Source organism: Crocodylus siamensis, chromosome 2 (assembly GCF_052110815.1).
Source record: "Crocodylus siamensis isolate JL-2025a chromosome 2, ASM5211081v1, whole genome shotgun sequence".
In the NCBI taxonomy this organism is placed as follows: Eukaryota; Metazoa; Chordata; order Crocodylia; family Crocodylidae; genus Crocodylus; species Crocodylus siamensis.
Window position 1 is genome coordinate 230876801 of NC_143396.1, and position 257121 is coordinate 231133921.

Here is a 257121-nt window from a genome sequence, read left to right on the forward strand (position 1 = left end):
CTGTATTATTGGTTCTTTAGAGTATTATTAATAAATTGAAAAGAAAAAAACTGGGGAAGGAGCATAAATTCACCAACATTTCAGTGTCCTTCAAGCAGTACAATGGAAGAAAACTGATCATACAGGTTACACACAATTTTAACTGATCCCTGTTCAGTGCTTCAGAGGAAGGCAATTTCTCATCCCCGTGAATTTCAGGATAGTTTTGGAGGGACAAAATCTTCCTGATGCCAAATTTGCCAACCAGTTCAGGTCTTTAAGCCTGAGCAGTACATGCCTTTTACTACCTTTACTATGGAATAACATGGGTATCAAAATAATGGTAATATTGAGCATTTTTTCTCTTGAATCCCAGCAGAATGTATTTTTTAGCAATACCTTCTGGGGCAAAGCAATCCGAAGAACCCCCTTAAATGAAGGAGGGAGATTTTTTTAAAATATATTTTTGTCTTTATTACTGCTAGTATGTAACCTGATGGCTGAAGACAGACTATTAAAAATAAATAAATAAAATAACAAACCCCTCACCAGGTAGAAACAAAAATTTTAATGTACCCTTTTACGTGATTCTAAGTTTTATATAGTGACATCTTGTGTGTGTGTTCAATAAAGCCACAAAAGAGATTGTTACATGTGTGATAGTTCTAAGTATTTCATTATGCACTTTAAAAAAAATTGATTTGGGAAACTTTCATCTAATTCAAAGACCTGATCTAATTTGTTCATCAGATGTTTTTTAGTAACCAGCTGTTCAGCACAGCATCTTCATCGGTGTAATGAAGTGAGAGAGGGCTCTCTCACAATTTCTTTCAGAGCATGTTGTTGACTGTTTTAAAGTAAATTCATTATCTCTTTTTGAATGAAATATGTCAAATCTTAAAGCACATCTGTAAAATTGCATAGCTGCAGTATAGGGTCCCAAGATATTCTATAACAGAAATATGCCTGAACGAAACTTCTTAAACATTTTCACACACTTTTTCATTAGCTTGTATTCATAATTTATAATTTTACCGTGTGATTATAGCTAAGAATATTTATTTCAGCATCATCAATCTAACAATACTCAAATTATTTTTTTGTTGATTCTGCAGATTTGTTGTTTTATGAGAATGGACACAAAGGCACTTCTACTTCAGTTAGGCCCTAAGCTGCCTTTCAACTAGAGGCTAACTGGTATATCTTTTCTTTGGGTATAAGAAAGCTCATTATTCCTGAGGAAATTTCTTAATTACAGGGGAGGAGGGGGAATGGGTTCATTGTCTAGCCAGAAGCAAGAGTTTGTATACCTTTTATGAATGTTTTGACTTGGGTTTTCCCCTGCTGCTTGTATGTGTGTTAAAGCAGCTTCTTTTAATTCCTTTGTGCCACTGTTTAGATCAGGGTTGGGCAATTATTTTGGGTGGAGGGTCGCTTACTGAGTGTTGGCAAGCCATCAAGGGCCACATGACAGGCAGCCCAGGGCAGATAAATACTAATTTTATAAATTTTCTAGAGGCCCCGCGAGCCGGATAGAATGGCCTGGCGGGCTGCATCTGGCCCCCGGGACGCGTTTCCACCCCCCAAACCCCCCAGTTTAGATGGTCCTCTGCTTTGGGGGTCTTCTTCCAACCCTGTGTTGGAAGAAGTCCACTTGTTTAGCAATGTTTCTTTACTTTTTTGAGGGAAAGAGTCCATTTTTCTCTAGTCTTTTCTTTTGTACTTCCTCTTGGATCTGGTTTTACTAGATGCTTTGACCAACTCACTGCTTCCTACCCCCATTTTGCTCAGCTGTAAAAGAACAGTGTGTTCTGTTTTCTCCAATCTGTGAGGACAGCAAGTGGGGAAAATACGCTTTTTTTTTTTTCTCCAACTGGAGAGGAAATTCACTTCTTCCCCTTTTCCTGACTCAGTTCTTTGTGTGGTGGGGGGTTGGATGGACAACCACTGCTAACCTCATATAGATAGGTAGTTAACCATATTAGTCTGAAGGTGTCTTTGTCTCTAACAAGTTATTCTCTAACAGGTCTGTCCAATTTCTGTGCAGCCTGATTGTATGCCACACAGGCTGCACCAGTACAAGCCACAGCCCCTCTCCTCCCCCTCTTCCCAGACTGCACACTGCATGCATGTCCCCTTGCTGCACTTCACCATGTTGTGTGGGTACCTCAGGCTAGGGGCTATGCCATGCCCCACCCCCTGGGGCAGGAAGCAGAAGCCAGAGGAGGGAGGGGGAGTCCTGAGCCCCCAGCTGCTGTTGCAGCTGGATGGACAGAGGGAGCAGAGGCTGGGTTGGAGTCCAGGAAGGCTGCACACTAACCCTCATTGGATGCATAAGGTCTGTGCACTGCCAGTTACAGCCCTAGCTTGTCAGGGGCTGCCCTGCTATGCCTTCTGCTAACATCATGTTATGTTGCATGTTATGTCCTACATGAAGTCTAGTGCATTGACAATGCGTAGGGGGTGCATGCAGGTGCAACGCCCTGAGTGTGGTGGTGCATCCCCTGTGGGCAGTCGCCTCTCACCACTGGCACTGCCGGCAGCGTCTGCAAGCAGTCCGCGATTGCGAATGCTGCTGGTGGCATCTGTGGGTGGTTGTCAACTGCCGGTCAGCGCTCACCACTTCCCACCCCTTCCCTCCCCCCACCGCCAACAGTGCCATGGCTGCCTGCGGGAGCTCCCCCCTTGCTGCTGACAGCACCACCGCCACCTGCGGGAGCTCACCCAGCCCCCTCTGCCTCCAGGGGCACATGGCGTTCATGGTTTAGTGGAAGTCTTGCTTGGGTACAGACTAGGATTTTGTCCTTAAGAATAGCTCTGAGCAAGCATATAGATACAGATACGCATTTTAAGGCAGAAGGTATATCCAAGAATAAGGAAAACTAATACAAACTGGATTGTGTTGACTGCTATTCCAGAAGGAATCTGTTACAAGTTACATTAATAGCTTCCCCTCTTTCCCCCCAAATGTAAAGTTATGGTTTGGGAAAGAACTTACAGAACCTTACCAGGATTTTGTTGTGGTAAAAGCAATACAAGCTGATTACATAGTGGCTGAAGGGTGAATTTTCCTTCTCAAAACTGTACGTCTGCTTGGAAATAAGGGACACTCTGCTTTTCTTAATCCCTCCTGAAGTTCACTATGTTTCTTTATTCTGTCCTTATGCTTAGTTTATCTCCCTCAATATACTTATTTTATTCCTGTAAAATATAGATCAAGGGCCAAACTCCATTTCTGTGCAAGTCCAGTAGCTTCAGTGGACTTAAGCTTACACGCATTAGGGTTGAATTTGGCCTCGGTCTGTACATGACTGTCATGAACAGTGAAATTGATCTTCTGTAATTTATTAAACAGTTTATAAAATCAGTATATTTTTATGATAAGATATTTTAAATAGAAATATAGGCTTTAGAACCAGTTGACCTACTATTAATGTGTTAATGTATATGGAATCTGCAATCCATGTCAAATGCGCACACTGGTGTCCTACCTGAAAATCTTGCCTAAGGAGAACTGTTGGAGGAAGAGGGAAGGATTTTTTATTTCTTTTTTACTCCAGCACAATGTAGCACAGGATGGGAAATGGAGCTTCTTGATAGCAGCTCTGATTCTCAAATCTTGCATCTCCCTTCTTGACCCTTCTGCACACAAATGCACAGAAATCCGTGGTGGGCCTGGTCTTCTAAATCACCACCATGTGAGCTTCCAGATCCTGACTATCTGGCATACTGGAATCATAGTGGGTTCCACCTTCCCTTCCCACCAAAAAATGGTGCAGGATTTTCCCCTCAGTGACCTGCTGTCTGTTACTTAATTTGTCTCTCCATTTCTGTTGATAATGAAAAGGTGATGACACCAACCTTCTTTCCACTCCTTACTATGTACTAACACTCGCTTCATGGCATCTTCAATCCCCTTTAGTTCAACTTGTAATGAAATTTTTTCCAGGCAAACCTGGAAATTAGGTTCAATGGGAACATGTTGACTTGGCTGAAATTTTGTTTTGAGGAGGGGGATTGCTGTTTCAGTAAGGTTGAAATGGTTTGTTATGACTCTTTATGGAAGCCTGTTCCAAAAGAGGGATGCCAAAGTTGTATATGGGGAAGGGGAAGCTGGTTCACTGATGCTTCTTTTCTTAGAGTAATATAAATGCTTTGTAGCTGAACTGTGAAGTGTAAGTGGTGCAGTACATTGATATTGCAACAGAATCCACATTTGCTTAGTTGATGGCATCCTTGTAAATTGTGATACCTTTCCTAAAAAATTCTCAGGAGCAACACATACCACAATTGCCATCACTCAGTCTGATAGTGTTGTTATCCTCTGCTCAGGAAAGACCTAAGTCTGGGATACCGGTATTTGTAGGCCTACATTCATTAGGACTACAAGAGTGTTTAGAAATATTATCAGACATTACTTTTATGAGAACAGGAACTGCTGTTACTAGTTTTTTTTCTTAAACACAGATATAGGCTACCCCCTCTACCCATGTTCAGCTATTCTGTAGCACAGTTAATTCATATCAGTCTGTGATTCTGTTCCTATGAAAGTCTGGGATTTTTGCTTTCATCTTGAACAGAAAGAGAAAGGCCTTCTTTTTGTCATTGTTTTAGCCATGTTGGAAGTAGAAACAAACCTTATAAAGCTGTGCCTGTGTTTGGGTTTGCAGTGATTTCTTACCTGTTCTAACATCCAGGTCAAAAATAACATATACCTCATTGGGGATAGGCATGAATACACTTACAGAACCTGTTTTTAACACACCTGTCTCAAGCAAATAATATTATTTTTCACTTTCAACAGTAAAATTCACCTGTAACGCAATTTTTTTTCATGTCCTGTTTTAATTGTCTGGTAGCTTTTTTTTATTGTTATAATTCAGTCAGTTTAGGTCTTAGATTTATTTGGGGTAACAACGTGCCACTTTGCTTTTTCTCTTCTTTTATTTCCTATCACACTGGCTAGTCATCATATGACTTTTAATTATTTTAAGGTCACTCCAAAGGCATTTGTCTTTTCATATTTAAGAAAATTTTTATAACCATTTCTTATTGTAGTAATTACCATTTCTTACCATTTCAGTTTGTCTGAATGAGCAAACAAGGACATAAGGCTATTAGAATTGCACTTTGATCATATGTACAATACATTCCATACTGTAACATTTTTAACATGCTTTGTAATCGTATTCAGGTAATTGTGATAAAATTTGCTGATTAATAAACTAATGGTAAACTACCTGTTCCTTTTTTTCTGTTTGTTTGTTTTTTTTCTTTTCTGGTAAACTTGTTAGGGATGCATGTATTCATTGTCAGTTTAAAACAAAACCAGGAAAATCCCCACCAGTAGTAACAAAAAAAGAATGCCTTACTGATTTGTATTATTCATTTAACTGAAAAGAGTTCTGGTTTGGTTTTTCTGTTTGTTTGCTTTGGTTTATATGAAGCTACTCCAGAAATTTCAGTCTGTAACATCAGTGTTATCTTTAGAATTTACGTACATAATCTGCAAAATCACTGCTCTTTTCTGGTGTAATTTTATCCCTAAATCTTTCAGAGTTAATTCTACAATGGATTAAGTGGAGTTGCTCTAGTACAGGGTTTTATTTTATCTGGCCACTCCTTATTTACACCATTGCAAAGGTCAATTACAGATGTATAGTTGGCATGCCCAAACCCTTAGGCTTTTTTGGCTCCAGGCCTAGAAGAGACTCATCTTCTCAATAAAACAATTCATCTTTATATAAACAAGTAAAGTAAAAGATGGTCCATTAGGAAGGGGGGGCACTTTATTAGTTGTATTGGTCACCTGAGATACAGAACCAGAAGGATGTTAATTTTTTATCAACTGGGTATGGAAAGTATGAGGTGTAATGTTGGGGGTGGGGGGTTGTTGCTGTTTTTTTCTAAAATATTTACAACCCAGAGGCTGTAATTACTAAGACTGAACATGTAGATGATACTTGTTAATATAATTTTAGATCATCCTAAAGATGACTTAACTACAAGGACTGTTTTGAAAGGTGTTTAACAATGCATGCTGCCTTGAGTTGAGTGAAAGCAGAAAACTTATCCAATTACCTGGATAAATTTGGCCTGATTCTGATGTTGCCTCCAATGGGTTGTAGCACTGCAACTTCCTGCTTTTTTATTAACTTGCCTGTTTTGTAAAGCTTTCGCATAGAGGTGCTTTAATAATTCTATCTCCGTTTCCAAAAAATTCCAGCACCTGGTTCGTCACCTATCTCCCTCATCCCCCATGAAATGAAAGACTCCTCCAAATGAAAGGCTGTTACCATAGCTGCTTCTGGTCTCCGTGCTGCTTTTCTCGGTCACCTGGAAGAGTCATAAAACAAACATCCTTTAATGATTCCATGTCCCCTTCTTTTGAAAATGCCACTGAGTTAGTCCTATGGGAAATTAGCAAAATTTGTCTTAATTACTGGTTTCACCCTGCCCTCCATAATATATGTTGCTTTTTCTCAGATTATATTTTATGAGAATTCCAGGATGAAAACTTTCTTTGGATTGCTGTCATAAGTAAAAATGCTTACTGGTGCTCTGTTTGATTCGTATGTTATCAAGCCCTGTCAGAAAAGGCAGAAATCAAAAATGAAAAAATACTGCATGAAGAAGCTTTGAGCAGTAGTTATACATCATTGCCTAGTTTTACCTTCAGGAAAAGGTAAAAAGAGAAGAAGATCAGCTTAATGTGGAATGACTGACTTGATATAGAATTTAGCCTTCATCTTTCAGTGCTTGCAGCCTAAGTGAGAAGGAAGAATTTGGCAGCATAGCTGGGGGAGGCGAGACTCATCTTTTTCTTAATGTCTTCACATGCTGCTAAAGACTCCTGTAACTGGGATGTTAAGCAACCAGCTCATGAGCCAAATCTGGCCCATGGAGCTGCTTTATTGGTGGGCTTGGGGGTGCAGGGAAGGGGAGGGAGAAGCCTGCCCTGCTGCCCTTGGTGGCAGGAGAGTAAGAAAGGGCTGATTCAGCAAGCATTTGGCCACCACACACCTGCCCTATCTCCTCTGCCACTGCTTCTGTGACCTGCCCCATACCAGAACAAAAGTCACTGGAGCTGGAGCTCCTGTATGTGTCCTGGGCCAGAGCTGGAGTTGTCACCGCATGCCCCATGCCACAACTGCCATGTACCTCAGACCAGAGCCACCTTTTGCCCCAGGCTAGATCTGGTCCACAAGGTGCCCCAACATCTGAATCCAGCCACTCCTAGGAATGGGAATAGTGAGGGGGGTTTTCCACTCAGCTTTAGCAAACATATTGAGGAAGGAGAAATATTTTTTTCCTTTAATCTCTTTCAGTTCCAAGTAATCACAAGTGAGGTTTGCCTCACTTTTATCTATCAATAGGTAGAGTTTTCACATGCATAAAACAATGGTACCTCTGGATAGCTGATCAGAAGAGGCTGCTGTAGTTGCATCTCATTAATCATGAAGGCCCAGGTATACTGTGCAGTAGATCAGCTAACCAAGCCAGCAAGGACTCCTACCCACTATAGGAGAAAAAAGGAGGCCCTGCCTTTGCTGGAGCTACTTCAGATTCCCAGTAGAGTGAGAGCAAAATATGCCAAGAAGATCTGATTCCACTGCAAGGTTAAAGGCAAGACTCCATTTCTTTTCAACAGAACAAGGAAAGGATGGATCCCACCATTAGAAATTATATTTTTAAAAGTCACCTGTGTATGAGTGAACAGACTCATTAATCTTAATAGTAAATGCATTTTTGACATTGATGGTAAGACTCACTTCATTAATTCAAATACACTTCTGTGAATCACAGTGAGCTGCCCTTTTTCCAGATATTATTCTAAAATTTGATTTGCTTATGTATTTTTACTCTTCTTACAATGTTGAAGTATAAATCAATGATTATATGGCTTTATGGCTCTTGAATATTTTTATAAGACTTGTTCGTCATATCTCAGGTATGTAGAGAGTAGGAAGTGAGACTTTAGAATCTACAGAGATTATGCAACAAGGTCATCTTCTGCCCATAGTGTTACCGTAAAAGCAGAAGTTTCATTTCACATATTAGCTAATGATTAACCCCTAGGACATATGGACTTAAAAGGTCATATGTATGTGTCCTATATTGCATGTTTCCTGAACTTGTGTGGCAGAGGAGGGACTAGCCATTAAAAGGAAATGACATTCAATTCTAAATCAAGCACCTAGAGAAAAAAATACCAGCATAAAAGTGTAATGATAAAATGTCTGTTTTCTGCTTGATATTAGAAATAAAAGGTCCAGCAATCCACAGTCAGCTAGCTGTCAAGTCCCAGCCTGCAAGTAGTGACTGCCAATGTCTACTAATTTTCCAACTGTGTAAATCCATCTCCAACCCTGTTCACATCTATGCCAGTCACCTATCAGCTTTCTGACAACGTAGTTCTGGCCAGGTCACCATTTCTGCAAGCTTTAATATTAGTTCCTTTATTCCTGTTAACTGAAGTTGAATAATGTGAGCTTCTTCCAAAAAACACCTCGCCAATACCACCTTCCTCACTACAGTGAACTTCTTCACAATAGTGCCTTGCTAATTTCAGTATGTATGACCATGTCTTCACATTTGATTCACCCTATTTAAATTACTTGTGGATAACTTCAACCTTTGCATACTCTGCACTATCAGTTTCAAACTTCATTTTCCAGCTGTGATTTCACAGAAAACTGAATATCCTATTCTCAATCAGTGCCAGCAATGTGATTATGGAGGGCTGTGATTTTTCTAGCAGAACATCTGTGTTGTCTCCACTGTTATCTGAGGAAAACTCTCTTTATGTTATAGCAGCTATGGACTTGATCTTTATATATCTGTTATAAGCATAACAGTTGGGTCAACATGATTTGCAGTAAACTTTGCCTCTTGACTTCTAGCAGGTTATTTCCTCCACAATCAGGTGAAAGGTTTATATGTAGATTATAAATACCTTGCCTCTATTACTGCATTCAAAGGTCATGTTGAGTGCAGAGGAGGAACTGAATGTGAGAACAGGAGCAAACTTGGAGTTGTAGGTTATTTTCTGGAACGACTGACTTTGGGATTTCAAATGGAAATTTCTACCAAACTGGGTAAGTATCAGTATCTAGTATTTCCTTCTCTTACTGGAGTAAATGAAATGCATCGCTGCAGTCAAATTCTGTGTTAGCAACATCCTTCCGCTGTGCAAATGTAAATGAATGGCCTATTATCTGTCCTGATGTGAAACATTGCTGTAATGTAGGAAAAAGTGTTTGCCACAAAGCTTCAGTTGGATGTAATCAGCTTTAGAAGACAACAGATTCCTTCTACTGTTCTAATTTTATAATGTGTGAACAATTGTTTGAGACTGGCCAGAGAGTGAGAAAGTAACTATTTAGGAAAACAGCTTCATTTGCATCTACCAGAAATCTTTTTAAGTTACTAGATGATCAGAATTTGACGCTTAAAACAAAACAGATTTCAGAGGTGCCATCAGAAAAAAATTGAAATTATGAAAGGGAATACTTAACTAATGTATTAACTGAATAAAAAATATAAAAGAAGATAAAGGTTGAAGTATTTCATGCCAAAGTGGGTAATTCTATAGAGTACATTACTAGGGAAGGTAAGGAATAAAGATTTGCAAAGGTAATATCTAACATTATACAAGGATGAAGCCTTGCAGAAGTTAGTTCCCATTAATTTCTGGGTCTGGTAGCTGGGCAAGTGTTATCTGTAGCTGGGCAAATGTTATCTTACAAATGCCTGCATACCCAGGTCTCTCTGTCCTCCCAGACAAAATTAGTATGATCTTAACATTTGTAATGGTCATCAGCTCTCAGGAAAACAAACTGACCAGGGGAAGGAAACAAGAATCAAAGGAATGAGAGAAAAGCCAGTCTCTCTGAGAACATTCGGTTAACGAAAGACATTTCTTTGGTTATTTGTCAAGTAAACAAGGGGTTCAGTTGCTAAATTGATCAATAAAACCTTTCCCCCCACCTTTTTTTTTTGGTAAATTGGCAAAACTTACAAAATTCCAACTAGCATCAAACAGCTTTGGGGAAAATTTCAGCTAGATGCCCCCACCCCATACTTTTATTTTTAATTTTGAAAATCCAGCATTTTATAGAAACAAGACAGTGTTAGAGCATATGAAAGAAAGATGATCTAAAATAACAGAGGCAAGGGTTTCTTAGAGTAGTATCTGTGCTGGCTTTTACAATGAGGTGCTAGCTTTCACTCTTCAGACCTGATGATGAATGTCTTGCGTTCAAAAGCTTGTCTAACCTTTCCCAACTATGCAGTTGATTCAATAAAAGATACCACCCTAAGAAATATTCACCTCTCATAATTCCTGGACCATCACAGCTACAGCATCACTCTAACACCACAGAAATAACAGGGCTCTGTAATGTTGTGTGGTTTTTTGGTATTTATTTATTTATTAGATTTAGTAGCATATAAACCACTTTCCATTCTGTACTGCTACTTTCATCCTATACCATGTGAGCTGCAATTTTCCATTTGCCAGATGGTTTGGGGGGTTTATAACTCTACGGACTATTTCCTTTGTAGCCTGTACAGCAGGAAACAAATCTAAGGAAAAAACTTTAGTCTACTTCCCCTGTAGTTTTTGCAGTCTGATATTTTCCCATCCCTTCTTTCTTTGCAGTTGGCTAAAGGCAGCTGCCTGCCTCTACCTTCCTCACCTGTTGGTACAACACCAAGATTTTCTATTCTTCCAGGTAATTAATCCTAATTTATTTCTGTACAAATTCCAAAGAAAAAAAAGAAAGACACCTAAAGAAACAGAATTTCTGGTCCCTAAACGCTTCCAACCTTACAGAATTTTTTTTTCTAAAACTCATCTCCTTTCTGTGTGAGTGGCACATTGTTGTTATAAAATAATGCTTAGGTTTGATGGTTCCATAGAAACTGTTGGTTCATCCAAAATCCAGTTTAATGGCACCATAAATTCTGAAACTGGAGATTTTTTTCTTCATAATTTTTTCTAGATATCTGAGGTCTAATTTTATGCCACGGACCCTTGTGTGAATTAAAAGTCTGAATTGTAATGGGATGGACACTTGCAAACCAGTGCCCTGTCCTGCCTTTCTTGCTACAAGATATGTCAATGGTGGAAGGAGAGAGCTGCGTATCTTTTATTCCTTCCATAGACAGCCATTCTATTCTGTCAGATCTGTCAGGGTCTGAAAGCAGAAACACCTTAGATCATCCTGAGAACAAGTAAATGAAGTGAACCAGAATACTGTCATTGGTTTTAAGCAATGCATCAGGGCCTGGGTCTGAAGATCCCATAGCCTGGAGAAACTGAAGCTGAGATCCAGTTCTCAGTCATCTGTTTTCAGGATTTTCTGTAGTGTTACTTCTGGCTTTTGGACCCTGGTGTATCTGAAAGTCAGAGGACTGTCTAGAAAGAGAGTAGAAGTAAGGAATAGTGGTCTGTCAGGTCTAAGATTACTCAGTGAGTAATCAGGCAGATTGGTGTAAATTCTGAGTTTTGTATGTGTCCGTGTAATTTTCACACTGAAAGAAAAGCTGCATTCAATAAAGAAGAGATCGAAGTTAAAACATGAAAGCAAGAGGAAGAGCGACTGAATGAAAGTTTTGAGATCTGTTCCTAATGGCTGAACTTCCCCGGCTTAGGGTATAAACAGTGAAAACAAGTCTGATTCGAGAAGCGGGGGGGAGTTGGGTTCTGTTTTTCAAATTAATGTACAATACTGCCTATTTACTCTTTTCTGGAATAAGTAGAAGGTAAACCACAATAGTTAACCATTTGTTTCACTCAGGGGCAAGTCATTATAGTTTAACTTCACTTACTGAGGTATAGATGCAGATAGACCAAATAATCTGAATGAATCAACAGACATACATTCATGAGTGGTAAACCCCACAATGTACAGACTTTAAAGAGATTTATTTGTTCATCCGTTCAAGCAGTCAAATCAAATTATTGCTGCTTCTATATGTAGCCTCTTACATCTAGATACAAAATAAAGCAGATCTCTAGCAAGTACCATCTGTACACATGAACAACAATTGGGTTTCCTTTTGTCTCAGATCACCATGGATGCAGAAGACCACATCAAGGAGCTGCAAGAGCAGCGTATGTCCATGCAGAAGAAAACCTTCACCAAGTGGATGAACACTGTCTACTACAATGGCAAAGTAAGTAGCTTCTCCTCCTTTGAAATTCTCCGTTTCTCCTTCTCCATTTCATCTACTTCATCTTCTGTTTAACCATTTTATATTTACTGACATTAATTGTATAATATAAGCAACAGATACTTACTGTTGCCAAAGACAGAGCTACAGCCAACCATTTCTGACTACACTGATTTTCTTCAAGTTATGAATCCCTGATTCTGCCCCAAATCAAGATTAATCCTCAGTCTTTATGTTTTATTCTCTCTAATTTGATTACCTTCTCAGAGGGACAGCCTATCCAGTTACTACTGAGTTGAGGTGCTCCAGTGAAGAATCACATTCCCCATGACAATCTATTCTCATTAATGGTGGTTTACAATGGCTTGCACAGCAGTCTGTGCAAGGACATTCAAGAAAGCTCATAACTGTGTTCACATCTTGAGGTAAATTAAGTCAAATTAAGGCTAATTTAATTCTAGCTTTGAGCAGGGAGCTGGAATAGAAGACCTTGTAAGGTCCCTTGCAGCTCTTTTTCTCATGTCCTTGTCATAAACTAGATGTTTTTTCCAGAATGGTGCACAAGCAATGGCTCATTCTGTTGCTGCAGTGAGGTCCCCATTCATACAGGTCTCATCTAGGAGTTGGCAAACAAACAGGTGCTCCATAGTCTGCACTTCATCACACTCACATATACTCATTAGAGTAGCCCCATTTCCATGTTGGCCAGTCTAGATCAGCCCCTCTGGGAAAGTTCTCCTGGGGCTTCAGGTACATTTCAGAGAATCTGATTGCATGTAATCTTTTCTTTCATAACCTCAGTTGTGCCCTGTCAGCCATCATGTCTAACAGTGCAACACTGGTCACAAACTCTTTTGCACTTCAAGCTATTTAGTTACCTCTATCCAACCACAGAGTGGATGCCTGGGGTCTTTCATCTGCCTTGATCTTTCTTTTTGGCTTGCTACCTTTCTTCTGATATTGGATGATGCAATGGCAGCCAGTAAGTACAGGCTATCCTTTAGTGCTAGCTTTAGGGCATGTCTACACATTGTTGTATGGTGACGTTGCTATGGTGCCATGCTTTAGTGCTTCCTTTGGAAGCACTAAAGCACAGCACAGGATGGGTGGATACTGCACCATGCGCATGGTGCATAGGTAAATTTCACTGCTATGTCACCATAACAGTGTGCTATACCTGGGGAGTGTGCCGCTACAACAACGCACATAGACACATGTGACTGCTACATCACCATAGCACGCCATATAGCGACATGTAGATGCATCCTTAGACATCCTGTTATTTCATGACAGCTGTCATTTAGAACTGGGTCTAGTTTTTTGGCATAAACTGATCATTCCATACTGGACATGCATACTCTGCAGTGGAGTAACAGAAGACAATAACAGTGGTTCGCTCCCCACTTTGAGGTGACCAATTTTCAAAGTATGTTGTTGTGGGTGCTTGGGGTGGGCAGTGGTGGTGCTGGGAGGGGAGGCTATGGGGTAGGCTGCAGCCATGCCAAAATTCGCCATAGCCCCCCCTTGGTCTCTCTCTAAGCACTGTCAGCCCCCAGCCCAAGTGCAACCCCAGCACAGCCCCCCGCCAAAAAGAGGCTGGCGCGCCCCTGGCCCCAAGCCCACAGTGAGCAGCGTCCCCACACCCCACACACAAGTCTGGGAAGCGCATGTCCCCCATACCTCCCCTGGGAAGCAACAGGGAACTTCCCCACTCCCCATACCCCTCGGACAAGCCTCCCACAGCTGCTTTCTGCACCCCACCCTGCTCAGGCTGGACATTACTTGCCCCTGCCCTAGTCCTAGTCCTTCCCTCACTGTGAGGGCCTCAATCTTCCACCCTATGTTCCTTCCCCCCCATGCTTCTCCCCCATTCCCCACAGACTTACTGGCCAGAAGCTGCTCTTCAAGCTGCCAGGCTGTATTCCTGGCCATGTGCTTGCTGCGGCTGTGCTCATGCACATGGCATGTATCAGTCACATTATCAGCCACATTGGCCAAAACAAGCTGATTGCCAATAATGTCAATTTTCCTTTTATCAATCCTGATATAATATGGACCAATATATTGGTGCACCTCTAGCTCTATCAGTTTGTGATAAGTCCATCAGGAACAGCCAACATGGATTTGTCAAGGACAAGTCATTGCCGACTAATCTGACTTCCTTTTATAACAAGGTGACAAGCTTTGTGGATGGGAGATCAGCAGATATGCTATATCTTGACTTTAACAAGACTTTTGGCACTGTTTCCATGACAGTCTCCTTAGTGGGCTGAGTAAATACAATCTTGATGAAAGTATTGTAAAATGGACACCTAACTGCTTGGATAATTTTGCTTAAAGAGTGATGATCCTCAATGGCTTAATTTTTACTGGAAGGAGGGATAAAGTACTAGGGCTGTGCAAAGCTTTGGGTGTTGATTCAATTCGGAAGAGATTCAGCCCGATTTGGTAGCCAAATCTCTGAATCTAAATCAAATCACCAATAAAAGGGTCTGAAAAGATTTGAAGCTCTCCAAATCAATTCGGAAAAGATTCAGAGAGCTTCAGAAGTTTGGGCAGTCCCCACTTACCGCCGCAGGGAGCTGGACCCAGACTCCATGCTGGTAAGTAGAGGGAGGGAGGGGGCCTGGCAGGGGTCCCCCCATGGTCCCCTCCACCTCCTCCCCCCCTACTTACCAGTACAGAGTCCATTAATATAACCGCTAATATACCCCAGTATGCTTTTGTCTTTTTCCCCCACAACAACTGCATGCTATTGACTTATATGTAACTTGTGGTTCACTAGAAGCTCCAGGTCTTTATCTTGTGTATCAAAGTGTCCATAATTCAACTTAGCCTCAGGTCATCTGAAAATTTTCTAAGTGTGTACTGAATCCCATCCTTATGAATATATTATAGACTACCAGGGCTTGGACAGACCATTAGGAAACCATACTTGATAGGCCTGTGCAAAGCAGTTAGTATTCACTTCAGATTCGGCTGATTTGGGGGGCAGTGATTCAATTCAGTGAATCACTGTCACAAATCAATTTGACCAAATCTGATTTGGAGATTCGGCCACCACCAAATTGGCTGAATCTCCAAATCAAACGGGCCCCATCCCCCACCTGCTCTCCCATCTCCAGCCTCCTGGCTCTTTAAACAAAAATAACCTGGCATTCACCGGCTGCTGCCAGGCCAGGGGCGGGGGGGGGGGGTGATCCCCACTGCATAGGGGCCTCTGTCACAAGCCTCCAGCCCCAGCTTCCCAGCTCTTTAAAAAAAAAAAAAAGCCCCCACTGCTGCGAGGCTGGGGGGCAATCCCCACTGCCCTGTGCTGTGTGGGGGCTCTGCCATGAGCCTTCAGAAGCCCTGATGGCCACTGCAGCAGCTGGTGAGCATGGGGCTTTTATTTACTTTTTTTTTTTTTAAAAGAACTGGGAGCTGGGGCTGGACAGAGCAGCCATGGGAGGGGGGGAGCAGTGGGAGGGGGAGCAGAAGGAAGGGGAGGGGACCATGGCAGGACCCCTGCCAGGCCCCATCCCCTGCCTGCTCCCCCAGCCCCCCTGAGTGCCCCCAGACCCCGCCTACTCTCCCAGTCCCCTGCATGGCTGCCTTGCCTGGCCCAGCTCCCAGCCCTTTCAAAAAAAAAACCAACCCCCCCCCCGACTCATTGGCTGCTGCAGCAGCCTTGGAGCTTCTGGGGACTCATGGCAGAGCCCCCCGACACAGTGCGGGCAATGGGTGTCAACAGGGATCACCCCCTGCACCTGGCAGGAGCTGGTGAGATGGGACTTTTTTTTTTTAAAGGGCCGAGAGCTGAGGCGGGTGGGGTAGCCATGGGGGAGCTTGGAGAGCAGGCGGGGGTTGCGGGGCTTGTAGCAGAGCCCTCCATGCAGTGTGGGGCAGCGGGGATTGCCCCCCCCCCGGCAGCAGCTCGTGAATGGGGACTTTTTTTTTTCAAAGAGTCAGGACCTGGGAGAGCGGGTGGGGCAGCGATTGAGAGCGGGTGGGGGATAGGGCCGATTCAGCCCATTCGGCCAAAGCTGAAACAGATTCAGCCAAATTGATCTGGTACTGTGATTCCAATTACTGAATCAAATCACTGTCCCCCGAATCGGCCAAATCTGAAGCAAATACTAACCACTTCTCACAGGCCTATTTGGCACCTGAGGTACTGTTGTTTGGTTTTTCTTCCCCAAGGTATTCTGCATTCTCAAAATGTGAAGCAGAACATTGCTTTTTTTCTGCTTAATAGATTGGTTGTAACTTAGTGATTCATACTTCAAAAACTTTAGATAAAGTAAGTGTTTGATTAATTATTTCTTAGTGCATGAGAAAAACGTAAATACAACCTGGCTTTGCCATCTGAACAAGCATGAGTCAACCCTCTCACTGTCCAGAAGATAATTTCAGTAATGTTAGACACCGCAGAGTCCAAAGATTAACACTTCAGTTATAAAGACCCCAACAATTTCTTTTTGGCATCATGAAAGTATATAGAGATTTTCAAGCTATGTAAGGTAAAAAACAGTTCATGGAACTCAGAGCCTATCAGTTGTTTCTCAGGACTGTACTTTCAGTTTTCAGTTCCACTAACTGAAGAAATTCTGCCTAGTTAGGATGCTGCATGCCTAAGTACATTACTAACACCCTGAATGGACAGGAGTGGGAGAAGTAGGACAAAAACAGGATTCTGCAAAATGACCCAGCTTCTGCTTCTTGAACTATGATGGAGTCAGCTTAACTAACAACCCATGCTTGGTAGCTTTATTCGAGTCTGTATGAAATGATGGAAAAAAAAATATATTTAATGTGTTTATTACAACGTGATGGTACAAGCCACAGGCTCATTAGAAAATATTGGAAAAAATAATTTTGTCTTCCTGATTAAAACTGGCACAAAGCACAAGAGGTTTTTACCTTTTGTCAACAGTCAGATGCAATAGCTAGTATTTTAGATGTATTTAAGATGACACAATAGTTAAACAGCTAAAGAAAAACTTGAGAGAGAAAATATGGAAAACTAAATTTAAAAAATTTTTTTGAATGCTTGGAGGTGAAAAAAAGCTTTCAGCCACCTGACCCTCACAACATGCACACTTAAATTGTCCTAAGCTGCTCCTAGAATTTTAGTTCTTGTTTTGCTGCAAGAAGGTCTGCTTAATTTACAGATCACAGGGCAGGAATTGATCTTTAAATCTGTATGCTATTTGGTCCTACTTTTGTCATGTATAACTTTACTACTCCTAACTCAGAAAAGCTATTTCTTCATCCTAAAAATACATTCGTAAGAAATAAGTATTTCAGAATTACATCACATTCCTCTTGCAGGCATGGTATTGCCTATGAATGGCACACCTGAATGGTTAAAGGCATGAGGCCAAAAGAAACTCCTAAAGCAAGCCGGCATTAGATCACACTACCTGCCATGTCATGCTATACTGCTTAAGTGTTAGAATAACTCACTGCTTTTATCCGGGTGTCAAAGATACAGCCTTTGAGTCTCATCTGGTCCATGGAGCCTTATCAACTGGACCACAGTGCTGCCTGTCAATCTTGGAGTGGGTCCACATGCCACATGGTGTGCTCTGAATTGGCCACGTGTGCTGTACACAATGCATGGGGCTGGGGAGGCCATGCATTGCACATGGCACATGGAGCCCCTCCAGGATATGCTCTGCACATGGCACCCATGCAGGGCTGGTCTGTGATGCACCCTGCACATGGCCCCTGCTCTGGCAGCCCAGGACACACTGCATATGGTGCCCACATGGGGTTAGTCCAGGACCTGTGCTACATATGTCCATGCCAGGGTGGCCCCACGCACTGGATCTGGAAAGCAAAGCCAGTCTGCAGGCCCAATTTGGCCCGTGGACCTGCCCCATGCCATTCATCTGGCCCATGGACTGGCCCTGCAATGAGGGCTGGATGAGTTTGACACCCTCAGCACCTGATGGTGAAACCCGAGGTGGATTTTAATGTTGGTACATGATAGTGATAAGCAAGTTATAATGTGCAACTCTGGCTGTGGCTGTGTATTAAGGTTGGAACCAGTATTTCTTTGTACCCCTAAATTAGATCTCAGCCAGAATATATGATGTAAAAGGTTGCTATATCTTTCAATATCCTGTTTACAGATTTTTTATGTTTTCCAGTGTTTCTTTTAGTGCTGTCCCTCCCCTTTTAATGAAGATTTTTCCTTCACAACCTGGCCCTTCCTTGATTCAACAGTGGCAATAATCCTATGTTTACAATATTAACCTGTTGTCATAAAAATGCTTGTTACCCTTTCAAAATTATGCAGGGTTAGATAGGAATAGAAGTTAACTTTGCAGAAACAAGCCATTAAATACAGATAGATTTGATTATCAAATACAGTCATAACAATTCTTATAATCTTATGAGTTCATATGTCTGGTCTGCATCTAGCAATGTCTTCCTCCTCTCAGGATGTACCCTAATCACCAGGCTATAGGTGTTCAGAAATAGGTGTCTCTCAATGATTCCTGTCAGAGCTGTCTCCTACTTGCATAGACATTGAGACAGAGAGAAAGAAAGGACTCTTTAGCCAGATAGTTGGAATACCATTCTGGGAGGATACCTGGGTTCCTGTCCCTATTCCACTGAATGTTTAAGCATCTATATAAAGTGAAAAGGGCACAACAGGCCAGCATCCACTCCTTACCAAAGAGGGTACTACAGCTTGATGATAAAAGGCACTCAACTAGGAGCTGTAGGTTCAAGTCACCTCAGGCAAGAAGAAAGGAGCTAAAACTGGGCTTCCTGCATCCTGGGTGACAGCCCTAACCACAGGAGTTGGGTAAAAGGGATCAACAGTTACAGTGGTTGTGTAAACTAAACCTTGATTTCCTTTGCCTGTCTTGTATCAGCAAGAAAGCCGTCTTCTGTGTTAACCTTAAGGAGTATCATTCATACTTGGGATGGAGCTGTGTAAATAACTATATTTTTGTACGTTTGTCTTTTTGGTTTTTTGAGTTGCACAGAAAAATTGGAAAATAAGTGGTTTGGATCAAACTGAAATTCAAAATGGAAAACTGAAATATTCATTTTGGTTGATACAAAATATTCCATTTGAAAGGAAATGGAATGTGGTTTTTTGGGTTTTGAGGTATTTCAAACTTCATTTTTTTATGTGAATTCATTATTCATCAAAAAATGTCACCAAGTTTTAATCCACATGTACCCCAGAAATGTTTGATTCCACAGTGCATCAAGGTATTCTTTGTTCAGTGTTAAAAATCAAAAGCAACAGTACTGGGCAAGTGAAATAGCCATAATAACCAGTGTCGGTATTTGGGGGTCTGTCTTTGCAGGTGGCTATTGAAATAAAAGACATCTATATAGAGTTGAAAGATGGCATTTACCTCCTGAAACTCTTGGAGCTACTTTCTAGAGAATCATTGCCCAGACCTACCCAGGGAAGGATGAGGGTACATTTTCTGGAGAACAATAGCAAAGCTATTACATACCTCAGATCTAAGGTGAGTTGATATAGATATAGCAGGTAGTATCTGAATAGATTACAGGCTAACTACAAAACCAGATTCATGACGTTCTCCCTCCTATAACATGAGTTGTTCTTTAAACGTGGGAGTTTTTTTGTACTTGTGTCACCTGAAAAATGGAATGAGGTTGATTACTCATGATGGTTGCTTTGTCATTTTGGATTAAGTTTCTTTAACAGCTTATGTTTAAGTTTCTTTTACTTTTATAATCTAAGAGTTCAATAATAGTAAAGCTTGGATAAAATGTTTTTTTTCCCTTTTTCAAGCACTTTAAAACCTTTCCCCCTTTTTTGTGGCAGAATGAAAGGGAAAGAGGAAAAGAAGCACATAGGTGGCAAGGGGAAACCTGATAGTCCACAAATCAGAAACAGAAACTAACTTTTGGTCTCAATGAATCCAAACAATATTTTAAGTCAAAACTTAATGGAAAGGATTCATAGTACCATAGAATCATAGAAAATTAGGGTTGGAAGGGACCTCAAGAGGTCACTTAGTCAAATCCCCTACTCAAAGCAGGACCATCTCGAACTATAACATCCCAGCCAGGGCTTTGTATAGCCAGATCTTAAAAACTTCCAAGGATGGAGATTCTATCATCTCTCTGGGTGGCCTGTTGCAACGCTTCACTGCCTTCGTAGTGTGAGAGTTTTTCCTAACATCTAACCTAAACTTCTCTTGCTGCAACGTGAGACCGTTGCTTCTTGTTCTATCATCTGCCACCACTGAGAACAGTCTAGCTCCATCCTCTTTGCAACCACCCTTCAGTTAGTTGAATGCTGAAGTTAAATCCCTCCACAACCTTCTCTTCCCCAGACTAAATAAGCCAGTTCCCTCAGGCTCCCCTCAAGTCATGTACCCCAGCCCCCTGGCCACTTTTGCTGTCCTCTGCTGAACTCACTCCAATTTGTTGATACCCTTTCTGTAGTGGAGAGCCCAAAACTGGACACAATACTCCAGATGCAGACTCAGCAGTGCTGAATAGAGGGTAATAACCACTTCCCTCAATCAACTGGCAATGCTCCTACTAATGCATCCTAGTATGATGTTAGCCTTCTTGGCAACAAGGGCACACTGTTGCCTCATATTCAGCTTCTTGTCCACTATGACCTCCAGGTCCTTTTCTGCAGAGCCGCTCTTTAGCCATTTGGTCCTCAGTCTGTATTGATGCCAATGTTCCCTCTAAGGTGTAGCGATCTGTGAACATGCTGCTTCAGTCCATGAGCGTGCCACTTTGGTCCATGAGTGCGCCGCTTTGGTGCCACCTCCCCCTTTCACTAAGCCTGGATCTGGATTATGCTAAGCCTAATAGACCAGAATCCTCATGTAATGGATCCTATAGGGGCAGAGGCATAGACAGTGTGGCTCTCATGGGGGCACAGGGGCCCCTTATAAGGGAGCATGGATACCCTCTAGGCAGTGAGAGCCCCTGCAGGGGAAGCTGGGGCACCCAAGAGGCAGCAGGGTGTCTATAGGGGGCAGGGGCACCTTATAGACAGCAGGGCACCCTGTGGGCCCTGAGCCCCTATGGGAAGCAGGGTCCCTCCAGGCAGCACACCCCACTTACCCAGCTCAAAGTGACTCCCGTAGTGCCAAAGAAGGCACAGAAGTACATGGCTGCTCCCAGCTGTCCAGCCCGGCCCCTCCTCCAGCTCTGCCCATGCCGGTCCCCGTGGCTGCCAGGGGGCGCTGCTGGACAAGGCGTGCAGGGCAGGTGCAACTTTTGATTACAAATATTATTGCCTCAGCCAGCTCCTCTGTAGCATGTGGGTTCAAAATTAAGCTTTCAGAGAGCTGAAATATTTATTTGAAATCAACACTTTCCCTGCAGAGAATTTCAGTATCCACAAAGTCACATTTTCTGATGGAAATGTTTTGGTTTTTTTTAAACTGTGACTAGTTGTGCTCAAGCCCCAATCTGTGGACCAGATCTGGCCACCCACACTTTGTCCTGTGGTCCATGGGGCTCTGCATGAGTTCATAAGGTGCCTCACAGGTTATGCCCCCATGTACTAAATAAGTTTGCGGGGCAGTAGGGGGTTCTATCCATGTGGGAAACCCAGAAGCCCCCTGCATGTTGGGCCAGGCAGAGGCAGCACAGGATCCTGGAGCCCCAATTCCTGGTGCACAGGGCTGGCCAGAGACAACGCGGGGTCCTGGAGCCCCAATCCCAGCACATGAAGCTGGGCATAGGTGACACATGGTTCCAGGGCCCTGATCCTGGTACATTGGGCTAAGTGAGGCAGCACAGTCTGGATACAGGCACAATTTTAGGACACAGGATCATGCAACCCACAGACTGGCCCAAGCCCACTCATTTGCCCTGCTGGGCCAACAAGATGAGTACTGTTGAATTATAATATTAGTTGAGTGGTGGAGCAAGACAAGGAAAAGGAAAAGGGACATGAGAAGTAACAAGAAAGTTTGATGTGGAAGAGAGAAAGAAATAAGGGTATAAAGGGTTGAAAAGAAAGAGGGAAAGAGTTGAGGAAAGGAGTCAGAAAGATATTGGAAGACTAGGGAGAAGGGTGCTTTATTCTTTACACTTCTATTTTATTTTTATTCATATAACCAGCAAATTGCGAATCAAGAATGATGGGGAAAGGGAAGCCTGTGGGGATGGAGTCCCGCCTCTGACCCCACGCCCTCCCTCCCCCTAGCTTTGGGTCCAAAACCTCTCCCCACCCCCTTTGTGTCTGACTCCATTTCCTCCTTTCCCTCCAGTTTAGGTCCAACCATGCTCCACACTCTGGCTGGTCTGATGGGGCTCCACGTGCTGTGGAGGGGCTGACTGGGGCACAGGGTTCTTCAGCACGGGGGCTGCCTGCCAGCTAGCCCCGCACTGAAGCACTCTCACGCCTCCGCCAGCCCCTGTGCAACATGTGGAGCCCAGTCAGAACATGGGCTGGTAGGCTGACCACCTGGGTCCCTTGCAAGCCCAGACTGCTCCAGCCGGACTCCATGTGCTGTGCATGAGTAAACTCTAGAGCAATATGCTCTGGAGTTTTTTCTCCCAGGCATACATTCAAATAATGCACCAGGAGCAAAAAAACTCTGGAGCAATAAGCCCCGGAATTTATTTGTTCATGTGTAGACACGCCCACTGAAGCAATAACAATGTGACTTCCTTTTTCCTTGAACTCACCAGCATTAACTATTACCTTTAAAAAGGGTATTTTGCCTTTGGAAAAATGAAATCATTTTATACTTGATCTAAAAGTTTTGGGCAACAATTCAAACTATTCACGCTCCCTCCCTGCAGATATACCCATGTCCTTGATTGTATTTTATGGGTGGAGGTATTTTTCAGTCTTTTTACTCCCTACCAGTCCATTATGATTTTTTCATCAACTTCATCTCGTTTTCACTTCCATGACTTGCAGTCTTTATTTGGTTTCCTATTAACTGTTTCACATTGAATGTCCACTCCTCAAAGGGCAGAAGAATAGTTCTGTGACAGTTACTGTACTTTCACCAGTTTAGTTCTTCATTTATCTAGCTGCTAGAAACACTCTATCCTGGCACTTTCTCATACAAATATTCTGCCCTGTTCTCAGTTAAAGGAGCACCACGCAAATTGTTTTTGTTGTGTATTTTGTTCTTTACAAACTAAATGTAAAGTAGCAAGGGATACAACAGAATCCTAGTAATCAGTAATCCCAGGCCCCATGTAGATATGTGCCTAGATGCTCTGACAATGTAGTTCTGATTTCTGATGCATAGAAGACAGTGAAAGCTAGAAGAGGACTCACACTTGTTAGAGGGATAGAATTTATATGCTACAATTCTTAATATTTGAATAACAGTCAAGGAAAAAAGTCTCTCCACATATTTTGTTTTAGAAGAGTCTCTCTCAGGGAGCTGCAAAGAAATGGTTTCAGGCTGATGGGAGTTTCTTGTCTCTTGTCTATTAGCAGGTGCAAGTAAAATTTATTGGGCCTGAAAATATTGTAGATGGGGACCGAATCCTAATCCTGGGACTAATATGGATCATTATCCTCCGGTTTCAAATCGCTTCCATCAAACTCGATGAGGTAAAATAACATCTCTGTTCTTTTCTCTGCCCATACACATTTAATAAATTTCATAGAGTTTAAGGCCAAAGGGGACTTTAAAGATCATTTAGATCCCCCAAGCCATAAAACCTCACCTAGTGGTACTGCATGTAGTCTAATAATTTATAGCTGAATTAGAGCATTTCTTTAAAAAAAAACTCATTGGGATTTAAAGACTGAAGATGATGGAGATTTTACCACAGCCTTCCTTTACCAGTTCTAATGGTTAGCTAGTCACAGTTAAGCACCTGTATTTTATTTCCAGTTCCTTTATTTCTTTTTAAATGTGCAAAATTGTTGAATGTATCCAAGACCACTGACATATAAATACTATCAACAGCCAACTGTGAAGCCATGTGATGATGGATCACTGTTCATTACCTCTAAAAATTCAGGAGTTGGCTCTATCAGATGCAGGAGCAATGATATTGTCTCAGGCAATACAAGCAGAATATTTCACGAGGACTAGCAATTCAACTAATACATGCATTTACCACTGACCTCTACTGACAGAAGATAGTTTCACTAATGACATTATTGACTGCATGCTGATAGACAAAATAGTCACTGTCAGTCATGTGCTAGGCTGGATACTTTTAACTCTAAAAACACAGGCTCCATGTACTTGAGCTTAACAAGAATTTGCCTCCTATAGATTTTTGGTTCAGAGCAAATAGGATCACAACAAAATATTTCTGTTTTAGTTTTTTGTTTCTTTTTCCCCTTTTCCTTTCCTTTTTCTCCTTCACCCTTTTCCTCCTTGAAAACCAAAAGAAAATTCAGTATTGAAAACATTTTCCTATGCTTAAAGTCTTTTAATAGACTGTGATGATTTTTTTATTTTTGAAAATAATACCCAACTTACCATCTAAGGTTTCCAGCATTTTAATTTTCTTGTAAGTATATAAAGGAGGTCCATTACAGGCAACTGGAAGACAAAACTCAAGTAGATAATAGAAAGTCACTTGCAACCTTAACTGTGGAGAGACTGCTGGGAGAAATTCGTAGCCCATCCTGAATTTTCCTTCCTTGCTGACTTCACAGGACGAGTTTGGAGAAAAGGCTGATAAACTGTCTGCCAATGAAGCCTTGCTGATTTGGTGTCAACGTAAGACTGCCAGTTACTCCAATGTGAATGTGCAGGACTTCTCCAAGAGTTGGAGAGATGGCCTGGCTTTCAATGCCCTCATTCATGTTCACAGGTAAGCAGATGATGAAAGGAGGCTTCCAGAGTAGCTGCTGTTTTCTTACTCTGGCAGGTTTTCTTACTCCAGTGCACCTCTGTTCTTTGTGATAGCTAAGAAAATGACTTGTGTCTTATCCTGGGAAGCTACCCACTCAAAACTCCCATTTGTTAAATAGGAATACAGAACGAAGAAAGTTTTTTGATGTTTGAGTGTTCCTTTCATAGTTTCTAGGGTTGGAAGGGACCTGAGCAGATCACTGAGTTCGACCCCCTGCCATGGCAGAAAAGAGTACTGGGGGCAAACGAATCCAGCAAGGTGTACATCTAAAAGCAAAAATGAATTTCGGATGGGGAAGCCTTCATTTAAACTTGTTCCTTTTTAAAAATCTTGCAAACAATGAAATCTTTTGGAATGCAATAAATCTGTCACTATCAAACAATGATCTAATAGGTCTGTTGACAAATGAATTTTGTTCCATTGTAGTGCATGTCTGATCATTACTCAGATGTAGGAACACATTATTATCACAGCTATTTTGTGTCCACAGCAGGAACAAAGCTTCCTCTGAGAGTTTTCAAATGTTGGGTTTTTGCTGGAGAGCTGTCTCTGGTTATGGTTCTGGCTGATTATTGCTAGGGAAAAATAATTCTCTCTTATAATTTTGTTTCTTCCATTCAAAACTTTTGCTTGAAGAAAAATACTTGAGTAATATAGATTTAATTTGCTTTCTTTTTTATCTTAACTTTCTTGTCTTCAGCTGCATTTTCTAAAATGTTGTTGAAAATAGATTTTGATATGATCATGTCTAAAATTTAAACCTTGCACTTAAGTGGGACATACTTGGAGCTGAAAGCAATAGGCTTTCACTTTTCCCCTCTCTGACCTGTGGGAGAGGAGGAGGAACCAATATTTGAGATAATGCTTCTCCTATCAGAAGCCAATACTAGCAAGAAGGCTTGGAAGCCCATAAATTTCTCAAGGTTTCCATTTCAGAATTTCCTGCATTGGTTCACCAACCAATGAGGAAATGAGGAGCAGGGGTGCTTATTTTAAGGTTCTTAGTGCAGAGAGACACAATAGCATAAACGGTTGCATTCTTCTTTAGTCTGATAAAGCTCCTTCTTCAGGGTCAGAAATCTGCTCAGTTGCAACCTGTATAACAATTCCATGGCTACTACAGTCTAATCTGATCTTCACAAGTAACAGTTTAGCAGTTTTCAAATTTCACATTACATGCTGCAGTGTATGTATTATGATTGGCCTGAGGACATCCATGCAAACAGATCTAATGACAGCTATTAAAAAATAGCTGAATTGTCCTGCCTCACTCTGATACAAAAAAAGGAGAAAGAAGTAATCTAAAATATCCAGCACTCGCATCTTTTACACCATCTCTCAGGGAAAACCTGAAGTAGATGAGATTAGCTGAAATTTGGATCTTCACTGGTCAGCAAGTAAAACAGTCCCAGAGAGATTCTTGGCCTTGCACCATGCAAGGAAGTGTCATTTATATTATGTTGATAATTTTCAGTAATGGGAACAATTCCTTTCCCTTAGCTGGATTTTTCCTCCTGCATTCTCCTCAGATCTCTACTTTTATAGACTGTATGTTGTCTTTTGATCTAAGATATATACATAGGCATGCTTATGCTCAGCCTCCTTCAGTACAGATACTTAGGTCTGCTGGTTCACTGCTTGCCCTATAGTAAACTAGAACTCTTATGAACAAGCTACACTATGTAGGACTTTACAGTAGTCACTATAATATACACCAGGGCCAATTGGAATTTAATGGAGAAAGCAGGCATGGGACATGGATTCTTCTGCACCAGCTGCACAACACACTACCTCTAGAGCACCCCAAAAATCTCTGTTAACTTTTGCTACTGTACAGCCTGTAGCAGAAGAGGATAATGGTACATACAGCTGTACTAGTCAGTGGGCATATCTACAAGTGCAATTAATGTGAAGCAACAAACTCCAGAGCTTATTGCTCCATAGTGTATTGCTCCTGTGCCATTTGAACGTGTACCTAGAACTGCAGCACTCTGAGCTGGGTCAGACCAGCCCCACCTGGCAAGGGGTACTGTGGGTCAGCCTTCCAGCCAAGGGCTGCTCCCCTCCCTGTTCCTCCCCCACCCTCCTGGTTCAACATGCTCTGTAGAAGCTGGCTGAGGCACGAGGGTGCTCCAGTGTGGGGCTAACAAACAGGCAGCTCCCACACTGAAACACCTTTGTGCCCCAGCCAGTCATGTCAGCATGTACACATGCACTACTGCAGAGTAAAAAAAGGCCACAGCAGGGTAGTACTTGTATTTACAAGTACTACCCTGCTGTGAAGGTAATTAGTTTACTCCAGCCTAATTGCCCTGCACGTATAGATGCTAAGACGTTTACCACGGAGCTAATTAGACAACTGCAGTAAATGTCTCATGTAGATGTGCCCAGTATGTTGCATAATACCAGCTTACATACAGCATGTACATATGGCAGTGTAAGGTGTCTTCTTGACATTATTTGTCATTTCTAAATCTAACAGTTCTCACTTATTTCTTTCCTTTGATTCTCTCCTTATCCAGGCCTGATCTCATCTACTACAGCTCACTGAGGCGTGATCAGCCCATCAAGAATCTGAATAATGCCTTCTATGTGGCACAAAAAGAACTGGGAATCACTAAACTTCTGGATGCTGAGGATGTGGTAGTGCCCAATCCAGATGAGAAATCCATCATGACTTACGTGTCACTCTACTACCACTACTTTTCCAAGAAGAAACAGGACCAGACTGCCCAAAAGAGGCTCACTAAAGTCAGTGCTTTGCCATCTTTAGAGTTGCCACTTATCTCTATCTCTACTGAGCTCTTTCCTCATATGCACAAATTTAACAGAACTGAAAAAACATCTTTAATGCATGCTAAACCACACAACAATTTTAACTCAATATACTTGAGTGTGCAGATCAGAGGCCTGATCCTTCAGGGCCTTTCACAGGTACTTACATCTGTCTCTAGCCATCATTTTTGTCCACGATGGTACCTGGCCTTTTCTAAAAGGATTCTATCTGTCTATATGGAAGTTAGTTCCTTTAGTTATTTACAATTTGTATTTTAAGTGAGGTGTCTTGTGAGCACCAAACCATGTGAAGAGCTCACTTAATTTCTGCAGTAATTCAATGGTACAAAAAAGAGCTGGTCAAGCATTTCTTCTTTAAAACATTTTATGGGAAATTCCCTTGTTTCCTAAACAAAATATTTCCATAATGTTTACTCTGAGTTTTAATTTTTAATAAATGTTCATTTTGACAGTAAATAACCAAAATAAAAGTTCCTATTTTCAGTTTAGTTTTTTGAGTGGTTTCCTTCTCCTGCACTCTTCCCCCTTTGTCCCATGGTAAAATGAAAACAAGAAAAAGGGGGAGAAAAGTGAAAGAGATCTGGGGAAAAACCCAGAAACCCCACATGAAATCCAAATACAGTTTTGAAATAATTTTTAAAGAAATTCCATTCCTCATTAAAATACAATATAAAAATATGTAAAATTCCTTATGTAAAACCATTATATATATATATATATATATATAAAAATATATAAATAAAAATTCTTTTTTTATTCATTTATTTTTACCAACTAACCATAATGTTGTGGTGGCTTTTCTTTGGGATAATGTATTTTGCATAGGAACAAAATCATTCTTTTTAAAAATATAAGGTAAACAAAAATATTTACCATTTGTGCATGTGAATTTAGGAAAATCTGATTTTTAAAAGATGACTGTGTTGTGGTACCAATGTTTCTGCCTCATGGAAAGCACAAACATTTAAATCAGGGTTTCACTTGTTGTGACAAGGTAGAAAGCTTCTGAAGATGAGGGATTGCATGGTTAAGTAATCTGGGATAAGCAAAAGGAGATCCTGAGCTGGATATCAATACCAGCACTGCACTCTGAAAAGGTATGAGAGGAGGACTTGGAGATTGATTAATCAATAACTGGGCCTAAATGAAGAGACTGGGTAAAAGGTGTAGGGTGGACCCATCAAAGGCTCTGAGGTTCAGCTTGAAGGTATATTTCTGGTTGTCATAAAACGTGGTTATTTCTTCTCTATGAGCCTTGAATTATGCACTCCTCAAGTTAAAAGCTGCAGAGAACACAGTTACAGGGCGTCTTCTTGTTCCTTATTTTTAAAATGGAGTATCATTTGGAAATGGGACTCTGTTATAGAACAGCAGATTGCATTCAGGCCTAGCAGATTTAAGCTAGGCACTTCTAAAGCGCTGTGTATACTGTATAGGAACTCTTAGCTTAAGACAAGACACATTTTCACATTAATGAAAAAAGCTTAAGGGGTGAATATTTCTCTACCTTCTGTTCCACTTAACTTCTTTTTCTTTTTCTCTGGGTTTTTCTCTTTTCATTTTCTGAACTTACTGGAGGGTTTTTTGCAATTTTTTTTCCTCCTTGCAGTTGTATGTTACTTTCCACCCAATTTTCTTTCTCTGCTGCTGCTTTTGTTACCTGCTCCTCTTTCCATTTTCCCCTATATAGGCCTTCCTGTCTTTTCCTTCCTCCCTATTACAGAAAGCAATAAAATGAGAGATCTGATAATCTCTTTGTGCCCTTAGTCCCCTCAAATAGGCAGCTCTGAATTCACTAATAGGATTAAGGAGGGAAGTCTCAATGTGTCAAGGCAGTCTGAGAGCAGAGGCTAATTGGGTGACCAGACTGAAGAGAAAACCAATCCAGGGAGGTAAATCTCCCTACCCCCACCCATTTCAGTAGCCATGCACTTATTAGGATCCTTCAGCAAGAACTGGGTGCGATGGCAGAATATACAGAAGGGATCCCTGATGCCACAGGCTGCTTTTCGTGCACTAAAGGTTGGTGCTATTTTACTCCTTTTCCAGCAATGGGACTTTTGGTCTTTTCCAAGTACCCATTCTGATAGAAGGTCAATCATCAGTCATATCATGTGGTTCTTAGAGGCCTTTACTTAGTTTCCACATCCCTTACTGACTGAAGTGTCTGCAACTGATGGTCTCTGTGTTACCATAAAGAGCAGCAGAGATACAGGGTGGTGTTCTTTGTTATCTGAAATTCCAAGCAGCAGAACCTTAGTCATGGGGTTTTGGGGGTATTTCAGGAGTAGAGGTCTCACAGAGCTGTAGGATTATGATAAGGAAGATAAAATGGAAAGGAACAACAACAGCATAATTAAAAATGGAAGAAAATGTTTTGTAACCCTTATTCTAGGTTTCGCTAGGTTTACTGTCACCTTTGGCTTCAGACAGTCAGGGTCCAAGTCCAGGTCAGATCACAAGTGGAATGAGTGAGTGAAGTTAGTATTAGTTCAAAATTATCAGCTTCACTGTTTCATAGGTGTTGGTTGTAGCTGCTTCGGTCTAAGGATATAGGCAGACAAGGTCCTTTGGGTAAATGTGGTATCTTTTATTAGGCCAACTAAATAGTTGGAAAAATTGTTCTTTGCAAACTTCCCATTTGTGCCCAAAAGCCTGCTAAGAACAATTTTTGGGGTGTGGTCATTCTAGGATTTGAAAGGATACTCCCAACCTTAAATATGATAACTGTCTCCATGCTGATATAACAATGTGAAGGTCACAGCAACCTGCTATGTTTAAATTGCACTTTCTCTGTGCTTATGGCAGCTCATTTGCATCTTGATTAAACTTAGTTTACACGTATGCCACACAGTTTTTCACTCTGATTCATCCTTCTTATTATTATATAACTGGACTTTTTATATTTCTGTTGCAGATTCTGTTCTTTCTAAAGGAAATAGATGGTTTGAAGTTTCAGTATGAGCAGATGACCTCTGAGCTCTTGAAATGGATTAGACAGAAGGTGATAGAGCTGGATAACCGACACTTCCCTAACTCTGTGCCAGAAATGCAGCTCCTCATGGCCAGGTTCAAGACCTTCCGCACAGTGGAGAAGCCCCCCAAATACCAAGAGAAGGGCATGATTGAAGCCCTCTTCTTCAACATCAGAACCAAACAGAGAGCCAACAATCAACAGTTATATATTCCCCCTGAAGGCAAGATGCTGCAAGATGTGGAAAAAGAGTGGAATATCCTGGAGAAGGCAGAGAACTGTCGGGGGAAAGCATTGCAACAGGAGATGCTGAGGCTCCAGAAAGTGGAACAACTGGCCCAGATGTTCAGGAAGAAGGCTGCCCTGCGTGAGTCCTATTTGAAAGAAATGAGGATGGTGATTGGGAAGCAGGACTTCTGGCCAGAGAGTGTGGACAAAATGGAGGCTGCTACAAAGAAACTGGAAGCCATTGTCACAGATGTGCAGCCTAGGAAGCAACGCTTCATAGCTTTGGCTACAATGGCAGCTGTCATCAAGCAGGAGAATTACCATGACAAGAACCAAATCATGAGGAAGTGAGTCATGCTGGTGGAACTGAGTAAAAACTAAGCTTCTCTAAAACCACAAACTCTATGCCTCAACAAAGTTTTTCCTAGGTTGTCTAAAATATCTGATCTTTGTGATGAATTGATCCTTTTTTTTCTTGTCTTTATAGGCAAGCCGACATTTCACAACAATGGCAGGATCTTCTGGAGCAACTGCAGAGGAAAAGAGATGCTCTGGGAGCAATGCAAGAAACTCTAGGACTTCTGAGGGAAGCAGATACACTTACAGAGGAACTTAAAGCACTGCAGGTATCGCCCTCCCTCCTTCAGCATGTGTGCTGGTCATAAAATTTGGACCACTACCAGTATAAGTAACTGCAAGAGATGAGAATATTCCAGTGACAACTATGGTTTGAAATGTTTATATGCGGTGTTTATGGGAGATGCAGGTGTTTAGCATTTTACAAAAAACACATGCCCCTTTTATTTAGACACCTAAATGTGGGTATCGGATCAAAATATTACATGCCTACTTTTGGGATGTGTACTTTTGACCATAGGCAACACGCAGGAGGGAATAGGGGGGAACGTGCCCTCCCAAGATAAGCCACCAGTGACAATTATTGGTCGCCACCTGCCCCCTACCTCGCTGCCGATGTGGATGCTGGCGTCTGTGGGTGGTCTCCGCTTGCTGCTTGCTCCCTGCCCGCCACTGACACCGCCACCAGCATCTGTGGGTAGTCCCTGTTTGCTGACTGCTGCTCACTATAAAATCTGAATCTCATTGAATTCCAGCATTTTTTTCAGCTAAGAAAACAGAGAAATAGCATAGAATCATTGACCCATAATGTATCTCAGAAAGACAGATGTAATATTTTTTTCTAATCAAAAATTGAATTAAGCACAGTACAATTAGCATATAGGACAATTCTGCTCAGTGTACATGACAAATGGTGTTAATATGGACAACGAGTGACTGAGGCAACAAGAACTGTTTGTTTGAAAAATAGTATTATTTCCATTGCAACACATAAAAACAACTGATGATGGGCAATATCTTGAATTTGGAGATCGTTCGTAAGTCAACCAGTTAGTATTTCTGCATAATTCAAATCATGCACCAACTTTTTTCTCCCTGACATTGAATACTCCAGTCAGAGTTAATGGGAATCCTTCCATTGATTTTTGCAATCTTTAGATTAGTTCTTCAGATCTTTCACTGGTATTGCCCATAGAAAAAAATGGGTTGAAAATTAATCCTGGTAACTCTTGCTTTTTTTGCAGGCACTTGTGAGTTCCCAAGATTGTGGGAAGCAGCTACTGGAGGTAGTAGATTTGCTCCAGAGGCACAGCTTGATTGACTCTCAGATCTCTTCCTATGGTGACAGAGTGAAATTCATCACAGAAAGTACAGCAGTGGTCACTAAAGCCAAAGCAAATGCAGTCAAGTCAAATGTGCTTCATGCCAAAGTTATGATGCTCGGTCAGCAGTATCAAGCCCTTGTGGCTCTCAGCAAATCTCGGTACATCAATCCTTATGGCTCCAGTCTTTCTGTTTAGGATTGTGGGCACCCTTTTATAACTGAGGGAACAAGAGCACCAGAATTTATTTGTCCACTTATAAAAGGACAGCAGAACCAACCCAAGTATTTCAGCAATGTTTGGTGCTGACTCTAAGACAGTGTTTCTCAAAGTAGTGGTCCATGGACCGGTGCCAATCCGCGAGCCACCAGTTGCCAGGAAAGAAAGAAATATATTCGCTGGTCCACAGGGAGTTGCCAGGAAAGAAAGAAATATATTTTCAGAAGCATAACATTGATATGTCATAGCACCACAGTTTGTACGTTCCAACACTCTAGGTGATGTCATGTTGTACAAGGTGAGGAAAGAGAAAGAAACAACCAGTCGCACATTTGTGTAGCGCTGTTACATGCAGTTGCTGCCACCGGCTGAACTGGGTACCAGTCTCTGGCTCCCTGGAAAAAAAATTGCCAGTCCACCACATCAGATAGTTTGAGAAGCACTGTTCTAAGAGACTGCCTTTTTTGTAGTCTAGGAAAGGACTTCAGTCTCAACATACATTCCAAACTGCAGGTTGCCTCAACCTGTCCTTTCTGCTAGATGTGCTCAGAGGCATTGGGTGTTGGCTATAGCTAAGCCTGGGAACTTTGACTGGGGTGTGCTGGGCTCCTGCTGAGACCAAAGTCTTCTGGAGGTTGCTGGCTAGATGGTCTTACCCCTCCACTCAAGGTCAGAATGGTTCCCATATTTCGGGTCAGGAAGGAATTTTACCTCATGGTCAGATTGGTACAGATTGTAGAGGTTTTTGCCTTCCCCTTTAGTGGGGGGAGTGGCTTTCTATCCAAGATCTCTTGAGCATATATTAACAATATTTTATAGAAGCAAGACATAGAAGCAGGCTGCTGTGGTTCCTCTGCTTCACTTGTGGCAGGTTAGGCTGTTAGGTCTGTGTTGCATCAGGGTTGCTGTTAGTCTTAAGTAGAGGTTAGATTCTGGTTTTCATAGGATGGTTTGGATAGGGATGATCCTCCCTCAGGCAAGGGGTTGGACTAGATGACCTCTAAAGGTCCCTTTCAGTCCTACTTCTCTATGATATGTGACTTGGGCTTGATATAGAAAAATTCATTAAGGAGTCTATGTGCAACTGACTTGCAGAAGGTAGGATTCTGAATGATAGCCAGCATGGATTTGTTGTGGGCACGGCTTGTTTTACCAACCTCATCTCCTTTTACAATCAAGTAACTTGCCACCTGGATAAGAAAAAGGAGGTTGCTATTGTATACCTTGACTGCCAAAAAGCCTTTGATCTGGTATCCCACAATATTCTCGTGAGAAAATTGGAGGATTGTGAGTAGAAAGCTGGCTGCGGGGTAGGACTCAGAGAGTTCTAATGAACAGATCTGTGTCGTCCCGGTGAGAAGTGGCCAGTGGTGTCTCTCAGCAGTTGGTGCTTGGTCCAGTGCTTTTCTACATCTTTATCAATGATTTTACGTGGGGGTGAAGAGCTCACTGGCCAAGTTCACAGACAACACCAAGTTATGGAAAAGCATGGTCATGCTTGAAGGAAGGCTACAGATACAGGTGGACTTAGACAGGTTTGCAAGTTGGGCGGATCGAAACCAGATGAAGTTCAACATCAAGAAATGTGAAGTGCTCCACCTGGGGATGAACAATCCCCTACACACCTACAGGCTTGGTGGCGCCAAACTGACCAGCAACATGAATGAAAGGGACCTCAGGTTAATAATTGACCAGAGTATGAAAATGAGCTGGCAGTGTGACACTGTTGCCATCAGGTCAAATAATATTCTGGCATGCATCAATTCCTAGCAAAACCAAGGAAGTGATTCTTCTGCTCTACTCAGAATTGGTAAGACCACAGCTGGAGTACTGCATCCAGTTCTGGGTACCACACTTTAACAAAGACATGGTAAAGCTTGAGAGAGTCCAGAGAAGGACCACCAGTGTGATCAGAGACTTGCACAGCAAGCCATACAAGGATAGGCTGAGGGACCTGGGACTCTTCAGCCTGAAAAAAGAGAAAGCTGAGAGGGGACCTGGTGTAGCATTACATCAGAGGAGAACATCAAGGGCTCAGTGAACAACTGTTTATCAGGGAACCCTTGGGGAAAACCAGGAGTACTTGCCACAAACTTCTGGAAGACTGTTTCAGGCTCAACATTAGGAAAAACTTCTTCACAGTCAGGATGTCCAGACTGTGGAATAAACTCCCTCCAGACATAGTGTAATCACCTACTTTTGAAATCTTCAAGAGGAGACTGGATGGTCACCTTGCTGGGGTCACCTCACCCCAGTTGCCTTTTCTGCCTGGTGCCGTGGGCTAGACCTGATGATCTTCCAAGGTCCCTTCTAGCCTTACAATCAATCAAACTATGGCTGATTCCTTAGGCTAAAGAGGAATTGAGTTTTGGCTGTCTCATGTCGCTCCACTAATAGACTAAACTAGGTCCCAGAGTTTGAATCAAAGCTCCATACCAAACCTAAGTGGCTCATCAGGTACCATAGTTAAGGTATTCTAGTGGCTAGCATCACAGCCTGGCACCTCTGTGTCTTTGATAACTAGGCACCTACTCACAACTGAGTTACCAAAGGCAGTTTTCAGTCTATATTCAATTCAAGGCTTGAACAAACCCCTCTCAAACCATAGTAAAATGCCTTAGCCACTTTGTCATTGTACCACAGTCATTAGGAGGGCCACAGAAACTCTGTGTTAAAGGATTTGATTATCCCATTCTCCATTTCCAGATGCTACCTAGTATTCTAGTATTGACTGCTTGTTTTCTGTATTAGACAATCTCTGCTGGAGGAGGCTTTGAAGCTTTTTGAATTTTTTCATGACTGCAAAGAGGAAGAGTTGTGGATCTCTGAGAAATGCCAGCTAGTGAGGACAGCTGCATTAGGACGAGATCTGAGTCAGATCACAGCCTCCATTCAAAAGCACAAGGTATCTTCTTTGTTATTGGTGTCTGTTGTAGATATTAAATCTAGTTTTTCTCATAATATGTCTTGTTCTTTTCCTTTAATGTTGTAGTAAATGCGTTCATTAAAGAATTAAGCAACATTTCTCTTCTTTCAAGGGCTCAGGCCAGCTTCTGGAAGCAGATAAAACCTGCAGCAAAGGGATCCTTTCCTGTTTGTGGGGCAGCCCAGGATTTAAATTGGGATTGTGGATTTGTGAATTAGCACAGTGAAGAACCATTAGCCCACTTGGATGGATGGGAGGAAGAGGTGCTTCTTATCCATTCATCCTCCCCCAAATCGAGTAGATGGATAAATTGATAAATTGATCAGGATGGGGCAGTTTTTTTGCCACACGGGCTTGGCAGCTTGTCGGTGGGCACTAAGCCATAGCACAGACGTATAGGAGTAAATATGGGGCTTTTGGCCTGCCCACAAATTGTGTCCCCCCAGACTCAAGACACACCAGTCATCCCTGGGATAAAAGGTAGTGAAGAGAAAGAAGATAAGAATGATACAGTAAAATAGAATGGGAGTATCTAACATATCATGTAGAATCTGTTATCAAGTCTGTTGTGGTGCTGGACTTGGTTGGGGACAAAAGTTTACTCTTGGAACATCCATCTGGTTGCTAAATAGGAAGCACTGTGACAAACATATCAGAAGACATAAGAAGACAGTGAGATATTTTAAATAGGAATTTCTTGCATGAGTGCTGATTTTTAAACTAGATTATCAAGAGTAACAGCATGATAGCACAGCCACAAACACAAAATCTCCAGAGAGAGTTGTGTATCTCCAGGGGTGAGGGAGAGATGTCTGAGGGAGAGAGAAAGTGAGTACTAAAAGATGTAAAATGTCCGAGACAGTTGATGATAAACCTCACCCCCAGAGGATATCAGGTCAACTGTGCTCCTGCTGGAACAGAAATGGTTGCGACTTCCTGGCTATCAATAGAATAATGCTGAAAGACTGAAAGGAATTGGGGTGGGGAAGTAAGAGCTCACAGGAAGTTTCTGATTGGGAATGAAGGAGCATTGTGAAAACAAAATTCTTACAAATGTTACTTCAATAATAGTTGACCAGAGATGCTGTCAGTTGGACCAAGTCAAAACTCTCAGCTGAGACAAGTCCCTTGTGTTTGAATGTCAGCACCATTCTTTATGCTATCACTCCATTCAACAGGCTCTAGAAACTGAATGCAACTCCCACAAAGTGATTTGTTCTAATGTAATGAGAAAAGGCTGGGAGCTAAGTCAAAGGAACCCTTTACGACGGGCAGCTATTCAGAAGCAGACAGACAGCCTCCAAAACCTGTGGCAACAGCTCCAGGATGAGGTGGTAAACCGCAAAATCCGTTTGCAAGCAGCTGCTCTCATCAAACAGGTAAAAAATTCTACAGTTCTTGCATTTGATTAGAGGGAGAAGATAGATTTGTTCCATTTCTGCTTATGCTGCTACCCAGGAGATTTTGTAAGATGTACAGCAAGGGACTGGAAACAGTGATTTTTGCTCAAGTGAAGAAGGTGACTATCAGATCACAAGACCTTTGACCAGCTATGTATCAAAACTGCTGATTTCTGTTTGTCTGTAACTGCTGTAAAATGTTCCCTAAGTCCTAAAATCCATGCTTTGCCTTCATTAGCTCTTTTCATAATTATCTGATATAGACTTCGTGGTTGGCAGCTGTTTTGCAGTAGTCAGCCTAGAAACTTTGAAAACCCAGGCCCCTTGTATTTGAGATCAGACTCATCTCTTTTGAGAGCCAGTCCATAGAAAGCAGTGCTGTACATATGCTAACCATTTTCTCAGAAATGCTAAATGAAAATAACTGAATAATTGCTGATATCTCATCACCATCTCTGTGAATGAGGCCAGAGTGACTGTCTGACAGTCATCTGTAGAAAAACAGGAGGATCAATCCCAAACCAAAACCTATGATCTTGCACACTTCACATACAAAATAGTTAACCTGGTATTCATACCATTGGGCCATGAAAGATGCTGATAATGGTTAATTAGGAATATCTTTTCTCTTAAGTGAATCTCGGGGAGTTGTTTGCTTTCTGATTGGCAAGTAATCTGTTCCCATCTAGTGATTTATACTGATGAAACAAGAATGTTTCTGTTTTACAGATGGGATTAAATCTCCAAAAGAGTTAATGGTACTTTAGGGTTTTGCCTGCTGTGTTTATATATCCGAGTCAGCACTGGAGAACCTACTTTGCCTGGCATTGTTCTATTGGGGTTGGTCACATTGTTAGCTTCCCTGAAGGGCTGCATCTTCAGAGTGAGTCTATAAGTCAGGTAGCACACTAGATAGACAACACAAGAAATAAAAGGCCTAAGCTGAGCCACATGTGAGGAGATTTTCAAAGACAGAGGTAGTAGCTAGGTACTAAGCACGAGTAGATGTCTATCTAATATTTCTCTCTAGAAAACTCCAACAGAAGTAACAAATAGTCTCAGGCCACAAAGCTGAGATCCTGAGCAGAAGTTTCCTAGAGTATGAAAAGTTTGTGAAGCTGGGATTTTGATCTCTCTCTCTCTCTCTCTCAATTAAAGATGTGAATACACTCAAATGCATGCATAGAGCAATTATAAAATCAGCATTTACCAATGGCACCATGCTGTTTCGACTACTGTCATTTTAAGTGTACTTTTCCTGCGTTTTCCATTTTTTGTCACATTTGAGCATAAATTTCTTTCCTAAACACTTTTTTTTGTTTTGTTTGACAAACACTGAATTATTCCCTGGTTCTAACACGTTTCATCCTATTTTGATTTTTATCACCCACTTACAAACCGCTTACCTCCCTTTTTGGTTAAAATAAATTTGTTCTATAACATAATTTCTTTTACAAATATAAACAGACTGCAACCTATGGGAGAAACTGGGTACAATCTATGAAGGTTGCTCTTCTTAGATGCAACTTTACTCTGTAACCTCAAAGGGGAGTAATTTTTAACCTTTGTGGGAAAATATCCTTGTTGTTGAAACTGTAAAATATTTCCAGAGTAATTTGGACCCACTCCCAATCAGTCTCCCATGCTAGGTACAAAGGAGAATTGTATTGGTTACAAGCAGTAGTTTTGGAATAGGGTACAGGGTAGAGCAATATCAGAGAAATCCCACAGAGCAAACCAGGTGGCTGGGGTAGCCTTTGATTATGCATCTGAGTTACTGAAAGCTATATATCTAGTTAGAGCTCAGGTAGCTTACTCACGAGCATCATCCAGAGGCAGGTGGAGATTCCCTCTGGAGCCAAGCAGTTCATTGATCATGAATTTCAAAACAGAGAGCAAATTTCAGATGGCCCAGCTTCTCTCTCTCTGAGTTTTCATCATGGCTACTGCACCTCCTCCTGGGCAGTGCATTATAATTAACATTATGTTTATGTAGTTGATATAGTTTCTGCCCACTGATCCTTTGCCAAACGAGAGGGATTTGGGGCTCTGAATCTCTTGTGGTAACGAAATTAAATATTCCCCATACCTGTGTCCCATTCAGTATTTTGCTGATATTGATGAAGCAGAGTCATGGCTACGGGAACGACAGCCACTCCTGGACAGCAAGGATTATGGGAAGGATGAGTTCAGTGCAGAAGCTCTGCTGTACCGCCATATGCGGCTGGAGAAAGAGATCACAGCCTATGGCTTAGAGATGAGGCGTCTGAAAGAGCAGGCCAATGCTGTAGCAAAGGAAGCTCCATCTGCGGTATGTCAATATGTCACACTTATCATTTTGCCTTTTAATTATATGTCTAACTGGGACTCATCCAGTAGAAAGTTGTGGGGGAAGAAGGGGGGTTTCCCATAGGTTTTCATGAAATTCCTCTGATTCCGTGTTTTTTTTATCCCCAGGAAAATGTTACACAAAAAGCTTCACCTTCTTCTAGTTAGGGGTGTATTTGCAAATTACTGTGCAGAGCATTTGAATGTAATGTTACAAATCTAATTATGTTGAATTTTGCTTTAACAGGTGGCAAAAATTCAGGTCCCAAGTACCCAAAATGAGAGGATCACTAAGATACCATCTGGCCACTTGGGTATCCCTAAAACTCCATTGTCTAGTGCACCTGACCCAGATCCTCACTTCGTTGCAGATAATATTTGGAGGACCCAAAACAGAATTGACTGGCTTTATGAAAACCTTCAGATGATGGCTGAGGTATAATATAGCTCTCAGTACTTTGTGCTTGTGTAGTCTTTCTTAAAGATTAATAGTTGAGTTCAGCAAAGTGTGGGTAGGTGTTAGATCTCTTCCCTTACTTAGCTTGGTCAATGTACTGCAATGCTGAACTGTACAACCACTGAAAAGATTATTGATTGTGCGAAATCATGCAATGCTTTTCCAATATTGGCAGGTTAAAAAGAGGAGTGTGGCTAATTATGGGGGAGTCTCAGAAGGGTTAGGCATTTTGTTTAAACTTTGAATGAAGCCACACTTTGTTTCATATATTGGTTCTTTTTAGTCCAGCGGGTTCCTCCTTCATTAAATGAGACCCACACAGTTATTTCAGTTATCTTCCTATCTCCTTCCTAGTTCTTATACATTTTAGAAAGAAGGCTCTTTTGCATTTATTTAATTTTACTGGAGTTTTCCTGCTATAGGCTTGACAATATGCAAAATGAACACAGAATCTTTGGATTGTAATGATGGAAACCGGAAACATTAATCAATAAGCTTACTGTTTTTCCTTTTACTCTCCCACTTTCTCAGTCTTCCTGGGGTCCTGCTTAAGTGCCTGCTGTACAAGCCTTCTACCAGATAGAGCTTTAGAGTCTGGTCTTGCCTGAAACCAGGCTTTGAATACATGCTTGAGAGTAAAGATGTAATGTTTCATTTGTAACACTAGCTCTGATCTTCAGTTCGTCCAACACATACCACCATTATCTTTCTATTCACCAAATGGTGTGCATATCAAGTCTCTAACCACAAATTCCCTAGAAAGTAGTCCAGATTTTAGGTTCAAAATTGTATTCTGTGGCTGCGTCTACACAAGACACTGACTGCTCAGTAGCTCGTTACTACTGTGCGGTAGCATTGCTTGGCATGAAGTGTGATATAAAGCTACTGTGCATTAATAATGAGCTACTGTACGGTCAGCATCACCAGAAAAGCTATTTGGGGATGCTATTGTGCAGTAACACTGGTTATTATTGCGCAGTCATTTAGTACTTGTGCATGCAAGTACTAAAGGACTACGCAGTAACAACTGCACAATCATAGCCTTGTATAGATTTGGCCCATATATGTTACCCACAAGCACCTCCACTAAGTTGCTGTGTTAGTCTGTATGCATTAGTCTTTTTAGAAGTTGGAATCTTCTTTTCTACAAAAGGTCCTGGTGGTCATTCCAACAATATTCAAATCCCCAAATTCTTTACAGAGCAGAAAGAAAGCTCTGGAAGAGATGCTCCGATTATACTGCTTCTACAGCTCCTGTAAAGAGTTTCAGTCATGGATGGAAGATAAAGAGAATGTTTTCCGGACCCTTCAGCCTGAAGCAGACAATGTGGAGGTCATGCAGCAGAAGTATCAGGTATACTTCCCCCTGTTCACCATGAGTACGTTGTAAAACACTGAGTACTAGAGAAAAAATATAGGTGAGGAAAGATCTCAAAAGGAGTTTATTTTACTCGTTTTCTTATTATAGTCTAAGTTCCCTATAGTGGCTTGTTGCCAGCCAGAAAATTTCCCAGCATGCACTGTGGTCAGCTAATTAGACAAGCCCTGGGGCTGACTACTTTTTCTGTGTAATGGCCTCCTGCTGCAACTGTTACATAGACACAGCTGCACAGTACAGACATGAGAGCAGACAGCTTGATTGACTGCATTTGCCAGCTCTCCTAATGAGATGCAAACAGCTAGGCATATGCTGAGCACACCTCATTAAGTAACAAGCAATTTCACTGCAAACTAGCCAGCAGACTTTAAATGATTTAATCATTGTTTATAATAATGAAATCAATAGGATTTGCAGAATTTTAATGGATTTCCCTGTTAAGTGCAAGTGTCCAAAATGGCTTACACTGCAATTGAATTTTGATCTTTAGGCCTTGTCTACACTGGAAACTTCTTCAGTGTAAACTAATGTGTAAGTTGAAGTTGATATATTTAAACCAGTATAAATCCCCAATTGTAAACACTCTTATCCTACTCTATGTTTATTTTTAAGTTTATATCCCACCGGTAGGGTTAAGTTAGACCGAAATATCTAGCCTCATAGCAGAATAAGTGTGTCCGCCTGAGGATGGGGTGAGTTGTGTGCATCCTACTGGGCATAAATATATCACATATGCAAGAGTAGGACATATGGTCTAAGGGGAAAGATGAATAAATGAATAGAAGGGCATTAAATGTCTTTTAAAAATGTATTTGACACAAAAATAGAAGATGAGTGGATAAGACAGGTCATTATATGCACAGTGATAGTGAGTTTCAAGTTTAATCCCCCAATATCTGTTTTGTTTTAGAGCTTTTTAATGGAACTGGCCGCTGGGAAAAGCCAACTGGAAAAGATCAAACTCCAAGCAGATAAGCTTGCAAAGAGCAGTCCCATCAAAAAAAATGACATCCATGTTCAGCTGATAGAGATCAATAGGAGGTAAAGGCACTACTGGCAAAAGGGGAATCAGCTTTTAATGAAATGTTATGCCCTGTCTAAGCTTCACCTGAAAAAGTACTAGACTGCTGGGCTTTGGCACACAAAATTAATCTGAAACCTGAAAAGGATTTGTTTTTGTTTTTTTTAAGGAACAATTGCTTGTGGCATTGTGGTTTGTGTTATTCCACTAGATCAGCCTTTACCAGTAAGAGAGATTCTAAATAGAGCCCTTCATAAAAAATGACAGAATCAAAGCCCCTGGAGCTCTCTGCATCATAGCTACTGGAGGTATTCTAGCAAGATTAGAATAATAGGGAAACGATCAATAAGCAAGGCCCCCAGCTGGGACCTGCAGCATTAAGGTCATTTTAAGATAATTTTAATTAAAAGTCTTTCCTCTGTCTTCAACTACTAGTTAAATACTAGAACACCTAGTTTCCATAGGTATGAAGGAATGCCCTTTTCATGTGACTACCTGTAGTAGGGAACTGGAATCTTGCACATTGGCGTTTCAAATCAGACATTGCGCAGCCACACACATGCACTTTTTGCTCCCTTAGATGCCAGTTTCAGGGCTTAAGTAGGGCTTAAGTTCTGATTGGAAACTGAGCCTTATAGTCCCAACAGCTATTGGCTGGGGTATGGGGAAAATACACAAATTACAAAACCCTAGTATTAGCTCATAGTTTCCCTTTTGTCAGGGGTAGAGATGCTCCTTGAATTTGAAGGGGGAGTGTTGTTTATGATCCAGTGGAAAAGTTTCCTTATGGGCCCTTATAGGATAAGACAGGATTTAAGATGCCATATCTTCTAGAACTTCAGGAAGCAAATGAATGAGTGGAGTGGGGTGGGGGTGCAGGCTGCATCAGGGCAGCATAGGGGATGTGATGCCTAAGTGCCTGGCCCTTACATTGGAAACAAAAAAGGAGGCTCCTTTCACCATCCTCATCCCTTTGGACCTTGGCCTGAATAAATGGAAAACAGTGAGTAAACTCTGCTTCAGAATTTGAGATATGCTCAGGTTTTGATATATAAACATATTCACTCACACTGTGACTCCACTTTACAAAGGCAAGCACTCTATGGAAATACCCAAATGCCACAATGGGCAGTTCAAATTGCCATTGGCTTTGTCTGTGTTGCACAGCTATGCACTGACTTGAACATCCAGCTTCAGAACTTAGCGAGTTCTCTAAAAACATCCATATTTGAACAGAATAGGTGTTTTAAAAAACTTTCAATTTTGTAAAAGATGTTCAGTGTCAGTTTTTAACTGGTCTTTTGGCACCATACAGCTTCTCAAGGACAAATGTTTCAAGGCAGCATTTGGCTCTTGTACCAATATTTGTTATTTCGTTTGTTTTCATAGTGTCAGCCTAAAGACACTAGCCAGTGGAATGGGGTGTGCCTTGTAAGAAGTGAAATTAGCTTTTGTGCACAGGGTAAGGTCTAGTCATGTACAACCTTTAGATCACAATTAATCCCTATTTAGAAGATATTAGCATAAGAGAGTAGACAGTGGTAGAGCATATGTGCTACCCTAGAACTCCACTCAGGAATTAATTTTGCCATAAGTAATTTTGAAAGTCAGTGAACTACGAGTTATAGTGTAAAACAGTAGAAAACTAATCATTTTCTGATAGGTGGAAGCCAGTCATTTCAATGTTTAGATCAGTGTTTCTCAGGTGGGGTGACATGGCACCCCATACCTTAAGGGTACCACACTCCCTGGCTCCTATGTGAGCACGTAAATGCTCTCCTTCTTCCCCTGTCTGGCACATGGTGTTTGCCCCAGTTATCTCAACAATGGCTCCAGCTGCTTCTATGAGGACAGCTGCCACTGCAGCCTCTGTGGCAGCTACCCCCATGCTCCAGCAGCAGGCTCTGCTGCAGGCAGACAGATGGGCAAATGTGGGGCCAGAGCCACATACTGCAGCCCAGCTCATCCCTTCTGCTCCTCTCGCACTCCCAGGCCCATCAGGAGGCTCATGGGGCAGTCATTAAAGTGTGAGGTTTCACATAAGCAGCCTCAGCGGAAGGGGAGACTGGGGGTAGATAAGACAATGGAAAAAGCAGGGTCTGACAGGATGAGGTCTTTTCCCAGTCACCCTTAAGTAACACCAGCTAAATTGGTGATTCTCAACCTTTTCTTAGCCTCAAGGATCCCCTTCATATGTTTTTTTCTGAATTTAGATTCTAGCTCAGTGATTCTCAACTGAGGGCTGTGAAATTCAGAAACGTTAAGGAGGGGTGCCTTGAAGCTAGAAAGTTTAAGAACTTCTGGTGTAGATACAGGTGAAGCAGCTATTGTCATTTTTAGGTGGGAGCTCCTGGAAGCACTCAAGGAGGAAAAGGGTTCAGAGCTGATTGAAGTGGCTGATGTGAGGACATTCCTCCAAGACTGCCAGAGCACCAAAGCACTGCTGCAAGACAAGCTTGGCTACCTCAAGAACTTGGACCCAGGAAACACACCTGCTCCAGCAGAGGCAGATAGGCGCAAGCTGTCTTCACTGAAAATGGAAATTCTAGTGCTGGAAAGGAAAATCGAATACTTGAAGAATGTGGCTAGAAAGTAAGGAATCCACTATTTGTTTCCATATTCTTTCCTAGTCATCTAATCAGATTCTTGAGGGCAGGGTGGTTGGGTTTTTTAAAGCAGGATATAGACTTGCCACAGATCAGCTTTCACTGCTAACTTGTTCTCCCTATCTGACTGCAGTCACTGTTTCTTTTTCTCTTTCAATAAGATCTTCTATCCTGGGAAGGACTAGAGGAATTTCTAGGGAGGTGGGCTTTACATTTGCTTCCAGTGGAGGAAATCATATATCAGAATAGAATAGGAAAAATCTTCAAGGTTAGGGTGAATCAACGTGTACACCTACACCTTGAATCCTCAGTATCTATAGAGGAAACTGGTAAATAATGAATGATCCACAGACACCACACCTGTACCGTATTTGTTTTCTGCAATGAGAATTATTGAAATCTAGGGCCCTTTATTTTCTGGTCAGTTCAAACTACAGGACCATGAACCAGAACTAATGCATCCTATTTTGAGTTACCTGTATTCTGAACCAGGTACCATGCAGTCCCCAAAATGGAACATCCTTGAGAGGCACAGGGTGGAGGGAAAGAGGAGGACAGAGAATTAGACTATTCAGCATTGTGTATGTTTAAATTCTGGTTTAAAACTTTTTATTAAAAAAAGTTCTGTATTTTCACAATTCAGTCCTCCATAAAATCCAAACTGTCCCATTCTGTGAGGCCCTTCCTGCTTCTATCCAGAAGGTCAAAGTAGGCCATTGAAATGAGCAATTTGGTAGCAAATCTACCCTATATTGATTATGATATTTGAAATGAAGCATGGGTTGCAAAGTCTACCACCACCACCACCACCGCTGCTGCTTCAAAGCAGGAAATAGACCTATTTATATGTTCTGGCAGAAAGAGCATCTTGGTTCTAAACTAATCATAGGTCATTTGAAGCAACCATGAAGTCAGAAGAGGCTGAGAGAGGGCATCAAAGCCAAACTGGGCTATGCAGATTATTGCCACTGCATAATTATATCTTTGCAGCAAAGTAACCAATTTCTTCACATGATCTGTTAAAATTTCATTTTCTAGACCCTAAAAAGGGGGACAGAATTGAAAAAGTGATTTAGCTCCTCAGGAATGACAGGAACAAGCAACGCCTGTAAAGTCTCTTAACCAGACACATGTTTTTTTATGTTTCTCTCTATGGTCATATCCCTGTGGCTTGCTCTGCTTATTGCTTGTGAGGAAAACTAGGTGCTCTATCTGACCTTTTCTTTTGGGAAAATCAGTAACAACCCAATCCCATTGATTTCAGTGAAAGTTGGATCAAGCTCCAAGCGTCTAAGGATATCTGTGAAGCTAAGTCAAGAATGTATGTTTGGTTTCTTTGCATAGGATTAAGGATACCAACCCGACAGAGAGCAGGGCTATCACAGATCAAGTGGAGGCCATGGAGAGACTACTGGCAAGCCTCAAGTTACAGAATAAGGAGAAGGAGACCACCCTGGAGCTAACACAAAAACAACATGCCTTCCTGCAGGACAGCCGCAGACTCCTCCTTTGGGCAGATGGTGTCAGGGAGAAGTTGAGCAATGAGGAGATGGGTGTGGATGTGACCTCTGCAGAACAGTTGCTGAGGGAGCATCAGGACCTACTGAAGGAAATTCACACTCAGAAGGAGAGGTAGGAAGTTTGCACTAGAAGTGAAGAAAATATGTGCGGTACTTCAACTGGAAAATTATGGAACCATAAAGTATCATTGAAAACAGCTCTTGGGAAGCCTGGTATTCAGACAGGGCTTAGTGCTTCTTGACATGAATATAAAATCAAATGAACTTTAGATATACAGAAAACTGACTGTGCACTCAGTACAAGTAAATGCCCCATAGAAAATGAAACTATCTGTGGTAGCCCGTTGTTTTATTAGGGATGGGGATGTCTGACTAAAATAGTCATCTCCTACCTGCACCCTTAACACTTGACAAAGAAAGTTGTGTGCGTTTCCAGGGCTGTGCGAAGCTTCGGTAGTTGTTTCGATTCGGAGGAGATTCGACCTGATTTGGTGGCCAAATCTCCAGATCTGAATCAAATCAGGAGACCCATTAAAAGGTCCAAATCAAATCAGAAGCCTCTGAATCGATTCAGAGAGATTCAAAAGGCTTGTAGCAAACAAACTGAGAAGAGGGAGGGGGATGGGGTGATCTTATACATGGAAAAGGCTGAGAGGGGGAAAGACTGCTGTAATGTAGCTGGCCAGTGACCATCCCTGCTGCATTGATCCCACTCTGCCTTAACTCACACAAGTGATACGAGTTTTACTTTCAACAATTTGAGGTGCACTTTCACAGAAACCCCTGTACTTATCTCCTTGTAACTTGGCAGACTTCATGCCCTCAGAAGGGGCTATCATCCCTGCTGGTTTCATCCAAATCTTCAACAACAACAACAACAACAACAACAAAAGGAAAATGTTATAGGTATTTTAGTGATTCCCCATTCTAGTCTATGGCCAAATCTCCGAATCGGTGCCAAATCACCAAATCCAAATCGGCTGAATCAAATCGGGACAGTGATTTGAATCACCAAATCAAATCACTGTCCATCCAAATTGGCCATATCTGAATCTGAAGCAAATACTTGCTGCTTCACACAGACCTAGTGTTTTCTCCTCAAGTTCCCTGACTCCTCTTCCTGCCAAAGCAATCCAGTCCCTAACCCCCAGTGCTCCTCTCTCCTTCATTTTTATGAGAAAGATGTCATATTCTTAGCTAATAGTTCTGGGTCTCATTTTGTAAATCCATAAGTGCACAGATGGCCTTGCTATCCTATTTTACTGTCTACCAGCCTCCTCATTAAGGCTCTCACACCAAATAGATACATCTCATACCCACCTCAAATGTATACCCCTGATCAGCAATCCCCTGACTGGAAAATTAAAAGGGACTTTATAAGGGGAAGCTATGGCTAACAGAAGCAAAGGGAGATGAGGAAGCATAGGAAGAGGAAAGTCACCTTAATGCAATGAGCTGATCTTTTTGGTTTGCTAGAAGAAAAAAAAACTGTAACAAAATCCTTCTCATACAGTAACATGTTCACTTTTTCATGATTCTGGATAGGTTTGTGCAGCTACAAGGCCTAGGGAAAGATTTAATGAATGCTCAGCCCAGCAGCAGAGCCCAGGAGTTGGGCCTGTCCACAGACAGGCTTGCAAAAGAAACCAGCGAGTTGCAGAAGTTGTGGGAGCAGCGGCGGCAGAAGCTGGAAGAAGGCTTGGAACTGCAGAAGTTTAACAGGGAAGTAGATCGTCTCAGAGCAGCCCTCTCCAGTCATGAGGCTTTTCTCCGAGTTGATGAACTTGGGGTATGTATCAGACCTGAACTGGCCCTATCTATCTCCTGTTCTCCATCCCTATCCAGAAAGACAACAATGATTCTCCCAGAACCTCAATAAAGCACCATCTCTGCCCTCTGGCTCACAATGTAGTATTTCTAACTGAGTTCAGACTGATTTCAGCATCTTTGTAACAATCATATACTAATATTCAGAAGCTGGGCACATAAATATAGATCCAACTTCATCTTTTGGGAAAGTGAAGAGGAGGAGAAGGATTCTCCTACTTTTTAGCCCCACAGCTTAGTAATTAGGGCAGTTTTCCAGGGAGTGAGAAATGCAGACTTTAGGGTCCCCCTGGGTAGTGGAGATTTGAACCCACATATCCTACTGCAGAACAGAGTGCCCTAACCAATATCTGGGGTAGATCTTATCCTGAACCCTTCCTATAAGCCCTTCCTATTGAAACTGGACCACTGAAAACCAAGTGGGAAAAATATGTGGCACTAGAAAGACAATAACCCTGGTTCTGTCCTTTAGTGATATGGAGACTACTCCGGAAAGAAGTGTGCCCTCTGTTCTCACCTTTGCTCCCTGCTCTCACTGCTATCTATCCATCTTATCTAATGACTATTTAATGCAAAATGTGGAAACAGCAGTGGCACCCTAACCATAAGATATTGGGCTAAAAGGTGAAAAAGCCCTGCTCCTCCACCTCCAGTTTCAAATGGTCATTAGTTTGGGGTATTTTTAAGCTAGTTCAGGGATTTGCATATTTCTTGTCCCCTAAGGCAGAGCACAAACATCGGCGAGGGGCAAAATATACATTGTATTTTCTGCATGAGGGAGAAAGTAAAGAATAAGGATGTGGACAGAAAAAAAAAATGATGCCAACTCTTCCACTGCTATAAAGATAATATGTACCAGTAATATAAAAATGAAACTCAATTTAGTTTTATTTCCTCAATCTAGGACCATATAGATGCTGTTCGCAGCCTGCTAAAACAGCACGAGAATTTTGAACAGCTCCTGATAGCACTGAAACGACGGGGAGAAGCAATGAATGATCATGGGAAAAAGCTAGTGGAGCGCAGACACTTTGCTTCTTCCATGTGAGTCAGAGCCCTTCCAGCTTGAAGTTTAAAGAGGAAGTAGGGAAGACAGTGACTCCAGAGAAGTCATTTTACAAACTTATACAAACTGTAATGTGATTTTAGGGTGAAACTGAAAATCATTTTTGAGCCAGAATTCACACCAAATATAATCACCCCCCAAGCTGTAATGTTCTGGGTGGGCTGGAAGAATGGAAATTCTCTCATTTCCCTCCATATTGCATCTTACCATGGAGAACAAGCGCCTGGTATTTCAGAGATGCATATTTCATGCATCATTCTGCTGACTGCCTTCCTGTGATCATTTAGGACACCAAATCTTTCTTCTTCCCAACTGTTTTCAGCTGATGAGCTCCTAACTTACAGAAGAAATTCTTGTTGTTAGATTCCCTAAATGTGTGACTTTGCATTTAGTACAGTGACATACCGTGACCCAGATTGATTAAGATGTGCCTTTTAGACACATTCCTAGGGTGTGCTCACACCTTCAACCTCAAACCACTCTCTGATGTCTGCTGCTTGGCCACTGAGAACAGTCTGAGCCTGCTTCACTTTGCCTCAGCTTTATCCATGTTACCTAGATCTTTCCAGCTCTTTGCAGATGGGATTTTGCCAGATTGAAGGATCATACCCTTGTCTAATCATGTGCTCTGAAATTAGAGATCCCAACTTCTGTAGAAGAGGCCTGCCTGTATAGTCAAATGCTCTGAAATGACTCTTATCAATGACAATAAGTTATACAAAATAACCAAAAGATGCATTGCACAAACAAGAGTAATCCTAAAAAATCAGTAGCCATATGTTGAGATACAGACAGATATATTAGAATAGACCAACAAAAGAAAATACGGAACAATGATTTTACTTTATCCTTGCACCTTCATCCTAAGCACTAGAAAACAGCTTCTACTTCTCAGCTCAACAGGTTTGATAACAGCTGCTGACTCTGACCTTCCTGTGCCTCAGACCACTTCCACAAGGGTCAGTTGGACTGCACATTAAACATATCCTTGTCAGATACTAATTCTCAGTGATTGCTTCTCTAAAGCATGAATAGAGGTGGAACATTTAAGTTAATCATTACCCTGCTACACAGCCCTGGCCAAAATATAAAAAAATAAAAATCACATTAATATCAAATTCCATAATTTGTATTGGCATAATCATGATAAGGCTAAGCACAGCTTAATGCTACCTATTCATAGAGATAACACAAGTCATAACAGTAAAATCACTTCAATAAAACATATGTGATGTTCCACAAGTGCCTCACAATACTGTGGGTTTGCAACAGGTATTACTAAATTTGCCCCATATTTATTACTCCAGTCCTCAAGTCTTCTAATTTTTCCTCCATAATATTATAATCCTCCATTATGTTGGTAATACATAATAGTTTTGTGTTGACATCAAATTTAAACACTCCTCCTTTTTGTGCCAAGGTTGCTATGAATATTAAATAAGATCCTTTATGAATTCTGTTCCTTTGAATAGAATCCACTCGCATCTTCCTTTAACCATTACATATCCAACCTCTAATTAATTAATAATTTACCAAGCGAACCATATCATAATCTTTATGGAAACCTGGAGAGATCTACCACATTTCATTTATTTAGAAAATAATTTTATCTTGTCAAAGAGATATCAGCGGTGTTTGGCATTAGTTACCTACAGTAATCTCCCGGCATTTTTTCCATTTATGTCTTTATTTATTCTTTGTCTTATTTATTCCTTCTGTCAAAATGTGTTTTAAAGTTTTGCATCTGTGTATTGAGGTCAGACTAAAGGGCCCAGAGTTGCCTTGATCACCTTTCTTCTCTTTTTAAAATATGGGTACTACTTTGCCTATTCCTCCCCAGGTGTGACAGTTACAATAAGTTTTTACTATTAGTCTTTCAATTACATGTTCTGTTTTCTTCAGGATCCTGGGATGGGGCTTATATGGCCCCCCTGACTTGAGCACATTATGCTACAGGAGTTTTGGTCCCACTTTGAATGTGGTAATTCGATTTGCATATGCTCCATTGCATTAGAGAGAATTTTTATTTAGACAGCATGAGTGCCTGATGGTGTAATACTCCTGGGGTAAACTGAGAAGCTACAGTTATCCTTGTAGCTGTTTGTCTTGCTTGCCCCTTATTCCGGCACTTTCACTGAACTCAGCTTGCATGTGCATATGTGTCTGACATACATTGCAAAGGTTCAGTTATACATATGAAAAATAAGTATGAGGAGCATTTGGTAATGTCCCAAAATGAATTGACATATCAGATAGCCAAATGATGCACAGGATCATAAATCTAGTTTTCAGTGGTGAAGGAGGTGTTTGTCACCATGCTTGTATTAGCTTATGCTTACATGATATTGGACAGTATCCTACTTTAGGAAAAAGTGGGAGACAAGTGCAGGGCCAGAGCTGAGAGAATTAAAATCAAATATAGAGTAAAGAAAGAAACAAAGTTTTAAAGACTGAATACAGAGAAACCCTAGGGAGAAAAGGATGAAGAGTGAAAGGGAAATTCTAATTAAAAAAGAGGTAGTGCTTATACCGGTTTACATAGTGGAGTACATGCTTGCGCCAGCTGAGCATATGCTGATGTTCTTGTATTATTAATTCATAACATAACCTGTCATTTAGATGGACTCCCCTCCCCCTCCACTCCCAGCACCATATTTGTTTGCCCATAAATCGGTTCACTTTTAGGGAAAACAACCAGAGGCATAATTAGCAAGGGTTGTACCCTTGGCAGAGATGCCAGACAGATGACAGGGAGAGAGGAGGTGCCTTGCCTACCCTGGAGACTTAAAGAACGTGACTTGTGCCATTACTGCAGGGTATCCCCACCACCAGCAACTGCTGTCATAGTGCAATGTCCCCACATCCTGGTGGCTGCTTGTGTGGTATGAAGCTGGTACTGAGGTAGCACTGGCTACTTGTGGCTGCCTTTCTGGTGCCCGTTCTAAGTCAGCGTGCAGGGATGGTGCCACACTTGGCCACCCCTAGTTATGCTACTACAAACAACTCTGAGTTAGATCTCCAGATGGTGTAAATCAATGTCATAGTTTCCCTTGACTTCAATAAAACTGTCAGTTTCCACCATGGAAGATCACTCCAAAGGCTTAAACTAAAGGAAAATGGTTTCTAAGCTCAAGTTACTGGTATGAACCCTACAAAAACTATTGCTTATAAGTTTCACAAACCTTGAACCCATCTCTTGTTATGTTGTTTCAAATAAGGTATTTCCAAGGATACAAGTGAGCTAAAGAGGAACTTTTCAAGGCAGGGAATGTATTATCATGCATGTCTGCACAGGACCTAGCACTTGGTAGTGGTATTCTAATACAAATTTAGCCCAAAGTTATCATGACTAGCAATGAAGACTGACCCCATGGTTATCAGTTCTATTGCCCTGTTATCATTCAAGTTAGAGGATTCAAAATTATTTAAGGTTATGCTTTTCTTTGCAGGATCCAAGAGAAAATAACCACTTTCCAGGAAAAATGGAAGTGGCTGAAACAAAGCAGTGACCAGAGGAAACAAAAGCTACTGGCTTCTCTTCAGCTGCAGGTAAAATGTCTGGCGTTCCAAGACCAACCAGAAAATCCCATGAATTTTTAATAATTTTACCGTCTCTGTGATCTGAGCAATGCTAAACAGCCCACTTTACCTTTGGGCAGAAAATAGAAAGTCTTGACCTTATCTGTAGGATGATTAAGTATTGGCAATGAATGGTAAATATGTAAGAACTCATTATAGAATAAGTGGATCAAGTTACAAAACAGTAACTAGTAGATCACAGTGAAATACAAATGAGGCAAATCAGTGGAAAAATGGACATATTTAATGAAAATTAACTTGGACATTTTGACCAAAAGGTAGTAACCTTGTTAATGGTACCTTGGTCCTTAGCCCATGTGTTGCACAGACTAGGTTAGGGTCCTTGTAGAGAACAAGTGAAGATGCTGTTCCTTCAGAACTGATGAGAGGAAGGCTCTGCTTTCAGATTCCTGATGGGGGGATGAAAGTGGCCCACATTCAGGCCCTAAAACATTGGGCCTGAATTTACTGTCATTCTAGTGTTAATTATGAGTGCTCCATTGAAGTAAATAGCTTCACATTGTACTAAAATTGGTGCCATTTCTGTGAGCAAAGAATGGGCCCATTTTCTATTATTTCCACAATGTCATTAAATTATTATTTTACTATACATGCAAAGATAAAGTTTGCTTAATAGGATTTGATTCTACACAAGAGTATTAATCTAGTTGTCTTTTTGTGTATGCACAATTTTGCATTTCCTCTCCAGACATGAAATAATTTTCACATGGAATGGTCCTAGAGAATTGATGAAACCCTACAGAGGTTTCTTTTCATTGTCTATAAGGTTCCTCAAGTGAAAATTGCTTCAAGACATATGTTACTTATAATTAAGAAGCATCATATTATATTGCAACTAACTATTTTGTCTATGTGCAACAAGATATTCAGAGTATAATTAAGGCTTTCACCATTCACGTACATAGATATAACAGTAGTCAGCTCCTTGTAATTTATCTTTTTTTTTACTTTTGTTGACTCCTGAGGGCAGTGGAGTAGAAAATTCTCCTTTTACAATATAACAAAGATATTATTCTGAAGCTGTGAAAACTTGTCAGAAATTCAAGATATTAATCCCTCAATTCAAGGTCTTTAATGGTAAAATATACCAGACTTTCCAATTCTCAAACGAAGTAAGAACCCAATACTTTATGGGAGATTCCTGGAACCCCCAGAGCAAACTGGTATCCTGGAGTCTGCATGCAGTCAGGAGTCAAATAAGTTTATCCCATTTTCTCCTGGAAGGAGTTCAACCATGATGTTGCTGAGCTCTTAATATGGATGGAAGAGAAATACAAGACTGCATCAGATGAGTCGTATCGTGACCCAACAAATATTCTGCGTAAACTGAAGTGGCATGAGGCAGCAGAGAAAGAAATGATGGCCCACAAAGAACACTTTGCAGAGCTTCTGAAGGTGAGGGTTGTTTAACTATTATGTACAGTCACCTTCCTGGCTCATGCTTGAGAGCCTCTGTGGTATCTGAAAGCCCCTGATTCAGTCAAGAGTATGTATAGGGTGCCACTGGATAAATAAAGGTTGGGAACTCTATTTAATTGCAAATTGATTGATACATTTTAGGCTAGCAGATAATGGTGTGATGGGGACATGTGTGGATTTTGGTTATTTTCTGGAATAGCTGTCATTCCTGATCAAGTTCAGCAACATGAATCATTCCACCATCATTGTTCTGTAGCATGATGAATCTGAAGCAGGAGAAATCTTGATGATGTTTGGCATTCCTTGGAAACAAACATCCATAAATACCAGAACCAAAATTAGTACCTGAATTAGCATTGTTTTTGAGACATTTTGCATTGTTTGCTTTGTCTCCGCAGACTGGAAATCAACTTATTAGAGATGGACATTATGCTGCAGATTCCATCCAGGCCAACATATCCGAACTGAAGAAGAAGTGGGAGAAATTGTACAACAGGATGACAGAACGAGGAGACAAGCTAAGGCAAGCTGGACAGCAAGAACAGCTCATGGAACTGCTCAAGGTCAGTAGGTTATACGTTTCAGTGGAGAGGGACTGGTACAGTTCTAGGATCTCCAGATTATCAAGTTGTCATAAAAAGCTTATCACAAAAATCAGAAAATATAGTACCCCAGGTTTGCCATCCTGAGGAAGACTTCTTTAGATTTTTCTGAGGTAAAGAATCAGTGCCTCAGAAGATTTTTTTATAAGACCTCAGTCTACCAAGGACTCTGGGCATGTAGTCCAGTTTTACAAGAGAAGCATTGTTCTGTGAAGTTGTGCACTATTGCTGTCATTACAAAGGATTGCTGTTTTGGGGTCGCTAAAGTTGTGACTCAGTGCGTGTGTCTACATGTACATTAATGCCCTTTTTCTAATGCACATTAAATTAGTACCTCTAATGTGAGATACTCAATGTGCATTAGGCAATAGTGCATTTGCACACTTTTTCAGTATTGTTTAATGCACAGTAGACTATTCTACTGTTCATTAACATAATGTCACAGCTTTTTACATGGTGTTTTAATGCTCAGTGAAATAGTCTACTGCACATTAAAGCACATGTGTAGACACACCTACTGAGTTTTAAGATATTAAATATAATGGAATGTAAAATATATCTAAAAGCCTGTTTTTAGAAAGTCTGTTGACTGGCTGGGAAAAAAATTGTTATGACAAATAGTATAAATCAAAACATCCCAGAAAGATGTCTTTGGGTTAGCCACCTACCTTTGATCTACTACAAAAAGATCTGCAAAGCACAGAGAACATTCTTGTGGGGAGAAAGTATATGGAGGTGAAGAAAAAAGGTCCCAGATTCAATGTATGAACTAGCATGAAGTGGACCCTTTTCTTGTAGGACTCCAAAGAGAAGATAGAAAAGATTGAAAAGGTTCTTCAAGATGCAGAGACAGGCCATGATTTGCGCTCCAGCCGTAATCTCCTCAAGCAGCACACTCAGCTGGAAAATGAAACAAATGAGCTGGCTGAGAAAATGAACTCTATTGTGTCCCATGCAAAGAAAATGGCAACTAATCACTTTGACTCCCAGAGGATTCTAGATGAGACACAGAAATATCTGCAAAGGTAAAGAAGGCATTCTCTATTCTCTCCTCACCTCCCATTCCTCCAAAAATGCATTAGTAAGTTAGTGGCAGAGTTAGAAACAAACCTTTAGGTTTTTGATTGTCCACTCTCTATCATAAACAATAGAAAAAAACATCTCTCCATTAACTAGACTTAGCAGACAGGCTCTGCTTCTCTCACCAGCTTTTTCCATAGTTGTGCTAATCCATCTGGCCTAAACAGCTGCCTGCTACCTTTCTTCAAACTCTGCTAGTGAACCACCAATTCTGGGTGGTAACTCTACTGCTGTTATACTCTCTGGTTCCCTGCAGATTCCGCCAAACCTCTTGCTAAACTGTGTGGTGATTCAGCATTTAGTAGGTACTAGCTTTAGATCATTAACAGTCTCTTGGCTTATGAACAAAGACTGACTTGAATCTACCAGTCATGAAAAGTAAAAGTCATATTTTTCCCAATAAATCAACTGAACACAACTAGAGTTTCAAAATGCAGATCCTCATTTACTCTCTTTGCAGGCTTAGATAGCCAGGTAGTGAGTACATGGAAAGAGTGATACTTATACTCCCAATTCCTACGCCTACTTCCTTGTTTGTTATAGTGATAGTATCATACTGACTTCACCCTGCTGTGCCTTAACACACACACAGCATCACCTATGTCATGAGTTTTGCTTGTCAGCAGTTTGAAGTGCAGTTTCCCAGAAACCCCTGCACCTATCTCCTTGAAACGTGACAGGCTTTGTGGTCTCAGCAAGAGCTACCACCCCGGCAGTTTTCACCTCACTGTGGCTTAACACACAAATGACATGAGTTTTGCTTGTCAGCAGCTTGAGGTGCAGTTTCCCAGACACCCATCTATCACCTTGAAACATGGCACACTTCATGCCCCCACCAGAGGCTACCACTCCTGTACGTTTCATCTAAATAGGCCCAAAAACAACAAAGTTATAGATATTTCATTGATTCCCCATATACCCTATGGCCAGATCCCCAAATCTCTCCAAATGGGCTCTAAATCTTTTCTGAATCAAATTGGCCAAATCCAAATTGAATAGTTGCCTATTTCCACAGGCCTAATTTGCATTCTCTGGTTGTCCTGAGGATTAACATGCTTCAGCAGGCAAGTCGTGTATATTCGGGTTATTTGGGTCAAGGCGTCCCGTGAAAATGTTCCCATTCTCATAGCACCTTTTTGTACTGACTGTGACTCAGACAGTGGCACTGATCTATACCAAGTCACATTGGATTTGCCTTCAGCTTTCATAGATTTCATAGACATTAGAGCTGGAAGGGACCTCGGGAGATCATCGAGTCCAGCCCCCTGCCCATAGGGCAGGAAGTCAGCTGGGGTCATTGGATCCCAGCAAGATAAGCATCCAATTCACTCTTGAAGGTGTTCAATGTAGGTGCTTGAACCACCTCCGCTGGCAGACTGTTCCAGACCTTGGGGGCTCAGACAGTAAAGAAATTCTTCCTTATGTTCAGCCTGAAACAGTCTTGCAGGAGTTTGTGACCGTTCGACCTCGTCATCCCTTGGGGCGCTCTGGTGAACAGACATTCTCCCAGATCCTGGTGGTCACCCCTGATAAACTTATAGGTGGCCATCAGATCACCCCTGAGCCTGCGCTTTTCCAGGCTAAAGAGTCCCATGGCTCTCAGCCTGTCATCGTAAGATCTGTTTTCCTGACCTCTGATCATGCGCGTGGCTCTCCTCTGGACTCTCTCAAGCTTCTCCACATCCTTTTTGAATTGTGGAGCCCAAAACTGGATGCAGTACTCCAGCTGCAGCCTCACCAAGGCTGAGTACAAGGGGAGAATGACGTCCCGGGATTTACTCGAGAAGCATCTATGGATGCACGCCAGCATTTTGGTCGCTTTAGTAGCCGCAGCATCGCATTGGAGGCTCATGTTCATCTTGTGGTCAATGATGACCCCCAAGTCTTTTTCTTCTGTAGTGCTAACCAACGTAGCACTGCCGAGCCTATAAGGGTGCTGCAGGTTTTTCCTCCCAAGGTGGAGAACCTTGCATTTTTCGGTGTTAAACACCATCAGGTTCTCGTCTGCCCATTTCCTGAGCTTGTCCAGGTCAGCCTGGATCACCCGCCAATCTTCTGGCGTGGATGCTTTGCCCCAAAGTTTGGTGTCATCGGTGAACTTGGCCAGTCCACTCCTGACTCCAATGTCCACATCGTTAATGAAGATGTTGAACAGTATGGGTCCCAGGACAGAGCCTTGAGGGACCCCACTGGTCACAGAGCACCATGATGAGTGACTGCCATCAATCACAACCCTCTGGGTCCGACCACGAAGCCAATTTCCCAGCCAGCGGATCGTGGTGGAGCCAAGGCCACAACTGGGCAGTATGGCCAAGAGGTGATCATGGGATACCAGATCAAAAGCTTTTTTGAAGTCAAGATATATGACATCAATCTCTTCTCCCTTGTCCAGGTGATAGGTCACCTGGTCATAGAAGGAAATGAGATTGGTCAAACAAGACCTACCCACAACAAACCCGTGCTGGCTATCCCTTAGAATGTTAGCCTGGGCCAGTCCATCAAGGGTGGCCTCCTTAATAAACTTTTCTAAGATCTTCCCCAGGATAGAAGTCAGGCTAATGGGCCTGTAGTTAGCCGGATCCACTCTCCTCCCTTTCTTGAAGATCGGCACCACATTGGCCTTCTTCCAGTCTTCGGGCACTACACCAGAGCGCCAGGAGTTTTCAAAGATCTGTGCCAGGGGCTGGGCTATGACGCTCGCCAGCTCCTTGAGTATCCTGGGGTGCAGGTTGTCAGGGCCAGCTGACTTGAAGGTATCCAGCTTCTCAAGGTGTTCCTTCACGAGGTCAGCATTGATGGAGGGTAGGGGATTCCCCTCACCCAGATTTCCCTGTCCCATAGCAGGCATGGGCATCCCGTGTGACTGATGAAAGACTGACGCAAAGTACCTATTTAATAGGTTGGCTTTTTCCTGGGCGTCAGTTGTCAGTTGCCCCATCTGGTTTAGCAGGGGTCCAACATTGCCCTTGCTTTTCCTCCGGCTCCCCACATATCTGAAAAAGGACTTTTTGTTGTCCTTGATGCCTGAAGCTAGTTGGAGTTCAGTTGCAGCCTTGGCTTTCCTGGCTTGGTCCCTGCAGGACCGGACCAGTGCAGAGTAATCCTCCTTGGAGGTGAATCCCGTCCTCCATCCTTTGTAGGCTTTCCTTTTTAGCCACAGTAGGTCCGCTAGGTCTCTGGAGAGCCAGGGGGGCTGCTGTGCCTTCTTGTTGCCTTTCCTCCGTGTTGGAATAGATTTAGCTTGTACACTGAGGATCGCTTCCTTGAGAAGCAACCACTCTTCTTGAACTCCCATCTCCCTGGGGTCATGGTCCCTGAGGGCCTGATCGACTAGCCTCTTGAGCTTGTCAAAGTCGGCTTTTCTAAAGTCAAGGACTTCTGTGTTGCTGACTGACTTGCCAGCTTTACGGCGGATGGTGAAGGTGATCAGCTCGTGGTCGCTGTCACCCAACTTCCCATCAGTCACTAGGTCGCCGATTAGGTCGTCCCCCATAGCCAGTACCAGGTCAAGCAGCACTTTGCCTCTCGTTGGCCCATAGACTTCTTGAGTCAGGTAGAGGTCATCCATGCACGAGAGAAAGCTTTGCACCCGCTCAGATTTAGCTGAGTGATCTTCCCACGAGATGTCCGGGTAATTGAAGTCACCTATGACAACCAAGGTCCTGGAGCAAGCGGCCTCAGTCAGTTCCTGGGCGAACTCCTGGTCAAGCTCGGGACTTTGAGTGGGAGGTCTGTAGTAAACTCCCACCGTTGTGTCCCCTGTGCCGAATTCCCCACGAATTTTTACCCAGAGGGTCTCTAGCTGTCCATGCCGGTCGCCAACATCAGCTTGCAGGGACATGTAGCTTTCCTTCACGTAGAGAGCTACACCCCCGCCCCTTTTGTCAACACGATCCCTCCTGTATAGGGTATAGCCCTCTATCCCCGTGGTCCAGTCATGGCTGGAGCTATTGCCTCCCTCCCTAGACCTCCATGCAGGAAGCAATATTTTTTTTTGAAGTTATTTAGAATCTTGCTGTACAAACTGGCATGCATCCCGGATGTGTGCTAGAGACAAGGATTCCCAGGTCCTGCAGGGTGGGTGCCCTTTGAGAGCAGCACCATGTTGTGTGCTCCAGTAAGCAACTACATTGAGGAACTTGCCTCACATTATGTTCCTCCTTAAGGAACAGACTCTAGTCCTAAAACCCAAGAGCCAAGCAAGATTCATATTTTGTCATCCAGCAATTCTGAGACTCTAGAAAAATCTGGGCCCAGACAGTAGTAGGCAGCTTAGTTGCATGAATTCCAAATCCCTTGGGCCTGTACCGTGGAGCAGCTCTCTTCACAGTGTTCTACTAGATCTGGCTTCTGGAGCCCAGATATCTTTTACTTCAGTGTGAAGGAGTCCATACTACTCAGCCAGTATCTGGATGATCTGTTTGGTTAATTCTGGGAGAAATAACAATGAGTAACAATGAGGTAGGCATAATAATCATGGGCGACTGGTGCCACCTTAAGGGTAACCAGCAACCACTCAGCGATATTTCATTGATTCCCCATTATACCCTATGGCCGAATCACCGAATCTCCTCTGAATCTTTTCCAAATCAATTTGGCCAAATCGAATCAGAAAAGCAATATGGATCTCCAAATCAAATCAGACGAATCTGAATCGGCCGACTCCGAATTGAATAGTTGCCTATTCGCACAGGCCTATAGTTTCATAGTTTCATAGTAGCTAGAGTCGGAAGGGACCTAGGTAGATCATCTAGTCCGACCCCCTGCCTTAGCAGGAAAGAGCACCGGGGTCAGATGACCCCGGCAAGGTGCTCATCTAACTTCCTTTTAAAAATCCCCAGGCTAGGAGCCTGCACCACTTCCCCTGGAAGCTGGTTCCAGGCCCTAGCCGCCCTGACTGTGAAGTAGCGCCTCCTAATATCTAATCTAAACTTACCCTCCGCCAGTTTGTGACCGTTATTCCTGGTCACTCCTGGCAGCGCACGGGGGAACAGGGACTCCCCCAATACCTGCTGATCCCCCCTGACCAGTTTGTAGCAGGCCACAAGGTCCCCCCTTAACCTTCTCTTGTGGAGGCTAAACAGGTTCAGGTCCCGTAGCCTATCCTCATAAGGCCTGCCCTGCTGACCCCTGATCATACGAGTGGCCCTCCTCTGGACTCTTTCCATATTGTCCACGTCCCTCTTGAAGTGTGGCGCCCAGAACTGGACGCAGTACTCCAGCTGCGGCCTGACCAGTGCCGCATAGAGGGGGAGGATCACCTCCCTGGACCTGCTCGAGATGCATCTGTGGATGCATGACAGGGTACGATTGGCCTTCTTGACTGCCTCCCCACACTGCCGGCCCATGTTCATCGTGGAGTCAATGACGACTCCAAGATCCTTTTCCGTCTCCGTGCTGGCAAGAGGGGAGTTCCCCAACCTGTAAGTGTGGTGCCGGTTCTTCCTCCCCATGTGCAACACCTTGCACTTATCAGTGTTAAACCCCATCCTATTCTCATCCGCCCACCGTTGCAACCTGTCAAGGTCAGTTTGTAGCCTATTGCACCCTTCTAGTGCACCCACATCCCCCCACATCTTAGTGTCATCAGCAAACTTGAACAGGGTGCTTTCTACCTCCTCATCCAAGTCACTGATGAAGATGTTGAACAGTGCAGGCCCGAGAACCGAGCCCTGCGGAACCCCACTGCCCACATCCTTCCAGGTCGAGAAGAACCCATCCACTACCACCCTCTGGGTGCGGCCCTCCAACCAGTTGGCGACCCATTTAACCATGTGGGCATCGACACCACAGTCTCCCAGCTTTTTGATGAGGACAGGGTGAGAGACAGTGTCGAAAGCCTTCCGGAAGTCCAAAAAGACTACATCCACAGCAACCCCTGCGTCTAATGATTTGGTGACCTGATCGTAAAAGGCCACCAGGTTGGTCTGACAAGACCTGCCACTGATGAACCCATGTTGGTTGCCCCTGAGCATGCATTCCCCCGCAAGGCCCTCCTGGATGTGTGCCAGGAGAATTTTTTCAAAGAGCTTACCCGGGATTGAGGTCAGACTAACTGGCCTGTAATTTCCCGGGTCCTCTTTTTTTCCCTTTTTGAAGATAGGGACCACATTGGCCCTCTTCCAGTCCTCCGGCACCTCGCCAGAGCACCACGAGTGCTCATAGAGCCGTGCCAGGGGTCCCGCAATGACCTCAGCCAGTTCCTGTAGAACCCTAGGGTGAAGATCGTCCGGACCAGCGGACTTGAACACGTCCAGCCTCTCCAGAAGTACCCTAACTAACTCCTCGCTAACCCTTGGCCCAGGCGTGTCTCTCTCGGGGCCCGAGGGGGGCCCAGCAGGGAGGTGGCTGAACTGGTCCCTACTTAGGAAGACAGAGGCAAAGAAATCGTTAAATATGTTAGCTTTGTCATCTGGCGTGATGACTAAGTTGCCCATCGTGTCCTGCAGGGGCCCCACATTACCCGGGACCCTCTTTTTACCCCCTATGTATTTGAAGAAGGACTTCTTATTGTCCTTAATCCGGGAAGCTAGTCCTATCTCCATCTCTGCCTTGGCCCTCCTGACTGCCCCCCTACATCCTCGGGCGACTATAACATAGTCCTTCTTGGCGATGACCCCATCTCTCCATTGGGTATATGCCTCCCTTTTAGCAAGGAGACATTCCCGGATGCTCTTAGTGAGCCATGGGGGTTTATGTGCCCTCCTGCTCCCTTTGACCTTTGTTGGGATTACCTCCCTTTGGGCATGGAGGATCGTCTCCTTAAGGAGCAACCACTCACCTTCGACATCTGATTCCCTTCCCCTCTGGGTCCTCAGCGCTTCCCCAACGATCCTCCTTAGCTTGTTGAAGTCAGCCCTCCTAAAGTCTAGGGCTGTTGCCTTGCTGCAGCCCTTTGCCACCTTACGCTGGATGGTGAATTCCAGCAAGCGATGATCATGTCTCCCAGGTGGCCCATCACCCGCAGCCCCCTCACCAGGTCATCACCCGTGGCCAGCACCAGGTCCAACAAGGCATCTCCCCTGGTGGGACTGTGCACCTCCTGGGTTAGATGGAGGTCCTGCACTCTGGCTAAGAACCGATGTGAGCGATCAGACTTGGCTGACTGCTCCTCCCAGCAGATGTCTGGGAAGTTCAGGTCCCCCATGATGACCACATCCTTAGCCCTCACTGCCTCTGTAAGCTGACCTAAGAATTCCTGGTCGAGCTCTTCTCCCTGGTTGGGAGGTCTATAGTAGACTCCCACCGTTAAGTCTCTCTCCCCTGGACTGCCTTTTACTCTAACCCAGAGCACCTCAGAGTGCCCCCCCTCTACCCCCTTGCTAATTAACGAGGAAGTATATTCCTCCTTGATGTAGAGTGCTACTCCTCCACCTTTCCTTCCTATCCTGTCCTTCCTATATAGCCTATAGCCCTTGACACTCACCGCCCAGTCATGCGATGAGTCCCACCACGTTTCTGTGATCCCTACTATGTCAGGGCTGGTGACAGCTAGGAGGAGGGCGAGTTCCTCCTGCTTCTTCCCCATACTTCGAGCATTCGTGTAGAGGCATTTGAGGCCTTCAACGGTTGTGCCCACTGACCCCCTAGTCTCAGCAATGCCCCGTCCCCCATCGCTTACCTGTTTCTCCCTTTTGACCATTGGTCTGGGCTCGCTGGCTGTTGCTGGGCCTGGTAGTTCATCGTCTCCTCCGCCCTCATCTTCCCCCTCCCCCGACGAGCCTAGTTTAAAGCCCGCCGAAGGAGGTTCACCAACCTGGAAGAGAACACACGCTTACCTTTAGGGGAAAGGTGGAGCCCATCCCATCCCAGCATGTCTCTCATCACGATGTGCCGGTCATGGCTGAGGAAGCCAAAGCCCGCCTCGAAGCACCATTCCTGTAGCCTCCAGTTGGTCACTGCAATGCACATCTCGTGACGTCTGCCGCGTCCGCTCACTGGCAGGATGGAAGAGAAGACCGCCTGTGCGCCCATCTCCCTCAGCACGCCTCCCAGAGCATGGTAGTCCTCCATCAGGCGATCAGGGGCTCTCCTGGCTGCATCGTTAGTACCCACATGGACAAGGACCATGGGGTAATAATCGGTGGGCTGGATGATGGACTGGAGCATCCCCTTCACATCCTGAATCTTCGCTCCGGGCAGGCAGTAGACCTCACGTGCTGAGGGATCCTGGCGACAGATGGGGCCCTCCGTACCTCTCAGGATGGAGTCACCAATCACGATGACGCGACGCTTCCTCCTCTTAGGCCTCTTGACTCCCGCCGCCCGCACAGGACATTGTGTGCACAAAGTCTCCTCCCTGGAATCTTCCACTGCTCCCTCCTCCTCCAGGGCTGCCAGGACCTCATATCTGTTCTCCAGATGGACAGGAGGAACTGGTGCCGCAACTGGTAGAACTGGTAGCCTACTCGCTACATACTTGCCAAGAGCTGCCCTACAGAGAAGGGTTACTGTTTGTGCAGATAGAGATAGTATCAACCTTGGGAATTTAGTCTCCCAAAGACTGTCCAGCCTTTCACAATCTGCACTGTAAGATCATAGCTGTTTCCTTTAGTTGGTTGTGGATAACAATTCATTTTAACATCTCATCCTCAGATTCGAGTCCTTGCAGGTGCCTCTTAATGAGAGGCATCAGCTGCTGCAGGCAACAGTGGATCTGTACCAGTTCTACCATTACCATGACATGGAGATGAACTGGATCAAAGAACGACTGGCCATTGCCAAATCCACTAAATGTGGCAAATCCTTGGATGCGAGTCAAAGCCTATTGCAAAAACATAAGGTACTTCTTTTATGTTACTCTGGGTATGATGAGAACAAAGTATACATCAGAGAATCTACTTGCCTAACACCTAAAACCCTACAGTTATATATTTCCCATTGCCTCCCAGGATTGAGTTGGAGAAAAGCCTTACAAACTGAAGGAGAAAAATGTCTATAAAGCCAAATTCTCACTGCAGTGTGATCCCAACATTAGCCATTTGGTACTGTCTGAGTTTATTCCAGTAGCTTCATATGTGCTTAGAATCCAGATGTAGTTATTTATTTATGTATTTATTTTATTTATTTATATGATTTATACACCACCCTTCCCAACAAAGGTTCAGGGCAGTTTCCAATAAAAGGACAGAATAACTTATATAAAACAGGAGAGTAACAAGACAACAAAACAACTTTAAAGGGAGGCAGAATATCAACATAAGAGAAGTCCCGTAAACAATATTTCAACCCAGCTTTGTTTGCTAATCACCTGCCCAAGTAAGAAGGTTTTGCAGCACTTCTGAAAGATGTCCAAGCTCAGGCTTTGCAGGCCTCAAGACGGAGGGAGTTCCAGACATGAAGAGCGACTGCTGAAAAAGATTTTCTGCATGTTTTTGCCAAGCAAACTTGGCATACTGGTGGTACTTGCAGGAGGTTGCTTTCAGCTGATCTTGGGGATTGTCATGGGGCATAAAAGAGAAGGCAGTCCCTTAGGTACTTAGGGCCCTGAATATTTAGGACCTTATAGGTCCAAACCAGCAGCTTAAATTACACTCAGAAAGCTGTTGGAGCCCGTGCAGACTGGAGCTGTGTGCTTTTGGCAGCCCGCTCCCATCAGGAAGTTCTGCACCGGCTGTAGTTCCCAGATGGTTTTCAGGGGCATTCCAGATAGATAGATGACCTTCAAGGGAATATGATATTTCTGTTGAAACTATAGGAAGCATCTGTTCTTCCAGAAATAATGTTATCATTGTGCTTTGAGGAAATCAATTATTTTAATTTAAAATGCTTACATTGGTGCATGTTGCTATCACTGATACAAAATTCTTTGGACAAATCAATCTAACTGGATTGCACAATACAGATTTCTGTGGAATCTGCTTCTTTTTAGCTGTTTTGTTTTTCCACAGGTATCTTTTAGCCCTCATTCTTCCTACCTGGGATTTGGCAGACAGCATCAGGTCAATGAGCTAGACTAATGTACTGGCTCTTTTTCCATTGGCAGCAGAATGTGTCATTTGAGCAGGTTATAACAGAAGCAACTCATTTTGTGGAGATCTAAACAGTGGACCCATATATCTAATCTCCCTAATCTCTCATTTCTCGCATCCTTCCTTTGCATAATTGTATGCCACCCTGGCCATGCTTTTTTTTTTATCTCCCACTCTTCCACTCCCCAGGAATTGCAGGCAGAAGTGAATGCTCACAAGCAGCACGTTCATAGAGTCCTTCACAAAGGAAAAACTATGGCTGAATGCAAGCACCCTTCATCTCAGATAATACTAGAGAAATGCCAGGAGCTTGTCACCAGCTGGATGGAGCTGGAGAAGTCATGTGAGGAGAGGATGAAGCAGCTACAGCACACTGTTGGCTTCCAGCAGGTATGAATTACAGTAAAGTGATTCCAATTAGTCTGTTTCAGGCCAAACGCTGACTGGATAAGCTTTAAGTAAAAAGTGAACCTGTTTAAGATCCCAAACCATTTGGGTTGATAGTTGCATCATTGCATGAACCTGAAGTAATGCATGGACGGCTGGGGTAGAGAGCTAAATCACAATCCCCTATCTGCAGCTGCTGGGCAGCGGCTATAGGCCTTCTAAACCAACTGCTGGATAAGAAAGGGGAACAGAATCTTGATCCTAGGCTAATGAAGTCAATGAAGAGCTTTAATTTAAAATCATTTGGGTGAGGATCCGGCTTTTACTCATGTGGTGCACATGAGATACATATGTTCCCCATACTCATTGCTTCACTGGAAATGACTTCACGCAGCACCAAACTGGGGCTGAAGTGGTTCAGAGGGACTTGGATTGGACATCCCAGGCCAAGCTAAAGTGGGGCCATGTTTTGAAGGCAAATGTTTAAAATATGAACATCGGAAACCTTTCACTAGAATCTGTGAAAACTTTGCAGGTCATCTGGTGCTGGATTTCTTTGGGACTTATGCTTTAATATGTCTCCACCCACTGATATTGTAGTGCAATCTGTGGTCAGATTTTGTCAAATTGAAGGAGTGACAGTAACCATATCACACGAGTAAAATTAATTCCTCTTCCTTTTGTTAGTTTTTAATGCATACTTCAGACTTGGAAACTTGGGTAGCAGAGAAGCTTCCATTTGTAACCAGTGGGGACTATGGTAAAGATGAAGCTGCAACACTGAAACTTCTCAAGAAACACAAGGTAACTCAGTGTCATCACCCACATTAAAATTCTTCAGAAATGTAGTCCTAATCCACAGTGGTCCCTCCTAGTTAGTTGCCATAATTTGAAACTGGTGTATCTTCATCTAGGATGGATTTGTTAGAATGGAAATAACGGGTGATTATAGACATGCTCTGGGAGTGCGGGGGCGAAAGGGTGGCATGCTTTAATCAGAGCAGCTCTGACAGCCACTCTAATTAAAGCACCTGGAGTATCACGTGTATCAGTGCGCCCATGCTGAAAAATAGTGATGGGGGCACTTTAACTAAAGTTTATAAAACAAGCTGTAGTTAAAGTGTCCCTGCCACCATTTTTCAGTGTGGGGACACTGATACACATGATGGTGGAGTCTGCTGGAGCATGGTAATTAGAGCACATCGGAGCAGCCTCTCTGCATGTGTAAAGGTTCCCAAAGAAGGCTTAACTGGGGGGTGGATCATGGAGGAATAAAGTATCTTATTTCTCTGAGCTCAGAATCAGTTCTACTCTGTCATATTTATTATAGCCCCAGTGTTAAAAATATGTCTAAATCATTGTTCTGGGAATACTTTTCCTTTCCAGCAATGTAACAGATCTCTCTAGTGCCTTTGTTTGTCTACATCAGAGGTTCCCAACCCCTGGGATGCGGCCTGGTACCAAGCCACTAATGGTTGCCTGTCTGCAGGAGGGTTGGGTGCCAGACCAGAAGTCCAGAAGTGACCGACATACCGCAGACCAGCAGCCAAACCTTTTTTATGCTCAGTATAAACAGAACAGTATCTGTTTTTTATACTCAGTATAAAAAGGGGTTGGCTGCCAGTCCACAGTATGCTGGTCACTTCTGGTCTGCAGTATGCTGGTCGAGTTTGCCAGTCCGCAGTCTAAAAAGGTTGGGAACCACTGGTCTACATTGTTTGAATAAAGGTAAAAGTTATGAAAAACATTAATTCAGAACATTTGTGTCAGGAGAGGCAGTGTGGTCTTTAAGAAAGGTTGAGCCTTCTCTTTCAGTGCCTTTCTGATTATCACTCAGACTGCTGCCAACATCGACTGCCTGTGGATTTCATATAACTCACTTCCCTCTTGGTACTCAGGTAATTTTCTTCTTGCCCTCAGGCACTGGAACACGAGATCAGAGTTTACCAGAATATGAGGAATGAGCTGGTTGAAACAGCCGAAGCACATCTTCTCCCAGGCTTCATCCAGTTTGATGAGGTTGATGCTCCACAAGAGCAGGTTCTCTCAAAGTTCCAGGACCTGCAGGAGAAGGCTACAGCAAGGTATGGGCTAGAGCAGTGGTTCCCAACCTTTTTTTGCCATGATCTGCTGCTGGGAGCAGAGTGCAACAACGGTGGCAGAGGTGGTCCGGAGCCAGGGGAGCTCCTGGCATACGGCATGCTGCGTCTTTTATGTGCAGCAGCACTGCCATTGCCCCCACGACGTCATTTAGGTTGTGACCCAAGGTTGGGAACCGCTGGACTAGAGAAATAATGGTTTTGACTAAATACCCAATCTGGGTCCCCCAGTGAATCTCGGGTCTGATCCAAAGCCTATTGAAGTCGCTAGGAAATCTTTCCGTTGGCATCACTGGGCTTTGGATCACATTCTAATTACCTCTGTATATACTGCAGTGTCAGTTTCCAAAAAAATGGATTCTTTCCAGATTTGTATCCTGCAGAGTGCTGATCCTTGTGAAAAGTGATCTGGATATGTATCTTCCACTTTCTTCCTCCCCCTCCCTCTAAACAGAAGGAAGAAGCTGAATGAGACTCTTGTCCTGCATGAGTTCCTGAGGGAGCATGAGGACCTACAGGACTGGATCAGTCAGCAGAAGCAAGTGGCTAGCTCTGATGACTATGGCAGTGACTATGAACATGTCCTGGTGAGTTTCAGTAGGAAGCCTTGAAAGTTTACTTATTTTAGTACAGCAAACATACACGACATGGAGTCTGACTATATGAAAACTATGACATTGATGATTAGGACTCTGAAGACAGTATAAGAAATAGATATGAATGCTTGGGAGATGGGAATAAAAAGGATGGTGAAGGATTAAGGTGTTTAAGTATGGAATAAATACTGAACAAGAAACATGTAAATGAGCAACTGAAGGAAAAATGTAAGATAATTTAGAAAGTGAAATAGAATTATTGGGTGGAAAAGGTTGGCAGTGTTGTTTAACACACCCAGCTACTATAGCAGAGCAGGGATAGTACAAAATGGCTGGCTGCTATGGATGATCCCCTGTTAGAAAGAAGGGGCAGTAGGTTTCAGGGAAGAAGGGAGCAAAAGGAAATTTTTGATCATTTAGAAGAGAGTTGAAGCAAACTGGTGGGAGGGCTTTGAGAGGGCAAGACTTTGGTTTCCAAAACACTAGCATGCTGGGTGGATGATTCAGCAAGGTCCTAGAGGGCTGACAAGCTTGTCTGGAGTGGGCTGCTTAAAGCAGCCTCAGTTCATTTTCTTCTGACTTTGACTGGTGAAATATTGTGTCCACAAAAATGGAAGTGGGACTGATTGAAACTGTACTCCCAAATGAACTTTTACATTTGCCCTGCAGGTGTATACTATTTAAGAATTTAAGCTTAAACTTGTTCAGTTTCATACAGCATTTGGAATATGTTTAATCGGATGTCCATTTATTTTCTATTTCGGATTGCCCTTATCATATGGATTATGCTCTCACCCTCTGTAAGCATCACAGAGCCAGCACATTATTTTTTTTATAGATAAACTGTGGACCCTATAGAATAAAATGTAGACTTACTTTCTCTATGGTTTCTGCCACTCTGTCACTAGCCTATTGCCTTCTTTTAGAATGTGATCAAGAGATGGCTGAGCAGGTATTGATAAGCACTAGTAGCAACCCAAAGAGAGTTTGATATTTCTTTTTCATTCCTCCTTGGCAAGGATCTTTGTGCCAAATTTGATACTTTTCGGCACCAGCTGGCAACAGCTGCCAACAGAGTTGCAGCTTGCCAGCAGTTAGCAGAGAACTGCTTGTTGGAGCATGGGTACTCTGAATCCAGAGAGATCCGGCAGAAACAGAAAGAACTACGGTAAGAGACTAGCCCTGCTTATATCCTTTAATTGTCTGTCTGTCCTGCCCTAGGGGGAGGAAAGAGGGAGAAGTTTAAGATACAGGCACCAAATTCATTGATTTATAAATGTTCAGCAGTAAGGACCAGAAAAGGAAAGGTGTCTTGTTCTGAAATGGTGTCAATGGCAACTTTGTCAGTGGCATGGGACACAGAACGTATTTTTTTAAAATGAATAATTCAAATTATATCAACTTGCTGATCAGGCAGCTCATGCAGTAGGCCATGAACTTGTATGTAGCAGAGTAGGTAAGTTTCCTATGCCATTTTCCATACTTTCAGTTAATTGTACTGCTGGGAGGTTAATTACGTCATCAACATTTGTACTCCATGAATTTGAAATCTGTCGGGTTTGTGGGGAGAGTCACTGAGGGGTAGAATAGGATGGACTGTGTTGGGTAACCTGTGGTTGGATTCAGTTGAAGCAGGCTGGCATGCCAAAATGGCATTACCTTTTTCCAAAATTTTAGCTGTCATTAAAAATAAAAGGCACTAAATTCTAAGTTACACCCAAAGCCCCTTTATGACACCAATATGGTAGAAAAGGGCTTCAGCCCAGCTACAGTTCAGACGTAGGTTGTTGCTGTTAGAAAGAAAACCTGGAAAACATTAGCAGATATAATGAAGTTTTCCTGAATCTGGCAGCTAAGTTTAATATACCTGAAATCTCTGAGCTGTCCTCTTTTAGTTCAGTGAACAGTTAATGGTGATTATTTAAATGTAACCATTGCTAATTATTTCACTGCTGATTATTGGAAACTCCATCGTCGTGACTGTAGTTTAAGCAGTTACACTACTTCTTAGTGGCCCAAAGACTTTTTTTTAGCATCCTAAATTATAAGTCCTTCTTTCCTGGGCTAGGGACAGACATTCAAAAAGCCTGAGTCTGAATTGACTTAATCTTTGCAGGTTAGTCTAACCTGGCTAGGCTAAATCACTTTGTAACTGCCCAGACATGCAGGCATATGCAGTGGCTCAGGCTAGAAACTGGTGGAGGGGCACGCCCTTACACTGTGCTGAGCTGAGGGAGGGCATAGCCAGGCTATGGCAGGATGCTTTGATTGGGGAGGGGTTCCCACACTTCTGACCAGCCCAACAGGGAATTGATAACAGTGTTTATCAGGCCTAACGCAGTGTTTACCAGCCCATTAAGAAAATAACATAGGGACATTACCAGCTACATGTTGATTCTCTTTGTCCCGTCTTCCACTGCACAGACCATAGCCAGCATGTGGTCCGCTAGGTAATGCTGAGAGGTGTCTGTAAGGCAGAGAGGACAAGGACAGGAGGAGGAGGAGGAATAGGGATGGCTTCAGTCAGGGAGCAGAGGGGAGGGGCCAGAAAGCCCTACCCAGGTCACTTAAATCTGATACTACATTCAAGCAAGTTTATCTCCAACCAGTCTCAGCCATTTTCAAACTGGTTTATGTGCACTGAACATCTGTTCCGTCACAGGTTTAAACTAGTTTCTGATCACCAGGGATCCAGGTTTTCTGTTTCCCAGGGAAGAATGGAGAAAACCACAGATTCCCTGTTTTTATCAGTGAAAATGCAGATTTCTCTTTTTAGCAGAGAAATCCACAGATTCTCCACTTTTGCACAGAGCTCTTGCAGGCTGACAATTGCTGGCGGAGGGGAGAGAGGGGCGAGGGTGGGGCCTGAGCCTCTGAGGTAGCCAAGGCCAGGCTCAGGCTCACACTAGCCCTTTGCTTGTGTGGCATGGAGGTAAGTGGGAGCCAGGGCCAGTGATGGGGCAGAGGTGTCCGCCTGTGGGTGAGCTTTGCTGGCAAGTGATACGGGACACAGTATGGTGGTGCCTGTCATGTGCAGGCCGCATATATGCCACCCAGCTGGCTGCCTGAGGGAGGGGGCTGGCATGAGGTCAGAGCACAGCTCCGTGGCTGACTGTGCAGCTGTGGTGAGGGATGGGGGTGCAGGGGCTTGGGTTTGCACGCAGAGGCCACTGCCACTTACCTGGAGGCCCATGATGGTGGTGACGGCCACTGCCTCCAAAACCTCCCGCTGCCACTACCGAGTCATGCCTGGAGCTGAGCAGCTGGCTGCCAGGCAGCATCAGCAGTGTGGTGGTGGCCGGGTGGTATGCAGCCACCCCCACCACCCCACGCCAGGCACAGCTCTGCAGCAGCAGCAGGAGGTTTTGGAGGCAGCGGCCGTCACCACCATCACGGGCCTCCAGGTATGTGGCAGCAGCCGCCATGTGCAAGCCCAAGCTCCTGTCCCACCCCCGCACCCCCATCCCTCACCATGGCTGAAGAGCCGGCCATGGAGCTGTGCTCCGGCTGCATGACAGCCTCCCTCTCCCCCTCCCTCAGGCAGCTGGCTGGGCAGCATGTGTGCAGCCTGCACATGGCAGGCACCACCACACTGCACCTTGTATCAAAGCAAAGCCCCCCCACAGAGGGGCACCTCTGCCCCCCCCCCGTCCCCTCTGGCCTTCTCCCAGCTGCAGTGTGCTGCCTGGGGCTGGCAGCACCCCCTGCTCCCTCAGCCCCCAACCATTTTCCCCAGCCCTGCCCCACAGACCCCAAGTCCCACTTACCTCTAGGATCCAGGGGTAAAGGGCATGGCTCTGTGGTAGCAGTGCTCACCCACAAAGCCCCCCCATCCTGCATGCAGCCGCCACCACCCCCACACCACTGCTGAACTGTGCAGCTGGTTGCTGGGCATGCCGCTGCATGCAAGCCCCCTGTTTCCCACCCCCCAGCTGGGAAACACATATGTGGCCCATACACTGTAGTTACCATCATATTGCTGCTGCCCTGCCCTGCGCCACTTGCCCACAAAGCCATTCAGGTGGCCATGGGATGGTAGCACAGGGTGCAGTGGTAGAGTTGCAATGGCGGCCTCCGTGTGTGAACTGCCTGTCAGGCCGGCCAGCATGTGTGTGGCACACAGAGTGCCAGCATGTGTGTGGCACCCCTGGCTCTGCTCCTGGGAGTGGGCACAGTGGCACACTACCCCCTCCCTTGATCTAGCCCCCCAGCACCTTCCCTTCCCCCGCCCTGGTCTGCCCCTTCCCCACACACACACACTTACCTGCTGGGGTGGGTGTCAGTATGTGTGTCTGCATGTCTGGGGGGCTGTTGTGAGGGGCATCAGGAGGACTGTTGAGACTGGGGGGGAGTGTGGGGCACCAGCAGCACTGGGAGGGGCTGTGACGGGCCTTTCATTTTTATTACGGAATCTGGGTTTTTAATCAGAGATTTTGCAATTTTTAATCAGAGAAAACCAGGATCCCTGCTGATCACTTAAATCGGTTTATGTGTAATGTCTTGTCCCTAGCCCTGGAGTACCTTCATTCGTCCATGTATGCTTGCTAGCTCTTCCTTTTAATTCATATGACTCTCTCTCTTATATTTCTAAGTTTAGCTTTTATGCTCTTCTTCTCCTGCTCAAATTTGTATTTTCACTCTCCTTTGGTTTACTATGGCCCACATGAGATGGGGCAGAGCACCAGAATCCAAGTACATCTCATTCACGTCTCCCACACCCAAGCTAAAATACAGTGCAGAAAATGGAAATCTGATACTCTGAGTGGTGAAATGGATCCTAAACACTTCCATTTCAATCATCCTACCACACATCATGAATAATTGCTCACAGAAATATAATGCATCCAAGGTGGTAAACAAGGTCTTTCTTTTCTATTCACTGCCTTTCTGCTGCTACCAGTGTACTTATCCCACTTCTTCATGCACTGAATAGAATCCATTGGACTGTATCAATAGTTGTATTAGGATTGACTCCGTAAGAGCAAACCCTTATTGCCTGTAAGGAAACTGCCTCCAGAAAGAATGGTGGTGTAGCCTGGGTGTACACAGGTTTGCACTTGCCTCTCCAATTGAGGGAATTATTGGCAGGGCAGTGTGCTGTAGAGGGACACAACAGCCCAGCCACCGCCTCTGTCCCCTATGAAGTCGGGTCCAGTCAATCAGTTACTTAACTATATACAGATTTTTTATTACAACAAAACCATTAAAGGATACCGATTGGGCATCCGTATAACTCTATTCACATATAAACTATTACTTCAAATTATTCACATAAACTGTAAGGCACAGTTCACAAATATAATCAGCAGTCCTTAGACTACCTGACTAGCCTCCAGGGCAGGGGCCCCACTCCCAAGGTACCACTACGGGAAAGGAGATAGGTTGGGAGAAAAAGGAGAGGAAGACCCCAAAAAGTCCTAAGCTCCCCCGCTATCACCCAGGAGTGGCTCACGTGGTGCCCCTTCACAACCCTTGGGGGGTCCCTCCCCTGTGGGGACCCTCTCTCCAGGGTAACTTACTACTCCACAGTCCGGAAGGGTTGTCTCTTGTTCTCCAGCTCTGTTCCCCACTGGGTTTTTCTGCCACCGTCCTGGCATGCACCGCCGTGTGTGGTGGGCACTTGGCCTTGTGCTAGGGGTTGGAGGCCTGGACAGCCTTATGCAGCACCGGGGCTCAGTCTGCTCCCAGACCCTCTGGGCAGCAGCATCTGCACTTAGCTGCTGCCCTGTATCAGCAGCTGTAGACCTGAGCCACCTCAAGCAGCTCCCAGGGTCTCTCACCCTCCACGCAGCACCTCCTGCACTGAGCTCCCAGCCTCGTTCTGGGGGTTGTAGACCCGAGCTGCCCCAGGGGCTCCAAAGATCCTGCTCCATGCACCAGCCTGTGCACTGTGTCTCTGGCCACACGCCAAAGGTTGCAGACCCGAGCCACCTCATGCAGCTCACAGGGTCTGAACACCATGCGCTGTACTGTGCACTGAGAGCCTAGCTGCTGGAGCCGTGCCACACTCCCCACTGACAGAAGTCTTCAGGGGCCCTTCTTGGGCTACTGCTTCACCCTGCTCAGCAGCTCTCCTCAGCTCTTCTAAGCCCGGCTCTTCTCTCTTCGCTGCATCTGCCCCCCGTGCTGGGCACGCAGCTCCAGGGCTCCGCCCCTGCAGTCCTCCAGACCTGACAGTTTACAGTCTTCAATCAGGTCCCAGAGACCTCTTCTCCCCCTCCCCTCAGGAAAGGGGCATGACTATATTTCTCCTGCTGCCTCCTGATTGGTGGATGGGCTCCACCAATCAAAACAGCAGGATCTCAAGCCTGGCGTTCAACCCAAGCTCTGAAAGGTGAGCCTGCTACAATGGCAAGGGCAAAAGTTTAAATAGAGAGGTCTTTTTTATTTTTCCTCTATTTGTTCCTATATTTTCATGCTTCCTCTCTCCATCCCCCGCTGTAGGAATTCCTGGGAAGAGCTACTGGAAATGACCAGAGTACGGGTCAAACAACTTCAGGAGGCTGAAAAGATTCACAAGTGTTACCAAGACCTGACAGATGCCCTCACCCATATTGAGGTAAAAACTGGGGGGAAAGAGCTGTGAAGTAGGTTTCCCATTTTTTGCCTTACCCTGGCAGGTCTCTAGCAGACTCACCCTTCAGATTTCTGACATTTAAAGACTGTATTTCCACTAGAAGTGCTAAAAATTCTCTTCCTCCTTCAAAGCCTGAACATAATAATGTTGTCGCACATAACATGACATTAACATAACCTCTAGGCCTTCAAACCAAACCAGAACAATCATGTTGTTAACTGCTTCAGTTTTACAACTTCATCTTTAGTGTTAGCTTTTAATGCGTTGGAGAGAGCACTTTCCATCAAAAAGGCATCTCCTTAGATGTGAATTAGAGATAATCCCACATAGTTTCCTGCATGTGCAAGGCAATGGGACTTTAATGGTTTATGGGCTGATCTATTCTCCATTCAGTTACTTAAGTGAAATTCCATTAACTTCAATGAAATTACACCTTATATGCACTGGTATGAGTAAAGAATCAATCCCCTGTATTTCATAATATATTACCCACTATTTTGCCTATAGCAAAAGAAAGTCAGGTGCCATACTGAGTGAGAAGCTGGCAGAAATGAATCCCTGGGGTTTTGCCTTGAAGCATAAATTAACAAAAGGGTCATTAACTCCTTCCTTGCTAGGAGAAGACCAAGAGCATCCCAGATGACATTGCAAAAGACCTGAGTGGCGTGCTATCCCAGCTACGCAAGCATGAAGCCCTTGAGCATGAAATCTCTGGAAATGAGCAGCAGGTGAGAAGTCACTTGTAATTTTTAATATGCAGTAAACAGCTGGGATTCTAAGACCATTCCAGCAATAAGTACCCATTTTAAGTTTGTCAGGGCTACAAAAAGTCCAAGGATCTCCCTTAAAGCCTGCTATTTCTCTTAATGTGTTTAAGGTGATAGTTATGCAGTGAGTCATTTAAGGCCTTAAAATCAAGGAAAGCTTTATGAGTGTTGACTCCAAAATTAGTTTACAAGCTTGGTTCTGATAACCATTTGAAGTGATACTTATGTTAGGCTTATCTTAACCTTACAGTGCATTTTTCCTTCTGTTCAAAACATCTCTCAGTTCATTGCATAAACATTTTCTGGATACTGCATGATATGAGGAGAGACTGAATATTTTCTGGATACTGAAATGGGTTTGTCAACTTGTTAGAGTATGTCATGGAAGATGAAGAGGAGGTGAAAACTCACTGAGAGGTCTCCTGGGAGCAGGGCTACTTGTGAAGTTAAGATTGGGGAGTACACTTAGGCTTGTTAAAAGGCTCTTCTGAAAAGGTTTAGGTCATGAAAATAACTATTTTTCAGAATGATTCGTATTTTATCCACAGAGATTTGATTTAATAGATTTCATGGATTTCATAGATATTAGGGCTGGAACTACCTCTGGTGGCAGTCTGTTCCAGGCCTTGGGGACTCAGACTATAAAGAAGATCTTCCTTATGTCCAGCCTGAAACAGTTTTGGAGAAGTTTGTGACCATTTGACCTTGTCATCCCATGGGGCGCTCTGGTGAACAGACGTTCCCCCAGATCCTGATGTACACCCCTTATATACTTATAGGCAGCCACCAGGTCCCCCCTGAGCCTGCACTTTTCCAGGCTGAAGAGTTCCATGGCTCTCAGCATTTCATCATAAAGCCTGTTTTCCTGACCTCTGATCATGCGCATGGCTCTTCTCTGGATTCTCTCAAGCTTCTCCACATCCTTTTTAAACTGTGGAGCCCAGAATTGGATGCAGTACTCCAGCTGCGGCCCCACCAATGCCGAATGCAGCAGGAGGATGACATCCTGGGATTTTCTAGAGAAACATCTATAGATGCAAGCCAGAGTTTTGCTTGCTTTGTCGGCTGCAACATCACCTTGGTGGCTCATATTCATCTTGTGGTCAATCATGACCCCCAAGTCCCTTTCAGCCATGGTGCTAGCAAGCGTAGCACTGCCAAGCCTATAAGCAGGCTGAGGGTTTTTCTTCCCAAGGTAGAGTACCTTGCATTTTTCAGTGTTGAAGGCCATCAGGTTTTCATCCACCCATTTCCCAAGCCTATTAAGGTTGGCCTGGATCACCATCCTGTCCTCGGGTGTGGATGCTTTACCCCAAAGTTTGGTGTCATCAGCGAACTTGACCAGTCCGCTTCTGACCCAATATCCACATCATTAATGAAGATGTTGAAAAGAATAGGCCCAAGGACAGAGCCTTGGGGAACCCCACTGGTCATGGCACACCACAATGATTGACTTCTGTCAGCTACTAATCTCTGGGTCCGACCTCAAAGCCAATTCCCCAGCCAGCAAACTGTGATGTACCCAAGGCCGCATTTGGCCAGTTTTTCTATAAGTATGGGATACCAGATCAAAAGCTTTTTTTAAAGTCAAGCTATATGACATCAGTCTCTTCTCCCTTTTCCAGGTGATATGTCACCTGGTCATAGAAGGAGATGAGATTGGTGAAGATCCGTGCCAGTGGCAGAGCTATGATGCTTGTCAGCTCCTTAAGTACCCTGGGGTGTAAGCTGTTGGGCCAGTTGACTTGAAGGTGTCCAGCTTCTCAAGGTGTTCCTTCACATGAACAGTTCTCCCTCACCCTAGCCATCCCATACCGTATTAAGCAGGGCCCTTCCTTGGGGCTGGTGAAAAACTGATGCAAAATACCCATTAAGTGGGTTGGCTTTCTCCTGGGCGTCAGTTGACCCATATGGTTTAGCAGGGGTTCAAAATGACTCTTGCTTTTCCTCTGGCTCCTTACATACCTAAAAAAGGATTTGATACGTGTAGCCAGTTGGAGTTCAGTCACAGCCTTGGCTTTCCTGGTTCGCTCTGTACAGGTCCGGATCGATGCATAGTACTCCCCCTTTGGGGTGGATCCAGCCTTCCATCCTTTATAGGTCTTTCTTTTTAGATGCAGGAGGTCCACTAGTTCCCAGAAGAGCCAAGTGGGCTGCTGTTCTCTTTTGCTGCCTTTCCTCTTAGACGGGATAGATATTGCTTGAGCTTTCAGGATTTCTCCCTTAAGGAGCAACCACTCTTCTTGAACTCCCCTCCCCTTTGGGTTGTGGTTCCTTAGGGCCTCACTAACAAGCCTCCTGAGCTTGTCAAAGTCAGCTTTCCTGAAGTCGAGGACTTCTGTTTTGCTGACTGATTTGCCTGCTTTACAGCAGATGGTGAAGGTGATCAGCTCATGGTCACTGTCTCCCAGCTTCCCTTCAATCATCAGGTTGCTGATTTAAGTCATCCCCAGTTGCTAGTACCAGGTTGAGCAGCACTTTGCCTCTTGTCTATCCATAGACTTCTTGAGTCAGAGCTCATCCAAGCACATGAGGAAGCTTTGCGACCATTTGGATGTGGCAGAGTGCTCTTCCCACAAGATGTCAGGGTAGTTGAAATCTCCCATGACAACCAGGGACTGGGAGTGTGGAGCATCAGCTAGTTCCCTGGCAAATTCCTGGTCAAGCTCTTGATCCTGGCTAGAAGGTCTGTAGTAGACTCCCACCATTGTGTCCCCTGTGCCTTGTTCACCAGAGAGTCTCCAGTCATCCCCCCTGGGTGCCAATGTCAGCTTCCAGGGATGCGTAGCTTTCCTTGACATAGAAAGCTACCCCCCCTCCCCGCCCCTTGTATCCACGCAATCTCTCCTATATCCCTAACCAGGTCTCCATTATCCCTATGAGATTGTAATGCTTTTGCTTTAGCAGGAGGACCAGTTCCTTCTGTTTGTTCCCCAAGCTCCTGGCGTTGGTGTACAGGCACATAAGTGTCTCATTGGGGGCCCTTGCCTTGCCTACAGATTGATTGGGGGCTGGGGTAGGGATGGATTCCCTTGAGAGCCTTAGCCTGCTGGGTTTACAAAGCTGTCCAGTGGGCTTGCAGTAGCAATACTCCCCCCATCCCCCAGCAGGCTTTGTTTAAAGCCTGGTCGAGCAGATCAGCAAGTCTGGCTGAGAAAAGCCTCCTCCCCAGCAGAGTGAGGTGGAGGCCATCTCTTCCCAGCAGCTCACTGCCTTCCTTACCAAAGACTGGCTGTGATCGTGGAAGCTGAAGCCTTCATGATGACACCAGCGCTGCAATCTTTGGTTGACTACCTTAACCTGTCTCTCCCTCCTCAACTCATGACCCACAACTGGGAGGAGTGAGGAAAAGACCACTTGTGCCCCTAAGCCCTGCTCCCAGAGCCCTGTAGTCTCTCGTGACCCAGCTGGGATGGCTCTGAGCCAAGTCATTCATGCCCACATGGATAAGGAGCATAGGATAGTGGTTGGAGTGCCGAATAAACTTTGGGATCCTCTCAGCTATGTCCTGGATGTGGGCCCCCCCAGGAAGTAGCAGACCCGGACTAGGGGGTCAGGGCAGCAAATTTCCCCTTCAGTCTCCCGGAATCTTTCATGACAACCACTCTGCGTTTGCTTTGTCCTGGCTGTGAAAAATCCATGAAGCTTTTCCTTGGATCTCTCAACTGCATTTTTTAACAACCTTGCCACAGCAAGACACTGCCCACCATTGTCCCCCTGATTTACCTGAAGCAGGGTTGGGTGCTTTTGGTGTCTTTAGGCAGTATGTCTTGTAGCTGTATGACTGGGTTGATGATGTAATTTTAGTAATAGCTTAGACAAGGGCCTCCATGAGATGGTTTGGATGATTCTGCCTCAAGCAGGGGGTTGAACTAGATCCATGCCAACCCTATTTTTTCTATGATTCTAAATACTACATGAGACCTCTCACAGCATAGTTGCATAGTTTCTAGGGTCGGAAGGGACCTGAGAAGATCATCAAGTCTGACCCCCTGCATGGCAAGAAAGAGTACTGGGTCAAACGACCCCAGCAAGGTATACATCTAGCCTCCTCTTAAAGACTCCCAGGGTAGGAGCCAGCACCACTTCTCTTTGAAGTTGGTTCCAGATCCTAGCCACCCTGACCATGAAGTAGCTCCTCCTGATATCTAGCCTAAATCTACCCTCTGCCAGCTTGTGACCGTTATTCCTGGTTACTCCTGGCAGTGCTTGGAGGAACAGAGACTCCCCCAGTGCCTGCTGGTCCCCTCTGACTAGTTTGTAACAGGCCACTAGATCCCCCCTCAGCCTTCTCTTGTGGAGGTTGAACAGGTTCAGGTCCCATCGCCTCTCCTCGTAGCGCCTGCCCTGCTGCCCCCTGGTCATGTGAGTGGCCCTCCTCTGGCCCCTCTCCATGTTGTCCACATCCCTCTTGAAGTGCAGTGCTCAGAACTGGATGCAGTATTCCAGCTGTGGCCTGACCAGTGCTGCATAGAGGGGGAGAATCACATCCTTGGACCTGCTTGAGATGCATCTGTGGATGCATGACAAGGTGCGGTTGGCCTTCCTGACTGCATCCCCACACTGCCGGCTCAAGTTCATCTTGGCATCAGTGATGACTCCAAGATCCTTTCCTGCCTCTGCACTGACGAGAAGGGAGTTCCCCAGCCTGTAGGTATGGTGCTGGTTCTTCCTCCTCAGGTGCAGCACCTTGCACTTGTCAGTGTTGAAACCCATCCTGTTCTCATCTGCCCACCCCTGTAACCTGTCTAGGTCTGATTCTTTCCTTCTAGCATGCCCACATCCCCCACATCTTAGTGTCATCAGCAATTTGAACAGGGTGAAATTATGCCTTACGCTGGAAAAGGTTGGGAGACACTGCACTATGACACGAGTTACTGTGGCAAAGTACCTTCAAAAAGCAAATGGCCTGACGTCTATACCTCAGAATATTCATAAGGAATGCCACACTGGCATTAACCAAACCAGCTGGACAATACTTTTAAAAGAATATGGGGCACAAGTTTATAGAGACAAAGAACATATTTAGGATTCATCTAACTGATCATTACAGAAAATGAGGTTCAGGATATGTTTTCTGTAATATCCAATAACTGATATACCCCTGAGAGGATCATATCTTAAAAAATCAGATGAAAGAAATGTGAATGGTAACCTAAAACTTGTAATGAGAAATGCAGTGCTGTGACAGACTTCACCAAACACTGGATGTCACTGTAACTCCACATGACTGAAATTGGAAATGCAGATAAGTAGAATACTGCAGCGCTGAAGAGTGTTGCTTGAAATCTGCTGTGTTATGACTCTGAAGTCTTGTACAATTGATAAAAGGTCTTGTTATCATTTCTGTGTGGCTAACTGGCCTTCCATGGCCTTCCTTCTCTTAACCTGTTGGGTGATTCCCCTCTTACTTTGCAGCTGCAAGAGCTGATTGAAGCTGCAGATGATGTGCTGGCCCACTACTCTGAAAGCCAGGTGGCAAACCTGAGAGCAAAACAGCAGGCCATGGTGAACAACTGGGAGTCCCTGAAGTCTAAAATGAAACTGCGCAAGGAACATTTGGAACAGACATCTAAGCTTTACCAGTTTCAGGCCAATGTGAGCTTTTCTGATTTCTGTATTCTGTCTATTGAAACCCAGTAAGCTGACTTCATGTGACATGATCACAGACACATATACCAGCTGTTCATGTGTCTGTGTCATGGAGAATGGAGTACATGTCAGTGTACTGGCATGCCCTTGTCCAAGTAGGCAGCATCTCACTGAGCAGCATGTGCTAGCTGATGTGGAAGTCTCTATAAAGTTGTGAATGTACAGAGTGCCCCTGTGCAAATGGAGGTGAGGGTGCATTTAGTCTGAGAACTAACTGGCAGAAGTTGACATTCCTGTACAGTTTTAGTATGGAATGGTCCTAACTTTCTTGGATGCTGAGTATCTGCAACTCGTACTGAAGATGATGGCTGCTGGCAATGCCTAACACCACTCCCCCTCCATGAGGGTAAGGAACAGCGGCGGAAACTTCTCTGCTCTCTGCCACCAGGATTTTGACTCTCCATCCCGAGTCCCCTCCTACCTCTCCTTTCTCCCTCTCCTGGAGCAGAGAGGTAGAGGGGACTGGGGCTAAAGAGCTGAGCATGGAACAGCAGATCCCTGGCCCTGGCATCTCCAATCCTAATTCTCTCTACTTCTCTGCTTCCCCTCTCATTGGTTAGGGAAAAGTAAAAGGGACCAAGAGTAAAGAGCCCAGCCATAACAGTGGTGGCTGGCAGGTCCCCATACACTGAAGCAGCTGGAACCAGAGAATAAAAATTATATCCTACACAGTCTGCAGCTTATCACCCAGCATTCAGACTATGCCCCTTGCTCCTCCATGGAGGCAGGTGGAGAGTGGAGCCCTGTGGGATTCTGGAGGACCTATGGATTTCCCTGTCTCCATACACACAAAATGAGAACTTCAAAACAGTGCGTCATTTAAGAGGTGTTTTTGCGTGCTTTAGCTGCTTTTGGAACATTGCATACATTTGTGCAGCTCCCACTTTGAAATGCTTTAAAGGCATTTGAAATGTTTCAATAATTACATTTGTCCACATCCTAATATGTGTAAGCACTGACAGGAAGCTTTTTTTTAACCTTTTTCAGCTGTGCTGAGTGCCCAGTAATACTAAGAGCTGTCAGAGTAAATACAGGTGCTCTTTTTACTTTGTTGGAATATAGACAATGATGCATTTGTTCAATTGTACTGGCCCATGTTGGATCAATGACAGTATTTGCACAGTTTTTCTTTTGTGACAGTATATGAGGACTTTTCACAAAAAGGTTGGGTTTTTTTTTATAAAAGAGACTTCCAGGTCATCTAGTGCATCCCCCTATATTACTTGTTTTTACTGTGACTAATCAGCAGAGCTAAGTGTAGCTACCTCCAGGCTTGTGATAGCAAAGGGATGTACACTTTTGGAAGAAAAGTTTAGAGTGGGTTAGGTACATTTAGTGAAAGGTATGAGAGCTCCTGTACTGAAGTTTATACTTAACTCAGGCTCCCTTCTCAGGAGTCCCCCATAAATGAGTGTCTGGTTTATCCTGGAATATTTCAAGCAAGAGCAGCGGCTCAAGAAACCCTTTTGGGTAGCTACCTCATTTCATTGAATTATTTGTTCCTAAATTTATGGAATTTTTCCCTCCACTTTACTTAAATTTTGGTGCACATTAGGTATTTGCACTCTGCCAAGTAGAATGTCAGTGGCTTGCGTGATATCCAGGTCTCATTCTGAATTATGGCCACACAAACTGAAATAAAGCCAGTACATGTGTATTGGATTGGTGACCTCAGTGTCCAAAATCACTGGTGGTAGTCACATAATGATCTTGGTCACTTGTCCTAAAAAGGAAAAATCCCTTGGAGTTCTAAGAGTTTGGACATTAAAAACCCAAAACAATCAGAAATGGCAACTTGCCTTAAATGTTTTTCAGGGCCAAAACTAACAGTCAACTTCCAGCCCAGACCAAATCTAACTGGCTGAGTAATCTTTTCAGTTTGATTTTTCCAGAACAGTGATATAACCAACCATTCCTCATCATGAGAGGAATGGCATCAACTTATAGTTGACCACATTGTCAAAATGATGCACCTTAGCTACAATCCAAAATGTGTCATGTAGTTCATGGACTCCATTATTATGGCATTTTTTTAGGTTCTGTAATAAAAGAGTATACATCCAAGTTTCTGGGTGCCTCTGACAGTCTTTTAGGAATAAACAGAAGAAATCATCCATGACCTCAAGATCAAATCAAATAGCCCAGGGACACTTAAAAGTAACAAAATTAATTAACCACCCCACCCAATCCATATGAAAGTCCCATGGAACCCTATTTTTAACAGATGACACATAAAAGTACAATGCCAGTTGTAAAATCCTGAAAGTCGATGCTCCTAATTCTGCAATACTCCCCTGAAGAGACACATGATAGGATTTTAAAACCTGCTGGAATGTTTTCCTTGCTTCATATGAGCACAATATCTGTCATTAGAGATCGACAATATTGTAGTGATTTTACAGTCCTACCATTTAAACCTGAACCTTTACTTTTTCTTGGGTTTAAGGCATGGGACTATTTCTCCTGGACAGCAGAGATAATAAGGGAAATGAAGGCTGAAGAGACTATCCGGGACATATCCACCAGCCGCCTGAGGTTTAACCAGCATCAACAGCTATTGGCAGAAATTGAGGCACGAGAGGAGATGTATAATCGGGTGGTACAGCTGGGACAATCACTGCTGCAAGAAGAGAAAATACAATCAAAAGAGGTAAACAGAAAGCAATATCATACCTGAATTTCTACTTACACGCACAACTTATCAGCACTATTGCAAACACTGTTTTGAGTACTACCTGGACCAAAGATGTGACCCCCCACCCATCTCAAAGTCATACCTATCTTAGACTTGTTTCTGTGTCTTTTCCACACCACTTCATACCATGGGTAGACCGATGTTGCAATCTGCAGGCTGCCTGCCAGAACAGAGCTTGGGTTAATTAAGATGCTTTGCAAGATTTGCAGAAAGCGACATCACACAATCCCTACTTCCTGATCTGGATTTTTATTAATAATTCCTCTCAAATTATGGCATCACCTCCATACCAAATGAGACTGGCCAAATGTAAGATCATAAGAATTACCATTTACTGGGTTAGACCATAGGTCCATCTCGCTCAGTGTCCTGAGTTGTACAATGGCAAAGTGCAGATGCTGAAAGGGAGAATGAACTGGGTATGACCAGTTTTTTCTACTGTTCCTCTCTCCTTGCAGTCTCCAGCATTCAAGGTCTAGGAAGTTCTGATTCAGAGACTATATCCCTAACTTCCATGCTCAATAGCTGCCAATCCCCCTTTCCTCCAAGAACTTGTCCAACCCCTTTTTGAATCTGGCTAAACTGCCAGCTTCCACGTCTTACGATGAGTTCCACACTTTAATTACATGCTGTGTGAAAAAGGGCTTCCTTGTGTTAGTTTTAAACTTACTACCTGCTAGTTTCATTTTGTGACCCTTAGCTCTTATACAGCAACTAATATACTAAAATGCTCAAGCATGAAGACAGAGCTTAAGGAATACATTATACATTTTACAGAGCCCTGAATTTTACTGAAATAAATAAATCTCAATATGTGAAAGTAAGATGAGAAACTAAACTCCACGGTCCCAGGACAAATAGCCTCTAACATTTCCACAAAACCACCTCTTTTTCACTGCATCTCACACTCCTACAAACCAATAATTGCCAACAAAAGAGCAGCCAAAATCTGCTGTAGAATGTGCGTGGACAGGCTAGTCACACGCACACACACACACACACACGTACGTGTGTGTGCACGCATGCGTGCGTCTACCCTCCTTTTTATTATTTATATGTGAGATCTTATTGATAAACTTTGATATTCTCTTCAGTGAGCTAGGCCATTTTGTAATAAAGTAACACTTACCTAAAATATTGACTACAGCTGCAAAACCTGCATCACCAAACTATGGCTCACAAACTAAATCTCTATACTGGATACATGGGTAAACAACAATGCAAGAAATTAGTGGGATAGAACAAATAACAATTCTAGTATAGCTGTCCTTAGACCTGCTTGAAAGTCAGTGGATTCTAACCAAATCTCTGTTTATTTAAAGAAATCAGAGCAAATCATAATAGTTCAATTAATACAGTGTTGTCCTATACCCCGTCAGGACACCAACTTGTTATTCAGCTCCTTGTGAACTATTTCATTTACTGTGATTCAACCAAAATTATTTCCACATAGACCTTTCTGTGGAGCCAGTGTCCAGGTCAAGATAGTCTTGTGCGCACTCATGCACATATGTGCAGACACACACACACACACACACACACACACACACTTTTTTGTTCCCTATGCTTTTTCCAAAAGCCTAAGAAGAGTTCTTGCACTTTAAAAAAAGTGCTGTGCTTTCTTGTTTGAGCAAACTATTTCCCAGGTGCTTATTAAATATTACAACATACATCTTCTGTGACTAAGAAATTTCCCAGTTCGAGTAAAAGCTGTATTAACCAGCATTTTACTAACCAAAATACTCTATTATCTGGCATGTTCATGAAGTATTTTTTGAGCAGGGCTGGGAGGGAGGATGTAGGTGGAGGGAGTGAGGGCAGCAGGTCCCCCCTGCAGTCTGCACAGACACCGCCTAGCCAGCTGACCATGGGATGGGGGAGAGTTTGCATGCAGTGGTAGCGGGTGCTGCTGTCACCATCCACCACTCTCTGCTGCCGCCACATTAATTCCGATAACCAGAATTTTTAGATACCCGGCACCCTCCTTACCCCACTCATGCTGGATAGCAAAACTTTTACTGTACTTGCCTGTAAGAACTTTATATATAAAAGTTGCTTAAAAAGATTAAAAAGTCACTTCTGGTAGAAGCTCTGTGGACTTTGTATTTGAGATCCAAAATGAACTGAGATACAACATTGCTGCATACGTACTAATACTGATTTAAAGCACTCCCCAGTGCTGATGATTAATTTGAGTCCATTTTATTAAACTGATTTTGTCTACCATTTTGATCACCGGTAATGAGGAATCAGGGTTCACTTTTGAAGAAGGAGCCTGAGAAATAGCTACCTTTGTTTATGCTTGGCTTGAACTCCTATGTACGTTCACTAACACATGTCATCACAAGCACTTGTGAAATTGCTCTGCTTATCTTTCTGCCTGTGTAAAAGTTCTAGAATTTATTTCTGTTCTCCTTTGCTTGATGATTTTGACCATCATGCCAGCTAAGAAATGTACTTACTTGTCCCTTTCTACTGCCTACTTGCCCCGATCTTATAAAACTTAAGAGCATTTTCCTTTGCCTGTCCTTTTAAGATCCAGCAAAAGTTGCAGGCATTGATGAAAGAAAAGGAAAATGTGTACCACCAGTGGCAGCAGAAGAAGGCGTGGCTGGAGAAGATACACCTAGAACAGATGTTCTATAAGGATTATAATCATCTGGAGAAGATTCTGAACTCACAAGAGGTGAGTGAATTATACATCTGGTGCAAGTCTTCCTGCCTAAAACTAACATATCCTAAAAAATGTAACTGGAATTATGTAAAGGTCAGATGCACATGGGAACATTGATTATTGTCATTTGTTGTTTTATTACAATAGCAACTAGGACCCCTGGTCGTGTAGTAGAACTCCTATGTGATAGCCATTGTACAAACACAGAACTTACTTTCTAAATGTAAAGCAAGAGACTGGATGAATACAAACAGATTGGGAAGCACAAGGAAACTGTGAGACAGTATTAGTCAACTTAATTAATAGTTGTCTCAGCACACCGGCAGCCTGATCTTTATCAAATTTTTTGTAGGCATCTTGGGGAAGGGGAGACAGTTTCAAGGTGGGACAGGCCCATGTTCTGCCACCTGTGGTGAGCCGCACCTGATTCTATTTGCCCACCACAACTTGTTGTTCCCAGTACCTCTGGAACTGGTGCTCCGTGGTTCCTTTATGGGCTTAGGAATACCTTCCTTTGTGCATCTTCTGTGGGGCTTCTCCTTCTCTACACCCCACCCCTTTCTGCTCAGGTGTTATGGTGGATCCAGGCAGTGTCTTGATGTAGTTGCAGGTTTCATTCTTCACATGGCAGCTTGACAAAGAAAAGGCATCACAGGGGTCTCACCACAGTCCTGTTGCTCTCCAAAAATTGTAACACAAGAAAAACTTAAAGGAGCTCAGTCTGAGCAGTGGGCAGGGCACTCTTGCCTCTGTGCTGAGCTGCTCCATCCTGAGAGAAAGGTGTTGAGGGCCCCCACTCCTGTACCCTCCATCTCCTTTCAGGCCACTTGTCATCTTGCCACAGGTCCTTCCCATTCAGCCAGTAGGTCAGGTGTACCAAGGCCCCAGGGCATCCCATACCGGGTCTGTTCATGGTCTAGTGTCACAACTGTCCCCCATTGGCACACTCTGGGAGCACAGCTGCACTGCTGAGGTATACGGGGTTCATGGACCATTCCTCCTGGGCTCACCCTTATCTAGTGCCTGCAGGGCCCACAGGGCTGCATTTTTCCATCCCCACCTGACCTGTAATTTCCCAGGCAGTCCTTCTGCCACAGTGGTGGATGAGCTTGCTGACATGTTAAGCCATCCGTGAGTAGGGTCAAGAGGCTCAGCATTGCACCTAGGCTTCAATCCTCCATGGGCTGATGGGACCCTCTGACTCCATCTGAGTTGTCTGGTTTTAGAGTGTGTGGCCAGCTCCCAGCCAGCTGTGGAACTTGTGCCCAGGTTTTCCCAGGTTGCCTGAGGCATGTGTGCTCTGCTTCCCAGGGCCTGCCAGCTGTCAGGGGAAGCATTGGACTACTTCTAGGGGTGGGAAGTGCATCTGGCTCCATCTCTGGTGTCCGGACACATCTTAGCTTTTCCTCAGCCTCCATGCCTGTTTTAAAAACATGGTCTCCAGGCCCATGTCAATGGGGAGTCAGCCCTCTGGTCACATGGTGTCAGCTGCTTTGCTCACAGCCAAGCCACCTGAGCTGCAGCACTCAGGTATGCCAGGCAGGGGCCTGTCACACAAAAGATTTGAAGACAAATAAGGAGAGAGACCCTCTGTAAATGTCCACAAAGCTTTCAAGAGAGAAGGAAAGAAAGTATTAGGGAAATCAGAGATGCTTGTTGAAAAATTAAACAAGTGGGTGATAAAAGCTGATGCTGTAGGCTGATCTGAGGTGAGAATCAACCTCTGAACATTTGAGTATGACTCGATAGGTAGTGTAGACAAGTAGCTCAAGGTGTCCAAATGGCAGCCTGAGAGACATAAGAGGCCAGTGAGCGGTTAGTCTGAAGCTCCCAGGCTCCCACCTGGCTGCTGCTCCCCCTATCACTCCAGATGCAGGAGCAACCAGGGTCTCTGGGCTTTCCCTCCAACTTTTGCTTCTTGCTCCTGCCTCAAGCAGTGGCATGGCATAGCACAGCCCATGCTAGTGGGGGAGCATATGGTACAGTGCAAGCTGGTAAGCTTGGGTGCAACAGGGAAGGGTAGCACCTGTGGCTCACAATATTGTAGCCTGCTCAGCCTGTGGCTCTTGTTGGTGTGGCCCATGCAGGGTGCAGCCCACAGCCACGTAGAAGTTGGACAGCCCTGAATTACTTTATGCTTGATGCAATAAAGAAGGGAAACCGGTGAGGTGATGTACAGCAAAGGATGGCAGGGTCAAAGCAACAGGCTAGGAAAAAGATCCTTAGTAACATCAGAATTTTGAATGCATATGAATGGACACTGAGGCAGGATATAAGCACCTAAAATGTGTTTCTTCACCAGCATCAAAAAATTAATGATTTTTCTCCCTCCAACCCTTTCTTGTACGGATAAGAACTATTTAAAATATGCTCCTTACTCACAGCGGCCATTGCTTTGGGCCTAATGGTCCCTACCACAAAACCTGTGGATGCCATTGCAACTGCTGTTGTATATGGTTACACAGACCAGCAGCTTTGTAGACTGTGCAGGTATGCTGAGGGTTACCATACTGCTGAGGGACTGGCCTGCCAGACAGCTTAATGGGTGAAATCCAGCTGAAGCAGGTAATATCTCAGGCTGGCTTCTCATTTGGAAAAATAGTCATTTTAGGAGATGCTTCTTGCTAAATAAATTTGTGAGGCTGGTGGCAGCAGTACAGAAGGGTTCCAGGCTTACATCAGTCTTCAGTTGCAGCTGTGCAAACGCTTCATACAGAGGTGCCAATGGAACTTTCCCAGAGGCAGCCAGCTTCCCTGCAACACATCTGTTTCCTGCTGTGCCACATGCATGGAGCTCCACTAGCAAAGTAACCCTGAACTATTAAGCCTGGCTTAAGCCATGTAATAATGCTTAACCCTTTGGAGTCCATGGGTTTAGAGCCACTGCTTCTCAGCACTTGCAGAAAATGTATCAGCATTGGGAATTCCCAACGCTTGGTCCTTTTTGGCAAAGTCTGCCTAAGTACTAAATTTGTATTGAAATCTGAAACCACGAGAGTTTCACCTGGTCTCACGTTTCTTAAGTAAAGTGTCTCACAGTTCTACACTATACGTTTTCATTTTTTGTTTAACTAATGACAGATTTTAAAATGCCTACTTCCATTGTGTGACAATGGATTGATATGCCATTACAGCCTCATTATGAATGACATAAGAATCTTCAAACATTGGAAAAAGTTTTTTTATTTGATATCAATTTTTTGTCTACTGTATCTTTTATTGAGTGAAATGATTTTTCATTCCCAATGTATTTACCCAGTTTGTTGTTGTTTACTGTTTTGTAGGGGTGTGCAAAGTGGGCCCTATTTGATTCGGATTCAGCCTGAATCAGGGAAGCAATTAGATTTGGTGATGCAGATCACTGTCCCCAGTTTGATTCAGCTGAATCAGAATCTGAAGATTTGATGCTGATTCAGAGAATTAGCAATTTGGACATAGACACAGCTTTAAAAGTTTTTTCTACATATCTTGAGGTAGCAGGCGTGACTCGTGATCTCTGCAATGCTGGGTTACATGGAGCATCCCACAGGAGTGCAGGGAGCCCTCCATATGCTCAGCGGCAAAGTACTTCTGTTAGAAGTACTTCTGCTCCACTTCCAGATCTGCCAGGCAGTGCACTGGGCCCCGCACCCCCCTGGCTTGGCAATCAGCCACAGGGGAACCCCGGGTGCCCCCCCCCAACCCAGGAGACACCAGTTGCTGAGCCGGGGGGAGGCCCCCTGCGTGCTCCCCAGCAGACCCAGAAGTGGACCAGAAGTGCTTCTGCTCCACTTCCAGGTCTGCTGCTGAGTGTGCTGGGAAGCCCCCAGTGCTTTTGTGGGACACTCCATGCATTCCAGCATCACAGCAGTCATGAGCCCCTGCTACCTGGAGATATGTAGGAAAAACACTTAAAGCTATGTCTAAAGTCTCTGAATCTCTCCGAATCGATTTGGAGGGTTCCTATTTCATTCGGAAGAATTAAAGGGTCCTCTGATTTGATTCAGATTCAGAGATTCAGCCACTGAATCAGGCCGAATCTCCACTAAATCAAATCAGGGACTGAAGCTTCTCACAGCCCTACTGTTTTGTTGCTGAGAACTCAGTTTGCACAGACTTGCAGGGGATCTGTTCACTTAATTATTTTCATAAAATAGAAAAATCAGTTCACTCCCAGCCAGAGCAAGTGGGGGTTTTTTGAGAGGTCTCCTCCTATTGAAATCAAAGGCAGAACATCTGCATAAGATTAGTCAGAGAGATTATGAAATACCACGGATGTGTATGTCATGTATATGTGGATCACCACCAAAAATATGTCTCCTTCACTGATGCAGCTTCTGCCATCATTGGGATATTACAATTTGTGGGAAAAAAATAGTAGATGGAGGAAGACTCAAATTTAACCCAGGAAACACATAAGAGGTGTCAGGTTGAACTTGCTATAATAGGCTATGTTACATGAAGACAGATCTTTGAGGTGATATGAGGCCTCAGGGGAAGTTCAGATTGAGAAATACATTTCTTCTGCCTTTGAAAGACCCGGGAATTACTCACTTGCCTTTAAAGTGAGAACTTTGTTGCCATGATTTGTGACTTTGCCACCTCATAGTTAATCCACAACAACTCTCTCCACCTGGTATTGAACAAACATATCACAAAGATGATGAAATTGGTCCAAATGACCTCAGTGTGGCTCACAAATCAAAGCTTCAGATTGTTAACATATCTCATTTATACTTTACAAATTCCACTTTAAATTGGAGCTTCAAGTCCTGTTCTTAATTTATTAAAACAGGTTTGGGAATTTGTTGCTTGTTCTTGCTCCAAGTGGGGTTTCTGCCTATTGTATTCAATAGTCACTGTATAAAATGAATAGACAGCAGTGGGGTACCTTGTGTCCCATTGAGACAAGCCCCTGGTGAAGAATTAGGGTCTGCTTCATTTCAAGAGTAGTGCCCATCTTACTGAGCCACATTTCCTCTAATTTGCTCTTCTGTTTTGCATCTCTCTCTCTCTCTCTGGGTCTTCTCTAACAGGAGAGAGAGAGAGGGTGCTCTTATCCCAGCACCTGGTGGTTAGGGCATTTTTCTGGTTAAGTGGAAACTGTAGGTTCAAACTACTGCTGAGTGAGAAGGGGCCTAGAATCTGAGGGTGCCTGTGCACAAGCACGGAGCCCTGCTATGATGAGCTGTACAGTAATTACTTGACTAATTGAGTCTGGGGGAGCATGGTAATTACTGCACTCTAGCATCCTCCAGCATCCCATGTATCAATATCCCTACACTTCAAAATGGCAGCAGGGGAACTTAGAGCTCATCAAACGAGCTTTAGGTCAAGCACCTCTGCCGCCACTTTGAAGTGCAGGGATGCTGGTACACAAGACACTGCAGTGCTTTAATTAGAGGAACTCTTGGAACCGCTCTAATTAAAGCACGGCACCCCCACCACCATCACCACCACCCCTGGAGCACGTGGAAAAGTGCCCTTAGTCTCCTTGGGCAAGTGTCCTAACCACTAGGTCATTGGGCCTCCTACCACTATTTTTCTTCAGCTTACAGTTGCATCTTCCAGTTTTAGCCATGCAAATGCTATATGCCCATTTAAGTGTGGAGTTGTATTTGCACAAGATTGGGTTCTAAATGATAGCACTGAAGCTACGATGCCCTTGTATGCAGAGTTCTTGTCTGGCAAATCTCCATGTCACTTCTGTTCTCTTATCTCTCTCTGTGGGAATTCCTCACCAAATCTTGCCACATATTCTGCTTCTGGACATCCATTTAAACAAAGAAAAAATATAGAGGGGTGTGCTGATGTCCTCTGCATCTGGTGCCCTCTATCTACTGACAGCATGGCTGCAATTTGATTCATGAAGGGCATGGACAGCAGATCAGAATGAATTTTTTTAGCATTATAAGAAAAATAGAGAAAGAATTTGCTCCATTCAAACAGAGCCCTTCAGCGCTAAAGTGGGACTGTCTAGTGAGATGCATCCCCCTCGGCAAGTCAGGAAGGAATAAAAGAAAGTACTGGTTTAAACTGGTATTTCTGAGCAAGATTTTAACCAGAATAGTGTTGCCAAGGCTACAGTTGTGGACACCCAAATCACTTTCACAAGGGGGAACATTGTCATTTGCTGGTCTTGGAATAGACAGAAGCGAACATGTGTTTTAGAAGAATTCCCATCAGTCAGACAGATTTCAGCCCTTTCCCCACTTTTTATGACCAGGTTTGTCTGGGCCATTACTTAGCAGCATCTGTTTTGCAGCAACACGTGTCTGCAGAATGGTCATGTGTCTCTGTATCATAGTAGTTTCATTCAGACCCTTGTTGTTGACAGTTTGCTTACACAGAACATGCTGTGTACATGTTCCACAAAGTTTCTCCCAGCTGCAAGGAGTAGGGGAAGGAAGAAAGTAACCGGCACTGAGTTTTAAACAAGAATTGCACTCTCATTCGTCCTCCATGCCAGTGTGACAGGTTTGACTTCATGCCAGCATCTTATGTTACATCCAAGTTACTTAAATGTTCACAGGATTTCAGCAGAGTATAGTCTAGGATTGTTCTATGCTAAAGAAAATAGAGCACATGTGGAGGAAATTAGACAAACCTCTCTCTTTTATTACTGAATTCTGTTGTGCCATTGCTGGGAATCATTGTAGGAAATTCTCTTAAGACTTGTGAACAGAGGTCTTGCAACTTTGAGTGCAGACCGGCAGCAACTGAAGAAGAAAAGAAAGGAAAACTTGCTCTGTTTTTCAACAGAAGAGGAGCTCTGTATGCTCTGCTTTCTTCTAAGCTCCTGAAGACAACAGATGCTTTGCTCAGGTTAACTGCTTCGGGCTTTTTCACAAGCAAAGTAACAGCAAGTTCACGGTCTGTCTCTGGCTAGCACTCTTGGCTCCCTCCTCCTCCGTCTGCAGTCTTACTATCAGAACACTCAGAGAGCAGAGACTCACAGTCAGTAATTTATCTTTCAGCCCATCACACTCTCATATCACTTTGCAGACGGGAAAGGTGCTGATGGTACTGGAGGTGTTGAAGAAATAGCGCTCTTTATTTTGAATGTGGATTTTTTTAGTTTATCATTTTTTTTCAGAAGAATGCTTATTAACCTCTTGCTCCTTCACATCAGAGGAAGAATGGAAATTTCCAGTGCCAAAGGAAAAAGGATTAGGACTTTGTTTTAAAAAGAAGGGGAAAGGCAAGTTTCTGCGGCTTTAGTTTTACACAGGGTAAGACTAGGCTGCAGAATGTCATGCAGGGACCATTACTGCAAACATTCATCTGCACCAATCTATGTTTCCACTGTGGAGGTGATGCTGTCTTCCAGTAGAGTGACCCCACCACCAACTTTCGAATCAGCTATACGGGACAAGCCTTTCCAAAAATGGCCATCGTCAGCATGGTATCTTCCAGGTAGTCAATCAGCAGCAGAAAATGTGCCAAGAAATGCCACCTCATCACCAAGCAGCATATCTTCTGGGGCTTACTGTTCAAGGTTAGACATCATCCTGGCTCATACAAATAGGAAGAGAGGTTTCAGGAAAGATCCCCAGTATGTTAATCCATCTGACATGACATCTAAGAGTTCCACGCTTCACAAAGATCCTCAGGGCAATGGACATAGGAGTTTTGGCCTTTGGTCTACACCTGCATCTTGTAAGCAATATTCAGGAAGAGATCAAAGTACCTGTCAATCTTCTACTGATAAAATTGGTCCCATGCAGCTTGCAATTTCTTTGCCTTCTGACGTCTCTTCCTTAAAAACTCCACTAAGCTGGACATCGCGTCTGGATGTAGCTCTTTCTGCCATTCCAGCTAGTTCACCACTCCACAGCAAAGGTCTGCCGGCAACTCTGACACCTGGTCACTCAGTCTCACCCCAACATGGCTATAGTCAGTGCAGCGTTCGAATCCCAGACCTCCATGCTTCAATGAATCTGTACATTTCAACTTGCAGCTTGACAATAAAGCCTTTTAGGGCTGATACCCCAGTAAGCAGTCATGCTTATTCTAGCATTCTGATGCCACAGCTGGAGAAGGTATCTGCTAAATCAGCTGGTCTCCCAACAGGATCCCAGGTACCTAAACAAGGCTTTCCTTCAGCTGAGCCTCCAGCTCTTCAAATTACAAGATTTCATGTGACTTCCTCTGCTAAGTGCTCTGGTGTTCCTCAGCAAACAGCCTCCAGAGAGATATGGTTGTCACCAGCTGTGCTGACTGAAGGAAAAGGTTCTCCTGCTAGAAGTGAAGTCACTCAGACTGATTTTGATCCAGATTTGGTCATCTTCCAGAACCATCCAGCATCTGGAACAAAGTTTGGGGAGGCTCCCTGTGATAGGCTAACACCGGCTCACCATAAGGTTTCCAAAATAACCCTGATACTTGCCACCCCTTGGACTACTGTACCTATCCAGGTGGTAAGAGAATTCAGAAAGAGTCAAACATCCACTGTATTTATCAGGACACATGATCCAGATGCAGCTGGCCCATCCCTTCACACTGTGGGGCCAGGGGATGGCTTCTCTCTATCTGTGAATCCAGTTTGCTGTCCAAAATTGCTCTGTACTCAGAAACATTGGGCAACATGTGGCTTGAGGCCTTCCCCAGATGCTTGCATTGTAGGAGGCGTAGATCCTGACACTCTCTTAACAAACACACCAGCTTGCACTGCAAACGCATCACACAGAGCTGGGGAAAGTGCGTGGTGTCCATCTATTGCTGTCAACATTGCCTCCTTTGGAGCTGGGAGGAGAGTGGTGAAGATTTCCATTCCATTCTAGGAACATTTGTAAACAGAACTTTGGGGCAGAAATAACTAAGCCATGTGGATTCATCCTCGTTTTCTTCTTCTGGGTATGCTCCTATTCCCTACAGATGACTTAACTGGTGGGGTGGACTTGTATATGTTATTTCTGTTTTGTTGTTACTATGGCTGCAGTTAAGGAGAGATCCTACAAGGTGCTAAGCACTCTGATCTAATCCAACATAGCACATAAGCACATGCTTAACTTTAAGCATTTCTGTAGCCCCAGTAATAGCTCATGCTTAAAGTTAAACATGAAATTAAGTGCCTTGGAAAATCCCAGCCATAGTGCTCAGAGTCTTGCAGAACCAAGCCTGTAGAGCCAAGAATCATTTCTTCTTCTAGTTAGTCACTACAGCAATCTGTAAATAGCCTCAGGTTTTTTTCTTACTAATTTGTCGACATTTCCTGTGTTTCTAAATGGTTAATTTCTTTAGTTTTTTAATTGTTAATCCTTGTTTTCTAAAATTAATACATTCAAGTACTCATAAATTCCTTCCTTACCCTGTACCCTGAAAATGAGAGAGAGCTAGAGACTACTCTTTTGTGTGGGATACAAGGAATTCAGTCTCTGTATCCAGTGAAATTTGGAAATCCTGTCAATGTCTTATTAATGAAACCTGGAAGAGCTGTAGGGGATTTAGTCTAAGTCTTCGTGTAAAATATTTCATAAGTGAATATTTTATTAATGATTATATTGTAAAAAGTATTAGGATTCTGTTTTTTAACCTATAACTTCTGGGCTGGGTTCTTCTGATATATACCAGAGCTAAAAATCAAATATTGACAGAGCTCCATAAATTTCCTATGTGTATGTCAGTCGAGCTCCATGTCTTATAGTTATATTCTTATATGTAAAAAATAAAATAAAATAAAAAGCATACAGTTGGAGGGTGGAAGGCTCATCTTTAAATATATCCAAAGCACCTTGTGAGGCTTTAAAATATGTATATAGTTTTATGAGCAACCTAGTGTGTCTTCTGCTTAAAATAAGGCATAGTGATGTAATTGTACCTTTTAACTGAATGTCATGCATAGTAAAAATAACTGAACAATAAACTGTGACTGTATTACATGCATTTATTTACTTCTGCTAAAACAGATTAAGTGTTGTTGTTCTCTTTTAAAATATGCATTTTTAATGTACTTTTTTAATGACAAGTTAATATCTGCATTTGCTTCCACCTGCATTCATAGAGAATTTGGTCTTTGCTATGATGTTGCAGGGGTTTAAATGTGGTAGCAGTTAGCCTCTTCTTGCTGTTAACTTGCGCTTAGAATACTCACAGACTTCACTTGGTGTCTTGTGCAGAACAGGTGCAGCATTGGCCAAGTGTGGTAAGTAGAATACTTTAGAGCTGGTCACAGATTGAAGAGATGAAGCTGAGATAGGGAGTGCTTCAAGAGTTTAATCAAGTGATGAATTACAATAGCTCCTGTTCCAAGGGGGAAAAATTATTAATTTGGCAAACTTCTCTTTAAGCTGAATCAATTTCTAGTAAGTGTGCATGAACCCAAGGTTGTAGTGTCCTGAGAACATCCTTATCCTAATCATTAAAATGTTTCCTCCAGGTTTTCTCAAAAACACTCTTATCTTTTTTGGCATGTGTTGTGCTGTCATAATCTGAACAGTTATTTTTATTGATGGACCTAAATAGCTTCATATTTAGTATTGTTCTGCTCGGTGTTATTGGATGCCTTTTAGAATGACAGTATTGTTGAATTCATTTTCAGTGAACTGAGCAGCAGTAAAACTGCATTTGCAGTGGACTTGAAAGCCTCAGTGTTTTTCAGTGCTGTGCCTTCTTAATGAAAAGAAACACTTAGAGAACCAAGATATATCCTGAAAAGGGCCAAGTCCACTGTGTGCCTTTAAAGTCTTTGCAAATTTTCATTTTAAAATGAGGTTGTTTTATAGGAAATGTTCCAGTCTGCAGTACTTTTTGTAGCTGAGAATTAAATTCCTGGTGGAGGTGATTCAGCACAGAAGAGAAACAAACCTGAAAGTCTATACCCATTGTATGCAATGTGGGGCCCTGGGTAACCCTGTAGGTTACCTGGTCAGAACTATGCAGTGCAATGCATTTGAAATTAATATTTCTCATTAAAGGGAGGGGGGGAGGAGGAGGGCAGGTCGGGGACCTCTCACAGGCAGCCTTCTATTGCCAAAGGAAATGATGTAATTGGCAAAGGGCCAATGGCAGTCTAAGAGCCAGTTTCCATTCTGCTTTCAGATTGGTGTAACAAATGCCTAATGGTAAAATGCTTCAATTCTCCTGATTTTTTTTTTTTAATCTTTATATTAAGATTGCAATTTAAATTCATAAGGGAAAGTTTTTTACCACACACAAACTCCTCAAGCTTGGACATGCTTTCTTTCAACCGTACTTGCACTGTTGGTACCACCCCTATAATACCAGAAGCTTGTAAGTCAATTCTCTTTTACTCTGCACTAAAAGTTAGCTGCACTACTTTGAGAACCTGATCCAAGTCTTGTTGAAATCACTAAGACTGGAGCTGGGATCAGGTGTTTATCATTATATCTACATGGTACAATGCAGTTCTGTGCAAAGGTACCTTGTTCAGAGGTACTTCAGCTATTAGGAGGTATATAGCCACAATAACACAGCACTCTGCCTAACCTAATTAGCTCTGCTGCTATACTTCTTCCAGCTACGCTGCTTCTGGTTCCAGAACTTGCTTTTTTAAAGCTAGCTTAAGTACCTCTGCTTGGCACTGCCTTGTCCCACGTAATTCCTATCTCTAGTGTTAAAAATGACATGTCACTTCGTTCCGGAGACAGATCAGTAGCATGTGTGTGCTCCAAAAAGCCCAATCAAAAAAGATTATTAAAAGACAAACAGAATTTTTTTCTCTGAATATATGCCTAAAATGTGAGATAGAAGGAGACAGAACAACATGGAATTCAAAACTGGGCTTTGGTTTAACATGAAATAGTCCTTAATGATAAGGCAGCACCTTGTTTGTCCCAATGCTATCTATGGTGAACCCATTAAGAGCCTAGGCATACTATCAGGAGGCCCTTGCAGCTAAAGTTGAGTGGGGGATGGGAATTAACCTTTCATACTTATGAATGGATTAGTATGGACCGCTGATATATCTGGATTGGATTCAATACTGCTCTGGACAGCGTACTGTGTGCGCAAAATATTCATCTCAAATTATCTTCCAAAAATGAATTGGAACACAAGTCCAGGAATGGATCTCTCTGTCCAAAGATTTCATCATCAACAAAAGGTCTGGATTATACCATGTACATAAAATATTCCAGGTAAACCTCTCCTCTGGGAGTTGCAGTGAAGGATGAGAAGTTTGTTGGATGATTCTTGCCAAGTAGATAGTTTTATAATTACTTTTCCAGTGTAACTCAGGAAGAATGTCCTTGCCCTGAGATATATAATGCTGTGACTTCGATCATAATTAGAATATTTTGCAAATTGTGTGAACTGTTTGTGGACAACGTTGTTTTTCCTATGCACATAGATGCTGTGGAAAACCAATTTGCCTGTGTTCCAGATCAGACTTCTTCCACGAGTGTTGACCTTCCTGTTGCTTCTGTAATTCCATTCTGTTTCTCCCCAACTCTAAATTCCTTTAATTTATACCCAGGGTCTCAAATTTTTCTTCCATCATACTTTATCCAGATAGAGTTACTATGTAGAATTTCTCTTCCTCAGCCAAACACTTATGTTTCCATTACATTATGTGATGAATTATGCAGTGCTGTATAAAATCTTTTAAGTTAAACCCCTTGTTGCAGCATTAGCTCCAGAAGTCTGCCCAGCCATGTTGTGCTTACCCCACTGTAAACCAGGCCAGCCACTAATGCTCTGTCATGCCTTGTCATAGCAGTCTCATCCATTGTGGGGGTTGTGCTGCTCTTCTCGGTCTCACTGAAAAGGAGAATGAACTAAATGACAACTCATACTAAAGAAATGCAACACATTACAAGAAGCTTCCTTCATCAGTTTACTTTTGGTTGGTGGTAAGGCAGTAAAGGTGTTTATTATGTAATTGGAAAATTTGCACAGTTTCAGTGTATTTGGAGATATCTACCCGGGCAGTTGATTCCCCTAAATACCTCCATAACTTGTTGGACATACATGCGGTGCCAAAGACCTGCAGATGAGGTACTTGGCAAGCAAAAGCATCAGAAGTGAATTAAGCAGAGACCAATTGCCTAAAAGCTGCTCCCCTATTCCAGACTAAAGTGTGTCTGAATCAGAGATTGATAGCACTAGCAAACAACTTCAACACTTGCATTTCCACACTCTTCACTTAGCTCTAAGAATGCATTATCATCATGCTTAACTCTTCCAGTACTCTACTGAACAGCAGTTAATAGGCCAAGCAGGGCAGGTAATAGGCAAGCTACCTCACACCTTTCTGTCAATGCCCAGATGCAGGCAATGCTACCATATCATCCTGGTAAGTTTTCTCTTGTATTGCTTAACATTCCCCAATTCATTGTTTTGGGCCTGGTCCTTGCTGGTGCAAATTCTCAGGCGTCCTATTAGTGTCTCACTTGAAAAAGCACTAAAATGCAATTTGGATTAATTCAATACTCACATCTAACAACGCTGTTCAGACTACTATTCAACTTTTGATTGTAGATTTATTTGAAAACCAGTGACCTGGAAGACTCGGTAGATGAGGTGGAGCAACTGATCAGGAAACATGAGGCTTTTGAGAAGCTCCTGGCCTCACAGGATGAGAAGGTAAAAAACAAAGAGTACTTTGTCAAGTACAAGGGAGGAGGTATTTTTTGCAAATGAAGCACAGAACTGTTGATTTAGGCTGGTATGCTTGAGCCAAACAAGCAGCACTAGGGAGCCTTAATGGAAGTCTAGTGAAATAGGAAGTCTATAACTCAGAGAAGCTTCAAACAGTGCCCTGGCTGTGCTGACTGGTAATATGTAGGAAAATTACACTATGCTGGGACTTACCAGATAAAATCTTAGAAAGAAGCTATATTATTGTTTGCTGAAAATAACTGAAATTCTTATTTTTCCTGCAAAAATACAATGGACATGTACACCAAGTAAATAAAGTAGTTAACATAAAAGAGCAGAGGGAACAGGTTATTTAAATATATACACTGTGTTTACGTGTGAAATCAGTAATGAAGTGGCTGGTGTATTTGCATTCCCCTGCTCTCTGTACAATAGAAGCAGAGCTGCTCAGCTGTGGGTAAGAGGCTGTATACTGCAAACAGCTAACTGAGTGTCTACTTTAACTCATAGTTACTAGGTAGCTCTTAAATAGGCATGATGTGCAGCACAGTGCCCAGAAATGTATTGTAGTACACCTTATTAAATTGTATTAGCTTGTTCCCATCTTTCACACAGACTAATGGCTCTAAGTTGCAGCAAAGTAGGATTAGATTGGATATCAGAAAAAACTTAATCACTGTTAAAACAGTGAGGTAATGGAATAGACTGTTAGGGACGTTTTGGACTCTCCATCGTCAATAGAAGTTGAGGTTAGATACTAGGAAAAAACTCTTTCACTAGGAGAGTAGCAAAGCAGTGGAACAGGCTGCCCAGAGAGGTTGTGGAATCTCCATCCTTGAAGGTTTTCAAGATTCAGGTAGACAAAGCCATAGTTGGGAATGGTCCTGCTTTGAGCAGGGGCTTAAACTAGATGAGCTCCTGGGGTCCCTTACAACCCTAATTTTCTCTGTTTCTCTGAGATTGGACAGGCATTGGCCAGGGGTGATCTAGGAGTAGATATGCCTATGTTATACTATGGGTATTTCCCATGATTTTGGACTTTGCTGATTACCACACAGGGCCAGAAGTGTTTTTCGCCACTCCTGCTGCTACATGTCAAGATGTTTTCTTTTTTTTTCAACTTTCCTCAGCAGCATTTGGGGTTAGCTGCAGCCAAGGCTGGGGATTTTGACCAGTATGTGCCAGTGATTCTTCTGGGACTTAAACTCTGATGTTCCTGGCTAGAGGATCTTGCCCCCCCCCACCTCTGCCCCCCAGCTTAGGGTCAGATCAATTGCCATATTTGGCGTCAGGAAGGAATTTTACCCCATGATCAGATTGGTGCAGACTGTGAGGGTTCTTCCTTCCTCTGTAGTGTGGGACATGGCCCTCTGCATATTTTAACAACCTTTGCAATGGCAGAACATTTACTGCAATGGTCCCCCTGGTTTACCAGTGGTTGTGTCAAGGTTGACTGTATGGTTTTGCTAATAAATTAGACATTGGATTTGTATAGGGTGGTTTAGATAAGGATAAACATGCCTCAAGCAGGAGGTTGGACTTAGTGACCTCTTGAGGTTCCTTCCAGCCCTACTTCTTTATGATCCTCAGTTTCTCCTTGCTTTCCTGCCTCTCCAAAGATTCAAGGAGATTCTTTTCAGGTAGAAGAAAGAAAGAAGCCTTTCTTATTGTTTCCTTTCATAATGGCCAGACTGTGATTTCCAATTTGTTTTCCTTTTAGGTGACTTCTCTTCAGGACCAGGCCAGCAGACTCCTGAAGAAAGGTGGATTAGGAGGGATACAGATTCAGCACAAATTGAGCTCCATACTAGACAGAAGGCATCGGATCAAAGAGCTGTCCCAGAGCAGGCAGGAAAAACTGCAGACTTCACTTCTTCTTGTGGTCTTCTATCAGAATCTGGCAGAGGTAAGAGAGCTTCTGTCAGAATCTGGCAGAGATTTGTGACCAGATTAGGGACTCTCCTCACTCTGAAAGATCTCAGTGTGTATGCCTGCTCCTAAGACTAATCAAATAAGTATTTAATTATTTCACCAAATTCCTATTTCTTGGCAGTGGTTCTTTCTGTTGGAACCACAGCTCATGCTCTTTTTACAAAATGTGTGATAGCAAGTGCTTATTTCTGTAAGCAAATGCTGTCCTTGAATTTGCCAGTCAAGTGTTTGGGTCAAATCCTGACACGGCCCTGGCAACTGCAATGCGGAGTTGTCCTCTGCTCCACAATTCCTCTCATTGGTGCAGGATTCAGTGAAGCAGGCTGAGGAAGCAAATAGTTGTGTAGTGCTGTTACTTTAAATGGAGCAATGCATCTCTGACTAATGGCTCAAACCACCACAGACGTGCTTTTTGGTTAAGGGATTGACAGTGTCCAGTTGATCTATAGTCAGTACCGTAACTAAAGATGAGTAAGCTGGGCACCAGCCCCTGGTGCTGATTTAGAGGGAACACCAAAATGGCAGCCCCCATGGAGCCCCAACTACAGCAGCAGTGGGGCTGGAGCTCGCATGGAGGTGGCATCATGGGCACTGAGGAAAGACTCCCTAGTGGCATCCTCATCCCTTGCTCTCTGGTACTCAGCATCTCCTCTCTCCCACCCAGGATGCCAAAATTCCTAGTTATGCCTCTGGATACAGTCCATCCAATAATGTACATCCCACCCCACAGCTCCCTTTTGAGCATTATGTTGCCAACTTTCTTGGCATATGTGCTGGGAAAGGGGCTCCCACTCCCTGCTGTCCTAACCCATAGCACAGCACAGGACTGGGCCCTATGTCACAAGAAAACTTGGGTTTTCTAATCAGTTTCCTCCTGCCACCTGTTTCATTCAGGGAGTTGCAACAAGGAGGTTTTATGCCAGAGTTGCTCTTTACCTACCCGTCTAATCAGGGTTTTATATTGCTGCCTACCACTGTAGAACTTGAGTACCACCAAGTAATCAGTAAAAATACCCTCTCACAATAGTCTTTATCTCCTTTCCCAGGGAGCAATGAGGTTTTGGGAGCATTTGTACATGGGGAAAGTTGACTTGAAGAAGTTTGTGGCACTTTTGCTTTGAGTGCAGTGAGACCCACTGTCACTTGTATTACTTGTGAGGGAGTGAGCTCCCTACCCTTAAGTCCAGCTCCTGTAGAAGTCCTGTCCCTTGCAGTCACAAACCATCCTTGCTGGTGCGCAGAATTCTTGTTCAGTGGAACACAGCGGGCCATGGTCTTGGGGGAGAGGCAACTTTTTGAATAATTAAAGCTTACTGACTGCATTCTGAATTTATATGGGGGACAGCACAGAGAGCAGAGCATCAGAAGGATTTGGTCTTTTTAAAAGACAGGCTGATGCATTTTCAAAGCATGCAGTTTCATTTTCAGAAGGAAAATTGCAGTAGGGAATTTTGGAGATCACAGCTGTGTGGATTACAGGACAGAGACACATTCTTCTAGGGCAGATGATACTTACCTGGCAGGGGGGATGCAATCACAAAAGTGGGTTTCAGGGGTGAGGCTCATCTACTGCACTCTGAGGATGCTGACCCCTTCATTTTCACCAAATGGAAGTGGGCATCTGTTTGCTGCCATAGCTATTTGAGTATCCGGTAGTAGTGAGGAGTTGATAATCTTCCATGATGACTTGTAATATCTCAAAGTCTGCATACCATCCTTAAAGACTCAGGAAAAAGAGGATTAGGAATGCAATTATTTTTATTTGGAGGAATGAGCACAAAGGTCAAAGTCAGGAGCCTGCAGTTTGATACTGGCTCTGCCACTAACTCACCATGTGCAAGTCCCTTCTTCATTCTTCCTGATTCCCCATATATGCAGGAGATTAATAATATTGCCTGTTTATCTCATAGAGGCATGGTGACAAATAGAGAGTAGCGATACTGTGCCTGGAACTTGTTAAGTTCCATTATAAATAATGTGTTTAATTTACCAAAAGTTTGCTCACCCTGGGCTCTGAGTACATATGTATTTACATATGCATGCTTTTAAACAAATTCTGTCTATATTTGTTTTAAAAAATCTCACCGGAAATTAGGCTGTTTCCATCTACATGTAGTGGGTAAAATCTTAGCCCCTTTTAAATCAATTGGAGCTTTTCTGTCAACTTCAATGGAACTAGAATTCCACCCCATCCCAAGTCAACCCATTGGATACAGGGGGCCTGGGAAAATGGATCAGCTTTGTTGTGCATCCCCAAGGACAGCTGAGTCAGAATCTTAGGGAGCAAGAGAGGGGGAAGATCTCTCACTGTCTAGATCCTTTCTACTGAAACCTGAGAGCAGTTAAAATCACTGAGAATGGTAGGTAAAGGCACACAGAAGTGGCTGTTAAATTAAGGGGTTACCTTTTGCACCAGAAGATCCTATCGGTGGTCCTGTTAAAGTCTGTCATTACATCACACGCTTAATATTAGAAAGGGGGAGAGAACCCCTAGTGAGTTACCATAACTGATCCACTGGCAACCTGGTTTGCCTGCTCAGACAAGACTCTCCTACTGAAATGAAGAGACGCCTAAGTGTCCTTTGAGTGTTAATGTGTAGCTGTGTAATAAGAGAAGTCCCTAACTTGTGAGGAAGGAGAGACAGCAAGTGCATTGGTAATGAAAGCAACAGATGACAGCTTGCCCTCCTGGGCAACCTTGACACAAGTTTCTTCTTGGAATCCCTGAATGTGCTCCTGGGGGTGGGGAGCTATTTTCTGGAAGGGGTAGGTAAACAGGCACTGTCATTCCTGTGTACAGATTTCAGTAGCTGGAAAAAAGCTTCAGATAGGTCATTAACAAAGAAGAATCACCCAGTGACTGAGTCCAGTGTAAATCAGTGCAGTTCTTCAAAGGCAAATGATCCTGTGCTTAGGGGCAGAAATTGACCTCAGTGTGCTGTCCTCACACAATCCAAACTGAAGCGTACTCAGTGCTTTGAGGTCTACAGAATCAGTAAAAATGTGTGCTATGTTTTCAGTTCTCAGTGCTCTGACAGAAAGATGATATTTGCTTCACAACCAAAAGCTAAAATAAGCATTTTTGTTTTTCCCTTGAGACAAACTGAAGTTTATCCCTTTGCCTGTTTTATTCTGCTTGGCTTCTGTCTAACCCCCCCACCCACAAGAAAGGCAAGAGAATTTGAGAGACATAACTATAATAAGCTCCACCTGAAAACTCGTTCTCATTTTTTGCTTGCTTACCTTACATCATTTGCAAGTGTAATAAGCACTTCACAGAAAACATCTAGAAGACAGGAGGGGATTCCCCTCACAATCTTAATGGCAATGACCTACAACTGCAAATGTGACATATGCAAGGAGGAACAGTAGACTAGAATGACACAGGTTACAGACATAAACAAGTGTAGTTACTCTCTTTTTGAACACATGCATCCTACTGTAGAATAAAATGATGACAGCATAGTTGCAAGCAAAACATACCCCAATGAAAAAAGGTCCTAACACTTGTATGTGAGAATGGGGCTCAAAAACTAATCAACAGGGTACCAAAGGGGGTTGCTTATTGGAGATCTTACAGTACTTTTCACACTTACCTGGTTGAACTGAAAAAAAAAATGAGTATTTAAAAAGTACTGCAGTAAATTACCTAGAGTACCTTAGGAGCTAGTAGGAAAAGTGTCATTAATACTTTCCACTTCTATAAGGCTTTACATTTGAAAATCTCTAATGTGGACATCTCTAATTGCTTAATATTAATCCTCTCAGCCTTGCAAGACCTGTTTAGAACAAATATTTTATAGAGGAGGAGACAAAGGCACAAAGTTTTAAGTGATTTAAAGACCACAAAATAGGTCAATAATTGAGACCAGAAAAAGAGCCCAAGAGCTTCCAGCCTAACAAACAGAACAGCTCGCCATCACTAATGCAGTGCAAGCTAGTGGACTCCCTTCTAGTGCCAGTGAACCCTCTGCAGCTACTCTTTGCAGTCGAGGTGTTGGCAATTGAGACAGGCTTGTGGCCACAGAGCAACCATGACATCCCCTGGTGGCCTTGTGGCTCCTGCCTAGCTCAGACTCTGATCCCTGAGTGTGCCATTGTGAAAGATTGCTAGGCTGCTTGCCCACCATGCCTTGTTCTTCTTCTTAAAGGTTGGTTAAAGAAGGCTTCCCTTAGGCCTTTGAGTGAGCCTTAATCCTAACAATTCCCCACCGGATCTCTCTTTCAGCCTGACTATGCCTCTGGGAAAATTGCATGGCTCTGTTCCTCCCCTGCACCATGCCCCAAGCCTCGCAGGTGTTTTCACTATGATGTTCAGTTCACACATTTGACCCCTTTTGGTTCCCAGGGCCCCCAGTCCCACTTCCAGCCCCTCTCAGACTCATGGGCCCCTCTCCAGGCTTTACCTTAGGCTCGGGCCAGGTGGGGCAGCACTCAGAGGGGCCTGGGGGAGTTGGCGGGGGATGGGGCCAGGCAGGATCCCCCCATGGTCTCCTCCTCACTCCTCCAGCCCCACCTACTTACCAGCATGTAGCCCAGGCCCAGCTCCCTGCTATGGAGAGTGGGAACTGCCTGAATCTCTGAATCGATTCGGAGGCTTCCAATTCTATTCGGACCTTTTAATGGGTCTCCAGATTTGATTCAGATTCAGAGATTTGGCCCCTAACTCAGGCCGAATCTCCTCCAAATCAGATTGGCTACTGAATTTTCATTGGCTACTCTCTAGGCCTTTGCACCACCAGCTGGGCCGCACTCTAAGCCCCTGCTGAGCTGCTGGCCTTTTAAGTAAACCTTGCCTGCCCTTGTAGGCTACCAGGCTAAACTGCTAGTACAACTTAATGATGAACATCTGGTCTCTGGCAGGCTCTCAAGCCTTCTATAGGCTAAACATAAAACAGAGCCCCTCAGGCTGCTTGCTCCCTTAGGCTAGGGACAAATGTACAGAAAGCCTGATCCTGAATTGATTTAATGTTCGCATGTTAGTCTAACTTAGCTAGGCTGAACCAGTTTGTAATTGGACAGACATTCTCTCTGGACTGAGGAAATTCAGGCATATGCCTGCAGTGACTCAGGCTAGAAGTTAGGGGACGCTAGAGCAGCCCTCCCTTCCCTTGTACAATGCTGAGCTGAGGGGGGCATGGCCATGCCCCAGCTAGGATGCTTTGATTAAGGAGGTCTGCCTGCACCATTCCAGGCTTTTCCCCACTGGCTGCTCAAGGGTCCGGAGTGTTGCCAGCCCCCAGCCCCCTGCTAGATCTCTGAGGTGGGGGGTGCAGTGCATTCATCTGCTGATGATACAGAGCTTTTTCAATCTACCTCCCTGCTTCTTTATTTTGTCTGCAGCAAACTAGCAGGCAAGCAAGCCGGCAGGGGAATGATAACAGTGTTTATCACCTCATCAGCAAAACAATAGCCTCTCTCCATTAGTTCAAACTCTTCTTAAACAGTTTACAGGCTGACCTGTTGATTAGCTCCAAAAAGCCCTAAGTGGTCACTGTTCTGTCTGCCTGTCCCAGTGAAATTGGAGAGATACATAGACATAGACACCTCTTGGCATTAGCTAGCATACCACATGCCTAGAGTCCATGGGGCTGGGGTCTGTGCTGTGGGAGATGGGAGGGAGGAAGAGGTAGGGTATTCCTGCTTGAGCAGTGAGGGAAGCCAGGCAGATCCTGCTGTTTCTGCAGCCTCTGTCAGAGGTCCAGCCAGGGAGCAGAGGGGAGGGGCCAGCTCTGTTGTGGAGCAGAGCCCCACTCAGCCCAGAAAGCACGCTGAGATACTGGGGGAGTCTGGTTTATTTTAAACCAGCTAGGGGTCTGGAACAGACATTACATAAACTGGTTTGACCCAAATCAGTTAAGTCTGATACTACATTTTAGCGGGTTTATTTCAAACCAGTTTCAGCCATTTTCAAACTGGTTTATGTGCAGTGAACATCTGTTCTGTTACAGGTTTCAACCAGTTTCTGATCACTTAAACCAATTTATGTATAAGGTCTGTCTCCAGCTTCAAAGGAGCAGGCACATCCCAGTGCCTGGCTATAACAATAAATAATTCTATGCAAGACAGCCTCAAGAGAGGGCTTATGAGGTCCCAGGCTGGCTTTTTCCTAGGCTGAGATGTTTCTGGTTGTACTTCCTTGAGGAATTTAATGTTGTTGAAAGATTCTTGCCTCATGACAGAAAAAGATCCTTTATCAGTAATCTGGGGTAGATCTCTTTCTGATGCACGATTGCATCTAATTCCATTTATAACATTAGATAGAAGAAAAATTGTATCCAAGCAAGTGTTCATATCTTGCCTAAAATCATTTCAGAGACTTGTCATTCTGCTTCACTTTTGCTAATAACTCCCCTTGACACTGCCTTCCCTAGGCAAAGGCAGTTTCACAGGACAGTGTTTTAGGTCCTTGGAGGGGGCTCTGAGATCAGGAGAGGAAAAATAATAGCTTTTGGGTTTCATGTTAATTCTGCTGCTCCCCTCTGCTGCAGGCAGAGTTCTGGATTGGAGAGCGCATGAAGAAACTGCAGGACCCTGCCATCCAAGATCCCAGCAGCCTGCAAGACAAAATGAAGCTGCTGCAGAAACATCAGGTGTTTGAGGCAGAGATTTTAGCTAATGAGGAGATCATCACAGCCGTGAACAAGGTAATGCCAAACTCTGGAGCCATTATACAGATTATTTAAGGTTCTGTCTGCAGGAGGACAGGTGGAAAGAGTTCAAATCATTGTTAATCATTCCCTTGGTTTGTGCTGAAGTTCCATCCCCCTCCAGAGACTGGGTGACAAGGACACAAGTAATATTCCACAGGGGTGACTAAAATGGTGTTAATTCACAAAGGACTTCCCTGTTTCCTTAAGTCAGAAATAAGCCTTGCCAAATGAAGTGGATCCACTGTGCTGTGATGTGTTGCAACACAGCTAATCTGCTCCATTGGGTCAAACACATGTCACCCCTTGTCCCACCTGTTGATGCTGCAGGAAAAGGGGTGATGTGTTCTCCAAGGGCTTCAGGGGCCTGATCCTCTGCATCCTAGGAATTTCTAGGCAGAATAAGATACCCTAAACCCTGTGATCACCTGTCTGTCTTTCCCCACTTACCCAAACACATCACCAAAATCTCTGGGGGCCCATTTGGGTAGGTGGGGAAAGTCTGGGCTTCCCTGTGGTGTGTTCATCCCTGTGGTGTGTCTCACTAAACAGGCAAAATTGGGGTTTCCCTGCTTACCCAAACCTGTCTCCAGGATCATCATGGACCTGCCTAAGTAAGCAGGGAAAGTTGGGGTTTCTCTGATTACCTAGACCTGCCCCTAGGATCTCCTTCCTTAGGCAGCTGGAGAGCGTGGGCAGCTCAGACTGCCCACACTCTCCTACCACAGAGCTAACAGATGCCCACTGCAATAAGCCAGCATAATTTATTACCACGTTTTGCCGCATCACTGATTTGCCTCTGATGTGGCATGACAGAAGGGAGGGACACCTATTTTTATTACAGCACAGATGTAATGCTGGGTCACGTCCGTTTCTACCCTTACTTCTATGTGGAGAAGAACCACTTGTTTCCCTTACTAGGCTGAGTCCTCCTAATCTAGGAAGGGAGACGTGAGTGTGAGTCATTCAGATGGAGGCTGTGATTGTCTGAAATATTTTCCCTTGTGCTCCCATCCTCTAAATTTCATCTTGCAGCTGGAAAACTCAAACCTGGATTTCTTCATTGTGTCAGAATAGTGCAGATTTTTCTTCCAGTAGAAAGAAAAAAATAGGATGAGCAATAATAATTTAGGGAGGGAGACTGAAGTAAGATTTAGAGTTTGGGGAAAGGGTGTCTCTTATAAAGATCATGCAACTCTTACATCAGTTGTAAAATTTCTTTCTAATTCCCTCATTCTGACATAAAGAAAGGTGAAGCCCTTATTTCACAAGGGCATCCCAAATCAGGGGAGATTCGTCGTCAGAAACGCATGCTTCAGGAACACTGGGAGAAGCTGAAGTGGGCTCTTGCTGCTCGTGGTAAGATGCTGGAGGACAGTCGGGACTTCCTGGAGTTTCTGCAGAAGGTAGACCAGGTGGAGGCCTGGATCAGGGACAAAGTAAGTTGACTCTGTTCTTTAACTGGGGAAAGCAGATTAAAGATGCTCTGTAAAGAACTGCCCTTTAGCAATGCACATTTGATGATGATATCATTTTTCAGTGCATTTTCAATCCTGGAAAATCTTAGTGCTGTAGGGAAACATTAAGCAACTACAGAGACATTTCAATGTGTTTTAATGCCAAAATTGGAATTTGGCTAGGTCAGGGGCCACCAACCTTAATTAAGCTGCAGACCTAACAACACAGTTCCAAACCTGGGGTGGTGGGGGAGGAGGGAATTTTCCCTGTGCCCTTGTCAGCGCCATGCAGCTGGGAATAGCACCCACACCACTGCCACTTCTCCCAGCCTCCTGCTCCCTGGCTGCTGTGCAGGCAAGAATCCAGCCTTTAGGGAGCTGCACTAGGGCTGGGCATCTGCAAACTTCATCCATGCTGCTGCATGTACTCCCTGCATCCTTCCACCCCTGGCTGCATTATGGGCACAACTGGAAGCTTCCTGGCCCTAGTGCAGCTCCCCATCTGCTGGAGGCTGCAGCAGTACTGCATCTGGGGTGAGGGGGAAGCTGTGAGGAGACACAGCAGCAGCAAAGATGTAGTCTGAAGAAATTGGGGGTGTGCATCTATGAAACCATAGTCCAGTAGGCTATACACTGAAACCAGTGAGACTACTCTCCATAAGCAGAGAAAACCAGGCAGCTGCACCCAGGGTTCAAGGGGCACAGTCTTGCTAAGAAATTCCAGGGTTGTACAGGATTGGGCCTCTCAAGCCCCCAGAGCACCTGTTCAGGGTGTCTGGAGAGTGCAGGCAGATTCAAGCTGCCTGCACTCTTCTGCCAGAAGACACATAGAATTATGCTCTTAAATAGCAGCACAAATTGAAACCACATTCACTGCATGCTTTTGGCACTTGTGGTGATGGACATCAGTTGGCTTAGCCTTTGCCACTATAAGCATTTGTATGGCAGCCCATAGGTGGCAAAAGGTGTTTTCACCCATAGGTGTTTCCACCTTTAGATTAATCTGTTTTGTCATCATGATACCCAAGTTCCATTCCAAGCACTGTTTTCCCATCATAGAAGTATGACTTGACTTCTGTGGTCCAAATGTATAATTTTACACTTGGTTATACTGAAGTGCACAAGTGTTACTGTAGATTAGTATACAAATATTTTATACATGAAAGCAAGTTAATTGGTTGAACTTGCTATATTCTCTAAACATCTGGCTATAGCTACTCACAGTTTCCATCACTGACAATCTCTGCTTAGTGGAATCCCAACATATGAGAGCTATTCTGACTACGGAATAAGATGCACTGTTAAAGCTGGAGCTTAGGAGTACACAAAGATTCTAGGCATGCTGCAGGTCATGATTTAAGATGTCTTTGTAGAGTATTATCAGAGAAACTTGCAAATTGGCCCCCACTGTAACCACAACCAACATTAACCAAATACAGAAATGCCTCACTATGTCCCTGAAATCCAGCCCAGTTTTTATGAGAAGAAAAGCAAATAGAGAAATGTATATGGGTTTCAAAGTAAAGGTCTGCTATTTTATGTCATTAATTAAGTATAGTCTTTAGATGGCGGGAACGTCACTTTATACCCCTATGTGCAAGAAACAGTACATTGTACACTGTACCAAGGCATTCAAGAATTCAGATGTGTTGGCAAGCAGAAAAGAGTTTGATAGGCTATTCAGGAGACAGAGAAAATATACTTACAGTGATGTTGAGTACCAGTTATACAGAAACTCCATCTTAATGGATATTGCATGCCTGGCATGTGACTTCAGAATGAATTAAATAAATTTTCCTTTCCTAACAAAAAGGTGAGCAATGAAAAAGGCTATTTACTTGTATTCTGAAGCTAAACAAAGACCATTTGTTAGCTGAATATCCACTTGACTACTTTTTCCTTTCTCCAGGAAGTGATGATTAATATTGGTGATGTTGGAAATGACTACGAGCACTGTGTGCAGCTCATGAAAAAGCTCAGTGAATTCCGAGGCGCAGCATCGGGGGTAAGAAATGTTTTCCCTGGCTATTTCCACATACTTGGAATGCACAAAGCCGAAGTCTAGCTTTTCAGCACAAAAAGGCAGCATAGTGGCTGGAGCAGTTTTATTATCTTTTGGGCAGGGAGAGCAGATGGTAGAACAGTGAGTTTTATGAGTTTAAAGACCAGTAGAATAGATATTATCTTGCTTTACATCTCTCTCTGTCTAATGTTTTGTGGCGTCTGAATGAAGCAGTCAAATTATTCCTAATGAAACCCGAAACTTCAGGTCCAGTAGCAATGAAGGAATTTCAGGTTTGAGTGCTAGCTTTTGAGTGAGTCTTAAATGATTTGCAATTTTAGATAGAAATTATGCAAACTGCAGTTGCTTTTACCCAAAATCAAGCAAAATTAGGTGGTTTCCAAGGTGTATCTACTTGGACTTGTTTGAACCTTTAACCCTATTCAGAATATCATGAACTGAGCCTCTGAAAGGAACTTACATGACCTATCCCCTATTTCCCTCCTTATTTGAAACTGCCAATTTTCTTGCATCTCTTAATTTAAACAGAGTATATTTGTATACCTTTTGTTTTATACTACACACATGGTTTATCACTAATTATAAGAACATCATAAGCATTTGGGAATACAGAGCAACACTTTACATATTGGATAACAGCAACGTGACAGGACAGCTGCCGGGTTCATCTTTCCATGCTGAGGTCTCTAGATCCTCCTTTGTGATGATGAGTCACTACAGCTGCCTTTCTCACACCCCAGGGGGACTCTCTAACTTGGGCACAGAACTATTTGGAGTATTCATGAGCAGGCTCTGATTTGACACAGTGGCACACTGGCTGCCTGCTTCAGCTTTATTTGCTAAGAGCTCTGAGATCACCCTCTAGGCTGGGAAACTGTAACAGGGGCTCCTGGTATGACAATTTGAGGGAGTTTTCCTTTAACATTCTCCATCACCTTCACCATGTCTTCCACCTTGTTGCCAAGTTATTTCAGAACATCTCACATTTTCTCTTCTTGTTCCTTCATCACAGAAGGAAAAACTCATATTGGACATTAAATGGCTTTCCTGAGATGTCTGACATCTGTAGAGAGATCCTGGGCTTTCCTTCCTAGTGCTTTCCAACCCTATGAAAATGTCTTACTATTGGATTTGGGTTGAGAGCCAAAAGTCTCACTTCAGCTGTAGGAAAGCAGTGAAGTGAGACCAAAGAAGTCCAAAAGCAACCTCCACTAGCCCTTCAGTAGCTCATGGGCAAAACAAGATGTCTGATATAGATAGTGCCAGGCAAACAGAAGGACAGGGACATCAGGGGAGGAAAGAATGATATAGTATTGAAGTCACTATAAGGTGACATTCAGTGTCATTTTCTGCATTAGATAGCAGCAAATACAATGTTCTTACACCATAAAATGCATGTGCCCCCTGGAGAGTGGTTGGGACTGTGGAAACTGTGATGATCACCATTATAGCCGTTAGGGCTGTGCAAAGGTTTGCTGACTTGATTTGGTCTGATTCAGTGGCTGAATCTCCAAATCCAAATCAAAACAGAGGACCTTTTAATCCCTCTGATTTGAATTGGACCCCTCTGAATCGATTCAGAGAGATTCAGAAAGTTTTGGCGATTTGGACATAGACACAGCTTTAAATGTTTTTTCTATATACCTCTAGGTATCAGGTGGCTCAAGAATGCTGCAATGCTGGGATGCATGGAGTGTCCTACAGAAGCATGGGGGGCTCCCCAGCACGCTTGGCAGCAGACCCAGAATTGGACCTAAAGCACTTCCAATCCACTTCTGGGTCTGCTCGGGAGCACACGAGGGGGGCCCGCCCCACCCCCTCCCCCTCCCATCTTCCCTCCAGCTCGGCAACTGGTGCCTCCTGGGTCTCCCCATGGCTGATTGCTGAGCTGGGGGGACACAGGGGGGGCCCCCAGCATGCTCCCCAGTGGACCCACAAGTTGACTGGACATATTTCCGGTCCACTTCTGGGTTCACCACTAAGCATGTGGAGGGTCCCCCCACACTCCTGTGAGACACTCCATATGCCCCAGCATCACAGCATTCACCAGCCATGCTGATACATTGAGGTACGTAGAAAAAACATTTAAAGCTGTGTCCGTGTCCGAATTGCTGATTCTCCGAATTAGCATTGAATCTTCAGATTCAGATTCAGCTTAATGGAATTGGGGACAGTGATCCGAATCAACAAATAGAATCACTGTCCCTGATTCAGGCTGAACCCAAATCCAAATTGAATATGGCCGCTTTTCATACACCCCTAATAATTAGGTGCATTCTTCCAGTCAGTGATTTTACCTTAGAGTGGTGTCACACATTCACTTGCAACAATTGCAAATCATTGGACTGTAGTGACCTACTAAAATGAATAGGTGTTAGGAGATAACCCTTGCCTGAAAGAGAACAATATTGCAACACTGTGAGAGCATTTAACAGATGCTATACTGCTTGAGCACCCCCCTGGGCATTTTTAACTGCACTTACTGTCAAATTCAACATGTGACACCACCCTTGTATCATGGAGTTAACAGCCAGATAAATCCCAGATGAAAGTGGTATGTAACCATGCTAGGAATAATGGTCACTTTAGTGCTCAGACCCCTCTCCCCCTTCTGCTCCAATGCTGCTAGCTTCCATCCTTCAGGGCAGGAGACAGTAGGGTTCTTATACCTTGGAATAATTTTTTAGTATAATATGTTTCCAGTCTGTTGGCTTTCCTGCTGTGTATCATAGCAAAGCACATACAGAAATATGCACATTGGTATGTACATAGAGCATATAAAATGCAAATGGAATCAATGCTTCTATTAATGTAGTGCTGGCATCCTGCAGCTGTGCCTCTGTGCAGCCAGTGATTAATATCTCCCTGCTGAGTATGTGATTTATTGATCTTCTTGCAAATTAAAATGATTAGAGTGTTGGACCACTGCTGGTCTGTATTCAATGCTGTCTGGTGGCCATGCTCCAGAATATTTGTTCCAGTATAGCCCACTTGAGTTATGTGCAGATATTACCCTTTCCACAGTATGTGAAAAACAAGTGATGTCAAAGACTTATCATGCTTCCTACGGCTGCATATGCATGGCACAGTACAGTGCAGAGATACTGGCATTCACTTTATACAAGCTAGCACAGATCCCTGAAGCAGTTTAGCAACAGTAACCCAGAGCTCAGTGAGGGCTAATTTACCCTGTACCTCAATGGAGGCATTTCCTAAAATAGAACGAGGTTGTTTTAAAAGAGAATGTGGTGATAAGTCTGCTAGACATCTGCACTCTGTTCCCTAAGGTCCTTGCATAGGACTTTGACCTTTCTTTGTTTCCCTCCTCAACTCTACACTCTCAGCCTCTGAGAGAGATACGTGAGTATGATCAGGGCAGTGCATATGTGTCTAAATCAGGGGTGGGCAATTATTTCGGGTGGAGGGCCACTTACCGAGTTTTGGAAAGCTGTAGAGGACCACATGGGTAGCCCCATCCCTTGACAGGTGGTCTAAATTCTTCTGTATTGACAGCCTCAATTGGCTTTTTCATACCCTGATAGAATGCAATAACTGGGGTACAGTGGCCATCTTGAACCCCCATACATTTTTCTTTGTTCTGGTCTTGTAGGAGGTGACAGTGGATGATGCTCACATCAGAGCCATCAATGCCCTGGCCATGAAACTAGAGAAACAAAACAAGGAGGAGACTAAGACAATATACTGGCGCCGAAAACAGCTCAATGACAAGTGAGTATACTTTCAAGGTTCTAAACGAAGGAAAGTTTAATCAAAGCTGTTCTAATAATTTCATGATAGAAGGGGAAAGACAGGTCTCTTCACGGCAGGGCTGGATAAAGGCTGAAGATTCCTACATAGACTTTTTTAAGCATTCTCCTCGACAAATACAACATTCAATATCATGCCACCAACTACTGGCCAGTGAAACTCCTCTTGGAGGCTGCCAAAGCAGCACTGCAGTTGACCAGAATGGTTTTCAGTTCAACAAAGTGAAACTCATCTTTCCTAACCTTGGAGCTGAATATGTTCCAAGGTTTTCAGTCCAAAAACTGTGGAAAGTGGGGCTTCAGAGTAAGGGAGCAAAAAAATACAGCCTTTTGGCCCCCAGCTGAATGCAGTTCACTTGCAGTTATGGAAGTTCTAATAATCATCCTCTCCTCTAAAACTGTCTTTTCCATGAAGATGGAATAGTTTCCATGGAAACCTGAATGCATACAAGAGGAAGCTGGAGGGAGCCCTGGAAATCCATGCTTTAATCAGAGAAATTGATGACATCACAGAGAGGATTAGTGAGAAGGTGGGTTGCTCATCATTTTATTAATAAACCTCAAAGAAAATCTGCTATCCCTTTGGATCAATAGTCACCCTGTAAAAAATTATAAACATTCATTAGTCCTGTAGCTAAAAAATCTTTTCAAGGATGATGCTTAATAGTTTTCAATGAGCAAACAAGGAATCATAAAACTTCTATAACCAATATGCAGACTAAGAAAACATAATAATGAGGATTGGACTCAATCTCACAAGATCCCTTCCAGCCTTTAATGTCTATGAATCTATGAATAATATGCTGCTGTGTTGACCAATGAAACAAACTCAGTAGAAAGACTGATGTTTAGTCAAAACATAACAAAGATTTCCAGATTTAAGACAGACATTCTCAAAAATTCCAGATTATGGTTAGAAATAAATGGTCATTTTAACCTTGAGATTGTCTGTCTTGGGGGGCCTATACACGTGTGAAACCAATGCTCTGATATGCTGTAATTATAGTGTATCAGATAAGACTCAGTTTTCATAGTTTCAAAGTTAGTAGGGTCAAAAGGGACCTGAGCAGATCATCAAGTCTGACCCCCTGTCATGGGAGGAAAGAGTACTGGGGTCAAACGACCCCAGCAAAGTGATTGTCTAGCCTTGTCTTAAAGACCCCCAGGGTAGGAGCCAGCACCACTTCTGTTGGAAGTTGGTTCCAGATCCTAGCCGCCCTGACAGTGAAGTAGCGCCTCCTGATATCTAGCCTGAATCTACCCTCTGCCAGCTTGTGACCGTTATTTCTAGTCACTCCTGGCGGTGCTCGGGGCAACAGGGACTTCCCCAGTGTCTGCTGGTTCCCTATGACTACTTTGTAGCAGGCCACCAGATCCCGCCTCAGCCTTCTCTTGTGGAAACTGAGCAGGTTCAGGTCTCGTTGCCTCTCCTCATAGCGCCTGCCCTGCTGTCCCCTGATCATGCGAGTGGCCTTCCTCTGGACCCTCTCCATGTTGTCCACATCCCTCCTGAAGTGCGGCGCCCAGAACTGGACACAGCACTCCAGCTGCGGCCTGATCAATGCCTCATAGAGAGGGAGGACCACCTCCTTGGACCTGCTTGAGATGCATCTGTGGATGCATGACAAGGTGTGGTTGGCCTTCCTGACCGCATCCCCACACTGTGGGCCCATGTTCATCTTGGCATCAATGATGACTCCAAGATCCTTTTCTGCCTCTGCACTGACAAGAAGGGAGTTCCCCAACCTGTAGGTATGGTGCTGGTTCTTCCTCCCCAGGTGCAGTATCTTGCACTTGTCAGTGTTGAATCCCATCCTGTTCTCATCCGCCCACCCCTGTAACCTGTCTAGGTCTGATTGTAACCTATTCTTTCCTTCTAGCGTGCCCACATCCCTCACATCTTAGTGTCATCAGCAAATTTGAACAGGGTGCTTTTTACTCCCTCGTCCAAGTCACTGATGAAGATGTTGAACAGTGTGGGCCCGAGCCCTGCAGAACCCCACTGCCCACATCCCTCCAGGTCGAAAATGACCCATCCACCACCACTCTCTGGGTGCAGCCCTTCAGCCGGTTGGCAACCCATTTGATTGTGTAGGTGTCGACACCACAGTCCCCCAGTTTTTTAATGAGAATGGGGTAAGAGACAGTGTCAAAGGCCTTCTGACAGTCCAGAAAAACTTATGTCCACTGTACCCCTGCATCTAAGGATTTGGTGACGGTCATAGAAGGCTACCAGGTTGGTCTGACAGGACCTGCCACTAATGAACCCGTGTTGGTTGCCCCCAAGCATAATCTCCCCTGCTGGCCCTTGTGGACATGTGCCAGAATAATTCTCTCAGAAACCTTATCCAGAATCGAGGAAAGACTAACTGGCCTATAGTTTTCCAGGTCCTCCCTCCTCCCTTTTTTAAAGATGGGAAGCACATTGGCCCTCTTCCAGTCCTCTGGCACCACACCAGAGCACTAAGAGCGCTCATAAAGCCATGCCAGGGGTCCCACAATGACCGCAGCTAATTCCCTCAGCACTCTGGGGTGGAGATTGTCCGGACCAGCTGATTTAAATACATCCAGTCCCTCCAGAAGTTCCCTAACTAGATCCTCACTGACCCTTGGCCTGGGTGCGCCTTCCCTGGGGCCTGAGGGGGGCCCAGTGAGGGGGCTGATCCGGTCCCTGCTCAGGAAAATGGAGGCAAAGAAGTTGTTAAATAGGTTAGCTTTGTTATCTGATGTGACGACCAAATTTCCTAGCGTGACTTGCAGGGGCCCCACATTACCCAGTACCTTCTTTTTGCCCCCTCTGTATTTAAAAAAGGACTTCTTGTTAATCAAATCCGTTGCAGTGTGGTAATTAGTATGCTTCAGCAGCCTCTACACCTCGTCTATTCTGTGTCCCGACAATTCAAAATGGCAGCAAGGGTACTTTAACTAAAGCTCATTGAACAAGCTTTAGTTAAAGTTCCCATGCTGCCATTTTGTGGGGCACTGAATACATGAGACACGTGTTCACTTTAATTAAAACAGCTTTAATTAAAGTGCCCCCCAACCACCCACCCCCAGAGCACGTATAGAGATGCCCTTGGTGCCTAAATATTAAAGCAAGGTACAGACATTACATTTTTACCAGTATAAATGGTCTGAAATTGGTAACCTGTAACAGAACAGAAGTATGGTACATGCAAACTGGTTTAAAAATGGCAGAACCCAACCTAAGTTTTGCCCTTCCTACTACAGGGTGAATGTGTTTTCTGTTTACTACTGATCTAAACTAGGTCACTTACAGAAAACCACGTAACTTAGATTGATTCCATTTTTTGATTGTCTGTACCTAAAGGGCTGGTTAACTACATTAAAAAGGTGTAGTTCATAAGACACCTGTCTAAGAATAGAGTTCTGTTCCTGTTTAACCACTGGCCCATTGAGCAGTTCACTTTATCTTACTGTTATCATCTGAAAAATGCATATAACAATGCCTTTTTATTCTTATTGCTTTGAGAACAGTGCAAGAAAAATGTTGCATAAAAAGTAACTGTTATTTCATACATGTGTCTTTATATTATTCATGTGAACATGTCAATAAACAGGCAGACCTATCATAGAGTCAGTTGAACTTGGGGGGAAAAATATGAAATTTTCCAATGAGAATTTTACTGTTACGCTTCTTAATTCTCCAGAATGTTATGTCTGGCAAAATTTTGGAGACCCCCTCTCCCAAAAAAGTTCTCTTCAAATTTTCTTAAACTGCACTTTCATTGTCATTTTATGCTTAAGAAATTGCATGCAACTGTTTAGCTTATTTTAGCTATTTTTAGCCTATGGGAAAAAAAGACAAGAATGATGGAGTAATATGGCTAGTGTAGCCCACATTTATGCTGTATACACAAATATTCAGGGACATACTGGGAGAACAGGGTTGGGACTAGTCAAGGGGTTATGAACTCTTGTTCTACCTCCACCAGTGATCCAGAGATCTGTTGGTACTGTTGAAATGACAAAAGGAAGCTGTTGAGAGAGAAGGAGAGAGGAAACGTTTAAAGGACCTAAGATATAAATAGTCCTATTGCTTTTCTTTCTCTTTCTCACTTCCCCTCTCCTCCTCCAGAGTGCTCTGATACAAGCATTGGATTATGGAAAAGATGTAGAGAGCGTGGCAAATCTCATCCGAAGACATAAGGAAATGGAGAGAGAAATCAGTGTCATTCAATCCAAAATGGAGGTGAGAGGCTGGATTTTTAGCTAATAAACCTAATAAAAGAAGGGCTCTTACATTAATTCAGTGGGGGCCAACATTTTTGGCAAGCATGCCACATATTAGCCCCATACCTTCTCCACTTGCCATTTTGATCCTCTTCCTCTGCCCAATCTGGTGCTTTGTTTTCCACTGCCAGCCCTGTGCCCCTTGTCTGATCTATTGCTCCGCTTTCTGCTCTGTGCCCCCTGCCCTATCTTTTGCTGTGCTCCCTGCTCGCTCCCCCATCTACCATGTGCCACACAGAGGCTGCCCTTGCCACTTCTGGTACCCATGCTACAGGGTGGTCACCTCTGCACTAATTTATCTAAGCCCCCTAATTAATTCATTAAACATCTCTGTTTAGCCACTGCAGTTAGAATCTTTCCGACTTTGCAAGAGGAATCCTTCCATAAATGACAAACTGACCTTAAAGCAAAGGGAGATGAAAGACAGCTGGCTACGACTCCAAGGACAGACCAAGCAAAGGTAAAGATGTCTATCAGACTACTATCTAAATACTCCAAGCAGAAAGAAAGGTGTTTCTAGGGGTCTGGAAGTCAGTGGACAAGGGTCTGGCAAGGTACTCTGGAGAGTCAATATAAAAACTTACGTAGACAGCCAGGCTTTTTTTACACAGCAGAACAAGGTAAACTGAATAGAAATACAGCTTGGCAAACCTCACACTTTATTTAAAATGAGTCTAATAAATTTATAGTTTATCCCTCAGTATAATCTCACAATATAATGTCCCCAAATCTCAGATCAGCCCTATTGTGATCTGAGGGCAGGAGTTATATTTGGTGGAAAGGTTTCTTTCCAAGGCCAAATCCTAAAATGCAAGTTCTCTCTGAACAGAAGTCATCCCATAAGAGAATGGTCAGAAAGACTTTACAGTTGCCCCAGTTACATGCTGTCAGAAAGAATTATTGCAGAGGATAACATAAGCATACTGATTCTTAAGCAGGTTCATAACTACTGCAATCCCAGCCTAACACCAAAAGCTGTAAGGAACTGCACCAGGATGCTAGCTATCTTGGAGCTTGCCCATTACTCTAGCTTCAGCATCTTCTTGTATGAGTTCCTATAGAAAATGGAGCAGTGGGTATGCAGGGAAAGGAGGTAAATTGAAATTGTGTTTGCTAATGCTTAATTATATTTTCTGTGGTAGGAAGGAAAAGTTGGGAGCTTCGTACCAGTTTCAGAAATTTAATCATGAGTTAAAAGAGCTGCTAGATTGGTTTAAAAAAACCAAAGGCTTAATGGAGGCAGGGGGGCTTCCCAAAAGTCCAAGTGAAGCAGAAAGCATGATTGAGGAGCATCATGAGAGAAAGGCAAGTATCATTATTGCTTACAACTAGATTTTCTAGAGAACCGTCCCATGGTATACAATTTTCATGACTAGAACTAATTGCTGCAGGATGCACTTTGGCCATAGTATACCTGCTCCCCACAACTAATCATATTTTCTTTTCAATAATATGCTGAAAGGTGATGGAGTGTCATCACTGAACACATCTACACGTCACCCTTTGGCAACATAGCAATGTGCTATGTCGCTGTATGGCACGCTATGGTGATGTAGCGATCACGCAAGTCTACACATGATCACTAGCTACGTCATCGTAGTGGCATACTCCCCGCCTATAGCATGCCACTACAGTGATGTACTGGGGAAATCTAAGCGTGCGCTGCCCATACACCACAGTACAGGCAGTTACTGCACCATGCTTTAGTACTTCCAAAAGGAAGTCACTATAGGGTATTGATTCTCAGCCGGGGTACCATGGCGTCCTGGAGTGCCTTGGGATCTTTTCAGAGGTGCCATGGTATGACACATAATGTTACCACTGTTAGGTATACAAACACGATTCACAAAATAAACCCAGAAATTTCAAATAGGAAACCATAGTGTTAAACACATTCTGACCTGCTGTGCTCTTTCTTTCATTGCGAAGAACTGAGAATTACTCTATTAGTTTTGTGTAGTTAAAAAAATGAGTGAGAGTTAAGAGCTGGCATTTTCCAAGGGATGCCTCAAGTGTAAAAAGGTTGAGAACCTCTACCACAGAGCAACCCTGAGGTGATACTGAGCCACCTTTTATGGTTGGTAAGTTCACGCCAGAGTTGTTATGCACTAATAGCACTGGTTCATTTCTGGGATTTCATATACATGGAGTGGGAGCAAGTGGACAGCGTATGCTATTCACTTGTGCTTGTCTTTGCAGATTTGCATTTGCTAAATAAATACGAACTGGTGCTCTTGACATTAGTACCAAAGTGTTGACAAGCCCTTAATGCCAGCTATTGTTTTGTGATGTGTCATAGGAAGCAGACTAATAGCATCACTTTTTTCATATTGGACACCAAAGCTAAGGACAGACAGTCAAAAAGCCCAAGGCAAAATCGATTCAATATAGGCAGCTTCCTATATTGGTTGCATTGGTTGAACTGATAACCAACTGAAATGACGTTCAGTTTTCAGCTGGAAAAGGCAGGGGGAGGCCTGCACTGACCCAGGTGCTTCCCTCCACCCCGTTACGGGAGCCCCAGGGAGCTGAGGGGAATTCTTCCCCTCCTGAACCCCACAGCTACTTGCCTGAGCTGCCCCAAGTCTCAGAGACAGCCCAGGGCAGCCTCAGGAAGTAGAGACACATTTTCCAGCTCCTCTGCAGCTGCTTTTGCATGAGACTCACAGCAAAACCAACTGCAGAGGAGCAGAAGAAGTTCCTTCTGCTCCTGGAGGCTGCCCCAGGCTGTCTCTGAGGCTCGGGGCAGCTCAGGCAAAGTAGCTGTGGGGTTCAAGAGGGGAAGAATTCCCCTCAGCTCCCTGGGGCTGCCCTGGGCTCAGGTGGAGGAAAGCCACTTAAGGCAGGAGCTCCCTGATACCCACATGCTGGGCTGTATGGTCAGGCCCCTGGCCTTGAGGACTCCTTCTTCCACAGCTAATAATGAAGGAACTGTTGGATCTCAGGGTAGGTCCTTGCTGGAAAATAAAGTATGTGGTTAACTCAGGATGGCCAAGTTAAAATAACAATAAAGACAAAGCAAAACTTTGTTTTTTTAATCAGGTTAGTAGCCCAAGTTAAAGACTATTAGAGGAGTATGAGATCCAAGTCATGATACTAATATAATGCTAATAGTTACAGCCAGAGTTTCCCCATCTTCATTGCTGTTTTAACCAAAGTTAGCTAACCCACATTTGTCAGGGTAGATATACCCTAAGAACTAGCAATGGCAATTTCAGAAGTTTAATATTCCATTATGTGTATGTCCCTAAAGTTATAGTGTACGCTACTATTTCACTCCACAATTCTTTTAAAATTTTCCAGTCATTTATATAGTAGCTCTCACACTTAATTTCTCCCTTACGGATTCATTATACAGACATTGCACTCTCACTCATGCTCTCTCTCTCTCTCTCTCTCTCCCACTTTAGATGAAGTTAAAGATAATTCATTTTATACCAAGAAAAAAGTACTACTGTCTTTATAATACAATAACCTCACATTGATTCATTGTGGACGAATGCAAAAGCGAAATCCAGGCATTTTTTGCCATTGAAGGATTATTTTCTGTATGGAGAAAGGCAATGTTATAATTACAAACCCGTACTTATTTAATTCTAAGAACTTTCCAATCTGTTCCTTGGAGGGGACCATCTTCTCATGAATAATGGGAGAAAGTTTTTTGTCCATACTTACTTGCTGTTAGAGTATTCCTCTGCTGTTTCAGTGGCATAGCACAAAGATGAATTATTTTCCATACAAATGTTAGTGTTGGAAAGTTATGGTCCATTTTCTTTCCCCTAAAGACCTCTATACTGAATAGCTGACTTTCCATAAAACTTTGACATCAATCTTTCCCCTGTATTTTAGGAGGAGATTGAAGCACGAGTGGAAAGATTCAATTCACTCAGCAACTGTGGTCAGCAGCTTGCCAATTCTGGTCATTATGCAGCCCTTGAGCTCCAGCAATCCCTCTCCAAGTTGGAACAGGTCTGGTCTGAACTGATCCAGGCATGGCAGGACCGATATGTAAAATTATTCCAGGCCCAGGAGTTGCAGGTAAGTGCAGAATTGCTCAGTAGAAAAACTGAGCTCCAGCAAACATACCTCAATATAAACAGGGATTTAAAAACCTTGGACATTTGGAATTGCTTGCATGCAGTGAGGATCCATTTGGGTGAGTGTGCATATGTTACATACACAATACAACATAAAAAGAAGATAATAAGGTGTCCCATCCCCTCCCCCTCCCACCTCCCTTCCACCTCCCCTTCCTGACCGCACAGTGTCAGCACTGCAAGCTCTCCACTCTTCAGGGCCTCAGCACTTGAATGTCTCACATACAGCTCTGGGTAAGTTCTTCTACCAGGAGAACAAACACAGGGGAATTCTCCCAGATAATTTGAATGTGTCTTTGCAGCCAGAGTCAAACACTCAACAGTTAAAAAACTCTAAGCAACCATAATTCAGTCCCCTTGTACATATATATTATGGTACAGTCTGTGATTACATGATCACATCTTGTGCTTTTTTCACAAGCCTCTAACCTCACTCCCCGCACAGTGGTGTGCAGTCTTTTTAGACTCAAGGCATCCCTTTGAAAATGCCTACTCTGAGCTTGCATTCATTTTTCAACTACCGAAAAATAAAAGAGCAATTCTGTTGGAAAGACCCCAGAGAGATTACAAGAGGTCAACATGTTTTTGACATTATGGATTCCTGTACATGAATCTGGGTTTATCTTGTGACTCACATGTAGGTGTTTGCATGCTAAATAGCACCCGATGGCACAACACCCCATTGTACCTTAAAAGGATTTCAGGGCACTACCCAGGGTACTGTAGCACCCTGGTTGAGAATCCCTGGGATAAACAGTGCTCAGTTAATGAGTAACTAATTCTATATTTCATAGACATTAGGGTTGGAAGAAACCTCAGAAGATCATCGAGTCCAGCCCCCTGGCCAAAGGGCAGGAAGTCAGCCGGGGTCATAGGATCCCAGCAAGATAAGCATCCAATTTTCTCTTGAAGGCATTCAATGTAGGTGCTTGAACCACCTCTGATAGCAAGCTGTTCCAGACATTGGGGGCTCGAACAGTAAAGAAATTTTTCCTTATGTCCAGCCTGAAATGGTCTTGCAGGAGTTTATAACTGTTAGACCTTGTTGTCCCTTGGGGCGCTCTGGTGAACAAACATTCCTCAGATCCTGGTGGACCTCCTTTACAAACTTATAGGTGGCCATCAGATCGCCCCTGAACCTGTGCTTTTCCAGGCTAAAGAGCCCCATAGCTCTCAGCCTGTCGTCATAAGGTCTGTTTTCCTGACCTTGATCAAGCGCGTGGCTCTTCTCTGGACTCTCTCAAGCTTCTCCACATCCTTTTTGAATTGTGGAGCCCAAAACTGGATGCAGTACTCCAGCTGCGGCCTCACCAAGGCCGAGTACAACAAGAGAATGACGTCCTGGGATTTTCTTGGGAAGCATCTGTGGATGCAAGCCAACATTTTGCTCACTTTACTAGCCTTTACTTCTGATTGTTCAATACATAATTCTAGGCTTTATTTACTGGACATTATTCAGATTCTACTCTGAAGACAGAAGTACAGTAGAACCCAGGGGGTCATAATCTCCTTCATTTGGAGGGGTTGCTGAATTACAGCAAGAACTACTTGTTGGCATTTTTAATTCAAAAGATGCCAGTTCTCTGACCAGCGGGAGCTCATCAGTGTTCCCATGCTGCTGATCAGAGAAGTGGTGCCCTTTGAAATAAAAATGACAGCAAACAGCTGAAGCAGCTCAGCAGCCCCACACAGCTGTTCACTGTGTTTGTATATATCTCTAACTGGTTCATAAACCTTCATATTTGCAAAAGTTTAGGAACTATGAAGAACATGGATTCTATTTATGGTGCTCACTACCAGACCTAAGCATGTCACAACTTTTTGATGAAATCATTTTAAGATTACTACAACATGGATAGAGATTGGGGCACAGAGCTTATGGTCAGATATTTTTAATGAGTTTGGGTGCCCAAGTTGAGACAGAAAGCACCTGATTTTTCAAGGTCCTTAGCTTTAAGCATTTTATATACTCAAGCACAATTTCCACTGATTTCTAATTATAGCTGTGTTTGCTCAGCACTACTGCAAATCAGACCCCAGAATCTCATATCAGCAGGGCTGTGCGAAACAGCACCGTTTCACTTTGAGTTCTGTTTCAAAGTTGCAACAGAACCGTGTTTTGTTTCAAGTTTAGTTTCATTTTGAAAGCATTATTCACTTAGTCAGAACAGCGAAACTGTTTTGCTGTTTTGATGCTGTTTCGAGTTTTGCCCATAGGCTATAATGGAGAAGCACGAAACTGGAGGAGGAGCAGGCAGTGATATCAGGCAGATTGGGAGCCTGGACCCCCGGAGGAGTCCAGCAGAGTCTTCCTGGGAGTGCGAGCAGAAGGCTGCTGCCACCTGGGACCAGCACTGGGCACTGAGCCTGGTAGAGGGAGGCAGAGAGCAGTCCTGGCGTTGTGCTCCACTTCCCCCCACTGGGCTGAGTTCCATGGAGCTGGGAGCCTCTGGGTGCTGAGCCCAGTGGAGGGAGGTGGAGCACAGCACTGGCACTGCACACCACCTCCCTCCACCGGGCAGCAAACCACTAGGCGCTGAGCCCAATGCAGAGAAGTGGAGTGCAGCCCCGCCACTGCGCGCCACCTCCCCGCACTGGGCAGCAAGCCACTTGGCACTGAGCTGCATCTGGAGCTGAGCTCCACCTCCCTCCACCAGGCTCAGTGCCCAGCAGCTCACAGCCTCATGGAAGTCATCCTGGTGGTGGGAGGCGGAGCACAGCGCTGGCTCTGCCCATCTCCCACCACCAGGCTGGGCTCCATGGGGCTGGTGGAGCCGATCAGAGTGCAGCCCGGCACCAGGAGGCAGGCAGAGCTGGTGCTGCACTCCCATCGGCACTGTCAGCTCCACAGAGCGTAGCCTGGCAGCAGGAGGCTGGGAGAGCTGGGCTGTGCTTCCCACCAGGCTGGGTCATATGGGGCTGTGGAGCCACTTGGAGCACACCCTGGGCTCTCCCCTGCTTCCCACCACCGGGCTGCTTCGAAACTCGAAACGTTTGGAAAGTTTCAAAATGTTTTGACTGGCCTTGTTTGGTTTCAAGGCTGTTTTGAAGCCCTTTGTTTCATTTCAGTTTCACTGTTTTGAGTTCGACACAAGTCAAAACAGCCTTGAAACAAAACAGCCAGCGAAATGTCTCACATCCCTACATATCAGGCACCCAGGAAATAATGAATATATAATTAGCAACCGCCTTTGAAAAGCTTGATCACCCTATCATCACATGCAAACTTTGTGACAGAGGCAGGGACACTTCATGTCAGAGTGCAGCAGGCAACTATGGAAACTAATGCACAATCATGTAATTAAGGACTCTCTCATAATGCCCACAAAAGGAAGCTGAATTAAGCTGCTCAAAAAATTCTATTTGTGGCATTTCCATTTGAGTACTTGACTTTGCAACCCCAGGTAAATTCTTTTAACATAATTATTTGTTTAAATTTGTTTACATTCCAACGTTTTTAAAAAAGCAAGCTATAAAAGAAACCCAAGTCCATCATTGGACATTGCAGTGACATATGGTTCATTTGCTAGGTTTGAAGGTTTAGATCCACCACGCATGACTCTGCCACGTGAGCTAACAGTAATTGATAGTGGTAGGCTGGCGTTCTTTCTATGAACCAGCATGAGATGGAAGGGGAGGGGGAGAGGAATGCCAGTGGGTTTCACAAGCATTTGCTGAGATCAGAGGAACAGTGAGACTCAGGCTTGTTGGGTTCCAATTCAAATGCACGAAAAATATGATATATGCAAGGTGCTGTTTTCATGCTAGTTCATATATCATGTCCGAACTATTCAGAGCCAAATTATAACCCCTTTTCTTAAGTGGAGTAGTACCTTACTGAAAATCACTGCTCACAGAGCAGTATAGTATTCCTCATTTGTGAATTAGAATATAAGAACCCAACCCAAACCATTAACATGTATGCTGACAATATTTTTGTTACACTTGAGAAAATGCAGTCTCCTGTGTCCAAGAAATGAAAACATTAGTTATATTGGCCAATGAGGAAGTTCCAGTAATAAAAGCTTAAATATATACTGTAGTATACTATCCTGTGCTTTTAGGCCGTTTGTAGAGGACATTTTTAAGTGGGTTTAAAGTAAGTTAAATGCCTTTTGCACCGCTTTAATGGCATTGCTGTTTGCACATTTGGCAGAGTATTGCGCATTAATTCCAACCACTGTAGCACATTTGATGGTGTAATGCACCTTAAATGAGTTTGGGGTGCTGCAAAGTAAAGCACCTCCAAGGAGGGAAGCAGCAGTCTCCGGGCAGCTCAGGGGCTGTGCAGGCAGACTGCAGCCAGCCCAGCAACAGCCCAGGGAGGCAGGCTCCACAGAAGGGAAAAAAAAAAAAGCAGCAAGCCTGATCTCCCCCCTCCCCACCCCCTCACTGCCGGAGCCTGCCTGAGCTGTGCAGGTGCCCTGTGCTTCCCTCTGCAGCTGTGGTGCCCCCCAGGATTGCCCAAGCTGGGTGCCTGTGGGCAGGTGCCACTTGGTTGGGGGCCACCAGTGCCACAGAGGGAATCACCAGCCTTTCTCCCCCTCAGCTTAGAGACCACTCTGCCTGCCAGCAGTTTGCTGTCCCCTCCCCACTGCTGGAGAGGGTAGTAAGGATCGGGGTCCAACACAGGTGTACTTGACACAGGGGTTTACTTTGCCCTAAATTAGAGTGGTGTTTTTAAAAAAATCACCTTCTCAATTTAGGGAGAATTAAACCCCCATGTCACATACAAATACCCTGAGTGTTTAAAGTCACTTTGGTCAATTTAGCCCTTTTAGTTGTTAAGTATTTCTTGGTTCAGTTTTTGCACATCAGTATGCTCTCGGTTTTACAGACTCAAAAACAACAGTCATGACTGATTTTTTTTTTCTTCCCTTCCAGAAATTCTATGGCTATGTGGAGCAGAACGAGAGTTGGCTCAGCAGTAAAGAAGCCTTCCTAGCTAATGATGATTTAGGGGTAGGTGAAAAGGATAATTCTGTTTCCATTGGAGTGGGGAAAGGCAGAAGAAGAAGGTGTAAAGACTCTGACACCCTGTGAAGCTTTCCAAAAAACTACCTGTAGTTCTTCTTCCTCCAACTTAGAAAGGGCCCCTAAATGCTATAATAGTAGCAGCTGGGTACAATAGGCTGCTGCAGCAGTAATAGTCAAGGTGGGCAGAGTGCTGACAGAAGCAGCCTGGAGATTTTGAGTCCCTAGGGAAGGTAAGCATGCGTACATGCATGCATGTGTATCCCCTCCACTCCTATCAGGCTTGGCAATGCCCCACCCCTCCAGCACTCAGCAGCACTCCCAAGCCCCCACTCCCTAGCAGGGTTTTGCGTAAGGTGCAAACCTTGCTGGAAGTGCCTCTGCCATGGTGGGCTCCATGCTACAATGGCTATCAATGCTGGAACTGGCTAACTTAAAGTCAGCTGAGCTATAGTCACTGCAGGACGTGGATAATGACATGGAATATGCCTAATATTCGTGGTTGGTGTCTGTTCCTCTGTGGCCTTCAAGATAGGAACACACAAGCAGAGTACCACCTGTTTAAATATTGCAGGGACTAATGGGGAAGCCGTACATTTTCAGGAATGTAGTTGAGTCCCTTCTGTCTTCCAGTAATATTTTACTAGTAATGGAGAAGACTCCAGAGGTTCATATCCACATTTCAATACTTAGATATGTCTCTAATGCAATTTTATTTGTCTGTAGGGTTAGAAATTTCATGATGATAAGTTTTCTCAAGAGATTTATGGTAGTTTCTAGTGGCATCCACATTGGAAATACTGGAAGAACAGGTCTTATTAAGCAGCACTATTTTGACAGCTCTAAAACCAGGAAGTACAGAGAACTGCAGAAGAGAGAAGTGCAGGTCATGAAGTTGGAATCCGTAAACTTCAAAAGAAGTCTAGTTCTGTGCTCCATTCGGATTCCGTATAAAATGCTTTGATTTAAAGTTCTGACATATTTGTTCATTAACTGTGGTCACAGCTTGGTGTCCCCTATTTATTTGCTTTCAGAACAACACCTCTAGTATGATTGGCTTATGATTAAATAGATCTTGAATGCACTCAAACTGTGGGGTTTCATTCCTATGGCTTCCTGTTGGGGAAAAGAGAGGGCTCAGTATCTCCAAAACTCAGCTAGCTCTTTGTACTGAGCACCGTTCACTCAGCAGAAGCAACTGAGCATCTTGTAGTTTGCTCAGTACTGGAGCTGCCAGACTGAACTGATGCTCCAGCACTATGGGTACAGAGGCCAACCCATGTCCTTGACGGTGTGCAAAGGTTGGGTAATGGCAATTTCATTCCCACAGTGAGCAGCTTCCTTGTTCTGAATCCCATCCAGGATTCTGTGTCCAGTGTCGAAAGCCTACAGCGGAAACATGTGCAGTTTGAAAAGGCTCTAGAAGCACAGATGGAGAAGATCAATGAGATGGCCTCCTTTGCACAACAGCTGAAACGCAACAAGCATTATGACTCAGAAAACATCACTAACAAGTGCCAGGCTGTTCTGAAAAGGTAAAAATCATTCCTTTCCCAACCCTGTCTAAATAATGACTCTTCTTCCTTTACTGTTGTCATGTAAATATTTTAAAAGAATCATCAACACTGATTTGCACTTTATTTTGCATTCCTGTGAGATTTTACAAGCTAAAGAGGCTTGAGCCAGGCCAATAATTCTATAGCAGTCCTTCAAGGGACTTGTAGGTAAATCAGGAAACATGGTTGGTGATTCGGGAGACTTTTCGTTGGGACTCTGCACTAAATCCATGTCCTTACTTGATAATTGAGACAAAGAGGTTTGTTATGATTAGGAGTTACTAAACATCCTCTGGTATTTTTCACAGCTGTAGAGTAGCTGGCTCAAAAGTCATGGTGAAATTCCAAGTTTGGTATTTAAGTTTTGATTTAAGAATTTAAATTTCTCCCTTTAATTTCACTTAGATAAAATATGCTTCCCTTTTTGTCCCGAAGTGTTGTTGCCTATTGCTCCTATGCACTGCTGAACAGATATTCTCACTCACATTAGCTGAATTCAGTACCATGGTGACTGAAATGTTATGCGCATAGTTTGTAAAGTCCTTCAAGCTCCTTTAGGAAGAAAGGGGTCGTATAAATATATCAGAGTAACTATGTTACCAAGTTTGAATTGCCGTAATACAGTGCCCAGGGTCTCTGTTACTACTTCCAGGGAGTTTCCTGTATTCTTCAGAAAAGGGAGACCTGATTTTAAGAAAGGGTAATATTCATATGATAAATTTCCAAGGCCAAGCATGACTGCAAGAACAAAAACTACTGTAGGTGGCATAGACATAGGAGGTCAAGGTGAAAATTACTTTGTCTGTGCAGCCATCTCCTGAAGGACACTGATTATGTTGGCCACACGTAGGTACAGTGTGTGGTGGGCTGTGAAAGTTTTCAGTATACATCTCTGTAATAATCCTTACCTACAAAACCATTGCTAGTCCAGCTCTGGTCATCAGTTCTGCTGGACAGGTTAACTTACAGGATAGTTCAATGATATGGACAAGTTTACCCTAAAAATGAAGGTTAGAATGCAAACGTGAGTTTTAGAGGAGTGGTAAAAATGTTAATCTCTTCTGCCAATTAGTTTTCCTTGCTGTGACTTTGTCCTCATAGCTCTCTCCTTATCCCAGGAAAGACAAACTTCTAGAGAATGCTCTGGCTCGCAGACATATGCTGGAAGATTCGAGACTTCTGCAAAAGCTTCTGAAGAATTCCTATGAGGTACATTTCAAATACGTGTTACTTTCCTAGAGTGTTTAACATCTCAGTTGTGCTGCTTTGCCTTGAACCTCTGAAGGAAAAATCCAGAGGAACTGATGCTCAGGTGGTTGTATGAGAGAAGACAGGAAAAGATGGAAGTAAGAAAGAAAGGACTTTGTTCGGTCTTTGAGCCATACATACTCAGGCACTTAAAATGAGATCTGATTCCTAGATATATTTTGATCACACAAAAACAGTGTGGTACAAAAGGAAATGTAAAAATTAAAGGAGGAACATCCCACCATGTGAGAAATACTGGAGAGGGACAGAATAATCCTTTCTCTGGGAAATGAGGAGACAGGGTTAGAACTGTGGAAACAAGCGCCCTTTCCATATGAACTAGCAGTGGCTACACATATGCAGATAACATCCTCCTTCTGAAGGGGTTGGGGAACAGTGATTCAGAAAGGAAAATTAATTTACTTTTGTCTGTATTACAAAGTAGTCCAAATTTTAGACATTTAAGGAGTATCTGAAAGAAGAGATGGTAGTAGCTTCTGAAGTTCTTTTTTCTGTCTATTCCTTCTGTCTGCTACAGGTGGCAACTTGGATAGCTGAAAAGAACAGTATTGCCCAGGATGAGAGCTGGACAGACCCAAGCAACATGCAGGCCAAGCTGCAGAAACACCAGACTTTCCACGCAGAAATCATAGCCAACAGGAATCGCCTAGACAGCATCAAGGCTGTAAGCGAAGCAGGGCCAGTGTAGGGTGTGGGGAACTGGTGTGACAGATTCCTTCAGATCGAATGTCAGAATCACAAAATAATGAAACAGATGAGGGCTTCTATGTGAATTAGGAAAAGTCACTTCACTTCACCCTGGCATTGGGTTACGTTACCCCTCTGTAAAATATCTGCTGTAATTTTAGCAGTCTCTGAAGGGAATTGTGAGGCTCTTTTGATTAGAGCTGGTGCAGCAGGCTAAGCGAGCTGCTTCCACTCTTTTTGCTGCAGGAGGGTGACAAGATGCTCCGAGAGGGACATTATGCTCCTGAGGCCATCCAGGCCAGGCTTCAAGAAATGGAAGAGCTCTGGGATGAGCTGTTGGCAAACTGCCTTAACAAAAAGACCAAGCTACAGGAAGCCTGCAAGGTAAAGAAAAGGTGCTGGGGATTTCTGCCTTGCTGTGATGTCTCCCCTGCCAGTGTGCCATTGGACTTGCACAGATTTTAAGATATCAAAACCAATGAAGCAAGGGAATTGCCATCTACCAAACAGTACCAAGCACAGGCCAGATATACTGAATCTTGCATGGAGAGAGGAAACCCCCAAAGAGAAGCAAGGCTGATGCCATGATTATGTTCTCTTTTGGTATCTGCTAAGAGAGAGAATTTGTGCAGTCAGGACTCCAGAGGAGGAAGTTGAAGGGAAATATGCTGGATCATTGCAAGTACCAATCACTGTCCTGCCAGCACCAGTCACTTAATCAGCACCAGCTGGTGAGAAGCCTGCAGCTGTTTTCTATTGATGTGACTCCCTCCTGTCCCATGGATGAGGTCTACATGAGCTGATTCTGTCTCTATATGTATTGTTTAAAGTAATGATTCTCAACCAAGGTGCTATGGCATGCTGAGGTGCCTTGAGATCTTTGCAAGGGTGCTATGGGATGTCCTGCAGTTTTAGCACTGTTTGGTTTACAAACAAGATAAACCCAGAGATTTCAAATATAAATCCATAGTTGTGGCCTTTCCAAGTTCTTTGCAACAGAAAAACAGCTCCATTGCTTTTCTCTGGACAAAAAAAGAGAGAAAACTAAAGGGCTGGCACTTTTCCAGGTGTCCCACAAATCTATCCAGAAGTGCTTTGAGGCCAAAAAGGTTGAGAACCACTGATTTTAAAAACACCCTCTAAAAGGCTTGCCCATAACTCGGATCATTTGTACTATACAGGCACAGTTAGTTCTTTATAATCTGTGAACCTGTTTTTGCTCACATTACCTGAGTTCTGAGCATTTGCACATCACAGGTGAACAGAGAGTTCATTAAGCTCTAGAAAGTTTTTAAGTGTGATGTGATCCTTCATGCAGAAGGCTGAGATTTTTTGCTCTAAAAAGCCTGGTGACATTTGCTTTCTCCCTGTCCCCAGGGCCTGCATTTCCAACGCAGCATAGAGGATATGGAGAAATGGCTCGATGATGTGGAAAGTGAGCTGAAGGTTCCATGTACTAGTAGTGACCTAGTAGTCTTGAACAATCTCCTGAAGAAACGAGAGGAATTGGAGGAAGGTGTCAATGCCCATAGAGATCGGTTACAGGTGCTAGTAGATACAGCCCGTGAATTCCAGCAAGAGAGACATTTCCTGGCAGATGAGTTAGAAGAGAGGGTTGACCAGGTGGTACACAGGTGTGTGAGTGTCTGCCGTTTTACCTTTGTTCTCTCCCCTCCTAAATTTTACTGCTCTTTTCCTCCTCTCCATTTATTTTTTTCTCCCTTTCTTTTTGTTTTCCTTTCTTTTTCTTCCTCCATAGCCAAGGTACATGTTTGTGTTATCCGACCCCCTCTCTTCTCGTAGTAATTGGGCGCCATTTTAAATCTGCAGGTACAAGAGCCTAAGTGACCCATTGCAAGAGAGCCGTGCGAGTTTGGAAGCAAGCAGGTTGCTGTACCAATTCTTCCGAGATATTGACAATGAGTTGGCCTGGGTTCATGAGAAACTCCCCATAGCTTCCTCCAAGGACTATGGCCAATCCCTAACAGCTGTGCAGAGTTTACAGGAAAAGCACCAGGTAAAGCAGTGTGGAAACGAGTGAAATCAAGGGCAAGAATGCGGGATTCACCCACTGAGGGTGGAACTGATCTTTTCTACTCTGGTTACAGTTAAACCATTGCTGCCAAAAGTGACTCTTAGGCCCCAGGCAGACGTTTGTTTAAGTGTGCAACAGGATCTGATGTGTGATCCCAGCACCCCCTGCAAGCTACATGCATGTGGCAGGAGACACTACTGTGTGATTGGGGATCAGATCCAGATCATGGCATGTTGCCAGTGCAAGGGGAGCCCAGTATCATGATTGTGGCACTCCCTACACTGTCATGAGGGGTGTAGGGAGCTGGGGGGGCTGTGATTTGGGAGTAAGGGGCAGACACACACAGAGGCCCACGCACACACGTGCACGTGCATGTGCGCGCGCGCACACACACACACACAGCATCTTGCAGGTAAGGGACTTGAGGAGCAGATCAAGGACTCCATGGTGAGGGAAGGAGTGGGGTAGGGGCAGAGGCAGGGGTTGGGGTAAATGGGGCCCCAGGGCCAGGGCAGGTCATGGGACAGAGCCACAGGAGGCTCATCCAGGGGTGCAGGGGGGACATGACTCCTAGATTTGCCTCCTAGATTTGGGTGTGGGGCAGAGGCAGGCTTCCCACTGCAGGTGGGGGCTCTTCACCCTGCTGCCCTTGCCCCAGAAACTGCGTGCCACCAATACTGCGCATCCCCTGTCCACCTGGCCATTGGAGGCACAACATGGGGTCAGGTAGCTCCTGGGATAAAGGCAGCAAGGAGCAAAGCTCCAGCCCACAGTAGGCAGCCTGCCTCTGCCCTGTACATAAATCTGGCCATGCCCCCTATGCCTCCCTCAGGAGTGTGCACAGCAGTGGGAGCCAGGCCCCTGGACAAGCTTCATCCCATGACCCATCCCAGCCCCAGGGCCTCATTCACCTTCCCCAGCCCCTGCCCCTGCCTCTGCCCTACTCTCTCCCTCACCATGGGGGCCTTGATCTGGCCCCCTCTGCCCCTTTCCTCCCTCATACTCCTTCCCCCCTACAGACTTACCTTCAAGGCACTTCTCTACACGCCGCTGAGCTGCATGTTTCAGCTGCTCATCTGTGTCTGTGTGTGCACCCCCCGCTGCAGCCGCCCACAGTCCACACTCAGGCTGCCCTGCAGCTCCTCTGCACTGCCACCACTGCCCTGCTGGGCAGCCCAAAGGTGGCTGTGATAGCAGCATAGCCCAGGCATGCACAATTAACACAGTAAAAAAATTAACACAAGAACCAATTAAAGGTGTTAATCATGCACATTAACTGTGATTAATTGACACCCCTTGTTAGTACACATTTTGTATAATAATTTTGTGGCTTATTCCTTATCATGCCATTAATTGCATTAATGTGTATCTAGATTACTACTTAAAACATGATTAACTAGTTAACCACATCCTAAGGGTAACATCTTCCAAGGGCCTTACTCTTGTCTCTCTTATAAAGGTGCTATTTAAAGAGCAATGCCATGAAGTTGTTCAGTGCTAGATAGCATGTCTTTTCACAAAAATGATCTGAGTAGTGCATTCCGTGCTCCTCTAAACTCATTATCCCTTTCTGCAGATTACCAATCTCAAAACCTTGCCTTTGCAATACTAAATATCTTTTACAAGCTGTGGTGCATGCTGGCATGCCTTCTCTGAGCAACAGATGTCCCAATAAAAAGTGTTTTAAGATTCAGCAAGTACATCTCAGGCATATTCATAACTTAGATGCCTTTGGAATGGGGGAACCAGAGGAATCCTCCCCTGCTGCACTGTTTGACTGAGGGAATTAGCAGGTTATTATTGTCTATCCTAGCATCATTCTAGCAATAGCTTTGGAGTTAGTTACTGAGATACAGGAAAATTCAAATAGATCTTTAGAAATGAGGAGTGCCTAGAATGCTGTCACCTCTCATATCAAAACAGCAGCTGCCTCCCCAGTACTTTTCAAACAAAGCATCCCTTCCCCTTTGCAACAGATGAGGTGAAAGAAAATTTCCCAGTTGGAAGATTCCAGCAGCTACTTGTTTGACTGATTGAAAAGGTGGCTCATTTTGGGGCTTGTCCAACTCTGCAGTTGTACCAGGTGTAGACATGGCTATTCAGTTAACAAACACAGTGTTTGTGCACACAGATGTTCATAATTCCTGTGGGCACAAATGAAGGAAATGTGTTTCTAAGTGCTAACATCTTGCTTAAACATTTTGCTTAAATCTGTGCAATAGGCAACTAGGTTAAGGTGCAGAAGATGTCATCCTGTAGAAATATATATTTAAAAATAAGTGACGTTTGATGCTATGTGATGTAATTGCAGAAATAAAAATCTGTATTTTTTTAAATGTCACAGGAGTAAAAGTCATGTCCACTAGTGTTTTTTTTAGTAGAGAAGGGGTGAAATCCCACCCAAAGCAGTCAGATCATTCCAGTATGCTGCTTGAGTAAGGCCATGAGTATATTGTGAATATTTTATGCTCTCCTAAGCTCCGACAAGTATATTATTTGCAAAGCCTAATAGTGAGAACTAAACAAACAAATAATTGGATGCCTTCTTGAGAAGAGGGAATCAGTGAGAGGGGCTCATTCTACTGTGATAGAAAGTGTGGACTTCAGTGGGCACGTCTACACGTGCTATTACTGTTCATGAATATACTCTGGAGCTTATTGCTCTACAGTTCATTCACGTGTAGCATGTTGAACCAGGTTGGAGCAACCCCGTCTAGCAGGGGGCCAGCCTGCTAGCCTGAGGCTGGCCCCCTGCTCAACGTGCTGCAGAGGGGCTAGCTGGGGCACAAGGGTGCTTCAGTGCAGGACTAACCAGCAGGCAGCTCCCAAACTGAAGCACCCTCATGCTCCAGCCAGCCAGGCAGCATCTCCACATGCAGTGCTGCAGAGTTTCTTACTCTGCAGCAGGATAGTACTTGTATTTGCAAGTACTATCCTGCTGCAGAGTAATTTAGTTTACTCCGATCTAATCGGGGTGCAGCTATAGATGCTAAGACATTTACTGTGCAACTAATTAGTCAAGTGTGCAGTTAACATCTCACATAGCTGTGTCCATTATGTTTGTATTTAAACTGAAAAAACAGTTTGGAACTGATGATCATGATAATCCTTGAAGGAATTAATGTTTTGGGTTGGTGGTGTTAGGGGAAGTTACTCGGGTAAGGAGAAGGAAACTGTGGCAGTGGAACAAAATGTAGTGTGTTTTATGCCTATCTTTATACAATACTGCAGTGACCCTTCAGTGCAGAGGGAAATGGTGTGTATTATAGCTACAAACTAAAAAGTCACCTCATCCTGCCATTTTGCCAGTTAACTCCTGTGACTCAACAAGATTGGCACTCAACGTTTTTAATCCAGATCTCTAGTTCTGAGTCTTTGTTCTTAGCGGCAATTTACACCCTGTTGGCTACAAGGGGAGGCTCTTATCTGAGATTAAAACTACTCTCCAGTTTGATGAGATATTAAGTTTCCCCTCAAAAGAATCAAAGGATTGTTTTACTGATTGTCTTGATGTGACAAATTTTCAAAATACACTTCCCCATTTGTTACCACAAAAAATTGTTCATTAAGATTGGGTGTACACATCCACCAATATGTATTTATACATACATGTACCAGGTGTAGGCACAGCTATGCCATATACAAATGCAGTGTTTGTGCATGCAGTTGTTAGCGGTTCCTGTGAGTGCAAGTGGAGGAGCTTTAGAAATGTGTTCCCAAATGTTAAACAGTAAATTTGTTCTTCATATTGCCAACTTATTAATACATGGTACAAACTGTCTTAACAGTCTTGGACACTGGATTCTGTTCTGCTGGTGTCAGACCTGGTGTCACTTTTCAGCAACATAGTGGCCTCATGAAATGAATAGGGGGAAGTTAAAAGTAAGATTAGAATCAGGCTCCCATCCTTCATAGCTAAGTAATCTGACAGTTGAGCTAAAAGTACAGCTCCTGAATAGAGGGATACTCTTCTACATAATATAACAGTACAGTGTAACTCTTACCCTGTTAAATAAATAAGCCAACCTTTGTCATCAGGTTATAAAATACTTGGAAACACTTTGCACGTAAAGTACTCTTTTTTTTGCTACCTATGCAGTATATCTCTCTTCACAGTCAAATGTGAAGACAAAGTACTTGTCTTCTTATAAAACGAAAAGTCAATCTTAGTTAAACCATTAAGACAAAGAATACCACCAAAGTGTGTGTGTGCGCGGGCATACACATCTATGTGCTCAGATATGAATTTGATTGATTTGGGAAATCTCAGACATCTTCAAACACTTGAACCAAAGAGAGTGTTTGCATTGTGCTTTAAGGAGTTTTGTTCCCCTATGATTATCACTTTCTCTTGGCTCCATAAATGGAAATATCCGTTTTACAAAGTTGTGTTTCCCAAAATGGTGTTGAAGAGCCAGAAACGCTGATTGGCAGCAAAGTTGATAGAACGCTGGAGCTCTTTCTTAGAAATACTTTAACTAATGAAGCATGAATCAAGCATGCTCAAGCATGCTCAGGGTGACAGCAGGTGTTGTTAGGTGGTTGTTACTGGTAGCAGGGATTTGTGGCTGGGGTTGTTTATCTCACAAGCTTGAGGAGGTTTGCATCAGGATCTGAACTTTGCAGCTACACTCAACCTACATTCAATCTCCAAAACTGGGCCAAACAAAACTCTGAATCCAAATGCTCCTCTCTTTTGGGAAAACCATCTTAGTGCAAACTTTGCAGCTCTGGCCAATCTTTAAGTATGAGAAATATATTGATTGTATGAATACCTTGATGTGATGAAGTACAGAATATGAGTAGAAAAGTCTCTATTTCTTACATTTTTGGATTTTTTTATTTGTTCTTTCCAGAACTTAGAAAGTGAGATTAGCAGCCATGAAGCTCTGACAAAAGTGGTAATCAATACAGGACATAAGCTGATACGAGGGGGACACTTTGCCTCCCAGGAAATTATGGAAAGTTTGAAGAAACTTGAGGATTCTGTGGAAAACTTGAAGGATGAGGCTAAACAGAGGAGGAAGAGGCTTATGCAGTCATGTGAGACCCAACAATTCCTTGCTGAGGTAAGGAAGACTCATGAAGTAATTAGATACTCCACACTGATGAATGCTTGAGAGTACTGAGACTGGAGCAACACTAAACCAGAATCCAAAACCATTATTGTGATTTTTCCACATTGTCAAACAGGTGAGAAATGAGAACCATTTCTCCACTTGGCACAGTGAAAGAACTACTGCAGAACTATATGGATCAAGTTTAGTCTCTCAATTTTTCAGAATGGCAACTGCAGTACTGCACTGCAAGGATGCATCTAAGTTGCTGTCTGTTTTCACCTTCAGGTCTCTTTGGGTTTTATTGCTTTCCAGTTTTCTTTCTCTTGAGTGTTCAGGTTTATCCCTATATTTCTTATAGCTTCTGGAAGTTGAGTCTTGGATGGCAGAAAGGGGGTTTATCCTGGAGACTTCTGATTATGGGAAGAATGAAGAATCCACTGAGGCCTTGCTTCGCCAACTGGAAGCTGCCAAGCTGGATATGGAAGCGTTCAAGCCCCGGGTTGAGAAGCTACAGGAGACTGGCACTATCCTAACAAACAGTGACAACCCAGAAAGGTAGGAAAATGCAAACAGATGGTAGTTCCCTTTCCATCAGAAACCTGCTAGAAAGCAAAACCAAAAACAGTGGATTGTAAATCTTTCAATGAATCTCTTAGCTAGGGACAGAAATTATACATAAACTGGTTCAAGTGATTGGAAACCAGTTCAAAGCTGTAACACAACAGAAGTTCAGTGCACGTAAACTGCTTTCAAAATGGCAAAAAAAGGTTTAAGATAAACCTGGATAGATGTAGTATCAGACTTAACTGATTTAGGTTAAATCTGTTTATTGAACTTCTCTGCCAGATCCCCTCCAGATTCAAGTTAACTCATAGTCCCCCAGCATCCCAGGATGCTTTGCACCTCCTCCACAAACTCCCCCTCACAGGCCCAAGCTGTCTGATCCAACAGAGCAGAGAGGTATGCTCTAGCACCCCCCAGCTTCTGGCCTGGGCCACCACAAGCATGTGGCTGCATTTGTGGAATCAAAAGTGAATGTTTGTTCACTTGCTTATTGGTTCAATCTACACAGTTTAGACTAACCTGCAAAGATTGAACAATTCAGCCTCAGGCATCCATCTGTACTTCACCCTACAGACATTATCTGTAGGGGATGTGAATCCCCTTCTCATGTTGCAACAAGAAATAACATAAGTACATAAGGGGTGAGCATCAAGATCTGGGGGAACACCTGTTCACCAGAGCACCCCAGGGGATGACAAGGTCCAGTAGTCACAAACTCCTGCAAGACCGTTTTAAGCTAGACATAAGGAAAAACTTCTTTACTGTCCGAGCCCCCCAAGGCCTGGAACAGACTCCCCCTAGAGGTGGTGCAAGCACCTACTCTGGACACTTTTAAGAAATAGTTGGATGCTTATCTTGCTGGGATCCTTTGACCATACCTAACTTGCTACCCCTTGGGCAGGGGGCTGGACCTGCTGATCTTATGAGGTCTCTTCCAGCCCTAATGTCTATGAAATCTATGACACTTGTTAATTGTAATGATTTCTTGTTGTTCAGAAAATACAACAGAACCTCACAAAGTAGCAATCAAAGGGTAAGCAATTGTAGTCTGCCTAGCCCTAGATATTCTCATCCAGTCCTCATGCACTTAAAGGAGCAAAAAGCACCATGCTTGGGAAAGCAAATCAGTTTTCTTCACAGTCATAATTTCTCTTTACAATGTACTCCTATACTAGGAGAAAGGAGATGAAAAGCGGCAGCCCCCTAGCATACGTTATTTTAACTTCCTGAACCAAATGATTCTATATGTATAAAGGGCTTAGTCCATCTGTCTGTGTGCCTGTCCCTAATGCTCTTGGGGGGTGTGGCTCCTGGTGGGGTGTGGCTCCAGCCAGTGCTGCGTCAAGAATGCCTGTCAAGAATGATGGGCGGGGCATGGCTCCAATGGAGTGGGCCAGGCGGAGCGGGCCAGGTGGACACGGAGCAGGAGGGTGGTGCAGGGCTGGATATGGAGCAGGGAGAAGTGGGGGTGGCACAGGACCAGACTTGAGGTGTGGGACAGGGGTGATGCGCAGCTGGAAGCAGAGTGGCAGCAGTACGGAGTGGTGAGTGGCGGCGGCAGCCACATGCAAGCTTATTCATAGATTCATAGATTCATAGATGCTAGGGTCGGAAGGGACCTCAATAGATCATCGAGTCCGACCCCCTGCATAAGCAGGAAAGAGTGCTGGGCCTACATTACCCCAGCTAGATACACATCCAACCTTCTCTTGAATACCCCCAGGGTAGGGGAGAGCACCACCTCCCTTGGGAGCCCGTTCCAGACCTTGGCCACTCGAACTGTGAAGAAGTTCCTCCTAATATCCAATCTAAATCTGCTCTCCTCTAGCTTGTGGCCATTATTTCTTGTAACCCCCGGGGGCGCCTTGGTGAATAAATACTCACCAATTCCCTTCTGTGCCCCCCTGACGAACTTATAGGCAGCCACCAGGTCGCCTCTCAACCTTCTCTTGCGGAGGCTGAAAAGGTCCAGTTTCTCTAATTTCTCCTCGTAGGGCCTGGCCTGCAGGCCCTTAACCATACGAGTGGCCCTTCTCTGGACCCTCTCCAGATTATCCACATCCTTCTTGAAGTGCGGCGCCCAGAATTGCACGCAGTACTCCAGCTGCGGTCTGACCAGCGCTCGATAGAGGGGAAGTATCACCTCCTTGGACCTATTTGTCATGCATCTGCTGATGCACGATAAAGTGCCATTGGCTTTTCTGATGGCTTCTTCCCCTCTGCTCTTGGGCGGTGGCAGGGGCACAGGGTGCTGGGTGGCAGCGCTCCGCCCCTGCATGCTGTCACCACCCCTGTCATTCTTGATGGGCAATTGACTAGTTCTTACATATTCATCATAACTCACCTGATTACTGGATTGACCCTTTTCTACTTATCCAAGAAGCTGTAAGTTCCAAGTGTGACAAACGAGACAAAGAAGCAGTAGAAATATTCTTCACCAGTAAAATATCTTGCACACAATGACATGGCTTCTGGTTGTTATTTTTGCAGTCCAGCCATATTTTTGAAACTCCAGGCTGTACTAGCGGACTACAAGTCTCTCCTGCAGAGGGCTGAAACCCAGAAGAAATGCCTGCAGGAACAATGCCAACTGTTTCAGTTTGAGAGAGAGATCCAATTGGTGGATGCCTGGCTTTCCAGCAAACAAGCTGTAGCAACATCAGATGAGTATGGTCAGGACTTGGCTGATGTGGAGGTAAGAGGCTTCCTATTTAATGAAGCAGGAAAATGTTAGTTTATTGTGTTTCTATTTGTTGGCCCTGGAACCCAATATAGAGACAAAATGAAACAATATCAACCTCTCTTCATCATGAAATTTAGGTCTTGATTTCTACCTTGCTTATTCATATTCAGGGCCCTTTTAAGCACTGTCCACCAGGGGAGAAAAATTAAGGTTATCAGAGAGCTCATACAAGCTTTTTCTCTTTAGTGAGGAACCTCCAAAATGTAGGCTGTACTGGTGAGAGAGGAGACAGGGTTTGACACTGAGGATGAAAACTTGCAGTACTCTGAGGGATAGCCCTAAGAGAGAGCATCATACCACTACCTGTTTACTTCTTTTCTGAAGAAACAGTGGTGCTAGCTGATATAGTTTATAATTGCCCACTGATAATTTTACTAAATGAATGCTTTCAAAAATACTATATATAAAAGGCTGAACAGCTGGTTGTTCTTAATGACATATCATTCCATCAAGGATGCAGGCAATTTTCTCTGTCAGAAGTAAGGGTAGATTTGCACCTTTATAGATTCACTAATTCAGATAATAAGCTTTCACAATAGAGGGCTTAATTTCTCATGGCAAGGGGTGCTTATTCTGAGAACAAGTGCAAGATATCTGGGTTCAAGTGATTTGCTGTTGTGTTGTGGTTATTGGCAGCGGGAGAAACTCTCCTTACCTCCTATATAGCAGTAGGATTGAGTCACAAGTCCTTGGTATCTGATTCAACCTCCCCATCCTTACTCTGCAGGTGCTGCAGGAAAAGTTTGAAGATTTTGTAAAGGAGGTAAAACCTCTGGGATATTCCAAAGTATCTTCAATAAATGAATTAGCATCCAACCTAAGTAAAGAAGGCCTCAGCCAGATAGAAGATGTCCAGAAGAGGACACAGAGGATCAATGATACATGGGAGAAACTATGCCAAGCCATCCAGGCAAGAACTGAGGTATGAAAATGAATGATTGCACACTGAGGTTCCTAACCATTCCTGCTTCCTTTCTGACTTCTAAGACCAATGAACTACCATTAGTGGAAAGTATGTGTTGTAGCTGTGAAGAGGTTATTTTATGAAATTATCATTCAGGAGAGTTATTGCCTTATAGCCATTGTTTGCCTATATAATACATTTCAAAGATGTAATGTTATCTTTAAGTATTACTACATATCTTTTAGGTAAAACTTAAAACTGAAATAATGGTGTGAGATCCACTTTCCTGGACCTATTCCACTATCTCCTGTTCCCCTCTACCTCCTGCAGTTTCAGACCCACATAGGAACACAGAGGAGGGGCCAGGTTTTGAAACAGTGTGCAGTTATGCTGTCAGTGTAACATATTGGATGTCTTTAACTGTTTGTTTCCTATCATAGGCTTTGTAAGTCATGCACCAGGTTAGAACACTGTCTTAAGAACCACCTATTTGTTTAAAAACAAATCCTTTAATCCATGGAATAAAAGTGGATTTGTGTTATAGTATCTTTAAATGTATCCCAAAACAAATAGACCACCCCCCCACCGCAAAAAAACCTAAGTTTGCATTCATTAATGTATAAGGTCAGAATCTCCTAGAAACAAAAGCAATGTGTGTTGCAAGGATGACTCTTCTGAGAAACATTTTCTTTGCTTTAGAATCTCAAAGCAGCTCAACATGTTCACCAGTATGACCATGATATAGATGAGCTAAAGGGATGGATGCAGGAGAAAGAGGCAGTAGTGGACATAAATGATTATGGATATGACCTGCCAGGTGTACAGACCCTTCTCAGCCAGCTTGAGGGAGTGGAGGTAAGCAAGTCTGCCTTGAAACAGTGACAGAAACACATAAGAAGAACAGAACAAAGAGGCTTGCATGTGGTTAGATGATATCCTGGGGCATTCTATCAGCAAATCAACAAAAGATGACTGGTTTGGTACTGAATGATCTATAGCACCTCAGTGCAAGAGGCCTTTCTTCCTTTTCTTACCACTGTGATGCAGTATTATTATTATTTCTTGCATATTTCACTTCTCATTATGAGCTCCTGCATTGAATTCCAAACTAAACTTGTAGGGTGACTTCAAATCCATAGTTAGAAATGGATGAGGTATCTGCACTACTGCAATTAGAGCTGCAAGAATAAATGACTTCTTGGTTTGGGGGCAGAAAAGAAAAAGAAAGCAAATATTTCAGATCAACCTAAACCCAACTTTTTAAAAAGCTTTTTGGGGAAATGAAAAAAAAAATCCTTTTGATTTTTGGGCATATTTAACAAAATCCAAGTTTTAGATTAACAAACCCAACAAAGAGCTTGTGCCTCACTAAGTATCTTAAGACCATAGTTGGGATGGTCCCCTGCAGGAGCGCAATGGCTCATCATTCCTTTTCACCTATGGCCGAGTGACAAGGATGCTTACAAGAGATGTAGGACACTAAGGGTTCAAATAATCTCCCTTGTCAAATTCATAAATAGCTTGGGATGAACCAGCAATGCATTTAACAGCAAAAACAGTATCCTGAAGTATTTTAGCCCTAACTAGCAATGCCAGCGACTGACATCATCCAGGACTGGTAGCTTGAGGCTGAACAAGATACCAACAGGGCTTGGTATTTGGTATTGCTATGGAAGAGGTCCAGGGTGAATTCTGAAATTTGGCTTCTGGTTCCTTAAGCCAGCAGCTGCTGCTAGACCTGTAGAGTAATACACTTAGTCCCAGAAAGATTGGTAAGCCTAAACTTTGCTGTGTCTGCGTTCCCTTTTTTGCAACTCAGAAGATGCTGACAGGTTCTGACCTGGGTTGGTAGTCGGTATCTCTGGCCTTTAGGCCACATGAAGAACAAGCTAAAATATTAAGAAGACCCCTAAGCATCCCTTTGGGATGCTGCAGAGGTGAGAACATGAAGGACTTCCTCAAGATTCCTTCTCAAAATAAAATCAGATTGATTTTTAAGCAGATTTTCTGCTGTGAGTTGCTGCACAATAACTTCCCTGTCTCTCTTTTTCTTCTAGTCACTATGCTCCTTCCCCTTCCTCCAAAACCAGTTCTAATATCACAGACTTGCAATGTAGGCCAACATACCTGCCCCCACCATTTTGTGTTGATCCAACAACTTCTTCCCCTAGCCTCCCCAGGAAGGACACCTGTTACCCAAGAAACACAATTTTCACAGACTTTGGAAAGAGAATCCCCAAGGCTAGATGATGTCTTTCGTGTCTTAAAAATAGCACTTCACAATGGCTCTGAACAAGCTTGTTCAATGGAGAACCCAGAAGAGCACTAGAAGGAAGCTAAGAGCACATAAAAAGCACAAGTAATGAGATTTTTTCTTCCTGTAAGAAATCAATGGGATGAAAGGTTCCTACACGATCTTGAACAGACTTTGAATACTGCTTTTGTCAGTATTTCCCTCCAATGCCAGTGCTGGCTGAAGCTGAACTTGGTACTTCGTGTTTGGTTTTGTGATCAGTCTTCTTCTGTGTTTCAGAGAGATCTAGCTGCCATCATGAAAGCATTGGAGCGAATTCGAGGGGAGGCTAGGCACCTCAGCCATCTGTACCCTCAGGTGAAGGAAAACATTATGGAGAGACTCACAGAGGTGAATGAGTGCTGGGAAAATCTGGACAGGAAATTCCTAGAGAGGAAGAAGAGGCTGAACCAGGCAGAACAGGTCCAGGTCTACTTCAATGACTGCAGAGAACTGATGTACGTGTGTGGTGCCCTCTCTTTTAACAAGCAGGCATTATTTCTTGTATTCCTTAATAGATTTCTAAATTTGGCACTTGGCATGTCCCACTCCTACCCCAGTCTCTCTTTAACTAACTTAACAGGTCTCTTTGAATAATAGCACAAAGCATCCTCTCAGCTGCAATGGCTAGAGTGGATCCCACTTAGATTCAAACTAGTCAGGTTTTCTTGAGCCTATGCCATATCAGTTATGTCTCACAGATAAAACCATACTACTGCTCCAGCCAATGTGTTACACATCCACCAGTTTTAGACACACTCAACTAGACTGTATGAAATGTACCCAGGGCAGTTCTCTCTCATCCTTTGCCCACCTCCTCCCCTTCAAACTTCTGGTTTCCAGAGGCAGAAACAGCAACAAACAGCAACCAGGTATCCTGGATTCCAAAATATTCTAGAAACTGTAGTTTTCTACAGTAGCAGTGGAATTTGCTGCTGTGGGGATACATCTTCACCACCTTTTTTGCCACTGAAGCCCATGTCAAAAAGGCAAAAAAAATTCAGATTTCAGCAGCAAAAAGTCAGTTTTATTCTCTCCCCAGCAGAAATGAACTTCACTGACACTCTACAAAACTGATTCCCAGAGTGCCTTGTATGACATGACACACGCTGCTTGTGCCAGCTGCTTCCTGCACCTGACAAGTACAAGTAAAGTATGTGATGGCAGCATAAGGCCTTCCCAAATTCTGCCTGGCTTGCTGGTGCCCCTGTCCTTAGACAGTGCCCAGGACATGTGCCTTTCTCGCCCACCCCATGTTGCTGCTAATACATAGTCTGAATTGTTTTATAGATATATGCACATATTCATATGTGCATATTCATATGTGAATATAATATAAAGATGTGCATGTTCACGCAGCTACAAGGCAGAATGTCAGCTAATATAAACGATCTTGGCTGTACTGAAACTCCAGTGGAGATACCTTGTCTTACATTAATTGAGGTTTTGACCCTGTAGATGCAGGGGCTTTTGCCTAAATTTTTGTGTAATTATGTTTATACAGATGCATGCCTTGTATGTGTTTTAAGTATTCTTGTGCCTGGCAATATGTTGACCTTAAGTATGAATGTATGTAGAAAAGCACGTGAATGTGTATAATATTTACTCTTGAATGCCTGTATTTGTATGAGTTCCTATTTTAAGCATTCAAATGTGTATAGTATTTGTCACGTGTGTATACATGATGCCAGGTATATACCTGGCTGTGCTTTCACACTGTAGTGTGAGCTGTAGGTATATAAAAACATAAGAGTGTAACATACAAATGTAACCAAGCTGGAAACATAGCCAAGAACATATAAATGAAACCAAGCTGGAGTGTGTGTAAGTATGTACCAGTGAGTACACAGATTTGTCTTTTGTATGAAAATAAGGGTTTGTATATCTGTGTCCATATCAGATGTGAATATATGAGTTTGTGTGTGCCTGTGTGTGTGAATCATTCCACTTGTGCCATCAGGAATTGTCAGTGATCAATACCTCCTTCTGACCCATTTCTATAGGGTCTGGGCCAACGAGATGTATGCACTGGTGATATCTGAGGAACTGGCAAGTGAAGTTCTTGGTGCTGAACTCCTGATTAAGCGCCACGAGGAATACAAGCGTGAAATAGAGAAGCAGTGGCTAAAATATGAAGAAATGCAGCAGACTGGGAACAACCTGGTGAAGGATGGACATTTCATGTCAATGGAGGTATGCTGATAATGGGTAAAACAGGTTGAAAATCAGAACTGGCTAAGAAGACATGCTTAATGGGCCAGTGCCTTGATTCCAAATAGTACCAATAGTTCCAATAGCATCGCTCCAAGATCACACCAGATATTGTACCATGTGCCATATCTAAAGGTGTGACACATGGTACAATATTCAGTAAATCTTCAGAGCCCCTCTCACATATTTACACATGCACATGTAGTCAGCCTCCATACCACCTCTCCTTTAAGAAGGAGAAATCAGAGAGGACGACCAAGTTCTTTAGCATTCAAAATAACAACATTAAAATAATAATTGTCCAGGACAAGTGAAACACCTTTTAGAGTTGTTTCTATTTTCACCAAAATTAATTCTGAAGCTTACCTGTACTATTTCAACAATAACTAGATTTAAATGTTGTTATTTGTTGTGTTTTTGCTATGCTAGAGAAGTATATGATGCTACCATGGGAAATACATTTCATACAAAAAACATCCTTTAGACCTCATTGTTTAAATACACTGCAATGCAAAGCAGAACAAATACATAGTGGAGTGAGGTCTTTAAACTTGTCCAAGAACATGCAGTTTACCTAGAGTTGTATGAAGAAAAAAGGAGAGAGAAACTAATTTGAAAAAATATTATGATCCTGTTATCTGTGTAACTTTAGACTTTGACCTTTACAATGGCCCCAAGGTTGTCTTAAGACTGTAAGTAGATCCAGAGATCACAAGATTGAAAGCATTCTCAGAATTTGTGAAAGATCCCATTACTGTTGCACATTGTTGCTGTAGAGAAAACTAAACCATTTTCCACTGCTCTTAAAACATTCAGGATTCTCAGACTGTGGGCAGCTGGATTTGTTTGTATTCTTATTGCTTCAGTATTACAAACTATTCTTGGAATTAAGTGTGGTCTTGAAAAGATAAGTAGCAGAATATTGTTCATACAGTATGTGGAATATGTGCATAGATATGGTATGGACATGTGGACTAAATTAAAACAGCCAGGCAAAAGGAGGAATCAAACTTCCTTTCTAAATTAAACTGGCACCACAAACTTCATTCGAGGACTCATTATGAGTCACAAGGTCAGATTACATGTTACTTGGCTGTCAGATGAAAGTCTAATTGGATTTTTTCTCCCTTTATTACAAATGTTGCTTTCCTAGATTGAAGAAAAATTGTCAGAGCTGTCAGAGCTGATGAAGAAGGTAAGGGAGAGCTGGGACCTGAGAAAAAAGCTATATGAGGAAAACTGGGAGATCCAGTTACTACGGAGAGAGCTAGAGCAAGCAGAAGCATGGCTGACTGCCAAGGAGAGCTTTCTCTCAGATCCAAGTTATGGGGTGAGTAGGAACAGTGTAACACTATTAAAATACCTTTTTGCATATGCAGACAACTTGGAGTATGCTCCATCTCAGACAACCCTCCCTCTTTGCCTACTCAGGGATTCTGTATTAACTTAATCACAGTCTAAACACTAATGGCTGAGTAATGCAGCTTTGGGATTCCAGAAAGGCAAGTGCTACGCCTTTTAAAGGAGTTAACTTAGGCCAGGGGCAATAGCCTGTGGAGTAGTGTAGGAAGGAGGACTGGAAAAAATTCTTACTCATTTCTTAGACTAATCAGATATCCAAAAGAACATTCTTAAAACTTCATATCAAGATAAAAACCTGGTTTGAAGGAAAAAAAGATGTTTCCCCACACCCTATTAATTTTAGATACAGGAGCACTTTAAATAGGTAGCTTTTGTTGCTACGTCTACAATTTCTTATTCTCACTTCATCTGCAACAGCCTTTTCTCTTCGATGACCATGTTACAATGGTTGCAAGGGTGGACCAATAGTCATGCACTGAATTACAAAGCCCCCAGAGATGGGGTAAGATTTCCCATAAACTGCGATCCAAGGGTGCAGACAGATGTGCAACTCCCTAGTCTAACTCATGGCACTTCATAGAAAGTGCCATGAATTAGGCAGATCTTCTAGACCCAACAGATGTTAGGTGGGGGAGTGGGGAATCAAGCTTCAATTTGAAGTCAAGTCAGGGAGAAATGCTATGTCTCTGGAGCCTTTTCCCCTAAATCCACCCCCCGCTACTGGCCCCCTGTGCTCTCTTGGGGTAAGAGGGGCAAAAGGCAGAGGAGGTAGATCCATTCTGGGGTTTCTCCAGCCTGCACTGGAGTGAGGGAAGGGAGTGTGGATTGGACCCCCTCACTTTGAGAGAGCTCCGATCCACCCGCACCACCTTCCAGTGCCGGCTAGACAACCCACAGAATGAGTTCCCTCTACTCCCATCCCTCCACTCTGAAAACAGCAACAGGAGCAGGGCAGGGCTGTGTCAGTCCAGCCCTTCTCCCAGCACATGCAGACACAAGTTAATGAAGGTGCTCCACTTCTGAGCACCTTCATTTGAACCCTCATGTAATGAGGATTTAGATTGTTGTGGGATTGGGCCCTTTTCAAGTACTCTGAAGCTATATACTTGTGTTAGGTCATGGCTGAAGAGCAGTTTCAGGGGCCAAATTATAAAAAATTACCACTTCTGTCTGTGCTTCAAATATTTAATTTAGATACCAGTGGTTACAATACAGACACCACAATACCACAGAAAAATAACAATACCATATTGCAGTCATAGTAGTACTGCTGCTAAGTCAATAGTATACCATAGAGAAGAGAGGGACAAAGTGTTGCAACAACTACAGTTTTATCAAGCTACTAAAGAGGCTTGAAAAATATCACCCAGCCCTGAAAAGGTATGAACTGGCAGTCATTTTTAGGCACTACAAAAATATAGCACTATGGGTTCATACAGGAATTCCAGCCTTATGGCTGAAGTGCTACAAATTCTTCTCCAAAGTCAGGGAAGAACAGGGACCTACTCCTCAGTCCCTCATCCCCAGGGGAGCCAGATCACTGCTCTCTCTCTCCTGCTGAGAAGCTGTCAGCAATCAGCTACTGATCTCTTACCCTAACCCTTGCTAGAACCCTGGCTCCACCCTAAACCTAACCCTTCCCATACCTCCCTGCTTCACTGAACAGTTGATCAGTGACCAATCAGCTATTTGGTGGATCCACACAGCTGTGCAGCTGTCACAGCAGCAGAGACCTGTATTGGTGGCCACTGCCATTTCACTAGCCCCTGCAAGTGCTGGCCTCTGCTGACTGTGGCAGCTGCAAAAGAACCACCCTTGCCTGCTCTGCTTACCCACTGTGGCCAACAGACCAGCAGCCAACTTCTGAATGGGCTGATGAAGTGTTGTTGGGGGTAGTAGGGTCCCAGCAGGGTTCTCTGCCATCTCACTGCTGGCTGCGCCAGCACAGAGCCCTTGGAGGGAGAAGGGAGAACAGAGCACTGCAGGGTACTGGGCATTATAGAGACCCCTGTAGTGCTAGTTGTAACTGTAGAAGCACTACATGCAGTATTACAATATATTGCCATCCTGAGAACTTCCGTTTTGAAAGAAGTACTGTTTTGAAAGGGGCACCACAGTCACCTTCTTTGTAGTGCCACAAACAACTTGAATGCAAGTACACTCAATTTTGTAGCACTACAAAGGACATATGTACTGCTACAAATGTAATGCCCCTCTATGGCCAACAATGCTATTTTCCATGGTGGCCATTAAGATAGATTATAGTATGGATGCTGATGGCTAACAGGCACTGATGGTGGAGAGAGAAATATCTTCAACAAATCCCATGTCTTTAGGTACCTCTTTCAGGCCATGAACCATGGATCATATTTTTAGAAGCACAGGAAATTTTCAAGGTCAACCAGGGTATGTAGACACTTAGCTCCTATTAACTTCAAAGGAAGTTATTTGACTAAGTAGGGTAGTTGACTGAAAATCTCAGCCTTAGTCTTCCATTTACTTATCTAACTGGATTCCTGCCTCTATTGTTGATTTTTTTGGCTTAGGGTTCTGTGTCTGAAGTTGAGGAGCTACTGAAGAAACACCAAGACTTTGAGAAGATGCTTGCAGCTCAAGAAGAGAAGTTTGCCCAGCTGAACAGGAAGACAAAGGTGAGGTGAAGAAGGTTGACGAAACTATAAATGATGTAGGGGCTTGTCACAAAGTTGCCCCTGTAAGGAGGCTAGGGACTCAGCCTAATGACCGGAAATAGGCATGCTAGGAAAATCAGGAGTAGACTGTGGATCAAAAGTTGCCAGGTAGACTGGAGAAGACTCCAGCATGGGCAGATTTGGAAGATGAAGCTCTGCCAAGAGCAGCAAGGAGGACTATGGGGAGAGGGAGCAGAGGGGAAGCAGATAGTTCAATTTTTTAGGGTCCCTTGTCCTGGAAACCCCTAGGATATGATGAGTTTGAGTCCCTCCTATGCAGATACGCTACAAAAGAATCCAGTGACTACCACTACTAAAGGGAGCATGACGAGACATGATTGCCGCGAAAGGGGTGATTTGGAGTCTTATCTGAAGGGATAAAAATTGCAGCAACTTAACAGTGACAGAAGCTAGTAAATAGCTAAGGGGAAAATGGGACAGCAGTATGATCTGACACTATATGAAGTAACCTTGCTACAGAGCTTTAAGCAAAACGTTTTCTATTTGTTTCCCCAAGAACTTTCCTCCCAATTTTTTGCAATCACCATGGTGTAAGATATTCAACAAAGCATAGTTTGTGTAGTTTCACACAAAGGGCTGAGAATTAGTGTGCTCATGTCTGCTGTTGCATTTTCCTGCTCAGATTAGAAGAGACAGAATTTGCTAAATGAGGGAACAGACTCCTCTTATCTAGAGAATCTCGTGAAAACTGTTCCAAATGAATATTGTTTATGGAGCAAAGCTGAAGAAGCCAAGCCACGCTGTAGTACCACATGGGAATTCTGTATCAAAAATGCTGGGTCTAACTATTCAGCAAGAGTTAATAATCTCTTACCAGAGACTCACTGACTTCAATGTTTATGGTTCCTATGAACTATTTCAGTGGTGATACTGATGCCACTGCCCTCCTGTTTATGAAAGATTTGCTGCAATTTTTAGTAAGATATTAAAGATACATTTCCAAAGCTGATCCTGTATTAAAAATAAAATGTGTGTGTGTGCGCACGCGTTCGCATACACAGGTACATAGATTATTTCACACAATGTCATCTTTCTGTCATGCAGAGGGAAATGAAGCTCCTCCAACAGACTGACACTGAGGAAAGTGGGCAGAAGGAAAAGGGAAAACTCATTCGGATCCCCTCTCTAAGAAGAAAGCCCTCAGACAAAAAGTTCCCATCCTCAAGACTAATAGAGATAAAGAGCACCCAACCATTGCCATCCAAGTCCTTTCCTAGTCTTGCCTTGAGGAGCCCCCTGGAAACTATTTTCTCTCCAGTCCAAACATCTCCAGACACATTTAAGAAATTCAGTTACGGAGAAGTCCCACTGATGGTGAGCAGTACTAACGGAGAGATGAAAGTTGAGAGGACGCCCAGTGAGACTAGTTTTCCTTCTACACCAAAGCCAATGAGTCCACATGCTATGACTTCAGGAAGCCCTGTTTCTCAGAAGCCTTCTCTTTTACCTTCCATTCCAATATCCAAGCAATCTATCAGCAGTTTCACTGACCTCGTATCAGACCATAAAAAACATGTTGGAAACAGTCCCCTATTTGACCTAGAAACAAAGGTAGCCATGACTTCACCTGGTCCTGGCCAGAGGTCTCCAAATTTACCACAGTCCAGTTTCTCCTTTGAGAGATCAGCGAATGACTTCTCGGTAAGTTCTGAGCATCAGTGGTGTAACTTGGGTGGGGTGACTTGGGCAGTTGCCCCAGGCAGCAACTTTCGGTGGAGGGAAGAGTGGAAAAAAGCAGCTATCAGCAAAACAATCACACCAGCAGCAATGGTGGCAACCAGAAGTCACCACTACTTCTGTGTGTGGCAGCTGTCCTGGGTGCCCAGCTGTGGTGTTACACTGCTGCTGAGCCACCTTTGTTGTCAGAACCCACACAGCCACTCCATGGGTGTAATACCCAGATGCATATTATATGGCAAAAATAAATATGAAAAGACTATAAAGATGAGCCACATACCCAAAGTTTCCAACAGCTCCCCCACAGATCTATATGCAAGAAACAGCAAATGGCTCTTTACATACTTGCTAAATTATCTGGAAAGATATACGTATGAAGCAATATGTACCAGAAGCTTAAGCAGCCTTTATAAATAGTTCATTTTGATGGAAATTGCTGTTTACTAACAGGCAATAAAGTATTATTCCCTCCCTTTAAAATGAGCATATTGCTCATGAAAACTTATTTCCCTAGGGCCAGGAAGCAGTTGCTCTGCCTCGTATATTTACATATTCTTGGCAAGATATTTCATTCCTATGGTGAGATTCTTAGGTTAAATTTCTTCCAGTAAGATTTCAGCTGAATTTATATCCTAGAAAATCTTGTCTTGTATCTTGTCATATATCATGCCTGACTTTACTGAAAAAAATAACATTAAAATAAGACTGTCTCGAATGAAAAATGCAGATATTCTCTCATAGAGCCAAACCTTTGTCTGCTGGAGACGTATTTGCATACAAAAACTAGACACAAATTGCATGCACTAAATCTCTTATTCGCTTGCACAAATAATATGTCGTGTCCAGTGATCTCATACTTTATATACCTTGTAGGTTTTCTTGCAATTACTTGATTTGTATACACACGTATTGAGGGTCTTTGTGTAAGATTAGAAGGAAGCTGATACATGAAAAGAAGTGAATTAATTGTGCAGCCAATAATAACCTTTGCTATTAAAAACATTTCTATGTGGTATTATATATAAAAATAAATGTGGTGTGTTTGCTAAGTCAAATACATACATAAGAAAGGGCAGATGAGTGGCTAGTTGAAAAGAAAAAAAAGACTTTCCATCTCCTGAGAATTTCTGAGGTTGACATTTTTCTTTAATTCCAAAACAGGATAAAAAGTCAACATCTCATGAGAAAAAACATCTGACATATATTTTATCTGAACCTTATTGTTTCAATTTTAGAAGAGATAATGAAATTTAAAACAAAACATTTTAATTAATTCCCATAATTTTTTTTAACAAAACCAAGGTGTTCTTTAAGAGCAGTCTGATTTTGTCAAATCAGCATTTTCCAAGTGGAGGAAAATTGGATTGTGAACGCTTTATTTAGCCCTCTTGTGTATATAACTTTGATTACATAATCCCATGCTTCTTTTTTTATTGAGATGCGGCACACCTTTTCCCAGTGAGTTGTAGATCTATTTGCTGACAGCAGAATTATGAGATTCGGGAATGCTGGTTTGTGTTCAAGGTTCTCAGGCGAGTGTGTTCTAGAGGTCACAGGGTTGCTTCTCTATGTCACCACCCCAGTCCCCTCCAAGTATACACTGAGTTTTATGTTCACCCCAGTCTCCCAAAACCAGCCTACCTACCACTCCATTCATTTAGTTCCTCATCCCACTCATATTTTCACTCTTCCCACACCCACAAGGCTTCTTTTCCCAGTCCAAGTCTCTTTCCTGACTCCTTTTGCCAGTCTTTTTTAACATTAACAGAGCCATATGTTTTTTCCACATATATTATTCTGAAACACAGTTCAACCAGTTTGGCTTCTTTTTCCCCAAAAAATGAGTTTGAAGCATAAGCACAATATGGAAAATTTCAATTGGAAAGATTAGCAATTGGAAATTGGAAAGGCTGTAAGTAAATTAAAATAGGTTATCATGGAAGATATTGGGCAGCCTTGATTGTACAAGCATCATTACCTGAACCCCTGAAAAAGAAGAATATACGGCTTCTTTTTTTCTCTATTGTCAATATCTGTATAGTCCAACACCCACTTCTGACTGTTACATAAATTTATATTGCCAAATAATATCAAAAAAGGACTTTTTTTGGAACAGCATCAAGAAAACAATGATAGAACGTTAGCTTTAGTTGTATTAAGAGACCTATAGTATCGAATTCCAGGATTACTTTGTAGACCCATAACAAAACACTGTTTACATTATACTTAAAATATATTATCCACTGGTTTTATTGCCTTGTTATAAATGTAAAAATAGGTTAACAGAATGCAGAGATAAAAATACGGCAACTGAGATGAACAACAGAGGGATTTGCATACAAGGGAGGTATTGACAATGCTAAATCATTAGTACTAAGAGAGGTACCTGAACTAGTTAAATTCTATTATAAAATTTATGATCTATGATAACTGGAACTAGGGAAGATATGGAACATAAGTAAAAAAGAATTGAAGGGAATATTAGAAGTGAATATATGGGAAGTATTTTAAGCAATGCATATTTAACTTATGGAACTCATTGCCACAGGTGATGCTGGAGGCAAATAGCGTTACCAGGTTCATAAAGGGATTATATAAATTTATGGATGATAGAGCTATGAATAGCCATTGTATAGAATGGTTGGCAGTTTTTCTTCTGGCATCTCTAAACCAATAATGGTGGAGGCCAGAGTGGGTTTCATATATGGGATAGATCACTTAAGATGTATCTGGTTCAATGCTCTCCCTCTATAGCATCTGCTTCTGCCACTCTCAGAGTCAGGATGCTGGGCTAGGTGCACCATTGGCCTGACCTAGTATGGCACTTCTTACATTCTTAAAGTAATATAAATGACTTAGTTCCCCATGAGTACATAATAAAAAGTCCTGGAGATGTATTAGAAGAACTTACTGAGAAAGTGTTATGAAATACTTTGACCATTTAATTAATGGTTTTGAGTTGTAGGTGTGCAAGTTGGCATCCAAATGCATAAAACTGTTTATATTTCTCTAGTGTTCTCGTGTGCCTTAGAATGCCAGAGCAAAATCCTTACATAGATTTTGGGTCAGGCAACTTCTGGATAATTCTCACTCTATCTGGTGTTGAATTAATCCTCATTTTTAGGATTCATACAGAAACACATGATATTGTTACATTATTTTTATACTCCAAGAAATGGAATGGGCAGACTGGAAAAGAAACCTTAAGTGGCAATCTCATGATCACATTGTTCAGGATAGGGCAAAATATTTTCATTTGGGTAATAAACTACATTTGTGTTTGTGATTCACAGGTTTCCAAATTCTTTGGTTGCTTCTGAAATTGTTGACATACGTTTGAAGACTTCCTCAGAGTCAAATAGTAATGCCTTTGTGTGTATGTGTTTTGTTTTGTTTTGTTTTGTTTTGTTTTTTTCAGGTTTCCATGAGTCTCCGGAGCATGGAGGGGTTACTAGAAAAGAGAGACCAGCTACTTCCAGGAAGAAAACTGGTAAGAGCAAATGCACTCGGTTTCTGTTCAGCCCCCTTTCCTTGACTTCTGACTAAATGGCTAAAGGACTTGACTGGGTCAGAGTCAACTGTCCCTGTGGAGAAATTCAGAACTGACGGCTTTGTTTGACTATTGACTGAGTGCAGCCTAGGGTGGCAGGGCTTAAACTGCATAGATAGGAGAGATAATACTAATCTATTTGCAGATAAAGCCATTAATTATATTGTCACGATCTTTATTCACATAGCCAACATCAAGATCTTGGAAATCCTGCTATGTGAAACTCCGCGGAAAAACACTTGACTTCTACAATAATGAAAAACAAGCAGCTCAGGTAATTTGTTTCTTAGATCTTGCAGGTAATCTTCAAAGTTGCCTTAAATTTGTTTCATATTCTAAATAGTCAATATTTTTAAAAGTAATCATAAACAATCAAATCAGTTGTCTTTGCTGTTGATTGAGGAAAGGGTTTTTTATGTTTCATACATCAGTTGATCAAAATTTACTGTCTAATAAGCATAGGTTCTAACTAAGATAGAGAAATATGTTTGGGGGTTTAATATGTGCCTTTAAGATGCAATGACGTATGAGTACTTCATCATGTATAAAAGGTGCATCTTGTAGAGTTCTTGCTACTAGGGGAACTAGTCAGATGGCAGGGCAAAGTGGTGCCCCTGAACTTGTTCAGAGAGGCATGAGTTTTTGTAGGTTACAGCCTAGTTTGTGTTAAGATTAGTGAGAGAGACGGTATCAGCATATACTCACATTCACATTGCAGGTATGAGATTCAATTCTAAAAGAAAGGATGCTTAAAACATTCATTCATAATTGCTTTCTTCTTCAGAATATAACCACAATCTTGAGTGTCAGTGTTGAGGGTGCCCAGTGTGAGAAGTTGACTGGCTACATCAGGAAAAACAACACCTTCAGTTTACGGTAAACCACATGGATAGATGTGATAGCAAAACCTGTATGGATACTCTCTAGTGTTGCATGTATTCACAGCCATACTAATACAAGTCTAGCCTAGAAACAGATATTGTGGGATGCACATGAAGGGTGCTGGCTGTGTAGGAATTGCAGGTATTGCAATTCCTATCACACTCAACAGTAATAATGTAAAAGCTGAAACTAAGTGTATGGCCATCCTTGTATCTTTACTATTCACAGGCTGATTGATGGTTCAGAGTTCTACTTCTCAGCCCCTTCTCAAAAGCTGATGGATGACTGGATACAGGCCCTGAGGAATAATATGGGTAGGTCCTGATTCATTTTGTCTTGTTTAGCAAGTGATGGAAGGGAAAGGGGAGAAGCGCTCTAAAGGATGATGAAATAAAAAGCAATCCCTATTTTGCTGCTTTTCCTTGAAATGTGTTTGAGGTCTCATTTGACTCCTCTAGACAACAGCATATGCCATGGCATTTTACAGCTTGACACCTGGGCTAAGGGCAGACATTCAAAAATGCCTGAATTGATTCACTTGTTGTTTCCACAGAGCCCTCCCTGCTTCCACCCCACCATCCTGGGGAAAGGTGGTGGGGGAAGAGTCCCCCCTCCAACATGGAACAGAGCCTCAGCATAGCCCCGCTAAGGTGAAGGTGGCAGGGAGAAGGGTTAATTCCTCCCTCCGTCCCTTCTGCCTTGCAGCCAGGCTGTACCAGCCCCAGGGGCCACCGCCACAGCCCCCTCCTCTCTGTTTCCCAACAAACAGGCAGACCCTGACAACTGCCAGGGGCTTAAGCACCGGGAGTGCAGACGCAGGACCCGGACAACCGCCAGGGGCTTAAGCACCAGGAGTGCGGACGCAGGACCCGGACAACCGCCAGGGGCTTAAGCCTCCAAGGAGTGCCCCCCCCACCTGGGCCAGGCCCCATTCGCTTGCCTGGGGTTGACCTGGTAGCTGCAAGGCCCCATTCGCTTGCCTGGGGTTGACCTGGTGGCTGCAAGGCCCCATTCGCTTGCCTGGGGTTGACCTGGGCTCCAAAAGTCCCCCTAGGCACCTCCGCACGGGTCACCGGGGCGAAGCTGGAATCGTGCCCGGGCTCCTGGAACTCCCGCCCGGCCTCGCCGCCGTTGTGGTCCCTCTGCGGAGTTCCGGGTTGACATGCATTTCTGGAGGGCTGCCCAGGCCCCTGACGCCTCGGCCCCTGTAGTGTGGGGGGAGGACGGGAAGAATTAACCCCCTCCCTTCCCACCTTGCCTTAACAGGGCCATGCAGGTCGCTGTTCCACTACAGCCTGTCCCTGCTCAGGCTAGAGAGCAGGGGGACAAGGCCAGCCCTGCTCTGGAGCAGAAAGCACAATCTAGCCCAGAGAGCATGCTGGGATGCTTGAGGACTCTGGTTTAACTTAAAGTAGAGGGGATCTGGAACAGATGTTGCATAAACCAGTTTGAGCTCAGTCAGTTAAGTCTGATACTACATTCAACCAGGTTCATCTCAAACCGGTTTCAGCCATTTTGAAACTAGATTATGTGCACTGAATGTCTGTTCTGTTATAGGTTTAAACCAGTTTCTGATTGCTTAAACTGGTTTATGTGTAATGTCTGTCTCTAGCCATGGTGACATAGTAGTCAAGTTTTCAGGATGACTTAGTAGCAGTCTCCCAGTTGTAGTCCGGTTACAATCAGGTGGCTAGCATCCTACTGCCTGAGGCATGAGTGACTGGTGCCTCCCAAGTCTGGGGGGCATCAGCAGGGCATGTCCTGGGGGGGTCCCCCAGCAACCAGCCAGCAACTGGGGCGGGAGGAGGGGGTCCAGCAGCACAGCAGCAGTGAAAGTTCCAGCCGGCAGAGCCGATTTCAGGGGGGCACCAGCACTCTCCATGCCCCCCTAGCAGCTGGAGTGCTCGCTGTCGGGGAGAGCACGTGCCCCCCTGTGCTTCCCCTACACGTCACCTATGGCCTGAGAAAAGTTGCTCTGTGGCTTCTTACATTTTTCCATACTTTTTATAGACAGAGGTTTTAGCTCTTGATTGTCCACTTTGTGTATGGTTCAGTCCCAATTGTGGAAACTTCTGTAAGCACTTGCAGAACAAAATGGGGGCAGAAATGCAGAGATACCCTAGTTTTAAAAAACTGCAGTGGTCCTAGCCATGCCATACCCTGCTTCTGTTTCTCACTCTGAAGGTTTTCATGCATTTGCTTTGACCCTACAGGTCACAGCAACAGCCAGGGTGCTAAAGTGACTGCAAATACAGCGGAGCCCGAAATAAAACCCAGGGTCTTTCCAGATGAAGTTCCTGCTGAAAAATTAAGTACAGGCTTACTGGTCAGGTAAGGGGCTGATCCAATTTCATGCATGCGTAGATGGTCTGTCTTACAAGATGATGCCAGAAGGATTACAAAGTTCAGCTCTTTTTTCAGCATTCCAACGCAGTGCAGCATCAAGAGCTGTTCTGTGCAGTATCTTCCCAGTTTCAGTTCATTTTGGACAATGATGACATACTGAGGCCAATTTTCAACCTGTGGACTTAACAAGGTCATTCAGTCATAGCTCATTACCCATAAGACTAAAACTGAGATCACAGTGGCTACTTCCTATACTCAAGGGTGAATCTGAGAATCCTGGAGTAGAACTGGCACATCCTATCAATGTTCTTGCTATAAAATTTGGTCCATGATGTAAGGGCATTTCTTCTTCATGTGAAGTGCTTAGAAATCCTAAAAATAGGGTCCTATCGAATTCATAGTGGAAGTAGAGTGTGCAGTGGCTTCTTTAATCATACATGCTCCCAGCCACACACCTCGCCCCTTGCTCCCCCCCCAGCTGCTCCCTCCTAATCATCGGGGAAGCTAAAACTGCAGTTTTAAACATAGAGCTGTTTTTGCCTCCCCGCCAGTCAGCAGCAAACAGCAGGGCCATCTGGGACCCCTCAGCCAATCAATAGAAGGAGGCAGAAACGGTGCCATATTTAAACCCACATTTTTCGCCTCCCTACTGATCAGGAGCTAGCCACACATGGGGCCTCTCCACCAATGGGGGAGGAGAGCTCATGGGGCGAACCTGCAAGATTAAAGGGGCTACGGCACACCCCACTTCTGGCATGAATTCAGTAGGTCCCTACCTACAAGTTATGAGGTGAAAACATAACCCCTACTTGTCTAGTCCAGGTCTGTCCAACTTCGAAGCTGTTGGTGCTGCCCACCGAGTGTGTGGCTTTCAGCAAGAGCTGAACTAGCACAAGCCATGAGCCCTTCCCTGCTGTACTCTGAACATGTGTGGCTCCCACAGGTGACTGGCAGGGGGGCCACGTGTCCCCCCTGAGCTTGACCCCAACTCAGCAGCACTCAAGCTGAGGCAGTTTTTTTGCCGCATGGGCTGGCAGCATTGTGGCGGGGGGGGGGCAGTAAGCCATGGCACAGAAGTATAGGAGTGGATATGAAGCTTTTGGCCCACCTACAGATTGTGCCCCCTCTCCCCAACTCGGGAGGCATCAGTCACCCCTGATGGCTCCTCTCCTCCACTGCACCAAATGCATGATCCCCCTCAGCTCTCCACCTGCAGACTCCCCTGACACTCAAACTGCACCATCGTATCCCTGCCCTGTCCCCCAGAGCAGGCACAGGAAAGCTTAGAGGAGGGAGAAGCTGGTAGACTCCAGTTGCAGAAGGAGTGATCAGGGGAGCAGTGGCTAGACAGAAGGTCAGAGCCACAGATTTGACCCTTCATGGTCTGCATGCAGCCCACCAGCCACCAATTGGACAACTCTGGTCTGGTCTTTGGTTCTGAAAGGGTCCATAAGCCAGAGACCCCTGAAATAAATCAGATTCTAGAATTCTCTGTTGTGTCATGGAGTGGAAGCCAGAAAAGACCAGGATGATTGTCCCATCCAGCTCTGTGTTTTGTGGGATGATTCACAAACTCATGCCTGTTAATGGGATTAGAACAGCCAAACTGTAATTTGGGGAGATTTCACTGAATTTTACCAGAGGATTACAAAAATGTGCCTAGAGGTATCAGAATATACCAAATGTCCTGGCTGTACAAATCTTTCTTAAGTACTATGTATAAGCTACACTGACTCCATGCTGCTCTTGAGGCTGCTGTTGAAATTTAAACTCTGCCCACCGTTCCTACGGGCACACTCCAAACCTGGTAATATGATACTGCTCAGGTGATGATGCTTCCCATCCAATCACAAAATCTGTTTGTGTGTTTGCTATGATGAGTGATGATAATGAACTATTGCTGAAATTTAATTTGAAATAAAGTATCAAACCCAACATAATGGGATGGGTAGCATTCTGCAAAGTTATTGCTGTTCTGTGTTATGTTCTGTCCATGTTAATGCACATTTCTTTATTCTCTTCTCTGGCTCCAACTAGTAGTTATTTTGACGTTGAACTAGATGCAAGATTTACTTCTTACAGAATACTTGAATGAAACAACTTATTTCATGCCTGACTTATCAGTGTTTTTGGTGTTGCTATATTTTGACAGAAATCCTTCCTTCAGAGTCAAACCAGAGAAAGCATCCACAGACACTCACAGAGAACTGGAGAGAGATACCCAAGGGTTTATAACAATGCAAACCTCCAACTCCACCTATTATCCAACAGATGCTGGTAATAAAGAATTGCTTCCATGAGCATGCAAAAGAAAGTCCTTAACTTGAGAAAACAATGCTTAAAAATATAGGAGAAGTATAATGACATGCACCACAGTACTCATCCATTTCCTTCTGCATTATCTCTCAATCCAACACTGTTTTGTTTTTTTTTACTTTCTCTGGAAATTTCTTGGTACATTTTGATTTAATCCCCTTCCCAGAAACACATTTTAGTTGCTTATTGCATTTTTTTAAAAACTATAGATCTGCTGGTTTTCTCTATTTACTCCTGCTGTACTTTTCTGATTATTAAGCCTGTGAAATACAAGGATAAATGGATGGAGAGGAGAAGGTGGTAGTATCTCTATGGTACAAAAGGGAAAATGAGGCACAGAAAGATAAAGTGACACTTAACTTTTGTGTCTTATTACTGTGCGTTATTCAGATCAAGACTGTCCAGGCTCCCCCATCACTGCAGGTTTTTCCATGCCACTCTGTCCCATGAAAAAGCCTGCTGTGCGGGAGCAGAAGCCGAAGAAGGGAGAGAGAGCCCAGAGCCCCCAGCTGCTACTGCAGCCGAAGCAATGGGGGAGAGTGGGGCTACGTTGGAGCCCAAGAGCTACAAACTAATGCATGTGGCCTGCAGGATGCCAGTTGGACAACCTGGTTTAACTCAGTGGGCACCAAATTTTTTGGCAAGCATGCCCCAAATTATCCTGAACCTTCCCTGAGTGCCACTCCAATCTGTTTCCCCTAGTCTGCTACTCTATTTTCTGCTTCCTGCCCTATCTGTGCTGCCTGTCTCCTGCCTGATATGCTGCATGAGATGCACAGAGGTTGCCCGTGTCCCTTGTGACGTGCTAAAATTTGGCCACCCTCATTTTAGACAGTCACATGAAGAGGCAGCTTAGGCACCTCAGATTCAGCTGTGAATCACGGTTTCACTTAGGCACCTAGCTCAAGGTTGCTGTGTTTCCTCAGGAAAGATGGTTGCACTTCGGTGACAGATGAAACATTAATATAATGCTACGGGGTCCTTCTGCACTCTGAACATGAATGAGGATCTACCCATATTATTTCTTAAAGCAGGGGTTGGCAACCTACAACCCATGGGCCAGATCCATTGGATCAGGCCTACAGATGTGGGGCTTTGTTGGTATTCAGTGGCAGGGGTCTTCAGTAACAGGCACTCACCCCATGCTTCAACACAGACCAGCACCAGCAGCAGGTGCTCTCCCCATGCCCAAGTGGGGCAAGAGCCACCTACCTGCCTTTGATCCAGGGTGAGTCATGCCAGGCCACAGCTGGAAAAGACTGCCTATCTGTGCCATAGTTTGTAACCCAGTGACTCTATCCCTGGCCGTGCTACCTAACACTCTTCCCCACTCCTGCAACTATTCCAGAGGTCTTTCTTACCCTAATAAAGGACCAACAGAAACTCTGAGTTAAACAAAAGATGCTTATATAGCTGGGGAAAGAACAAAGTTAATTGATAGTACTAATTGCATAGGGCAGATAACAGACTGCATTTGTGAATGAATTGCATCCAACTGCAAATAATTTTTTAGGGGTTGATTACCAGGACTTGAAATGAGAGGGATACATAGTATATAGTCCCATTTACTAAAATGAAAATGAACATTTTAAACTAACATAACAAATGGACCCAAGGAAAGGAGATGTCTCCTACTCAGAGGTCTCCATATAATAATTACAGATAGATCCATGGATGTATCAATATGAGCAACATTTACAGGGTCTCTGCAGTCTTTAATTTTTACATATTAAAATCCTATTTTATATTATAGGTGTTCCAGTACTCTGTAAAGCAGATTATCCTGATAACTACATATATCCAATTTTGGCCTCACCAGTCATATTTAGTGGTATCTTGAGCCATCATTAATCAATCATTGGCTATCATTGTAAAAACTGGGGAAGAGCAGAAGCTCAGGAATACAATCCAGGTGTCTGCACTCTCCCTTTAAAAAATTAAGAAACAGGGTTGAATCTACATTCACAAAAATCTAATGGAAAACTGGAATAATTAGAAAACATATTAGGATTTGAAGGATGAGAGTTGGAATAGACATCTCTAATAACATACTATCTGTATTAGGTCCCTTTTTCTCATTATAGCATTGACTTTTCTCACAGTTCTTAAATTTCTACAGCTGAAAAGTTTGCCAAATGTGTAAATTACTGATTTTGTCATGATTTTGTCATGATTTTGTCATTGCTTCAGCAAAGCTGCTATGTGGTACAGCATCAATGCCTTAAAAAGCATGCAATTCACTTTAGAGCGGATAGTGCTACACAGAGAAGTCTTTCTCTTCTCTGGCATAGTTAATAGAAGTAAAAAGTACTGCTACCTCAGCTAATGGCACAGGCTTGAATTTTGCCTTCGGAAATTTTGTAGGGCTGGGCAAATCTTCGGTAGCTGATTTGATTTTAGAGGCGATTTGGCCTGATTCGGGAACCAAATCACCAAATCCGAATCAAATTGGGAGATCAAGTAAATGCTCCGAATCTGTTTGAAACATCCAAATCAATTAGGAAAAACTTCGGAAAAAGATTCAGCTGATTCAGAGATTTGGCCATAGATTAAACAGGCAGCTGACAGCTGCCTTCAGCTGGTAAGCCTGTTAGGGTTGGGGAAGTGGGGAGGGAAGGGGCATTGGGGAGGGGGAGGGATTGTTGCTGGAGCTGGGGCTGGGACAAGCTGCCCAACTGAATCTCTGAATTGGCACCGAACCTTTCAAAGCTGATTCATCCGAATCAAATGGGGACAGTGATTCAAATCCCCAAATTGAATCACTGTCCTCTGAATCAGACGAATCCAAATTGAATACTTCCCTATTTGCACAGGCCTACAATTTTGCTCCGTTTAGTTTCAGCAGTGGGCTATATCTCATGAAGAAGCTTCCCAGACTTAAGAGGATTAACATATTATATTAATTTCCCTTGTTGTCTGTTAAACAAGTTCTCAGCCCTCTGAACTTCAAGCTTATACGTCCTAATTTTCACCAGCTATTAGCAATGGGAAGGCATAGGAGAGTTTAGACTTAAAAAGTAATGCCATGAAACTGGTTTTCTCAGTTTCATTGAACCCGGGTGAGAAGCTGAGCCCCTGCTCAGAATTCTGGTGTTCCCCTCCCCAACAGAAAAATAATGCATCACAACTTCTCTTTCAGGATCCAAGCATGAAGACCGTATCATGAAGAAAAAGAGCTCATTGAGTCATCCAACCTCAATGCAATTGGATCCAGAGCTCAAAAGGAATAAAGAGAAGCCAGAGAAAGAAAAGAATATCTTTAAAAAGTTTTTTACATCGAAGTAAGAGCAGAAAAATAGAAGAGAGCTCTTCAGTATTCTGGATTAGGCATTCTTTTTATTTTCACAATACCCTAGTGCCTTGAAGTCAAAGATGACTCTGAGTAAGAGAAATATCTATTGGGCAAAGATAGTGGTCAGGTATTCAGATCAGAAACAATGCTCAGAAGAAAACAGTCAAAATATGAAGAAAGGGTACTTGGTAGATCCATGCATCTGATTCTGCCAGGCCCGTAGACAGCTTTTTTCTAAATAGTATGCATTTGGTTTGAGAAAGTAATATGAGATATATACCTTGTCTCCAGTGATGGTCAGTGATGCCATATTAGATACTGTGATGATGGTAAATGTCTGTAAGGGACCAACATGGGATATGGCCAAATTCATATCCCCTCGCCATAGAAGCAGCAGTTTGATCTCCAGTCTTCATAGATGCAGTGCTTACTGCACTATTTATTTCCCTGAAAGTATTTGTCTTGTCTTACCATTAGAAACTAATGGTGTAAAGCAGGTTGTAGCTTGTAAAATAAATAGTTGTGTCAAATGCATAAGCTTTGCCTTCAGTGTGAGACCCTGCAAAATCAGAAGATAGGCAGATAAAATTCTAGCTGTCCATACTGGGAACAGGGGAAATGAAAAGGAAAAAGGGAAGATTCTTTCCTAACAAAAGTGAACTTCCAAGTGTTGTTGATTTTTACAGAGACTTCCATTAACCTGCCAAATATAAACACCTCAAATGTCATAGGAGTTAATAATTATGGTATAAACATGGTTTTTTCTGTATTTTCGTGATCCTTGGTTTCTATATAAATAATTTTTCAACAATAAAAATGAAGAGGTGTCAGACTGATTTGAAACATAGGAGGTAACTTTTAAACCAAAATGGAAGGCATCAGTGAAAGTGATGCATGCTTGCAGGAAGGGATGCCTGCAAAACTTACCAGGTAAAGTTAAAACTTCTCAATGAGAGTCTCTGATGCTGTTCCAGAGGAGATGCATTCACCCATTTGTATTGGGCAAATAGGCCATAAGCAGGGGAAGATATACATGTTAGTGTTTCATATCATCATATGGTACTTACTACTGTGGAATGAAAGCCCTGAAAAGGGAAAGTATGCTAAGGAAAATGCAAATGTCACTTTGAGCTAAATACAGCACTCTTGCATCTCTAACAAGAATGTTAATACTTCTAAGTTATAAGCACCTGTGCTATGTGCTTTGATGATAAAACCTGTGGAAGTACTTTCTCATCCTCATTATTAGCAACTTTAAAATGTTTTCTAATTAAAAATCTGAGAGGTTTTTTAAGTCAATTCACTTTAAACTTCTTGTTCCTCCTTTAATATAAAGTTTAATGCAAAATGAGTGCCACAGTTGTATTTAAATAAAATCAGTTGTCTAAATTCTTAATAGACTTATTCCAAAACTGTTTCTACCCTGCCCGTTGTTAACTATTGGAAAAGACTTGCATCTCAAGGGATGATAAGGTCTATAACCTTAAGGTTCTATCATAGGCCTGAATGAAATGTTTATGATTAGAGAGCAAAAAACTGGATACAGAATGTAAAGTTAGAATGACAGTATGTAAAGTGGGAACATCTTTATGAAAGATGTTTTCAGAGGACATATCCGTAAGCAAAAGGCAATTTAGGTCAAGTTCACAGAGGCTCTCAAGAAGCACTTCTGCACCTAAATCCTAGGAGCCCAGTTCTGAGAGTGGAATTCACAAACACTGGTTAGGCTTCTGTGGCCACATCTATATGAGTCACTGACTGCACAGTAGCCAGATACTACTGCACAGTACGGGTGTGTGACGCTTCAGTCCACAATTCGATCTGGAGAAAATTCGGCCTGATTTGGAGGCTGAATCACAAAATCTGAATCAAATTGGGAAAAAAAAAAACCCTATGAATCAATTTGGAGGCTCTGAATGATTCAGAAATGGTTCAGACATTAAGAAGGCAGTCTTTCAGGGGAACAGAAACTAAGAAGAGGAAGGGGGAGCAGGGGAGGGGAAACTGACATCTCTAGCTGGCAGTGACTGTGATCTTCCCCTGAGTCCCCTTCCAATCACAGTGCTCTGGGGGAGGAACATAGAAACAGCATATAGGCCTCTGTCCAATGTCTTTCTGTGCTTTTTGTGAGATGTTTCTGCCTGAGCAACAATATCTGAAAGGTACTGGACTGGCGTAGCTTCCTACCTAGTTAGTCCCCTGCTACTTTCTGTTTTTGGAAAGGATTGGATATAGCTTACTAAGTAGAATCCCTCTACTTATCCCTATCCAATCCATTTCTTTCAATTTATAATTGTTCTTGGTTGGGTTTTTTTTTCCAACACACTAAAAAAATAAAGCTGTTTTCCCTGGCAGTGTGATCTGTTGCTGTGCAGGGGAGCACCTACATTACACACACTCAAACACATACATCATAGAAAAAGTCAGCTATTATTACAACGCAGAAGTCAGACACTCGTAAAAGAAGAAGAGATTATATATAGTTGTATTAGTTATAGTTGCAGACAGACTAAAGACAACACAGAAGAAGTCAGATAGAGATTCAAATTAACACAACACAGAAGTCAGGCAGTCATAGAAGAAGAGATATTATTTTAGTTATACACACAACAGTAAAAGCAACACAGAAAGCAGTCAGACACAGTCAAACATCAGAGAAGAATAAAATTACATATATTATTAGTTAGTTACACACACACACACATTTTCCAGCACAGGAAAGATTAATATGAAGTGTGCTGGAAAGGCAGGTACCAGGTCTTTTGGCAGGAGAGGGAGAATGGGTAGGGGGAGAACTAGAGCTGCAAGTCCCCCTCCCCCACATAGATGCATCCTCTTTCCTGGCAGCCATAAGTCATCTGCTGCCAGCAGAAGCAAGGAGGTGGGAGCAGTAATTGTCCCTGCACCGCCTCCCCTAACTCCAGAAATAGGCACCAGCAGCAGAATGACAGTCTCCGCCATCCCAATTTCAACTCCCAGCATAAGCCTCCCACTGCCAGAGGAGGAGCTTGGATCTGGAACCAGGGCACCTGAGCACCCTAGCTAAAGAAATTGTGGAAACTTAGGGAGAATCTGAGTTTGTGCTCCACACTCCTCAAAGCTAGACCCAAGTCTCCTTGTCAGGAAGGCACCTCAAAGGTGGTTGTGGAGGCAAGTGGCTCAGCTGAGTCAGCTGCTCCTGTTGTTGTGCCTCTGCCTGCTGAGGAGGGGGATAAGGCAGGATCCCCACCCTCAACCCAGAAGCGGGGGAGTAGTGTAGTGTGGGATCATTTTGAGGTGGCAGATGAGCCCAGGTTTGCTATTTGCCAGGACTGCTGAAGGCAGATCAGCCAGGGCAAGGAGGTGAAACACTTCATCACCACAGTGATGCTGCTGCATCTGAGGAGGCATCACCCCCCCTTGCCCTTCTTCCTCCTCAGCCTGGCACCAGTGGAAGCATGCCCAAAGGGAAGTCCCCCACTTGCTGCAAAGCCCCCATCCCCACAAAGCAGAGGCAGGTCATTCTGGAGCAGTGAGAGAAAGCTGCAGACAAAGTGGGGCACAGTGCAAGGGCAAGCGAAGTCACCCAGAGCACTGGGGAAATATTTGTTCTGGATGGCCAGCCCTTCTCCTTAGTTGAGCAGCCAGGGTATCAGGCAGCTTGTGGCTCTCATGGCCCCAACCTACCAAGTGCCCACATGCACCCCCTTTAGCAGGACGGTGGTGCCCTCCTTCTATGAGGAATGCAGGTAGTACTTGAGGAAGGAGCTGCACAAGGTAGGGCCACAGGTAGCCTTACACTTCACCTCAGACACCTGGAGCAGCCAGAGCAGAGATCACACCTACCTCTCCCTCACAAGGCACTGGTGTGACCAGTCAGGCTGTCGGCGAGCTCTCCTTCAAGCCAAGGTGATGGATGAGTCCTACATGGCAAGGGAGATCATGGTGGCCACGAACCACATGGTGCAGGGGTGGCCCATTGGGCAGGGCAAGCTCACCCAGGGGTACATGGTCATCGACAACAGGGACAATATGGTCAAGGCCATCTGTGATGCCAACTTGGTTGGCATCCACTGTGTGGCACAAAAGCTGCACCTTATAGCCAGGGATGCCTTGGACGTGGACAGGCTGGTGATGGTGCCATCACTACCACCCAGCTCATTTCCAAATGCAGGAAGGTAGTGGGCTACTTCCACCACAGCATCAACGGGGGCAAGATGCTGCAGGAGAAACAGGAAGAGCTGAGTATCCCACAGCACAAAATCATGCAGGATGTGGAGACTCAGTGGAACTCCACATACCTGATGCTCACGAGGCTCGTGAAGCAACAGAAGGCCATCCATGAGCTAGCTTTGCTTGGGGAGAGTGGGATCAGCGGCCCCTTAACAGAGTTGAGTGGGGTACCATTTCCCAGATCTTAGTGGTCCCCCAAGCCCTTCCTTGAGGCCACTGAGACCCTCAGTGCTGGTGATGCCCTCCTTAGCCAGGTGATCGCCATAGTGAGGGAACTGGAGAACTAAATGGAGACGTTCCAGGGGATCAATGTTCCTGGTGGAGGCAAGCTGCTGTCACCAGACATGCAGGCACTGGTGAGGCAGCTAAAGAAGGCCATCAGGAAATGGCTGGAGCTCTTGTGGTCTGGTATGGTCCACATGCTGGCATACATGTGTGACCTGAGGGTGAAGGGGAGCATGTACATTGGCAGCACCAAAACTCTCAATCACTGGATGGAGGTGCTGGTCAACAGAGTCAGGGAGACAGAAGAACAGAGGAGAGGGGATGTGGAAGAGGGGGGAATCCACTCCCATGCCAGCACTCCCAGCACCAGCCAGCCACTGCCAATGTGGGCCAAGGGCATGACTTCAATGTTGGGGTCGAGATGCAACAGACCCCAGCCTTGAGCAAGTAGCCCCAAGGCTTCAGTGGCTACCTAGCTCACCAAGGACGTGGAGTTGCTGGACTGTGACCTCTTGGCTTATTGGGCAACCCACAACCAGATGTGGCAGCATCTGGCCACCGCTGCCCAGAAACACCTGTCCTGTCCACCAGTGTTCCAAGCTGTGGCGGAATGCCAGGCTAGCAGTTCCGGCACCGCTTGGGGAGCCGCGGGCTTTACGGAGCTGTGCGAGTGCGCGGCTTGTGGGGCGGGATTGGAGGTAGCTTTATAACCGCCTTCGAGGTTCGCCGAGTTGGCACAAGTAGACGACTTAGAGTAAGTTGTTAGTTTTCTGTTGGTTCACGGGGTTCTGGAGCAAGCCCTTACTTTCCACCACTAGAACTAGTCCAATGATCGGTGCGGCTGCCGACTCCTTAAGTCCCAGAACTGGTCAACAGGTCATTGAGATGGGATGTTAGTAGTAGAAGTTATTACACAGTAGATATAAAGTGAAGTAAAAATTTGTTTTATTCACTCACCTGGCCTCACCCTCTTACAAATAAGAGAGGAGACTGGCTGGAACGAAGTTGCGGTAAATACAAGTACAGAAGCGTAGATATGCTGTCTAAGCTACAAAGAGAGGCAGTCAAGAAGTGGAGTCTCCAATGTTTCTTCAGTTACAGTATGCCGGATACAAAGGGGGTCTGTTGGCCCACAGGGTTCACTAGTAAGCCCTTGCTTTCCACCACTGAAACTAGTCCAAAGATAGGTGCGGCTGCCCACTAGTTAGTCCTAGGGCTGGTCAACAGCTCATGAACAGGATGAAAAATAATAAAACTGTAATGCAGTGAATTGCTGTCGATTGTCGGATTTTCGAGGCCTTGGTTTTCGCTGGGATACGCCCAGGCGGGGAGGCTGAGGACCGGCTTACAGGGTGATCAATCCTGAAGAGTTGTCCAGTTGTCGTCTCTGCTGTTTCCTGCTTCTTTGCCTCTTTATAGATGTTGCTTGGACTGCCTCTATGACACTAACTATGATATAAGCTAAGCATACAGGGATAGGATAGTTTCTTTTACACAATCGTTACTAGGTAGATTTTCTACATAAATTTCGTTTCTGCAGGTATGACACTTACAGATAAGAGGAGAAACTTATAAAATGAGCATCTGTAGCTTGGTACAAGTGTGGAAAACTACAAAGCTTTCATTTTGATTAACAACCAAGACTACAAGGTCACATAAATGTGAGAATGCTGCGCGGCAGTTATACAGAAATAAAATAAGATCTTTACACAAGCAAGGAGGTGTTCAGCATTGCTGGGGATGTTGTGACACCCCACTGCACCTGCTTGGATCCAGGCTTGGTGGAGCAGCTGCTGTTCTTGAAGGTGAACCTCCCACTGCTGGGGTTCCCCAAGCTCCACCTGCAGACAGAGTGAGTGCCACCCTCCTCACTCCATCCACACCTATTTGTATTTTATTTTTTTAACCAGTTAATACCCTGCTCTCAGAGCTGGAGGGGGAACTCACTGCTTCACCAGCCAGCAGGAGAAGAACATGCATCTGCTGAGCTGCTGTTCCAGAATGAACTTGGAGGTATGGACTAGAGCTATGGGGAAGGAGGAGGCCCCAGGTCCTGGGCATGACCACTAAACCTGCACTCTGCCAGGGTCAGAAGAGCTGGTAGGACTGCTGGTGGCACAGCAGCCCCAGGAAATGCCGGGACCAAGAATCCCCCTGGTGAAAGGCTCCAGCCACCACACCCATGCACACAGTCCTGGCTGGGGAAAGTCCAGACCTGTTACATCTTTGACAGGCCTGAGGCTTGCTGGTTGCAGTGGATTGAGAGGCTCCAGATGAACTCAGCTTAGCTGCCTAGCATGCCAGCTTTCGGGTTGAAAAACCCTTTGTTGGGCTGAGGAAGCACCTCCAGTTGGTGTGTGTGTGCTGTTCCTAGATGGAAGGAATAGTAAAGAAACCAGAGGCTGGCATGCAATGCAGGCAAGAAACCTGCACCAACTGCAGGTGCTTCCTCAGCTCGACAAAGGGTTTTTCAGCCCGAAAGCTTGCTAGGACATATTTCTGTAACTATTCAGTTGGTCTACTAAAAGATACCAGATGGACCCAAAGCACCTTGTCTGCCAGTGCCATGTCCTTAAACCAACACACCTAGCACCTGTCCTTGCATAGCTGACCAGAAGGACACAGGGCCCGGGGCACACCTAAGCCCCAGACCTGGGGCTGGCAGGGACAGCTCTCTGGCCAGTGCTGGAAAAGAGGCTCCTGCAGGAAGGGAAAGAAAGGCTCTGTGACAGTTTGTCTGCCTGAGATGCTGCTGGTGCTACTGTGCTGCAGTGCACTGCTTACCTGTTGTTATTTAAAGTGGTGGACCTGGCTGAGGCTGTAGGGGAGGAGGAGCCTACATTGGGGCATGCTACCATGTTGTATAGAGGCCTCAGTGCCAGTGAGGGCACCCCTTAACACACACACAGTGTCACCCATGTCATGAGTTTTGCTTGTCAGCAGCCTGAGGAGCAGTTTCCCAGAAACCCCAGCACCTATCTCCTTAAAACTTAGCAGGCTTCATGCCCTCAGAAGCGGTGACCATTCCTGCTGTTTTCATCCAAATTTGCTTCAACACACATACAATATGAGTTTAGCTTTCAGCAGATTGAGGTACAGTTTCCCAGAAACCCCTGCATCGATCTACTTGAAACTTGGCAGTCTTCATACACTCAGAAGTGACTACTATCCTCACAATTTTAATCCAAATCAGCCACAAAATGACAAAGTTATAGGTATTTCAGTGAGTCCTAATTATGGTCTAAAGGCTGAATCTCCGAATCGGCACTGAATCTTCTGAAGCCAATTTGGCAGCATCAATTCAGGAGTGACAAATCTCTGAAATGAATCACTCTCCTCTGAATTACCTGTCCTCAGGCCACAGCTGGAGTACCGTGTCCAGTTCTGGACGCCGCACTTCAGGAAGGATGTGGACAACATGGAGAGGGTCCAGAGGAGGCCACTCGCATGATCGGGGCAGCAGGGCAGGCCCTACGAGGAGAGGCTACGGGACCTGAACCTGTTCAGCCTCCACAAGAGAAGGCTGAGGGGGGATCTAGTGGGCTGTTACAAACTAGTCAGAGGGGACCAGCAGGCACTGGGGAAGTCCCTGTTCCCCCGAGCACTACCAGGAGTGATAAGAAATAATGGTCACAAGCTGGCAGAGGGTAGATTCAGGCTAGATATCAGGAGGCGCTACTTCATGGTCAGGGCGGCTAGGATCTGGAATCAAGTTCCAAGAGAAGTGGTGCTGGCTTCTTCCCTGGGGGTCTTTAAGACAAGGCTAGACAAACACCTTGCTGGGGTTATTTGACCCCAGTACTTTTTCCTGCCAAGGCAGGGGGTCAGACTTGATGATCTGCTCAGGTCCCTTCCGACCTTATCTACTATGAAACTATGAATCAGCCAAATCTAAATCCAAACTGAATATTTCCCTATTCTCACAAGCCTCCTGCGCAGTAGCATCATGCAACAAAACCCATAATGCTACTGCGCAGTACTATTAAACTACTGCACAGTAGTGAAGTGGTGGACCGACAAGGGCAGGGCAGGATGGGGGCAGGGTTGGATGGGGGTGGGAGGGCTCCAGCTGGACCCTTCAGAGTTCTTATTGCACAACGTGACTAAGTATTGCTATGAGAAGGATGGGGGAAGGAGAGGGTGGGCACAAATGCAAGCTTTGGCCCCTGGCTGCCAGAGACCCACAGTACATCACTGCAGTAGTATCATGAAAAAGACATCCTTCAGCACTACTATTTGTTTATAGGAGTCCTAAATGACTACACAGTAATGACTACACGGTCAGTGTCTTGCATAGATGCGGCCTGTCTTCCCAAAACAGTGAATGGGAGAAGTTAGGTGCCTAGAAGTAGGGTGTACCACAGCCGGATCACTTCAGAGGGAAATACCTGAAATAGACCATAGAAAATGCTGGAGAGAAGGATGTGCTTGAAGTCCTGCCTCTTGGCTTAGGGGGTTACCTTGTTATGGGATTCACAACCTGAAACCCCACCTAGACTTAGCCAACCCCTTGCATATGTGTAACTGCCTCACTTTCTTTTATTAAGAGATGGCTGGAGGCAAAATATGATGATGGTGACTTTTTGCTTAGGAGCATTCACCCAGGATGTAGAAGAAGGAATACTCTGCACTGGTCCGGACCTGCAGGGAGCAGACCAGGAAAGCCAAGGCTGCACCTGAACTCCAGCTAGCTACAAGTATCAAGGAAAATAAAAAGTCCTTTTTAAGATATGTGGGGAGCCGGAGGAAACGCAAGGGCGACATCAGAGCCCTGCTAAACCGGATGAGACAACCGACACCCAGGAAAAAGCCAACTTTCAAAATGGTATTTTGCATCATTTTTTCACCTGTCCCAAGGGGCGCCACTGCCCATTACAGGACAGGAACACCTGGATGAGGATGATCCCTTACCCTCCATCAATGCTGACTTTGTGAAGGAATACCTTGAGAGGCTGGACACCTTCAAGTCAGCCGGCCCTGAGAGTTTACACGCAAGGGTACTCAAGGAGCTGGCTAGCATCATAGCTGGCACGGATCTTCGAGAACTCGTGGCGCTCCGGTGAAGTGCCTGAAGACTGGAAGACCAATGTGGTGCCTATCTTCAAGAAGGGGAGGAAGTGCTATGTGCTTGTGAGGTGCCCAAAGACATGTTCCACCATCATCCTAGACCTAATTAAACAATAACCAGTCATTTCCTAGCATCCAGGTGCTCTGAACCAGAAGAAAACTGGAAGGAACTGGAGTTCCCATGCCGAGAGCTCTCATGGCAAATGCTGCTCCCCACTTTCTGGGAGATCATTCTGGAGCTATGGAAAACCCTGGTGCTGTGCTCCCTGCCAAGCTATCCAGCAGTGTCATGGGCATAAGTAAATCTCCCCTAGTGCTCCAGGACACCTTGTGGTACTATCAAGATGCTTACGTAATATGAGCTATAATGAGGGGGGGGAAGGCTATACTGGCCAAGGTAAGTCTGCACTACATCTTTGGGGCAGCATTCAGCTACACTGCCTTATACCAGCTTAATGTTTTACGTTCTGTTCAGAAATCATCCATAATATCTTTTTTGAGGAACATTATTAAAGCACAAGCTATAAAGTCTGTCCTCCTCCCCCTACTCCCCCAATTCAAGGTAACATCTTTCAGTGCATTCATGGGTAAATGAAAACCAGATTTCATGTTCTGTATGTTTTCTTCAGCAAAGAGGTGTGAAGAAGAATTTTCCTCTTTTATTTTTGTTATACTAAACATTTCTCCATAGCATCTATTAAAAATACCTGGCACATCATGTTATAGTTAGTGCATTTGTAGAGGAAACATTTCCTATGTGTGAAAATGGCATTACTGTTTTCTCAGTGCTGTGATAGGAAACCAAGCTGCGCAAGCTGAGTTTGCATAGAAAAGCAAGAATATTAGCTTATGTCTCAGTCACTGTAAATATTAAATACGTAAAATTTTGTTGTGTGTTCAGATGACCTGGCTCTTGTTAAGTTGGTGATGTTATACTGTAATTTCAGGCCTTATTTCAGGACTCAGTTTGACCCAATAAATTCCAAATAAATGCCCCATAAAAATAAGTCAATAAAAGCATTAACATCCATTTTTATCTCTCAGTCAATATTGCATACTTCTTCCAGAAGAGCTCCAAGTAATTTTACTCACTCTTCACAGCTCATTTCATTCACCACTGAAACGGAACCAATGGAATGGAACCGTGGGGATGAAAGGTGACAGCATTGCTATGCCCAACTGTTTTGGCGAATGGAAAGGAGGAGTACTGTAATCTCTCAGCTAAATGTCAAGGGGAATATTGGTAGGCAGAGTGTAGTTACCCAAATTAGAAATCGGCCACAATATTCACCTCCTGTATTGCCTGATTTTCAGTGTTGGGAATCCTCTAACTTTCAGAGGCTCTCAGCCCCTCTGAAAATCAGCCCTGATGTCTAGGTTGTTTCATCTTTCACAAGCTGAAAAATACCTTGTGGCAACGAGTGCCACACTTTTTCACATAGTATGTAATTAAAGTACAGAACTCGTTGCCACAAGATGTCATGAAAACTGAGTTTAACCAGGTTCAAAAAGAGATTGGACAAATTCTTGGACAGAAGGTGCATCAGAAGCTATTGAGCATGGGATTTAGAGGTACAGCCTCTGAATCAGAGCTTCCTAGACCTTAAATACTTCAGGCTGCAAGTGAGAGTGGACCAGTGGAAAAAAAACCCTCTTCATACCCAGTTCATTCTCCCTTTTAGCATCCGCTCTGCCACTGTGTGCCACAAGATACAGGACAAGATGGACCTACGGTAGGGTTGGGCAAAATACAGCCCACAGGACAGATCCAGCCCACCAACTGATTGGTTCTGGCCTGCAGGCTGGCACCCACCAACTAACTACATTGCTACCAGCTGCCTTCTACCCACTCCAGCCACCTGGCATGATGAGTAGCCACCTGCAGGTAGTGGAGTAGGTGGAAGACAGCTGGGAGCTGGAAGTGAAGCTGGAGCTGGAGCCCCACATGCTGGGGCAGGAGCCACCCAATTGCAGTTTCTCCCCTACCTGGCTGGGTATATGGTGCTGGGCATGTGTCCCTAAGGCCACAGCCCTTTTCTACACTACCTGCTGTCTGGAGCAACACAGCAGAGCAGAAGGAAGAGAAAACACTGGAAGCAGGGGAAGCTGAGCAGCACACACACAACTGCAGCAGCAGTCCTGTGTGTGGTGGTTTGGGCCGGGGCAGGGGCAGGCGGGAACATGGCACAGACTGCCTTGGCCAGGTGCAGGCAGTGCTCAGCCCCATGTGGAGTTCCTTGCGGGTAACTGCAGGCCAGATGTGTGACATGGACTGCACCTGCACCACGCAGGCAAGCTCTGCTGCATTCACACCTGCTCTCCCACTCCTACCCCCAGCTGGTTCCCAGGACCTTGTGTGCAGGCAGCCTCTCACACACACACCCCTCTCCCACACATCTACACTCACAAGAGTAAGACTTTATGTTGAGCTATTATGCAGTCACCTCTATACATACTACTCAAAAAAAATAAAATCAAGACAAAAATTATTCTATGAAATAAAATTAAAATATGTTGTAGTAGGTGTTTGAGTTTTAGTATATGTTTTTTATCTATAATGTGTTAAAAATTGTATCTTCTAAAAGGTTTTGTGTGTGCAGCCCTCGACAGCACACCAAAATTCATTAAGTGGCCCACCAGCCAAAATCATTGCCCAACACTGACCTATGGTCTTGATATAAAAATCATGGTTCGTTTCTTTGGAGGCTCACGAATAATAATTCTTCAGGCACACATTGTTAGTAACACAAAGGATATATTTGCAAATAGGGTCAGAGTGAAGACAAAAGACCACACTCTGCCCCCGAGGAAAACTCTCAGCTGGGTTTTATCCCTTCCCTCCTGGGCACGTGTGCAGAAGCAGGACCTCTTACAACTCATTTCCGGTTCATACAAACATACATGAAATGACGTCACGTCATCCATCGCATGTGCATTATAATTAACTACTTAAGTATGCGGGGCGGATAGGCATATATGAATTAGCTAATTACGCATGCTTAGAAAGTTCTCCAGGTTACCAAAAGTTCAAACCCCTCTCTTTCCCAAGGACACAGCCAATTAAATCACAGCCTTTGTAGTTTACAAGAGTAGAGGCAGAGGAGTTTGAAGGTATGTGTGATTTAGTGTTACAAAGAGATAGTAAATTAGCGAGATGTCCTTGGTGGTGTTTCTTCTTAGGTACGAGATACAAACTGTGCAGTTCTAACAACACTCTATTCACTATACATTTTTAATAATATTTCTAACAGTCTAACCCAGTAAATGGCACCTCTTATGTTTTTAAATCAGGACATTACCGACTGTAAGAGGTTAGGGCTTTTTTGTCAGGTATCAGCCATGTTGGGCCATTAGCTCAGTATTTACTGAACAGCACTACTGTATTTCTTGCATTTATGCAGGGAGTCGGACCAGATAACCCTTTGGGCCCCTTGAAACCCTATGCTTTTATGATTTCCTGAAGCACTCACTTGGGATTTCTTTGCAGGGCTCCTGCTAACTGCTGACAGGGCCCACCCTGTTAGTTAATAAGATCACAGCCTGAGGCCACAAAACTGCATTTTTCTTTTAATAACCCCTTTCCAATGCTAAGGTGAGTTAAAACGGGCAAGGTAAGAAACGCACAGGCAAAATTTCATTTCATACAGTGCAATGGGTCATCAGGTGGGCTTCCTGTTAACACAAACATTGTCCAAACATCATAGCCTCTAGTTCACAGACAATGTAGAAATACCGCCTACACATATTCAGCTCTAGAAGTGCTGGGTAGACCTCCTCTCCTGCTCTTTCTCTTCTTTTCCATGGCACTCTGGATACACTGCAGAATCAGGTCTTTGTTATTGAGGATATTGTAGCTGCTCAGATTCACAAGTTTGTCAAAATTTTCAGAAGAATACTGTAATTTTGTAAGATAGTATGGTGACTTGCAGTTTTCCAAATTTACCTTGCCCTCTTTCATTTCACAGACATTGCGCTTCACTCCTGCAAAGAAAGAAAAAGTCACCATTATGGACTGAATTTTGAATAAAAAAGACTTAGAACAGTTTGAACCTGGCAGACATAGGTTTTCAGTGGTAAAAGCAGGGAACATTTTCTATTACATTTTGCTAGTCATTAGAGGTGCCTAAGATAAATGGAGCAATCTGATGGGCCAAATGGGATTCTGCCTAACTCTACTGATGTCCTGTAGACCTACAAGGACTTGAAGTTCTTGATCAGTGATTAAAGAAAAAAGTCTCCTTTTTAAAAGCTGACAAGGTTCTTTGGGTAAATCTGATATCTTAACCTTGTCTGCCTATGTCCTTAGATCAACATGGTTACAACCAATACTTTTTAAAAGCTGGATTTAAACTTGTTGAGAAATACAAAATGAAAGGAGGAACAAATATAGCCAGACAGTTGGCCAATTTCTTTCTCTCAAAAAAACAGCCATAAATTTGAAGTAATTCCACTCATTCTAGTAGCTACTCTAGATTGACTCAAGTTTAAGGGCAGATTTAGGTGAGCAGTCCTCTCCTAAACAAACACTATTGACCTATTTCTCAAAGATACCACATGTAGAAACTAGTGGGCGCTGCTGGTGCTCAACACTGCTACTAAAATTAGGCCCCACAAGTCAAAATCTGCTGTCTGATTAAGTCATGCTATGCCACAGTTGGATACTCAAGAGGCAATGAACAGAATTTAAGCCACTTGCACTTCAAAGAATATGCAGTAGGAGGAGTCCTACTTATCAATCCAAGCGAGTTCCTTCAGAAATCAACTTCTATTTTCCAGATTAACTCCACATCCCAGGTGTGCCAGCCTCCAACATCTCAGTGTTCTCTGATGTATCTACCTTACTACTTACTTATTTAGCCTTTGATATCAGAAAATCATCCTAACAACAGAAGAGGACTTCAAACATCTTATATCTGTGCTTTTAAAATGTCTAGAGTTACACTTTCTTCCTCTGCTCCCTACCCAGTTACTTGGAGTGGGAAAGCAAACTTCCAAGTTAGTGTAATTTTGTGTGATCCCTGCTACCTATAGTGCTTACCTACAATGTCTGCCTAAGCCACATGAAAGGTGACTTAGGGCTAAATCCTATTTGTGTCATTATATGGACCTAGGTGGAGTAGCAGAAGTTTTTTACACTGATGCACAGTTTGAAATTCAGCTCTGGGTGCCAGGTGCCCAAACAGGCAGGCCAGCCTGGACTAATTGCCCAGCTGGCCGAACTTGCCATACGCTCTAACTGGCAATCCTAGCCCAGCTAATGAACCAGCCAGCCACTGTTAGGGCCTCCTGACTGGCTGCTGGGGATAGCAACCTCCCCATTTAAATCCACCTGAGGATCAAGCAGCAGTACTGACTAATGGGCTGCTGTGGTAAACTGTTCTGCATTGTATGCGCTTGGGTTTCCTGTGTTCTAACCCAGCTTAGCTCTGCCTCTGGAATCTAGCTTTTGGAAACCCAGCTTGGCTTTGGTAACTTGGACCCTTGCTCCAGAACCATGACTTGGCCTGTGACTTGGACTCTGCTTCTGGAATTTCCCCTTGGGTTTGATAACTTGGACTCCAGCTCCTGTCCCTCTAGCCCTCCTCTGATAGTCTGTTCACTGGGCTAGACCACCTATAGCCTGCTCTTTACACTGGGCATGCAAACAGACAGCATGCTCAGTAGAGTTGTGTTTAGTACATGGTGCTGTACACTTGCAAGGACAGCTAAGTAAGGCATTACCTGGAAGGACCCTCTTCCTCCACCACCTAACACCAAAGGTGTGCCACATTAAGTCCTGCACTCTCCCTGAATGCCACTCTGATCCCATTCCCCTGCCTGATCTGCTGTTTTGCTCCCTGCCCTGGGCTCTCTGCTTCCTGCCCTATCTGCCATGTGCTACATGCAGAGCCTGCTTGTGCCACAGCTTGACCACTCCTATGTTAGCCCAATAGCCTTGTGGTTCAGGGATTTGGTCATAAGCAAGGAGACTCAGGCCATGTGTAGATGAAATGAGGGGCATGTGTGCACAACACTTTAAAGCAAGTTAAATGCTTTTGCACCGCTTTAATGGTGTTGGTGTTTGCACATGTTGGCGGCATATTGCTCAGTAATTCCAGCTGCTATAGCAAATTCAGCGATGTAATGTGCCTTAAATGACTTGGGGCGCAGGAAACGGCCACAAAGTGAAGCACCAGGGTCCGAGCAGCTCAGGGGCTCTGCAGGAAGCACTGCAGGCAGCCTGGCAGCAACCTGGCAGCAGCCTGGGAAGGCAGACTCCACCCAAGGCCTTTTTTCCCCCACCCCCTGGAGCCTGCCCACCTGCCTGAGCTGCCTGGGGGCCCGGTGCTTCTCTCCGCAGCTGCAGTGCCCCCTGGGACCACCTGAGCCTGGTGCCTAGGGCAGGTGCTGCAAGGGGGGTGGTGCCACTGCTGCAGAGGGAAGCACCCACTGGCAGCTCACCCTCCCCTCCCCACCCTTGGAGGGGCAGGTAAGTTTGGGTGTGTGCATGACAAAGGGATTTAAAGGGCCCTAAACTGAAGCAGTGTTTTTAAAAACCCACTGCTTCAATTTAGGGCCCCTGTCTCGTCTACACATGCCCTTAGGTTCTAGCCCCAACTGCTTCACCTCCAAAGGGAATTTAAAACTGTGTGTTGCTTCTCTGTAAATAGGGTGACCACTTTTTCAAAATGGAAAGGTGGGACACATGCCTACCTCCTGCACCTGCACCTGCCCCTTCCCCTCCAGCGACACAGCTAGAGCAAAGCTGACCATGGGGGGCAAGGGAGGATGCAGGCTGCCCGCTGCAGGCTTGGGTCTCCCTGCCAAGCTGCCCTCCCCTAGGAGTCCCATGGCAACTGTGCCACCATGTTGAGGCACCCCCTGCCAGCCCAGCAGCACTGCGGGACACAACCCCACACCACTACCCCTGATGTCCTATACTCATATACTTTCTCATCTATATAGTGTTTAAACCAGGTTTTGCAAGTGGATTTATCCACCAGCTATTATTAGAGTGGTCTGTGGTAAACATGATAATAACCATCATGAAGCACTTTTCTTTATCACCTATTTTTCAGTTGCTCCTAACTTTTCTTTTGGAAAGAAACTTTCTGTGCCTTGGTCCCGGCCCAGCTGATTTTTCTGCAATAATTGTTTTAACTGTTTCATGAGGTGCACAGTGGTTCTCAGCCTTTTTAGATTCAGGCAGTCCTTGAAAAATGTCAGCTCTTAGCTTCCACTCATTTGTTTTGATGTGGAAAAATACCAGAGCAATTATACTGCAAATAACTCAAAAAACCCATAGCAGGTAGGACTGTGTTTGACACCACGGATTCCTAGTTGAAATCTCTGAGTTTATCTTGTTAAGCAAGTGTAGATGCTTGTACACCTTAAAGTGCTAATATTGTGCAGAGCCCTGTAACACATTTAAAGCAGGGGTTGTCAACTGGGGGTACATGTAGCCCTGGGGGTACTTGGACTGGCCCTAGGGGGTATGCACGGGCAGGCAGGGACAGAACATCACCACCTCCCAGGAACAGGGCCAGAGTGGGGCAAGAGCAGCAGCACCCATGAGTTTCTGGTGACTCTTGAGTTGCGGGGGGGCACATGCCCCCTGTCAGTGACCGGGGGGATCCCCCAGGGGCGCCAATCCCACTGACTGGGGGGGGGTTCCCCAGTGGCCAATCCTGCTGACCGGAGCGGGGGCGGTATGCCTGCGGCTGATCTCACTCACCAAAGAACCGGCCGTGCTGCTTCTGGAAGTCCCATGGCCACTTCTGGAAGCTGCATGGCCACTTTTGATGGCAGCCCACTCCCCGGCCTGCGCTTGCAGGGTGGGGAGCTGGTGCTCCTGCCTACCCCCCTGCACACCGGCTAAACAGGGAGCATGGCCTGACGGGGTGTACCAGTGCTCTCAGGGGGTGCGTATGCACCCCTGCGCACCCCCTACACGTTGCCCCTGGTGGGGCCCCTCTGCAAGGCAGGGAAGCTCACATGCAGTGGCCACCACCACCACACACCAGCCCGGTGAGCTTCCCTGCCCTGCTTCGGCCTTGCTTCTGGCAGGCAGCGGCACTCTGTTCCTGCCCACCTATGTGCCATCCCTTCCTCCTTGCTCCACTTCCAGCTCTGAGCCACCCCCGCTTGGCATATGTCCCCCCCCGGCTCAGCATCCAGCCACTGGGGGTACTTATACTAAAAAGGTTGAAAACCCCTACCTTAAAGGAACTTGTGGCACCCTGAAGTGTGTGGCCCTGTGGTTAAAAATCACAGCCTTAGGGTCTATTTTGAAATTTTACTCTTTGACTGTCAAAAGAACATCCAAACCTGACTGGATTAATTCCTCAATGGTGAAGAAAAATCAGAAGCTAAATAAAGGTTATGTATTTTTGCAATAAGAACATCTGCACAACCATGAGCAGAACATTTCCTATTTATTTTTAAGGGTACCCTACAGATATTTAGGGAATTGAATAGTTACTGAAATCCCTTAGTTTTCATGTGGCTGTAGCTGCTTCAGGCCTCTATGCCAAGATACCGCTTTAGTAAAGAACCTACTGCTAATAGTCCAGAGAGACTTATCAGGATTTACTTGCTTATAAAGCACTCTTATTACATTGTGAAGTGCTATAGTTATGCTTTGCTCTCTTGAAAAAGCAACTGGATTAAATTCTCTGGTCTGTGCTTGCCAGAAATCCAAATTAAATAACATAATAATTCCTGCTGACCTCTATGATTCCCATAGGCACAATGTTAGCTGTGTTAGTCTGAAGTCAGGCAAAAAGTAGGGCAGGGTTGCCCCTTAGAGACTCGCTGGTTCAGAGAGGTATGAGTGTTTTTAAGCAACAATCTACTTCATCAGATGCTATCATCTAACCAAATGGGTTTCTGTTTATGAAAGACAATGTCTCCCTGAATGAGTTAATCTTTAAATAATTACACTAGTCATCACCAGGGCACTAAAGAAGTGATTCCTTTGGCCAAATCAAGCAAGAGTTTTATCTCTTCACTATTTGCTTGTTAAGTAAATAGAAGTCTTAACTTATAATATGTGCCAATAAAGTGGCAAGCGCAGATATCGTCTTTGTGTTGCCATAAAAATTAGCAAAACTTTTGCCACAACAAGAGGTGGTAAAAATTGGTGCTGCTTGTTTGCAGTGAACATCTGTTTGCTTTATGGCAGGAAAGAATTTCTAGGGTGTGTAGGACTGGGCCCCAGAAGTGCCTCCCTGCTTTACGAAGGTGCACCCTAGACATCCCCTGCCAAGGATCCCTGGGCACATGTATCATGCTGGTGTGCTTCATCTTGGGGCACACATATACAAGTGGGGGTCCCCCTGTTTAAAGCTGGCCTTCAGGATCAAGCCCCAGAAGCAACAGGGGCCTAACCTGTGGGGCAACAGGCAATGTCACCTTCATCATCCTGATCACCTGATCACCTTCACCATCATCTGACCAAATGGGTCAGATGAGCTGATCACCTTCACCATCTGCCGTAAAGCTGACAAGTCAGTCAGTAATACAGATGTCCTTGACTTCAGGTAAGCTGACTTTGACAAGCTCAGGAGGCTTGTCAGTGAGGCCTTAAAGGGCCACAACCCAAAGGGGAGGGGAGTGCAGGACGAGTGGTTGCTCCTTAAGGGAGCAATCCTGGATGCACAAGCAAAGTCAATCCCATCTCGAAGGAAAGGCAGCAAAAGGGCACAGCAGCCCCCTTGGCTCTCCAGGGAACTAGCGGACCTCCTGCCTCCTAAAAGAAAGACCTACAAAGGATGGAGGACTGGATGTACCACCAAGGAGGAATACTCTGCACTGGTCTGGACCTGCAGGGAGCGAACCAGGAAAGCCAGGGCTGCAACGGAACTCCAACTAGCTAAAAATATCAAGGCCAATAAAAAGTCCTTTTTAGATATGTGGGGAGCTGGAGGAAAAGCAAGGGCAACATTGGACACCTGCTAAACCAGATGGGACAACTGACGCCCAGAAAAAGCAAACTTGCTAAATGGGTACTTTGTGTCAGTTTTTCACCAGTCCCATGGGATCCCCCTGCCCACTATGGGACAGGGAGGCCCAGGTGAGGGAGATCCCTTACCCTCCATAAGTGCTGACCTTGTGAAGGAACACCTTGAGAGGCTGGATACCTTCAAGTCAGTCAGCCCTGACAGTTTACACCCCAGGGTACTCAGGGAGCTGGCGAGCATCATAGCCCAGCCCCTGGCACAGATCTTCGAGAACTCCTGCTGCTCTGGTGAAGTTTCCAAAGATTGGAAGAAGGCCAATGTGGTGCCGATCTTCAAGAAAGGGAGGAAAGTGGATCCGGCAAACTACAGGTCCATTAGCCTGAGCTCTATCCCAGGGAAGGTCTTGGAAAAAAATTATCAAAGAGGCCATCCTTAACATACTGGCTGACGGCAACATCCTGAGAGATAGCCAACACAGGTTTGTTGCAGGTAGGTCTTGCCTAACCAATCTTATTTCCTTTTACAATCAGGTGACCTATCACCTGGACAAGGGAAAAGAGATTGATGTTGTATATCTTGACTTTTAAAAAGCCTTCAATCTGGTATCCCACAATCACCTCTTAGCAAAACTGGCCAACTGCAGCCTCAGCCTCACCATGATCTGCTGACTGGGAATTGGTAGGACCCAGATGGTGGTGGCTGACAGAAGTCAATCGTGGTGTGCTGTGACCAATGGGGTCCCTCAAAGCTCTGTCCTAGGGCCTATACTATTTAACATCTTCATTAATGATGTGGATATTGGTGTCAGAAGCGGACTGGCCAAGTTCGTTGATGTGTGATACCAAACTTGTGTTTTATGTGTGATACCAAACTTAGGGGTAAAGTATCCACACCTGAAGACAGAAGGGTGATCCAGGCTGACCTTCACAGGCTCAGGAATTGGGCGGATGAAAACCTGATGGTGTTCAATAGCAAAAATGCAAGGTTCTCCACCTTGGGAGGAAAAACCTGCAGCACGCTTACAGGCTCGGCAATGCTACGCTGGTTAGCACTACAGACAAAAGGGACTTGGGGGTCATCATTGACCACAAGATGAACATGAGCCTTCAGTGTGATGCTGCGGCTAGTAAAGCAAGCAAAATGCTAGATTGCATCCATAGATGCTTCTTAAGTAAATCCCAGGACGTCATTCTCCCCTTGTACTTAGCCTTGGTGAGGCCGCAGCTGGAGTACTGCATCCAGTTTTGGGCTCCACAATTCAAAAACGATGTGGAGAAGCTTGAGAGAGTCCAGAGAAAAGCCACGCGCATGATCAGAGGTCAGGAAAACAGACCTTACGACTAAAGGCTGAGAGCCATGGGACTCTTTAGCTTGGAAAAGCGCAGGCTCAGGGGTGATCCGATGGCCACCTATAAGTTCATCAGGGATGACCACCAGGATCTGGGGGAACGTCTGTTCACCAGAGCGCCCCATGGGATGACAAGGTTGAATGGTCACAAACTCCTCCATGACTGTTTCAGGCTGGACATAAGGAAGAACTTCTTCACTGTCCAAGTCCCCAAGGTTTGGAATAGACTCCTGCCAGAGGTGGTTCGAGCACCTACTCTGAACACCTTCAAGAGAACACTTGGATATTTATCTTGCTGGGATCTTGGATTCCTGGTGATTTCCTGCCCCTAGGGCAGGGGGCTGGACTCAATGATCTTCCAAGGTCCCTTCCAGCCCTAGCATCTATGAATCTATGTCTGTCATCCAGTGAAACAGATTATTCATGCTGGGACACATCCTGGCACAGCTGATCCCACTCCAAGGATGTCTGTTTACAGCCTGAGCTATACAGACCAAGCAACACAGTCATGCTTATATATACCCTTGGCTTTTTTATGTGTGTAAAAAAGCGCCTGGTGCCACAACACATACAGTTGTATAAGTAGCAAAATGAGTGTGTCAATGCAAAGAAAATAGTAGCAGTGCACTTTTGAACTAAAACACCTTGGCGGTGCTTTAGTTCAAAAGCACACCACTGCCATTTTCTGCATGCTGACGCATATTTCACCACTTATACAACTACAAGCATTGGATCTCCAGCGTGTCACGGGACAAAAAGGCACATGTATAAACGCCCCCTGATTTTTAAACTCCTTATTCCTGCAAACTTTAACACTACATTAACTCTGATTTCTATAATGTGCAGTTCAGGTTATTCAGTTATTTTAGAATAACTTGAATAAAAAAATCCTGCAAATCATTAGCTTAATACTATCGACTGAGTTGTTAGGATTGTGCTGGTCGTGCCTACTCTACCCTAAACCTGCCAGTCTCATGATCTTCTTTGGGGCAAGCAACACCCTAAACACTGCCTAACAGTTCTCACCACCAAGATTACAGTTGGCCCCTGTGGGAAAAGCTTCTGTTTCCCAACCGCTTCAAATCCCCTTGCCAGTTTCCAAGTAGATGAAGAAAGGCCAGGGCAAGAGTGGAGCTGGCCTAGAGCACATGTACCTATTTAAGGGGTGGCAGAGCTGCTACTTCATTGTGTTCTTCCCCTTAGTCTCAAGAAGAATTCTGCCTGAACCAGCCAAAATGTCTTTTCCCTCAGGCCAGGTACAAACATTACATTTTTACTGGCATAAGCAACTGAAAAGCAGAGCACACATGCAACAGAACAGAAGTTTGGCACACACAGACCAGGTTCTTCCATTTTTAAACCAGTCTAAGATTTGCAACCCCCCTTCCCTCCCACTGCCCAAGTGTGGATGTGTGTTCTGTTCACTACCGATCTAAACTATGCCAATTGCAGAAAACCGCATAGCTTAGACTGATTCTTCCTCAAGCTACAGCCTCTCTGTTCTCCCCGCCACTCCCTGTCCCTTAAGCTGTCTACAACACCAGTTGTGTTTTAAAAGCTAAAATCTGCCCCATGGACCATCATTTACCCTGATCTCTTTTGCTATTCACCATCAACACCATCCCCAGGTCTGCTCAACTGTTCAAGCTGGACTGTCTTAAATATCACTTTTATGTGATAGTTCATTGGTAAATGACATTAAAACAGGGCGGTATTCATTCAACCAATGAACGACAATTATAGTTGAAAAGGACAATTGAGAAACCAGTTGAAGGAAGGCTAGTCACACAAACTGTAGTAAAAATTATAAGTTTCTGTTGACAGTGAATTTACCTGGTTCCTTGTATTCCTTAAACGTGTCATTCACCAGAGGGAAATGGATCAGCGTGGGAGCTCTAAGGTTCTCTGCATCTGAAAATATGTAACACTCCTTCGGGTTCTTCTGATCTTCCTCACTCACCTCAATTTTGGGGAACGGGATTTTTTGGACTCTGCAATATGTTTCTACCATCTGTAATTGCTGGATGGACACAGAATAAGACCAATTAGATCCAAAAGAAAAGACTGGAATGCAGTTTTCCGGAAGTAATAATAGGTCACACTGAGTTGCATTAAAAATATCTATATTTTTAGATATGAGACAGAGCACAGGATATGAGGCAAGCAACACCAGATGTCTGGATAAAAGTCTCTGCCTTATTAATGCTTGGGGGATGGAAATTTCCAAAGCATTTGGCATTAGTTTGACTTCCAACCTGGTGGCTGAGTGGAAACAGAAGAGTGGGGTATAAATCTTTAAAGCGCATATAACTTAATCCACAAAAAGCCCTATAGATTAAAATTGAAATGAACTGAAAGCTAGTGCTGTCTAGGAAATAAATAACGTATATGTCTCCTGAATAAACCACCATTAAGGAATTTAATATTAACTATGATAAATATTCACTGGAGCAGGGACTAGAACGCAGGTCTCACTTCCCACACGAGTGCCTGAGCCAGTAGGGGTTAAAGGGTGCATCTACACATGTTGCTATGGTGACATTGTTACTGCGCTGTGATTTAGTCCTTCCAATTAAGTACTTTGGATTGCATCTAATTTATATAGCCCATACTGAATTGTATGTGTGGCATGCGTTTATTTTTAGCAGCTATTTCACTGTAACAGCACACTATCCTGGGGGAGCACACCACTACGGTGATGTAGCTGCTGGTCATGTGTAGGCACCCACATACACTACGTCGCAATACCATCACAAGTAAACGCCCAGAGTTACCTTCACCACTGCCCCCTCTCTAACCCAATACACTTGAATTATTTTATGCAAAGTGGAACAGCTTCAACAGAAGAGAATGAAAGCCCTGTTGTTTAGGACACTCCCGGGAAGTAGAAGATGTGGGTTTGAATTTCCACAGGCTGGCATTTTCCATAGTCTAAGGGACTGTTCTAGCTATGGGATAACACAAGATTCTTCCTCATTTTGTGTCGTAAAGGGCTTGGGTGTTTAATTCCAGGAGAGATTTCAAGCCTATGAATTCCTGGTGAAAGGAGGTGTTGCCCTGCAGTCCTGAGTACAGGACCAAGGTCTCAGGGAGGACCAGGGCACATCATGCCCTCCACCTTTTTTTTATTGACTCGTTTAGGTAGCTCCCCACAAAGCATTCTGGCTTAGGAGCCTTCCTCTTCCCAAACATAATACAGGGAACTGAATTCCTTTTGTGGCTCTAGACCTCACTGCAAATAAGGATGGGTAAACCTCATTAGAATATTAACTCTCCTCAATGTAATTTTTATTGACATTTCAGTAGATCTTGGCATTTATTGGTATTTCAGTAGGCCTTGCTGGAACACGGCTTTCTTATCATAAACACTTTTCTAGGCTTCAAAACATTTCTTGTTCTGCAGTATGACAAACCTAAGACTTAATGGATCTCAGAAAAAAAAAGGCATCAGAGACTGAGAGCCACAGAAAAGTCAAATAGCCCAGAGTTAAGGCAGACACTGGATGAGTCTCTAAAACATGTTGTCTGAAAAAGGTGCTTACTAGGGCTACAAGCAATAGAGGATATGAATTTTCTCACCTTGAAGAACCCACCCAAACTGTAATCAAGTGATATAATGACGTCCACATTTCTCTCAGGCCTCAAAAGCGGTGGGCAACTGGTATTAACAAAATAGCCAACATCTATTAAACAGAGGTGTTTCTCCAGTGGTGTCAGTTGGTTGGGAGATGCATCCAGCACAGTGTCTGAAAGATAGCTTCAGTTTAATCAGTTCTGTATACCCAGGAAAGATAGACTTGCATTATTTTGTTTTGGAGGGGGTTCCCTTCTAAGACTTAGAGACAAACAAGGACAAAGAAATTACTCTGCCAAGCTACTGTGAAAAAAATTATCATTCCACTAGGCAATGTTGTACAGTAAAAGCCCGGTTATCTGGCTTGAGTAGGGAATGGGGGGTGCCAGGTATCTAAAATTTCCAGTTACCTGAGGCTGAAGGTTTTTGGCCAAATGCAAAGTGGAGGTAGGGGGAAGAGGGGAGTCGTGGCCAGATGTGGAGCAGCAGCAGCACAGTGTGGACATTTCAGCTGGATGCAGAGCGCGGCAGCGCAGAGTGGTGGATGGTGGCGGCGGCCACCAGGTGCAAGCTTCCCCCACCATCCCCCTGCATCCGGCCGGCCGGCAGGAAATTCCAGTTAAGAGAATGCCGGATAACAGGGCTTTTACTGTACTAATTTTCCACCTATCAAAACAGCCTCTTTAAATAACGTTCTCTCCATAGCCAGTTTCTTTTTATACTGTTCTTCCTAGCCCAGCAACACATCAACTGAAGGGTTTTCTCCTCTCTTCTTGATATTCTTTAAAAGTTTTTAGTTTATCAAATTGAAGTGAATTTCTTTTAATCAATGTTTCATAGTTAGTAGGGTCAGAAGGGACCTGAGCAGATCATTGAGTCCAAACCCCTGCCTTGGCAGGAAAAACTACTGGGGTCAAACAACCCCAGCAAGATGTTCGTCTAGCCTCCTCTTAGAGACCCCCAGGGTAGGAGCCAGCACCACTTCTCTTGGAAGCTGGTTCCAGACCCTAGCCACCCTGACAGTGAAGTAGCACCTCCTGATGTCTAATCTGAATCTACCCTCTGCCAGCTTGTGACCGTTATTCCTGGTCACTCCTGGCGGTGCTCGGGGAAACAGGGACTCCCCCAGTGCCTGCTGGTCCCCTCTGACTAGTTTATAACAGGCCACAAGATCCCCCCTCAGCTTTCTCTTGTGGAGGCTGAACAGGTTCAGGTCCCGTAGCCTCTCCTCGTAGGGCCTGCCCTGCTGCCCCCGATCATGTGAGTGGCCCTCCTCTGGACCCTCTCCATGCTGTCCACATCCCTCCTGAATGCGGCGCCCAGAACTGAACGCAGTACTCCAGCTGCGGCCTGTCCAGTTGCGTTTGCCATCTTAGAATAAGAGACTCTTCTCGCTACTTGAAAATCAGAATGTAGTCTGCCTAGTATAATACTAACTCCAAATAAATTGAAACCTGTCCAAGATGGAATCTGTAAAAGCTGGAAACCTGCTCAAGCTGGAAAGTTTCTACAGTCACAGTATGCCTTACAGGGAATTAAGTAATATTAGTGTATATAAAATGGAAATCATCCAATGTAGAAATGGAAAGAAAATGTGGGGCCTAGTTGTGGAATCACCATGTATATCATGGAAAGTAATTACTTATCATGTGTTTGCGCACATAGTGTAAGCAGGGGGCAGAAGGGCTAGATTGGAAGGTGAGAGACAGGAAGAAATCATGGAGCAGAGAGGCTGGGACACAGCAGAAAGCATGGAGCAGAAAGAAGAAGCAGAGAGCAGCAAGGCTGGGAAACACTCCTTATAAGATAAAAAACTATTTAAGCTGGAACTTTTTCCTGGTCCCCCGTGATTCCATCTGAGACAGGTTTCACTGTACTTGCAGGCTGTCTTGTCTGGCGTGCTTGTGTTTCCAACAGCAACACACTACTGTGAAAATTACAGCATCTCTTAACATAAATACTTTATAAAAATTAATTAAGGCTCACACTATCTCCAAAAGACAAGCAAGTAGTACCAGATGGGTTTTTACAGATGAGTAAACTGAGAAATTAGAGATGTCAGGAGCTGGGCCCTACTGCTTTACTCATACTGAGCAGCATTCTCACTCCACTGGAGTCCCATGGGGTTCCTCATAGTCAGTGCATTACTATTCCCAAATGGTAAAACCCTTTTTCCTATTTATGTACCATAAGATTATCAGAATCTGGTCCTAAGTGATTTAGCCCAGGTTGCAAAATATGTGAGTGGCAAAGGCAGGAAGAGAATCCTGGATCCTGACTAGCTTGTAGAGGCATGAGTTAACTGTTAGAGCACACTGACACCTTCCTGTAAGTTACAGTATATTTCATTTCTTTCAACTTTTCTGCTCTGCAGTAGAACCGTACCAGAGTGTTGATTTAAAATATGTGTAGCTGCAAAATGTTCCACATTTTGGAATGCTTGACAGCATCTTGAAGTAATAACTTATTATGTTTCCATACCCCACTGTCAGAGTTGTACAGAATTATTTTACATTCACAGCTGCTGGAAATTCACAGATCCTGATGTAATGAGACAATCATTTGCAGATTCACACAGCAGAAACAAGAAAGAGTGCGCACTTCAGTTCCCTTTGCATGGGTGCATATTAGTTGTTTAAAATTCCTCCCCCCCATCTGTATATTACCATATTGGGACAGTACTGCACTTTCTTGAATAGAAATCTGAATTACAATGTTTACACTCAATAAGAGACTGGAAATGAGCCCTTCCCAATACATTTATTCAAGGGAAAAACTTAGACTCATTAACTGTGTTGGTACTTTATAAATTTACCATAACGAAAATTAGGCTATTTCATGAGCCCTCCTTTTCCTTCCCCCCCAGTGGCTACCCCTACCACTTGCATGCAAAAATGCTAAGTTCTGAAGTATCAGGCAGGCATGATTTTCAGAAAATTCAAAAACAAAATAAAACAACCCCTTGACCTAGGAAGACCACCTTTAGGTCATATTTGCCTATATAGCTAACCTTTCCCACCACCTCCATTCTGAAGATGAAGCCCTGACCTGGCCTGTTCTTGGTTTCAACAGGGGCATTTGTACACACCACGGGAGTTTACTTCAGTTTAATTCTACCTAAATTGAAGCGGTGGGTCTTTAAAAACACCACTTCAGTTTAGGGTGAAGTAAACCCCTGTGGCATGTACACAAGGGACCCGACCCTTACCTGCCTCTCTGGTGGCTGGGAGAGGAGGGCAAACTGCTGGCAGGCCAGGCAGTCCCTGAGCTCGTGGGGGAGGGGGACTGGTGCTTCCCTCCACGGCAGCAGCAGTTCCCCCACCCAGGCAGCACTCAGCCCAAGCGGTCCTGGAGGGCACTGCAGCTGTGGAGGGAAGCACCAGGGCCCCGTGCAGCCCAAGCAGGCAGACAGGCTCCAGGGGGAGAAAAAAAAAAGATCAGGCTCATCGCTTTTTTTTTTCTGTTTTCCTCCAGTGGAGCTTGCCTGCACAGGTTGCCTGCACAGCCGCCAAGATGCATGAGGCCTGGTGCTTCCCTCTGCGGCAAACTAAAACACCTCAGAGATGTTTTATTTTGCTGCGTCCCGAAGTTATTTACATGCATTATGCCACTGACGCATGCAAACAGCCTGCCATTAAAGCGCATTACGCCATCAACACATGCAAACAGCTGCGCCATTAAAGCGGTGCAAAAGGGCAGTAAGCCACTTTAAAGGCCAATTTTGTTGAATGTACAAATGGCCTAAGATAACCAAAAGAGGTTTCAGTAGCTTCTAATTTATTAACTGCTCCTAAGCAGGCTTTGTGCTTTCACAAAATCATAGAAAAGTAGGTCTGGAAGGGACGCTACTTCCAGCTGTACTTCAGGAGGTCATCTAGTGCGATCCCCTGCTCAGGGCAGAATCATCCCTCCCCACACCATCCCATACAAGTCCTTGTCTAGCATTTCTGGGAAAAGCCCTGTCACACAGCTGGAAGGCATATTTCCCAGAAACACCAAGAACACCTTAACCTGTCACAAGTAAGGCAGGGCGGTCAAGGACACTGTCAATGTCCCAATGCTGCAAGCGTTAAACTACACTTGAGAGATCCAAGGAAGAGGGCCAAGCTCACCTTATAAAACTGAATATCCTCCCTCACTAATGTTTAAGAGCACTATCCTCCATTCCTCCACACCACCTGCTTATGCCAGTTCCCCTTGACAAAACTGCCAATTATCAGAGGTGAGTCTTACCTCCTTGCACCTATACCACTGCCACCACAGCACAAACTGTTTGGAAACAGGCTGCAATTCAGGCTGTTGCTCTGGGGTGCAGGGCAGACCAGAGCATGTGCATGCGGCAGATGTGTGCTGACCGCTGCGGGCTTGTTCTCCCACCGTGCTGCTCTCCACAGGCTGGCAGGTGTGACCCAGTGCTACAGGGCAGAGTGGGTCTGTGCAGGAAAGCTGCTTGCCGCTGTGAGCTCCACACTGCCCTAGCAACATGTCTGCTACATGCACAGCAGCAACAGGGGTGGTGGTGTGGGGTTGTGCCCCTTATTGCTGCTGTGCACGCAGGGGAAGCATCGCAAGGGCAGGACAGAGATCACAGCAGCAAGCACCTTTCCTGCATAGCCCCTCTCTGCCCTGCAGCACCGAGTCGCACCCACTGGGCTCTGGGAGAGGGCAGCAGGGCAGAAGCCCAAGCCCACAGCAGGCAGCCCACGCTTTCCCCCACCCCACGCACAGATCTGGGGGTCACAGGTCCCCCCTACCCTCTGGAGTCCACACAGCAGCGGGGAGCCAGCCCCGCCTCCTGGACGAGCCACCCGCAGCCCCATCCCACTCCTCACTAGAGCCCTGTGGCCATGCATTGCGGTCCTGTGCCCCAAACCTCATGCATTGCCCGGCTGAGTAGCAGCCCCAGCCCTGCCCAACTCCTTCCCTCTCTGTGGGAGCCTCAAACCCCACCTTACCTACAGGAGCTGCTCTCCAGGCTGCCTGGGGCCATGTGCATATACATGCACATGGCGCTCCCTGCCTGACCACCCTCCTTCTGCTCCCCCCCAGCCCCTTGCAGGCTGGAACTCTGCCAGCCTGTAGAGAGCTCTTTGCAAAACTGCAAAATCCACAGGTTTCTCTGGTGAAGTAAGAAATCCTCGTTTGCTTCCAGGAAAAGGTAAAAATCCACTGTTTTTTCCATTTTCCCATAGGAAAGGGAAAACCTGGATCTCTGATGAACACTTAATCTGACCTGCTTAACACACATCATGAGAATTCACTAACCAAGGAATTTCAATATCAAGTCTTTAATTTCTGCTTATTCTATGGCATATCCAGTCTGAACTTGCAGAATGTTTAATTTCTAGCCACTGGACTTGGTTGTCATGTTCCGCTTGATTAAAGAGAAGTTCCAGAGTGGCTTCATCTGCAGAACAAAGGCAGCATGCACAAGCAAGCTCATAATTTCAAGAAACCAGTTACTTTCCCCTGATGCGTAATGACCTTTTTATATTATTGATATTAGTCATGTTCTTTGACCTGAGAAAACTACTGTTTCAGGAATGCCAGAGAGAATGGCAAACATCTTGCACAAGTGTTTGTTGTATCCCAGGTCTCTTCAGCCATCAGAAAGTATGATTCATGAGTCTATTTCAGGATAATTTCAAGCTGTGATTCTCAGGAAACAGATGCTTAGAACAATTCTGGAGCTTTTCCCTCCAAAGTCTGACTAATGCTTAGCTAAAGTTACCTTTCCATTCAGTAAACTCTTTCTGTCGGAAATAGCCCTTGTGAAATTCCAGGCCTTTCAGGAAATTATGAGTTTCTCCCAGTAGTGGGCGCTTGGTCATAATGTCCTCAAAGATTTCACAGAGTTTCCCTGACAAAGATGGTGGAGGCTTGATGACAGTGGAGTAGATGTCAGAACTATTTTCTTTATCTGAAATACAGAAGGGGGAGTAAGAGGGAACTTTGTCAAAAACCTTGTAAAAACCCTGTAAGTGTCTTTATCCCATCGTCATCATGTCATCTTTATTTGCATATCAACTTCTTCTGTCGGTCTTCACATCTTTCCCTCTTCCCCCCTCTGCCCCAACACAAACATATAATCCCATTTTAAAGAACCAGTTTAAGATAGATTTGTTCTCTTTTTAAAAAGGCACCTGAAGTAACTACCACCTCCAGTTATCCTTGGGGGACAAGCCTGTCCTGGCTTACAGAGACCACCTCAACCTCCAGAGACATCTCCAGCAACAGACTACCTAACTCCAGTTCTCACCAAGCCTTGCTATGGGGCAGATGCCAGATCCCTTAGATGCCTCCCTGAAGTTAGTTTTTAAGAGCCAGTGAAGTCCTGCCCTGCCTTCTGCTTGTCTTTCAAGTGGCAAATGTTTGCCTCCTAACCTTATTGAGGATCAAAGGATCACTAACAACCTTACCTTTTGTAGAGTTACAGTTTAAGTGAAATAATGAGTCAAAAGTAAAATTAAAACATTTTTTAAAATTTATTCCTAAAAATGAGATTAAAAAGACATGTCTGGAATTGTCATTGAGTAGAAAGATGGGCCAGAAATAGGGTTTGACAGGTGTAGGGAATAACAGCTTTTTTATTACTGTTGCTTTTATTTGATTTTCATGATCTTTATTATTGAGTGAACTTCCATTTGAATTGCTTAAAAGATTTTTAAAAATTAAAACAAGGACAGTGCTATTGACTCTGAGACACTACAAAGAAACACTCAGCATCCCACAAGAAGCAATTCTACTTCATAGTGCCATTACCAAACATAAAAAATACGAACACAATACTAGTTAGTTGACAAAGCAGCAAGCAAATAGTTAAACTGTAATACAATGGTATCAGAGTCCAATTGGAAAACTGTTGGCAAAGACCAGCCATACTCATCACGTGTATATCTAAGCTAAGAAGCAAACGATAGAAAGGCTGAGCCAGTGTAACTAGAAAAGGGAAGGAAGCTACATATACATTTCAATTGAACTAGCAAGTAAAGAAGACAAAAGACTAAATATGCATTTCAAGCAAAACCTGTAAAAGGTGCACTGAATAGAGGGAAAATGTCTTGTACATGACATGCTCACATTTCTCAAAACAGGCATCCAATGTCTAAGGTGTTACAAATGTCTCGGTCATTCAATGTCTGTCTGAAGTTTTGTAATTAGATCATCACCAGTCCAAGCTATTGCAAATTTGCCCCATTGATAAACAAATACCTAAAGACAGGTCTGATAACCAGTGCCTCTTAGCACCCTGTTTGGCCACTCAAGAACCATCAAATTTAATTGCCGAGCTAGTCAGTGGCTGCCAGAAACATTAAGTCTTCACACCTAGACAAATCCAAAAAACAGGAGCCAGGCAGTTTAACAATTGTAATGTGATGGTCACTCTTTTCCTCCCTTTTTTGTTTGGACCATCAAGGAAAAATGCTTTGAAGCTATACAATTAAAACAGTATAAAAAGCAAGATAGAACTGCCAGCATGGCATGCAGTCCAGGAAAGATCAAGAAGCCACCCTGCACCCAGCCCATGAGTGAAGAACCCATGCTCTGTGAAGGCTGCAAAACTGGACCAGCTTCCCTACCTGCATTGGTGAAAAAACACTGCTGCAGCTAAATATGTACTAGGACTTTCTGAAATAGCTCATTTTATATTGGGAAAAAGTCTTTTTTCTGTCATTCAGTTTTGTGGCTTGTTGGTAGTTATTAAAGCAAGACTTTATGCTATTAATCAACCAAGTGTTGTGTCAATTCTTAAAGCACTAGGTTTAAAAACCCACTTTATAAGTGCAACAGGTATGACCAGGGTTTTTTTTCCACTATTCCTCTCACAACCTGAAGCATTTAAGGTCTAGGTAGTTCTGATTCAGAAACTGTACCCCTAACCCCAACACTCAACAGCTACTAATGTACCATCCCTCCAAAAATCTGTCCAATCTTTTTTTGAATCTGGCTAAACTGCCAGCTTCCACAACATCTGGTGGCAATGAATTCCACACTTCAGTTACACAGTGGGCACATCTACACATGCACCATCAACCAAAAATTACTGCGCAGTACGGGTGTCTACACCCATGTGCGCACCCATGTTGCACAGTAACTATGGCAAATTACATTAACTCAGTACCGCTACTTGCATCATGCAGGTAGCAAATTTACTCCTGAGTAGTTACTGCACAGTAAGGCACATGTAGATGCCTAACTGCACAGTAATCCTGTTTGTGTGGACTAATTTGGGAATAATTTTACTCCCTAGTCGGTACACACACAGCCATACTGAGCTGTAATGCCTATACATGTAGACACCAGCCGAAAAACCACTGACTGCACAGTAAGTGCACATGTAGACATACCCACTGTATGAAAAATAACTTCCTTTTGTTAATTTTTAATTTAATACCTTCTAGTTTCTTTTTATGACCCCTGGTTGTTGTGCTGTGAGACATAGTAAATAATAAATTCCTATCTACTTTCTCTTCAGCATTCAGTATTTTGTAAACCCTTATCATGCTCCCCCTCGAACATATTTTATAAACTGAATAGGTCTAGCCTCTTTCATCTCTCCTCATACGAAGGCCCCTCCATACCACTAATCATCCTTGTTGCCCTTTTCTGTATTTTCCCTAGTGCTTCTATACCCATTCTGAGGTGTGGGGACCAGAACTAGGCACAGTACTAAAGGTGTGGATGCATCACGGATTTATAAAGGGGAATAATGATACTTTCCATTTTGTTTACAATTCCCTTTTTATAACCCCTAATATTTTGTTTGCCTGTTTGATGGCTTCTTGTCCTACATGCCCTCAATGCAGAACAACGACCACGTCTTTCAGAAGAAGATTTGCATAATACCACAATGTGAGGGTGTATTGTGCCCACCTCAAGTGGCGCACAATTGCCCGGTCAGCAGCCCGCAGATAGGGCCCTGGCCAGGCTGGGTCATGGGACAATCAGTGGCAGTGGGAGCCATACGCCTGCACCCCTGGATGACCCACCAGGCTTGGATTGTCCCACAACCCAGACCAGCTGGGGCTGCTGTTCCCTGCTGCCCTGCTTCCCTCCCTTGCAACATGGCACGGCAGAGAGCAGAGAAGCCATGTGGGGATCTCCTCACCTGCCGCTGCTCACCTCACGTTGCCCTGGCGATGCGCCTCCTGCAGACTGGGCTGCATTGAGTGCAGTGATGCAGGGCTGCGCCCCTCAAACCAACAGCAGGCACAGGAGGCACATTGTCAGGACAGCACGGGGTGAGCAGCAGCAGGTGAAGAGATCCCCATAGGACTTCTCTGCTCCCTGCCACTCTGGGATGCAGGGGAGGGAAGCAGGGCAGCAGGGAACAGTGGTGATTGGGCCTGGTGTTCCCTGCCACCATGGCTAGGGCAGATCCCCAGCAGGGCCAAACTTTTGATGGCTTCTTGTCCACTGGGCACATCTCCAGCAGGGCTGGCAGGCACCTCCAGCTGGGGGACCAGGAACTGCAGGGGGATGGGTTGGGGAGGAGAGGCATGAGCAAGGCCGGGGGGGCGTTGGCAGGTTGATGCGCAGCCACAGAAAACTGTGGTTACTGAAAACTGTATACCGTAATAGCCAAAATGGTATACAGAACATTAACTGTGGATACTGAAAACCATGGTTGGTGAGGGAAACCTGTAACAACTACAATGACATAAAAAACCACAGGTAATACACTGGTGTCTAGGAAGAGTTTATGAGGACTCAGCAGCCAAAGTAACAGGAATGTATCTTCCCTCAGTCTTCTTAATGTATGTCACTATGCCATTAGTCAAAAATAAAAATAACCTGAAAACTCTCACCCATATCTATCATGTCTTTGGCCCATCGATCCCAAAATTCTTGTGGATTTGAAGACCAGAATAAGCCATCCAACAAATTCCGAGTAAAGACGTTAGTCCAGAGACCTGCAAGTGCAACCACATGGAAAAAAACTTTTTATGAACTCAAGTTATCCAGTGGGTTATACCTCACCTATATTTTCCTTACATCAAGAACACATTAAATCTGAATTGACTGTGCTATGATGTTGTATTTTGAATTAAACAGCAAGTCTGGGTCTTTGGTTGTGAAGACTGGCAGAGATCTGGCACGATGCTGATGCATTAAGACTGGCCCTGTCGAAACCAGTTAATGATGTGAGAAGCTCTAGACCTCTCAAATTTCAGCCCTTCCTAGAAAAATCCCTTTCCCTCTTGTCCATCTTCTGCATAGACCAGCCAGTCAGGGTTGCTGTAGGAGGTTGACTGAGCTCCCTCATATCCCTCAGTAGCAGGGCCAAATTTTTGGCTAGAGGCCGAGCAGAGGGGGCAGCTAATACCCTTTTTCTAGGAGGAAAGAGGAGACAGAAAGAACCTAGTAGCTCTATGTAGTTCCTTCCTCCCCTTGAGATCTTTCTCTTTCCCCCATACCCAGGGCTAGGAAATGGAAGACATCTACACATGCAAATAATCCTGGAGCAGTTTACTCTACAATAAAGTACTCTAAAGTAAACTCTCCTGGGTACACGTGCAGGGATGCGGGAGCAGATTTGCTGCTCCTAGCAGCAGACTACTCCCATTCCCTGTGGCCCTGTACCGGGCCCCTGCAGCAGCTGAAGGGCGCTCTAGCTCCCCCTGGGTGCTAGCCCAGGGACTGGCAGGGAGCATGGGGCCAAAAGACTGCTATCTCCTCGCAGTGGTTGGGACATTGTTACCTGCTCCCGGGAGCTGCCTGCTACTGGGGCAGGCTCTGCCACTGGATGATCAGGGAGCAGGGGCTGGGAGCTCCCTGCTGCTGGGACTGGGGGACATAGTCTGGGCTCCAGTGGCAGAGCCCATCCTGGCAGCAGGCAGCAATCTCCTGCCTCCTGCTGACTGGAAGCACATTTGCTCCCAGTCAGCCATCTATATGTGTGCTACTATGCAGTAAGTAATAAGAGTAAATTTGCAACTTGCATTTGCAGGATCCCCACTGCCCCACGCTGCCACGAGTCCCCAAACTCCCACCCACTCTCTCAGCCCCCCTCCCCACCATGGCTGCCCTGCCTGCTCCAGTTCCTGGACCTTTAGAAAAAAAAAAAAAAGAAAAACAATCCTGGTCTCACCAGCTCCTGCCCAGTGAGGGCCAATCCCCACTGCCCCTCGTTGCCCCATGCTGCATGGGGGGCTCTTCCATGAGTCCCCCAAAACGCTGAAGCCACTGCAGCAGCCAGTGAGTCACAGCTTTTGGTGGGGGAGGGTTTAAAGGGCCAGGAGCTGGGACAAGCAGGGCAGCCTTGGGTGGAGCTGGCAAGGGTCAGAGGGCTCATGTCAGAGCCCCCCACATGGCAGCAGGGGGCAGCAGGGATCACCCCCCTGCCTGGTAGCAGCTGGTGAGTAGGAGCCTTTTTTTAAGCAACTGGGAGCTGGGACAGGCAGGGCAGCCATTGGAGGGGGGACGCAGGGGATGGGGGAGTGGAAGGGGGTCAGGGGTGCTCAGGGGAGCTGGGGGAGCAGGCAGGGGAATGGGGCCTGGCCTCATGGTTTCGCCCCCACCTTCCAGACCCCCACACCCCCACCCCTACTTACCAGCATGGAGTCCAGGTCCATCTCCCTGAGGCAGCAAGCAGGGACTGCCCAAATCACCAAAGCTCTCCAAATCTTTTCTGAATCAATCCAGAGAGCTTCAAATCAATTTGGACCTTTTAATTGATTCCCTGATTCAGTTTGGATTCAGACACTCAGCCACACAATGAGGCTGAATCTCCTCTGAATCTAATCAGCACCCAAAGCTTTGCAAAGCCCTACATTGCACCTCTTCCCCACCCCTGCCTCAGAGGGAACAACACATTCCTGGAGCTGCAGGAGATGCAAAGGCACACTGAGGAACAAGGGGCTGAAATGTGTCAGGGGGCTTCAAAGCTTATATGGGGAATGAAATATGTCAATAATTGCTGGGCAGGGAATAGGCAGATGTGACAGGAAAGAACTGATATTGAGGTTGAGGGTTAAGGTTAGAGTCTGAATGATGATTTGGGCTCTGGCAATATTGAACTCCATTGGTTCAGAAGTAAACTTGGCCTGATTTAGCTAATTCATACTGCAGAACATTAGCCACTGCCTACTCACAACCACATTTTTTCATTAAGTTATTTTCCATTAATAAAGGTCACCTTCCAAATAGCAGATCCGGGACTCTGGGAACTTCTTCACCAGCCTCCCCATGTAGAACTCACTGTCAAAATTTTCTGAGCGAATGAAGGCTCCATATTTTGGGAAACCCACCTCATAAGGTGAGAACTCCACCCATTCTATAAAAGGATTGACACAAAAGATGTTTATTATAATGCACAGAGCATGGAGAAAGGGAATGCCACTTACATCACTGGATATAGTAAGTCATAAAAGAAAATATGGTATTCTCAGCTGCTCTAGGCTAACTATAGCTTATAACCCAAATTACATACCCACATCTATAAAAACAGAGAGAAGCTGCTGCACACGGAGAATGAACTGACTTTTTCAGTTTTTTCAGAACAAAGTTGGGAGATCCATTGTTGAAGCCTTATGCATTAACCTGAATTAAACTAGACTCTCAGGTCAAGGTTTTCAAAAAATTGGACCTCAGAATTACTCCAAAGCCCAGATTTAGTTTCTAGAAATAAATAGCCTACCCTTTCACCTGTATCTCTAGAAATAGCAATGCACTGTCATCAAAGACATATTCATCTAACTCAAAATTATTAATCTTCCCAGCACCCCAGTGAAGTCAGGAAGCCCTATTCCCATTTTTGAGATGTGCCACTGAGGCATGAGGTAGACAAGGGCAGACCCAAACTATTTGCTATGAGATAAAACGAGACAGCTGTGTGTCAGCTGCTCTGTGGTAACTGCCTGTGTGCGTGCTCTTATACTGTCATAGAAGAAAATTAAACAGTGATATTTCAGCTCCCAATAAATGAGGAATAAGGTACCAGGATTTCACTTCAGGAAGCAGGGTCAGGGTGAACAACAGCAACATTCACCACCTGAGCTCCAAAGCCATGGAAAAGCAGGGGGCTCTGGCTACAACACACCCCCTCCCTCCACCACCACCACCACCGACTTGGTGAGCTATAAGCTCCAGCAGGAGCCCATATTAACTAGGCAGTAGGGTTGTGCGAAGCTTCAGTCCTTGATTCAATTTGGCAGAGATCTGGGCTGATTCAGTGGCCGAATCTCCAAATCCAAATCAAATCAGAGGTCACTTAATCTCTCCGAATCAAATCAGAACCCTCCAAATTGATTCAGGAAGATTAGGAAAGATTCAGAGATTCGGACATAGACACAGCTTTAAATGTTTTTTCTACATACCTCTCGGTAGCAGGAGCTCATGAACGCTGCGATGCTGGGGTGCATGGAGCATCCCACAGAAGCACGAGGGCACTTCCCAGCAGACCCCGAAGTGGACCAGAAGCACTTCCGGTCTACTTCCGGGTCCACTAGGCTCCCTGCCCCCCCTACCTCTCCGGCTTGGCGACTGGTGCCTCCTGGGTCTAACAGGGCCACCTAGGATCCCCCTGTGGCCAATTGCTGAGCCAGAGGATGTGGGGAGACCACCCAGGGAACTCCCCAGCAAACCCAGAAGTGGACCGGAAGTACTTCTAGTCTACTTCCAGGTTCACCGGCAAGCACGTGGAGGGCCCCCCCACACTCCTGTTGGACGATCCATGCGCCCCAGCTTTGCAGTGATTACAAGCCGCACCTGCTACGTAGAAAAAACTTTTAAAGTTGTGTCTATGTCCGAATCACTGATTCTCCAAATCTGCATTGAATCTTCAGATTCGGATTTGGCTGAATCAAATCAGGAACAGTGATCTGAATCACTGTCCCTGATTTGGGCTGAATCTGAATCGAATAGGGCCTGCTTCGCATACCCCTAGTAGGCAGTGAACTCAGAGCTCATTGCACATACACAGTGCAGCCAAAGTGACAGGAGAGCATCACCTGTCTTGCCCTGTTCCTGGATTCACTATTGTCTGAGTCCACAAGCAAGGGTCCTGCCAATTACATTATCTGTTAGAGCAGTGGTGCTCAAGCTTTTGGCCCTGAAGGCCAGATGAGTAGCGTGGGGCCAATCTATGAGCCAGATGGAGCCGTGAATGCCAGGAGTGGGCCCTGTGCAGCTTCAGCTGGCTCCCCCAAGCTGGGATTGAGCTGCACTCTGACTGGGATCACACCCTGGGTCCTTGGTCTGTCATCACATGCAGGGATTTTGCCCAGACAGCCCATGCGACACCCACCCACCCTACATGCCAGGATTGGGCCCTAGGATCCTGCATCTTTCCTGCCCAGTCCTATGCACCAGGATCAGGCCCTAGGGCCTGGCAGCATACCCCTTGTCCCCACAGGCCAGGATCAGACCCCAAGCACCCAGCCCTGCCCCAGCCCAGCCTCGTGTACCAGGATCAGGTGCCCAATCTAGCATGTAGGACCCAGGGTTCCTCATAAATCTGGAAATTTGGCAGCTGGGGGTGGTGCCACCAAATTTTTGGACCCACAGGGAGCCCTGCAGGCCAAATAACACCGCCCCAGGAGCTGGAGCTGGCCTACTGGCTGGGGATTACAGACCCCTGAATTAGAGTATCCTTCCTATCATCCTCAATAGTAATAAGCACACAACAGCTAGAGACACATCATCTTTCTGCACTCCAGTGAGTAAGCCCACCTTAGTTACAGTTTAGCAGGAATTTTTTTATTTATTTTTTTGCCAAAATCTGTTCAAGTTCCTCTGCTTCACAGAAGCAGATGTCTTCCCTCAGCCAGAGAAGGAGGTAAGTGTTTGAAGTCTTACCTCTAAACTTAAAAGTGCTGACTTCATCTTTAACATTGAGGGCTACATAGAAAGGCAGGGGGTTCTGACCCTGATCCACAGCCTGACGCTCATCTGTGAGTTTATGCTTATTTGGCTAACCGAAAAAACAGAAATGACAAAATAAACTATCTGAAATCCAGTTACATGAAGGTGCTGACAGAACATACCTGAATAATCACAGAAAACAAACGTGTTAATACCTGAAAAGAGAAACCTGTTAGACACATTTTCAGAAGCAGCTTCTAAACTTTTGTGCCTGTGCCTTCTGCATGGCTATACTTTCAAACGCACCTAAGTGACTCAAGCAATCAGGGCTCATGGTAGAGGTGAGATCTTTCATTAAGCCAACAAGATTTTTGCACAAAAAAAAAAGTATTTAATTGCAAGCTTTCAGGCACGAACACCCTTCATCAGGCATCAGAGAAAAGATTGTAAAAGTCCTCCTGGGTAGAAATGACTTAGGCATCTCAGCTCTATTGGCCTTTAAGGAGGCTTAGGCCAAGATTTAAAGAATAAATAGTGATTTCTGTTCCTCAGAGTTTTAGTGCCCGATTGAGACATCTGTATAAGGTGACTGCTCAGCACTTTCTGAGAACCTAATTATTTAAGATGCCTCAGGCACCAAAGCTCATTAGAAGCTCCCAAAAATCTTGATGTTAGGCTCCTAAGTCACTTTTGAAAATAGGACTGAGCCTTTTAAGTCACTTAGACATCCCAGTGAACTTTATTCACCTACAATGTGGAGCATTTGCATTTTGGGATCCTAGGTTTGTGTCCATACATAAAATACAATTGAAGACCCAAAATAAAAAAAAAGGATTTTCCTTAGATATGAAATAACGCACTGGCTCTCAAACTTTCTGGGACTGCATACAGTACTCTTTCTTAAGGTTGTTATGCTGCTGTGTATTGTTATGAGTCCATGTTGTGGATTAGAAAAAAGTAACACTTTATGTCACTGTAACCTCCCCAGTGGCTTAAGAGATAATATAGAATATTCTTCATTTTCTTGTCTTCCCTGTTCTCCATATATACTTCTCTTTTCCCTTCTTCTGCTTGCTCATTCCCTCCTTCTGCATATCCATCAGTTTACAGCATCCCCCTAGGACTATATATCCTTGTGTTTGAGAAAGATTGACATAGTTGGAAAATACTCATAGAAGAATTGTACATACCTCATCATGTAAAAACATTTCCTGAATAAGTGCCCACAGTGCAGTAAAAGAAGAGAATAACCCTTCTTTTACCCTTTCAATCAACTCCTTGTGATAATAATTCAGGCGCTCTATGGATATAATATTTAGCTTGCATTTTGTCACTTGTTTCTTTATTTCTTTTAATGGCCCTTCCAGAGTTTTCTCTGACCAGTTGCTATTTCCATACAGATCTGTCATGGTCCTGAAGAATAGAGATGAAAGGTTAACAAAACAATAATCCATGGGGTTTGTTTTTTATATATATATATATATATATATATATATATATCTCAAGTGGCAGGTGAAAATATAAAATGGATGCGCTTGATCTGCAGTATTCAGATATAGGTCCAGTCTGCCCCAAGATGTTTGGAGGTATTTGGATCTGCAGGCTTGGTTTGGTTCTTATCTTATCCATTTACGTTCCTATTTTATAGAGGGGGAAGCACAGGTGCAGAGTGGTGAAGCCTATGCCATTAAATCAATGGGGATTTTATACTGACTTCAGTGGGATTAGGATTTAGGTGCTAATGTAAAAACATGAGTACCAGAGACATAACACAGCAGCTGGGCACATAGGGTAGCATCAACTTCTGGTTCCCAGTGCTGCTGGTACAACCACAGCAGCTGATGCTACTTTTCTGTACCCCTGCAAAAATCACACCCCCTCCTGCCCCCAGAACTGCTGCCCTAGTTGCCTCACCTTAGTTACACTACTGAGGAGTGCCATACTGGGTCAGACCAATGGTCCATCTTGCCCAGTATCTTGTCTCTGAGAGTGGCAATACTGGGTGCTTTAGAGGGAGAGCATATGAACAGGGTACATCTAGAGTAGGGGTGCTCAACCCCTGGCCTCCAGGGCCGTTCTGGCCCCAAAATCATGTCATCCAATCCACAGGGTTCCCCACAAGTCCTTGGGAAGACCCATGGGCCTGTGTATTAGAGCACACAGGGCAGTGCAGGACCCCATCCTGGTGCGTAGGGCTACATGGGGTGACATAGGGCACTGGAGCCAAACCCTGGCATGTACAGCTGGACAGAGGCAACGCAACCTATTCCCAGCACATGTGGCTGGGCACAGGTGACACAGGGCCCCTAGCCTAGTCCCCATTCATGGGGGCAATGTGGGGCCCAGTCCTGGTGCCTGGGGGCCAGCCAAGACTGGAGTGTGGGCCTGATCCTGGCTCACAGGGTCTGATCCAGACCACAGATTGGCCCTGTGCTCCTCATCTGGCCCACAGGGCTAAAAGATTGAATCCGACTTATCTTGAATGATCTACTTCCTGGTATACCCTTGTTGGCCTCCACTGGCTTTGGTTTAGAGATGCCAGAAGATATTTCCACCCACCTCTGCTCTGACCATTAATGTTCAGGGTATTCCACTTAAAATGTTCCTCTCTCTGTTTATGGGAATCCTTCAGTTTCATTAGTTGAACACCAAATTTCCTATCATCAGGAAATTAAAAAAAAAAGGTACCCAACTATATGTAAATATTTTTATTACAGATGAAAATACAGGCAACCCCCACTTAATGCTGTTTTGTTTAGCACTAATTCACTGTAATGCTCATTTTAAATTCATACCTGATTCCACTTAGCACTCAGCAAGTTTCATTATAATGCTCCCAGGCATCGAGCAGAGAGCATACCCTAGTGCCACAGTGCATCAGTGGTGTGCAGCCTCATTGTGCAATTTAGCTCGCCTGTGCTCAGGCCAGGCACAGTGGGGCTATGGCTCATGCTATGACTTGCACTGAGGGAGCCCTAGATGCTGCACCCCACTCCCACCGCCTGGAGTGACCGTGACTGTGGTCATGACCACCACCATTCAACATGGAGAGGACCAACAGCATAGCCTCTGCAACCTGGGCTTGAGCGGGTGGCAACACATGGTATCCATGTATCCACCTTGAAGTAAAATTTATCTAGCTCATGTTGCCCCAGTTTGCTTATGAGGTCAGGTAAGACTTTATAAAAAGGCTTATTAAAGTCCAAGTATTCTATGTCCACTGCCTTCCCCTTAATCCCCACAACAAATTACTTTTTCAAAGACGATCAAGTTGTTTTGGCATGATTTGTTCTCAATAAATCCATGCTGGCTGTTCATAATAAGCTTTTCATAGATTTCATTGACATTAGGGGCTGGAAGGGGCCTCGAAAGATCATTGAGTCCAGCCCCCCTGCCATAGGCAGGAAATGTGCAGGAAATGTGCTGTCAAATAATCCCAGAAAGATAAGCATTCAAACGCCTTTTGAATGAGTTCAGAGTAGGTGTTTACATCACCTCTGGAGGGAGTCTGTTACAGAACCTGAACACTCAGACTGTAAAGAAGTTTTTCCTTATGTCCAGTTTAAATTGGCCTTCCAGAAGTTTGTGGTGTTAGACCTTATTATCCCTTGGGGAGCTCTGGTGAAACAATGTTCTCCCAGATCCTGATGCACACCCATTATATACTTATAGGTTGCTACCAAGTTCCCCCTGAGCCTGTGCTTCTCCAGGCTAAAGAGTCCTATGTCCCTCAGCCTCCTCTCATAAGGTTTGATCTCTTGGCCTTTGATCATGCAGGTGGCTCTCATTTGGACTCTCTCAAGCTTATTCACAACCCTCCTGAAGTGGGGGGCCCAAAACTGGATGCAGTACTCCAGCTGAGACCTCACTAAGGCCGAGTAAAGTGGCAGGATGATGTCCCTGGTTTTCCTCCTCCAGATGCTCACAATCTGACTTCTTTATAATTTGCTCCAGCAATTTTGTGGGTATCAAAGTCAGACTGACCAGTGTATAATCCCCCAGGTCCTCCTTTTAGCCTTTTTTAAAGAGAGGCACTATGTTGGCCCTTTGTCAGGATTCTGGAACTTCACCTGCTTCCCAGAACTTTATGGCTAGGGACAGACATTCAAAAAGCCTGAGCCTGAATTGATTCAATCTTTGCAGGTTAGTCTAACCAGGCTAGGATAAATCTGTTTGTAACTGCACAGACATCCCAGAAATGCAGGCACATGCCTGCAGGGGCTCAGGCTACAAGCCAGGAGGTAGTACAGCAGCCCTCCCTTCTCTTCTATAGTGATGAGCTGGGGAGGGGGGGGGTTCAGCCAGGCCCCAGCAGGACATTCTAGTTATGGAGGGGTTCCCTCCCTTAATAACAGAGCATTTATCAGTTCTGTTATCAGCATATAAGAAAACAACAGCTTCTCTCATTGGTTTAAGCTCTTCTTAAACAATTGTTCCAAAGAAGGAATGGAGGGACATTACCAGATGACCTGTTGATTAGCTCCTAAAGCCCTAAGTGGCACTGTCCTGTCTGCCTTGTCTCCCACAGCATGGACCATAGCCAGCATGTGGTCTGCTACCTAACACTGAGAGGTGTCTGTGTAAGGCAGAGGGGAGGGGTGATGCCTGCTTAGCAGAGAGTGGAGAGGGGAGCGGGGGAGCAGGGGGAAGACAGGCAGATGCCTATAATCTCTGCTGGAGCTGCAGCCAGGGAACAGAGGGGAAGGGCTAGCTCTGCTATGGAGCAGAGAGCCCTACCCAGCCCAGAGAGGATGTCAGGATGCTGGGGGAGTCTGGTTAAACTTAAAACAACAAGCGGTCTGGGACAGACATTGCATAAACCATTTTGACTTAAATCAGTTCAGTCTGATGCTACATTCAACCAGGTTTATCTCAAACCAGTTTCACACATTTTCAAACTGGTTTGTATGCACTGAACATCTTTTTCTGTTACAGGCTTAAACCAGTTTCTGATCACTTAAACTAGTTTATGTGTAATGTCTGTCCCTAGCCTATAAATATTATTCCCAATGACTCCAAGATTCCTTCTGCAGTTTCTTTCAATGCCCTGGGATGAAGTTCATCAGGCTCTGCACACTTAAATTCATTCAAACTCATCAAAAGCTCTCTGATATTCTCTTTCATTATCATAACCCAAAACTTTTCCCCTTTCTTGCCTACATAATTTTTGTTAGCAGTTTATTGTGTCTTGTTTGTGTGAAGCCTGAGGCAACATAGCTGCCTTTTTGCATCTTCTTTAAGTTGCTCACCCTAGCTATCTAGTAGCGAACCCACAGCTTCCTAAGTCTTTCTTTCCTGACCAACATATTTAAAGACCTTGCCATTAATTTCCTTTGCTACGTGTTACTTATTTTTTATCTTTGCTTCCCTGATTTTGTCCTTGCAAGTTCTTGAGGTTACTTGATATGCTTCCTTAGTGATTTGAACTTCCTTCCATTGCCTATATGTATTATTTAGTTTGAGGCTTTCACAAAGCTTTTTGTGAAGCCACATTAGCCTTCTGCCATTCTTCTTGTTTTTCTATCATGCTTGAATAGCTTATTCTTGAGCTTCCAGTACTTAGAAACCGTCAGCCCCACTAGGATGCCTTATTCTTCAGTCTGTCTCCTCATAGTACCTAACCTGGAATGTCCCTGAGGCAATTAAAATCTGCCCTCTTGAAATCCAGCATCTTTTGCTGACCTCATGTTTTCCCCATCTTAGAATCATGAATCCAATCATGTCATAATCATTGCCACCCAAGTTTCGCATCACTTTCACATCCTCAACTAATTCTTATCTACTGGTCTGAACAGGATCCAAGAAAAATATCTAGGGGGTATTTCTGACAAAGGAAAATTTCTGACAATGAAAATGCATAGCAAATGCAATTGAAAGCAAATTGTTCTGATAATACAGACATTTCTGGTAATACCTGACAATACAAAATCTACTATAATTTAATTTGAAACCAATTGTCTACTGGAAGTATTCCTGTACAAGACAGTGAATTTTAACTTTTTCAAATATATCATTTGGCTCCCCTGCTAAAACTCTGGAGTAAGTCTAAGCAACACATCTATTTAAAACAGGGTCTCAGCTGGGAATATGCAAAAAATACTAGGGAGGAGCAGATACCATCTTGCTGTTGAGCAGAACTTCTGTGTCAATAGATTTTAAGTTTTTCTAGAATTATTTTCATTCTTGTAGAAGGACAGTGGTAAAAAGGAAATAAAACTGTGAGATTTAGCAATCCCAAATGGAATTTATTTTAAATAACTAATTCCAATGGGTTTTAGCAGTTAACTAGAGTAATTCATTAACAATGAGATATGCATTTCTGCACCACCCACCTGGCCCACGGGGCCAAAAGTTTGAACACCACTGCACATAGCCATTCATTCTAGTAATATAACAAAAAAAAAATCCTAAAGCATTCTTAGCCTCACCATGTGGAGCCAGATGTCCCAGTGATATAAGTTGTGCAGTTCAAAAGATTCAGCTTTTGGAGAGATGAAAGGTGGCCATACATAGAAGTCATCGCTCTGAGGCCTCCACCTGATGTCATAACAGCAATCACTGGAACCTGTTAAAATAAGGAAGCACTATCCTTAAAAAAATGTAGCCACCTGTCTACACAGAAAAGTCCAACCCCGTGTCCCATCAGTAGATTTTACTGCAGAACACTTAAATTAAGTCAGTTTCTAGCCAATCTTTAGAAGTATAGTTTCATCCAATGGTGCCCAACATTTTTGTGCCATGGGTTAGGTGGGTAGTGCCCAGGTTGTCCACAGATCAGATCCGGCTGTTGGACCCAATCCGGCATGCAGAGCAGGCACAGTGAGGGCCTATTATGGCACAAGGGGTGCAGCAACAACCCACATCCATTCTGACCATACCAGGAGTGGCAAGCCCAGTGATCCAGCTGCACACAGAGTGTGGTCCACCCAACCCCAATTCAGCCATGCTGGGAGGGCCTGGATCCCGCTGCATGGCAAAGGCCCAGCCAGACCTTGCCTTTGGCTGCCTAGCAATGACTTGGCTCAGCTAGGCTAGACATGATCATGTGGCAGTGGCCCAGACAGGGCCCTTAGCCAGCTGTATGGGACTTGAAAACTAGGCAGTGGGGTAGGGATGGCAGTGTTAATTGACATCACTTCCCCACCACCAAATTTCTTGACCCACGGGGAAGCCTGCAAGCCAGGTGCCATGGCTCCATGTGCTGGATTTGGTCTGTGGGCCAGGGGTTGAGCATTGCTGGTCTCATCCATTTAAAATAGTGACAAGTGACCTTAAGAAAACGTTCATGGAAGTCCTTCATTTGAGCTAAATTGTAAAAAAAAAAACAAAAACCCTCAACACTTTTAAAATTCCTTTCCTCCCCTGATCTGCTACCAGTGAAACTACAAAGATTTATATCACATCAGAATCTGACTCTCAGTGGCCGTATCTACATGAGATGCAGACTACGCAGTTGTTACTGTACAGCGATTTCATACTTGTATAAACTAGTACTAAATGACTGCAGTAACCAGTTACCGTGGAGTCGCACCAAAAATTGCTGTTTTGTGATGCTAGCTGCGCGGTAGCGTGTGACTACTGCCCTGTAGCATTGTATCATGTTTCCTGCCATGCAATGCTACTGCGCAGTAGTCACGGGCTACTGAGCAGTCAGGGTCTCATATAGATGCAGCAAGTGTCAGTCAGGTAAACTGGAATAAATCAAATGATGAATGGATTCAAATATGTCATAATCTACTCACTGCTATTAACTGAAACATTATTAAACAAAATGATTTATGAAATATCCTAGTAGAAATACAGCAAGGAAGGGAAGTATTAAATTCAAAATACATCTGGGGGAACAAGTATCATTTAGATAATGGTACTGCTCCTCTCCTATGGAGCATTTTGACTTTTTGGTTAAAAATGAGAAATGGAGAAATTTTATCTGAAAACCCAAATTTTGAGTGTGAGCTGCAACAGGACAGTCCCACAGGTGCTCAAGTTCAGATGCTCCATCTCTTTTATGGACCATGGTCTCTGGCCAAGCTGCATTTTCTGTGAAGCTACAGGGTCTCATCTCTTGCTGAGCCACCACACTGCACATAATGGCCAACGCTTTGACCCTGATACATCCTTGGAGATGTATGTCTGGCTTGGGAGCTCTACCCACTGAAGAGACTGGGGATAGGAAGTACTACAGAAGCATTACTGGAATGAACCCTTCTACTTCCAGACTTTTTTGGTTTCAGTTGTAGAGTTTGGTTCTTCAGCATAAATCAAAATGTTCTGCAGGAGGCTGACATTTATTGTTTGAAAAAGGAAAGAAAAAGAGGTTTAGTCAAATACCCAGTATTGGATAAAACGATTTGGACCCACCCTAATATAACCCCAAGACAGCTATTTCTAACAACAACCCAGAGTCCACATTTCCAACTTTCTTTTTCCCATGGCAGTTTGGCAAGTTTCCGTTCTATTCCAGTTCCACTGAATTCAAAATATTTGTCTGCAACATATAAGGACAAAAGGGGAGAGTTTGCAGGGAACTGCACAGATCCATCCTCACAACATTTGAAACATAGTTTCCCTTCTAATAGCCCCATCCTTAGTCACTTGTTCAGACCTCATGCTCATGTAGATCTTCCTTCAGCTGGAGAACCTTTTTCAGGGCATTAGCAACCACCTTCTTTCTTTTGTGCAGGAATTCTTGCTCATCGGCACAAAGATCATATCCTAACCGCACATCCAGATTTTCTGAGCTGGAACATACAAAAGGACATGCAATCACACAGGCACAGTGTCAACCTTCAGAATTGATATGAATTTAGTTTCATCAGCTGTGGTTTGTCAAACTCCATAAAGAATCATGATTCACCCTTGCAGTTTACAGAGACAAACCCAGACCCACATCTTTGGAGTAAACAACTGAACATGTTTCTTTATAAACAGCTTACTGTTTCTGCTTGGTCTTAGGAACCTTGCCATTTTTCTCAACAGAAAGTCTAGTGTCTGCTGAGGACAGGTAAAGTGGAAAGATAAAAGTATGTTCACATCTTTAATTATTTTTGTCAGCTAAATCTCTTCTATTTCATCTGTGACATGCCTTTTCTGAGATAGGGTGACCAGAACATAAAACAGCATTCCATGTGAGGTTGTACCATTGCTCTGTATAACGGTGTTATATTTTTTGTACTTTTTAAATTATTTATACACACTAACATTTCAGCTGCTCTAATTTATGGTCCTTTTTACTGACTTCACTGGCACTCAATTGCTATTTTCTGAAGAGCACCTCTTTGACTCAAATAAACCCTTGAATCTTGACATTTCAATCATATCCACCTCCCTCCCTTACATTCCTGTTTTTGTAACTGTTACGTTAGGTATCCTCCATGAGGAATCTAAGGAGTTTCATAGCTTCCCTTTTGACTAGATGCCTCCTCATTGTTTGAAACTGCCTTTTCTAAATGTTAGCATCATGAAGCTAAATTTGTTATAATTTACCTCAAATATGTATAGTAATATTTTGATGGCTCTTACGTAACGGCAGATTCTAGTCGCGGTGTGTGTATGATTTAGAACTAGATCAAGAATATCTTGCTTTAGAATTAGCCATTCCAAAAAAGCAACAAAACATTTTGTAGAGAAAGTACATCTTCTTACCAGTCATTTACTTGCAGATGCAACTTCAGCTCTGTCTTCTGAAAGCAAATAATTTCAGTATGAATCAGACAGTTAAGAAATGAGCAATGGTGCTTCTCAGAGGCAAGTCATTTTTCTGCCCCTCACTCCAAGTGCTTTCTGGTGTGAGTGACTTCCCTCTTTCCTAGCTCTGTTTTTGGACAGGGACAGTGAAAGGACAGCAAATAAGGATCCTCACTATGGATCCCCAAATGGGCTGATGAAGCAGAAAGTCTACCTGGGTCACAGTACCACATTTCCTCGTAAACCAAGGCACGTGGTCCTCAAGGAAGGAAGGGGTCCTACCAGTTTTCTAACACTGGAAAAGAGGAGAAATAAATTACCAGGTCCCTCCAAAAGGTTGCTAAAGATAAAAATGGAGAGCCCAAGAGCTATCAAAGAGGCAAAAAATGAGGGTTTTAGGAGGAGGGGGATCCAGAAAAGGTAAGAAAAAATAACTATTTTCTCTTCTCCCTGGCAGAAAAACTAGTAACGATTAACTTCTACCCTCCCTATGTTTACCATCAGCCTTCTGTGAGGGCTGGAAAAAAGAGAATGGTAGCTGTTAGCAGATTAAGAGATGACTGGATAAGCTATCTTTCAGCTCTCCCTAGTGTAGTAGAAGGCAAGGTAGATTTACATGTTGTAGACTAAGCAAAGTGTTTGTGCGGGTGCATGTGTGTGTGTGTGTGTGTGTGTGTGTGTACACTAATCAAAATAAATACATATGAAGTGAGCTATAGCTTAGGGTTCAGAGGAGGGCCACCCGCTTGGTGAGAAGGCAGTGGGACAGGCCCTACAAGCAGAGACTGAAGGACCTGAACCTGTTCAGCCTCAGCAAGAGGAGAATGAGGGGGGACCTGGTGGCTGCCTACAAACTCATCAGGAGAGATCAACAGCAAATAGGGAGAGCCCTTTTCTCCCTAGCACCACCTGGGGTGACAAGGAACAATGGTAATAAGCTAATGGAGAATAGGTTTAGGTTAGAGATCAAGAGGCAATATTTTACAGTTAGGGTGGCCAAAATCTGGAACCAACTTCCCAGGGAAGTGGTCCTCGCCCCTACCTTGGGCAAATTCAAGAGGAGGATGTACGATCACCTGTCTGGGGTCTTGTGAACGCAGCATTCATTCCTGCCTGTGGCAGGGGGTCAGGCTAGATGATCTGTTCAGGTCCCTCCTGACCCTAGCTACTATGAAACTATGAAAGCCTGTAAGATATCTATGTATCTATAGATAGATATAGATATGGATATAGACTTGCACCTTGTAGACTAACCAAAGTAGATAGATATGCCTGATGAGGTCAGCATCTGAAGAAGCAAACTACAGCTCACGAAAGCTTGCTATATATATCATTTAGCTTGATATATATATATAGCTTGATTTTTTTATTTAGCTCAGGCAGGGTAGCTGCAACTTTCTCTTTCCTGGGGTTGGGTGGGTGGTGAGCAGAAGCGAGTGGACAAAACATGCTCCTCAGCTGCAGCCCTGGGAGTGACATGGAAGTGGCATGGACATGCCTTTAGTGTCCCAGTGCTGAATGTTGAGATCAATAAATCTCACTAAAGACAAAATACTCTTCAAGCATCTGCAAGACGCTGATAATTTAACTGCTGTATTCCAGTTTTCTTCCCACCCCACCCAACTGGCAGAAAATGAAGAGATAAAACCTGCTATTAAGAATTTCAGCACTGGCAGCCAGAAGACTGATAAGATGTATTGACAGCCAGAAAACATCTTCATAAAAGCCAAAGATGAAAGAAGCAGAGCTGGCTGGAAAAAGTGAATCAGGATAGAAAGTCCAAGCCACAAAGGTTTGCATGAGAAGAAGTTTCAGAAAATTCCATTTTGGACAAAACAGAGGGAAGTTTTTTCAGCTTCTCTGTGCTCTGCTGAGAAGACTCTTAGCAAGATCACTTTCTCCCTGCAAGAAAACATTTGTCTGAAAATTGAAATTTTCCCATAGAAAATGTCAAATTTGCAAAAGCTACTCCAATGGAAAATTTCAGACAAACTCAAATGCTAAAAGATTTTTGATGGTCATCTAATAGTCATTCTACTATGTAAATTAAGCTGCACTTTATCTATGCTCACCTTAGTTAAAGTCATTGTAAATCATGAAACACTTACATCTTCTAAGAGCATGCCAACTGTCATTTTCTGTCCAACAGGAAGTAACTTCAGTGGGACTGTTAACGAGTCACGTGAATTGTCTTCCTTTTCTTCCTTATCTGAAATTTTCTGGGGAATATAATAATAAATTGTTTTATCTAGATACAACAAACATTTAAAAATGTTTGAAAATATAAACAGCGTTGTTTCAATGTAAATTAATAAGAGTGATAGATACGTGAGAAGGAATTGTGGCTATTACCTGGAGTCTGGCTTTTAGTATGGGCTCCCAACTCTTTATGCAGTGGAAGTGGAAAGTATCTACATCTGTGGTGGTTTTCTGTGTTCCTTCATATGACGCATGCACCGTAAGCACTACATTTTTATTCTCTAGAAGAAATGGATTTGCATGAAGAACATTACCATTATTCAGGTAAAACATCCAACAAAGTAAACTAACTTCCTTCTGTGTGGTCTACATGCTTCACAACCCACCATGTGCTGCCATGTTGACAGGTCTCTCAAGACACAGGCAACCAGAGAAGTGTTCACCAGCAGGTATTCTTATGCCAATGTATCTTGAATTTCTTTTTCTTGCTTTCCCACTGTACACTTGAGCACTCCCAACATGAGCATCCTATCACATTTTTGCTCACCCAACCAAGATGGGTGCCAACATGATAGCTTTAAGGAAAAAGGACACTGTTAACAGGTAAAACAATGTGCTCATCCTGCAAAAAAAAAAAGCCAATAGCATACTGAGCTGTGTTTACAGGTGTGTGATTTGCAAGTCAAGGAAACTGATTCTTCTGCTCTATCTGGCACTGGTGAGGCCTCACTGGGAGTACTGTACCCAGTTGTGGGCCCCACACTTCAAGAAAGACATGGACAAATTAAAGAGAGTCCAGTAGAGAGAAACAAAATAGATTAGAGGTCTAGGAAACATGACTGTATTAGGAAAGGCTGAAAGAACTGGGATTATTTAGTCTGGAGAAGAGAAGAAGGAAGGGGAATTTGATCACAGTCTTTAAATACCTTAGTGTATACACGGAATCGTGATAGACTATTCTCTGTGGAAACAGAGGACAGGACAAGGAACAATGGCCTTAAGTTGCAGCAAGGGTAATTTAGGATAGCTATTAGGAAGAAGTTTCTCATTCATAGGGTGGTTAAGCATTGGAACAGACTACCCAGAGAGATTGGAATCTCTAACCTTTGTAGTTTTAAAAAATGGATTAGACAAATACTTGTCTAGGATGGTTTTAGTCGCGGATGATCATGCCTTGAGCAGGGAAATGCACTAGATTACCTCCTTCCAGCCCCTTTGATTCTATATTTCATCAGTCACACGGGATGCCCCTGCCTGCTATGGGACAGGGAAATCTGGGTGAGGGGAATCCCCTACCCTCCATCAATGCTGACCTCGTGAAGGAACACCTTGAGAAGCTGGATACCTTCAAGTCAGCTGGCCCTGACAACCTGCACCCCAGGATACTCAAGGAGCTGGCGAGCGTCATAGCCCAGCCCCTGGCACGGATCTTTGAAAACTCCTGGCGCTCTGGTGTAGTGCCCGAAGACTGGAAGAAGGCCAATGTGGTGCCGATCTTCAAGAAAGGGAGGAGAGTGGATCCGGCTAACTACAGGCCCATTAGCCTGACTTCTATCCTGGGGAAGATCTTAGAAAAGTTTATTAAGGAGGCCATCCTTGAGGGACTGGCCCAGGCTAACATCCTAAGGGATAGCCAGCACGGGTTTGTTGCGGGTAGGTCTTGTTTGACCAATCTCATTTCCTTCTATGACCAGGTGACCTATCACCTGGACAAGGGAGAAGAGATTGATGTCATATATCTTGACTTCAAAAAAGCTTTTGATCTGGTATCCCATGATCACCTCTTGGCCAAACTGCCCAGTTGTGGCCTTGGCTCCACCACGATCCGCTGGCTGGGAAATTGGCTTTGTGGTCGGACCCAGAGGGTTGTGATTGATGGCAGTCACTCATCATGGTGCCCTGTGACCCGTGGGGTCCCTCAAGGCTCTGTCCTGGGACCCATACTGTTCAACATCTTCATTAACGATGTGGACGTTGGAGTCAGGAGTGGACTGGCCAAGTTCGCCGATGACACCAAACTTTGGAGCAAAGCATCCATGCCAGAAGATAGGCGGGTGATCCAGGCTGACCTGGACAAGCTCAGCAAATGGGCAGACGAGAACCTCATGGTGTTTAACACCGAAAAATGCAAGGTTCTCCACCTTGGGAGGAAAAACCTGCAGCACCCTTATAGGCTCGGCAGTGCTATGTCGGTTAGCACTACAGAAGAAAGAGACTTGGGGGTCATCATTGACCACAAGATGAACATGAGCCTGCAATGCGATGCTGTGGCTAGTAAAGCGACCAAAATGCTGGCGTGCATCCATAGATGCTTCTCGAGCAAATCCCGGGACGTCATTCTCCCCTTGTACTTGGCCTTGGTGAGGCCGCAGCTGGAGTACTGCATCCAGTTTTGGGCTCCACAATTCAAAAAGGATGTGGAGAAGCTTGAGAGAGTCCAGAGGAGAGCCACGCGCATGATCAGAGGTCAGGAAAACAGATCTTACGATGACAGGCTGAGAGCCATGGGACTCTTTAGCCTGGAAAAGCGCAGGCTCAGGGGTGATCTGATGGCCACCTATAAGTTTATCAGGAGTGACCACCAGGATCTGGGGGAACATCTGTTCACCAGAGCGCCCCAAGGGATGACGAGGTCGAACGGTCACAAACTCCTGCAAGACCGTTTCAGGCTGGACATAAGGAAGAATTTCTTTACTGTCCGAGCCCCCAAGGTCTGGAACAGTCTGCCAGCGGAGGTGGTTCAAGCACCTACATTGAACACCTTCAAGAGTGAATTGGATGCTTATCTTGCTGGGATCCTATGACCCCAGCTGACTTCCTGCCCTTTGGGCAGGGGGCTGGACTCGATGATCTCCCGAGGTCCCTTCCAGCCCTAATGTCTATGAAATCTATGAAATCTATAAAACTGGAAAAGGAGAAATGCTGAAAAGGACAGTTCTGGGATTTTCAGTGAACCCTACTTTATTGTCATTCAAATAGAGACAGTCTTCACTGTGAATTAAAGTGCCTCTAGCTGGAATTGGCAGGCTATGAATACAGTAGATTTGGCTGCCTGCTCCCTTAAGCTAGGAAATGGACTTACCTTTCAAATACCTTTTATTCTCCTCCTTCTCCACCTGAACTTCCAAGCAGCACATTTCACGAGACTGAGAAAGACAATCAGTGAAAGAATGGATAATCACTAAGAAACCAAATTAAAGTGCTTCTAAAGGTTTGAAGGAAGAAGAATTAGCCGATGAATTCTTTCTATAATGTATGAAAGGTAGATTTGACATCACTGTCAGTGAGGACAGGATATCACCTGCAGGAGGGATCCAGAAGTCTGTTATTGCATAGAGAATGCAATGCTGAAATCCCTCCACTCCTAGACTGTAGGCATGTCCACCCTTTTCCCTATGGCAATGTTGTTACTGCACCATGCTTTAGTACTCCCAAAAGTACTAAAGCACAGCACAGTAACCACCCATATTGTGCTGTATGCACAGTGCATGGCTATTTTTAGCAGCTACTTATCCATAGTGGCACGCTAACGTAGTGGAGCATGCTGCTATGGCAAAGTAGCTGCTGGTCACATGTAGACACCCATGGATGCCACCACGATGTAGCATCATGTGTAGATGTGCCCTGTCTTCTTTATTTTAGGCCTGTGTTCCTATTTATCATGTTGGCTGTATATGGATGGATTTGGATTTGGCTCAGTTTTGGGCATGAAGGAATGAAATAATTTAAAGAAAGAAAAAAATAATGAAGAAATAAAGGAAAAACTCAAATTTGAACCTTACCACAAGGACACCATTTGTACTGAGGCTTTCAGGAGGCCCAGGACTGGAAAAATAGAACCAAAAAAAAATGTTTTAAACATAAAAATGTATTGAATTTAAGTATATTTTTTAAATGAGGGCTTGCAAGCATATAGTTAAAAGCAAACTGTTTTCCATGTTAATATATTATTGTCAAAACCTGTATTTTGAGAATCCTAATTTATGAAGTCCCATTAGCAGTGATTTTATATTTTCATCCAGATCGCTGTCAAAGATATTGTATAGCACTAGGTCAAGAACATATCCAAGCAGAACTCCACTGAAACTTCTGCATCAATTGATAAATTCCCATAGCAGCTTAACCAGTTTTTGCATGTCGCAGTTTTTTATTTGAATGTCATATGACACTAAGTCAAATGACTTACAGAACCCTAATGATCATGTCAAAAGACCTACCTTTAGCAACTAAATTTGTGTTCTCACCAAAACTGACATCAAGTTTATTCAAGGAGACTGTTTTTGGATAAAATTATATTAGCAACATTAATTTAACTATCACCTTTTACTCTCCACTGATTGCTTCCCATATTGGCCTATTCATGATTCTATTTATCCTTTTTAATATTGGTACAATGTAAGTTATTTTGGGGAATTCCCCAGTATTTCAAGATTTGTAAAAAAAAAAAAATGAACACTGGTGGCTCACGGAGTTCCTTTGCAATGCTCTCACATGCAAGTTATCTGGCCCTTCCAATTTTAAAATGTTTAGGGATCAGATCTTAGTTGTCACAGAGGGGGCAACAGCTATGTGAACCAGATCAATGGAATGGAGGCATGTTGGGAGATGGAGGTGAATTCAAAACAACTGAAGAAGAAAAGCAGCAGTCCCAAATCTCCACTTGCCAAAAGCAGATAAATTTCAAGACACCACATTCACATTTCAAGACAGCACATTCATGTTGATCCATATTTGTTATTACCGTCTTACCAGATCCATACCCACACATCACTTTTGCATTTTACTCACATTTTTTCCATCTTAAATTCTACTTCCAAAGACTCCCATTTCTGAAAAGATTTCTGTTTCTGAAAAAAAGAAAGGGACAATAAATATTAATCATTTGTAACCATTCTGTTCAGTGTAGAACTATCCTAGCTTTTCTTTCTGGATAATTTTTCCCACCAGCCCCTTGATGGGATTTTATCAAAATAAATTCCCCTTTGTTGGTGGTCAATGAAAACGAGAATGAAATGGGGGTAAGCTTTGGAACCTGAGAAAGGGAACTTACATAAAATGACAATTTAACTTAGGAAATGCATGAGCTTTGTTCATGTTTTTCATCAAGCATTTTCCCTTTCTAGCAGGAAGTATTTGAGCAAGGTGAGAGTAAATTTAAGCTGAAGGAGGTAAAGCTATTCATCTGGAACACGTAAGATGAATAGCACTCACTGCAGACCTCAGTGATGGCAGGGTATCAATGCATTTTTGCTTCTCACACAGGTGGTGGTCTACCTGAGAGAGTAATTTTTTTCTCCTGAAGATACAAGAAGAGTTTATGCGTGTCACTGCTAACTAGCATTTAATGTCTCCCCATGCAAACACAACATCCAGTTAATACACGATGTAGATGGGGGCTGTAATAGACTCTTCAAGTCTTCCTGAAATTTCAGTCCTTACCTCTGATTTCAAAGAGAATGTTTCATGGGCTACCACTCCAGGCCTCACGTTAGCAACATCAAAGAGAACAGTGAACTGGATGTCATCTTTGGTGACCAGGTCCTTATCAAAGATAGTCAGTTCTAAGATATTCTGGGAATAAAAGAAGAGGTACGTCACAAGTCTGTTCTCTTTAAGAGCCACAAAACATTAGCTCATTTCTGCTGCAAATTCCTGTATCACTGTGGAGATAAAGGAAGGATAAAGGAAACAACATTCATGCACACATCTAGCAATGTGGGATTCAGGGCAAAATCCGTATTGGCCCCATAAGTACCTCTACTAAAAGAACATAAATAGTGCTGGGAAACAAGGACCAAAACTCAGGTGTCCATCCTCACAGGTTATTGCCGTTATCACTAGGTTACTGTGTTAGGCTCCTTCTTGCTTGCTTTCTGTCTGGCCTCTGGACTCTGGCACCTTTGGCTGTACAGTGGCTCAGCTTCAACAGGAAGATAGAGCATACTTCAAACCAGACTATCCTGTAACCTAGTGGTTAGGGCCTGCTGGAAAGTGAGAGTTGAAAGTAATAATCCCCTCAGGCTCAGAGAGACCTAAACCCCAAGTCTTCTACTTCCTAGACCAGTGCATTTCCACTAAGCTCTTATAAGAAAGATGAGCAGTGGAGGCACCATCCCAATAGCCTCCTCCTTCAGCTGTGTGTACAAATAACTAACTAACTACAACACTTTGCACTGATATCAATGGGCATTTTTAGACATGCGCTGGGGGTGGGAGGTGGTGCTTTAATTAGAGAGGCTCCAAGAGCCGTTCTAATGAAAGTGCCCGCAGCATCTCATGTACTCAGCATCCCCTGCTTCAAAATGGCAGTGCGGGGCGCTTTAACTAAAGTTTGTTTGACAAGCTTTAGTTAAAGCACTCCTGCTGCCATTTTGAAGCACAGGAATGCTGAATACACAAGATGCCAAGGCTAATTAGCATGCTCCAGCAGACTCTGTTGAGTCTGCTTCAATGTACTGTAATTATAGCGTGTCAGAGCAGCATCCCTGAACGTCTACAGGAACCCAATGCTGTCAGTGTGGGTTAGGTGTGTCCTGAGGGCACCTAAAAGACTTGGGGCCACTGGAGAGACTGGTGAAACCTAGGTGTTGTCTGGCACCCTAATAGATTTGAGTGAATTTTGGATAAGAGCCAGGTCCTTAGGAATCGTTATCATTCAAAAGGCAGGTACTGAGTGAACCTAAGCTCTAAGGGTGTATACAGAAGTTGTTTTTCTTTTTTGCTATTTAAAGTATTTTATTGCCATGACTTAACAGAGATGCACAGCTTTACAGCACTTTAAAAATGTGTACAGTGCTTTAAATTACCCCTTGTTCAATGAGGTATTACATTTGAAGCACTCTATTTTACAGCACTTCAGCAGCCTGCAGCACTTGAAATAACTTCTGTACGCTGGTCTAATTTCTGACCAGTGGAGAAGCCCCAGGAGGCTTTATAGTGCTATAAACATGCTGTAAACCATAGCGCTGTAAGATGTGCACAGAGCACTTCTGTACACACCTTGAACATTTTTGGGTCTGCTGCAGCACAGGTGTCCTGTATCACTTTTTGCCTTTTAAGCATTTTTATTATCCTTAAGATTAGGCTTTTTGTTTACTAATGAGGATTTGGCCCTCGGGTATTAATTAAATTTAATTCCAAGAATCTGGATGGGATACTGTGAATGATGGTCTTTGAAATTATGTTTTGTAGAATTCTAAATATGCTGATCTGGAGAAGATGCTCTCACTCCCAATGCTCCTTGTCCCTAGTCCAGAAACCTATACCTTCAATTTTTCCAAAACAAAGATGGTCCTAAGAAAGCCACTCCTCTCTGCTACTTTCTTTTACATGATCCACAGCAAGTTCTGTCTCGCAAGTATTTCCCTAATTTGTTTAGCACATTTGATCTCCAGAACTAGAAATGAAGCCTCTGGGCTTTTCAGGAGAATGAATTCTCATTTTCTTAACCACCTTGACTTCAGTCTGGATCCTGAAGTAGAAAGTCTCATTCCAGACGGGGTCATTGGAGTTCTCAATGGTTTGGGTCTGGAACTTTCCATTTGAAGCTGTTGGCAGCCACAGGCTCACGTAGCAATCAGAAGCAGTCGCTGAAGCAGAAAAAGACATGATATAGCAATAGTGTATATCAATACTTCAGACTTGTTTCAGCCTCAGAAGCAAATGGCAACACTCAGCAGCCTTAGGGCAGGGAGGAAGAGCTGTCCTTTTGACAGAGTAGAATTTCTTTTGAAGGCAGCAATTGCTGATGGTACAGAACTGTACATTACTGCTCACGTTACTAATGCTCTACTGAAAACAATGACATGACTAATACACATCTGCATTAGACACTTGTTGGACAATCTGGCCCACAAGGTAAGTCTCTTTCCAGGTACAAAACTTTATACTACAACAGTGGTTTTGAAATATTTTTAAATGTTACCATGTAAATCTGGAGATCTATGCATGCTTATATTTGAATCATTAACAGCGTGTGCTCCTGGCGGCTGTGGGGGCGCAGCAGTGGCAGGAGTGCAGTGGTGGTAGCGGGAGCAGTGGGAACGCGGTGGCGGTAAGTCGGGGAGCTCCCGCAGATGCTGCCAGTGCTGTCAGCAGCAGGAGGGGCGAGCGCTGCCACGCGCAGGGGGTGCACATGCACCTGCATGCACCCCCTATGCATCACCCCTGAGTTGAATCACTCAGCTGACTTTTTGTTCAAGAGATTGACTAGAAAATTTCCGAGACATAAAGGGCAACTCAGTGATACACATTGCTGGTCACTCTTATGGTCAACTAGCAGGTGATCCTGCTCATCTCTGTGAAGAGAAATGTATTCTATACCTCACCTTCAGTGGACTGTCTTGTTTAGCTGGACAAATCAACGATGCTTTCATTAGATGCAGGAGAGGAGTTTGAAGCATGTGCAAAAGGGGTCTTAAGGTGTTTGTCTTACTGAGATTGCTATAAAAGATCTCTACAAATGGGCAACAACAAGTGTCCCAGAGTACATATTTCCAAAGGGGTCACTGCTGAGGAAAGAAATGGAGGAAATGCGAATAAAAAAAAAGGGTTGCAAGAGAGGCCCATTTTAGCTGTGGATTCAGCATATGCCTAGGGCTGGCCCTGCAGGTCACTTTTTCTTATCAAGAACAAATCAGTCATTCTGTGTAGCTGAGAATCTGGCACTACAAAGACCCCAAAATATAGAGGAGTTTGCAATGCTCAGAATTGTCTAGTTTACCCTGAGATACACTCTTAGGATATGCCTGTATCACAAAATGCCATCTCACAAGAGTAAATGAGCCTGGACACAATTCCATGCTGGCCATACTATTCTGCTTCCATTACTTAAGCTAGATTTAAAAAGTATCTCCATGTGGCACCGTGCTGTGCAGTGAGGCTATTTGAGGCACTCTGACTGCTCATGGTAGGCAATGAAAACCTTTGATAGCATATTTGTAGCACCCCAGCTGTCTGGTGTGACTCCAATCTATGATTTAATTTATAGACATGTGAAAATCAGAAACTACTCCAAGCTGATTAACCAAGTGCAATGTCGTGCTTTGCTACTTTACATTTTTCATCTAATACAATCACAAGGAAACTTAGACGGTAGTTTGCTGTCCCACTAAATAGATTCCAACTACTCCCTCTACTCTGCTAATATTTCAGGTGCTTCAGGGCACCCAACAAAAATCCAGGTCTGTTACTTCATTACACTATATTTATGTGTTGCTCACAATCCATAAACTATGGAGAAGACAGAAGGAAGACTACAACTCACCTAGGTCCCTTGATGTAATGTTCCTGGCTCGTATGACTCTTACAGAAAGCAGGCAGTTGGAAGAGCTTTTTGGCTGCAGAGAAACCAAGTAAAATGCATGTCATCAACATAAAATATGGAAAATAAGCATATTTCAAAAAAGAGTAAGGGAAAAGGCCTCTCCCTTTGCTGGTTTTCTGTTGTCAACTTTTAGAGTGGAAAGCTATTTATAACCCACCAGAGACCCCACTTTCTTTCAAATGGTTTCCTTATTACCCAGTTCATTTAGAAATGAAGAAACTGTATACTAATGGGAATAAATGATGCCTATGACAGGCTGTTTAGGTAAATGGAGGCACATGGACGAAGGAAGTATAGGCCCAGCTTCCAATGAGGAACAACATTTGCAGTCATCTTACAGCCCCTGCCCCTTCAGATCTCCTGGGTGCATTTGTGACTGTGGAATATGACTGCACTGAAAGTCAGCTGACAGCTTTGTACTACAGACCCATGTTGGGTCAGAAATGGGGCTAGCATAATATCAGGACAAGCAGCATGTAGCTACCAGCATGAGTTCCAGTTAGGTATTTACACTGGATCTCATAATGATTTCTGGGCACCTAATACAGGCTTCTGGTCTTGTCTTGACACTGTATTACGAAAGTACTTTGCTAGGTTCTAGGAACTGGGTCCAGGTGTGTGTGGACAAAACAGGGTGTTTCAGCTACACACTAGGTGTGTGTAGATGAAACACGTGCCCTAAATTGAAGCGATGGGTTTTAAAAAAAAACACTGCAATTTAGGGCTGATTAAACCTCTTTGTTGTGCACACACCCCACTGACTTACCTGCCTCTCTGGCGGTGGGGAGGGGAGGACGAGCTGCCAGTGGGCGGAGCGGTCCCTGAGCTGCAGTAGGGGGGACTGGTACTTCCCTCTGAGGCAGTGGCAGCCCACCCCCACAAGCTACACCCACCCTTAAGCACCCAGCTCCGGCAGTCCTGGGGGGCACCACAGCCATGGAGGGAAGCACCAGGTTCCCATGCAGCTTAGGCAGGCAGGTAGGCTCCAGAGGGCCGGGGGGAGGTTGGGGGAGAAAGATCAGGCTCACCGCTTTTCTTGGGCAGAGCCTGCTTTCCCAGGCTGCTGCCAGGCTGCTTGCAGGGCTTCCTGCAAAGCCTCAGAGCTGCACGGACCCTGGGGCTTCACTCTGTGGCTGTAGGGGCAGCAAACTAAAAGTCCTCGAAGGAGTTTTAGGTTGCTGCGCTCCAAGTCATTTAAGGTTCATTATGCCACCAAATTTCCTACAGCAACTGGAATTAATGTGCAATACACTGCCAAGACATGCCAAAATTGACACCATTAAAATGGTGCAAAATCATTAAGACCACTTTTAAGTGTTGTGCATGCATGTCTCTTGTTTCATCTACACACAATTAGCATGCCTTAAGGTGGACCCAGTTCACTATGTCTTCTTTGAGGCACGCAAATGACTCCGCTAATAACAGTTGTCTGTACAAACTGAATGCCCTTGGATTCATTAATCACACCTTTAATTAACTCAGATTAATTTTGCTGTATAAACAAGCCCTTGGAATCATTCATTTCTTACCCTATAAAACCCCAGGACCCTTGTCATAGCTTTTTGCCATTTTGACTGATCAAGGCATTTTTTCCTGTGAATGCAGGCTGCCTCTCTCACAGTTGTCTGTTACCCAAGTATGTTTTATTCCAGTTCAGGGTGAAAGCAAATTTCAATATGTTTAGCTTTGCCACAAAGTGGAAATTCCAAATTTCCCTCAAGCGTTCCTCTCATTAGATTGCAACAGTTTGACATGAATCTTCCCTGCAAATACTTACTTAGCGTAGAAATACTTACTGTATTATACAGTCAGCACTTCTGGCAGATTTCATTAACAGGAAATACAGGATTTCATGCCAACCATACAGCTAAATAGTTTTAATTAATATGCTAATTAAACATGTTACATACTCAACTCTAACTCTTGCACTATATGTATAATATATAATTGACTATACTTGTTGCACAATATGAACTGAATTTTCCTCTCAGGTGTTGCCTTCACTGGAGAAATAGACCACCTTTGTAAATAACAACTGTTCCCCTCTGATTGCAAACACGTCTCACATTCATATACAGAAATGCTAAGCACAACAAATGACCATGGAAAAACACAACCTCTAATTTTGCATGACAATTTATATTGACTTATCTAGGTATAGAATTCTGCATTCTATATAAATACATTTGTGCAGTAGTTCATAACACACTGCCTAATCTCAGGGGGTTTCTTTTTGTTAATTACTTACTTCCAGTACTGAACCCATTCTAGCAATGCATAGGAGCCAAAGAGGTAATAAGTATTGCATGCAATACAAGATTCAAAATATCACCTGCTCAATGGATATCTTTTTATTCATGTTGAGACCCACAACATCCTCCTTTCTTAAGACAAGACTCTGGGACCTGTACAATATTTGTACAATAAATGTACTACAAATCTAAATTGATAAACAGGTATCATGGCACTTTCCCCAGTTTCATCAAGCTGCATATCGTTTAATAAGTTGGAAATCGACATTGCTCACCAATTCCCAGGTACTCTTAGAGTAAATTATTTCCTCATATCTAGTGTCAACCTAAGGAGGAAGAGTTTGGTCTTCTTTCTTCATAGAAGGGTAAGATTATGTTATCAAGGTGGTAAAGGTCCCTAAGTAAACATACAGCTTGCATCAGTACGTTCCAATTGCTATTCCTGTAAAGGTGTTTTCTGAGTTGGACGCGTAGTTCATTCTGTATTGTTTGGATGGAACAAAATCCAGGAACTGAACTGGCACTGCAAGAAGTCTTGTTTGTCACCTCTTCCCTTAACTATTGTAAACTCCTGTTTGTTCATGCGAACCTAAAATCCACCCCCACCCCTCCCCCTTGGATCAGAGAGTACAATGACAGGTATCAATCAAGTAATTATATGAAAAAATATGAAATGTCAAGGGTAGCTTCATGTGCCAAAATATAAAGCTCTACCTATCCTTTCATTTGGGCCAAATCCAGGGCTATGCTAGAGACTACTCATCCTTACTTGTATGTCTCAATTTTGAGTCAAGTTTAAGGTCACAGTTCTTTTCTTCAGGTTGTTTAATGGCCCAGGCCTGACATCTAAAAGATAATTGAAGGCCCTGGGATGAAGAGCAGAGTGAACTCCACTACTCAGGTACAACAGAACCCTCTAGCTCAGGTGTAGAGCTCATTTGTGCAGGATAGGGTTACCATACATCCCGGTTTTCCCGGACAAGTCCTCTTTTTTGGTCCCCTATGCTGCATCTGGGTGGGTTGTTTAAATAAGAGCAAAATGTCTGGGTTTTTTGCTGTTCCTCTGCCCTCTCAGGCTAGCTGCTTGCAACTGGAAGCAGCGGGCAAGGTGATTGGCTGTCCTGACCCCAACAGCCAATCACCTTGCAGTAGAGCACAGGAACAGCAAAAAATAGCCAGGGGAAGGGAAGGATGGAGAGAGCAACATGGGTTGGGCAGCAGGGCTGGGGGCAGGGGATGTGGGTTGGAAGTGAGGGCCACCAGCAGGGCTGGGGGGCAGGGAGCTATGGCCAGGGGTAAAGCGCATCACTGGGTAGGGAGGCCATGGGTGGGGAGTGAGGGGCACCAGCAGGGTTTACAGGGGCAGGGGCTGCAGATCGGGGGTGAGAGGCACTGCCTGAGCTGCTGGTGGAATGCAGGTCAGGGGTGAGGTGTACCAGCATAGCTGGGGGGGGGGGGCAGGGGATGCGGGTTGGGAGTGAGGGGCACCGGCAGGGCTGGGAGAGGTGCAGGGAGCTGCAGGTCTGGAGTGAGGGACACCCACCAAGGCCAAGTGTGGATTGGGAGTGAGGAGCATGGGGGATGGGATGGATGACTGCAAGTTGGGTATTCAAGGCACTAGCAGTGCCAGGGGGCTGTGGGTTGTGAGTAAGGGACACCAGCAAGGGGTGGGGGGCAGCCATTTGGGAGTGAGGGGTACTGGCAGTGCTGGGGTCAATGTGTCCGGAGTTAGGGGCAGCAGCAGGGATGGGGGGGATGTGGTTTGTTGGTGAGGGGCAACAGAATGGGCAGAGGCAGGGCACCAGCATGTCACTGCCCATCCCCAAGATCATATTCTGTCACCCCCCTCCCCCCACGTGGACAGGTGTCCTCTTTTTTGGATCTGGAAATATGCAGGAACTAGTTTGAGAGCTGGTCCAAGATTAGGACATGGACTCCCACAAGAACCAAGATTCATCACAAATGTCACCATTTTTTATTCCAAATTCAAAGTTCACTTTCTCGACTTACCTCCTCTAACATAAATATCTAATATGGTGTACATTTACAAAATAAAGGCCTTTCAAGATAAGTCATAACATAGCAAATACAGTTCTCTATATGGAAAGAAAGGCTACATGATCTGTGACAATTGGTAATAACCTCACTTACTGTACTTCTAAAAGGTGCTTAAGGATAAATTTGTGAAGTGGTTTAGGCAGGACTCAGTCACCTGACTTCCCCTTTAGGTGCCATAATAAAAAATGTAGGCCTGAATCACTCTCTTAGCTACTATCTAATGCCACAGCTATTAACACTACCAGCACATAGGCAGCCAGACATAATGACAGGAGCAGAGATTTTGGAACTGGAATCACACAGTCAAAGGAGAAACTGAGCTCAGCAGCCAGGGTCAGGAAGGCAGAGGCCAGGAGCAAAATGCCCAGGAACAAGATGTAGAGCCCAAAGACATGTTTGTTGAACAACCTACAGACTGTTGCTTCTGGTGGGCTTAAATAGGGGCCCTGCTGCCCCCTCAGCCGGGGGAGTACAGTCACGGCTGGCCTAACACACCGCAGCTGGTCAATCGGCCCAGGCCTGGCTGCCTGTTCTAACTCCTGATAGAAGGTACCTAAACTCTGTAGGTACCTCAGTTTCTAGCATGAAGGTTATGTAGGCAATCTCTGACTAAACCATCCCAGACAATGCTGGCCTAACCTGTACTTAAAAACTGGCAGTGATAGATATTTCACAGGATCTCTACATGATGTGTTCCAGTGCTTAAACACCCTCAAATTTTTTTAAAAACCTTCTTCATATCTAAAATAAATTTTCATTTTTGCAATTTTGGCCTATTATTTCTTTTCCCTTCCCCTGCTGACACAGGGAATAGTTGGTCACCATCCTCTTTATAACAGCCTTTTTTGTATTTAAAGATTGTTCGCAAGCCCCCCTCAGTCTTCTCTCCTCAGGTGCCTATAGACATGCTCAAGGGGGCGGGGGGGTGTGGGGAGGGTGTGTTTTAATTAGATTGGTTCCCAAAGAACTGCTTTAATTAAAATGCCTCACAGCCATGTGTATTAAGCATCCTGCATTTAAAAATGGCCACGGGGGTACTTTAACTAATGTTCTTTCAATGAGTTGTAGTTGAAGTGCCCCTGTGGCCATTTCGAACATGGGACGTTTAATACATGTGACAGTGAGGCACACTGAAGCATTCTAGTTAGAACATGTCAGAGGGAAATACCCTCTATCTGTTGCATCTCCCCTTCTTTTGAAACGCGGGAAAATAACCTGGACTGTTAACAATTCTGCTTACTTGTCATAAAAAGTGTCTCAATGGATACTTAAAGTGCCACTTACTATTAGGAAAACTCAAGTCCAAACATGGTGAACGTCCATGAGGACTGTGGAGGCTACAGACATTACCTTAAAGACACAATCTCTGTGCTACATTCAACCGGCAGTGATTCAATCTGCAACTTGAGTGACAAAGTGCAAGCCACACAAGAGCTTCCAGATGAGAACTCTTAACAGTCTCTCCTACTACAGGGTCTCTGATCATCATTAAGGAAGCGAAGATAGTTGAGATTTTCTTACCTTATATGATGAGTCCCCCATTACTTACAAGATGAGGAGGATGATTGCAAAATCCCAACTAGCACTTGAGTAACAGATCTGTTGGCTGAGAGGAACATTCACAGCTTGTTCTTCTTTATACTGACACATCCCAAGGGATAAGTAATTATTCAGACTCTGAACTCCACCCTCTGACTCCTCCATGTGGAGAAAACAGTCTATGAGTGCACCAATAACATCTTCAATAGCACAAATGTTGCAGCTATTTTCATTTTGGGGGATTTTCATTTTGATTAAAGTGTTATATAACATCATTCATGTTTCCATATATGTGTCTGGGGGGTGTCCTTGAAAAGCTGATACATCTGATTTTGCTTTGATACAAAAGTTTTAAAGAATTTCCTACTAAAGCAGCACCTTTAATTGTCTTCAATACTGATGCTTCAAGATGAGCGCTAAGGAAGCACATTAATACTTCCTTAGTATTAACTGCTGCAGCACATCCCTGAAGCTGTGAGGATACAGTACAGACATGTCTCTTAGGGTTTATCTGCACCAGGGCTCTCCAGCTTTGGTGTGGCTGGTGGCTGCAGATGGTGTCAGCATGTGCCAAAAGTCAGCATTGCTGTGGGGCAGCTGTCCCAGAATCCACCCCACCACACCAGCCATGCCAGTGCCACAGAGACCCACACTGGCAGCCTGCTACCTCCCTACCCTCCGCTGCACAGCAGTGGAAGAGGCCATATTTTAAGAGCTCATGGACTACATGCAGCTCTCAAGTTGCCTGTTGGACAGCCCTGTCTAACTACAGTCCTGCTGTGACAGTCACTTGTGTGGACATACTCAAGCTAGCTTTAAACTAGTGGGCTCAGGTACTGGTATCAGTACAGCCACAACAGCACCAGGATGAGCATAGGCTGCAAAGTCCACCTGAAGAGCAGCATAATCCTAAAACAGTTTGCATACACTGCACTCTGTGGTGTTGCAGCATTCAGATTAGATTATTTTAATACACCCAGCACCTGAGGCAGTTTAAAACTAGTTCAGGTAAGTCTACCACAGTGAACTGAGAAGCCATAGGAGAAAAGGCAGTGATAAAGTCACAGGTGGAAGAGGAAGAAATACAAAAGCAAAGAAGACAGAGACAAGTTAACCCATTAAAAGTGAAGTGTGTGTTAAGAAACAGAACTGCAGGTGAAAAACAGAGTAGCTACAACCAGGAGACCCAGACTTCATTGAAAAACAAAGGGAATACACCATCTCAAGAGCAGCTGTAAAAGAAAAAAGAGCTGCCCACTAGTCATAGAATTAGAAAGAAAATAACAAAGCAAAGGAGCAATGGCTATTTTCAGAGGCAATGGACCTTTTTTTTTCTAGCAAATTAGGATGGCCAAAATACATAAGACATTTTGTGCTGCATCAGCCCTTGTCAACAAGCATGATGGGAGGAATCAAGCACATTTCTTCATTGGCACAGGGAAGGTAAGACAGATAACAAAGAGGTGATTTCAGGCCTCAATATAGATCTGAAAAAGTACAGAGTGCAGAAAGCAAGGCAAAGAGCATCAATTATATTAAAAAACAGGCAAAATTAAAAAGCCATGTCTAAAGCAAACAAAAGAAAGAAGCACAATGCATTAGGGAGGCTGCTTACTAGGGAGCTCACCAGTTCTGAATGTCTACCCTGCCCTCTACATAACATTTATGATTACATTGTGTTGGGTGCATATCAGTGTGTTCTAGATGCTCATAAAATAAAAATAGATTTGTGATTATGATTTATGAAGGGTGTTTCTACAGCAGAAAGAGAAAAGAGCTGTTAGAAGGCACTAAGGCTTAGTATTGTATATCTCCTTACATCCAACCTCTTGCTTTATTTCTTGGCTATCAAGAAAGCACATTTTGGTGTCATATAGAAGCATCGCTCTTTTTTTCTGTCTATATTCCAAGCACTGTTATGAATATTCTGGGGAAAGAAAAAGAAACCAAACGTAAGAAATGTCAGTCAAATCATGTAACACTCAGGAGCACACAGATATTAATGAGGAGGGTGATATAAGAACCTATAAAGACTAGGAGGGGAGTAACCCAATCCTTTTTCCAATACACGAGAGCTACGTTTTACTTATTGCAATACTCCAGTTAATACAACCTGTCACTTTTCAGCCCCTACCAAGTCACCACTCACAATGACAGCTCTGCTGTTCCTGACCATGAGTCCTGAAATAAAATGGTGCTGACCTCATACAGCAGGGAGATTACTTTGCTGCCAGTATGAATTTTAAAATATTATTAAGAGCATACTTATGAAAGGTACTAAACTGAGATCCTTGTGTAATGAAGGATGTTATTTATTGAGGCAATGGCACCTGCAGAGCAAAGCTGCTTCATAATGTGGCTTAACCCTAATTTAGAAAGAATGCTCCCAAAACTGGAAGGATAGTTAAAAAGTGTCTGAAAGCTTGTAATTCCTTTGTGCTAATGGCCCCTGAAATAAGACTGCTTGTTAATGCAGTGGTTCTCAAACTTTTTAGACTCGAGTCATCTCTGGATAGAGATTCACAGCACACCTCACAAAACACCAACTCTTCAAGTTTTCACTCTTTTTTTGACTACAGAAAAATAATACAGCACTTTTTCTGTTGCAAAGAACTCAGAAAGATCACAACTATGGATTTCTATTTGAAATCTTTGGGTTTATCTTGTGAATCATGCTTACAAACCTCACAGTGCTAACATTGTCTGGCATGCCACAGCACCCTTGAAAGGATCTCAAGCCCAGGCACCCTGGTTGAGAATCACTGCATTAGTGGAATACTTATCTGCAAGGACCTGGATTCAGAACTTAATTTATATCACATAAGGTGCAGAATAGATTGGAACACTCCCAATTTCTAACATTTCAACAAAACAAAAATAAAAATAGTATCTTGGTACAATCCAAACCAAAAAATTTTGTTTCATTTTAAGGTTATATAAACCCTTTCCAAAACCTTTTTCATTTTTTAAACTTCTAACCCAAAAAGCCATTTGAAAAAAAATCAAAAATAGCATTTTTAAAGTGTCAAAATAAAACATTCCAAAATGGGAACATTTTAAAAATGTTAAATTGTCATGGTATTTTGAAAAGTCCCTCAATTGCCATTGCTTTTTGGCCAAAACTATTTTGTGTTTTTATACCTGCATTTGTCAATAGGTTCAATCCCTTCAAACTCCGTTAACAGTGAATTTACTATGTACTGCTGAATAGTAATCTGATGGAGCTCTCTTCAGTGGCAAATACCTTATCTAATTTTTTAGATATGAATCTGTTTCAGAAAAAAAGAGTTCTATATATCTTTGTTTTGCTCTCCCAGAACAAAACAATCACCACTTTCTGTGCAAATCTAACCAAGGGTATTACAAGGTACCCAAAAGCCTGTCTGTGTCCCTCCCAGCTATGAAGTTGGTCCAAAAAAAGATATCACCCACAAAAATCTATTGCAAACAAAAGCATTTGTCACTTGTTCTTTAACCTATATTTTGTCAATGAGAAAACATGATTAGGTAATGGGAAACTGTATGTGCAAAGTGTAATCCTGTTATGATCTTGCCATAAGAATTTCAGGTGGGAAGAAGTTGTTTGCCAATTGCCAGGTTTCATTTTAGGCTTGCAAGCTTACCTTTCTATAATATGTCATTAAATCTGCATGTCAAAACACATTCTGCATGTGTTTCAAGACTGATTTTCTTATATTATAATAGTAAAGAAAATTTGGTGATCCATCTCAAAAACTGAGTAATTATTTTTCAATATATTTTCACAGGGGACAGTGTCTAAGAACTTTAAATTCAAATTTTATTCAAGAAATCTCCAACTGGCATCAGTGTGCATTTATCTCAGCATATACCCCTGTGTTTGGGTAGATATTACATTCAGCTATACACCTGAGAGGAAGAATTGGTTTATGGAAGTATGACACATGCATCAATGTTTTTCTGTTGAAATTTAGAAGTCGAATCCTGAAGGCCTTAATGAGCCATAGCTCCTGAAGAGTCAAATTTGAAAGTCCTTTTACACAAAAGTTTTACTCAATGGGAGCTTGTCTGAGGAAAATCTAAAGAGATAGCTTAGAATCTGGCCCAAGGAGGGTTCAGGAATCAGAAACTGCTGATTTCAAAGAGCCAGATTCTGCCTTTGCATCAAAGCAGTGAATAAATTATAGGAAAATGAAACAATCCTCACAGATTCTACAGTACTGAAAAGATCTCCTTTGAAATATCATCAAGAGAACTATGGACAAAGTATGCAGTGGACTTGGGAAAGCCAGCTACAGCCCCTATGAGCAGGCTGTCACCTGCACAGGGAAAATAAGAAACTATGAATCTGGGCCCAACTGACTGAAAGGATTGCAGTGAAATGTGAAGTGAAGAAAGCCAGGCCCAAATGAGCAGAGAAGCCATGACAATGAGACAGACAGACCACATCCATAAGCTTAACAATTGTTAAGGTCGTGGAAGCAGTAGTATTGTTAAGTATTGTCATGGAAGCAGGAGTGCCAGTTGAAGGTGCTCCAACTTACTGAGTGACCCACCCCAAGATGAATACAACAGAGCTATAAGCCACTTATGCAAAATGCAGCAGACACATGTAAGTCACAGGTGTTAAAACAGGACTTGAGGTATGACTTATTACTGAATGGTATCTGTGAAGTATCCAATCAGGTATATACAAAACAGCCAATGAGACAAGGCTCATAGATATATGAAAACTATGTCGGAGATGGAAAAAAATTAGATCTTCCTGTCTATACTCCTGCCCGCTCAGAATTGATCGCCACCATCCATTCTTTGGTGGTTCATCCTGCCTTGTTTTAAGCAGTATGGCCTTCACCATTTCCCTCAGGAGGTGGGTTATTCCAAAGCCTGAAGGATTACACAAGTCAGTTTGAGCCTAACTTTTCTTTGCCTTCCTTTTAGTTCATAATTTGACTTTTCTTCCAGCAAACACATTCATCCTTTCCTATGACATCAACCTATTTGTGGAAGAACACTAACAACAATTTAAATGATGTTAATGACTTTGAGATGTGTATAAGCTTATTTGTAGCAATTAAGAGTCCTGTGATTTGTTTGTGTATGATTATATCTTCTACCAAAGGAAGCCTTCCTGGGGAGAAGCTCGTGAGCTCTATGGACTCACAGAGATTTTAATATAGAATACCTGCCTACTGAGAAAATAGTCATGCTGAAAAATGTCTGCATCTGGGTATCTGGGACCAGATCTGAGGTTCTTCAACCGGCCCAACCTTGCTGAAAGAAAGGCATGCTCTAGGACAACAGGCTAAAGCAACAGTGCTCAACCTTCCAGCCCCAAATGCAAGGTAAGAGCCCCAGAAGTGGTCCACAGCTGGATCCAGCATGGCAGCATGGGGTCGGTGTACAAAGTCAATCCCCAGTGCAGATCCAGCCATGAAGTAACACCCAACCACTAGCATGATCCAGCACATGGGGCCATATCCTTCATCCCATAGAGCTCCCTATAGATCCAGAAATTTGACAGTGGGGGAACAGTGGCTCTAGAAGCCACAGCAATTAATGCTTCTTTTACTCCCTTTCTGCCAAATTTCATACCTGTAAGAAGCCCCACGGGCCAGGTGAATAGCCCTGTGTGCTGGATTTTGCCCATGGAACAGAGGTTGAATACCACTGGAGTAAAGACAGCTTTTTATAACCTGTTTTGTTCTGTTCTGTAGGCAATACATGAGGAAGGTCAAAGATCATCAAAATCAAGCACTCTTGTCTTGTCAAGCAAACTCTCAGGGGCTGTTCCAACTTATATCAGGATTGAAGTAGTCTCCAGGGACAGAGGATCACAAGGATGACTCCTTTCCATCCATTTCACATTCCATGGTGAACATATCTCAGCTCGAGACAAGGATTTTTGTCCAGTTACTGGAACAGTAACCTAAGACCTGATGTCATTAGGCAGTGTTGCAGCAGGACTGTGCCCATAATTCTTAAACTGGTATCACAGAATCCAGTGCTAGCAAAAAGAAGTTTACTCCTGTGCATATACAAAACTGTATTTTTAAATGCCCATAACTCAATCTGTTCTACCAGGAAGAGGATTAAAGGAACTCAAAGTGTCAAAGTTCAACTGTTTCTGAGATATATGCAAGCAAAAAAAATCCTAATAATTATTTTATTTTAATAGGAATGGTAATGCCAAAGAAATATGCACTGGAAAATTAAAAATAAGCACACCCAAACTTCACCTCAAAAACACCAGATAGGGTTTTATACAAATACTAGCCAATTGCCTGTCAAGAATGACAGAGGAGGGAGGGTGGGGGTGAGGGGGGCAAAGATGGAGCACCACCACCCACCACCCCATGGTGGGGAGAGGGGGAAGCTTGCCCTGCTGTCCCCTCTATCCTTCTCTGCCAGCACCTTGTGCCACCGCTACCTCCAGTGCCTCTGGCCTCACCCCCACCCTCACTCGACCAGCCCTGCTCCTCAGAGGTGGCTGAGCACCACCATGACAGCAGGGATGGAGTTGGGGGGCGGGAGGGCCAGGCCAGCAGCGCCAGCCTCACCCCCCAACTTTATCCTCACCATCATAGTGTTGGTGTCACTGGGCATAACCCTGGGTAACTCAGAGGGATGGAAGACCACGAGTGTCGAGGAAGTCCTTCTGCTCCAGGCTCAGATGAGCCAAAGCCCCCCCTTGCCCAACCTTTGCAACCCTTTCTCTGGCGCCTGCAAATCTCCTGTCCTTCTGGAAAGCAGGCGAGCTAAAACTGTTATTTGTGGAATACAAGGGCACCACTCGGAGAGAGAGAGGAGGAGGGAAAGGGGAGAAAAAGGGGGGCTAGCGGGTGGAAAATCACTGACAGTGAAACTGACGGGGGTATAAAGATCTCGCTGTTGCCGGGTTAGGTGTGCAGGATTTGAGACAATACAGTCTCCCTGTGCCTTTTACTTGAGCTCAAATAAACTCTGTCTGCTTCTCCCCCAGTGTGTTTATTTGGTGCGACGCACACCGGACAACGAACCCAATTGTTGCCTCCCTCGGGGACCTTGTGCCGGCAACAATAGCAACTCTCTGCACTCTGATTGGTTGTTTCACTAACCAAGAGTGTTACAGGCAGACAGACAGATAGAATAAGCCCTTTATTATATAAGAATTCTACCCAAGAAAATGTCACCCCTGGACCGAGCCCAAGAATGCAGAATTTCAGCTTTAAACAAGATTTTTTGCCAAAGCTTTTCGAAAGAAAAGGCACTCTGTTGATAGCCTGAATTACAGGATACACTATTAGGAACCCCCTATAAAATGAATCAATTATTTAAAAAACTGGTGCTTTAGTACTGGCAAAAATATGTAAAAAATAATATTTTTGCTAAAAAATATATTGTAATAAATGAATTAATTAAATTATACTACTACTTCCCAGTACTGCTTGTATCCAGATAATCATACAAGTATGGTTTAAAAGCACATAAAGACAAGGAAAAAAAACACTTAAAATTTGATTGAATGAATGAATTTAAAAAGCTAGGCAGATGGATTCATGAGTGATCAACGCACTGTGTCTTAATTACTTTTGGCACAGTTGGCATTTTTAATATTTCAGACACCTCAGCAGCTTATTAGGCACATAATTGACATTCTAAAAAATCATATTTAGTTAGAAAGGTCATAATTTTTCGCATGTATTGACTTCTCTCCTCTGAAATCTTTGTTCTGATTCTGCTCTGAGACTTCTGGAGCTGCTGAACTATCAATATAGCAGCTCTTGAAATCCAAGAACCCAGTATACTAACTCCTGGAAGCTGATGAAAACTCATAACAGCTCTGAAAAGAAGCTCAGTTTATTTAGGTGCTTAACTATGGAATTGGATATGTTGCTTTAGGCCCCCAAGTTTGACAACTTTGATTGAAGGGTTAACATGGAAGGGGTAGGCAAAGAGGACTAGAGGATGCAACTCAGTGCAAGACACGTAAGCCAGGTCTGTTCCAAATACACCATGAGAGTCAGTCAGACTGCTTGGAACAGGAGCACAGTGATATTAGCTTCCTCAACTACTTGTTTGCTAAACTGTTCAGAGTCAGGTGATACAGGACCAAGTTTGGTCCTGCCAGTCCTAGAGGGAATGGGCTGAGTCTGGAGTTGCTAGCAACAGTGGGGCTCCTATGGAAAACTTCAAGCGATTTCCAAAGGTGCCTTCCCTCATGGAGAACTCAAGAATCAAGTTCCTATCCTCCTACCAATAGGACCACGGATGTATAAGACAGCAAACTGCAGATGGTGCTGTCTACACCATACGTTATCTGTACCCTGTCTCCCCCAGTGTAATAGAAATGGATAGAGCAAAAATACCAAAATGGCACAAAGTATGATTCAAACTTATTAATACCAATGAATCATTAATCTGATAATTGCTGGCTATTGCTCATTTTCACATATAGTGACACCCTTTGTCAACCACATACTATTAAACAAGCAGTTCACCCAGAGGAAGCACATTCAGGTGAGTGGAAGATTCATATTAAAAAACAACAAACAAACCCTTTAGTTCCCAGTCAGAAGTTAAACGCTTTCCAAGTCGATTTAAAAATAATCCATTTGAAAGCACGCCAACGGGTGGCAAGGTCGAATGGTCACAAACACCTCCATGACCGTTTCAGGCTGGACGTAAGGAAGAACTTCTTTACTGTCCGAGCCCCCAAGGTTTGGAATAGGTTGCCGCCAGAGGTTGTTCAAGCACCTACTTTGAACACCATCAAGAGACAATTGGATGTTTACCTTTCTGGGATCCTATGATCCCTGCTGACTTCGTGCCCCTGGCGCAGGGGCTGGACTCTATGATCTTCTGAGGTCCCTTTCAGCCCTAATGTCTATGAAATCTATGAAAAGAATTACAATGTTTTTTCTGAAAAGTTCTGGGCTAGCTCTCAATATCACTAGCCAGTTCCCTATCTGCCCAGCTAGTTTGTTGACAGATTGGTGGTCTGGGGAACCAGTAGACAAAAGAGTTGGGGGCCCATGGACGTTGGGCTCCAAGGAACCAGACAGCATCATCCCTAGCAACTGGTAGCCCTGGTAACTCAGAACCTGGCCAGCTGGGGAGCCAGATGCCTTAACTAAATGACCACCCTCCTGCTGGCCAAGTACGCAGTCCTGTGAGCTGGTCAGTAGGGGACCTGGCTGTGCAAGGGTCTGGGGAAGCCTAAAGCCAAGGATCACAGGGAGTAGGCAGTCAGTGGATCTGGGTGGCTTGTATCCCAGGGAGCAGGGTGACTTGGCAACTCATGGAGCAGGAGAGCCCAGCTGGCGGTCCATGAAGCCCTAGGAGTCAGACAGCCCACAAAGCCAGAGGACTGTTAGGCAAGTTCAATGGATTCTACACATTCCACAGGGACAAATCCATTCCATCAAATCAGCATTTTTCAGCAGGAAAAGAACTGCATCAGAAAAATTTCAACTAGCTCTAGTCATCAGCCATCACTTCCTTGCATATTTTAAAACTGCAACCAAGAAATTCTTAGCTGCTGTAGCTTTTCTTGTACTTCACCCTCCTCGACAGATGCTATATATATAGACAGCTAACGATATGGATGGTTCAAACATGAAATGAAGTGTGAAATAACTGTACGCTGTTGGTTAAAAGAAAATAAGGAAAAAGAAGCTAGACATAGCATCATATTCCTCTCCTCCCCCAACTCTAGCTTGAGTATTACCACCAGGCTGTAACCTGAATGACTGTAAACTTGACGAGTCACTTTATCTTGATTTCACAATTGTACAGCAGAGTGAGGCTAATAATAGCTAGTATTATTAACAGGAACATTGTGACTATTGAAATGGCTCAAATAAAAGGCATCATGGAAATGCAGAAAATGATTACCATACTTCTGTTATGCAGGGATGTGTTGTAGATATTCCTGTTACACAGGGGTAATTATAACTCATCCTTTACATGAAAAAAATGTTTTACCATTGTGTATGCTGTTAATTTTTATTAAACCATACATCTTTCCAGCATTTACATAATTTGAGGAAGACCAGTATCTCTATCTATAAATGCATGGGAAGCTCGGAGACCTCGATAGGAATTTTCCAGAAAGTACTAATGTGCCCAGAGGCAGTAGTTCAAGACAGAAATGTATCCCTCCATCGAATACACAGTTCTTTGGGTAAATCTGATATGTTTTAGTAGAAGAGCTAAATAGTTGGGAAAAAAAACATTTTTTTTTTAGCAATCTTTCAGATTTAAAAACCCTTTGTCAAGTTGAGGAAATCTCTGCAGTTGGTGTGTGCTCTTCCTGGATGGAAGGAATAGTAAAGAAGACAGAGGCTGGTCTTCATGCAAGACAGCCAGTCAGTGAAAATGTAAATTGAGGAGTCAGTGGGTGAGAGACAGGCTTGGGGGGTTGGGGAGGGGAGAGAAAAAGGGGATGAATGTAGCAATTAAATAGTGGAGAGGTACTTGGGGAGTCAGATGTCAGAGAGGTTATAAGGTGTCATAAATCCAATGTCTAAATTTAGTCCATGTTTTTTTGTACCTAGGAGGCTGATGAAGTGAAGTTCATAGGCTTGTCTGTGCAAAGTGTTTTGTAAATTCCCTTTGAGGATTAGAACTGAGAGACTGGAGAGAGATTGGTTTTCTTGTGAGAAATGTGTCCCCACAGATAATTGAGTGCTCTTGTCTTTAATAGATTTCTGCTATGTATTCATTCTGGTGCACAGTTGTTGGGTTTTTTTCCCTAAGATGGTAAACCCTCTTCCCCAAAGGACTACTTCCAGGGACAGGGGGAGGGTCTTCCAGTGGTTAGGGGCAGCACTTCTGGTCTCAAGATGGTGACCAGGGGGTGGGGCTACCCATGTGGCCCTTGACAGCTTGCCACAACTTGGTAAGCAGCCCTCCACCCAAAATAATTGCCCATCTCTGTGCTATATTCATCCATCTTCCCCCTCCTCCTGCATGTCTCTCACCCACTGACTCCTCAATTTACATTTTCACTGACTGCCTGCCTTGCATGCGGACCAGCCTCTGGCTTCTTTACTATTCATTCCATCCAGAAAGAGCACACACCAACTGCAGAGGCTTCCACAGCCTGACAAAGGGATTTTAAACCCAAAAGCTAAAAAAAAAATTTCCAACTATTTAATTGGTCTAATAAAAGATATCAGATTTATCCAAAGAACCTTGTCTGCCTATGTCATTAGACCAACACAGCTACAACCTACATCCCTCCATTGAAGCCCATTTATATATGCTTGAGAGTGTTTAAGTTCTGGGTAAAGTTGAGCCTATCCTTCTGCAAGTCTACATATAGAAAAAATTTCCAGCTCTGAAAACAAATTTGGGAGATGGGTATACTGTATAGCTATAGCAGTCGACACAGGCTAAAATCTTGCTTTCTTTTCTCATTACAAAGCTCCCTTGAAGTCATGGAGAAAATACTCAGTGGTCAAAAGGTAAATTAATTCAACTCTTTGGCAGGGCATTAGGGTGGTGTTTGAGCTTCAAAGACCAGTTTAGGTGAATTTTCCTATTAAACCAAACTGGAAAGGATAAAATATTAGAAGTATTACATCATCTGAACATACTGGGAAGTCAGGGACTGTCCCCTAGGAGCTGTTTAACTCTTTGAGGGATTATCCCACAGACAGGTCAATAACAACTTTCTTTTTGCAAAGAATTTTTCAAAGTAAGAAATGTGGCTATATATGCCAATCTAGCTCAACAACTGGAGCTAGAATAAACACTTGATCCTTGGCCTCCAGCCTTGCCCACACCTCCTTCTTCCCAATAGTTTACCTCACCAGTCATCATCCTGCCTCCCACTCAGACACATCATGCTCCCTATCTGTGTCAGGATTGCATTTAACCTAAACTGTATTGCTGACACTCAGCATGATGTGTGCAAAACAGATACATATGCAACTATCATGCGAGTGTGGCAATCTGCCCCTCCTCCAAGGCTGTCCACTGTTTATTGCTGTCCCCCTAATACTTCCCTCTGGTCCTCTTCAGTAGATCTGGAGGACCAGCACTCTATGAAGAGTAACAAGAAGGGTTTCTATAAGTATTTTAGCAACAAGAGGAAGGCCAAGGAAAGTGTGGGTCCCTTACTGAATGGGGGGAGACAACCTAGTGACAGATGATGAGGAAAAGGCTGAAGTACTCAGTGTCTTTTTCACCTCAGTCTTCACAGGCAAGGTCAGCTCCCAGACTACTGCACCGGGTAGCACAGCTTGGGGAGGAGGTCAGCAGTCCCCAGTGGTGAAAGAACAGGTTAGGGACTATTTGGAGAAGCTGGATGTGTACAAGTCCATGGGGCCAGATGCAATATCTCTGAGGGTGCTAAGGGAGTTGGCTGATGTGATTGCAGAGCCACTGGCCATTATGCTTGAAAACTCAAGGTGATTAGGGGAGGTCCTGGATGACTGGAAGAGGGCAAATATAGTGCCCATCTTTAAGAAAGACAAGGAGGAGGATCTAGGGAACTACAGACCAGTCAGCCTCACCCCGGTCCCTGGAAAAATCACGGAGAAGGTCCTTAAAAAATCCATTTCTAAGTACTTGGAGTAGAAAAAGGTGATTAGAAACAGTCAGCATGGATTCACCAAAGGCAAGTCATGCCTGACCAACCTGATTGCCTTCTATGATGAACTAATTGGCTCTGTGGATGAGGGAAAGCAGTGGACATCATATATATCCCCATACTTCTTCAGCTTGCTCAGAATAATGCTGTGGGAGATACTATCAAAAGCCTTGCTAAGCATTCTTTCAAGCAAGCTGAAGAAGTATGGGTTGGATGAATGGACTGTAAGGTGGATAGGAAGCTGGTTGGATTGTCAGGCTCAATGAATAGTTATCAATGGCTCAGTGTCTAGCTGGCAGCCAATATCAAATGGAGTGGCCCAGGGGTCAGTCCTGGGGCCTGTTTTGTTCAATATCTTCATTGTCGATCTGGAAGATGGGATGGATAGCACACTCAGTAAGTTCATGGATGACACCAAACTGGAAGGTATGAGGGTAAAGTAGATGATGGCTTAAGAATGGTAATTAAAAGTTTGCTTTGGGGGAATTGGCTTATAGGTATGGATATATGCATTAGAATGGTTCAGGATGGGCAGCAGGAGTTAACTGATTTCTAAGAGTCTAGATCACACAGTCACAGTTTCACAGAGCCCTGGAAGCAGACAGGCTGTCTAACACAACAAGGCCAACAAGGACGTATAGTCTGGAAAACAGAGGGAGCAGGTACCATACTGTTCCACAACATGAGATAAAGTGGCACCAGCTAACAAGGCCCCAGAGCAGGGGCTCCGAGTCCTGGTTTTGGATGAACAGACCACATTAGGAGAAGGCCCAGAAAAACCAAATTAGTATGTGATGAGCTACATAGACGTATGCCAACCAAACAATGATAGCCACGGATCAAGTCATCAGAAGTTATCAAAAGGGAAGGAGAATACAAAAGCAGAGGCTAGAGCTTGGGTCCTCTGCCTGGGTCTCTCATTGTCCCTCCTCACTGTTCCTCCTCCTCTCCAAGAGGGGTCCCCATCCCTCAGGAGGGTCCCTGAGGCCACCATGGTCAGAGGGCACACCAGCAGCCCATCTCATCCACCCCACTGGGGATGGGGCTTGGCATCCCACCTCCAGGCTGCTGACATCTTATACCTAAGAGAGAGCCTCAGAGTGAAGACTGCATCTTGTCCAGATGTATTTTGACTCTGATGGCAGCCCTAGGATTTGGTAGATATATAGAATTGCTTGATTGTTTATATTGCTTCTTTTCTGTTATCACTGTGTATCAATAAATTTCCCTATTATCAAATGGAAAGGTCATGGTCAGTCTGAAGGTTGTTTGACAATGCCCTGGCTGGAATGATATAGTTTGGGCTGGTCCTGCTTTGAACAAGGGGTTGGACTAGATGATCTCCTGAGGTCCCTTCCCACCCTAATGTTCTGTGATTCTATGATCATTCCACACCCAGCATCCATGAGTTTCCACTGCTACATGGGGTGACATAGACCCTAATAGCTGTGCCCTCATTGGCTAGCTATAGAACAGAAAACTGTCCCTTTATCATGTATGCATATTTACTATATCTAGTCACAACTCAGAATGTCTTTTCTGCAGAAAAGTCTAATACAGTATTTCAAAATTTTCTTTTTGTTCTGACCTGCAAGAAAAGTTTGAAGGAGATGATCCTGAATCATTCTCCTTTCCTCACAGATTGATGGTTTACTATTAGTACGATTATACAGCACCTACAATTGTACTAGACATTTTACAGGTCTCATACAGGTCCAAAGAACTTACAACCTAAAGCCCAATCTTTCAAATAATAATACACACACACATGTTTCCTCTCATGAGTCACACGGGTCATAGAATCATAGAGGAGTAGTTCTGGAAGGGACCTCCAGAAGTCATCTAATCCAATCCCCTGTCTGAGACAGGATCATCCCAATCTAAACCACCTACAGATTTCTAAACCATTCCATACAGCTATAATCTAAACTGTATATAAGACTACCGTCAACTCTGACCCAACAGAGACCTAACATGACACTGGCTGCTGTGGTTCCCTTACTTTACCTGTGTCAGGTTATGGGTTTAACCTGACACAGGTAAAGCAAGGGAACCACAGCAGCCAGTGTCATGCTTATAAAATGTTGTCAAGATACAATCAAGAGGTCCTGGGCAGAGAGCCACACCCCTCCCCTCCAGAGGAAGGCAAAAACTACCATAGTCTATACCAATCTGACCATGGGGTAAAATTCATTCCTGATCCCAACTATGGCAACTGGTCTGACCCTAAACAGAGAGGCAAGACCCTCTAGGTAGGAACCTCTGACTTCACTTCTAGCAGAAGAATCAGCACACCCCAGTGGAAGCTGTAGGAAACAATCAGTGCTTCTGGGGAAACTTAAAAACACCCTGACACATGTAGCAGGAAAAAAAGGGTGGACAGGGGGCTGGGAGCAACCAGCAAAGCCCAGAAGCATGGGAAATACCTATGGTAGAAAATACACATATTTTGCTATGCAAAATCATTCCTGACCACTGGCTGTCCAACCTCTTCTTGAACACCCCAGTGATAGAAAGTCCACAGGTTCCCTAGGCAATCTCTTCCACCACCTCACTATTCTCACAGCAAAGAAGTTTTTCTGGATATCCAATCTAAATTTACTTTGTTTTCATTTCAAGCCATTGGTTTGCATCCTCCTCTCTGCAGCAAGACAGAAAAGGTGGTTTCCCTCTTCTTTGTGGAAGCCCCTGAAGACAAGACTGCTATCATGTCCCCTCTTAAGTACCTTTTCCACAAACTGAACTTGCCTAGCTCCTTCAGCTGCTCCTCATATGACTTGCTTTCCAAGCCCTTGATCATCTTTGTTGCCCGCCTCTAGACCCTCTCTAATTTTCCACATCCTTTTTAAAATGTGGAGCCCAGAACTTCACACAGTACTCCAGATAAGGCCCAACCAGTGTCAAGCAGAGAGACACTACCATCTCCCATGTCTTGTACTTAATGCTTCTGTTGAAGCAGACAAAAACCTCATTCACTTTTTATGCAGCTGTACCACACTGCCGACACTGTGGTCTACCAAGACTCCCAAGCCCTTTTCCATAGAGCTGCCTTCAAGCCAGGTGTCCCCCATTCTGTATTTGTGTTTTTGATTATTCCTCTCAAGGTGTAGCACCTTGCATTTGTCCACATTGAGCTTCATCCTTTTAGTTCTAGCCCAGTTTCCCAATCTGTCGAGATCCTTCTGAATTGTGCTCACATCCTCCAAAGTGTTCACAGTCCTTCCCAGTTTAGTGTCAAATCAGTAGGATAATTCACACAAGTAAAATCAGTCACATGCAGAAGTATTTGCAGCACCAGTCCACAAACAGACAAATGAACTGGCAAGACATCACCACAATAGCCACCTCCCTCCAGCCCAGCCCAACCTAAACACACACACGAACCTTTCAATGTAATATTTGCTTCTCCACTTTGCTTCTCTTGCCCATTCACCTCTCTTGGTGCATATTTTCTATTATTTATTTAGACTGTAGATTTCTTCTAGGTAAGAGATGGTCCTTGCTGTATTTCTTTATAGAACCTGGAAAGATGGGGCCCACCTCTCACTTGTGGCTTCTAGGTGCTACAAATAATAATTGGTTGTCACCCACCTTTTGTTTACAGTAACTCCCTCCCACAGCTTCCTTTCACATCTTGGCCCTTAACTTTTTCCTTAGCCTCCTCCCCACATTTCCCTTCCACTAAACTTCCCATGAAAATCAAGGGGGGGTATTTGTCTTTTCATAAAGGTGTGATCTAGCTCAACCAGAAATTATGGTCTTGATTCCCCATATGAAATTCCAAGCCTGCTTTATGGAATTGATCAGACAGGAGCAGTGACGATGCCATCTGTACTGGAATAAAGGAGAGTCTTACTGCTTCCACTGCACATGGATTCTCCTTCTTTAATTAGATACTGGTTGAAGCAGCATTTCCTTAGGCTTCATATACGTTGTACTTCCTCCACTTCCCCAGCACAGCCTCTCCAAAACTGCGCCACATGAGGCGGTATGCAAGAGTATTTGTTTTTTATATTTTGGGAGGTTGGAGGTGTCCCCTCAGCCCCCCAGTCTCTGCCTGTGCACAGGGACCAGCCCTCAGCAGGCCCAGAGTACAGTTGTCCAGGGTCTGAGGACCCATAAGGACAGGACCCCAAGACCCAGACTCCTCCAATATCTACCATAGATTTTCAAGCCCCTCCTCCCAAAGCAAATGGTTTGAAGAGAGCTGCAAAAGGTGAACCTTGAAGAGTTTCCTGAGGCAGTTACTGCTCTTCCAAGGGTATTTCCATACGAGAGGCAGAGCCATTAAACCACATCTGAATTAGATCAGTGGGTTTATGCTTTTCCTGTTTGGTAGCACACCAGCATGTGGGCAGCATCATTAGGATAATTATAGTGGTATAGATAATGTGATCATCATATCCTCTTTCCACACCACCACAAGAAGTACAGGACATAAGTAAAGGGTCAGCAATGCTGTTTCTGGTCAAAACTTGTCTTCACTCGCTCAGATATCTTGGAATGCCTGCTTCTTTGAACAGAGGTAGTTTCACACAGCATTTCCTTTGCACTTCACTTTTAAGAAGTTTCTGAGAACTCTGCCAGCCTTCAGGTAGAGCAGCTGTTTTGTTACTCAAGTCGGATGTTGTTCCAGGGGAGGAACATGCAAATTGTCTCCCAGAAACATCAGTTAAAACAGTAATAAGATACAGAACAAGTCTGAAATAAAAGCAACTTCCTCTGAAAAATATGAAATAAAAGTAACTTCATCTGAAAACACACAAGTGCTTTTGCGCCTGGGATAAAAACAACCTAACCATTAATGTTTCTCATGATTAGGGTTCTGGTTATATCAATTTCTTTAAACATTTGGTGAAATAAGGACAAATTCCTTTGACAACTTTGATAAAATAAGCTTGCCTGTTAGCTGTCAGGTCTGTCATCCCCTTGTCAGCTTCTCTGCAGCATTTTTTGGGAAGGAAGAACATAACTTCCTTCACACAGTAGCCTTTTTATTCAGGCTGTTCACCTACTCCCATCTCTGCTCTCTCCTCTTTCTCCTTAGCAACCCAATTTTGAGTACTAGTACAATATTCTTAGACTTAGGACAATTACATAAGGAAAAGAAAATCACAGAATAATGGTATTGAAATAGATGTTCTTTGATTTCAAGACTGGCACTAAGTTTCAGTCAAGAATAAAGCATGTACTTTGTTACTCAAGTTGGAAGCTATTGCAGAGGAGTTCTCTCCACGCACAGTCTCATAGAAATGTTGGCATTACCGACAGCATGGCACAAAAAAGCATTTTGATTTTTAACCTCAAGCTGCATGTTTGTGCCTGTCAGCTCAAACCAGTCACATGTCTCAAAATGTTTGGCCGCTAGTACTAGTTTACAAACTTAGGCATCTTAAGTCTTACTTAGCAGCTGGCATTGCAACACCTTCCAAACTAGATCCACATGTTTATTTTCTTTCAGAGAAGGCTGCTAATAATTAAGACACAGAATTTTTTTCCTGAAATACAATTTTTGCCTTATTCATGCCCATTCCTACGTAAATATACACAAACACTTTCTTTAGCTATCCTTTTCGTCCATGCATACCAATACTGTGAGGTTTTGTGCCCAATTGTGCTTTGAAGGCCTAAGGACTTTAAATGGCAGCTTTTGAAGCAAGTCATTATCCATCATCTAAATGAAGGTAAATTCATTGTAGACAGACTAGCCCACAGTGGAAGGAGTCCTAAATATACTAAACTCCATGACAAAACTTCTTTAGGAGGGTTAGGATGCCACCCCCCATTGTTAAGACTCTGAACTTTAAACACTAGGAGTCTCAGTAGCTATACAGAAAGAAAATTTCAGGCAGGACAAGTTTGATGCCATGGATCTCAGCTATTCACAGTTATAATGGACTTTAAAATAGTAATGAAAACAAAGTATTCTGTCAGGCTAGTGAGTAAATTTTAGATGCAGTCACTTCCATACTCAGTGGATTCTTGAAGTAACATCTAGTCTGTCCAGATCCTAAGAGGAGGCCTTCTTCTCTGACAGAACAGCATTACATGTGACTGCAACGCTGTTGAAGATCGCCCACATTGGAAATCAATTTTTGGATAATGCTTATGCTGGGTCCATACACAACTGTTTCTCCCACTCTTGCTGTAATAGCACATTAAGAAACTCCTTATGCACCCAATCCAAAGGCTTTTGGCACAGGTTTGTATCAAGTGTGTTTTGAAAAATGAGTAAAGAAGAAAATGCTTTGAATGGTATTTTGCAGGAAATACAATTTCAAATGCCCTGCCCTACAGAGGCATGACAAATGTCATTCTGCTCAGCAGTGCCCTAAAATGCTTAACAAGCTTTTGTACTGAACATGTTAATTCACATGACTGCACATTCGTATATACAAAATCAGAGGAACCAGAAGGGAAGGCTAGATGTGGAAGAAGTCCAGAGTCCCTTGACAGTGATTTTTAATTCTCAGAATCATTTCACACTGCATTTTAATGGAAAGACATATAAACATACTTATGGACACACACATCTGGAAAGCAATGATTGTGAGCTGAAAACAAACATGACAAAATTTCAGCCGCAGTGCAATATACTTTCTAGAATGGAAAGGGCTTGCTAAACCACTATAATAGCAATGCTTTAGCAAAGTTGGCACGCTGCTGTATTCTCTCCTTAAACAATGTCAGCTTATCAGTTTTGTAAAACTGAAGCATGCTTAAGCAATAATTTAACTGAGGGAAGGGGAACCAGGGGAGCTGCCTCAAGCACCACCTTTGGGATGGGATACAAACATGGTTGCCAACACAGCTGGCAGCTGGCTGTGCTGCTGCTGCCAGCAGCATATCAGCCAGCCCTGGGCCAAGCACTCACAATTGCCCAGGACACAGCTGCCCTGTTAATGCTTCTGTGCTTAAGGTTTTATAATCAATTCAGATGTCTTAAATAACAGTGCCATCCTGTGGCCAAATGTATAGAACCAGAAATTTCACACCCCTGCAATAAAAATAAGTAGACACTTTTAAAACTTTTTTTTGTAGGTAAACTTAACTCTTGGCTGTTCAGATACTTTTAACTGTGTTAAGTGTGAAACAAAATACCATGTCATTGGCATGACCAATCACAACTGTGTTGAATTAAGTACTACATACTAGTAGTGAACTAGTTGTAATATGAACTATGGCAGGGGTGTCAAACATACCACTCATGGGCCGGATCCAGCTGGATCCAGGGGTCACTGGACCAACACTATATACTGCATATGACATGCAGGTTGGTCCAGCACACAGGTCAGTCCTTGTCCAGTCCACAGGCCAGCCCAGTGACCCTCACCCAGCCCACAGGGCCAGATGGGTTTGACACCATCAAGCTATAGAATAACACTAGCCAGTAAATAAAATACGTAGAGCAATTTGAAGCAGATAACTGATAAATTCTACAGAAAGAGAAAGGGTTTCTGAGAAAATTTCATAGCAAAATTATTCACCCATCTTCAGTATAAACGGTTTTCAGAAAGGGACTGGTCCCATAGCACTCATCCAGCACATGGGGCCAGAAGAGCAAGCACCACTAGCATAGAACATGGAAGTTCAGCTATGTTGATTCAAGTTAACTCACAGTCCTCCAGCATCCCAGGATGCTGTGCAGCCCTGGGCTGTGCTCTCTGCTCCAGCAGAGCAAGGCTGGCCCTGCCCTCAGCCATCACTGGGGGCTTTCCACCCCCTCCCTTAGCCAGGAGCCAGGCTGATTCCCCTGGCCCTGGCCCTGGCCCCGGCTTTGGCCCTACCCCCTCCTTGGACAGGGGAATTGGTCTGGCTCCCAGCTAAGGCAGGGAGAGGAAAGCCCCCACTGTAGCTGGCACAGCTCAGAAGGGGTCCAGAGCCCAGCAGGGGGGTTCGGCATTTTTTCCCCCCCACTCCCTCCTCAGCTGGCATGCTGGCCAAGGAGGGGACATGGCCACGTGATCAGCCCAGCTCCTGGCTTGAAGCTTGGGCAGAGGGAGTAAACCCTCACTTCAGGCTTTCCCCCTGCCTGTGCCAGGCAAAGCCCGGCTGGGGGTCCAGTGCTGGGTGGAGGAGGGAGGGAGTGGCAGGGGTGGGGGGAAGTTCCCCCCACACACATGCACTCCCTACCTTAGCTCGCCTGCCAGCCCAGGAAGGCCATGGCTGGGTGATCAGACCAGCTCCTGGCTTCCAGCTCGGGTGGGGAGAGAGGGGAAAATGCCCCACTGGGGGCTTCTCCCTCCTCCCTTTCCCCCATACTGGGGAGACCCAGCTATTGGTCTAGTGGGGGGGTTCCTGGGCTGAGGAGGGGGCATGGATAGGGGACTTGTCTGGCTCTTGGCTCTGGACGCAGCACAGAAAGGGAGAAACGCCCCTCTCAGGGCTTCCCCCCTCTCCCCTTCTCCTGTGCTGGGGGCCCAGTGCCGGCAGGGGCGGAGAAGGTTTCTCCCCATGTCCACTCTTCAGCCGGCCTGTGGCTGGGGAATCACCTGGCACCAGGCTCTTGGCAGTGGCCGACAGGCTGGGCAACCTGCTTTAGCACCCCCCCAGCTACTGGTATGGGCCCCTGCAGGGGTCTGGCTACTTTTCTGATTTGAAAAGCAAACATCAGCTCACTTACTTATTGGGTCAATCTATGTACTTTAGAGAAACTTGCAAAGACTGAATTGATTCAGCCTCAGGCTTTTTGACTGTCCGTACTTAGTCCTAATGAACAATCAGTCTGTCTACCTGTTTGAAACAGAAAGTGTAGAATTTCCAGCAGATAATGGAAGTTAAAACAGCACAGATGATTATTATAGATATAGAGTTCTATAGAGTTCAATATAGATCCTCTCTCAGATCTTTGGTTCTGCTGCCATCTTGTGCTCAATATATTTTACTCAGCTATAGTTAAAGATTTTTTTCGTACCACATAGCATGCTTTTTGGCAGTAAGCCCTCAACTCCAAAATTTGCTTCCTAACGCTGTCTACCAAAGAAACATGCCACATCCTATAAACCACCAGTCTTACAAGACGCATTCATCCATGTCAAAGGACTGTCCCAATTTGCACACTGACTGACAAGAACCCTGTGGACTTTGTAGCAGCCTGGGAAGAGCCGGGGCAAACAAATGAGAAACCACAGCCGAGGCATTCTTCCGGCCTCCCTTTTTCAAAGTTTATTCCATCTTTCTAATTATGTGAATGGAGCCTCAGATATTCTGGCAATGGAGAATGGTTTGTATGTTTTTTTAATATAATAATGTTTGAGGAAATATCTGGACCAGTGGTTCTCAAGCTTTTTAAACTCAAGGTACCAGGCACCCCGTGTGAGACTCAAGCTACTGACTACAGAAAAATAATAGATCAATGCTGTTGCAAAGAACTCAAAAAACCCACAACAGGTCACAATGCTTTTCACACTATAGGTTCCTATTTGAAATCCCTGGGTTTATATCAAGAATCATGTGTAGGTGTGACATTCCATGACACCCTTTTATTGAGTCTGAAGTACCCTGGTTGAGAATCACTGATCTAGACAGCTAAGCCATCATTCGGAGAGATGGTAGCATCACAATCATTTTTACTAAGATTTTTGCAACAATTCGCTTATTCATAGCACTGCACAGATGTCTGATTCTTCCTCACAATAGCCCTGCAAAGTAGATAAGCATTAATATCCCTATTGCCCTGATTAAAAAAAGAGACAGGGAGATAAAGCGATTTGCCTACATTCAGACAATGAGGGAGTGGCAGATTTGAGTTTATTAGACCTCTTTAGTCCCAGCACTGTGTTCTTGCCTCCAGACCAGTGGTTCTCAACCTTTTTTGTACCAGGACCCATTTATAAACATCGATGGCCAGTCCCAAGCAAGCCAGTAAATAATTTAACTAGGAAACCGCCCCCTGGCCCTGCTGGTGCCCCTCGCTCCCAAGCCACAGCCCCCTGGCCCTGCCAATGCCCCACGCTCCCAACTAACAGCCGCCCATCCCCCAGCCCTGCTGCTGCCCCTCACTCCCAACCCACTGCCCCCCACCATCAGTGTGTGGGGCTGGGGGTGGATGTGTGGCATGGGGAAGCACATGGTCCCCCAGATTTGTGAGCCCACAGTAGACACAGGGCTGCAGCCTGGCTGGACCAGAGGGTGAGTCCCAGTGCAGGAGGGTAGAGTGGGGCAATGAGACTCGTTGCTGCAGCTGCCACCACCATGAACCCCAAACCAACCATGATACCAGCAGCACCAAGAGTATGGGTGGGGGTGGTCCACGATGCACTCACTTCCTCCTGCGGCCAACCGCTTGCATTCTGGGCCGTGGCTCTAGTCCATGCCACAGCCTAGCCACTGTTGTGCCCTTCAAGCCATGGCTGTACTCCAAGGGGAGGTGGGGTGGTGAGAAGCACAGGCAGCCAGGCCATGGCAGTGGGGTAGAGCCACAGCCCAGCATATGAGCGGTTGGCAGCAGGAGGTGAGGACAGTGTGGTCCCCCACATTCATTACTCGTTGTGCTGCTGGCTCTGCAGTTGGTACAAGGTACACGGCAGTGGCAGCAGCAGGCAGTTCCTACCCATACCAGGCCAGGCCCTGTGCCCACTATGAGCACATAAATGTGGGTTGGTATATGCCCCCTACCCCGACATGTAGCCTGTGCCCTCTCGACCGCTGACACATCATCTATGCCCCCCCA

The 257121-nt window shown here is 44.1% G+C and overlaps 2 protein-coding genes and 1 long non-coding RNA gene across 4 annotated transcripts; 1 reads left to right on the top strand and 2 right to left on the bottom strand.

Annotated features, from left to right (window-relative positions):
• Window positions 1–12036: 12036 nt before the first annotated feature.
• On the top strand, window positions 12037–169506 carry SPTBN5 (spectrin beta, non-erythrocytic 5). Its single transcript, XM_090033359.1, has 69 exons — window positions 12037–12162; window positions 19476–19643; window positions 23579–23698; window positions 24764–24921; window positions 27486–27714; window positions 30677–31308; window positions 31449–31587; window positions 32563–32801; window positions 35611–35764; window positions 36964–37164; window positions 39290–39496; window positions 39761–39949; window positions 41172–41324; window positions 42259–42389; window positions 44710–44961; window positions 46320–46607; window positions 48041–48284; window positions 49227–49366; window positions 52838–52937; window positions 54213–54383; window positions 54806–54970; window positions 55808–56034; window positions 64685–64871; window positions 66250–66450; window positions 67135–67251; window positions 68368–68531; window positions 69001–69133; window positions 70162–70310; window positions 75587–75701; window positions 76337–76447; window positions 81905–82084; window positions 84585–84788; window positions 87370–87519; window positions 100927–101031; window positions 102767–102952; window positions 109470–109625; window positions 110876–111067; window positions 112995–113090; window positions 116719–116837; window positions 117291–117405; window positions 120975–121088; window positions 121468–121589; window positions 122272–122434; window positions 124979–125167; window positions 130111–130188; window positions 131563–131735; window positions 132875–132965; window positions 133543–133689; window positions 133959–134096; window positions 135090–135346; window positions 135543–135729; window positions 140604–140816; window positions 141166–141362; window positions 143862–144066; window positions 144842–145036; window positions 145718–145873; window positions 147552–147769; window positions 149315–149504; window positions 150676–150852; window positions 153431–153535; window positions 154640–155256; window positions 158711–158762; window positions 159010–159096; window positions 159607–159698; window positions 159933–160018; window positions 161918–162035; window positions 163402–163404; window positions 164203–164327; window positions 167506–169506. The coding sequence occupies exons 1-69, from the start codon at window positions 12061–12063 to the stop codon at window positions 167649–167651; spliced, it is 11730 nt and encodes a 3909-aa protein (XP_089889485.1). The 5' UTR covers window positions 12037–12060; the 3' UTR covers window positions 167652–169506.
• On the bottom strand, window positions 84629–109477 carry LOC149871852 (uncharacterized). Of its 2 annotated transcripts, XR_016440307.1 has the most exons (6): window positions 105383–109477; window positions 104495–104702; window positions 100883–101010; window positions 100113–100206; window positions 84916–84993; window positions 84629–84758 (listed from the first exon to the last, which is right to left on the bottom strand). It is a non-coding gene; the product is annotated as an uncharacterized LOC149871852 (long non-coding RNA). The 2 variants fall into 2 exon arrangements; XR_016440308.1 differs by lacking the exon at window positions 100883–101010.
• Window positions 169507–176217: 6711 nt separating the features above from the next.
• LOC149871853 (cytosolic phospholipase A2 beta-like) lies at window positions 176218–228075 on the bottom strand (the record flags this gene model as incomplete). The annotated part of the gene is made up of 19 exons (XM_090034645.1): window positions 176218–181143; window positions 190285–190471; window positions 192031–192197; window positions 197757–197945; window positions 201835–201939; window positions 204165–204302; window positions 206825–206939; window positions 208021–208243; window positions 213259–213395; window positions 215436–215571; window positions 216476–216513; window positions 218626–218736; window positions 218870–218997; window positions 221799–221862; window positions 222499–222541; window positions 223505–223563; window positions 224156–224287; window positions 226169–226305; window positions 227982–228075. Coding segments are annotated over 19 exons (2448 nt in total), but the record flags the coding sequence as incomplete, so codon positions are not given.
• Between the last annotated feature and the right edge of the window lie 29046 nt (window positions 228076–257121).

Bases quoted from the DNA above. Each gene is read 5' to 3' on its own strand.
- SPTBN5 (XM_090033359.1), top strand. From the start codon at position 12,061: ATGGATGCAGAAGACCACATCAAGGAGCTGCAAGAGCAGCGTATGTCC. The intron at 37,165-39,289 runs GTAAAAAATTCT...TGTCCCATTCAG, and splicing joins CAGCTGCTCTCATCAAACAG to TATTTTGCTGATATTGATGA. The intron at 164,328-167,505 runs GTAATAAAGAAT...CTTCTCTTTCAG, and splicing joins CTATTATCCAACAGATGCTG to GATCCAAGCATGAAGACCGT.